This window comes from Hemitrygon akajei, chromosome 1 (genome assembly GCF_048418815.1).
Source record: "Hemitrygon akajei chromosome 1, sHemAka1.3, whole genome shotgun sequence".
Classification (NCBI taxonomy): domain Eukaryota; kingdom Metazoa; phylum Chordata; class Chondrichthyes; order Myliobatiformes; family Dasyatidae; genus Hemitrygon; species Hemitrygon akajei.
Window position 1 is genome coordinate 134,301,801 of NC_133124.1, and position 288,358 is coordinate 134,590,158.

Below are 288,358 nucleotides of genomic sequence, written 5' to 3' on the forward strand. Positions count from 1 at the left end.
CAAGTACTTCCTATGGGTGTTCACAAGGAGAAGGATATTGAGAACATGGAGGGTTATGCTGATAAGCTATGACATGTTGATATTAAGGAGAGCATGTAGGATCTGCTGAGGAACATTAATATGGAAAAGTCCCCAGGCCCTGAAGCAATCTATTCTAGATTATTGACTGAGGCAAGAGAAGAGAAGAGCAACAGAGACAAACCAGGAAACTGGCGAGCCTCACATCAGAGGTATTGAAGTTACTGGAGAAGATTCTGAAGGGAAGATCTACTTGTATGGAAAAGCATGAACTAATGAGGGATTGGTAACTTAGCTTTGTACAGAGGATACTATGTCTTCTTGGTAGATTGATCTGAAAGACTAAGGCACATTCTATGTTGTATTGCTAAAGATGATTTAACAAGAAAAAGTCAAGGAATTATTTATGATCTTTGCAGTTAAATGATCAACTAAATTTCTCATATAGGTTTCACTACTAAAGGTTTTTAATCAAACAGAAACGATAAATATGCTTTACCTATTTCTTAGCTCTTTATCAGCTAGAAATATTTATTTTTGCTGCTGATAAATCTTACAAAGACCAATATTGCAGTATGAATGCCTTTCATTAAATAAATATAAACCAGGCTCTATCATGGTTTCTTGCTACTGGACAGCTTCAAAGTCACTTTGATTTCCTGATACCAACACCTCAGAAATTAACATTGAATAAGTGGATCCAATCCAGCTTATTCCCAGCCTATTTTCAAACACTGTTTCAAAAAGAAGAAAATTATTTTAATTCTAAAATTATTTTAATTGCATGAGAACACGTTTAAGACTTAATACTGTTAGTTATTCCTTCAAACACTTGTATGATTCAATGATTAGAAGTGTGCATTGAACTACTTAAGATATCCATGGTTAAAATTAGTAGTTCCTTTTATCAGTCAAAACATTGCCATCAGCCATTTCCCATGAAAATTGTTAGCTACAGTAGATTGGAGAGGGTTCAGAAAAGATTCACGAGAATGATTCCAGGAATAAGAGGGTTACTGTATGAGGAACATCTGGCATCTCTTGGGCTGTATTCCCTGGAGCTCAGGAGAATGAGGGGGGATCTCATAGAAACATTCCAAAAGTTAAAAGGCCTGAACAGATTAGATATGGCAAAGTTATTTCCCATGGTAGGGGATTCTAGGACAAGAGGGCATGACTTCAGGATTGAAGGACATCCTTTTAGAACTGAGATGTGGAGAAATTACTTTAGTCAGAGGAATTCTGTGGAATTTGTGGAATTCTGTGGAGTAAGTCTGTGGAATTTGTTGCCATGAGTGGCTGTGGAGGCCGAGTCATTGGATGTATTTAAGGCAGAGATAGATAGGTTCTTGATTACCCAGGGCATCAAAGAGTATGGGGTGAAAGCAGGGAAGTGGGGATGACTGGATGAAGTGGATCAGCCCATGATTGGCAGAACAGACTGAATGGGCCGAATGGACTACTACTGCTCCTAAATCTTATGGTCTTTAGAGCTCTGTTTCAGGGAGAAATAATTTTATTGAAATTGTTTGAGTAAAATACACATGAATCCTTTCTGCTTTTTAAGCTTACTCTGTTACTGTGGAGCTTCTGAACATGTGAGCAAGTAAAGTGATACATGTGGCTACAAGAACTGTGTACACTTTGTGCTTCAGATATATTTTGTAAAAGGAAATACCACAACAACACTCAAAGTTATATAAATACTGTTGGAGTAAAGAAGAGCTACTGTGAATAGAACAGGCAATTTAATTTCCTTTTGGATTTCTGCAGTACTAAGGCTTTAACTAATTCAGATGTTTTTAATTTTACAGGTAGCTTGGAAACAATTAAAACTGGAGAAGGTTTTAAATTCTATTAAGAGAAAATAAAACAAGTTGACACTGGGAAATAATAATGTCAGCAGCACATTGTAAATTCTAATAATTATTCCTCAACAGAGTCCATTGAAACCACTTTTTTTCTTTAAAGGCAAATTTAATGTGAAGTGTTGCACTTTGGAAGGACAAAACAGGGTAGAACTTACACAATGAGCAGTAGGGCACTGAGGAGTGCAGTAGAACAGAGGGATCTGGGAATACATATCCATAATTCCTTAAAAGCGTCTTCTTAATCAGGTAGCTAGGCAAATTGGCCTTCATAAATCAAAGTACAGGGGTTGGAATGTTATGTTGAAATTGTATATGAAGTTGGTAAGCCTTAATTTGAAGTATTGTGTGCAGTTCTGGTCACCTGCCCATGGGAAATATATCAATAAGATTGAGGGAATACAGAGAAAATTTGCCAGGATTTGTGGATCTGAGTTATAAGGAAAGGTTGAATAGATTAGGACCTTATCCCTTGGAACATAGGAGAATGAGGGGAGATTTGATCGAGGTATTCAAAATTATGAGGGATTTAGATAGGTTAAATGCAAGCAGATTTTTTCCACTACTTGAGTGAGATTAGAATTTAGTAATTGTTATTTTGATAAATATATAACAATTTCATATTTAATATTTCTAATGTTAACTATTATTATTGAATAACTATTTGAATAGTTTTGATTGTCTATAATTACTACATACATTTAAAAACTCTTTGAATCCTTAAAGTCTTTGAGGGTAATGTTGCACTGCTAACTTTGCTATCTGTCAAAAGCTGGAAGAGTATTCTGAGAACAGAGGCCAAACATGTTTGCATTTGAGGCCTATTTACCAGGCCTCACTGAAGGTTGCTACCATGCTGCAGTATTGGGACACCTAGGATGATACTCCAGTGCTACATAGTTAGAGGAGAAGTCATTCAGATAAAGACTTAATTGTCCAGGTGATGCACCATCAATAACTCTCGGAGACGAGAGGCGAGATATAGGCTTTTATTGGCTGGAAGAAAGAACAAGCAGCAATTGACCACCACACTGCATCCTGGAGACTGAGGCCGGGGCGGTGTCTCCAATCGCCTTTATACCGGGGTCTGTGGGAGGAGCCACAGTCAGTGGGAGGAGCCACAGGAGCAGTCAGCGGGAGGGGCGTGTCCAAACAGGTATAAGTAGTTCACCACACCAGGCTACTCCAGAAACTTTTCTAAAAGTTAAAGCCTAGCTCACCATCAAGGACAAAAGGAGCGGACCATGATTTTGCTCCAAGTTCAACACTGTCCTCATTTGGAAAAACATTGCTAGCCCTTCATCTAAACTGGAATTGTGTTGAGCTCCAAACACTGAGAAACATTAGGTGAGAAAACTTAATGAAAATTTCAAAGGTAATGCAGGATAATACAGAAAATACAGGAGAAATATTAGTAGATTTTAATTTAAAGCAAAGTTGAAAAATCTTAATGCTGTGATGGGCAAATGGAGAGACTTAAGATACATGAATAGCGGACTTCAGTCTTCATTCCAACAAGAAATGAGTCAGTGTTTGAAATCCTGAACAAAAGGCAGATGCTGGAAATCAGACATAAAAACAGAAAGAGCTGGGGGAAAAAATCAGCAGGTCAGACAGCATCTGTAGATTGAATTAATATCAATGATGGCCTTTCTTCAGTATTCTTAAATGCTGACTCTGTTTCTCTGGGGTTCAAAGTTGAGTTCTGAATCAAGATCTTTGACTGTTAACCCAGTTAATCAGCTTGTGTTACTGCTCTCATTGCGCATATGTGAAGTACAGGAGTAAGTTAAGAAAAGTTGTATGGAGAAGAGAAAAATCTTAGACAATATTAAACTGAACTTTAAAATATTTTATAAATATGGGAGAGAAATTTCTTATTCATTGGTCTTTACCATATGTGAGAATATTCTCCTCAAGTGTCTCAAATCCACAGATCTCAGGCTCATTTAAGTCAATGTAGCCTCTCAGCTAACATTTTATGAAGTCCTTCGTAAGAGAGGAATTAAGCTGAAGGTCATGAAATGAAACTGGCTGTGGATACAGAGGAGAACCACTGGCCACGATGTGACCCGTGGGACACTATTGACAAGTGACATACAGACTTACTGGTAAATCAGAGTTCGAAGTTCCAAGAAAATTTATTATCAAAGTACATATATATCACCACATACTACCCTGACATTCATTTTCTAGCAGACATTCATAATAGAACAAAGAAACACTATAAAAGCAATAAAAAACTATACACAAAGACTGACAAACAGCTAATGTGCAAAAGACAAACTGTGCAAATACAAATCAAACAAATAATAATAAATTGTAAAAAAAAATACTCAGAATACGAGTTGTAAGGTCCTTGAAAATGAGTCCATAGGTTGTGTTCAGTGATTAGTTCAGTATTGAGGAAGTTATCCATGCTAGTTCAGGAGCCTAATGGTTGAAGTGTAATAACTTCCTGAACCTGGTGGTGTGGAACCAAAGGCTGACGCACTGTCGCTGTCAAGATCTGAAATACATGTTAGGATAAAAAAATCATGCAGCTGGTTCATTTTGCTGATAATTCCAAGAGGTTAAATTGTAAGCAGAACAGATGGAAATGTTACATTAAAAATTAACATTAATTCATTAAAAGAACAGGAAAATTGAAGGAAACGAATTTCAGTGCAATCATATTATACCTAAATATATCAGTGCTAGCTAAAATGTTTGTTGCAGTGTAGGTCCAAAGAGTTCTATGTACATAGATTATTAAAGTGCTGTAGTGAGGTACAGACCAAATTCAAATCTCAGAACAGGAATCTGAAACCAGGAAGTTTTGACCTGGAGATTGAGGTTGCTACATCTGAACCATCATAACACTTAAAAGGGACAAAAGGGCAGAATGGAGTATTTGCCTTTGGGAGACTTTGTTAGCTTTAAACAAGATCTTAACAAGTTCAATCTAAATTTCTCATGCTGTGTACAAGGCAGAAGCATCAGGGAGCCATTTATGTTATACCTGCGGTGCAGAAATACATTAAAGCTCAGTTTATATGTATAGTAATCAGTACAAAAAGGGGTTTATAATCTGTAATCACCTTAATTTATTGATAGGGATCCCCTTTTAGCAGCTGTTCTTCCATTTACTTTAGTTAGAGATAATTCTTTCGCATCAGTTTTTCCTTGTCTGGAACCATTTGGAATCAATTAATTATTCTGTTATTTTAGTCTCGTGGCTTCCACTGTTGACTAGAGCAGAAAGTTGTTGCATTTTTAAAAATGCCTGTGGAAATCTGTTGATACCTCTAATTATCTGCTTTAAATCTAATCCATAGATAAAAATAAGATTGAGGTTGTTGCAGGTTTTGCATTTATTCTTTATGACTGTAAGGAGGGGTAAAGGTTATAGCCACTGAGAGCTTTTTATCAGAAAACCAGAGGCACACTCACAAAAGTTTCCAATGATTAATTCATTTTAAAAAAGGAGTATGAAGTAATTTCTCAATTCTTCAATATAAAATCACAAGGTTCTAGATGTTGAATTTTCTTCATTTTTAGAGAGAAAGTCTTTTCCACTACATTGCTAATATGACATTGATGAGGGAAGATGCCTCTATGGTGATGATGCTGTAGGAAGTAGAAAATTCATCTCGAAATTCTGCTAGTCATGTTTAGAAATTTCATTGAATAAACTAAACTGTCTTTAAAATTTATCACTTTATCAGTACCCCTCTTGCCAATACCCCAAATATTCCCACGCTGTCTTCTTAAAAAGAAGCTTTTGACTTGGAAACACCAACCATCTCCATCAGAGAGATTGACACCTTGTGTGGTGGTGATTGAAGTCTGGAATAGCTGATAGAGATTTGGCTGAGGATCTGCTGGATGAGAGTCTAAATGGATGATGGAAGAGAGAAGAGTGAGATGGTGATTGGGAGTGAGTTAAAGAATATTGGATGGTACAGGATTGGTTGGTGGTCAGGAAATTGCTTGAAGTTGGGGGAGAATGAGAGAATGCATTGTATGCAGTGTGGAAAACAGAGAATACTTATTACATACAAGAGAAAAGCTGCACATGCTGGAAATCGAAGCAACACACAAAGTGCTGGAGGAAATCAGCAGGCCAGGCAGCATCTATGGGAAGGAGTACAGATGGCATTTTTAGTGCCATTAAGGAAAGCTTAAACTACTTAAACAAGGGATTACAAACTGCCAGCAATTTCAAAAAGGAAAAATTTAAATGTGAAAGTTAAGAGTTTTATATATAAAAGAAAATTGGACTTGGCCATTTCTGTCATCTCTCTCCACCATTGAAGAATCTACGAGAAGTGATATCTCAGGAAGGCAATCCCCATGATTAAGAGCCCCTATCATCTGGGCTAAGCCTTCTTCTCAATGCTGTCATCAAGAAGGGAGGTACAGATGTCTGAAGATCCAGACTTCAAAATTCAACGACAGCTTCTTCCAAAATGCACAAGGCTCTTGAACTGACCTAAAAAGCTCTAATATTGCTTTGGACCATATATTTTTTCTCTACTCACCTTGAAATAATGTCATTACATTTATTTTGTCATTTAAGTTTTGTGTATTTTATGTCAATTTAAGTTTATGTCTGTCATATTTGTAATGTACTGTGCTGCTGCTGTGAAAAGCTAATTTTCATGACATTTTTCTGTATGTCTATGACCATAAACTTGGATTTGTTATAAATACAGAAATGTAAAGCAATACATGTGTAAATCAGAGGAAGCAAAGACTAGAAAAGTGATACAAAGAAGTTTTACAATTCTTAGATCTTTGTAAAAATCAAAAGAATTAGAAATCTGAAATAAAAACTGAAAATGCTGGAAAAAGCAAATCAAGGAGCATCTATGCAGGAGGAAACAGATCAAATTTTTTGGTCAAGTCTGGGAAGTGAGAAAATAAATTGATTTTAAGTTGCAGAAAGGAAAGGGGGTATTGGAGAATAAAGTTGCATCGTTTGCTGTGTGGCCAGCCTTGTGTTTGCTATTTGCTATGTATCCAATTTATTGGCCAGAATGTAATCTCTGTATTGCCTCTGTACTATTGAATGCATCAGTGCCTTAAGAATGTAGCTAACAGTGAAAGTAAGCATGTAGAGATAACGGTGGTAGACAGGGTCTTGGAGTGGTGTGATGGTATGGGAACCAGTCAAAGCCAGGAAGGGGGACACATGTTCCAAGGAGTAGACTAGACAGGATGGTGAGATGGTATGAAAACCAGGCAAGGCACTAGAACAAGTATATGCTAATGTAACAGATAAGAAAGTACTATAAAGAATACTGTGTACTAGGCTCGGCGGGCAATTAGTGACACGCTCATTAATTGTCTCAGCTTTTGTTTGCAAATAAAGGCTTAAACTTCTCAAAGAATCTTCTGCGTCTCCTGGTTATTTCAAGAAACCACAACATGGGTAGAATATGGTTAGTGAAACTATGGCACGTGTGCCCAAGATGGTACATGCAAAATCTTTGCTTGCATGTGGCATATGGCACCTCTCGATTCTTTAAACCCCACCCAAAATAAAAAGATACATAATGATTATTATTATCAGCAAATGATTTTTTAACATCCTGGGAGCAGTGAGATGTACTAATAGTAAAATGGGGCTTGTTCTTTCTCCTTTAAAAAAAAGTCCATAATTATTGTTAGTAATTCATTAATATCTCAGCTCTATCTCTCAATGGCACATGAGAGAATATTTTAGAAGATTATCACCAATTTGGACATATGCTTTCACAAAGATTTGCCACTCCGAGGATGGAACAAAGGGAATATTTCTGATAGTGTGAGACTAGGGCTGTTGTGGTGCCAAGCAGTTAATTAAGCGATCTGGATGATAATTTAATGAGGGAAGTTAAAGAATGTGTTGTAAACTATCTATACCTGTCTGGACACGCCCCTCTGCTGACTGCTCCTGTGGCTCCTCCCACAGACCCCTGTATAAAGGTGATTGGGGCACTGCTCCTCCCTCAGTCTTCAACATGTCGTGCTCCCTTTTTGCTGTTAATAAAAGCCTATCGTTCACTTCCAGTCTCCTAGAGTTATTGATGGTGCATCAATTTTATCAACAGCGACACTAGTGGTGCAGGGCACAGAATATCGGGACTTTGTCTTACTGGTCATGCCTCAACTGTGTGCCCCTGTGCTATTGGGGCTCGACTTCCAGAGCCACCTGAAAAGTGTGACAATGGAGTATGACAGGCCCCTCCCACCAATCACTGTCATAAATCCCCAGTTCTGTGGGAATTCGTCACATACCCCGCTACTGACCACACACTCACACACCAACCCGCACATCCCACCAAACACCGTGCCATCAGACGCACTACAGACACCTCCACCCTCAAGATCTCTCCCCCACCACTGTTCGCCAACCTGACCCCTGACCTGTGGCAACTAAAAGCAGGAGCTACAGCGTGGGGGACAGGGCCTTCATCAAGTCGGAGGTGCAGCGGCTGCTCAGGGAGGGGATCATTGAGCCAAGCACAAGTCCTTGGAGGGCCCAGGTGGTCGTTGTTTGGACCGGGCAGAAAAATAGGATGGTCGTGGACTATAGCCGGACCATCAATAGGTTCACGCAGCTTGACGCGTACCCCCTACCCTGCATCGCGGATATGGTCAATCAGATAGCTCAGTACAAGGTGTACTCGACCATAGACCTAAAATCCGCTTACCATCAGCTCCCCATCCGCCCGGAGGACTGCCCCTACAGCGCCTTCAAGGCGGGCGGCAGGCTCTATCACTTCCTGCGCGTCCCCTTTGGTGTCACGAATGGTGTCTCTATCTTCCAGAGGGAAATGGACTGGATGGTGGACCAGTGCCAACTGAAGGCCACGTTCCCTTATCTGGATAACATCACCATCTGCGGTCACGACTGGCAGGATCACGACACCAACCTCCAACAATTTTTCCAAGCAGCCAAAGCTTTTAACCTTACCTATAACAGGGACAAGTGTGTGCTCGGAACCACCCGACTTGCTATCCTTGGTTGTGTCGTGGAGAACGGAGTCATTGGCCCTGACCCGGACCGTATGCGCCCCCTGTTGGAACTCCCTCTTCTCAACACCCTCAGAGCCCTCAAACGGTGTCTGGGCTTCTTTTCCTATTACATAGAACATAGAATAGTTCAGCACAGTACAGGCCCTTCGGCCCACAATGTTGTGTTGACCCTTAAACCCTGTCTCCCATATAACCCCTCACCCTAAATTCCTCCATATACCTATCTAGTAGTCTATTAAATTTCACTAGTGTATCTGCCTCCACCACTGACTCAGGCAGTGCATTCCAAGCAGCAACCACTCTCTGAGTAAAAAAACTTTCCTCTAACTTCCTCTACTCTGTTTTTGAGACCTCCTCCTCTTCCTACCTAAGTCGTTGGTACCAATATGTACCATAACCTCTGGCTGTTAACCTTCCTACTTTAGGATATTGTGGACGCAATCAGAAACATCCCAGACCCTGGTACCCAGATGGCAGATAGTACCCAACTGCCATCTGTGTGTCTTTCCCGTGTCCACAGAATTGCCTGTCTGATCCTCTAACTATAAGAGTCCTATATTACTGCTGCCTTCTTCCCTTCCCTACCCTTCTGAGCCACAGGGCCAGACTCTGTGTCAGAGGTGCAGCCACTGATGCTTCCCCCAGGAGTACTTATTGTTAAGGGGGACAGCCACAGGGTACTCTCCAGTATCTGACTCCTGCCCTTCCCTCCTGACTCCTACCTACTTATCTGTCTGCCGAGGCCCCGGTGTAACTACTAGCTTCTAGCTCCTCTCTATCACCTCCTCACTCTCCCTGACCAGACGAAGGTTATCAAGCTGCGTTCCCTAACATGGTGCCTAAGGAGCTGCAGCTCGACGCACCTGGCGCAGATGTTGCCATCCGGGAGGCAGGGAGTCTCCTGGACTTCCCACATCTGACACCCAGTACAGAACACCGGCCTCATACACACACTTCCTGTTTCTATTCCTCACAAGTAACCAACCTCGCCTCGACCCATTATCGTTGAAGCCCGAATGAGCCAAAGCCCTACACTCTGCCTCAGATCACTCCTTTGATGACCGCACCACTAGGCAGTGACTCCCTTTTATGCCTGAACTTTCCCTGCTATTTAAGTCATGAGTGGTGCTCCGGTTATGGCCACTGTTAGGCCACGTACAATGGACTAACACTCTCAAAGCTTCCTTTTTAAATAACCGCCACTGACCTGCGAGGAATTCCTGTTGGTGAGACACCCTTGATGCCGCTGATAGGCCACATACAATGGACTAAGGCTCTTGAAGCTTCCTATTTTAATAAGAGTAATGTCTACAGCGTGGCCTCTGTTACAGAGATGCAGACCTTACACTCTCTACTCACTGCAGTCGGTACGGGCAGCATCTCGGCAGCGTTCTCCTGTTTGTTCCTCCACATACCTGAACTCTTTCCAACGGTCATCAGGTAGGTACCCGTTACATTCTATAAATGAGTCCCGGCGACATAACTCAGAGGGGTGTGGAATGTCCCCGCTGTTCTCTGAACCTTCCTCAGCATGTTTAATGCAATAGGAAGAGTGACAGATAAGGTTCAAAGAATTTATTCTCAAAGTACAGTGATGTCGCCATATATACAGTAACCCTGAGATTCATTTTCTTGCTGGCATTCACAGTAAATAAGTCCAAAGAAGCACAATGGACTCAATGAAAAACTGCACAGAAGAGATTGGCAAACAGCCAAGGTACAAAAGACAACAAACTTTGCCGTGTTGTACGACGTGGGCGATCACAGTCTTTATATGACCAATTAAGTTCTTGGCAAATTCTACAGAATTAGTTTGCCATTGCCTTCTTCTGGGCAATGTCTTTACCCCTGCCATTATCAACACTCTTCAGAGACTGTCTGCCTGGTGTCAGTGGTCACATAACCAGGACTTGCGATCTGCACCAGCTGCTCATACAGACAGACATACTTTATTGATCACGAGGGAAATTGGGTTTCGTTACAATGGGTCCCCCACTATGCAGACAAGGCCTGCCCCCTGGTCAAGTCCACCACATTTCCCCTCTCAGCCGAGGCCTGTGCGGCCTTCAGCTGCATTAAAGGGGACATTGCCAAAACAGCGATGCATGCGGTGGACGAGACCATTCCCTTCCAAGTAGAGAGTGACGCCTCCGACTTTGCGCTGGCTGCTACCCTCAATCAGGCAGGCAGGCCAGTAGCATTCTTCTCTCGTACCCTTCAAGGCCCTGAAATTCGGCAATCCGCGGTGGAGAAAGAAGCCCAGGCCATAGTGGAAGCTATTAGGCACTGGAGGCACTATCTCGCCAGCAAAAGGTTCACCTTGCTGACCGACCAGCACTCAGTTGCGTTCATGTTTAGCAACCAACAGCGGGGCAAAATCAAAAATGATAAAATTAAGTGATCTGGATGATAATTTAATGAGGGAAGTTAAAGAACGTTAGAGAGATAAAAATGAGGTCTTTGCCGAGGACTCCATTATAATCGTCCAATAGAAGCCTCATTGGATGCACCTCGTCATTTGTTTTGTCATATTTGAGACGTAGGACTTAGCCAGCCAGTGGTGTAGTGGCATCAGCACTGGACTACGAGGCGAGGAATCCCAGGATCGAAACCAGCCATGCTGGATTGAGCATCGAACTAGCAACTTGGCCTCATAAAAAACAGACCAAAATGCTTAGCAATGGCAACGTCCACAGGGCATGGAGAGGAATAATAATAATATTCGACACAGGATTCAAAAGCTTCAGGTTTCCCTCACTGTTTGTAATAGAACTGGCCAATTCCAGTAGGTGTTGGTCATTCATCTGTAATATTGACTCTTTTTCAATCTTCATTAGCATCAGGAGCTAGAATGGATTCCTAGGAAACCCCACAGTCAGTCAATAGGCCCTTCCAGCCATGCTGACCAGCAATCCTCCAATTTAATCCTGGCCTAATCACAGCAAAATTTACAGCGACCAATTAACCTACAAACCAGTAGGTAGGTCTTTGGACTGTGGGAGGGAACTGGGGCACCTGGAAGAAACCCACATGGAGAATGTACAAGCTTCTTACAGGCAGCAGTGGGAATTGAACCCACGTCACCTGTATGGTAGAGCATTGGGCCAACCACTACACTACTGTGCCATTTTACCCATCCTGTTACAGCTTCTTTAATTCTGTTGTCTTTCAATCTTGATGACAAGGCTAGTGAAGTGGCACCTTATCAAATCTCCTCTGGAAGTGAATAGATTCCTCACCAAGTGCATTTCCTAGTCTATTATTTCATCAAAAATCTCTATCTCACTTTAACAATTCCCTGATTGGTTTTCCATTTCAATGCACACTTGCCCAAGGGAGTGTTTTAATTCTGTTCCCATTATTGTTTATTCAACTATCCCCACCAGCAAGGTTAAAATGGTTGGTTTGTAATTACTGGGTCTACACTGTGTTGAACAAGATGCAGCTTTCCAGTACTTAGTAGTTCCTTCCAGAATTGCTCTCCTCCTCCTCCTCCTCCTGAATTTTCTACAGCTGCCTTAAAGTCAGTTTTACTCAAATCTAGAATGTTAATGTCAGTTTGTGTTTCTCTCTGTTTATGAGCAACATTGAGCACAATCATTTTGAAACAGGAACTCAATGCTCTGTATATTTGTTCTCCTACAGGGCAAAGCCTTGTACCTGGGTAATGCACAGAAAAAAATGCCTGTTACATACTACAAAGAACCTCTCAGTCTATCCAGCCATCTGAAATATATCTTTAGTTTGCTGCAGTGATATTTCTGGTGGTGATACAACACCCAGGTCATACTCTGTTCAGAGTTCCTGAACATGTAAACTTGTTGTCAGTTGCAGTGCATCGATTGAGTGAAGGTCTTTGCAATTGACGATCATTCCTGGGGCATCTATGGTGCCTTAATCGCCATTTATTTATATTCTAGTGATGTCAGACATTCTAAGCCCGTGGAAAACCAGCCAGTGCCACAAACCTGAGACCCTTGCATAACTAGGGCTTAGCAAACAACTGATCATTATTCACAATTTGTGAGCTGCAATGTTTTGGAATTGTTGTTGGAGGATCACCATGTAACTATGACTACAAAATTGCTGGACCCTGCCACTTTGACCTGGCCAATACCTTGATTAGCCTGGTCTCACTCTACTTGCCTTCTTGGAATCTCTATCAGTTAATCATCTATCTTATTAAAAGTAGGTGGCAGTGCCAGGTACTGTTGTGTGTGCAAGGTTGGGGAGGGTGGTGAAATGGGCAGGATATTTGGGATAAGGGGCTTGTTTAGAATTGTGAATATGTGGGAATGTATGTGGGGAAGAAGTGGATGTGTTTGGTAGGGGTACTTACTATTAATGGGGGCATTACCTGGGGTTGGTAGGGAGTTACTTTGAGATGGGGGGATGTGGTTGGGGTGGGGGTGTCAGCTACATTTGGTGCGGGTGTCCAGTTTGGCTGGTAGGGGTCAAGCATTCTAGCCCAGAAAATCAATGATGATGTCCTTGGTCCTAAAATAGTGTATAATTTTAATTTAATCTAGTCTCCTTTGTGAACGTCGTGTTTCTGATGCTACAGCATGTGAGTGTGATGCTGCTGCAGGTAAGTCTCTGTGCTGCTCCTCTCCATTCCCTGTGGGGTTACAAGTCCATGAGCTCAGGTTGTTCCTTCTTCTGATCTTTATCTGATGTCCAGTGTAATTCAGTGCAAGCAGCATCCATGCCACTTGAGTAACCTGACTGGTTGCATCACTCTCTGGTATAGAGGGCCCACCGCACGGGATTGAAATAAAACTCAGCCAGCTCCATCACACCACCCCACCATCAAGGTCATCTTTAAAAGGTGATGCCTCAAAAAGTCAGCATCTATTAATAAGGACTCCTACCACCCAGGACATGACATTTTCTTATGACTACCATAAGAGAGGAGGTACAGGAACCTGAAGACTCCTGTTTTAAACCAATATTTTAGGAACAATCTCTTCCCCTCCACCATCAGATTTATGAGCCGACAATGGCTACCAAATTTCTATAGTGGAGGTGATGCCATCTAAATGGGCAAAACAAGCTGTCAGCACAGGTACTGTGTACGAATCCTGATCCCTGGCAGTATCCATGTGCTGCCATTACTGACACTTAGGGCATTTTTCCCCATCATGGTCTCAACTCCTCAATCATTGCAGGGATATGGGTGGAGCAAGAGCTATAATTAAAAAGCCATTTTAATAACTGAATCGTTAAATTGGCAGTTCTATTGAGCAATTCACCTGTGCAGTTACAAACCTGTTGCAAATTTGCAAACTCAATGAATTTGAGCTGTTGCTGTTGAACTTTCAATTTCCATGGTTTAAAAACCCCTACGTGATCTCAAGCCAACACCCCCATATTCTTTAGAATCTACCCTATTGAAGCTGGTTGTGAAGAGCTGATTTTTTTTTTATACAATATTTCCTCAGTCAGTTGTGTTGCTAGTTAATCTGGGGCATGAGATGTCACGGATAGAAAATGAAGAATTTGTCAGGATTTTGAGTCCAGGTCAAAGTACTCCATGGTCAAACCATCAGCAATCCCAGAGGTCTTGTTGGCATGTGCTGAGGATACCAGCATTTCCCAGGTCGAAGACTGGTGCCAGTTTGGAGGTCTGTATGGTGCGGCGAGTCACAGATATGGGTATAAGACACGAACACTACTGATCGCACCCGCCCCCCCAAGATCATCAAGGTCAGAGTTGAGACTCAAAGGTCAAACCCGGTGAAGTCCAGAGATCAAAGGTCAAAGTCCAGAGAATGGCGAGTTTTGCAGTAGAAACCTGAACTCCTGTTGGGGCATATTTTGGAGATGCAATATTGGAAATATTAATTCAACTTTGACAGCAAACAGCCTTCAGACCTAAATATGGATTGTGGATTGAATTCAAAATACAGCCTAGAACAGGAAATATTCAATTGACTTGAGATACCTGCATAAACATTTATGTAACTTTAAAAAAACATATTCATTCATTCTCTCTCTCTCTCTCTCTCTCTCTCTCTCTCTCTCTCTCTCTCTCTCTCTCTCTCTCTCTCTCTCTCTCTCTCTCTCTCTCTCTCTCTCTCTCTCTCTCTCTCTCTCTCTCGCTCTCTCTCTCTCTCTCTCCTTCCTCCAAAAGCTGCAAGGTTGTGTGTTTCCAAAATAAAGACTTTTCTATCTACCAGCTGCATCTCCCTGGTGACTTTGTAAACAGTTACAATAACAGAAGACCAAATGTAGTGCCCAAAGGAGTCATGAGGACCCAGCTCGTTGGCGTCAAAAACTCATGTGTATCTAAAGGTTCATCCTGTCATCAACAAACCCTGGGGTGAAGTCAGAAATTTAAGTCTTGATGTCTGTAAGTCTGAGAATCCAAGGGCAAGGAGAGCAGGCCCATAGGCCTGTTTGTGTGTGTGGGCGGGTGGGTGGGTCGGAGGAATGGGAAAGGAACTTGTTTTGCTATTGTTGTTTGGTTTGTTCTTGTTGTTCGTGTGTGTGTGTCTGCTAAACACTATGGGCATGCTCCATTGGTGCCTGAATGTGTGGGACGCCCCAGCATATTCTTGGGTGTGTTGGTTGTTAATGCGAATGATGCATTTCACTGTATGTTTCAATGTACATGTGACAAATGAATCTGAATCTGCAGTAGGAACTTCCCCTAATTACAGAAACAAGGAGAGCAGTCTTAGACTGGAGGTACTAATATTAGAACAATTCACACAGGTAGATGCAACAAAAGGCTTTAGAAAGGATACAGAGGAGATTTAGATTTAAAGTACATCTGTTATCAAAGTATGTATCTAACCCTGAGATTCATCTTCCTACAGACAGCCACGAAAACCATGGAACCTGTTCAAACCCTCAGCACGCAAAAATAGATCAAATTGTGCAAATGGCAAAAAAGAGTGAAAAACACAGAATACAAACCATCAAACCACAAAGTCATGAAACAGCCCAGGAATGTTCAGTTCAGTTCAATCTGGCATGGTGTTGCTGGTTGACTGCAAGTCACAGAGCCAGTCTGCCCCGATCAAAATCGCACAAAATAGCAACAAAAAAAAGATGAAGTGGTGAATGCAGGCTCACTTTTGACATTTAAGAAAAACTTGGACAGGTACATGGATGAGAGGTGTATGGAGGGATATGGTCCAGGTGCAGGTCAGTGGGACTAGGCAGAAAAATGGTTCTGCACAGCCAAGAAGGGCCAAAAGGCCTGTTTCTGTGCTATAATGTTCTATGGTTCTATGATTTACCAAAGAAATGTTCTATGGTTCTATGATTTCCCTACTTCGTCCAGCCTATATTCACAGGACATGATTTCTAGTCCAGGCAACACGCTGGTAAATCATAGAACCATAGAACATTATAGCACAGAAGTGGCTTGATAGAGATGTACAATATAATAAGAGGCATAGATTGAGGGGCAGCCAGAGACTACTTCCCAGGATGGAAATGGCTAACACAAGGGGGATCATTGTAAAGTGATTGGAGAAAGTATAAGGGAGATGACAGAGGTACTGTAAGTTCTTTACACAGAAGCTGTGGATACATGGAACATCCTGCCGGGGTGGTGGTAGAGGCAGATACATTAGGGGCATTTAACAAACTCTTAGATAGGCACATGGATGATAGAAAAATGGAAGGCTATGTAGCAGGGGAGGGTTAGACTGATCTTAGAGTAGGTTAAAAGGTCGGCACAACATTGTAGGCAGAAGGGTCTGTATTGTGCTATACTGTTCTATGTTCAATGTAAAACTGAACCAAGGAAGATCAATGTAAATACTGGACAAATAATTTAAGTGTGACAAAACTTCATAGAAATTCCAAACAGAGATCTCCAAAGCTGCAGTGTCTCTGCAATGCAGAATATTAATGTACAATGCTGAAAAAGGTTCTTAAGAACTCTGATAAATTTGTAAATCTAATTATTAATGATTTGTAATTTGTATTTGGCATGAATTTTATTATTGCTATTTAAAGAGCTTGTTCCCAAACAGAATAATAGTAAAGGTTATTGCCATGTCACCAATAGCAGGCCAACACTAGAGGGAGCTCCTGAACAGTCTGCCAGCTGCTCCCACACCACAAGGAACCGACGAAGATTACACCAGGAGTCCTCCCAGCCAGGCAAAATAGAGCCTCTAAATTGCTTTGGTCTCATGAAAAAAAACTACCCTGGTTTGGAAATTCCGTGATATAGTGCTATTGTTTGGTACCTAATGCAAAGAAATGTAATTGAAAGCTGATTGGAGCTTTACGATGATTTTCAGTTCAAAGTACGTTTATTATCAAAGTATATATAAAATATACAGCCTTGAGATTCATCTCCTTACGGGCAGCCACAAAACAAGAACCCAAAATAACCCATTAAAAGAAGACTAACAAACACCCAATCCACAGAAAGAGTAAAAAAACACAAATCATGCAAACAATAAAAGCAGGATTTTTGCAGGATGCCAGTTTTGTTAAAGGCTGTAGTTCGCATGATGGATTTACATGTGAGGGAGATCAGGACCTGCACAATGGGAACAAAGAGCATTCAGTTCATGTTCTGCCACATTCATTGGCCCAGATGCGAGCAGTTTAAGCTGCTCATGTACAGGTTGGCCTTCATAAGGCAAATGAGGCATGCTGCTGCCCAACTTCATAGGGGACTTTCCTAACCAGTCTGTGGCAAGGAAATCTACCCTTGCATCCTCAAAAAGGTAGGTCCTTTTTAACTATTGCATTCAGCCCTTGATGCTACTTTACCCCTGCAGTTAGTCCCCTTCTGAATCCCTTGACTAGAACTCAACTCCCCTATCAGCTATCGATCACCGTTTCATCATCCGGGATCTACGTCCTATCTCAGCCTTGGAGGCGCTGACCTCCTCTACCCCGATTGAAGTTCTAGCTTTCCCTGACCCTCCCCAGGCACAGATGATGAGTTGGCTTATTGTGTGTCACTCAAAAGTTCTGATTTTCAAGAGGTTCTAAGTACATTTATTATCAATGTACATAGATATCACCAAACACTACCCTGAGATTCATTTTCTTTTAGGCATTCACAGTAGAACAAAGAAACACAATAGAAACTAGACACAAAGACTGACAAATAACCAACGTGCCAATGCTTAGTCTCTGGCCCAGCTGTCCACAGCATGGCACAGACACTCGGCTGGATTCTCAGAACTCCTTTAGGGCCAGTGAGAACCTCTTCTTTCATGGGGCTGTTAAAACTGTCAATGCAACCTTGCAAGCATTTTTCATACTCATACCTGAAAGTGTAAAACTATGAAACTTTGATTTAAAAATCACTTTGCACTGATAAAGCTGTATATATCCATGCTAAAAGTCAAAAGTAATCATTGAGACCATTTAAAATAAATTCTAAAATCATATTTACCTTTCTCCCAGGATAATTTTGTTCCATTCAGGTGAGTAGCGGCCACTGCACTTGATCAGGATTAACCCAGAACAAGCTCAGGGGTAGAGCAACCAGCTGGAGGGCTGGAAGGTTGTGCTGCTCAGTTAGTACCCCTGAAGAAACCCACCACTGAAGCATGGGGGCAGTCACAACCTGTTTCAAGATCAGGGCTCCGATCAACACCATCAGGGCTGGAAAATAGGGCGCTTGGAACTGCAAATCAGCTGCTAGTTTATCTGTACTTCCACTGTCTCTGCCTCTGGGTTCGTCATTGGGCCCAACAGTTCAACACTTTGCGCAGGTTGCACTTTGTATCTGAATCGTCTGGTTTAGCTGAGAGACATTCAGCAGGGTGGGAGTTGCTGTCCTTGTGGAGAAAATTACAGGCTGGATGAACATTAAAGATCAGCTTTGTTTCATATTTTTCATTTTCTTGCAGGCATTCACGGTAGAAAAAAGAAATACAACAGAACTGAAGAAACACTACGAAGACTGACAAACAATCAATGTGCAAAAGACAAACTGGAAACAGAAATAAGACAAGTAATTAATTGATTAATTAATACTGAGAACATAATCTTCAAAGAATCCTTGAAAGTGAGTTCAGTGTTGATATGAGTAAAGTTATCCTCACTGTTTCAGGAGCCTGACGATTGAAGCATAATAACTGTTCCTGAACCTGAAGGTGTGGGACACTTGCTGTATCTCCTTCCCAGAGGCAGTAATGATGGAACAGCATACGCTAACCACTATGCTACCATGCCAACAATAAACTATTTAATGTTTTTAAGTATATGTTAGAATTTTTGTTAATATGCTTTTATTTCAAATATATTCACTACTTAAATCTACTTGAATTCTTTTTTATAATTCCAGGTGTTCTGGAATCTGTACGGTTCTAACTCACAAGACATCTCAGCTTTCAACGGACCAGCTCACTTGTTACTTTGCATCCTACCGATATAGTCTGGGCAGGTGGGAATCCTGTGGTGTGGATCCAGACTGCAGACCAGATCCAAAATGAGCTGTCCCGTTATTTCCTGGTATTTATGCTAGACTTTGTTCACAAGTAGGATGGAGAATTTTAAGGACCTACAATAGAACCATAGAACCTTAGAACCTCACAGCACAGAAACGGGCCTTTTGGCCCTTCTTGTCTGTGCCGAACCATTTTTCTGCCTAGTCCCACTGACCTGCACCTGGCCCGTATCCCTCCATACACCTCTCATCCATGTACCTGTCCAAGTTTTTCTTAAATGTTAAAAGTGAGCCCACATTTACCACTTCATCTGGCAGCTCATTCCACACTCCCACCACTCTGTGTGTGAAGAAGCCCCCCCCCCCCCAATGTTCCTTTTAAACTTTTCTCCCTTCACCCTTAACCCATGACCTCTGTTTTTTTTCTCCCCTGGCCTCATTCACTGCTTGCATTCACTCTATCTATACCCATCATAATTGTATATACTTCTATGCAATCTCCCCTCATTCTTCTACCATTTCATGTTGATTAGATCCAATAATAGTCATGAATGTGCTACTGTAAACAGAGCTAAACCTGATGATTATAACACCACGGCAACTCCCTGCTGCCTTTAATGTGAGTAATTCCATCCTGACCTGAAATTCATTTCACTTGGTCCATTTCTTGATCTCTCTATTTCCATCTCTGGAGACAAACTGTCAACCAACATCTTTTATAGACCTACTGATTCCCGCAGTTATCTCAACTATACCTCGTCTCACCTTGTCTCCTGTAAAAATGCTGTTCCCTTTTCTCAGTTCCTTCATCTACACCACATCTATTCCCAGGATGAGGCTTTCTTCTCCAGGGCATTAGAGATGTCTGCCTTCTTCAAAGAATGGGGTTGTCCTTCCTCCCTCCTTGCTACTGCCCTCACACACATCTTCATTTCCCAGACATAGGCGCTCACCCCGTCTTCCCACCGCCATAACGGTGACAGACTTCCTCTTGTCCTTACCTACACCCTTATGAGCCTCTACTTCCAACACATCATCCTCCAGAACTTCCGCCATCTTCAAAGGGACCTTACCACTGAACACATCCTTAGGCCACCACCCTCCCCCCCCCCCCCCCCCCATTTTTCCACTTTCTGCAGCTTTCGTTCCCTCGACAATTCCTGTGTCCATTTATTCCTCACTCTAATCTCCTTCCGGACACTTGTCCCTGCAAGGTGCGTAAGTGCTGCCCCTCTCTCATCTCCACTCAGGGCCTTAGGCAGTCCTTTGAGGTGAGACAACACGTCACCTGCAAATCTGCTGAGGTTGTCTATTGCACCCAATGCCCCCAATACGGCTTCCTCTACATTGGTGAGACCTGTTGTAAACTGGGGACCAAACATTTTAACTCTGATTCCCACTTCCATTCAAACATGTTGGTCCATGGTCTCCACTTGTGCCAAGACAAGGCACCCTCAGGGTGGAGGAGCAATGTCGTATAATTCCATTTGGGGAGACTCCAACTTGATGGCATGCATTTCAATTTATCTTTCCAGTAAACAAATTCCTCCTCCCTCCTCTATTCCCCACTCTGACCTTTTAGCTCTTCTCACCTTCCTATTCCTTCCCTTTGGGTTCCCCTCCTCCTTCCCTTTCTCCTATGATCCACTCCCTCTCTTATCAGATTCCCTCTTCTCCAGTCCCTGATGTTTCCACCCACCTGGCTTCACCAACCACCTTCCAGCTAGCCTCCTTCCCTTCCCCCTACCTTTTTATTCTGGCATCTTCCCCCTTCCTTCTCCATCCTAAAGAAGGATCTCTGCCCAATATGTCAACTATCCATTCATTTCCGTAGACACTGTCAGACCTGCTGAGTTCCTCCAGCATTTTTTGTGTATAACATCAGGTCAATGTACTCTTTACTCATGGAAAAGAACTGCATCAACTTTTCCCTGAGCAGAAAGGTAAGCACTTGAAAATGTAAATATCCCAAAGGTTCCCAAAAGTGAGTGATGGGCTGCCCTCGTAGAGTCATAGTGTCAGAACTACAGCACAGAAACATGTCCTTCAGCCTATCAGGCCTCTGTCAACCTGCTTTTCTGCCTAGTGCCATCTGCCCCCACCTGGAACATAGCTCTCCATATCTCTGTCATCTGCGTATCTATTTAAACTTCTCTTAAATGTTACAACTGAGCCCATATCCACCACTTTCACTGGCAGCTTATTCCACCTTCTCACCACTCTCAGAACAAAGAAGATCCCTCTCACATTCCTCTTAAATATTTCACCTTTCACCCTAAACCTATGACCTCCACTTCTAGTCTCACCGTCATCAGTGGAAAGAGCCAATATGTATTTACTTTGTCTACGGTATAGCCCTTGTAATTTTGTATCTGTGTCTGAGGCCTCCGTTGGTCAGAGTTGACGATGGATATTGCATCCTAGCTGTCTAGCTACGCAAACCTGGGCAGTACAATATGGAGAGCAAGCTCCCCCTCTCCACACATCTGATGAACCCAAAGGAAAGGCAGAGTCTGATACAGTTCGGAACTAGCAGCTTTGCAGGAGTTGCCATTCAACACTGAACTCAACTTAGGACTGCCTTAGGGACTCCAGCTCTGGATTTTTCCCTCGGGGTTTACTCCTGAAGCCTCCCCCATGAGTGCGTATAGCCACAAGGCAGCGAGGGCTTGAGATCAGAGTTTTCCTTCTCCTAGATGAGCTGACAAGCCCCACCTGCCCCAAGTGACTGGTTTTAAGGCGCCAGTAACCTGCCTTTGTCTGTTCTCCTGTCAGTAGAAATGGTTCCACCGAGCTTAGTAGCTAAGCCACACATGAAGGCCAGGAGCTGGACTTGGTTGTCAGAGGCTATTTGAGACACACGCCATTGGGAGCATTTAATAGGTAGTGGAAGCTTGTCCCCATTGCCACCTTAAAGTACCAATTTTGTATATCCTTTTAAGAAAGTCTCTTGTTCACTTACACTCCAGGGAATAATGTCCTAATCTATTTAACCATTCCCTATAACTCAGGTCCTCAAGTCCTGGCAACATCCTTGCAAATTTTACCAGCACTCTTTCAATCTTATTTCCTGTAGGGAGGTGACCAGGACTGCACACAATACTCCAAATTTAGCCTCACCAATGTCCTATGCAATTCAATATAACATCCCAACTCGTGTACTCGGTACTTTATTTTACAGGGGCCAATGTGCCGAAACTCTCTTTACAGCTCTTTCTTCCTATGACGCCAGTTTCAAGAAATGACATATTTGTATTCCCTTCTTCGACTGTGCACCTCAGTGCCCTACCAAGTTACTACTCGTCCGGGATTCAGAGAATGCTGTTTAAGAATTGATTAAGCAGTTTGTGTGTTTAAGTCTGTGTCTAAACTAGTGTTGGGGAAAGTAATTAAGGTGCTTTATTATGGACGCCGCAGGGATTGATTCAAAGAGATTCCACAAATAGTGCTTGAGTTCTGGGCAGGGTGGATATCTGGAGCCCTGATGAACTGTAAGTTAGAGTGCTGAGTTCTGTAAAAGTATTGGGGAAAGTTAAGCTGGTTGAACAGCGTTCTGATCAATCGGCGGGTAGTCCAGACTAGCAGTGACATATCTGAAGTTGTGCTCCAGTGGTCATTAGCACATTTAGGCTGGTCTAACTGTAATGGACCATTTTAACTGTTTCTTTCTTTTCTTTCTCTTAATAACTCTTTGATAAAACTGAAATTGGTAAATGTTCTGCCTTTGTAATTTTATGCTGGTGTATGATTTGTCATTTCTTGGCGACCAGTAATTCTGTATGGGCAGTACAGTCAGCTCTCCTTATCCACAAGGGATTGGTTCCGGGACCCCTCGCGAATACCAAAAAGCGCGGATGCTCAAGTCCCTTATTCAACCTGTCTCCAAGCGGCGGACCTTAGGACCCAGTGGAACCGCGGACCTTATTTAACCTGTATCAGTGCGGTGGTCTTTAGCACCCGGCAGAGCTCTGAATGCGCAGTGTTTCTGTTCACGAAAATAATCACGACCACAATTGAAAATAAAGTGGAAATAATAAAGCGATCAGAAAGAGGTGAAACGCCATCGGTCATTGGAAAAGCGTTAGGCTACAGTCGGTCAACGATCGGAACAATTTTAAAGGATAAAGTGAGAAAGCCCCTGCCCCGATGAAAGCTGCAATTATTACTAAGCAACGCAGTGGTTTAATTATTGAAATACATATGTTTCTTAAGTGTTTTGTATGCATAGCAAGGTAAAATAGATACTATATACTAAGACAAATGTTTGACTAACTGACACTAAATAATACTGGATGTAACTGTTCCGACTTACTTAGTAAGAGATCTTTTGATTTTTTTTGATCCTGATCCACAATAACTCATACACATCCTCCCATATACTTTAAATCATCTCTAGATTACTTATAATACCTAATACAATGTAAATGCTATGTAAAATAGTTGTTACACTGCATTGTTTAGGGAATAATGACAAGAAAAAAGTCTGCACGTGCTCGAATAACGAGTGCTGGAAGAGCACTTCTGGGTTTTTCCGATTCGTGGTTGGTTGAATTCACGCATGTGGAACTCGCGGGTAAGGAGGGCCGACTGTATTTATACAGTGTTCGCTCAAATCCAACTTTCCTGTTTGGTTGAACCACAAACCCTAGGCATGTATTACTGCAAAGATAGCCTTCTCTCCACTGAGTCATGGGACTGTTAGCAGAGTTAGCTATTGAGCCAAGTTTGCATACAAGCCTGGTGAGAGAGTTTTGCAGGATGTAGTGAAAAACCTGGAAGCCAAGGTATCTCGGTTGATGTCAGCTAGCGCTGCCAGCCAGTATGACTAGTCCAATAGGACACCAGACCCACTGGTAGGACGTACTAAGCAGAGGCTGCTCAGTGCTCTAGAAATTTAGGACCATAGTACTGATGATTACCCATATGATGGTTACTTGTCATTGAAGCTGGAGTTTGCGGAAGCAGATACTGGAGTAGCTGAGTCCCTTGATGCATTAGTGTTGGTCTGTCCAGGTCTGGTTGAAAAAGGTGAAGCTTCCAGTATTGCGAGAACAAATACTCCCATTGTGAGAAGGTTTGTGGGAGCCTGCAAGGAAAGAATTGGAGAGAACTTTTTGCAAACCTTGTCCATTCACCCAGTGCTCAGAGCTGTTTTTGAGAGGTGCAAGTTCCTCCTAAGCAGGTGGATGAGCACAAACGAGGAACTGCGTGGTACACCCAGTCCCGGCCTGGGCAAGTAGCTGGAGTGACAGGAAATCCCAATCGCTGTCCTGGTGTATGCTCCAGAGGGTCATGCTTACCTGCTGGGGTTCTAGTGAGACCTAAACTGTAGAAAACCTTTATTTATTTAGAAATATGAACTGCATCAATGGAATTGATAGCCTCTGTGTTGAATCTCTGAGCAGACAGTTTCAAACCACTATCAATATTCTACACTCAGACGGTGACTGCAAAGACGGGATCAAACTCGGGGCATATAGACGATCTCCTCATTCCTTGCCTTCTGGCTCCTGCTCACCCCTCTACCAAGTACATCAGAGTGAAGTCAGAATGGAAGCCATGGAACCAACTAAGGCCCAATGGAGTAGTCAGCTTGAGGTTCGGTGGGTGTGCTGCTCCAGCATTGCCCTGCAGGGATATCCTTTGTTGTTTCCTCTGGAAAGTTAGCAAAATGATAAGCATTGGACACGTTTGCAAAAAAAGGGCGAGTGATGTATTTTTGAAAGGAACCGGCTAAGATAGCTCCGGGAATTGATAGCTGGAAAATAAGATCAAAGAGAAAAATCATATCAGGTAGAAAGTTAGAGAGAGAGTGAGAGAGAGCAAATAAGCCGGGGCAGTAGGAAGCAAATGGGCAGTAAACAGGACATAGCAGGGGGAGCAGAGACTTGTGCTACAGCCTCTACGATGCTCCTGAGGCTCTTAGGAATAAAGAGTGATTGTCATGTTCGCCAAGTGTTTCTGTTTATAATGGATGCAACTTGCTTAATAAATCAATGGTTTCTTGTAGTCGTGAAAACTAGTCTTGAAAAACTATTCAAAGGATTCAATAGGATTCAAAGTACACTCATTATCAAGTAACATAGAACCCTGAGATGCAAACAGCCCCGAAACAAAGAAAACCATGGAACCTCGTCACATAAAAAGAACATCAAATACCCCCAACGGGCAAAAAAAAAAACAAATCGTGCAAACAGCAACAAGAGAAAATAAAGAATGAAAAACAGAATATAAAACACAAAATCAAAAGGCATATTTCAGTTCATCTCAATGCTCCTTATCTGCAGATTGCCCCGATTCAAAATATCCCAAACTAGGAACAGAAAAGAGAAGCAACCAGAAAAATTAGGAAGATCATCTGTGAATTAGAGTCCAACCCACAAACCACGGCGATTAAACCTTGCTCCAGCACCTTCCTCCGATAACATCGAGAGAGAGAGACCAGTCGAATGCAAAGACCTTCCCTCGGGAGCAGCAAACAAGAAGGAGAGAAGGACCATCACATGTAGACGCCGTCTTCTGGCAGCAGCAAGCACAAGGCTGGTAGACAGTGCTAAGCACTCACTTGTCCGCCACGCCCTTCTCAATGATTTCAGTCTTCATCGGCACTTCACTCAGCAAGATTGGTGAGAAAAGTTGATCATGGGCCTGCACCCCGTCTCCAGGCTTACAGGCCTTCACGCCTCATGCTTCGCTCGTAGCCTCGTGGAACCCTCGCAGAGACAGCAAAGCACCAGATCACTCACTCAGCCCGAAAACACAACACCAGAAGGTAGATCAGAGGTGTTGAACAGTAGATCACAGGCCCCACCAGTACCAGAAACACATCTGAAATAAAAAGAAGACACAAAATTGGTGAAAGGAGTAGGTTCATACACTGCCTTGAGAATATCTCCCTTGGTAGTATTGTCTGCTGGTGCCATCTTCAGCCCTCACAACTATTTTCCCCTCTCATTTTCTAAATTTAAAATACATTGAAGTAGGATTTTTGAGTTAATCTACAAAGCATGTCAAATCAAAAGACAAAAATCCAAAACCTATCAACAATTTACTAAAAATTAAAAACCAAAATTGTGAGGCTAAAAAAGTAATCATCTTTTTAATTAGCACGCTAATTTACCTCAAAGGCAATATGTAGTATTACCTTACCAAGTCACCCAATTTGGTGATGTGAAAAATAGGAGCATCACCTATTTTCAATGAATTCATAAGAATAAATACCCACCCTCTTTGTAAGTTCCAACAGAATGATATATTTTCAACAGACAAAATTAAGACAAAACAACATTCAAGACAAGCCAGAGAAATGATAATGGAAGAGCACAGATCTGGGCAAGGGTAAGACCATCTCAAAGGCACTGAGCATACCTCAGAGCCCAGTACAGTCCACTGTGAAACCACAGCCACACTGCCTCGGTCAGGCCATCTCTCTAAACTTAATCACCGGAGAAGAATGGAACTTGTACAAGAGGTTAGGGTGCCATCAACAGTCACTCTGAGTGATCTAAGGAAGTCAGTGGCTGCAACTGGAGATGAAGTTCATGGCTCCACAATCTCTAAGGCCTTGTACAAAAAGTGTATTTATGGAAGAGTGGCAAGAAGAAGCCCTAGCTAAAAAAAAGGTATCTCCTTGCCCATAAAGATTTTGCAAAGTGTCACTTAGAAGATGCTGTAAAGATGTGGAAGGAAGTCTTGTGGTCGGATGAGACTAAAGTGGACCATTTTGGCCGCAACACTAGGCAGTATCTGTGGTATAAATCTAATACTGCGCATCAGCCAGATAGCACCCTCCCTACTGTAAAGAGTGGTGGAAGTAGCATTATGCAATGGGGGTGCTTTTAAGCAGCAGGAACTGGAAATTTGGTCAGGATCAAAGACAAAACTGTGCAAATACAAAAAAGCAAAAGTAATAATAATAATAATACATAAATTCGATGTTTTATCTGACAGTGCATATCAGATGCTCTTGATTAACAGGTAAAAACAAAGGATTATTGAGAGTATCTGCATAAGATACCTTCAGGGAAAGTTTAAAGACAGTATGAAAAAGAATCTTGTGTATGTGCATGTATGGCAAAGTTAAAGGAGTGTCTTAATTACTCCTTCCAAGATAACAGGAAAACAGGTTAGGGTAAGATGTGCAAGCTAGACGGGGGAGTCACACTGATTCCATTGGTCGCCAAGGCAAATTTATTATCAAAGCACATACTGGATATGTCAACATATACGGTAACCCTGAGATTCAATTTCTTGCTGGCATTCACAGCAGAACAAAGAAACACAATAGAATCAATGAGAAACTATACTCCAACAAAGACTAGCAAACAGGCAATGTGCAAAAGAAGACAAAACTGTGCAAATACAAAACTGCAATAATAAAAGTAAATAAATATTAGATAAATATTACTGAGAAGATGAATTGTAGAGTCCATAGGTGTGGAATGAGTTCAGCATTGAGTTGAGTGAAGTTATCCATACTGGTTCAGGAGCTTGAGTTTGAAAGGCAATGCACCTGAACCTGCACCTGGACCTGAACCTGGTGGTGTGGGGTGTGAGGATCCCGTTCCTCCTTCTTAGTAGCAGCATTACGAAGAGAGCATGGTCTGGATGATAGAGATTCTTGATGGCGAGTGTTGTTTTCTTATGGTAGCACCCCGTGCAGACATGCTCCATATGGAGGGCTTTTCTGGTGATGGACTGGGCTGTATCCGTTACTTTTTGTAGGCTTTTCCATTCTTGGCCATTGGTGTTTCCATACCAGGTCATGATGCATCCAGTCAGGACACTCTCCACTGTACATCTATCGAAGTTTGTCAAAGTTTTAGATGACACGCTGAATCTGAGCAAACTTCGACGTAAGTAGAGGCGATGCCATGCCTTCTTTGTGCTGGCCCCAGGACGGATGCTCTGAAATGATCATGCCAAAGAATTTAAAGCTCCTGACCCTTAGATCTATGCTCAGGCTGAAAAGGTGTCAAGTGGGACGGCATCTGGTTCTGCTGCCTCGTGGTTCCAGTGACTAGGGTTCGATCTCCACCTCCGGTGCTGTCTGTGTGGAATTTGCGCGTTCTCCATGTTGTGGTATGGTTTTCCACCGGTGCTCCGGTTTCCTCCCTCATTCTAAAGGTCTGCTGCTTGGCTGGTAAATTGGCAATTAGTTGTAAATTACCCTTAAGGTGACTGGCAGATTGGAGCGTCAGTGTGGAGTTGATAGAACGGATTGCAGGGAAAGAAACTGATAGGATTGGTTTCAAAACTGGCATTAAACTTGATGGGCAACCAGTGTGAATATGAGATTATGCTAAGATAATGCAATTAGGCCCAGGCCACTGTGATATGCACCAGAGCTATTAACTCAATGGCCAATTTATTAGAGACCTTTGTACCTAATGAAGCGATCAGAGTGTATGTTTGCGCTCACCTGCTGCTATACTCATCCACGACAAAATTCGACATGTTGTGCATCCAGAATATAGTATTAATGGTAAGACGCTTGGCAGTGTGGAGGATTAGAGGGATCTTGGGGTCCGAGTCCATAGTATACTCAAAGCTGCTGCGTAGGTTGACTGTGTGGTTAAGAAGGTGTATGGTGTATTGGCCTTCATCAATTGTGGGACTGAGTTTAGGAGCCGAGAGGTAATGTTGCAGCTATATAGGATCCTGGTCAGACCCCACTTGGAGTACTGTGCTCAGTTCTGGTCACCTCACTACAGGAAGGATGTGAAACCATAAAAAGGGTGCAGAGGAGATTTACAAGGATGTTGCCTGGATTGGGGAGCATGCTTTATGAGAATAGGTTGAGTGAACTCGGCCTTTTCTCTTTGGAGCACCAGAGGATAAGAGGTGACCTGATAGAGGTGTACAAGATGATGAGAGGCATTGATCGTGTGGATAGTCAGAGGCTTTTTTCCCATGGCTGAAATGGCTAGCACGAGAAGGCACAGGTTTAAGGTGCTTGGAAGTAGGTACAGAGGAGATGTCAGGGGTAAGTTTTTTACGCAGAGAGTGGTGAGTGCGTGGAATGGGCTGCCGGTAACGGTGGTGGAGGTGGCTACGATAGGGTCTTTTAAGAGACTCCTGGATAGGTACACGGAGCTTGGAAAAATAGAGGGCTATGGGTAACCCTAGGTAATTTCTAAGGTAAGTACATGTTTGGCACAGGTTTGTGGGCCAGAAGACCTGTATTGTGCTGTAGGTTTTCTATGTTTCTATCTATAAGGCGCTGCAGAAACACCCCAGTGAAACTCGATACAGGGAAAAAATAAATCTGCTTGTAAGGTATTTTTTCTTAAAAATATACAGACTAGTTACAGACTGCCCTAGGCTAAAAGTCAAATTCAGGGAAAGCTGTAAGCCTGCTGGAAGGTCCCAGCATCTTTCCGTCTGTTCCACCCATTAGCAGGTCAGCAACATGTTATAATTATGGTAAGATGAAGCACATTAACCAAAGTTGTAGGATCTCAGATTATAAAGCCTGAAATCTTAGAAACTGTTGGAGGTTTGGTTAAGGTGAGGGTGTCTAAATAACTCCTAGCATTCCTTTGCTCAAAAGCCTTAAATTGTTAGTGTGTATGATTGCATCTTCTGATTCTGGTTAATCATTTAGAGCAATTTTCTGACTAATTAAAATGTATGAATGTTTTTTTTTAAATGATGGATTCGGGTTTCCAAGTTTTGAACTGTTTCATTTTAAATAGAGAGAGAGAGGGGGGTGGGGGAGAGAGAGAGAGAGAGAGAGAGAGAGAGAGAGAGAGTATGTGGGAGGGAAGAAGGAGGTGCAAAGATTACTAGGCATTTGTTAAGTCTTGGCTCTGTCAACACTGATTAGGTACCAGGAATAGGATGTGACTAAAGGCAAAGTTTTGTGTTACTTAACGTGAAACGAAGTTGCAGGGTCACATAAACTCTGTCAATGTGAGTTATGTGTGAGACATCACTTTCTTTCTGCTCCTTTCATCTTTGGTAGAAGTATTAAGTTTTAATTCACAGTCCTATAAACTGCTTTGCATTTTACCATTATCAAGCAAATGTAAAAAAAAACACAAAACATTTACTCGTAATCTTCAGATACCTTGTTGTGTTAATTATCTGTTCTCTCTTGTTTAGTGACCCCTCGTGTCTTTTGATTTTACAGATTATTAGTAAAATATCGTTTACTGCTAAGTCGCCTCCACTGCTCTGTTTTTGGGCCAAGCCTCCTCCACGTTTCCTGACAATGAGATGTCAAGTACTTGAAAGTGCTTCTCTAGCTTATGGAGTCAGTTCAGTATCGAGGTGAGTGAAGTTGTCGATATCAGTTTGGGAGCCTGATGGTTGGAGGGTAATAACTGTTCCTGAACCTGGTAGTGTGGGATCAAAGGCTCCTGTGCTTCCTGTTGTGAGAAGAGAGCATGGCCTGGATGGTGGTACCGTAAATGTCTGGATATATACCTGCATACTTAGCCTTTCTTCATTTTTCTCCTTCATGTTGTTGGGCTGACAGATTTTTTGGTGTTATTTACTCAATTAAGGTTTTTTTTATCCTGATACACAATCCCAGAATGATTTAGCTGCACTCAAGGTCTGACTGTTCCATTCGGCTTTAAACAGAATCAAAGATTTAGTTCTTTCTCTACATTTAACTTTTCTCAATCTTACCAATCTTTAGACCCCATTATTTTCACATTTCTAATCTTTCCTTATGTCATAAAGGAGTCCATTCAGCCCACTGCTCATATGCCAGCCCCCATTAATAACATTCCTCGATTCATGTAACCTATCCTTCTACACAAGACTATGAACACCATCCTAACTCTTCTAAGACCCAGGAGCCTAAAGATTAGGTTTAGTTGTCACATTTACATTGAAACATGCAGTGGAAAACATCATTTGGATCAATGACCAACACAGTCTGAGGATGTGTTGGGGCCAGCGTGTAATTGTCACTATGCGTTTGGTGTTGTACCTCACAGACAGTGAGGAGAATTGACCTCGAATCACTGGTGCTGTAAGTTGTTATGCTAGTTGCTACACTAGTGTGACAAACCTGCTAACGAAAGGGTGGCTTACGATAGCCAATTGAGCAATCAAACAGCATACTTTTGCGATGTGAGTGTAAGCCGGAACACTCAGGGGAAACCCGCTCAGTCACAGGAAGAGCATGCAAAGTGCACACGGACAATACAGAGGGTCAGGATTACTGTAATTTAAGATGGTGCTACTGAATGCGAATGGCTTACCATCAAAACAAGGAATACAGCTAAATACTTTATTAATAACACTTTCTCTGTAAAAAAAACTACAGTAAGTGATACCGTGAAGAATGGAGAGGCGATGGAAGGCGAGGCTGAGTTGAGGGTGTGGTGAAGTAGAGGTGAGGTGAAAGCACATTTGAGACAAAGGTGGGGCAAGTGGAGTAGAGCTAAGTCGGAGCAAATGAAAGGCAGATTTGAGGCCCGAACACCTAAACCAAGAGCGAGGATTGATCGATCTAAGCACTAAGCCGATTTGGAAAGGTCAGGTACAGGCTGAAATGTGGCAGTGGGGTCCAGGCCCAGAGCATATCAATGTAACAAGGCCCAGGTCCTAGAGTGAGGAACGACTCAGTGTTTGGAGAAGTAAAACGTTGGGCTGAGTGGATTGAAAAGGCAGGCTGTTGGGAACAGAGGCAAGGCTGGTTCGGCCCGCTGTTCTGTGATGTTTACCCCACTCTTCACTGCACTGAGGCTGTGGGCTTCGTGTCTGCGGGCTCTACAATGTTTTACTCCGCTGTGTGATGACCTGAGGCTGAGGCTGTGGGCCTGCTCCGGGCTTTGTGTCTGCGGACTCCCTTTCATTCTAAATGCCATTTCCTTACTTTTATTGTTTGAGTGATTTAGTTTTTTCTCTCTCTGCGCATTGGGTGTTTGTTGTTTTTTTTTTCCATGGGTTCTTTTGGGTTTCTTTGTTTGTGGCTGCTTGTAAGGAAACAAATCTCAAGGTTGTATAATACATACATAGTTCTATAATAAATATACTTTGAACTTTGAGGGTGGATCACTGGAGTTGTACGGCAGCTGCCTTGCAGGCTGCTCCGTGGGGCCTGCCACTGGAACAGTCTGTGGTTTAATGGAAATATGTCAAGTTATGGGAGACAAAGATAGGGTAGAGAGTCAGAGCCCCTTAGCCGGAATGAAAATATCAAATACTATGGGCATGGGGTTATGGTGACAGGAGTAAAGTTTAAAGGAGATATGCAAGGAAGGATTTTTTTTAAACAGAAAGGGGTGGGTGGCTGGAATGCACTGCAGGGGAATTGGCAGAAACAGATATTAAAACAACATTTAAGAGGGATTGAAAAACACAAACAACCAGGAAGAGAATAAAGTGAGGGACTAAAGACATCTCGGAGAGAAGCCATTTTTCTTTACTGATCGGGGAAAAGAGGCTAGACCGCGCAGGCGCGTGATGTAGCGCACCAAAGGTTTAAAAAAAGACCAGCATATACAGCGGCCATCGTCGGAGTGGACTGAGTCAGAGTGGGACGGCTTCGGCTCAACAGGCTTCGGCGTGAACAGGCAGAGGCGAGGGAAGGTTCCGGTAAGTTTTGTTTTGTTCGTTTAGAGTAGAGAGAATGTCAGGCAGGATGTTGGAATGCTCCTCTTGCAGAATGTGGGAAGTCAGGGAGACCTCCGGTGTCCCTGACAACGACACCTGCAAGAAGTGCATCCAGCTGCAGCTCCTAACAAACTGCGTTAGGGAACTGGATAGGAGCTGGATGACCTCTGGATCATTCGGGAGAATGAGAAGTTTATAGATAGTAGTTTCATTGAGGTAGTTACGCCAAAGGAGCAGTGCACAGGTAATTGGGTTACCGTCAGGCGAGGGAAGGGGAAAGGGCAGGCAGAGCAGGGCTTCCCTGTGGCCATTCCCCGCAACAACAAGTATACCGATTTGGATACTGTCGGGGGTGATGACTTACTTGGGACAAGCTGTGGCAGCCGGATCTCTGGCACTGAGTCTGGTTCTGCAGTGCAGAAGGAAGGGAGGAAGAAGAGGAGAGCGGTAATGATAGGGGACTCCATAGTCAGGGGTACAGACAGGAGATTCTGTGGTCATGACAGAGTCTCCCGGATGGTTTGTTGTCTCCCAGGTGCCAGGGTCAGGGATGTCTCTGATCATGTGCACAGCATTCTGAAATAGGAGGGTGAACAGCCAGATGTCATGGTACACATTGGCACCAATGACGTAGGAAGAAAGAGTGAGGAGGTCCTGAAGAGTGAGTGTAGAGAGCTTGGTAGGAAGTTAAAAAGTAGGACGGACCTCGAGGGTGGTAATCTCAGGATTGCTACCCATGCCACGTGCCAGTGAGGGTAAGAATAGGATGCTCTGGAGGATGAACACGTGGCTGAGGAACTGGTGTAGGAGGCAGGGTTTCAGATTTCAGGATCATTGGGACCTCTCCTGGGGTAGGTGGGACCTGTACAAGAGAGACGGGTTACACAGGAATGACAAGGGGACCCATATATATCCTTGCAGGGAGGTTTGTTAGTGCTATTGGTGGGGGGGGGGGTTTAAACTAGATTTGCAGGGAGATGGGAACCAGAGTGCCAGAGCAGATAGTGGAGCGGGGGTGAAAATAAATGATGTTAAAGGTTCATGCAAAGTCACAAATAGAAGGGTTGTGTTTGCTGGTAATAATGTTTTGAGGTGTGTCTATTTCAACGTGAGGAGTATTGTGGGGAAGGCTGATGAGCTGAGGGCGTGGATTGACATGTGGAATTATGACATTGTAGCCATTAGAAAGCTAATGGCATGCTGGCCTTTATAACAAGAGGAATTGAGTATAGGAGTAAAGAGGTCCTTCTGCAGCTGTACAGGGCCCTGGTGAGACCACACCTGGAGTATTGTGTTCAGTTTTGGTCTCCAAATTTGAGGAAGGACATTCTTGCTATTGAGGGAGTGCAGCGTAGGTTCAAAAGGTTAATTCCCGGAATGGTGGGACTGTCATATGTTGAAAGATTGGAGCGACTGGGCTTGTATACACTGGAATTTAGAAGGATAAGAGGGGATCTGATTGAAACATGTAAGATTATTAAGGATTGGACACACTGGAGGCAGGAAGCATGTTCCCGCTGATGGGTGAGTCCAGAACTAGAGGCCACAGTTTAAGAATAAGGGGTAGGCCATTTAGAACAGAGATGCGGAAAAACTTTTTCACCCAGAGAGTGGTGGATATGTGGAATGCTCTGCCCCAGAAGGCAGTGGAGGCCAAATCTCTGGATGCATTCAAGAGAGAGTTAGATAGGGCTCTTATAGATAGCGGGGTCAAGGGATATGGGAAGAGGGCAGGAACGGGGTACTGATTGTGTATGATCAGCCATGATCATAGTGAATGGCAGTGCTGGCTAGAAGGGCCGAATGGCCTACTCCTGCACCTACTGTCTATTGTCTATTGTCTATTAGTGAAACTTGGCTACAGGAGGGGCAGGACTGGCAGCTTAATGTTCCAGGGTTCCAATGTTTCAGGCATGATAGAGGCAGATGGATGAAGGCTGGGGGGGGTGGGGGGTGGTGGGAGTGGCATTGCTAGTCAGGGAAAATCTTACAGCAGTGCTCAGGCAGGACAGATTAGAGGGCTTGTCTACCGAGGCGGTATGACCACATTAATAGGGCTGTATTATAGACCACACAATAGCGAGAATTGGAGGAGCAAATCTGCAGAGAGATAGCAGACAACTGCAGGAAACATAAAGTTGTGATAGTAGGGGATTTTAATTTTCCATGTATTGAATGGGACTCCCATAGTGTTAAAGGTCTAAATGGGTTAGAGTTTTTAAAATGTGTTCAGGAAAGTTTTCTAAATCAATATATAAAGGTACTGACTAGAGAGGATGCAATATTAGATCTCCTATTAGGAAACAAGTTAGGACAGGTGACGGAAGTGTGTGTAGGGGAACACTTTGGTTCCAGCGATCATAACACCATTAGTTTCAACTTGATCATGGATAAAGATAGATCTGGTCCTCGGGTTGAGGTTCTAAACTGGATAAAGGCCAAATTTGAAGAAATGAGAAAGGATCTAAAAAGTGTGCATTGGGACAGGTTGTTCTCTGGCAAAGATGTCGTTGGTAAGTGGGAGGCCTTCAAAGGAGAAATTTTGAGATTGCAGAGTTTGTATGTCCCTGTCAGGATTAAAGGCAAAGTGAATAAGAATAAGGAACCTTGGTTCTCAAGGGATATTGGAACTCTGATAAAGAAGAAGAGAGAGATGTATGACATGTATAGGAAACAGGGAGCAAATAAGGTGCTTGAGGAGTATAAAAAGTGCAAAAAATACTTAAGAAAGAAATCAGGAGGGCTAAAAAAAGACATGAGGTAGCTTTGGCAGTCAGGTTGAAGGATAATCCTAAGAGCTTCTACAGGTATATTAAGAGCAAAAGGATAGTAAGGGATAAAATTGGTCCTCTTGAAGATCAGAGTGGTTGGCTATGTATGGAACCAAAAGAAATGGGGGAGATCTTAATTGAGTTTTTTTTGTGTCTGTATTTACTAAGGAAACTAGCATGGAGTCAATGGAAATAAGGCAAACAAGTAGCGAGGTCATGGAACCTATACAGATTGAAGAGGAGGAGGTGCTTGCTATCTTGAGGCAAATCAGAGTAGATAAATCCCCAGGACCTGACAGGGTATTCCCTAAGACCTTGAGGAGACTAGAGTTGAAACAGCAGGGGCCCTGGCAGATATATTTAAAATGTCGGTATCTATGGGTGAGATGCCAGAGGATTGCAGAATAGATCATGTTGTTCTGTTGTTTAAAAAAGGCTCTAAAAGTAATCCAGGAAATTATAGCCTGGTAAGTTTGATGTCAGTAGTAGGTAAATTATTGGAAGGAGTACTAAGAGATAGGATCTACAAGTATTTAGATAGACAGGGACTTATTAGGGAGAGAAAACATGGCTTTGTGCATGGTAGGTCATGTTTAACCAATCTATTTGAGTTTTTCGAGAAAGTTACAAGGAAAATGAATGAATGGAAGGCAGTGGATGTTGTCTACATGGACTTCAGTAAGGCCTTTCACAAGGTCCCGCATGGGAGGTTAGTTGGAAGATTCAGTCGCTAGGTATACATGGTGAGGTAGTAAATTGGATTAGACATTGGCTCAATGGGAGAAGCCAGAGAGTGGTAGTGGAGGATTGCTTCTCTGAGTGGAGGCCTGTGACCAGTGGTGTGCCACAGGGATCAGTGCTGGGTCCATTGGTATTTGCCATCTATATCAATGATCTGGATGATAATGTGGTAAATTGGATCAGCAAATTTCCTGATGATACAAAGATTGGAGGTGTAGTGGACAGTGAGGAAGGTTTTCAAAGCCTGCAGAGGGGTTTGGACCAGCTGGAAAAATGGGCTGAAAAATGGCAGATGGAGTTTAATACAGACAAGTGTGAGGTATTGCACTTTGGAAGGAAAAACCAAGGTAGAACATACAAGGTAAATGGTAGGGCACTGAGGAGTGCAGTAGAACACAGGGATCTGGGAATACAGATACAAAATTCTCTAGAAGTGGCATCACAAGTAGATAGGGTAGTAAAGAGAGCTTTTGGTACATTGGCCTTAATAAATCAAAGTATTGAGTGTAAGAGTTGGAATGTTATGGTGAGGTTGTACAAGGCATTGGTGAGGCCGAATTTGGAGTATTGTGTGCAGTTTTGGTCACTGAATTACAAGAAGGATATTAATAAGGTTGAAAGAGTGCAGAGAAGGTTTACAAGGATGTTGCTGGGACTTGAGAAACTGAGTTACAGAGAAAGGTTGAATAGGTTAGGACTTTATTCCCTGGAGCGTAGAAGAATGAGGGGAGATTTGATAGCGGTATATAAAATTATGATGGGTATAGATAGAGTGAATGCAAGCAGGCTTTTTCCACTGAGGTTAGGGGAAAAAAATCAGATGACATGTGTTAAGGGTGAAGGGGGAAAAGTTTAAAGGAAACATTAGGGGGGGCTTCTTCATACAGAGAGTGGTGGGAGTGTGGAATGAGCTTCCAGATGAAGTGGTGAATGTGGGCTCACTTTTAACATTTAAGAAAAACTTGGACAGGTACATAGATGAGAGGTGTATGGAGGGATATGGGCCGGGTGCAGGTCAGTGGGACTAGGCAGAAAAATGGTTTGGCACAGCCAAGAAGGGCCGAAGGGCCTGTTTCTGTGCTGTAATGTTCTATGGTTCAATGGTAAAGGGATTTAGAACACGTGCTGGCAGATGGGATGAGTTAGGTTGGCATCATGGTTAGTAGATACATAATGGGCTGAAGGGCCTGTTTCTGTGTTTCACTGTTCTACGTTCTGCATTCTCAGATTTGGCTACTTAAGACAATCTGGCCATAACTCCTGCTTGTACATACTGTGTTGTCATGCAGTCATTGGATCTACAACAGAACCGTTCTTAGTGAGGCCACCCTCTGGGTGGATGAGCAACACAAATTCCGACTGGGTACCTCCCCAATATCAATTTCACCTTCTGGTGAACAGTTTCCCCCTCCCACCCTTCCTCTATTCCCCACTCTGTACTCTCACTTATTCTCACCTGCCTATTACTTCCCCCGGGACCCTCCTCTTTCCCTTTCTCCCATTGTCCACTCTCCTTTCCTATCGATTCCTTCTTCTCAAGCCCTTGACCTTTCCCACCCACCTGGCTTCACCTATCACCTTCCAGTTAGCCTCATTCGCCTCCCCCCACCTTTTTGTTCTGGCATCTTCCCCCTTCCTTTCCAGTCCTGAAGAAGGGTCTTGGCCCAAAATGTCGACTGTACTCTTTTCCATCGATGCTGCCTGACCTGCTGAGTTCCTCCAGCATTCTGTGTATGCTGCATTCTTAGTGTAGACTGGGTCAAACAATGATGCCAGAACACTTTCTAACATTTCCTTGCCGCGGCATTTCATCCCTGACCTAACACACCTCCTTCGGGAGTAGCTGGTCTTCAGAGACAATGGAAACAGTATTGCACCCCAGAACAAAGGAAACCCAGCCTTAAACATCCTCTTGCAGTTCATAGACAATTGTGTTGAAGTCATGTCCAAGTCTGATGCACATGAAGGTGTGGATCCTACACTCAACACTGGCAGGACAAAGACCCTCTGACAATCTGCCCTTGCATTTATAACCAATACATAATGATAATCACAAAACAGTAAGTGCACAGTCAAACCTAGCTGAGGTCAAAACCTTGGGAGTAATCCTTGGTACCATGGACCAACAATTTTAGAACATAGAATGTCGAACACTACAGAACAGTAGAGTCCCTTCAGCCCACAATGTTGTGCCAACTGTCTAACCTACTCTAAGATCGATCTAACCCTTCCTTGTTACATAACTCTCCATTGCTCTATCATCCATGTGCTTATCTAAGAGTTTCTTAATTACCTGTTATACACCTGCCTCTACCACCACCGCTGGCAGGGTGTTCCACACACCCACCGTACTCTGCATACCGAATCTACCTCTGATATTCCCCGTACTTTTCCTCCAATTATAGTCCCTTTTACTAGCCATTTCCACCCTGGGACAGAGCCTATGGCCGTCCACTCATCTATGCCTCTTATTAACTTATGCCTGAGATTTTGACCACATTTTGAGACACTGGGTGATAGAAAAGTACAGCACAGAAACTGGCCATTGGGCCCAACTAGCCCATGCTGACCCATTTAAGCTGGTTACTCCCATCAACCTGCGCTGGAACCATAGCCCTTCACACCCCACCATCCATGTACCTATCCAAACTTCTCTCAATCATTGAAATTGAGCTTGTGTGCACCACTTACGCTGGCAGCTCAGTCCACACCCACCTGACCCTCTGAGTGAAGAAGTGTTGGCGTCATGTTCTCCTTAAACTTTTCACCTTTCACCCTTAACCCATGACCACAAGACCTCTTCTTAACAAGAATTTCTGGATTTTGGAATACTCATTCCAGCAATCATTTTTCTGTCTTTCATTTAAAGAGCTGAATCAGAGCTGTACTTTTCAGAGTACTGCCTCACTAAGTTACCTGAAATAACCAGTTTTAACAAGAATAACACTCGAGTCTATAACTTGATTCGCTCCCTTATTTTTCAGCCCTCTGGCTGAATCCTTTGCATGACTGGAGCTAATAAAAGCAAGCTTGTTCTACCTTCTTATCAACAAAATTGCTGCTGGAATACTTTTCATTGACTAACATTGCTAACAGACACATATTTAAGGGCTAGGATTAGAAATGGATTTAACCTTCTCCTTCACTGGGAATTTACAGTATTGAAATGAACTATTTTTAAGAATCATTTTGTTAGCTAGTAATCAATTAACGGACAAAAGCAAACATTCTGGCAATTTCCATTCGGCAGAATTTTATCCATATAAATGAAACTGAACGTCATTATGATATTCTTCAAATGTGTTGATATTCAATGACAAAATAGTTATGAATGAGCTTTACTGGAGATTTATGGCCCATAAAACATGATTGCAAAATTGTTAAAAAACAGTTTTTAAAAATTGCTTATCTACATCAGAAACGATCATCAGTTTCAGGGACAGTTACCACCCTTCAACCGTCACGTTTTTTAACCAAAGGGAGTAACTTCACTCAACTTCACTTGCCCCATCATTGAACTTTTCCCACAGACTCACTTTCAAGGACTCTTCGTCTCATGATGTTTATTGGTTATTTTGTTATTATTAGTTCTTCTTTTTGTTTTTGCAGTTTGTTCTCTTCTGCATTCTGGTTGAGCACCCTAGTTGGATGGTCTTTCATTAGTTCTGTTATGGCTATTATTCTATAGATTTATTGTGTATGTCCAGAAGAAAATGAATTATGTACTTTAATAATAAAATTTACTTTTAAATTTGAACTAGAAACCTTTGCAACGCACACAAAATGCTGGAGGAACTCAGCAGGCCAGGCAGCATCTAGGAAAAGAGTACAGCGGATGTTTTGGGCCGAAACCCTTTGGCAGAACTGGAGAGAAAATGCTGAGGAGTAGATTTGAAAGGTGGGGGGATGGGAGAGAGAAAAATAAGGTGATAGGTCAGACCTGGAGCGGGAAGGATGAAGTGAAGAGCTGGGAAGTTGATGGGTGAAAGAGACATAAGGCCATGGAAGAAAGAAATGGGGGGGAGTAGCACCAGTGGGAGGTAAAGGGTGGGCAAGGAGATAACATGAGAGAGGGAAAAGGGGATGGGAAATCGTGAAGTGGGGCAGCGGGGAGATGGAGGCATTACTGGAAGTTTGAGAAATCGATATCCATGCCATCAGGTTGGAGGCTACCCAGACAGAATATAAGGTGTTGTTCCTCCAACCCAAGTGTGGCTTCATCACGACAATGGAGGAGGCCATGGATGGACATATCGAGATGAGAATGGGAAGTGGAATTAAAATAGGTGGCCACTGGGTGATCCCACTTGTTCTGGCAGATGGAGCGTAGATTCTCGGTGAAGCAGCCTCCCAATATAGTTTGGGTCTCACAGGAGGTCACATTAGGAGCACCAAACAGAGTATATAGCCCCAACAGACTCACAGGTGAAGTGTCACCTCACCTGGAAGGACCATTTGGGGCCTGAATGGTAGTGGGGAGGAGGTGTAGGGTCAGGTGTAGCATTTGTTCTGCTTGCAAGGATAAATGCCAGGAGAGAGATCAGTGGGGAGGGACGAATGGACAAGGGACTCACATAGGGAGTGATTCCTGCGGAAAGCAGAAAGTGGGGGGAGGGAAAGATGTGTTTGGTGATGGGAACCTGTTGTAAGTGGCAGAAATTTATGTGCTGGACGCAGAGGCTGGTGGGGTGGTAGGGGAGAACAAGAAGAACCCTATCCCTGGGAGGGTGGCGGGAGGATGGGGTAATAGCAGATGTGTGTGAAATGGAAGAGATGTGGTTGAGGGCAGTATTGATAGTGGAGGAAGGGAAGCCCCTTTCTTTGAAAAAGGAGGACATCTCTTTCATTCTATAATGAAAAGCCTCATCCTGACAGCAGATGCGGCAGAGATGGAGGAATTGAGAGAAGGGGATCGTGTTTTTACAAGTAGCAGGATGGGACGAGGTTTCGTCCAGACAGCTGTGAGAGTCTGGGCTTCTGCCTCTTTCACCAATCAACATCCCAGCTCTTTATTTCATCCCTTCCCTCTCCAGGTTTCACCTACCACCTTGTGTTTCTCTCTCCTCTCCCCCCACCTTTTAAATCTGCTCCTCACCTTTTTTCTACAGTCCTGCCAAAGTGTTTCAGCCCGAAACATCCACAGTATTTTTTTCCATAGATGTAGTCTGGCCTGCTGAGTTCCTCCAGCATTTTGAGTGTGTTGCTTGGATTTCCAGCATCTGCAGATTTTCTCTGGTTTGTGACTTTGAAACTTTTCTTCATGTAGTTTGATGTGTTACTACTAAGTGAATGCTTTGGGGTGAGAAAGAAACTAACTTTCAAATCAATCTATTTGAGTTTATCAGAAGCAGGCGGAGGACGACCGGGTGGCACAGTAGCATAGTGGTTTGCGCAACCATTTTACAGTGTCAGTGGTCAGCTAGTGGCACAGTGACATCAGTGCCGGACTCCGGAATGGAGGTTCCCAGGTTCGAATCCAGTCAGGCCATTCCCGAGTACGCTTTCCATCCACACCGGGTTGAGTGCTGAACTAACAACTTGACCTCGTAAAATAAAGAAAAGTACTGCGAAATGTCTGTGTGAGGAGCAGTGCGCCACACAGTCTTTCTCATTCCGCGCCTTGTAAGGCATGAAAATGCCCGACACTGGCCTGAGTCAACATCATCATCTTCAATAGTCAGTGATTGGGATTCGATTCCTGCCACTTTTCGCCAGGAGTTTGTATGTTCTCAACATGACTGTGTGTTTCCCCTCCGTGAAACAGAAACCTGCATGGCCGAGCAAATTGTGTTACTGTGGTGGCAGGGGCTCACATAAAAATAAATGGACAGCACATGGAAGAGAAAACAATAAAAAAAGTCAAGCTATTTCAAAAAGAGCATGACCCCGCATGCAGTTGATGAGAAATCTTATAATGGTGAGATTGACACAGGACTGAGGAGCCTAGAGATTTACAATGTAAAAACTAACAATAGACAAGCAATATGGCTTACACCAGAAATGAATGGCAAATTAATTAAAAGGGAACTGGACACTGGTTCCGCTGTTTCAGTCCTGCCACAAAATGAGATTGAATGTCATTTCAAAGGTACTGATCTGAAGTCTGCTGATGTCCAACTAAGAACTTATATTGGAGAAACGATAACTCCTGTGGGAATGACATTTGAAATATTGAGCTTGTATATGGTAAAATCGTAGCATTGTGGGACAGTGATTGGCTGAGACAACTACAACTTGACTGGAGATTCATCTACCACTTGCATGCCACACCCGCTGCCAAGAGCATCTGCGGAAAGCGAATTTAAAAAGGTATTGGATGATGCAACAGCAATGTTCAAGGATGGCTTTGGAAAACTCAAACATATCAAGGATAAAATAGTGTCAAATGAAAATGCTACACCCAAGTTTTACAAAGTCAATCCATTTCTTTATGCCATCTGTGAAAGAGTAGCCGTTGAGCTAGACCGCATGGAGGCTGAAAGAATTCTTTCCAAGTTTGAGTGGAGCCCATGGGCAACACCAGTGATCCCAGTGGCCAGGAATAATAGGTCTGTCAGGATTTGTGGTGGTTTTAAGGTCACCATCAACCCAATACTGAAAGCAGATCAATGCACCCTGCCCAGGATAGGGGATATCTTTGCAAACCTTTCTGAAGGAAAGCATTTCAGTAAAGTGGACTTAGCTGAGGCCTACCTATGGAAGAAGAGTCCAAAATGTTTCTCACAATAAGCACTCACAAAAGGCTGTATCACTATAATAGGCTTATATTTGGAGTAATATCTGCACCTGCACTCTGGCAGAAAGCTCTGGACCAGGTGCTCCAAGACAGCCCAGGCACTCAGTGTTACCTGGATGGCATCATTGTTATCGGTAGGGATGACAAGGAACATCTTCAAACTCTCAGAACAGTGTAAAAAAGATTAGAAGAATATGGTCTCACAGCATGATGCGATAAGTGTGAATTCTTTAAACCAAGTACCATTTACTGCGGTCACGCCATTGGTGCATTAGAATTTGCACAAGTGTTCTGAGAAAATTCAAGCAGTGTTGGATTTCCCAAGGCCAAAGGACATGTCACAGTTGCGGTACTTTTTAGGATTTGTCAACTGCTGTAAAAGGTTCCTAGCAAACCTGGCTACTGTGCTTCACCTCTTGAGCTCATTACTACAGAATGGGAAGAAATAGCAATGGACATAGCAGTGTGAGCCAGCTTTCTGAACGAAAGGTGAGGCCAGACACTGTAGTCACGTCATCCAGTGTATCTAGCCTGTGATGCCTCACCTGATATCATGTCACATACTATGAGTGATGGAAGTGAACACTCCATAGCTTTTACATCATGTTCCCTTACTGCTGTTGAGAAGAATTATGCATAGATTGACATAAAGTCCTTGAGTATGGTTTGGGATGTAAAACATTTTGACAATTACTTGTGTGGGAGAGAGCTTACCCTCATTACTGATCGTTAACCACAAGTGTCCATTTTCAATTCATAGAATTCATAGAGAGACTCTCTCTCTCTCTCTCTCTCTCTCTCTCTCTCTCTATATATATATATGTGTGTGTGTGTGTGTGTGTGTGTGTGTGTGTGTGTGTGTGTGTGTGTGTATGTATGTATGTATACAGTGGCATGCAAAAGTTTGGGCATCCCTGGTCAAAATTTCTGTTACTGTGAATAGTTAAGTGAATAGAAGATGAACTGATCTCCAAAAGTCATAAAGTTAAAGATGAAACATTCTTTTCAAAATTTTAAGCAAGATTAGTGTATTATTTTTGTTTTGTATAGAGTTTGGGCACCCCAAGAGATTTGAGTTCTCAGAGTTTATCAAGGTCTCAGGCCTTATTTGGCATGTTTGGGCTATGGCCAGGTGATGCAAATTTCAAAGCTTTATAAATACTTTATAAACTCCTCAAACCTTGTCCCAACAATCAGCAGCCATGGGCTCCTCTAAGCAGCCGCCTAGCACTCTGAAAATTAAAATAAATGATGCCCGCAAAGCAGGAGAAGGCTATAAGAAGATAAAAAAGTGTTTTCCGGTAGCCGTTTCCTCATTTCGTAATGTAATTAAGAAATGGCCTCCAGTTTCCAGTGGACTCATAGATTCACAGACATTTGGCTTCTTTGAGCTTCAAACTTCAGTATTGAATCCAGCATTAGCCAATGATGGGATCCCAGCCTCCAGGCCTTCAGCTTTGGACACACAAGCTCACATATCTAGGGGATCACCAATCCTCATGCCTTCTGCTCACATGGACATCCAATCCCGGAACCTACCAACCTGGAGGATCTTGATAGGTCACCAGCCCCCTATCTTGCTGGTTGTCATCCACAGCACTTACCAACCCAACATCTATAGATGTCCTTTGTCACAAGTCCATGTCGCCGGACTTTAAATTCAAAGTGGAGGTCTATTCTTTGGATGTCATTCATCCTATATCCTCATCACTGGCTTTCAAACCTGGCGAGGAGGCCTAGTCTTTCGATGTCCTTCCTCCCATATGCACATTGCTGGCCATCAAGCATGGAGTGCAGAGCAGAGGCACAGACTCTGAACATCACCCGTCTTTGAAAGCAGAGTGCGGAGTGGAGACCTCTAACTTCTCCTGGTCTCCACCCTAATCTGACTGCTAACTCTCCTATATCCCTGTTCCTAAACCCTCACCTGACCCCTAACTCCACTCTTTGCCCCCAAAACCATCTCTACAAACTTGAAAAACAGCGAAGTCTGAGACACGGCTTCGACAGAGAGCACAGCTCGGCCCTCTTTTGTCTTCAACTGCGCGTCTGAACTGACAGCTTCCAGAGTGAAAAGCAGTCATGCCTATTTCAGGATCAAACTTCAGCACTGAATGGACATTTCCTGCATTATTTTAACATTACTGCCTGACGAGATTTCTGGGTCAGTCATGCATCAACATCCACTTGGACCATTGTTGGAGAAATTAAACCAATTGTTTCAGTAAGTTACCATCATTGCCACTGACAGGGCTAGTAGGTTATTTACATTATGGTACTGCAATGGGATCTCATCTGAAGTCATGTATACCCTAATCACAAAGGTTTCCCTTTACCTACACATCACCAACATCACAGCCACCGTCTACCGTCCCCACCTGACCCACTGACCTTGGTGTTTTCCAGCCCAACCTCACTAAACCCCTGATGCCCACATTCTCTATCTCGGACAATATTGCTGAATGCCCAAGGCCCATGAAAGAGGCCAGCCATTCAGCTCCTGCTTACTACCATTAGGTCTCCACTCCCTGCTTGTCGCAGTCATTTACCTGGTCTCCAGTGTTACTCAGCATGTCACCCTCAACCCAGGCCCAATACAGCGACGCTTCATCGCCAGCTCTGACTTGTTCACAGTGCTTGCTGCCCCATCCTTTCTCACATGAAGCTGAGGGGAGATCTAATAGAGGTTTATCAGATTAGGAGAGGCATAGATAGAGTAGGCAGGCAGTATCTTTGAAATGTCTCATAACAGAGGGTATTCATTTAAGGTGAGAGGAGGTAAGTTCAAAAAAGATCTGAGGGGGCAAGTTTTTTTTTTACAAAGAGAGTGGTGGGTGCCTGGAGTGGTGGTAGAGATAGACATGTTAGGGACTTTTAGGAGACATTTAGAAAGGCACACGAACGTGAGGGAAATGGAAGGATATAGACATTATGTAGGGAGAAGGGATTAATTCAGTTGGCTTCTTGATTACCAATTTAACTGGTTCAGTACAACATTGTGGGCCGAAGGGTCTGTTCTGTGCTGTACTGTTCTATGTTCTATGCCCGAAACCAGACCCCTGTGCTTGCCTGGATCCCTTCCTCTGATGTCTGGGATTTTCAAGACTACCTGAAGGACGTGGTCTAAACTGGTTTTTCAATCTTTGTTCTATCATTTTCTAATTTCAATCAGTTTACAGGCTGAGCAAACAAAACTGGCTAACAGATGCAAATTCAGTGTAATGAGAAAGATTTATAGTTTTACCTTTTAAATAAATCTCTGAATGGCTGAAATCAGAAACCGTGCTGTTTTACAATTAGGTCTGCAGATTTCCGTGTCCTAATTCAATGTCCTGATGAGGCTTTGGAACACTGTAGTATTCAGCAAAAGCTGGTTCCAACCAGAGCATTAGTTGTTTTGCTCTCTTTAATTAAAAGCAAATCCATGGTTATAATTGAATTATGTGATACATAATCAATAGTCCCAATTGAAGAGTTCATAGAAAATCCAGAGCAAAATGGATACAATGGCAGTTCTCCTTTCTCTGAGCAACTACAAATCACGTCAGCCACACAATTACAGTACAACAATCACCGGTGAGAAGCTGTACACCTTTGCACTGCGTTGCAGGTTATAGGTAACCGTGACCTGACTCTGGCAAAGCTTGCTGCTTGTAACATATGACCATGTAACTTCAGCACTTTGGAGTCTGTTCGGACTTTCCTATCTGACACACAGACTAAAAAGGTGAGCAGTGAATGCATCCTTGAGTCAAAACTGGGCACATTGAAGTAACAATCACAAGAGATTCTGCAGATACTAGAAATCTTGAGCAACACATGCGAAACGCTGCAGGAGCTCTGACAGTCAGGAAGCATCTATGGAGGGGAATAAGCAGTTGACAATTCGGCCAAGATCCTTCATCAGAACTGAAAAGGAAAGGTGAAGGAACCAGAATTAGATGGTGGGAAGGGGGGTGGAGTATGAGTTGGCAAAATCAGATAAGGGGAAAGATGGGTGGGTGAGATGGGGTTTGAAGTGAAAAGCTGGGAGGTGAGAGGTGGAAGAGGCTGAAGAAGAAGGAATCTGATAGGACATGACAGTGGACCATGGGAGAATAGAAAGGAGAAGGTGCACAAGAGGGAGGCAAAGAGCAGGTGAGAAGAAGTGAAGAGGTAGGAGGAGAACCAGAATGGGAAATGGAATAAGAGAGATGGGGAGAAATCAATATTCTAACTAATAGGCTGGAGGCTACCCTGATGGAGTATGAAGTGTTGCTCCTCCAGCATAAGAGTGTCCTCACTGAGGCCGTGGAATAACATGTCAGAATGGAAATGGAAAGTGAAACTGAAATGGCTGGCTATTGGGAAATCCCACTTTTTGTGGTAGATGATGCAACAGTGCTCAACGAAATGGTTCCCCATTCTACATCAGGTCTCACCATTGCAGAAGAGACCACACATTAAAATAATTTTTTTCCTCATGTGGTAATTTCTGGCAGAAACAAGATTAGAGTATAGATTTAACAACAGCCAAGAAGGCAGAGGAGGAAATGAAATTTGTTGGCACTTAAGTGTTTGTAGTGAAATAATTTGTTTATAATTAAATAGGAATACAGGTTGTGAATGGAAAGGGCCAGTGTGACAAGGCCTACGGATGATTCAAATATTCTTGGTTATAAGGTTTTTAGATAAGACAAACATTAGAGAGTGGGGAAAGGAGTAGGGTGATGGTAACAAAAGTGAAGGGGTGTAGCAGTATTGGTTAAGAGAACAGCAATGTGTAGTGATTACATATCTGGAAGGTTAAGATGAGTACTAAACAGTTTTCGTGAACAGACTGGCTAAGTGGCATATTGGAAGTGGTGACTATAATTCAATTATACTAAACAGTGTTTTGGAAGAGCCAAGACCAACATTACTGGGAAATGATTCTGCGTTAGTAGAATGGAAACAGTTGAAGGACCGTCAGAGAAATATCAAGAGCTCAATTCTGCAGAAATTCCAAAGGAATTTAAAGTCACTGGATTGAAATTAAAGAAGACAGTTGGAAGGCAAAGGGAATGAAAAAGTATTGGTAAATAAAATCAAAGGGAACAGAAACATGTGGATGGCGGTGGAAGACACGCAAAGTTCTGAATGAATACAGTATACGGTGTGTGATGAAATTAGTTTGACATAAACGTGGAAGTGTATGAATTTTTAGTAATGACAAATACAGAGAGTGAGGGTACTAAGTCAGAAGTGGATTAGTCACCAGACCAGACAAAAATATCCTAGGCTTTTAAAAGAAACAAGGTTGGAAATTGTGCGATTATCTTTGGCTGTAGACATAGTGCTAGAAGACTATAAGGCTACTGATTGCACAGTGATGGAGGACAATTTTGGAGGACCATATGGTTACTGATGGCACAGTGTTGGAGGACCATAAGGTTATTGATGAACACCATTGTTTAAAAGGAGGAAAGAATAGCCTTTTCAATTATAGGCCAGTGAGTCTGACAGGAATGTTGTTGGAAGAATTCCTGTGGGACGTCATAAATAAATATTTAAAGAGGTGCAGATTAATCAAGGATAATCAACTAGATTTGTTAAGGGTAAATCACATCAGACTAACAATTTAATTGTTTTTAAGAGGTGTCTAGGAGTATGAGTGGGAGTAAAGCATTTGATGTGGTAAAAATGGAGGCTAACAAGATGTTTGACAATCATACAGAGAAAATTGTCTAAGAATAGTAAAAAATGGAACTGTTGAATTAAAAAGTGGCTTAGAGGGATTCCACCAGCATCAGTATAAAGCTCCATTTTTTTCCTGGTATAAATAATAGACTTAAATATTTGGGCCTTTATTAAGGATTTTGCCAATGGCAGCTAAATTGGCTCTGTTCAAGGGTACAGGAAGACAGCAATGAACAAAAGAAAGGCACATTAAATTTGGTCTTCAAAAGTGTATGGTCATGGATTATTGGAAGACAAATAATTCAAGGAATAAATGGACACTATGTGTGGAGGTATAACGGGACCCAGGGGAACTTGGTCAGAAGGAGCATCAAGGTAGTAAATGGGAAAATCTGGAGTTTGATGCCTGCAGTTCAGGGTCTCATCATCGGTGAGCCCAGAGTTCATCATCTGGTGTTTGAGGACATGTCATGGGCTAGTCCTGCAGTTGATTCTGAACATTGACTCCTGAAGGTTGAGACCCTAATTGCCGAAATCCTGAGTCTGCGAGTTCAGTGGGGAAGGTGGGGGCTGTAGTCTATGAGTCTGTTGAGTGCACTGGAAGCTGGAGGCCTAGAGGCCTATCCTGGATTTGGAGGACTGTCTATGTAGGTGGGAGAGATGGAGCAATGGAGGCTTGTTTTGCTGTTGCTGCTTTGTTGCTTCGGCTGAAGATTGTGGGCATTCGATGTTGGCACTAAAATGTGTAGCAACACTTGTGGGCTGCCCCCAGTACATCCTTAGGTTGTTAACATAAACAACACATTTATTGTATGTTTTGATATACACGTCATAACTAATTGAATCTGAAATATAAATGGAGTGTAGGTCTACAAGTCCCTGGATGGCATGAGTGGTAGTTAAGGTGGTTAAATTCAACATGGATCATTGCTTTAATTGTCCAAAGGCACAGAAAACCCGAGCAGGGAGACTCTGTTGGGTGGCCTAGCAGTATAACTAGTAGAGTTCCCGTGCTACAGCTCGAGCCACTGTAGTTCAATCCTAGTGTAAGGTGCTGTCCACACAGAGTCTACAGTCTTCCGCTGACTGTGTGATTGATTCCTCCTGGGTACAGCAATTCCCTCCCACATCCCAAACACATTTGCATTAGCGTGTTAAATGGCCACCATCAACTGTCCCTTGTGTGTAATGAGTGATTGAATCTGTGATAAAACACAAAACTCTGGGAGAACTCAGCAGGCCAGACAGCATTTATTGAGAGGGAGACCCTTCATCAGGACAGGGGGAAGAAGCCAAAATAAGATGGGGAGAGGGGAAGGGGTCCAAGCTGTCAGGTGATAGGTGAAGGGTAGATGTTGGAGGGGAATGGAGTGAGAATCCGGGAGCTGATAGTTACAAAAACGTAGAAGGCTGAAGAAAAAGGGATCTGATAGGAGAGGAGATTCATCTGGCTTGACCAATCGTCAGCCAGTTTGTACTCATTCCCCAACCCCATCTCCTTATTCCGGCTTTCCCCCCTTCCTTTCTAAATCCATTGAAGGATTCTGGGCACGAACTGTCGACTGTTATTCCTCTCCTAAGAACAGGGGTTCCTAGCCTTTTTTATGCCATGGACCAATAACATTAAGCACGTGGTCCAGGTTGGGAACCCCTGCCATAAAGGAATAAACCTGCTGACTTCCTCCAGCATTTTGTGTGTGTTTGTCTGTATTTCCAGCATCTGCAGAAATGCTTGTGGTTATGGTTGAAACCTGCCCAGTATTGAAAAGCATAGACAGAGTGGGTGTGAAGTGAAAGTTTCCAATAGTGGAAGAGTCTAAGACAGAGATGGGGAGGAATTACTTTAGCCAGAGGGCAGTGAATCTGTGGAATTCATTACCATAGACACCTGTAGCAGTTAAGTCATTGGGTACATATAAAGTGAGAGTCTGATAGGTTCCTCATTAGTAAGGATGTCAAGGGTTACGGAGAGAAGGCAGGAAACTGGGGTTGGGAGAGCCATGATAAATCACAGAACAGATTAAATGGGCTGAATGGCCTAATTCTGCTCCTATGTCTTATGATCTTTGATCATTTATAATTTTTCAGTCCTATTCAATCCATTGAAAAGCAATGAAATACCCTTCAGAAAAATACCTTCACATAAAACTGTAGTTAGTGGCAGAGGTGGGTTAGAGAACCATTTCTGCTTTTACCTCTGCTAGGCTTTTCATTTAGGTTTACACACTCAGCCAATAGAAACAAAGACGATGCAAAGTTTAAACCCCTTCACCCAGTCTCGCATCACCTGTTTTTCGTTCTGTGGTAAAAGCAGGGTTAAAGCTAAATGTCTTAGGGTCATGGAGAATTAATATTGTATTTAATACTGGTTTCATGCAAAAGTATCTCATAATTTTGATAACAGCACATTTGTTCATTATATTATCTAAGAGAGAAATTTTATCATGCAGAAAGTGGCAATTGAACAAGTTTTTCAGTACAGTAAGAGGCATTCAAAAAGTGGATATGTCCACATATATACTCATTAAAAGTATTAACAAATCTGTGCTAATTTTGGAGGACCTTCCAATCCAGAGGAAAATGAATACCAAGTCTTTATGTCTGCCTGGTCTCCCACAACTAATTTGTAATGTTGATGAGAATTACTTTTGGCAGCTAAAGCAAATTGAAAGGGGGAAAAGTTTCCTCACTGTAAATACGTGTAAAGCCATGACTGTAGAAAAGACCCTGGGAGCAGGCTCTCACAACAAGGGAGCAGTGTTTCAAACTAGCATGAGGTAAAAAGGGAAAAAGCTTTGCCAAGGCAACACTCGCTGTTCATTAACTGAAACACATAGATCTATTGTTTGAGGAAAATAGTATCTTATTTGATATTCAAATTTCTAAACTTATGACTAATGTAAACATATGACCATAGGGAAAAGAGTTCTACCTTATTGTGATTCATTACTTAATTTGCAGGTATGATCATTTAGTTGTCATAATTATTTAAGTTTATTAATGTCAATATGTTTGAATTTTTAGAGAAGCAGGTCACGTTTGTCCTACTCAACTAGCAATATAAATTGCAGTCATGTCAGTCTACTCTCAAACATCAGTAAGTGTTTACAAAGTATTGTGGCTGTGCCATCAAACTGTATTCACCAACTAACAATACCCAGTTTAGCTTTTGCCAGAACTGCTCAGCTACAGACCTCGTCACAATCTTGGTCGAAATGTTGACTGGAGAGCTGAATTGCAGAAGTGAATGAGAATGACAGGACATCAGTGCAGTCTTTGACCAACTGTTGTATTAGACAGTCTGGTAAGACTGCCGTCAGTGAGTGCCAAAGAGGAAACTCTTCGGTAGATGGAGCTGTGTTCACACAAAAGAACATGGTTGTGGTGTTGGATGTCAACCATTCCATTTCTCAGTAACATCCAAGGCACAGTGTCTCCATTTGGTTCATCAGTAACCTTCCTTCCACAACAATGATAAGTTAAAATTTAATTTTAAATTTTAACAAATCTGTTAATTTAAAGTTAGCAAATTTAAAAGTATGCAGCAAGACCCAGACAACATTGAAATAAACACCTGGCAATGATTATCTCAAAGATAGCGTAGAACAGCATGGTGGCATAGTGATTAGACAACACTTTGCAGCACCTCCTCGTACTTACCCCTGCCACAGGACCCCACCAAAAAACATCAACCCACTGTCTCCCGCACCATCTCCACCCTCATCAACTCCGGACACCTTCCTCCCTCAGCCAAAAAACTCATAATTCCCACACCCCGCACAGCTCGGTTTTACCTCCTCCCCAAGATCCACAAGCCTGACTGTCCCGGCAGACCCATAGTTTCAGCCTGCTCCTGCCCCACCAAACTTGTGTCTGCCTACCTGGACATTTTATCCCCCATAGTTCAGTCTCTCCCCACCTACATCCAGGATACATCCTATGCCCTTCACCTCTTCAATAACTTCCAATTCCACGGCCCCGACCGCTTCATTTTTACCATGGATGTTCAATCCTTATACATCTCCATCCCCCATCAAGAAGGCCTCAAAGCCCTCCGCTACTTTTTGGATAACAGACCCCACCAGTTCCCCAGCACCACCACACTCCTCCGGTTGGCGGAACTTGTTCTCTCAATAACTTCTCCTTTGGTTCTTCCCACTTTCTCCAGATCAAGGACGTAGCCATGGGCACTCGCATAGGACCCAGCTATGCCTGCCTCTTTGTGGGTTATGTGGAACAGTCTATGTTCCAAATCTATACTGGCACCACTCCCCAACTTTTCCTCCGCTACGTTGACGACTACATTGGTGCTGCTTCCTGCACCCATGCTGAGCTCGTCAGTTTCATCGACTTTGCCTCTAACTTTCACCCAGCCTTTAAGTTCACTTGGTCCATCTCGGACACTTCTCTCCCCTTTCTTGATCTCTCAGTCTCCATCTCTGGAGACAGACTATCCACTGACATCTTCTACAAACCCACTGACTCCCATAACTATCTTGACTATACCTCTTCCCACCCTGCCCAATGCAAAAATGCCATTTCCTATTCCCAGTTCCTCCGTCTCCACCGCATCTGCTCCCAGGATGAGGCTTTCCGTTCTAGGACTTCTCAAATGTCCTCTTTCTTTCAGGATCGTGGTTTCCCTTCTGGCATCATCAAAGATGCCCTCACCTGCATCTCCTCCACTTCCTGCACTTCAGCCCTCAACCCATCCTCCCGTCACCACAACAGGGACAGGGTTCCCCTTGTCCTCACCTACCACCCCACCAGCCTCCGGATCCAACACATTATCCTCCGTAACTTCCACCACCTTCAACAGGACCCCACCACCAAGCACATCTTTCCCTCCCTACCCCTCTCAGCTTTTCGCAGGGATCGTTCCCTCCGCGACTACCTGGTCCACACGTCCCTCCCCACAGAACTCCCACCTGGCACTTATCCTTGCAAGCACAAATGCTACACCTGTCCCCACACCTCCCCCCCTCACCACCATTCCGGGCCCCAGACAGTCCTTCCAGGTGAGGCAACACTTCACCTGCGAGTCTGCTAGAGTCGCCTATTGCATCCAGTGCTCCCGGTGTGGCTTCCTCTACATCAGCGAAACCCAACGCAGATTGGGGGGACCGCTTCGTTGAGCAACTATGTTCCGTCCGTCACAATAGACAGGATCTCCCTGTTGCCACCCACTTCAACTCTGCCTCTCATTCCCATTCGGATATGTCCATACATGGCCTCCTCTGCTGCCATGATGAGGCCAAACTCAGGTTGGAGGAGCAACACCTCATCTACTGTCTGGGTAGCCTCCAGCCTGGTGGTATGAACATTGAATTCTCCAATTTCCGGTAATTCCCTCCCCCTCCCCCTCCCCCTATCCCAGGTCCCTCTCTGCCTCTCTCCCCTTTCAACTTCCAGCTTCCTTATCTCTACAGTTCTTTCATGCTTATCCCCTCCCCCCTCCCCCCTTTATCTTTCCTCTGATTGGTTTTTCCACCTGGCGCCTCTAGGCCCTACCCCCTCCCCTATCTCTATTACTGGGCTTCGGCCCTCTCTCCCCCCCCCCCCCCACCCCATTCCTGATGAAGGGTCTCGGCCCGAAATGTTGGCTACTCTTCTCACGGATGCTGCCTGACCTACTGAGTTCTTCCAGCATTGTGTACGTATACTTTACAGCACCAGTAGCCCAGGGTTCAATTCCCGCCACTGCCTGTAAGCAGTTTGTATGTTCTCCACGTGACCATATGGGTTTCCTCCAGGTGCTCCGGTTTCCTCCTACAGTCCAAAGACCTACTGTTTTTTTACACTAATTGGTTATTGTAAATTGTCCTGTGATTAGGCTAGGGTTAAATTGGTGGATTGCAGGGTGGTGCATCTCGAAGGGACAGAATGGCCTATTCCGTGCTGTATCTGAATAAATAAATCAAAAGGAGTCTATCCATTTACTCTTGATAGATAAGCACATTACCATTACCAAGTCACCCACCCCTGTTGAGAGACCATCAAAAGCCTAGAGGTTACTTTTGATCAGAATCACAACTGACCAGCCACATAAATACAGAGGCTTCAGTTCAACGACTGTGGCAAGTGACTCATCTCTGATTCCCAAGGCATTCTCACAATCTATAAAGCACAGTTTAGGAGTACGATGGCACCTCACCATTTTCCTGGACGAGTACAGCGCTCAAGAAGCCCATTGTTGTCCAAGATAGAGCAGCCTATTGGATGGTAGCCCTGTACCTGGCCTTTGCATCAGATATTATCTTGGCTTTTCTGCACCTTTTCCGGTGGAGGTCATTGTTGTCTGGCAGAATTTGAACTGCAGGTCAATATTTACCTTTCTGCTAATGGGTTCCAAAACATTATCAGATTATTTATCACATTTGAACAACCAGCCACTATGTTTCCTACATAATAACTCAGATAACACTTCATAGCTCTTTAATTGAGGGAGTTCTTTAGATCATGAAGCTAGATAGGTATTTGCAGGTGAACATTTTAGGGGGATTGAATACAATCCTGATCTAATGGGAAGAGATGAAGGTGAAGATAAGATCTGAAATTAAGGGAGGCCAATTTCAATAAGACAGGACCCAGCATAAGTAGACTGACAGCAGCAACTCTACATTTGACAAATTGCAGACTTTTAGACATGAAGATCTGAGCATTCACAGTGAACGTGCTCTCTTAAGGGTGAAGGGTGAAGGTGACATCCGAAGAAACCAAGGAGGTCAAGGGATATTGGGGTTTTGATGAATGGAAACATGGGATGGGTACAGAGTACTGACAATGGATGACAACGTTCAGTCGCATAGAGTGTGTAGGTGGATACTTAACAAAGAAATGAAGAATAAAGGACAGTACAGCACAGTACAAACCTTCGGCCCACGACGCTGTGTTGACCCTTTAAGCTACTCCAAGATCAATCAAACCCTCCTCTCCACATGGCACTCCATTTTGCTTTCATCCATGTATCTATCTAAGAATCACTCAAAATTCCCTAATGTATCTGCCTCTACCACTGCCTCTGGCAGGGCATAAATAGAAAATGAGAAGTACCAGAGAAGTAGCTGACACATTCTACCTCTGATCCCATCCCCCCAATGAGGACTGGCTCATGGACCTCTGGTTTGCTCCTTCTGAAGTCAATAAGCAGCTCTTTGGTCTTGCTGATATTGAGTAAGAGGTTGTTTTTATGGCACCGCTTAGCTAGATTTTTGATCTCTCTCCTATATGCTGACTCATCACCACCTTTCGTTTGGCCTGTGACAGTGGCGTCGTCAACAAACTTGAAAATGGCATTGGAGCTGTGCTTAGCCATACAGTCATAAGTGTAAAGTGAGTGGAGCAAGGGGCTAAGCACAAAGCACAGAGGAGATGTTTGTTGCCAATCAGAATTGACTGGGGTCTACAAGTAAGGATCCAGTTGCTCAAGGTATTGAGGCCAAGGTATTGGAGCTTATTGGTTAGTTTTGAGGAGATGATAGTATTGAATGCCATCCGGTAGTCAATTAAGAGCATCCTGATGTATACATCTTTGTGATCTAGATGTTCCAGGGTTGAGTGGAGAGCCAATGAGATAGTATCTGCTGTGGACCTGTTACTCTGGTAGGCAAATTGATGCAGATCTAACTCATTTCTCAGGGAGGAGTTGATATGTTTCATTACCAACTTCTTGAAACACATCATCACTGTGGATGTACCTGCTCCTGGAGCTGGTGGGGGGGGGGGGGAGTGCTCAGACTGCAGAAGGGAGAAGCTAAAGATCTCAGTGAACACTGCAGCCAGTTAATCAGCACAGGTCTTTATAACTTGGTCTGGTACCCCGTCTGGGCCGGATGCTTTTCATCAGTTCATCCTCCTGAAGGATGTTTGCACTTTGGCCCCAGAGACTGAAATCATGGGATCATTGGGAGCTGTAGCATTTTGTGATGGTTCCTCCATGTTCTCATGATCAAGGTGAGCATATAAGGCATTGCGCTTATCTCTAAACGAAGCTCTCTTGTTGCCTATGTCCCCTGATTTTACTTTATAAGATGAGAATGCATTAGAGCCCTGCCACAACTGCCAAGCATCCTTCATTGATTTAGTCCAGAATTGCTTCTTCACCTGTGAGATGGCTTTCCAGACATCCTACCTCTGATCTGGCTCTTAGTAGATTGTGGATCTCAAGGTTCATCTAGGGTTTCTGGTAGGGAAAGTCTCTGAATGGTTTTGTGGAGACATACACATCTACAACTCTTTTTATAAAGTCTGTGACAATCAATGACAATTCATTCAGATCCGGGCCTTGAACATGGCGCAGTCCACCAAATTGACACAATCCTGTAGCTGCCCCTCTGCCTCCTGCAACCACCTCTTTGTTGTCCTCATCTCTGGAGCTTTGTTCTTTAGCCTCTGCCTGTATGCATGTAGGAGAAGGACAGCCAAGTCATCAGATTTCTCAGAATGAGGTCTGGGCACAGAATGGTCTAATGTGTTGGAACTTCCAGCGCTACAGGTTAATCTGATGGAAATTGAGAAGGGATTGCATTATAGCCAAGTTTGCAGATGATATGAAGATAGGTGAAGGGGGCAGGTAGTGTTGAAGAAGTCTGCAGAAGGACTTGGACAGATTCAGAGAATGGACCTAGAAGTGGAGATGGAATACAGGTAGGGAAGTGTATGGTCATGCATTTTGGTAGAAGGAATAAAGGCTTATTCCTATTTCATAATTTTATAAAAGGGGAAAAAATCAAAAATCAAAGCTGCAAAGGGACTTGGCAGTCCTTGTACAGGATTCACTAAAGGTTAACTTGCAGGTTGAGTTGGTGGTGAGGAAGGCAAATGCAATATTAGCATTTGTTTTGAGAGGACTAGAATACAAAAGCAAGGAAGTAATCCAAAGGCTTTACAAGGCTTTGAGCAGTTTGAGTCCTCTCATTAAGTAAGGAAAGATGTTCTCGTGTTGGAGGGGGCTCAGAGGATGATCACGAGAATGACTCCGAAATGTAAGTGTTAAAACATGAGTGTTTGAGGGCTCTGGTCCTGTACTCATTGAAGTTTAGAAGAATAAGTGGGGAATCTCTTTGAAATCTATCAAATATTGAAAGGCAAAATATTAAAAGACCTAGAGAGGGTGAATGTGGGGAGGATGTTTCCTACAGTGGTAGAGTTTAGGATGAGAGACATAGCCTCAGAATAGAGGAACATCCATTTAGAACAGAGATGTTGAGGAGTTTCTTTAGCAAGAGGTTAGTGAATCAATGGAATTCATTGCCACGGATGGTTCTGGAGGCCAAGTCATTGTATATATTTAAAGCAGAGGTTGATAAATTCTTGATTAGAAAGGATGTCAAAGGTTATGGGGAGATTGGAGTTGAGAGGGATAATAAATCAGCCATGATGGAATGACGGCGCAGACGGTGGGCCGAGTGGCCTAATTCTGCTCCTATGTCTTATGGTCCAGTTTTGTGAGGTCTAATAAGGGTGGCAAATCCATTATGAAAAGTGGAGCCCTGGTATAGAAAGATCTTGGTGTATATCCATAGATCTCTACAATGTGGACACAGTAATGAAGAAGGCAAACAGAGAGCTGGACTTCATTTGCATGGGGTTTTGAATATATGACCCTAAAGCTCAGCAGTTTGTTGAGGTTACAAGTGGATTATGATGTATGTTTCCGATCACCACATTGTAGAAATATGTATATGCTCTGGAGAGGATGCAGAGGGAATTGATCAGGATGTTGTCTGGGATGAATCAATTCAGTTATGAGGAGGGACAGAATAGGATGGGTTTACTTTCCTTACAGCAGATATGGCTGAAGAGGCTGACTGAGGTGTACAACATGGTGAAAGGTCTAGATAGGATGGATGGTGAAAAAACAGAAGCCTAAAACCCAAGGTGAGCAATAAGAGAGAGCTGTAGGGAATATGAGAGAAAGTCAATGTTCCCCCATCTCCACGTAAAAGGTGGTTACAAAGCAAGAAGGTGCTACAGGTAGGTAATCTCACAACATATCAGGAAGCATTGTGATGAGCAATTGAATTATGATGGCACAGAAATGCATAAGAAACAAAGAGTTACTATACCTATAGAAGATCTCATCTTTCCCAGAGTAATGTCATTGGAATTACCAATAGTGACACTGGAATTGTCTCAATCTTTACAACAGAGGACACAGCTAACAGGCCAAAGAGAGAAGTTGTGGATACGATGGAAGGTGAGGATCTCAGTACAATGACTGCCTTTGCAAATCATTACAGAAGTGGTGATGATAAAACTAGTCCTTTTCAGATGATCAGAGAAAAGTTTAGGGGAGATATCAGAGGTAGTTTTTTATACAGAGTGGTATATGTCAGAGGTGGTGGTAGAGGCTGGTACACTAGAGGAATTAAAAAATCTCAGATAGGCAGATAGATGAAAGGAAAATGGAGGGAAGGTTTGGATTGATATTGGAGAAGGTTAAAAGTTTGACACAACATCACGGACCGAGGACCCGGCACTGTGCTGTACTGTTCCCTGTTCTATGACCTGTCTGGATGACATACAGACATCATGTTTCAGTGTGTCTCAGTACATGTGACAACAATAACCAAATTGCCAGCTATCATCATCCACTAATCCCTCTGCCACATCCCAAGATTTTGATTTCCAATTGATGGAAGTAAGCCCTTCCCATTTATTTCCAAGCCCATGTTACTTTATATACAAATAGGCGAGTATGACTTCATGTGGGTAGGTAGTTGAAAATGTTGATTGGATCATGGATTTTTTCCCAATTGCCTTTCATTGAAATAAAAGTGCATGGAAGAATTCATCCATTGTCCAAATAAAAGAAAATATTGGGTTATGTGGAAGGAGTTGGGCATGGGACTAATTGGACAGCTATTACAAAGAGTGAGCAGTGGGGGTTGTGGGCCAAATGGCACTGTAACTTTTGCTTACAAATGATTGTTTAGAGTATGACCTAGTGCTTTACACACTAGTGAGATTCAGATGAAGGTCATGGAATATACCGCTTGGAATTAGCAGCATGTGCCACAAGTGCTCAGCCACTTAACTAACCACAAGAGCTTCTGCAGATGCTAGAAATCTTGAGCAACACACACAATACTGTAGGAAGTCGGCAGATCAGGCAGCATCTGCGGACGGGATTGAACGGTTGACGTTTCAGCTTCATCAGGACTGGAAAGGAAAGGGGAAGAAGTCAGAATATGGAAGTGGGGGGAGAGGAGGAGGGGAAGGAGTACGAGCTGGCAAGAGATAGGTGAAGCCAGGTGAGGGGACGGTGGGCCAGGGGGTGGGGTTGAACTAAGAAGCGGTTTAGTATTTAGAAACTTGAACGGGCGAATGTTTGATGCAGAACGGACAGACGGCATCACAGCACCTTTACTACCTAAGCAGGGCAATGTGGGGAGGGAGGATGGAGAGAGAAGGGACGGGGTGTAATGGAGAGATGAAGAGGTGAGGACAAATGATCCCTACCAATGTTGCAGGGAGGGCTATTCCCTAAGCACATGATCGAAATAAGGGGGAAAGTTACAGACTCCTAAGCTCATCTCAGTCAGGCTGTGAAAGAGCGGAAGAATTAAGCGTACAGCCACTTGACCAGAGCGGGAAGAACCGCAGGAGTGGTGTCCATTGGCATTGAGAACGGGGATGCTGCAAAGCCAGCTATCGCTTCCACCATGCAGTTGAGGACTGCGGCAGGATACGAACAGATGCAAAAGTTCACGGTTTTTGAGGCGAACTTGTAGGAACAGTGGGGGGGGGGTACAATGGGTTAGACTGTGGGGGGGTACAATGAGTTAGACTGTGGGGGGGGTACAATGGGTTAGACTGTGGGGGGTACAATGGGTTAGACTGCGGGGGGGTACAATGGGTTCGACTGTGGGGGGTACAATGGGTTCGACTGCGGGGGGGTACAATGGGTTAGACTGCGGGGGGGTACAATGGGTTAGACTGTGGGGGGGTACAATGGGTTCGACTGCGGGGGGGTACAATGGGGTTAACTGCGGGGGGTACAATGGGTTTGTGGGGGGTACAATGGGTTAGACTGCGGGGGGGTACAATGGGTTAGACTGTGGGGGGTACAATGGGTTCGACTGCGGGGGGGTACAATGGGTTAGACTGCGGGGGGTACAATGGGTTCGACTGCGGGGGGGGTACAATGGGTTAGACTGTGGGGGGTACAATGGGTTCGACTGCGGGGGGTACAATGGGTTAGACTGTGGGGGGTACAATGGGTTAGACTGCGGGGGGGTACAATGGGTTAGACTGTGGGGGGGTACAATGGGTTAGACTGCGGGGGGTACAATGGGTTCGACTGCAGGGGGGTACAATGGGTTAGACTGTGGGGGGTACAATGGGTTAGACTGCGGGGGGGTACAATGGGTTAGACTGTGGGGGGGTACAATGGGTTAGACTGCGGGGGGGTACAATGGGTTCGACTGTGGGGGGGTACAATGGGTTAGACTGCGGGGGGGTACAAAGGGTTAGACTGCGGGGGGGTACAATGGGTTCGACTGCGGGGGGGTACAATGGGTTAGACTGTGGGGGGGTACAATGGGTTAGACTGCGGGGGGTACAATGGGTTCGACTGCGGGGGGGTACAATGGGTTAGACTGTGGGGGGTACAATGGGTTAGACTGCGGGGGGGTACAATGGGTTAGACTGCGGGGGGGGGGTACAAAGGGTTAGACTGCGTGTAACGTGGCACCAATTCGCCGCCGTGTTCCTCCGAGTGAAATCAGCCGCGCCACACCACATCCCGATTCCCCCAGACAGATTCTGCTTCAGTTTATTCCCTGCGATGTCGGCTTCTCCACGCGATCGTATTCAGCTCCGCACAGGCCCAGTTATTTCCCAGGCAACGTGTTCCCCCGCCGCTGTCTGGCAATTGTAATCAATCGAGTTCATGCCCTTTTCTCTCTTTGTCCCCTAACTAAAAAAAATAAACTTGAAATGGCGAGCAGCATTCCGCAGGGGCAGCCCGGGGTCACTTCAGTCAAAGTTCCCGCTCCACGGTTGTGGCACTCGGCCAGTGACAGCAGGAGAAATACGGAAGTACGTGGTTTAAACTTTAAACTGAGAACCTCTGTAAAAAGAAAGGCTTCGGCATAAACCTGGCTTCTTGTTAGAGATTATTTCGTGTATGAGCACATTTTACCAGAAGTATTGGCTGAGCGAAGGAGAGATCGAACTGTCAGACGTTTCTGTGTGCGTGGTTTCGCATACCAGGAGAATTAGTTCTTGCTTCATTTTGGTGCATCACAGGCGAGACCTGGGCTCGAGAGCGAGTCCAGTGGAGGCTGAACCCGCTCCCAAAGAGATGTCGGGACAATCAGCGGAGCCGGAGACTCGGCTTCGATCCTCCTATTCATTCGGTTCCCTGGACCGGAGGCAGATTAGTGACCTAAGCGATGCCAGCTTTCGGGAGTGTTGGTTGTCGGCACTTGAGACCGAAGACCATTAGGAAGTCTGCTCTGGTTTGCCTCCTCTTATGGATCGCCTGCTGGTTTCTTGTAAACATGTCAGTCTTCATCCACAAGAATATCTTCGCCGAATATTGCACCGACCAGAAAAGTAAGAGAATTCTCGGACGATTGGTAAGGAATTTTACGAAATAATACTAAGTGCAGATGTGCAAAATATTACTGCTTAGTCACTAGTGACTGATGTGATGGTTCCGGATTTCCAGTGACAGGACTTGCTCCTTAGACAAGCTTTATTTTAAGGTACTTTATATATATATATATATATATATATATATATATATATATAATTTATAAATAGCAAGCTGTTTTTCTTACGATTATTAAGTTCGAGTTTAATTTGGTAACCATTTAGAACTACTTATCGCGTTTGATCCCGAATCTGTATTTCGGGTATAAGAAAACAAAATTGCGAAGTGACCTTTGTAGCCAGATGTTGATCGGGTCTTTCTAACTGGAGAAGAGTTATATTATTTCCTGTAAAAATAAATGCTCACCATTTCTCATAGGAAGCAAAAAGAATTAAATAGCAAATTATTCGAGTTACTTGCATGAATCATTGAGAGTGAGAGTTTGGTATGTAATTAACATTTCCAAACCTTGAAGAAGTTGCATTTTATTTAGTGCTTGCCCGCCTGCGGTGTGGAGGATTTAAAAGTATTGCAAAGATGAACCACGCACCCAGCGCTGTTATAAACGGCCTTCATCCTCTGGCCACGCTTTTAACCTGCTGGAAGCTCGATCTGGGCAGGTGATTCGCACCAGTGTGGATGATTAATTACCTGTGCCGGGGGGACAGGATGAGCCGACGATAACGTCAATTCGCAGTTCACCTGGCTACTAAATACAGTAACGGGAGCGACACTGCCTGGTTTCATTGCTATGCGCCCAACAATTGTTAGCACGGGCAACGAACACTCGATAAAACTCCTGCTTCTTCAAGGTTTGAAATCGTTAAATAAATACCAATCTTCCTTCCACTTGCAATCGGATTATAAAAATTACTCGAAACATTTGCTACGTCACTCTTTTCCTTCCACTGAGAAATGGTGTACATTTACAGAACCTCTAGTTTGCAACTTTAAAAGCTCGTTGTAAGTCGAATAAAAGACATTGCGCTCACTCCCTTCATTTAACAGATACATTCTGTACTCGAGATCAGGCTGACCACTTAGTATAATCATATAGACATTTACCACTTCTTACCACAGAAGTTACTCAACTATATATTTTTTTGTTTTACGTTATTGATTAACACGCACGACGATGCGAAATATTAAAATAGAATTGCGTCATTCTTTCCCTATTGAAACCGCAGTCTGTATTAATGGACGTCACAAAAACATAAGATATTTGCAATGCACATTTATTTCGAATCCATTTGTCCCGCTGGTCATACACGCCAGGGTCATGTTCAGAAAATCGGCAAATGTTCACGTCTTGTTTGCAGTTGATGGGGTGTTACTTTGTATTTAAGCTGCAGTAAATCTCAGTGGAGCAGGTACTGGGAAGCCGTGAAAAGCAGGAATGAATTAAAGAGAGTTCTGGATACACATATGAAAACATAAGTCAACCGTCATCAGTCAGCAAACACCAATAAACCTGCCCATGAGGAAGAAAATAGAAACCAATAAAGTTGCTCCAAGTACTTCCTGAGAGTAGTACACAGCATCACCTTGTGTTCCTGGAAGAACAGAGTGGTTTCTAAAATAAGAAACAGATACTTTATTATAATATTTATCTTGGAAATAATTAAATGACCTTCTATAGGGACTGTTGTCACTGGAGTTTAGAAGAATGAGGGGGGTATCTCATTGAAGCCTATCCCACATTGAAAGGCTGAGGTAGAGTGGATGCGGAGAGGATGTTTCTTATAGTGGGGAAGTGTAGGACCAGAGCGTACAGCCTCAGGATTCATGGATGTTCCTTTAGATCAGAGTTTCTTTTCTAACTTAAACCCATCACCTCTCCTAGGGCATGGGCCACCAACAGCAGCTCAGCAGAGTCCTCTGTCCTGAGCCAGTCTTTCACGCTGTCCCTGCATGTAGCCCATCTTTGAAAATGCTTCCTCTTCCAGGGATGAGGTCTTTGGAGCTTCTGTTGCCATTTCCATACCTCTGGATTTTTACAGGATGGAGTTGCTAGCCCCATGCCCAACCTCCTCTTTTCAAGCCAGGCTTGGAACTGTCTAAGGCAAAGCTCTTTAGAACAGAGATGAAGAGGAAATTCTTTAGCCAGAGGGTGGTGAATCTGTGGAATTCACCAGCTGTGGAGGCCAAGCTATTGGGTATATTTAAAGCAAAGGTTGATATTTTCTTGATTAGTAAAAGGCATTAAAGGTAATGGGGAAAAGGCAGGAGAATGAGCGTGTGAGAGTTAATAACTGATGGAATGGTGGAGCAATATTGATGGGCCAAATGGCATAATTCTGCTCCTATATCTTACGGTCTTGTGTTCTTTTTGTGTTTGTAAGCGCTCCAGTTTTTTTTCTCTCTCTTGGGGACATACATGATTTTTAAGTGTTCGGTCCTTGCATTGATTCAGTGTTCATCAGTTACTGCTCTCTCAACTGAATTAGTGAACCTTACAAAATAAAAAGCTACACATCACAGACTGCAGTTGTGATGGATGTTCACTGTCCAGGGCCTGGGGGCCTTTTTGACAAGCTCAGCTTTCTAACACAGCAGCTGATTCTTCCAGGGACCAAGGAGTTGCTTTTGAGTAAGTCAAACTCCCAACAAATACTTGTTCAGCTTCTTGCTGCAAACAAGAGTCAGTTTTTAGTTATTAGTATAACCTGCAAGCAATAATCAGTCTGAAGTTAAAAGGACATCTTTGTAAACAAACAGAATGGTCTATAGAGCACAGGATGCCTGCCCAGCATGGGGCTAGCTGCTCAAGAGATAACGGGGTGGTGTTAACTGGACCTGGCTACGTTATTTTCTCTAGTTCAAGGAAGCTTGCTGACTAGGCTGATACAATCACTTAGCAGATGAAATAGCTGATCAGGGAGTCAACTCTTATAGCTTTCATTTCGGGTGTCTGGGATCTCTGGTCTCCAGGAGGTTTTAGACCATCCATATGAATTTCCCAGCAAAGGTTTCTGAAAAATATCACTAAGTAGCGAATAAAAGCAGTACAAATATCAGAGAGCAGTCACGCTTGTTAGGAATAGGCAAGGGTTGACAAGAAGAATGACAGAAAGTCAAGGTGACTAGAATCCATTCCTTTGTCTACAATTTCTGTGATAGATGACTCATTCTTTTTATGTCTTTTTAGTTATAAGAATTGTACCTGTGTTTTGGAAATTGTGTTTTAGAAATTGTTTGTAGTTTGGACACTTTTCATAAGATTGAAATCCTTTGTTAGTTTTAAATCTGTTTTAAGAATTTTATCTACTGTATATCCAAATGTGTATCACTAAAAATAAAAGGACTGGCTTAAATTATTTTGTTATCTGGAAGTATCACCACCTTGATAGGGCGGGGAGACTCACTGTTCAAATAGTGGGTATGGGCTGCTAAACTTGCCATGGAGGATAAACAGGAATGTGATGGAGCCTTTGAAAAGCAGGTGGCTTTTCCCTTAGTGAGGGTACCCGCTCCCCCTTAGTGAGGGTACCCACAGCTATCTATATCTGATAGGGGTTAAGATCTTCATTTGAGTTCAGAGCTTCATGGACAAACCCACTGCCATCATATGGTGATGTCACTTTCAGTAAGATTCAGTACATCAAATTTCCAGCTAAGATTGCCTTCCTTTTGAATGAAGTGAACAATGTTACTGTTTGCATTGGGAACACATTGCCTCTTTCATGATAATTCAACAAGATTCTTCTTTGTCTGAGTAGAAGTTTCCTCAGCCTTTAACTGTTGAAAGTAGAATCATAACTAACTTACATCTCAGCAGATTTATTAACCTGCACTGTATGGTTGTGATCCAAATAGCTGTTTGATTGAATGCTCCTTCCTATACACAGTTTTTTCACAAAATGAGACAAAATCATGTTGTCTAGGTTATAATATAATATGATATTATTAGAGCAAAATCAAACAACTTAATTAAGATAAAGCTTGCAATGTCTGAAGAAATATCTTAGGTGAAATGTCAACTGTTTATTCTTTTCCACAGATGCTGTTGAGTTCCTCCAGCATTTTGTGTGTGTTACAAAATCTCTTCTTGGTATCAGTGATTCCAGTGAAGGAAAGCAACAGCAAGGAGAGTTTTGCAGTTGGGGTCTTCTGATTTCACCCTGGTATACGATTGCAGGATTTCCTTACTGCAATACTTCAGTTGAACTTTCTCCAGATGCTTCATAAACAAGAGGAAATCTGCAGATGCTGGAAATCCGAGTAACACACACAAAATGCTGAAGGAACTCAGCAGGCCAGGCAGCATCTATGGAAAAAAGTACAGTCAATGTTCCGGGCCGAAACCCTTCAGCAGGACTGGAGAAAAAAAGCGGAGGAGTAGATTGGAAGGGTGTGGGAGGGAGAGAGAAACACCAGGCGATGGGTGAAACTTGGAGGAGAAGGGATGAAGCAAAGAGCTGGGAAGTTAATTGGTGGAAGAGACAGAAGGCCATGGAAGAAAGAAAGAAGTGGGGATGGGGGGGGGGGGGGAGAAGCACAAGAGGGAGGCAATGGAGGGGCAAGGAAATAACTTGAGAGAGGGACCAGAGGCCCTGAACAGGCTCTTCTGGCACAATGAGCTGCGTTGCCCAGCAGCTCAGCTATTTAACATTAGCCTAATCACAGGACAAGTTACAATGACCAATTAACCTAGCTGGAACATCCTTGGACAGTGAGAGGAAACAGGAGCTTCCACAGGAAACCCACGCGGTCCATGGGGAGAACATACAAACTCCTTGCAGATGCACTGGCATTGAACTTCAAATTCAGAAGCGCCCTGAGTGTTAAGTGTTGCACTAACGGCTACATTACCATGGTGTCCATCAACAGCCTTCTTCGGCCGGAGATCCTAACTGCGTTCATCATTCCTTCAAGGTTGCGTTCAGTACAGTTGAAGTGCATCAGATACCAGGCCACACATTTTAAGACCTGATAACACTGAGGCATGGACTGGTAAAAGAAAAGTAATGTTCACACCACATATTTCCAGCACGTGACCATCAAAAGGGGGTTTATTCGCCCTCTTTTGACATACAACTGCACTGTTGTCAGTGAATCTGTCTGAATATTGACTGTCTGGGAGGGGTTGGGGGAACAGACCCACCCACAAAAATACTGTGGGATTAGATGTTCAGCATTTGCATTGACTGGCTCCAAACCTTTTGAACATCAACAAAGCACAATTCCGGCACACTGTGGAGTACTTTCCACTTGCCGTGATAGGTCCAGCAGCATGCAAACTTCTCAATAACTCATCACAAAGCAACTTATTTCACCAGCTACACATGTAGAACGCTGGAGGAACTCAGGAGGTCAGGCGGCATCTAGAGAGATGAATGAACAGTCGATGTTATGGGCTGATACCCTTCTTCTAGACTGTAGAGGAAAGGGGGAGATGCCAGAATAAAAAGGTGGGAGGAGGGAAAGAAGGGTAGCTAAAAGGTGAAACCCGAAGGGTTGGAAAGATAAAGGGATGAAAGGAAGGAATCTGACAGGAGAGGAGAGTGAACAACAGGAGAAAGGGAAGGGGGGAGATACCGTGCGTGATATGCAGGTGAGAGAAGGTAAGAAGTCAAAGTGCGGATAGAAGAAGAAGGGAGGAGAAGGGACTTTTTTTTACTGGAAGGAGAAATAAATATTCATTTCATCAGGTTGGAGGCTACACAGTTAGAATATAAGGTGTTGCTCCTCACCTTGAGAGTGGCCTCATCTTGGCACAAGCCAAAGGCTCATGGAGTCATACGTAAGTACAAGAGGAACTCTATCTCTGTTAAGTGAGAGGCTGGGGTGAGCATGGATGTTTGGGAAAAGGAGGAGATGCGGGAGAGGGCAGCATCAATGGTGGAAGATAGGAAACCGTATTCTTTGAAGAAGGAGGACATCAAAGCCCCATCCTGGGAACGGAGGTGAAGGAACTGAGAAAAGAGAATAGCATGTTTACAGGAGATAGGCTGCAAAGGGGTATAGTCAAGACAACCATGGGTATCAGTAGGTTTATACAAGATGTCAGTCAGCAGTTTGCCTCCAGAGATGGAGACAATGTTATGCCTGCAGCCCCCTCCTTTGTGAGAATTGCAAGAGCACTATTGGGTTGGGTCAGGGGACCCAGGAAATGAGGGAGAGACGTGCAAATTGCCTCGTTCCCCGGCGATGTAAAGTCACGAGACATTGGCCATTGCCTCTTGGAGACACGTTTGTGGATTATGATGCTATGCTACATGATAGCCCTCGGGCAAAGTGGGCTGGGTGAAGGGGAGAGATTGCATCAACCCCCCAACCTGATTGACATCTACAACCCAGGATAAAAGTCAGGATAAAAGAGGGGCTGTAGGAACAGCCCCCTCAGACGCACCGGAAGAAACGCTAGCGATCCCATAATAGCGGGAAGCCATTTGAAGGAAGCCACGTGCGTTTGGTTCCCTTGCCTGGGTGCCGGTGGCTGGTACCACGGAAAACGATTTTTGAACTAACAACGGGGAACCGACTCCCCCGACTCAACAGATTGGCCTCATAAAGGACACAGGCAAGTTTAAGACTGTCTCTCTCTACAACCCAACAAAAGCTGCATCTTTAATGACAATTGACTTTTATTTGTTCAACGGACAATACAGTATCCCCTAGACAAACGATAGAGCTATTTCTTATTGAGGATTGTGATTATACCCGCGCTTTTAGATTGAGTATTGACGACGTATATTATCTGAATGTTTGTATTAATCTTATTTTCGTGCCCCTTTATAAATAAAGACTTTTAAAAATAGTACCATTAGACTTCAACGGACCTCTCTATCTTTGCTGGTAAGTGACCCAGTTATGGGGTACGTAACAACTTGGGGATCTCGTCTCGAGATTTGATACCAAATTGGAGGGCCAATGGATCGGGCTTGTAAGTCCAAACTTGGATCTGGTATGCGGGTAGCCAGACGGGAAACCAGCAAAGATGGACGTGGATGAATTTATAGGAAACCCGACTCTGGGGGCGCTAGAGACGGCCACCAAATCAGACTTGGTAAATTTGGCGAAAGGGTTAAACCTCGCAGAGGTGAGGTCGTCAATGAAAAAGCGGGAGGTGTGAAGGGCCATAACTCAGTATTACATCGAGAAGAATGTGTTTGCAGCTGAGGTATTGGAAAATATCCCTGAAAAGGTACCAGCTAGTGGGACGGCTCAGTTAGAGTTGGAGAAATTAAGGTTGGAACATGAAATTAAGTTAAAGCAGCTGGAAGCAGTCGAGAGAGAGAGAGAGAAAGAGCCGAGAAAGAGAGAGAGAGAGAAAGAGCCGAGAAAGAGAAAGAGAGAGAGAGAGAGAGAGAGAGAGAGAAAGGGCCGAGAAAGAGAGGGAGCATGCACTCCAGCTAAAGGCATTAGAGGTGAAAAGGGAGCAGGAAAGAGCTGAGAAGCAAAGAGAGCATGAACTTCAGTTAATAGAGCTGGAAGCAGCTGAGAAGGAGATGGAAAGGGCCAAGAAGGAGAGGGAGGCAGAGAGACAAAGGAAACATGACTTGGAGATGGAGAAGTTAAAGCAAGAGCAACGAGGTCAGGGGTCAGACCGAGAGGAGCGGTTTGATGTTAGTCGGGCGTTGAGGTTAGTACCCCCGTTCGAGGAGACGGATGTTGATAGTTATTTCTTGCTTTTTGAAAAGGTGGCAGTGAATCAGAAGTGGCCTAGAGCACAGTGGGTGGTGTTGTTACAAAGTGTGTTAAAAGGGAAGGCACAGCGGGCATATGCAGCGTTGTCCATGGAGGAGAAAGGGGAAGAGAATTATGACCAAGTAAAGGTGGCCATTCTCCGGGGTTACGAGCTAGTACCTGAAGCGTATAGACAAAAGTTCAGAAATTTATGGAAAGGGTGGAATCAGACGTATACCGAGTTTGCCCATGAGAAGGGTGTGCTCTTGGACCATTGGTGCACTGCAGAAATAGTGGACGAGGATTATGGGCATCTCAGGGAGTTAATTTTGATTGAGGAATTTAAGGGTTGTGTTCCGGAGGAGATCCGGATGTATTTGAATGAGAAGCCGAATAAGTCCATCTCAGAATTTGCTAGATTCGCAGATGAATATGCCCTAACCCACAAGGCAAAGTTTTTCTTGAATAAAAGTTCCACGAGGGACCGTGGGAATGATCGAGAAAGTCCGCCGGCTGAGGCAGAGGTCCCGCCGGGAGCTAGTGGTAAGGTGGAGGGGGAAAGGCCAGACGGCCAGAGATTTCCGGGCTTGACCTGTTTTAATTGTGGGAAGAGCGGGCATGTTGCGTCTCGGTGCTTTGCTCCGAGGAGGGAGATGGGAAAAGGGAAAGCAGCAGTCCCTATCGGATGTGCCGTGGTAATCAGTAAATCGACAAGAGAGCCCCGGGTAGACAGAGTACGAGAAGGGTCTGAGACTTGTCTGTCACACAGGACCATGTCTTTGAGGAAGGGGGACCCACCAATTCCCGTACGAATCTGGAGAGACACGGGGGCTGAGCTGTCGTTGATCAGCAGTAAGGTACTAGAGTTTGGTCGAAAAACGGGTATGGTAGCGGTGAAGGGAATAAATAAAAGGATAGAAATGGTGCCCTTACACAAGGTCATTATGGATTGTGAGCTGGTGTCTGGACCAGTGGAAATAGGGGTGCCATCAGAATTCCCGAGAACTGACGCGGATGTCCTTCTTGGTAACGATTTAGCCGGTGGTAAGGTTTGGGCAGCCATGACGCTGATAAAACAGCCTGTGAGTGCTGAGGCTCCGCCCCTAGCTTCCAAGAGCTATCCCGCATGCGCGGTCACTCGCAGCCTGTCGAGAAAGGCAGCTGAGAACGAGAGCAGTTTAAATCTGGCCAGTTTCGATTTGGCCGAGACGTTTTTACCGACCCTGTGCCACGAGGGTTTAGAGGGGGGTAAAACGAAGAGTAGTAAAATGAAAGAGGCAGGCGGGAGTTTACCTCGCCAAATTACCCAAGTTCCCCATGTAGGAACGCACCGGAAAAGGAGCAACGGTTAATGGGGGCGGCGCCATTTTTAAATAGCCCAGCCGGTTGTACGGGATTTCGACAAAGCATGTGAATAATAAAGACAACCCCCTGGAAGCCTGCCTGTTAAGTTTGAAAATGACCGAAAGACTAGTCTTTACATAAACTTTTGTAAATGCACGTAAGCTAAGATCAAAACTCCTTAGTTTTGTTGCTGAAAAAAAATAGCTGGTTATTAAATTGAAGTCTGATGCTACAAGACTTTAGTAAGGTACAAGATGTTAAAATATTAGAGGAAGTGACACTGTAATCATTAACTGTTTAGATGCTGAATTGAATGTATCACTGTATTACTCTGTAGAAAAGAAAAACTTTGGTATTGTGTTAGCTTCCCCAATCCTGTAAGACTCTGTACTACTTCGTTTTAACCGCTGGTAAAAACGGTTTGAAGAGGGGAGGTGTTATGCCCGCAGCCCCCTCCTTTGTGAGAATTGCAAGAGCACTATTGGGTTGGGTCAGGGGACCCAGGAAATGAGGGAGAGACGTGCAAATTGCCTCGTTCCCCGGCGATGTAAAGTCACGAGACATTGGCCATTGTCTCTTGGAGACACGTTTGTGGATTACGATGCTATGCTACGTGACAGCCTTCGGGCAAAGTGGGCTGGGTGAAGGGGAGAGATTGCATCATCCCCCCAACCTGATTGACATCTACAACCCTGCAAGTCAGGATAAAAGAGGGGCTGTAGGATCAGCCCCCTCAGATGCACCGGAAGAAATGCTAGCGATCCCGTAATAGCGGGAAGCCATTTGAAGGAAGCCACGTGCGTTCGGTTCCCTTGCCTGGATGCCGGTGGCTGGTACCACGGAAAACGATTTTTGAACTAACAACGGGGAACCAACTCCCCCGACTCAACGGATTGGCCTCATAAAGGACACGGGCAAGTTTAAGACTGTCTCTCTCTACAACCCAACAAAAGCTGCATCTTTAATGACAATTGACTTTTATTTGTTCAACGGACAATACAGTATCCCCTAGACAAACGATAGAGCTATTTCTTATTGAGGATTGTGATTATACCCACGCTTTTAGATTGAGTATTGACGACGTATATTATCTGAATGTTTGTATTAATCTTATTTTTGTGCCCCTTTATAAATAAAGACTTTTAAAAATAATACCATCAGACTTCAACGGACCTCTCTATCTTTGCTGGTAAGTGACCCAGTTATGGGGTACGTAACAACTGAAAGATTGAGAATGGGGAGGGAGATGTCAGAAATGGACCTATTGAGTTGAAAGACAGAGTGGAAGTTAAAGGCAAAGTTGATGAAATTGAGGAGCTCAGCATGTGTGCATGAAGTGGCACCAATGCAGTCATCAATGCAGAGGAGGAAGAGTTGGGCGGCATTACCGGGGAAGGCTTGGAACATGGACTGATCTACATAGCCAACACGATGGCAGGCATATCTGGTGCCCATGGCTACCCCTTGAGTCTGGAGAAAGTGGGAGGAGCTGAAAGAGAGCCCAGCTTCCCATTTGCCATTTTAATCATCTACTCATTTTAGTCACCTCTCGCTGGCTGAAATGTTCACCATCTAAAAGAAGCACTTGCTATGGTTTTTTCACTAGTGCATCCAATGACTATGACTTGTGACACTTTCACGTACAGGACAGTAGGTACGTAGGGGTTCCAGTGCCTGTAAGCTCTCTTCAATTGACATCTTGTTCTGATTTGAAAACAGTTTGTTATTCTTTATCTTTATGGAATCTTGTTATTCCAGATCTAACAGAAATGGAAGTGTTTTCATTGCATAGGCTGAAACAGTTCAAGATGGCAGTTCACTACTGCCTATCCAGTAATAGTGGTTAAGCTGGTTCAGAAAATGCTGCCCTCATTAGTAAGGTTCACATTCACAAATGACAATACAATTCTGGAAGGTCTTAAGTTCTTTAAACTAAAACAGCCAAGCAAAACCTGAACCTTTAACCTTTCCCTGAAATAATATCCTCTATCAGCATAATAAATAAAATATGCTATCATGGAATTACTTTATTATATACAGTAGTTATCAAGTGTTGTTGCCTGGATTTAATTATTTCAATATTAACCCTCGTAGGTGATGAACGCATTTGGTTAAAGTGTCTGCGTCTGGGTTCAAATTTTAGACAAGACCTGGGAACAGTTTTGAAATGCTCCAGGGAAGCAAATTCATTATTCTTACTTAGTCTGACATAAGTGACTTCAGGCATACTGATATTGTTAACTCATAATTGCCACATCAATTCAGGGGTGGACGATGAACAGGAGCATTGTCATCGATATGCTGTACACATCGTGAGAAAGAATGAAGTTTTGAAACAATTCAAGCAACTTTAATTACAGATTATTAGAAGTGTGTTTAAATATATATTGAGAAACAAACTGAGGGATGATGGAGAAGAGGGATGTGGGAGGTGGGGGGACAAATGAAAGAGCACAGGTCTAGACGCTAGAAAATTTCTCCTCATTTTGGGAGATGGTGACTGGTTGAGAAATAATATCTTGATTTTCTATTGCTGACTACTCCAAAGAATCGGAAAAATTGAAGCTTTACCAGTTAATTCAGAAGCATCCCCATTGCTTTACATAAACCATTGAGAAATTCTGTTAAAGATATTAAGCATCATTACCAAACCGGGGTTTCAATTGAAGACTCTAAGTGAACTGGTATGCTTTGTTTTATGATTCGTCTAAACTCATTTCTTTGCTGTCTCTGTAAATTACCCAGAGTAATAATGATTTTCTATAGAAATTTATTCAAGGAGCAATACACCATTTACCAAGTAAGTTTATCACTTCTTCATGAGTTGGCAGCCTTCATGTCTGCCGTATGTGGGAGTGTGTCATTCTACGTGCAAAAGTATGAGGAAATTGATACAACATAATAAAATGACATGGTATTATGCCTTTAAATTTCTGTTGTCTCCTCAGTTTCAGAGACATTGTAAGATGGATAATACATGGTAGCATTGCCTACAACAACAATGCACTTTGAATTAATAAACAAGAAAATGCCTCCTATTTTATAGCATTGTCTAACTCTCCAGCTGAAAACTTTTCCTTATGAAAATGATTGCCAATCTTTAGGAAGTCACACCAGTCCAGCAGCCTTTTAATGATATTCCTGTTAATGACTCTCCTTCACGTGTTCTACCAGTCTGTTGTTGCCAGTACAGTCTTCTATGTGGTGGTGTGTTCGGCAATAGGATCAACCCAGCTGATGCGAACAGGCTCCATAAACTGATTGGAAAGGCTGGCTCTATTATAATAGTCAAACCGGAGTGGTAGAACAAAGGACCCTACAGAAAATCCTGGCAATTCTGGACAATGCTTCTCACCCTCTGCATGCCACCTTGGCTGAACAGAGGAGCATTTTTAGTAATAGACTAAGACAACTGTTCTGCTCCAAAGAGCACTATATGAGGTCATTCTTACCCTCGGCAATTAGGCTCCATAGCCAGGGAAGCAATGACCTCCTCCTGTAGACTCTTTGTGGTAAATTATTTTTTATTCTTTCTACTTCTCTTCTAATATTTATATCTGTGCACTTGTAATGCTACTGTGACACCCTCATTTCCTTTGGGATCAATAACATATCTATCTACCTATCTATCTAGCAAATTCCTGTATCATTCCAAGATACACCCAGTGGCCACTTTATTAGGCACAGGAGTGGAACCGAGTGTGGTCATATGCTACGGTGGCCCTTCCACTTCAAAGTGAGACCTCTGACCTCTTTCAATACCAAAGTGTTTACGCCCAGAGAAATGTTGTTCACACCATTCTCTGTAAACTGTAGAGTGAATATCGAATAATAATAATAATAATAATAATAATAATAATAATAATAATAATAATAATAATGAACATTGATTTCTCCATCTGGTAAAAAACTTTTCTCCTCCCCTTTCCCTATTCCTCACTCTGACATTTTACCCCATTCTCACCTGCCTATCTCTTCCTCCTGGCTCCCTACCTCCTTCCCTTTCTCCTATGGTCCACTTTCCTCTCCTATCAGTTTATTTCTTCTCCAGCCCTTGACCTTCCCCAACCACCTATCACCTTCCACCTAGTCTCCTTCACCTTTCCTTCTCAGTCCTGAAGAAGGGTGTCGGTCTGAAACATTGACTGTTTCAGATGCTGCCTGACCTGCTGATTTCCTTCAGCATTTTGTGGGTGTAAACTCTAGAGAATGATGTGTGTGAAAATCCAAGGAGATCAGCAGTTTCTGAGATACTCAAATCACCCCATCTGGCACCAAAAGTCATTCCATGGTTAAAGTTACTTAGATCATGTTTCTTCCCCATTCTGATCTTTGATCTGGACATGATCATGTCTGCATTGAGTCGCTGCCACATGATTGACTGATTAGATAGTTGCATTAATGAGCAACTATCTTTTGAATGACCTTTAGAACATTATACTAGTAGCAATCACTTGGACATCATAGGAAACAAATATCACCACAGATTCCATTAAAGCTCGAATGTAATTGCTAAAGTTTACCTGAAGGAAGATTATGTGTGAGTTCACAGTGAACATTTAAACATCAGTGTGGTGTTAAATTTCCATGCCTCCATTGAGTCATTTAACACCAGAGCATGCAGTTGGTGCATGGATTAATTTGAGAGAAGTAAATAAAATCATGAATTTCTTTCATTTCCTTATGGAACTGAAAGAGATGGTGTTGTAAAGTTGCAGAGCATTGGCTGATTAAAACAATGAGTGTGTGTTTCGAGGCCCCTGTATGCCCTGTCTGATGGTAGTAATGAGAAGGGAGCATGTCCTGGGTGCTGGGGTTCCTTAATGATGGACGTTGCCTTTTGAAGGTGCCCTTGATGCAGGGGAGGACAATGCTCATGATGGAACTGGCTGAGTTTGTAACCCACAAATACGATACAGAACTATTGCTTGCTCTATATTTCAAACATAATGTTAAGTTTTCCTGCATATTTTTTTTGTTTATTTTAACTTTACATATACTGTACCTGACATTACTATTTTGGTGTTGATTGAATGCAATAGAACTGATTGTGGATTTCTACGTTTATTACAGTGTCGTGACTATCGGCAGGGATTGCTGACAGGGAATCTGTGCGAGGACTTGTGTGTCACACAGACGATGGTTTATAAACGATGTCTGTACTATGACAAAGGGAAGAAAGTTATACAGGCTGATTGGAATGGGCGGCCTATAATTCTGAAATCCAAACTAGAAGACTTTTTAAGCTATGACAGCTTTTACCTGCTGGATGAGCAAGAGAACGGGTCCATTCTAGATATTGACATCCTGGTCTTTACTGCCTTGGAAATCAAACACTCTTTGGGTCTGGATGTGAAGAATGTTACAGTACCACAGCTGTGGACCAAGCATTTAAAAACCAGGCGGAGCTCTTTCTCAAGGGCAGAGCTAGCCAGCATGTGGTCTCTCCTACAGCAGGAGGAATATGTATTTTTCCAGTTATTGCAGGATCTCAGTAAACATGTTCTCAAAATGGTGGGCTCCTGCGGTCATTTCTATGCCGTTGAGTACCTCACAGCTGGGCACACTTGGCATCGCAACCTTTTTGCCCTGGAAGAGCTGGGTGCCCGCTCCTGGCGAGGCAGCAGCAGCAAGGCGTTGTGGCAGGCAGCTAATGGGATCGCAATTAGCTTCCTAGATCTAGCTAGGCACTTTGAGAATGACTTTTCCCACCAGCTCCATCTCTGTGACATCAAGCCAGAGAACTTTGCCATCAGGGCTGACCTAACGGTAAATCGTGCGCGTGGGAACAGAAAATAACGGCATTGAAAAGACAGGTTCATGTTTTCCCTGTTTATAAATGCACATATCAATATCATAAAGTTGAGGTGCACAGTTGTCACTGGGAAAAAGAGAGACAAAATTACACACCATGGAACTTCAGAAAAAGATAGGTTGCATCAGCTCTGAAATTTATTTTTGCTTTATAAATGTTCAGATACCAGCCAACATGGTCTCATCAGTGAGAAAAACAGCATAAGTAGAATATAAACCTCATCAAAAATAACTCCCCACTGCCATGAGAAAGGTCTTTGATAACTAAGAATATTGATAGATATTTAACTAAAACAGGGAACTGGGAATTACAGCTCAGTGAAGGTCCAATAGAAAGACTCACTGGGTTGAATAACCCACTCTTGCCTTTGTTCCTGAATTTCAAATGCATGCACACACATGCACCAGCGAAAGAACAGGAAATTCAGAACAGGAGTAGGCCACACACACAAGATGCTGGAGGAACTCAGCAGGCCAGGCAGCATCCATTGGAAAAAATAGTACAGTCGACGTTTCGAGCCGAGACCCTTCAGTAGGACTGGAGAAAATAAGATGAGGAGTAGAGTTAAAAATTGGGGGTGGGGGAAGGAGAAACACAAGGTGATAGGTGAAAATGGGAGGGGGAGGGGTGAAATAAAGAAGTTTATTGATGAAAAAGATACAGGACTGGAGAAGGGGGAATCTAATAGCAGAGGACAGAAGGAAATGGAAGAAAGAAAAGGGGTGAGGAGCACCAGAGGGAGGTGATGGGAAGGTAAGGTGAGAGGGGGAAAAGGTGGTGGGGAATGGTGAAGGGGGGGAGCCATTACTGGAAGTTCGAGAAATCAATGTTCATGCTGTCAGGTTGGAGGCTACCTAGAAGGAATATAAAGTGTTGTTCCTCCAGGCTGAGTGTGGCCTCATTGCAACAGTGCAGGAGGCCATGGATGGACATATCGGAATGGGAATAGGAATTGGAATTAAAATGGGTGGCCACTGGGAGTTCCCACTTTTCCTGGTGGATGGAGTGTAGGTGCTCGGTGAAGTAATCTCCCAATCTATGTCGGGTCTCACCGATATACAAGAGGCTACAATGGGAGCACCAGACACAGTACATAACCCTAACAGACTCACAGGTGAAGTGTCGCCTCACCTGGAAGGACTGTTTGGGGCCCTGAATGGCAGTGAGGGTAGAGATATAAGTGTAGCACTTGTTCCACTTGCAAGGATAAGTGGCAGGAGGGAGATTATTGGGGAAGGACAAATGGACAAGGGAGTTGCATAGGGACTGTTGCACGTGGAACAGTCTCTGCTCCAAGCCTACAGTGGTGGCCGTCCCCCACTTTTCCTATGCTACATCGATGATTGCATTGGTGCTCCTTCCTGCACCCATGTAGAACTCAACAACTTCATCCACTTTGCCTCCGACTTCCACCCTGCCCTCAAATTCATCTGGTCCATTTCCAACACCTCCCTCCCCTTTTTTGATCTTTCTGGCTCTATCTCTGGAGATAGCTAATCTACTGATGTCTATTATAAACACATAAACTCTCACAGCTACCTGGACTATACCTCCTCCCACCCTGTTACTTGCAAAAATGCCATCCCCTTCTCTCAATTCCTCCATTTCTGCCGCATCTGTTCTCAGGATGAGGCTTTTCATTCCAGAATGAAGGAGGTATCCTCCTTCTTCAAAGAAAGGAGTTTCCCTTCCTCCAACATCAATGCAGCCCTCAGCCACATCTCTTCTATTTCAAGCACATCTGTTCTTACCCCATCCTCCCGCTACCCTCCCAGGGATAGAGTTCCTCTTACCCTCACTCACCAGCCCACCAGCCTCCACATCCAGCACATAATTCTCTGTAACTTCTGCCATCTCCAATGGGATCCCACTACCAAGAACATCTTTCCCTCCCCCCCCCCCCCAACTTTCTGCTTTCCACAGGCTTTGTTCTCTATGTGAATCCCTTGTTCATGCGTCCCTCCTCACTGATCTCCCTCCTGGCACTTATCCTTGCAAGCAGAACAAATGCTACACCTGCCAGTACACCTCATCCTCAATACAGCTTTGGGACCCAAACTGTTCTTGCCGATGAGACGACACTTCACCTGTGAGTCTGTTGGGGTCATATACCGTGTCCAGTGCTCCCAGTGTGGTACCCGATTCAGATTGGAAGCCACCTCGCTGAGCACCTATCTTCCGTCTGCCAGAAAATGTGGGATCCCCCAGTGGCCACCCATTTTAACTCCACTTCCCGTTCCCATTCCAATATGCCTATCCATGGCCTCCTCCACTGTTGTGATGAGGCCACACTGAGGTTGGCGGAACAATACCTTATATTCCATCTGGGTAGCCTCCAACTTGATGGCATGAACATTGATTTCTCGAACTTCTGGTAATGGCCCCCCTTCACTATTGTCCATCAGCTTTTCCCTCTTTCAGCATATCTCCTCGCCTGCCCATCACCTCTCTCTGGTGCTCCTCTCCCCTTTTCTTTCTTCCATGGTCTTCTATCCTCTTCGAATGGATTCCCCCATCTCCAGCCCTGTATCTCTTTCACTAATCAACTTCCCAGCTCTTTACTTCATCCCTCCCCCTTCCGGTTCCACCTTTCATCTTGTGTTCCTCCCCCACCCCCCTTGTTCTCCAGTCCTGCTGAAGGGTCTCAGCCTGAAACATTGACTGCACTCTTTTCCATAGATGATGCCTGGCCTGTTGAGTTCCTCCAGCATTTTCTATGTGTTGTTTGGATTTCCAGCATCTGCAGATTTTCTCTTGTTTGCGAAAGGAGTAGGTCACATGGCTCCTCAAGCCTGCCCTGCCGTTCATCTTCTCCAAGTCTCATCTCCTCTCTCTGCCAAGACCTCAACACCTTCAATTCTCTAATCTTTAAATGATCTACCTCCTCAAGAGATATCCCCAATGATCCTGCCTCCGCAACCCTGTGAGGTAGAGATTTCCAGAGATTCACCATCTTCTATCAGATATTTACTGATGTAAAAGTCACTGCCTGAGAACTCAGTAGCAACAGACTCAAAAGTAGGTTAGGTAGACCCTTGGACTTGCTGCATCCAGACAATAGCTGCTTAATTTGCAGGTGATTTAACAAATGTTACTGCAACAAAAACGATAAAACATTGACCAGGAATAAAGGAAACACGATTTTATTTCCACACTCCACTTAACGGCATTCAACGCTAATTACTTTCAGAGTGTGCTTTTTTTTTCAATAATTATTATGTTTTTTAAAGACTTATGAAGTTACTTTCTTTTCCCAAATGCTTGGATTTGCTCAACACTTTGCTGTGTTTGAACTGAAGAGAAGGAATAGGAACAGGAACAGTCCTTACACCTTCTTGAGGGTTCTCGTGGTCAAGAATAGGTATATTCACTTAACTAGATATTAATAACAGCCAAGTCACTATTATTTGAACATTTAATCTAGGATTAGCGTCTATTTGAGAAAAGCTGCATTTGCAATCATATTCAGACAGGCGATCCATCTTCCATCTGATGTCCTCGCCATCACAGATAACATTCTCCAGCTAATTCAATTCATTCCTATCAAATATTGAAAAAGCCTGTATACAGTAGACATGAAGAGGCTGTTTCCTGTTATGGGATAGTCTAGGACCAAAGGCCACAGCCTCAGAATACAAGGGCAATCCTTTAGAACAGAACTGAGGAGGGTATTCTTTAGCCAGAGAGTGATCAGTCTGTGGAATTCACTGCCATAGATAGCTATGGAGGTCAGAGTATTGGGTATATTTAAAGCAGGAGTTGATAGGTTCTTGATTTGTAAGGGCATTAATGGTTATGGGAAAGTCCAGGAAAATAGGGTTGAAAGGGATATTAAATCAGCCATGATGGAATGGTGGAGCAGAATTAATGGGCCAAATGGCCTAAATCTACTCCTATGTCTTATGACCTTATTTTATGCAATGTCAAGAAATGGCCGAGAGTACTGGACACACAAAGCACCATTGGCCAGACGGCATTGCTACTGTAGAGCTGAGCTCCAGAATTAGCTGCATCTCTAGCCCAGCTGTTGCAATAAAGTCACAGTATTGACATCTAGCTGACAATGGAGAAAATTGCCCAAATTTGTCCCATTGACAAGTAGCAGGAAAAATCCCATCTGGCTAACTCCTGCCCAATTACTCTATTGCAATAATCAGCAAAGTTATGGAAGTTCATATTGACAGTGTTATTAAACAGCACTTACAAAGATAAACCTTCAATGTCACATGCATATTGAAACATACAGTGAATGTGTCATTTGCATTACAGTGTGAGGAGTGTGCTGGGGGCAGCCCACAAGGCTCACTTGCCTCCGGTATTCTGTGACAAATAACTCACCTCTTCCCACCCAAGGTTTCTCCTCCATCTACAGTGCACAAGTCAGGAATGTGATGAAATACTCCAATGATTCTTAAAAAGCTCACTGCTGTTCAGAACAAGTAGTCTAATTCATTAGCTCCCCATCAATCTTTCTAAACCAGGGGTTCCCAGCCTGAGGTCCACAGACACTGAAGAATAGATATGTGATAGTTTTGGGAAAGGTGTAAAAACAAAATGGTAATGGTGGTGGGTGACTTCAATTTTCCTAATATAAACTGAGATTTCCTTAATGCAAGAGGTTTGGATGGGTTAGAGTTGGTTAGGTACATCGAGGAAGGTTTCTCAAATCAATATGTAGATAGTCCAGCAAAAGGAGGGCCTGTGGACCTGATGTTGGGTAATGAGTCTGGCCAGGTGAGCCAACTTTAAGTGGAAGGACAGTGAGAACTCTTTAAGTTTTGAGATAGCTATAGATAAGCATAGACCTTGTGGAAGAGAAGTAAATCAGAGCAGGGAAAATTATGAGAGCATCAGACAAGAACTTCTTTTGTTCAGCCGTGTTCGACTCTTCGTGACCTCATAGACCACAGGGTCCAGAGGGTTTTCATGGCAAGATACGGAAGTAGATTGCCAGGCCTTTCTTCCACTCAGATGCTGCTGCTGCCAGGTTGGGACCCGGCTGGGTTTGAACTCAGGACCATCTGCCTTGAAGTCCAGTGCTGATGCCACTACACCACCAGCTGGCCCAGGCAGGAACTAGGGAGAGTTAATTGCAAACAGCCATTTTTCAGCCAGTCCATATCTCACATGTGAGGGGTGTTTAAAGAACCAACTTTACAAGTAGAGGACAGGTGGATACCGGTAAGAAGGAAAACAATGTCAGGGAAATTTGGATGTCAAGGTGGGTGGTGAATTTAGGCAATGGGACTTATTCTGGCTGGAGGTCTGTACTGGAACTTGTGCTGTTTGTGATATACTGCATATAAATGAGCTGGATGAAAGCATGGCTGGGTGGGTTAGTAAATCTGCAGATGATATGAAGATTGGTGGTGTTGTGGGTGGTGTAGAAGACTGGCAGTGGGATACAGATCATTTGCAAATATGGACAGAAAAATGGCAGTTGGAGTTTCACCCGGTCAGGTATGAAGGGCTGCACATCAGAAGATCAGATTTAAAGAGGCAGTACAATGTTAGTGGCATAACCCTTAACAGTATTGATGAATGAATGAATGATCTTTATTGTCATAATACATAGATACAATGAAACTCCGTTCAGCTTCCGCTCAGGCAATTAAATAAAGCGGTAGATAAAAACAAGACAGTAATAGAAAAACACTATTTTTCTGAGCAGAGGGATCACTGGGTCCAAGTTCATATTTCCCTGAAAGGAGCAACACAGGGTGTTAAAAAGGCAAATGGCATGCTTGCCTTTATTACTCAAGGAACTGAGTTTAAGAGTCAGGTATTACAGCTTTATAGGACTCTCGTTAGGCCACATCAGGAGCATTACTTTCACTTCTGATCAGCCCATTATAGGAAGGATGTTGAGGCTTTGGAGAGGGTGCAGAGGAGGCTTACCAGGATGCTCTTGGGTTAGAAGGAATATAACACAAGAAGTGTTTGGACAAACTCGGGTTGTTCTCTCTGGAGCAGCAGGGGCTGAGGGAGAGACCTGATGGACACTCATAGATTATGAGAGGCATTGGTAGAGCAGACATTTTTTTTTCCAGGGCTGAAGTGCCCAATACCGGAAGGCATGCATTTGAAATAAGAGACGGAGATGTGCGTGACAAGTTTTTTCACACAGTGAGGGGTGGGTGCCTGGAATTCTCCGCCTGGCATAGTGGTGAAGGCAAACACAATAGAGGCATTCAAAAAGCTCTTAGGTAGGCATGTGAATGTGCAGGGAATGGGAGGATATCGACACTGTGTAAGCAGAAGGGATTAGTTTTACTCAGGCATTCGATTAGTAATTTAATAACGTCAAGGGCTGAAGGGCCTGTTCTAGTGCTCTACCATTTTTGATTCTATCTTCTTTATAAACATTCATCTCCTCTACTACTGACACAAAATGGCTGCAGTGTTTACCAACTACCTAGAACATAGAACACAGAACACTACAGCACATACAAGCCCTTTGGTCTAACTTGCTCAGCCTAATCCAATAGCACCTCGCAAAACCTGCACCATCCGTCCCAGGAAGGACAGAGGGCAAGGGAGTGTCACCACCTGCAGGTTCCCCACCAAGGGACGCTCCATCCTGACCTAGACGGAAATTGCCAGTCTTCCATCAGCACCATATCTAAATCCTGGAATCCCAGCCTCTAGCACAAATAGCAGATCTTAACCGCAGTGGTTAAAGAAGGCAACTCAACTCCGCCCTCTCAAGGGAATGAACAAAATACACAGGTCTCTTAGCAATCCCCACATCCAGGAAAGGATTATATGGAAAGATACATAACGTAACAATTGGGATATAAAAACATAGACATGCACAAACACAAAACTAATCATATACAAAAATACAAGAAAAACAGGCATACAAGAAAAAACACAAGCATAGTAAGCATCATCTAGTTACGCATGCAAACATATTCACAGGCTCAATATGAATATCCACCATAAATACACATACAGTACTGTGCAAAAGTCTTAGCACATATATAGCTAGGGTGCCTAAGACTTTTGCACAATACTATAATAATTTTATGAATTGAATGTATTGCTGCTGTAAAAACAAGTTTCATGACATATGTGAGTGATGATAAACCTGATTCTGATATGGGTCTCTATTGTGGTCTGAGAGCGGGAAGAGGCCAGGGAGAGGGGAATCATGGTTAGGGCGAGGGGAAGGAGCAGGGATCACCAGAGAGACATTATGCAATGATCAATAAACCAATTGTTTGGAAACAACTGACCTTGCCTGGTGTCTCAGGGCTGGGTGGATCTGCACTTAGGCCACCGCCCCTCCCCACCCCTGGCACTCCTTCTCTGCCAACTGTCCCACAACACTCCTGTGGAAATCCATCCTCACCATTCCCAACATCCTTTGCTCTCGCCAGATTTTCAAAGTCACTCTCCGCTCATCGTTGATGAGTACGATACTGTGCAAAAGTCTGAGGCTCTCTAGCACTTTCATATGTGTGCTGAAGGCTTTTCTGCAGTACTGTACACACAGGCAAACTGAAACAGACAAACACACTCATGGGCACATAAACACAAAACCAGACGCATCCGCGCACAGGTACACATGCACACATCAACCTGTAAGTAGCCTCTTATGTGAATTACTGTCACTAGTTAACACCGCTGGGATATTGCTGGCTTGTCACTGGCCATTGGTGAGTGAGATGTAGCCAGGATGGGAAGAGCCTGAGAAATTTAGAGACGTAGCAGGAAAAGAATCCAACAAGGCAAAAAAAGAAGGTCATGGTCACCAAACTAAGGGTTTTGGACTCAGGTACTGCCAGCTGAAAAAGTAGTGGCTCTCCGATAATGAGGGATCCTAAAGCGTATCACCTTGAATTATAAACTATTCCAGCTCTCTGATAATGAGGGATCCTAAAGTGTATAATCTTGAACTATAAATTATTCTAGCTCAATATCAGGTCCCACAACTCATGGGCCTGCACTTGCTCTAATAAGAGCAATTGACTTAACCCATTCCACCCACCCCTTTCCTAAATCTCAAGCATCTTTCATTTCATTTGCTTGTTCAGTAATCTATTCATTTGTTCGTTAATTCATCCATCTGTTTATTTATTTGATTAATAAGTTTATTGATTGATTGCCTTTTGAATATCACTACTGAATTTATATTGTCTACACTATTGGGTATGGCACACAGTATTCTAACTATTTCTATACATCATGTGACTTTTATGCCAATGTCATAAACCTTTACCTCATTCTCCTTATAAGCACTGGAGACAGATTTTCAATATGTAAAGCCTTTAAATGTTTTCTTTTCATGACTGTTGACAAATCTCTTGAGCTTCACTGTTATGTGGACTGGTTTTTCACCTCCATAGATAATTCCCATTCCTAAAACTACCTTACCAGCTTACACAAAATGCTAAAATAACTCAATGGGTCAGGCAGCAGCTATGGAGGTGAAAAATCAGTCCATATTTTGAGCAGAGACCCTCCCTCAGGACCTTACCTTTGCAAATCTTTTCTTTGGCCTCTCCATAACCATGTTTTCATTCCTGAAGTACTTTGTCAAGAGGTAGACTTTAGAATTCCTTGTTGGTGTGTGGCCTAGTAGATAAGGCATTGGTCTAGTAATCTGAAGGTCACTGGTTCGAGCCTCAGCTGAGGCAGCGTGTTGTGTCCTTGAGCAAGGCACTTAATGACACATTGCTCTGTGACAACACCGGTGCCAAGCTGCTTGGGTCCTAGTGCCCGTCCCTTGGACAACATCGGTGGCGTGGAGAGGGGAAGGCTTGCAGCTTGGGCAACTGCTGGTCTCTCATACAACACTGCCCAGGCCTGCGCCCTGCAAATCCATGGTCTCACAAGACTAACGGATGCCTAAAAAAGACAGTAGAATTCCACTGGCGATAAATTATGAGAGGGTGGTTTTTTTTTCCCAGTGTGGAAATTTCTAATACCAGACAGCATGCATCGGGGTATGTTCAAAGGGTTTTTACTCAGAGAGTGGTGGATACCTGGACTGTGCTGCCTGGTATGGTGGTAGAAGCAAATACATTAGAGGTTTTAGAGAGGTACATGAATGTAAGGAAGGGGGGATATGGACATGATGTAGGTAGGAGGGATTGGACTTTGGGTTTTTTTATCTACTTTTTAGCTGATTCAGTACAACATTGTGGGCTGAAGGGCCTGTTCCTGTGCTGTACTGTTCTACATTTTATGCTCTCACATGGATTTAAATAAAAAGCATGAACTGAATTTGAATCCAGATACTGCTCTGCTGTTCTGGCACTTTATCCAAAAGCAACAGACACACATGTGGAACAGACCTATCTCTGACATTCCCCCGATACTTTCTTCCAAAAGCATTAAAATTATGTCAATTATGCCCCCTATTATTAGTCCTTTCTGCCCTGTGAAAAACTGTCTGGTTGTCCGCTCAGTCAATACCTTTAATCAACTTGTACCCATCTATCAAGTCGTCTCTCATCCTCCATCTCTCCAAAGAGAAAAACCCTGGTTTGCTAAACCTGTCCTCGTAAGACATGCTCTCCAATCCAAGCAGCATCCTGGTAATCCTAGCTTCTTGGCTTCTGTGTCAGCAGCACACCTGCATGTTCAAATATTTTTACATGTGAATAAGTCAAGGATGAATGATGAAAGCATTTAAAAACTAAATCCATTCACTTCAATCACTGGCGTACCACTCCAAACATTGGCTTACCGGTGGTAATGACAGTCCAGTGGACTGCAGTAAGCAATAGGACAGAATAACTTCTGCTCCAACTTCCTGCCCGTGCAAAACTAAACCGGAAGCTTAGAATAAAAGGCATGGTTCTTGCAGAGAATTATCAACAGACCCCATATTTTCACGAACACTTTTGTTGTGTAACTGACAGTTACTGTAGAACGTCCTTAGAAACATGAATAACCTGATGTTACTGTCAGCTGCTGATGGCACTTTCCAAGAATATGCTCTAGTATTTCTGTCCTGATGAAATTCAAAGTAAATTTATGATTAGAGTACTTATATGTCTCCGTATACTACCTTGAGATTCATTTTCTTGCAGGAAAATGAAGAAAAACTACACATAATAAAGACCGATAGACTTCCAATCTGCAAAAGAGGATAATCATGCAAATAATAAGTAAAGAAAATATCAATTAATGATAATTCATCACTATTTAAGCAGAATAATCTCCCTAAACGTGTAAAATTAGAATTCATGCAGGAATAAGGCACAGCAAGCATTGCCTCTGCCTAACAATTCCAGTGACATGGGTTCAATTCCAACCACAGGTGCTGTTTATGTAGAGTTTGCATATTTCCCCTGCAACGGTGAGGATATTTCTTGGGTGCTCTTGCTTTCTCTGACACCCTAATCACATGGGTAGGTTGACTGGTTGGTGAATTGACTATTTAAGTCAGTAGTACTTAGGGTGAGAAGGGGAAAATTCAAAGGAGATGTGGAGTTTTTTCGAACGCAGGGAGTAGTGGGTGAGGAGTTGATGGCCTTGCAAGATATTGAAAGTAGGGTGAGGAATGAGGTTGTTTTGAGAGCCTGCATAAACTTAGTGCTCCAATTAACCTCTTTCCATGCCACAAGGAAACATTAGAAAAAAATGGTTGTACCACTCATTTGATAGGAGCCGGTGACAAAATACAGAGAGTTTGAGTTAATTTACATAATCACTTTATATATTAATTTTCTTTAATAATATTAATGTGCGTTTACGCATAGACATGCTTGGTTAAATGGCCCCCTTCTATGTTTAACACATAATATGGAAATATTGAAGTGTTTTAGCCTAATGCTTTTTTACAATTTTGATAAATTAAAGAAAGTAATTACCTTTCAGAAAAGTTCTGAACTTATAATGTCATAGAGCAGAGAAATAGTCCCTTCAGCCCATCTAGTCATGCCAAACTATTATTCTGCCTAGTCCCATTGACCTGCGCCGGAACCATGTCCCTCCATATACTTCCCATCCACGTACCTATTTAAATTTCTTTTACATGTTCAAACAGCATACACATTTAATATTTTTGATGGCAGCTCACTCTACACTCTCACGAGTAAAGAACTTGTCCTTCATGTTCCCTTTAAACATTTCACCTTTGTCCCTTAACACATGACCCCTATTTCTGGTATCACCCAACCTCAGTGGGAAAAGCCTGCTTTCACTTACCCTATCAATACCCCTCATATTTTGTATACCTCTATCAAATCTCCCTTTATTCTCCTACACTCTAGCAAATAAACTCTGAACCTATTCAACATTGCCCTATAACTGAGGTCCTCACGTCCCAGCAACAACCTTATAAATTTTCTTTGAACTCTTTTATTCTTACTGATATCTTTCCTGGAGGTAGGTGATCAGAACTGCACACAATACTTCAAACATCTTATACAACTTCAATGTAACATTCCCGTTATGTTTTGTAATTCCGAAACATAAAACTAATTGAAACCAAAACGCAGAGCCAGGAGGTGTGTCTCCCCTTCGTTCTTTACTTCTAGTGAGGTGCACGGTAATATCATGGTGCCATGATGACGTAAGCCATTCATGTACTTTTACATATAACCCATAATGAATTGTCTAAGCACCAAAGAATGCTTAATCAAACTATACATTTACAATATTACTCAAATATTACTGAGATATTAAATACACAACAGCCCCAACTCCTGTACTCAAAACTTGATTTATGAAGGCTAATATGCTGATGCTTGGGTCAGAGATGAGCATGGGAGTCTTGCCACCTACAGGAGTTCAAATTTCAAAGTAAATTTATTACCCAAGTATGCATATGTCACAAATGAAACCTTGTGTTTCAAAATGAAACCCTGAGTTTCATTTTCTTGCAAGCAGAACAGGGAAAACCAATAGAATCAATGAAAAACTACACACAAAGACTGACAAACAGAAAACAACTGTGTATATATAAATAAAATAGATAGATAGATAAATAAAATTGAAAACAGTAATTGTAGAGTCTTTGAAAGTGAGTCCATAGGTTGTGGAGTCGGTGCAGAGTTGAGGTGAGTGAGATTATCCATGCTGGTTCAGGAGCCTGATGGGTGAAGGGTAATGACTGCTCCTGGACCTGATGGTGTGGGATTTAAGACTCCTGTGCCTGCTTCTTGATGACAGCAACGAGAAGAGAGCATGGCCTGGATGGCGGGGGCCCTTGATGATGGTTGTTGCTTTCTTGTGCAACGCTCCTTGCAGGCGTGTTCAATGGTGGGAGAGGGCTTTCCCCGTGATGGACTGGGCCGTGCCCACTTCTCGTAGTCTTTTCCATTCACGGCCATTGGTGTTTCCATACCAGACCATGATGCAACCAGTCAGAATACTCTTTGCTGTGCATATGTATCATCTTGTCAAACTTCTTAATGTCATTTCTAAACTGCAAATCTGATGTGTTAATGTTCCTATTAGAGGAGTGTTACTGAAGAGTTTTGCATTAATGACTGATAATGGCATTGCCAGTCCTTTCGGGATTTGTGTAAGTAAACTTATTTCATCAAAGAGAAACATTAGTGAGGTACAGTATGTTGCATTATTAATTTTTACTTCAAATATTATTTTGGAAACACTTCCTGACCTCCATCTTTCTGTTTTAGGTTGTTGCAATAGATGTGGACATGGCTTTTTTTGAACCCAAAATGCGTGACATCCTCGAACAAAATTGTACAAAAGATGAAGACTGCAACTTTTTTGACTGTTTCTCGCAGTGTAATTTAAAGTCAAAAAGATGCAGAGCTCAGCGCTCAAATAGTAACCTGCAGGTTAGTTAAAACATTGCTTTGTGTTAAATGAATGTATTCCTATCCATTCTTCAAATGTTATGTCCATATATAATGCTGCATAGGAGGAATTACTGGTTGTGGACTATGACTAGTGTTCACTATTAATAACTCAGTTAATAACTCTTTTTACCACCCAGACACTGACTCTGACTCCTGATAGTTTTTCTTGTCTTTGCATCACCTGTCCTCTGTATCCAAGACTGAAGATTCAAAGTTGTTTAATGTCATTTCCAGTACACAAGCATTAATGTTTGGGTAGCCTCCAAACTGATGGCATGAATATCGGTTTCTCTTTCCAGTAACCTAGTTTTCAAAACTCCACACTTTCTCTATTCCCCACTCTGACCTTTTATCTTTTCTCAGCTGCCTATTACTTCGCTCTGAGTCGCCTTCTCCTTTCCTTTCTCCTATTGTCCACTCTCCTCTCCTATTGGATTCCTTCTTCTCCAGCCCTTAACCTTTCCCACCCACCTGGCTTCACCTATCACTTTCCAGCTAGGTTCCTTCCCTTCCAGCTTTTTATTCTAGCATCTTCCCCCTTCCTCCTCAGTCCTGAAGAAGGGTCTTGTCCCGAAACATCAACTATCTATTTATTTCCATAGATGCCACCCGACCTGCTGAATTCCTCCAGCATTTTGAGTGTGTTGCTTTGAACAAAATAATTGTTACTCTGGATCCAATGCAGAACAAAAAGAAACACAATAAGATAAAGAAACAAAGACAATAAATATAAATACATAAGATAGCTTGTATGCCCATAAAGTGATGCAAGGCACAGCAGTGTCTGTACGTAAGATGACTGACGGGAAATGACAAAGTAGTGTTGGTGGATGTGGAGGGGTGGATCAGCCTTACTGCTTGAGGAAAGTAGCTGAGTCTGGTCATCCTGGTGCGGATGCTACTAGCCTTCCCCCTGATGGGAATGGGACAAATAGTCCAGCTGCAGGGTGGCTGGGATCCTGCATCATGTTACTGGCATTCGTTATTGTGCTCGGCTTCCACATTTCTATATTTAATCCAACCATTCAATGCATCATATCTACACTTACATTTAAAGTCATCCCCAGTAACTTTTCTGGCCATCTTCTCATTTTCCTCACTGGTATGAATTCAACATTACACTTGCCTGTTGACAATAGCCATAGCCCTTTCACAGGATCACAGAAATTTTCAGCACAGGAGGCTACTTGGCCCATCATGTTAATGCTGCCATAAAGAGTTTAGTTTAATTCAATTCCCTAGCTGCCGGCCCATTGCCTGGCAGGTAATGGGGCTCTTCAAGTGCTCACCCATATGCTTTCGAAATGTAGCGACGATTTCTGTCTCAATTTTTTCTTGTCATCTTCCTTTTAGTTCTTCTGCCAATTGACTAAAACTGTGAGATGGATGAGAAGAGAATTGTTGAGTGATATATTTTGTCAGAATAAACAAGAAGAGACAATTTGAACTAAATGGCACAGTTCCATAGGATGTGTAAAAACAGATATTGGCACCATCTTCAAAAGTAACAGGACATATTGTGGTAACATAGGATTTATAGAGAAAGGCACAGAATATGCACAGAAGTCTTGGTCAGTCACAGATGGGTGTTATGGCCAATTTCAGGTCCCTTAAAGAAAGCTTTAGATACGTAGTTTTGAAGCAGTCATTTCAGTCTTTAACAAAATGTCTAGACTTGTAAACAAAATTAATAAGTCCAGTTTCATCATCAAATCCTCCAACTCCAATGACGTGTTTAGTTGCTATTTGGATCACCATTTACATGTTTATTTTGCTTTCAGTACAACGATGATGGGCAAAGGATTCATGAAACTAGGACAACTTCCTTTCCCAATAGTGGTGCGCCATATACCCATCATCCTCTTTGTGAAAAATTGCTCCTCAGACCTTGTTGAAGTATTTCCCTTCTTACCTTACAACTATGTCCTCTAGTTTTAGACTTTCCTACCCTTGAGAAAACACTGTGCTCCAGTGAGCACCATTGTCTCCTATCCAAACTCTCCTCGTAACTAAAGTCCTCCATTCCAGACTACATTCTGATGGGTCTCTTCTGCACTCTTTTGAGCACTACAATATACTTGTTATTGTGTGGTGACCAGAACTGTCTGTATTATTCAGAGTGTGGTGTAACTGATATTTTGCACAGGTGCAACATTATGTCCCCTAACCTCAGTGCAAAAAGCCTGCTTGCATTCACTTTATCTATACCCATCATAATTTTATATACCTCTATCAAGTCTCCCCTCATTCTTCTATGCTCCAGGGAATAAAGTCCTAGCCTATTCAACCTTTCTCTGTAACTCAGTTTCTCAAGTCCCGCCAACATCCTTGTAAACCTTCTCTGCACTCTTTCTAACTTATTAATATCCTTCCTGTAATTAGGTGACCAAAACTGCTCTCAATACTCCAAATTTGGCCTCACCAATGTCTTATACAACCTCACCATAACATTCCAACTCTTATACTCCAGACTTTGATTTAAAAAGGCCAATGTACCAAAAGCTCTCTTTATGGCCCTATCTACCTGTGACGCCACTTTTAGGGAATTATGTATCTGTATTCCCAGATCCCTCTGTTCTACTGCATTCCTCAATGTCCTACCATTTACCATGTATGTTCTACCTTGGTTTGTCCCTCCAAAGTGCAATACCTTACAATTGTCTGTATTAAACTCCATCTGCCATTTTTCAGCTGGTCCAAATCCCTCTGCAAGCTTTGAAAACCTTCCTCACTGTTCACTACACCTCCAATCTTTGTATCATCAGCAAATTTACTGATCCAATTTACCACATTATCATCCAGATCATTGATATAGATGACAAATAACAATGGACCCAGCACTGATCCCTGTGGCACACCACTGATCACAGGCCTCCACTCAGAGTAGTAATCCTCCACTACCACTCTCTGGCTTCTCCCACTGAGCCAATGTCTAATCCAATTTACTACCTGCCCATGTATACCCAACGAATGAATCTTCCTAACTAACCTCCCATGTGGGACCTTGTGAAAGGCCTTACTGAAGTCCATGTAGACAACATCCATTGCCTTCCCTTCATCCACTTTCCTGGTAACCTCCTCGAAAAACTCTAATAGATTGGTTAAACATGACCTACCGTGCACAAAGCCATGTTGACTCTCCCTAATAAGTCCCTGACTATCTAAATACTTGTAGATCCTATCTCTTAGTACTCCTTCCAATAAATTACCTACTACTGATGTCAAACTTACTGGCCTATAATATCCCGGATTACTTTAAGAGCCTTTTTTAAACAACGGAACAACATGAGCTATCCTCCAGTCCTCCGGCATCTCACCCGTAGATACCAACATTTTAAATATATCTGCCAGGGCCCCTGCAATTTCAACACTAGTCTCCTTCAAAGTCCAAGGGAATACCCTGTTAGGTCCTGGGGATTTATCTACTCTGATTTGCCTCAAAATCGCAAGCACCTCCTCCTCTTCAATCTGTATAGGTTCCATGATCTCACTGCCTGTTTGCCTTATTTCCATTGACTCCATGCCAGTTTCCTTAGTAAATACAGATGCAAAAAAACCATTTAAGATCTCCCTCATTTCTTTTGGTTCCATACATAGCCGACCACTCTGATCTTCAAGAGGACCAATTTTATCCCTTACTATCCTTTTGCTTTTAATATACCTGTAGAAGCTTTTTGGATTATCCTTCACCTTGACTGCCAATGAAACCTCATGTATTTTAGCTCTCCTGATTTCTTTCTTAAGTAATTTTTTTACATTTTTATACTCCTCAAGTACCTTATTTGCTCCTTGTTTCCTATACATGTCTTACATCTCTCTCTTCTTCTTTATCAGAGTTCCAATATCTCTAGAGAACCAAGGTTCCTTATTCTTATTCACTTTGCCTTTAATCCTGACAGGAACATACAAACTCTGCACTCTCAAAATTTCTCCTTTGAAGGCCTCCCACTTACCAACCCATCCTTGCCAGAGAACAACCTGTCCCAATCCACAGTTTTTATTCCCTCTAACACTCTCAGGTCCTAGACTCCCCCACTATAGTAAACATCCTTCTCATATCTACTCTATACATACCTTTCAATATTTGATAGATTTCAATGAGATCCCCCTTATTCTTTCAAACTCTAGTGGGTACAGGCCCAGAGCTGTCAAATACTCCTCATATGTTATCCTTTCCATTCCTGGAATTTTTCTTGTGGGCCACCTCTGGACTCTGTCCAATGCCAGCACAAATTTTCTTAGATAAAGAGCACAAAACTGCTCACAATATTTTAAGTCTGACCTATGCCTTATAAAGCCTTAGCATTACATCCTTGCTCTTATATTCTAGTCCTCTTGAAAGGACTGCTACCATTACATTTGCCTTCCTTATTGCTGACTCAATCTACAAGTTAACCTTTAAAGAATAATGCCGAAGGTCCAAATCTCTTTGCACCACTGATTTTTGAACTTTCTCCCTTTATTCCTTCTACCGAAATGCAAGACCATACAGACAGACATACTTTATTGATCCCAAGGGAAACTGGGTTTTGTTACAGCTGCACCAACCAAGAATAGTGAAAAAAAATATCACAATAAAACCATAAATAATTAAATAATAATAAGTTGATTATGCCCAGTGGAAATAAGTCCAAGACCAGTCTATTGGCTCAGGGTGTCTGACACTCCGAGGGAGGAGTTGTAAAGTTTGATGGCCACAGGTAGGAATGACTTCCCATGACGCTCAGTGTTACATCTCGGTGGAATGAGTCTCTGTCTGAATGTACTCCTGTGCCTAACCAGTACATTATGGAGTGGATGGGAGTCATTGTCCAAGATGGCATGCAACTTGGACAGCATCCTCTTTTCAGACACCACCGTCAGAGATTCATTATATTCCATCTGCCACTTCTTTGCCCTTCTCCTTGTTTAAGTCCTCCTGCTTCCTCAACACTACCCACCCCTATCTTCCTATCATTTGAAAACTGGGCCATAAAGCCATCAATTCAGTCATCCAAATCATTGACATATCAGGTGAAAAGAATGGTCCTAATTCATTTCATTTTTAACCAACAGAACCATCCCATCTCCTCTGCATATCTGTTTTTCCTTTAGATACAAGTTGTATCCTTGAATGTTAAGATCCCAACTATGATCCTCTTTCAGCATGACTCAGTGATGCCCACAACGTTGTACCTGCCAATCACAATTAGAGATCATCTATCCTTATTCCATATACAAATTATTCAAATATAACACCTTAGGTCCTGTATTCATCAACTGTTTTGATTTTGCTACGTTACACTTCAACTTATCCCATTGACTGCAATTTTGCCCAATCATGTGCCTGTCCTTCCTCACAGTCTCACTAAAACTCTGCATCTACTTTATAGCAACTGCCCCACCCTCAGCCCCATCATTCCGGTTCTGTGGGTTCAGGTGTAACTTATCCTTTTTGTACAGGTCGTACCTTCCCCAGAAGAGATCCCAATGATTCAGAAACCTAAAACACTGCTCCCTGCACCAATTCTTCAGCCATATATTAATCTGCCAGGTCATCCTATCCTAACCCTCACAGGCACATGGCACAGGTAGCAACTGAGAGATTACTACCCTGGAGATCCTGCTTTTCAGCTTTCTACCTAACTCTCCATATTCTCTCTTAGAACCTCCTATCTTTTCTTACCTATGTCATTGGTACCAATATGTATCAATACTTCTGGCAGCTCACTCTCCCCCTTTAGAACGCTGAATACCTGATCTGACACATCCCTGCCCCTGATGCCTGGGAGACAAAATACTGTCTAGGTGTCTTTTTCACACCCACAGGATCTCCTGTCTGCTGCTCTAATTATGGAACCCCCTATCAATCCTACACTCCTCTTCTCCCCCCTCTCCTTCTGAGCCACAGAGCCAGGCTCAGTCCTAGAGTCTGTGGCTTCTTCCTGTTCCCCCATACCACAGTATCGTAAGCAGAGGAACAGCCACAGGATTACTCTGCACTAGCTGCCTATTCCTTTCTCTCTCCTGAGAGTCACCCAGGTACATGTCTCCTGCATCCTAGAGGTGACTACCTCCTTATTGCTCCTATCTATCATTTTCTTGTATGAGCCGAAGGTCATCGAGTTGCAATGCCAATTCCTTCATATTGTCTCTTAAGGAGCTGCAGCTCACTGCACTTTGTGCAAATGTAGTTACCGGGGAGGCTGGAGGTCTCCCAGATTTCCTACATCTCACACAAAGATCATTCCACTAACTCTGGATCCATTCTGAGTGAACTAGCAATGTACAAATAGACAAAGAAAGAGGGAAAATATTTACTAGAAACTACGTAGAACCTCTGCCTGTTCTCACCCAAGGGAGAAGAAGCCACAATTGGGGGGGGGGGGGGGGGGGTGAAGGAGAGTACAAGCTGGGAGGTGACAGGTGAAGCCAGGTGAGGAGGAAGGTGGGTCAGTGGAGGACAGTGAATGAACTGACAAGTAGGGAAGTGAAAGGTGGAAAGTGAAAAGTTAAAGGGTTGAAGAAGAAAGATCATGATAGGAGAGGAAAGTGGACCATAGGAGAAAGGAAAGGAGGAGGGCCACATGAGGGAGGTGATCGGCAAGTGAACAGGCAAGAAAGGGTGAGAGGGGAGCCACAATGAGGAACAGAAAAAGGGAGAATGGAGAGGGGCTGAAATTACCTGAAGTGGGATAAGTTAATGTTCATGCTGTTAGATTGGAGACTTCCCAGATGGAAGAGGAGGTTTTGCTCCTTCAACATGAGGGTGACCTCATCGTGGCAATAGAGGAGTCCCTGGACTGACATTTCAAAATGGGAAAGGGAAGTAGAACTAAAATGTAGTCTCTGGGGAATCCTGCCTTTTGCAGCAAACCGAATGCAGGTGCTTGCAGGCGTCTTTGGGCAGGGACAGATCTCGGGTGGACAAGCAGACATGGTTCTCAAGCTGGAGTAGGAGAAGGTGCGACTGGCTGCTTGAAATGCCCCCCGTACCCTCTTCCAAGCATTTTGGCAATGGCAAACTGGGGCCCCAACAGATGGGACCTCCACCGTTGGCTCCTCCATAGGAACAATGGGGATTGGTAACTATGGAGCATTTCAAATGGTGATATACCTTTTACAGAGGAGTGGTGTACTTTGTGGGACAGTTCTGCCCAGAGCAGATACTTGTTCCAGGTGGAAGGGTTAGAGGCGGCAAAGCATCACAGAATCTCCTCCGCTTGCTGATTGTCTCTTTCTGCAGATGACAAACTCACTCTGGTGTGGAGGAGGGAGCTAGGGGAAATGAATTGTAGGCCATGGTCTGACACAATGTCCTGAGGGAAAGCATGGAGGTGAATTATTTGTCGGAGAACCAGGTCCGGCATCTGGCTGTTGAAGTTTGGAGAGGCAATGAAGTGGGCCACGTTTAATCAGAATGTGGCAAACCCATGATGAAATTCATGGTGTTGGGGTTCTGGTAGAGGCCACAGGTGCATAGGGGGCTAGTGGTCGGTGGATTTGGGCTGGGCACACTGAGGGCAGGCATTGACTAATGTATGTCTGTGGTCATGGTGCACCACCAGAATCAGCATCACAGAAAATCCTGAGTCCTTTGTGCACTTGGATGGCTAGAGACAGGTGGGGACCCACAGGGCCCACTCGAGTGCCTCAGAGTGCATTCAGTTGTCAGGTGTATTGGCTGGAACAGGCTTGGCAGAGGATGGAATGATGGGCTGAGTGTCAATCTCTGGTTCAGTTTGTAGTTTAGTATTCTTGGAGCCGGGTCGGTAGGAGATGGTGAAGTTGCAATGCTTGAAGAAGAGGGCCCAGCAAGCCTGACACCAGATGAGATGGTTGGCCTTTTGAATGGTTATGAGGTTCTGATGGTCAGTCCAGATCAGAGTGGGCTTGGAGATTCCAATCAGCGTATGTCTCCTTTTCTCCATGGCCTATTCAATGGCAAGTAGCTCCCTCTCTCCTATTCCTACTCCATGATGGCACATGGTAGAGTTGAACTTGCATGAAAAGAAGGCATAACACTATGTCTTGCCATCTGGTCCTCACTGTCAGAGGAAGGCAGAGGCACCCATATCAGAGATGTCCATGTCTACCACAAAAAGTCCATGGCTGAGAATGGGAATGTTGGTGAAGCATCTCTTGAGCTCCTCAACAGCATGGTCTGTTGCATCAGACCAGGTTATCCTTGAGGTAGGTGATTCAGTGAGGGAGTTGAGAGGAGTGGTGATTTGGCTGTAGTCCCTGATGAAATAGCAGTAGAAGTTGGAGAAGCCCAAGAAGCTCTGTAGTTGTTTGGGTGAGTGTGGTCAATGACAGAGTGCACTTTCTCTGGGTCCATGGTTATGCCTTGGAGTGGAAGAATGTAACCCAGGAAGGAAATGACCAAGGTGTGGAACTGATGGTTTTCTAACGTGTAGTGTGGTTGTATTTTGAGAACACTCTAAAGGACTAAATGGATGTGGTCTTCAGGATTGTTGGAGAAGGTGAGAATGTTGTTGAGGTAGACGAATGCACACCCATGTAGCATGTCTCTGAGTATTTTGTTGATAAAGACTTGGAAAACAGCAGGAACTGTTGGAAAGTCTGAAATTTAGCACCAAATACTCATAGTGACTAATGAGTGTTATGAACACTGTCTTCCACTCATTCTCCTGGTACATGTGGATCAGGTTGTTTATGCATTATAGATCCAGTTTGGTGAAGATCTTGACCCCATGGACTGGTTTGAATGTGTCGTCCATGGGGGCAAGAGGGTAGCAGTTCTTCATGATGATTTTGTTGAGTCTACGGTAGTTGATGCAGAAGTGAAAACTTCCATCTTTCTTTTTAACAAAGAAGAATCCTACACTGGCTGGGGACTGGGATGGTCAAATGAAGCCGTGCTGTAACACTTTGGCAATGTAGTCATTCATAGCTTCAGTCTCAGGAGGGGAGAGGGAGAACAGATGACCTTGAGGAAGGGTTGTGCCCAGGAGGAGGTCATCATGCAGTCATGTGGCCTGTGACGCAGCAGGGTGCTCGTTTCCCTTTTATTGGAGATGATGGCTGAGTTGTAGGAGTGTGGGAGTTTGGTGAGGTTGAGCGTTTCCTCCATTTCCATGAAATTATGGGTGAAATCATCTGAGGTTGCAGGTAGGTGGGTCCCCAATTTAGCAGTGGCCAGGCAACCAGGTGAAGTGAGGGTTGTGAGTGGAGAGCCAGGTTGGGTGGAGTGTTGAGTGAGTCATTCAGGAGGAATTGGTTGGACTCACAGTGCTGATGTACACAGGTGGAGTGAGCACTCTGACCATCCCAGACCCCAGGGAATGTCCGTCAATGGCGGTGATACAGAAGAGGTGAGAGATAAGCTTAGTAGGGTGTCCAAGCTACCCCTACAGAGTCTGGTCCAGACAATTGCCAGTTGAATGGGAACCACCAGAATCTCCTATGCACATAGAGCTGTTGGAGTGCCGAGGAGGACACAGAGAGTGAGTTGGGCTGTGGTTCTGAAATCAGACGCTGGAGGGAGCTTACCCGATAGAAGGACCTTTGTCTTTATCTGATGGTGCCACTTCCCGGACACAGTGTTCCTTTGATACAGGTGAAGTATCCAGTCTGTTGCCCTTTTCCGCTTTCTGAATGGTCAACAACCCAGCACATCTCAGCGATGAATTCTTATTTATTGCAAATGGTGGTTTTATTGTCCCTGTTAACAGTGGCCCAGGTCAGAGCTCATCCCATCAAGAGAGAGAGAGAGGCAACAAAGGCAGTCTTAGCTTGGTCCATAGAATACAGAGATAACTGGAGCTCAAAGTGTAAGACTCTCTGAGACTGGAGGATGCAGCATTGGGTTGATAATCCTTCAAAGCATTTGGGCATTGGAATCCAAGGCTTAGAGAGAAACCATTGACTGTCATGGGATTTCGGTATCAAGACGAAGATTTGGAAGAGAGTGGTGAGAAGATGGTTAATGATTTCCTGTTGCTTCTGGAGCCTGAACTAATGTTGAGGCTTGGCCCAAAGGCACAGCAGCAGAGGTGATTTAGCAGTGAGCAATAACTTTAATAAGAAACTGCAAAATAATAAGCTATGAGAGGCCACAAAACAAGGGAGAACTTATACTCAACACAGCAAGGCAACAAGGATAACAGAAACTAGGAGCTGCTGGTTGAGGCTGGCTGTTTCATATGAGTGAACAAGGTGGGAGCTGGGTTTAAATAGGCTGCAGGTGATTCCTGTTAACTGGGTGGAGACTGAGAGGTGCCTGCCTGTGCAGTCCTGACATTGAATGGTGGTGAGGGAGGAGGTATAGGGGTTGGTGTAGCATTTTCCCGCATGCGGAGATCAGTGGGGAGTGACGTATGAACAAGGGAGCCACGGGAAGAGTGTTCACTGCAGAAAGCAGAGAATGTGGAGGTGGGTGGAAGGGAAAGATGTGCTTAGTGGTAGGATTCCATTGAAGATGGTGGAAGTTATGGAGAATGATGTGCTGGATGCCAAGGCTCATGTGTTGGTAGGTAGGGACAAGGGGAACTCTATTAATGTCATGACAACCAGAAGATATGTTGAGGGCGGATGTCCAGGAAATGGAGGAGCTGTGGGTAAGCATCATGATTGTACCTCATCCCACCCTGTCACTTATAAAAATGCTGTTCTGTTTTTTTTTATTCCTCTGTTTCCATTACATCTGTTCTCAGGCTGGGACTTCCCATTCCTGAACATCTGAGATGTCCTCCTTCTTCAAAGAACAGAGTTCCCCTTTGATGCTGCCCTCACCCTCATCTCAAATATGGAAAGAAATGCTTCTTCCCAGCCTTTTTCTCACTGTTTTCCAATTAATTCCTCTGCCTTTCAGGCTCATTTACAAACTCCTGTTTCCATGTTTATTTTGCTCTTCCCTTTCAAACATGGTTAAATTTCCTTTCCCAGTGCCAAACTCACATAAAGCCTCCCCGAGACCAGCAGCAAAATCCCCTATGATGCTATTGGTCTTGGAGTGCAACCAGAAGGCCTACGTAGATTTCAAACTCCCTATCAGAGGTCCCATAGCCTCAAGAATCCAAAGCCCAGCCTTCTGCACTATCATAGATGCTACCACAGAGCAAGCATTTTCCATAACCCCCCACACTGAAGGAGGTTGAGAAGTGTCTTGACCGAGGTCCACAAGATGACAAGAAGCATAGATCAAGTGGATAGACAGAGACTTTCTTCCAGGGCTGAATGGCTAATAGAAGGGAGCATAATTTCAAGGTGAATGGGTGCAAGTATAGGGGGATGCCAGAGATAATTCAGTGGAGGGTGTGGTGATAGAGGCAGATAGATTAGGAACATCTAAGGTAGGCACATAGAAAAATGGAAGGTTATGTAAGAGGGAAGGGTTAGATTGAACTTAGACTAGGTTAAAAGGTTGGCATAACATCGTAGGCCGAAGGGGCTGTACTGTGCTGTATTGCTCTATGGTCTATGATGTGACTGCCTTGATCAGAGTAGATTTGTTACATTGGCAGCATTTTTCTCTCTGGGCATCCATAACGATTCTTTGGAAATTTTAATTCTTCGATTTTAATGCGCACAGAGCCGAGATGAATCCATCTACAGTGTGAGGTCAGACTCACAAACGCATTTGTGTGCACGTCTCCAGCTTTCACATTCAATATTTAATGAAATCTTTGACTTGGAAAGAATTCTTCCGAGAAACTTTCCATATATTACTCCATCTTTAATTTAGAAGAGAATGATCCTACCTTTAAAAATAAATGAGTTTCACGTGCGATAGAAAGTAGTATATTGGACTGGGAGACAAAGATGGGAAATAAATCGATCCTGAATGCTGCACAGTCCATTTTTGCTTTCCTATAGACCTACCACTCCAGCTCAGATCATTTATAAATTATTATAAATATAGAATAATCACAATGTCCAAAGATAAATATAAAACTTAGCTTTATTTGTCACTTGTACATCAAAGTATACAGTGAATTGTGTTGTTTGCCTTAACAACCAACACACCTAGGAATGTGGCGGGGGTAGCCCACGAGTGCTGCTACACATTCTAGCATCACATAGCATGCCCTGAATGCTCAGCAGAGCCACGCAGAACGTAAGAAGCAACAAAACAACAGGAAAACAAACCCCTTTCCTCCTGTGCACCCTCCCTTCCGTTCACCCACCCACCCACACCACAGTCCTCCAACTCCACAATAAAATGGATACCATTTGCGTGTCACTGGTGAACCAGGGAAGCAAGATGCAAAGTGGTGGGCAAAAGAGAGAGGAGAAGGGTGAAGAAAATAATTCTTACACAGAATGCTTATCAATTGAAACTCACTGCCTGTAAGGATGATGGAAAATGATTCAGCCAGGGCTTTCAGAAAGTACTGGTTGCAGATCTAAGAGGGAATAAAATGCAGGGCTACAGGAGAAGAAAAGGCGAATGGGACTGAGGATAGGGCAGCTGTGGAGGCCAAGACATTGGGTATATTTAAAGAGCAAGTTGATAGATCTTGATTAGTAAGAGCATCAAAGGTTACAGGGAGAGGCAAGACAATGAGGTTGATAGGGATGATGGCATGATGGAGCTTATTTGATGGACCGAGTGGCCTAATTTGCTCCTGTGTCTATTCTCTACAAAATAGATTATTCTACAAGAAACAACACACAAAATGCTGGAGGAACTCAGCAGGTCAGGCTGCATCTATGGAGGGGAATAAACAGTGGATGCTTTGAACCAAGTCCCTTCATCAGGTTCTGTATTTTGTGCATGTTGCTATGAATTTCCAGCATCCCTGAAATCTCATGTGTTTGTTCTACAAAGAGCTGGCAGAGGCTTGATAGGCTGAATGGACCACTGTCCATAACAATTCAATAACTGAGGTCTTCTATTGGTCGGGGAGAACCATGGATGTTGTGTCCTAGCTGTCTACATGATATGCAAGCCAGGGCAGTATGATATGGAGAGTAGGTAGTTGCTCTTGCGGCACACTCCCCCTCTCCACGCAGCTGATGAATCCAAAGGAATAGCAGACACCGATAAAGTTTGACACCAGCGGCATCGTTGGAGTTGCCAGTCAGCGTTAAATTCAAGGTAAAATGGTCACAGAGACTCCAGCTCCAAATTTTGCCTTGGGGTTTACTCCCGAAGCTTTCCCCATGAGGAGGTATAGATGCAAGGCAGCGGAGGTTTGAGGTCAGAGCTTTCCTTCTCCCGTCAGTAGAAACAGCTCTGCAGGGCTTAGTAACCAAGCCACACGTGAAGACCAGGAACTGGACTTAAGAAAAAAGGCTGTTTGAGACACATGCCATTGGCAATATTTAACAGGTGATGGGAGCTTATCCCCACTACCTCTCAAGCTATGACAATCTTAAGGAACCTACAATTGTTTTGCAATGTCCTGGCTTTGTTTTTCTGTTCCAGCAGTAGGTGAATCACAATAAAACGCTGGCTTAGATTTGACTAATTTATTTATTTGTTTCTCACAGGTCATTTGTGATAAAATATTCCGTCCTTTATTCTCACCGCAGCTGAGTGAACTCAGAGTGTACCACCCACTGCAAGCCCAGCTGTATAAGGCAGTACAGAGGTGTGCTGACCTTTCCAGACATGGCAGTGTGGACAAGAAGACAACGGAGAGCACGTTCTCTGAACTGTACAGCTTGTTTAAGGCTGGTCGGGCAGAACAATGAAATAAAGACAATTAAGTGATGACCCAAATAGCCTCACCACATTACTCATTTACAATGGTGTCCAAGTGACATCCACAATAAGCCACTGTGTTCATTTTACAGGTAAGCTCCAGATCTAACCATCATGACGATTGTACAAATTTGGTACTTACATCTACAATAACAGGGATAGTTTTAACCAACATGTAAGAGCAGAATGTTGAGGCTGAAAAAATAATTTCTTTGTATCATTGACTGAAGGACAGCTAACATTGTTCCTTTGTTCAACAAAAACTCTAATAATAAGCCAGGAAACTGAAGAACCATAAGCTTGTTGTCCAGCAGTAGGTAAGCTATTGGAGGGTTAATAAATTCTTCTCAGGCTTTCAGCCGGGTACAGGTATTGATTTTAACTGATGCTTCAATGACGAAGATGGCAGAGTTTGTCATCAAAATGTTGGTTAAATTGATACCTATACCTAGCTGGAAGCCTGAGAAGAGTTTATTCATCATGTAGGCCAGGAAAGCACTATATGCTATTAATTGGAAGGTATTCTAAGTGACAGGATATACAGTATAAGTATTTGGATAGACAGGGCCTGATTACGGATAGACAACACCGCTTTATACGTGGTAGGTCATGTCCAACCAATCTTTTGGACAAAATTACCAGGGAAGGTTGATGAAGGAAAGGCTGTGGACTTTAGGAGTTTCTTTGACAAGTCCACATGAAAGGCTGATCCAAAAGGTTCAGTTGCCTGGCTCTCAGGATGAAGTAGTAAATTGGATTCAACATTGGCTTATTGGGAGAAGCCAGATGATGGTAGTAGACAGCTGCCCCTCTGACTGGAGGCCTGTAACTAGTGGTATGCCCCAAGGATCGGTGCTACTTGTCATCTGTATTAATGATTTGAATGATAATACAATAAACTAGATCAGCAAATTTGCAGATGACACCAAGATATGGAGCATTGTGAATAGCAAGGAAGGCTAGCAAAGCTTGCAGCAGGAGCTCGACCAAATGGAAAACGGCAGATGGACTTTAATGCAGACAAGTGTGAGGTGTTGAACTTCAGGAGAAGAGTGGTTCATTCTCCCAAAGAGAGAGTGGTAGGACACTGAAGAGTGCAGAAGGACAGAGAGATCTGAGAATATAGATCAATAATTCCTTGAAAGTGGCATCCCTGGTAGGTGAGGTTGTAAAGAGAGCTTTTGGCACATAGGTCTTAATAAATCAAAGTATTAAGTACAGGAGTTGGGATGTAATGTTGAAATTATATAAGGCGTTGGTGAGGCCAATTTTCAAGTATTCTATGCAGTTGGGTGGGAGGGTGAACCCACAGAAAGTATCCAGAACAGATGGGGTACCTGGCTGAGTACTAAGGACCTGTGCTAATCAACTGGCTGGATGTTCACCAATCTGAGGTACCCACCTGACTGTAGCAGGTTTCAATTATACCAGTGCCTAAGAGCTCTGTAACCTGCCCAATGACTATCGTCCAGTAGCATTTACATCCACTGTGGTGAAGTGCTTTGAGAGGTTGCTGATGAAACATACCAACTTCTGCCTGAGAAGCAACTTGGATCCACTTCAATTTGCCTACCGGCACATCAATTTTCGTAGGCTCTTCACTCAACCCCGGAATACCTAAACAGCAAAGATGCATACATCAGGATGAAATATATTAATTGCATCTTGGCATTCAATTCTATCATCCCCTTAAAATGAATCAAAATGCTTCAAGACCTTGGCATCAAAATCTGCTCGTGCAATTGGATCCTTGATTTCCTTACTGGTAGACCCCGGTCAGTTTGGATTGGCAACAACATCTCCTTCACAATCACCATCAGGACAGATGCACTACAAGGCTGTGTTTTAGCCCCCTGCCCTACTTGCTTTATACTTATGACTGGGAGGCTCAGCACAACTCCAATGCCATGCTTAAGTTTGCTGATGACACCACTGACACTGGCTGAATCAAAGGTGGTGAGGAATCAGCATACAGGAGGGAGATTGAAAATCTGGCTGAGTGGTGCCACAACAACAACCTCTCACTCAATGTCAGCAAGACCAAAGAGCTGATTATTGACTTCAGGAGGAGAAACCTCAGTGTTATCATTTCAGAGGATCTGCCCAGTGCCCAGCGTGTAAATGCAATTACGAAGAAATCACGCAACCCTTATCCTGCCTTAGAAGTTTGCAAAGATTCAGCATGACATCTAAAACTTTGAGAAATTTCTATACATGTGCAGAGGAGAATATATTGACTGGCTGCATCACACCCTGGTATGGAAACACCAATGCTCTTGAATGTAAAAGCCCACAAGATGTAGTGCATACAGCGCAGTCCATCACGGGTAAAGCTCTCCCCACCATTGGGTACATCTACATGAAAGCAGCATCTATCATCAGGGACCCCCACCACCCGGGGCATGCTCTCTTTTCACTGTTCCCATCCAAAAGAAGTTACAGGAGCCTCAGAACTCACATCACCAGGTTGAGGAACAGTTATTGCTCCTCAACCATCAGGCTCTTGAACCAATGGGGATAAGTTCACTTGCCCCATCACTGAACTGTTCCCACAGCCTATTGGCTTACTTTCAAGGACTCTTTGCCTCATGTTCTCAATATTTATTGCTTATTTATTGACAATTATTATTATTTCTTCTTTTTATTTGCACTTTGGGTGTTTGTCCTTCCTGTTGGGTACAGTCTTACATTGATTCGATTATGTTATTTGCACTTACTGAGTATGCCTGCAAGAAAACAAATCCCAGAGTTGCAAATGGTGTCATATATCTACTTTGATAATAAATATACTTTGAACTTTGAGTTCTAGTTCTCTACATACAGGAAAGTATATATACAATTTACAAGGATGTTGTCGGGACTTGAGAAAAGGTTGGATCAGTAGGGTTTATTCCCTGGAGTTTGGAACAATGAGGGGAAATTAGATAGAGGTATACAAAATTGTGAGGTGCATTGATAGGGTAAATGTAAGCAGGCTTTTTCCACTGAGGGTGGGTGAGACTAGAACTAGAGGTCATAGGGTAAGAGTAAAAGGTGAAATATTTAAGGGGAAGCGGAGGGGGGAGTTTGTTCACTCAGAGAGTGGTGTGACTGTGGAACAAGCAGCCAGTAGAAGAGGTGGATGCAGGTTCAATTGCAACATTTATGAGAGGTTTGGATAAAGACGCAGATGGGAAGGGTATGGAGGGATATGATCTTGGTATTGGTCAACGGGAGTAGGCAGAGCAACAGTTCAGCATGGGCTAGATGGCCAAAGAGCTTGTTTCTGCTTTGTAGTGCTCCATGACTCTATAACTCATCTTTATCCATTTCTTTCCATCCATCCCAATTCTGATAATTATGAACTTGCAGGGTGCTGAAGTCTCCTAATTCTGGAAAGGCTCCTGTGTCTTCTTTTTTTGGCCTTTTTATCTGACATTGATGTGGGATGTCAGTGGAGTCAGCAAAGAAAATGGGAGTTTGGGGTCTGGAAACCCCATGCTCACCCTAACTCCAAAGCTGAAGAAACCATGGGACAATTGGAAGTGTGTTGTATCTGGGAGAAGCATTGTGGAGGAAAGTATGCCTTGACTCCCCCATATCATCTGTCAGGTCCATGCCAGTCCAGGTGCCCGTGGCTGATCTGATGCTGTTTTAGTCAGGTTGGAAGGTCCTAGTCTACAGTCTTGGGAAGATGACAGTGCCTGTTGCCATGGAGCAGTCAGGACCCGGGTCAGAGGTGAAACAATGCTCAGACGCAGGAAATCAGCATTGAATCTGTAGCATGGCTTCAAGAGACTCACTAACATGTCCGGCAGGATTCGAACTTCTAGGCAGGTGGCTCGATTTAGGACTAGTCTGTTAATGTAACATGTCTACAATACTGATGAAGGCAGACTTTCCATTGTCACTAGTTTCAGTCCCAAAGAGCTCTTTTGAAGAGCTGATACAGGCACAGAGGGTAAATGATTCTTTGTATTGCTATCCTTTTGTACTTCATCTTGTTAGAGACAGGCAGGGTGTTTCAAAGGTACATTTGAGAAATGTACACAATATACATTCGGAAATTCTTTTCCTTAGCAAACAGAGGACAGCCCCAAAAAGTGAATTGCAGTTAAATGGTAGAACACCAAAGCCCACCCCCAACACCCCCCACAAACGCGTAAGCATCAGCAAAGCAATTACCCCCTCCCCACCAGCAAAAAGAGCATCAGCACCCCCCACCCAGCACTCCAGCGTGCAGCAAAGCATCAATAAAGACACAGACTTGCAGCACCCCAAAGACTACTCGTTCACCCGGTATTCGACATTCCACAGGCTCTCTCTCTCCCTAATAAGGGAAGAAGAGGTGTCCCCGTTTCACAGCGGGAGGGGAGACATAACAAAACAACTGTCTGATTAATGGTGTTAAAAGTCTGTTGAGTCGCTTTTTCTGAGCCTGTGTCCAAGGAACTCAGGTCCCTGGGCACACACAGCCTGCAGCCAGATCACTGCTTACAATCTTGCGTGTACTCCCACGACACATCAGGCAGCAGCACCAGCCTTGAATCAGCCCGTGGAGAAGCTGCAAGTAAATAGTAAATAAATACATAAATATTCAAGATGGCATCAATAAGAGGTGACTCTTTGTGTGCAGCTCCGATGGGAATCATCCAATATTCCCATTTAGGACTACTACAGCTGAAATCCACAGTTTCAATAAGCAACATCATTTTAAGACATTTAAAAAATCTATCAGTTCTCAAAGTCAGTGGATCCCAGACTGCAGATTCAGGTCGTAAGTTCAATTCCCCTTTAAGAAAATGGAAGCATGGAAGCTGAACTGGTCTACAGGTACGAATGAAATGGAGAGGTGTTTTACTCCCACTCCCATCTATCCTGCTAGGAAATATACAGTCTCTGGAAAATAAAACTGAAGACAGAGCAAGATTGTTGCACCAGAGGGACATCAGACAATGCTGTGTAACTTGCTTCACGAAAACATGGCTATCCCGTGCCACTTCAGGCATACCCAAATTAAAAGCCAGGGATGAACCAGGAGATTCATAGTCCACTGAGGTCTAGATATAGATGTGGCAATCAAGAACAACACCAGAAATCCAGGTATGATGTACAGAAGGCTATTTTAAGAGCAAAAGAATAATCCTGACTGAAGTTAGAGACTGAATCAGATGTGCATCAGCTCTGACTATTACTTACTGCAAAACAAAACCTAATATCATGAATGGCTGTGATGCTTCACTCCCAGATGAGCTCAAAGCCTTTTATGCACTCTTTAAAAGGGAGGATAAAACTACTCCTGAGTGAATCCCGGCAGCATCTGGTGACTCTGTGATCTCTGTCTCAGAAGCCAATGTCAGAACATCTTTCAAGAAGATGAACAAGGTGTCAGGCCTGATAGTGTACCTGGTAGTGCTCTGAAAATCTGTGCCAACAACTGGTGGGACTGTTGAACGAACCTTTCAGTTTCTCACTACTGTAGTTGATGGCTTCAAAAGGGCAACAATCATACCAGTGCCCAAAAAGAGTAGAGTGAGCTGCCTTAAATATTATCACCCAGTGGCATTCACATCTACTGTGATGAAGTACTTTGAAAGGTTGGTCATGGCTAGAATCAACTCCTGCCTAAGCAAGAAACTGGAGCCATTGCAATTTGCCTATTACCACATTAAGTCTACAATGGATGCAATCTCACTGGCTCTCCCTTCGGCCTTAGATCACCTGGACATTGTAATAACTACGTTAGGCTGCTGTTTATTGATTAGAGCTCAGCATTCAACACCATGATACCCTCAATACTAATCAACAAGTTCCAATACTTGGGTTTTTGTACCTCCCTCAGCTACTGGATCCTTGACTTCCTCACTGGGAGCCAACAGTCTATGCGGATCAGAAAAACCATCTCCTCCTCACTGACAATCAACTCTGGCACACCTCAAAGATGCGTGCTTAGCCCACTGCTGTACTCTCTCAACAACCACAACTGTGTAGCTAAGCACAGCTCAAAGATGCCATCTATAAATCTGCTGATGACACAACTATTGTCGACAGTCTTTCAGATGGTGACAAGGAGGTGTACAGGAGTGAGATAGATCATCTGGTTGAGCAGTGTCACAGCAGTATCCTTGCACTCAACGTCAATAAGAGCAAGGATTCAGGAAGGGAAAGTTGAGGGAACACACACCAGTCCTCTTTGAAGGATCAGCAGTGGAACGGGTGAACAGTTTCAAGTTCCTGGGTGTCAACATCTCTGAAGATCTATCCTAATATATTGATGCAATTACAAAGAAGGCACACCAACAAATATATTTCATTAGGAGTCTGAAGAGACTTTGTATGTCACCAAAGACATTCACAACTCTTTGCAGTGTACTGTGGAAAGCATTCTAACTGGTAGCATCACTGTCTGGTATGGAGGGGCCACTGCACAGGATTGGAAAAGTTGCAGAAAGTTGCAAACTAAGCCAGCTCCATCATGGGCACTGGCCTCCCCACCATCAGTAATACTTTCAAAGGCAATGCCTCAAAAAGGCAGCATCCATCAGTAAAGACCCCCATCACCCAGGATGCCATCTTCTCATTGCTACCATCAGTCAGGAGGTACAGGTGCCTGAAGAAACACACAACATTTCAGGAACAGCTTCTTTCCCCTCCGCCATAAGATCTCAGAATTGACAACGAACCCATGGATACTACCTCATTATTTTTTTAACCTTTGCTTTTGCACTACTTAGCTAATTTCATATGCTTATATACCTATATACCATATTGTATTGTATATTTTTATTATCACGTATTGCAGTGTACTGCAGCCACAAGCAATACATTTTGAGACATTTGCCAGTGATATTAAACCTGATTCTGATTCTGAAATAATACTGATGAATCCTTGTTCTAATACTGAGAACATTAGTTGTAGAGTTCTTGAAAGTGAGTCCATAGCTTGTGGAATCAGTTGAGGTGAGTGGAGTTATTCATGCTGGTTCAGAAGGTTTATCGTGGTACGGCAGTAACAGTTCCTGGACCTGGTTGTGTGGGACCTAAGACTCCTGCTTTCCTTCCTGATGCACCAGTGAGAATAAAGCAGGTCCTGCATGGTGGAGGGCCTTGATGATGGATGCCGCTTTCTTGTGGTAGTGATCCTTGCAGATTTGCTTGTGGTAGGGAGGGTTTTGCCTGTGATAGACTGGGAGTATTTCATAGACTGCAATAGTTACATTTTGGCCCATTGAATCTTCTGGTATACCAGGAAGGTCATTTTCATTCTGCCAAAAAACCCCACCCTTAACAATTCTGATCCACAAGCTCCCCCTCATTATTGGCATACAGTCCTGCTGACTCCACCATTGAAGCTGGGGGAAGCCTAGAGAATGAAATGTAGTCTTGTGGTGAAACTGGCATCCAACATTAGAACATCAGAAAACCCAACTTCTGCTGAATCTGTTTCTGAAACCATTGGGAATGATTTAGCATCCAGCAGGATTTAGTAATAAGGTCTTTAAACACTGTGTACTGGTGAACTGTTTGGAACTGGAGAAACTTTTCACTTTGGATTTGACTATTGATGGTTTTCTGCTGCTGTAGCCTATCCACTTCAAGGTTCAACATGTTGTGCGATTAGAGATGCCCTTCTGCACACCACCTTTGTAATGTGTGAATACTTGAGTTACTGTCGTCTTCCTGTCAGCTTGAACCAGTCTGGCCATTCTCCTCTGACCTCTCTTGTTAACAAGGCATTTTTGCCCACAGAACTGCTGTTCGCTGGATGTGTTTTTTGTTGTTTTTTTGTGCCATTCTCTGTTATGTGTGAAAAGCCCAGGAGATCAGCAGTTTCTGAGATACTCAAACCACCCCATCTGGCACCTTCAATTATTCCATAGTCAAGGTCACTTAGATCACATTCCTTCCCCTTTCTGATGTTTGGTCTGAACAACTGATCCTCTTGACCATGTCTGCATGTTTTTATGCAGGAGTTGCTGCTGCATGATTGGCTGATTAGATACTTGTGTTAATGAGTAGGTGTACAGGTGTACCTAATAAAGTGTCCACCGAGTGTAGATTTGGGATGTGGGAGACAGTGGGATTCATCCTGTGCCTCTGCTTATCAAGTTTTATCAGATAGTTTCTCTGTCCAAACTACTCGTAAGTATAAACACTCTTATCAACCCTATGCCAATCACTGATGCTTTAGTGGAAATAATCTGTTTCTATTCTGATAGCTACAATCCTACATACCAACTGTTTGTTCTCTTTACCCTTCATTACCCAGCTAAACATATCTAGCTGGGATCCAACTATGCTTTTGTCCAAGTAGCTTAATTTCCTAGTTTTTGTAACTTATGAACTGTTCTATATATATTTACCAAATATTTACTTTTTTTAAAATGTCCTGTTACCTTCAAACACCACCAGTTCCTGATATTTTTATGGTGCTCTTGAAATAGACTCTCTAGAATCTGCTCTTGCTTTTATGGCAAATTTCCAAATCATTGGGTAACTGGACCACAGCTTAGCCAGGAGTAAGGTCACCTACTTTATTTGGAAGTCTCCACAACACTCCCACTTCGCCCTCGGCCCTGCCTCTTTCCCACTGGCTTTGCTACTGAGCGGCCATCAACACAGAGGTAAAGCAGTTCACCCGTTGTGGGAAAGTACCAGGCGATATGCAAGAGTGGGTTAGCTTGTCACTTCTATTCTGTACACTACGTCTGTACTCTTTTACCCTGCAGACAGCTGGAGGGCATCTAAAGCATCAAAGATCTTATAGCTAATGGTCCATCCTAGTGAGAAAAAGGAAGGGGGTTTCAGAAATGGACCAAGTGAATTTAAAGGCAGGTTGGAAGTTAGAGGCAAAGTTGATGAAATTAACGATCTCAGCATGGGCGCACGGAGCAGCATCAAGCAGTTGTTAATGCAGCAGAGGAAGCGTAAGGCAGTATTACCGGCAAAGGCTTGGATTCTCCCTATAGATGCTGCCTGGCCTGCTGTGTTCCACCAGCATTTTGTGTGTGTTGTTTGAATTTCCAGCATCTGCAGATTTCCTCGTGTTTGCCCATGTCTGTTGCTTGTTTTTGGAACAAGTGGGAGAAACCGAAGGAAAAATTGCTCAGGATGAGGACCAGTTCTGCCAGATGAAGGAGGGTGGTGGTGGAGGGAAGATGGTTGGTTCCTTTGTCAAGAAAGTAGCAAAGAGCTTTGAGGCCTTCTTAATGGGGGATAGAACAGTATAGGGACTGAACATCAATAGTGAAGATGAGGGGAATTGAAAGTTACTGAGTAGAACAAGGGCCATGAGAAATGCTGTGAATGTAGCTGGGAACCAAGGAGGGGGGGTGGGGGGGGAGAGGGAGAGGGGGAGGGAGGGAGGGAGAGAGAGAGAGAGAGAGAGAGAGAGAGAGAGAGAGAGAGAGAGAGAGAGAGAGAGAGAGAGAGAGAGAGAGAGAGAGAGAGTGAGAGAGAGAGAACTGTTCATAGGTCAGCTGTTCTCTCTCTCTTCTGGGTCCATTTTCTTGCTGGAGACTTGCTGACAGGGTGTACCATTATGGCCCTAATGGTAAGGGCGATTACACTAGTAGCAGTGTGGTCAATGGAGTTGAGCATGATGTTCTCCTAAAGAATGATTCCACTAAATAAAACATGGCTACACAAAGGCTTGTCACACAGGGGGCATATAGCTACGATGCAGCACATACAGTAACAAGTAATATTATCACAATTCCCTGAGTAGCATGGCCTGAAGATTGACACGTAGACACAAAGTGTGAAGTGCAGTGCATGTTTATGTACAATGTTACTGGCATTCTTTAACAAATAGTTTAAATACATGAAACAACAGCAATAGAAGATGGAAAGTGGCCAGTGCAGAATGAGAGGATGTCTGTGAGATGACGAGGAGATTAAGGGCAGGGTATTCAGACAGGGTGTATGTTTGTGCTAGGTGGCAGCAGGATGTAGAAAGTCCAATGGAAGAAGTTACCCAGCTTGGCAGTTCTAACTCTTATGGAAATCAATGAACATCTTCCTGCACTGTAACTCAATCCCTGGGGTGACGTTTCCACATTTCCATCCAATCCCCACCTCTCTCTGGACTACCTGTAAAATCACTGATAGTTTCTCCTTCCTGAATCTGACCTTTGGTAGCATTTCCCCTCCGAGCTGTCTGAAATATTTAACAACCTTAAAGTGACATAACAGGATGTTTAAATCCACTAAAGACAATCTTCATTCAAGAGCTGATTTCACATGTAAATGCACTGCCCAAGGTGATTATTGTCAGTCATGAAAAATGGTGATCCTTTACTGATAGGATCGATTAGCCCTGCCAATCACATGAGGATGAAGACTGGCAGATAAAGTCATCTGTTTCCTATGACAAATACAGCCACCATTATTTGAATACATTATTTTGAAGTTCGTTTTCATGTGATCAGATTCTGAGCACGAGTTGTGGGATTACACTGTAAAATGGCAGTTTCACTATTGCAAGGTAACTACTGAGTCTAGAGGAGAAAAACTCTGTGGGTAAGCTTATCTTTGGGTAATTGTACTAAAATTGAAGATATTGGATCAATTACCCATCTACGCGGGGCGATTGATAAGTTCATGGCCTAAGGTAGAAGGAGTCAATTTTAGAAAAGCTAGCACGTTTATTTTTCATCATAGTCCCCTCCTACATGTACACACTTAGTCCAGCGGTCATGGAGCATATGGATGTTGGACCTCCGGAAAGTGTCCACAGCAGGGGTGATTGATAAGTTTCTGGCCTAAGGTAGAAGGAGATGAGTTATACAGCTCTCGTTACATGCACATGCAGTTCAACTCTTTGAGTGATTACGCAGAAAGTTTGAAGTTAATAACTCATCGGGGTGATTGATAAGTTCATGGCCTAAGGTGGAAGGAGATGAGTTATTAACTTCAAATATTCTGCATAATCACTCAAACAGTTGAACTGCATGTGCATGTAACGAGAGCTGTGTAACTCATCTCCTTCTACCTTAGACCACAAACTTATCAATCACCCCTGCTGTGGACACTGTCTGGAGGTCCAAGATCCGTATGCTCCACGACTGCTGGACTAAGTGTGTAAATGTAGGAGGGGACTATGTTGAAAAATAAATGCGCTAGGTTTTCTAATTGACTCCCTCTACCTTAGGCCATGAACATATCAATCACCCCTCATACATTTCTCCAGTATTTCATTTCTATATAAATTAAAGGCAAAATTAACCATTATTTTCTCCTCACATCTTTGCCCAAGGGTTCTTGGAGACTATTCAGCTGGTGATTTTTTTCTTTCTGGGTAAATACTGTGCTTTTTCTCTTGATTGCAAAGAAAAGGAGAATTGAAACACAATTGCATTCAAGCCTGTTATCACAGTACTGTACTGATTACTTCTCCCTGCAGTATCCAACTCAGAAAGTGAAGAAATGCATAAAAACAAGCCCCAGCTTCTATTGAAGATATTCCAGGTACAGTTAGAAGCACTGAACATATTTAGTAAATGGAAAGCAATGAGTTAGGTTAAAATGATTATACAATAAAATATGATATAGTAGTAGGCCTCTGTTAGTCTCGATAGACCATGGATTTGCACCTTGGAAAGTTTCCAGGGCACAAGTCTGGGCAAGGTTTTTTTTTTATGGAAGACTGGCAGTTGCCCAAGCTGCAAGTCTCCCCTCTCAATGCCACCAATGTTGTCCAAGGGAAGGGCATTAGGACCCATACAGCTTGGCACCAGTGTTGTCGCAGAACAATGTGTGGTTAAGTGCCTTGCTCAAGGACACACACGCAGCCTCAGTCAAGGCTTGAACTTGCAACCTTCAGATAACTAGATGAACGCCTTAACCACTTGGCCACGTGCCAACAAAAATATGATATAAAGTTATTATAACCATTTATTGGAGACTACTTTGAAAGGAAAGGTTAACATTTTGAGAGAGCCATGGTTTTCAAGGGATATTGGAAATGTGGTTCAGAAAAAAAGAGAGATCTACAGTAAATATAGGCAGCATGGAGTAAATGAGGTGCTCCAGGAATATAAAGAATGTAAAAAGAATCTTAAGAAAGAAATTAGAAAAGCTAAAAGAAGATATGAGGTTGCTTTTGCAAGTAAGGTGAAAATAAATCCAAAGAGTTTCTACAGTTATATTAATAGCAAAAGGATAGTGAGGGATAAAATTGATCCCTTAGAGAATCAGAGTGGACAGCTATGTGTGGAGCCAGGAGAGATGGGGGAGATTTTGATCAATTTCATTTCTTCAGTATTCACTAAGGACAAAGATATTGAATTGTGTAAGGTAAGGGAAACAAGTAGGGTACTTATGGAAACTATGATGATTAAAGAAGAGGAAGTACTGGCGCATTTAAGGAATATAAAAGTGGATAAGTGTCCAGGTCCTGACAGGATATTCCCTAGGACCTTGAGGGAAGTTAGAGTAGAAATAGCGGGGACACTGACAGAAATATTTCAAATGTCAATTAGAAACGGGGATGATGCCGGAGAATTGGCATATTGCTCATGTGGTTCCACTGTTTAAAACAGTGGAATAAGTGTAATACTAGCAATTATTGGCCTGTAAGTTTGACGTCAGTGATGGGTAAATTAATGGAAAGTATTGTTAGAGATGGTATATATAATTATCTGGATAGACAGGGTCTGATTAGGAACAGTCAACATGAATTTGTGCGTGGAAGGTCATATTTGACAAATCTTATTGAATTTTTTGAAGAGGTTATTAGGAAAGTTGACAAGGGTAAAGCAGTGGATGTTGTCTATATGGACTTCAGTAAGGCCTTTGACAAGGTTCCACATGGAAGGTTAGTTAGGAAGGTTCAATCGTTAGGTATTAATATTGAAGTAGTAAAATGGATTCAACAGTGGCTAGATGGGAGATGCCAGAGAGTAGTGGTGGATAACTGTTTGTCAGGTTGGAGGCCGATGACTAGTGGTGTGCCTCAGGGATCTGTACTGGGTCCAATGTTGTTTGTCATATGCATTAATGATCTGGATGATGGGGTGGTAAATTGGATTAGTAAGTATGCAGATGATACTAAGATAGGTGCCGTTGTGGATAATGAAGTAGGTTTTCAAAGCTTGCAGAGAGATTTAGGCCAGTTAGAAGAGTGGGCTGAAAGATGGCAGATGAAGTTTAATGCTGATAAGTGTGAGGTGCTACACTTTGGTAGGACTAATCAAAATAGGACATACATGATAAATGGTAGGGCATTGAGGAATGCAGTAGAACAGAGTGATCTAGGAATAATGGTGCATAGTTCCCTGAAGGTGGAATCTCATGTGGATAGGTTGGTGAAGAAAGTTTTTGGTATGCTGGCCTTTATAAATCAGAGCACTGAGTATAGGAGTTGAGATGTAATGTTAAAATTGTACAAGGCATTGGTGAGGCCAAATTTGGAGTATTGTGTACAGTTCTGGTCACCAAATTATAGGAAAGGTGTCAACAAAATAGAGAGAGTACAGAGGAGATTTACTAGAATGTTACCTGGGTTTCAGCACCTAAGTTACAGAGAAAGGTTGAACAAGTTTAGGTTTTTATTCTTTGGAATGTAGAAGGTTGAGGGGGGACTTGATAGAGGTATTTAAAATTATGAGGGGGATAGATAGAGTTGATGTGGATAGGCTTTTTCCATTGAGAGTAGGGGAGATTTAAACAAGAGGAGATGAGTTGAGACATAGGGGGCAAAAGTTTAGGGGTAACACGAGGAGGAACTTCTTAACTCAGAGAGTGGTAGCTGTGTGGAACGAGCTTCCAGTAAAAGTGGTAGAGGCAGGTTCTGTATTGTCATTTAAAGTAAAATTGAATAGGTATATGGACAGGAAAGGAATGGAGGGTTATGGGCTGATTGCGGGTCAGTGGGACTAGGTGAGAGTAAACGTTCAGCATGGACTAGAAGGGCCGAGATGGCCTGTTTCCGTGCATTAATTGTTATATGGTTATTAAACAATTTCCAATAAATGATCATAATGTATAAATTATACAATAAATAGGACACAAGTGCATTTTAATTGTTGTTTTCTTTGTTACAAATGGAAATGTAACGTAAAGATTTTTACTCCTCATGTATGTGAAGGATGTAAGTAATAAAGTCAATTCAATTCAACTTGTGGTGATGAAGGTTTATTACTGACTATGCAAATTATTGTTGTGTAACATATATCAGAATTAGGAGCTGAGCCCTTGCTGATTCACTGATAGAAGTTAATATTAATAATGCATCAGCCTATCATTTCACTAATTTGCTTCGACCAAAAATAAACTACCGTAGATTCCGGATTATAAGCCGCTACTTTTTTCCCACATTTTGAACAGCTTTGAACTCTGCGGCCTTTAATCCGAAGCGGCTAATACATGGTTTTTTTTCATGCCGCCTCGTAAACATTTTGCCTCGTAACAGTAGACCAATGAAATTGTACGATAAATCAAGCGCACTTTCACAATTAAATTATTGTAAATCAGTCATTTGTACTCACCCTCATCAACATGGAAAATACTCGAAGAAAAGCAAGACCCGAGCGCGTCAGACCCGAGCGCGTCAGACCCGATTAGACCCGATCGCGTTACGCAAGCGCGTCAGACCCGATTAGACCCGATCGCGTTACGCAAGCGCGTCAGACCCGAGCGAAAACGCTGCTTTTAAGTTAAAGGCTGCAGTCTATATATTTTTACCAGTCGCTAGGAGATATTGGAATGTTGTTCGTGCTGTTCAGTAAAAAAGTATATGCAACGTAATTTGTGTTACCGATACGTATGTATATTTAAAAGTAGCGGTGCGGCCTAAAATCCGGTGCGGCCTTTACAATTAAAAAATTGATTTTATTTCTAAAATTAGAGCCAGCGGCTTTTAATCAGGTGCGCTCTGTAGTCCGGAATCTACGGTATTTATGGTGCAATATCCAGGTGCAATGAAATCATGCTGTTCAGTATTAGTACTGGATGGGTTCAATCGGCTCAGACTGAGAATACAAGTGCTTTAGATCAGAGGTGAGGAGGAATTTCTTCAGCCAGAGGGTGGTGAATCTGTGGAATTTATTGCCACAGACGGCTGTGGAGGCCAATTCATTAGGTTTATTTAAAGCGGAGGTTGATAGGTTCTTGATTAGTAAGGGTGTCAAAGGTTACAGGCAGAAGGTAGGACAACAGGGTTGAGAGGATAATAAATCAGCTGTGATGGAATTACAGAGCAGACTTGATGGGCTGAATGGCCTAATTCTGCTCCTATGTCTTGTGCTTTAATAGAATCCCAATTTTGCTCTTCCCACTCTATTAGTAGTAGTCTTATCCTGCTCATTGTAGCTTTGCCCTGTTAAATGATTGATAACTTTGGTAAGACTGCATCAGCAGTCTTATTTCCTTAAGAAGTCTGGCTTCCTTAAAATAAAAGTGCCTTGGGTTTGGCAGGGGGTGTTGTGGTAACATACTGATATGTACAAAGGATTGATTAACTAAAAACAGAGAGTCAGGATAAGTGGGTTGTTTTATGACTGGCAATCTTTAACTAGTGGGCTGCCACAATGATCAGTGTTACAGACTCAGCTACTACAATCTATGTTAATGAATTGATTGAGGGAACACACAAACATGAGCAAATCTGCAGAGGCTGTAAATCCAAAACAATGCACACAAGATGCTGGAGGAACTCAGCAGGCCAGGCAGCATCTATGGAAAAGAGTAAACAGTCGATGTTTTGGGCTGAGAGACTTCATCAGGACTCGACTTATTAGTCCTGAAGAAGGGCCTTGGCCCCAAAACATTGACTGATTACTCTTTTCCAAAAATACTGCCTTGCCTGCTGAGTTCCTCCACATTTTGTGTGTGTTGTGCATGAAGTATTGCAGCTGGGTTTGTTGTGGGCGTAAGGAGTGAGGAGGATATAACAAGACTGCAAAGGAATGTAGATAAGCGAGTGGGAAACAACTTGTCAAAATGGAATTTAGTGTGAGGAAATTATCCACTTTGGAAGGAATAATGATACCAAACAATCTAAAATTATCAAAATGAGTGAGGCTATAAAACATGGTGAGTGAGCGTCTGAGAACCCTGGTACATGAAATACAAAAAGTTGGTGTTTAAGGGCAGCTGGTAATTAGGCTAATGGATTATTGACATTATCCCAGGGGAAACGGAGTATGGCAGAGGAAAGTAGCAGTGCAGCTTTATAGCGTGCTGGGGAGGTCGTGCTTGTTACCATGCACATATGCACAAGAGATTCCGCAGATGCGGGAAAGCCAGCGCAGCACACACAAAATGCTGCAGGCTCTCAGCAAGTCAGGCAGCAACTATGGAGAGGAGTCAGTAGGCGACAGTTTTGGCTGAGTCCCTTCATCAATACTGGAAAGAAAGGCGGAATAAACAGGTGTGGGGAGGGGGAAGGAGTACTAACTGGCAGCTGATAGGTGAAGGGGAGGGTGGGTGGGGGAATGAGGTGAAAAACTGGGAGGGGAAAGGTGGAAAAGGTAAAGGGCTGAAGGGAAAGGAATCTGACAGGAGAGGAGGGTGCACCATGGGAGAAAGAGAAGGACGGGGGGGTGGACACCAGGGGGAAGTGATGGGCAGGTGGGGAGAAGAGGAGGAATTAGAGGGGAGCCAGGAAGGGGAATAGAAAAAAAAAGGGGGAAGGGGAGGAGGTAGAAATAACTGAAAGCTAGAGAAATTGATGTTCATGGCATCAGGTTTGAAGATACCCAGACAGAATATGATGCGTTGCTCCTCCAACCTGAGAGTGTGTCATTGTGGAGGTGAAGGAGGACATGGGCCGATCCAAGCTAATAGAGTTTTGGGCTTCAAGTTTACAGATACACCTACATCTGAAGCAGTGAAATTATAGTTCTGCAGGTTGTTTTCTGTTGTGAAGGATTGGCATCTGAAGGAAGGTTGATCAACATGGGCCTATACACTGCAGTTTAGAAGACGGGGGAAATCTCTTTGAAACATATAAGATTTGAAAAGGGGTATTGCAGAGTGGATACTGAGCTGTGTCCTCTATTCTATCAGAGGACACAGTTTCAGAATAAAGGGTCACTCTTTTATAATGGAGATTAAGAGATATTTCTTCTCTCAGATACTCTTGCACCTGATGGCTATGGAGGTAAAGTCACTGCGTATATATTCCAAGCTGAAGAGTGATAGACATTGGAATTATATGGAAGTCAAGGGGAATGGAGAGGGAAGGGTAAAGTGACAATGAAGCCAAGTTGGAACAACCACAATTTTACTGAAAAGTCTCCAGGGCCAGATTGGTTCGTGCTTGATTCTGTTTTTTATGCCCCGAATTTTGAAATGTTCATGTTCCACGTCTTAAATTGGGGCAGCACGATAGCGTATTAGTTAACACAATGCTTTACAGTGCAGGCAACTCGGATTCAATTCCCGGTGCTGTCTGTAATGAGCTTGTACGTTCTCTCCGTGACCGCGTGAGTTTCCTCTGGGTGCTCCGGTTTCCTCCCATAGTCCGAAGATGCACTGGTTGGTAGGTTAATCGGTTATTGTAAATTGTCCCGTAATTAGGCTAGGATTAAATTGGGGTATTGCCGGGTGGTGAGGCTCAAAGGGCCAGAAGGGTCTATTCCGTACTGTATCTCAATCAATAAATAAAGAAACAATTGCATCCATCTGTTGCTATGATTCATTTTAGAACTTCAGTTTGTTTTTATTATAACATCTGGCGTGAGTTCTGGTTTCCAATTTTTATCACCAGTCAAGGTGAAAAATGGGATGGAGAAGACAACAACCTTCATTCCTTTTTTGTTTTTTGATGGTTATTGTGACTTTGAAAGAGTGGCATGGTCAAAACTATGAGTTTGGGGGTTGTACGAACTGTATGGAGAATGCATGACAGTCAGATAATGAGGGTGACACATTCTAAGACAAAGGGCATTTTGTTCTTCGGCATTGCATTGGGTTTTCTTTGTTTGCAGCTGCTAATATGTACCAGTCACTGTGTTTAACTATATACTGTGAGGTGACTGCAATAGAAACCTTTCATACGAGCCTCCTAGCTGCACTGAATTTATGCAATAAAAAGCATATGATTTGACATTTATCACATTCCAATTTTATTGAAAAGAAGGCAGATCCCGGTTAATGCAGTAGGCGGCTTTCTCATTAATAATGTTTGATTTACTAAACATTTATCCAACCGCGCTTCCCTGAAAGACTATATTATATTCAATTAATATAACACATGCACTCAGTAATGAACAATACCGAGAAAGCTGAGATCTGAATCATGGGAATCATTTTCTTTAGAATTTAAAAGAAGAAAATTCAGATTCAAGTTTATTTATCACATGTACATTGAAACATACAGTGAAGTTTACAGATCGAACTTGTGTCTGCCTACCTGGAATCCATTTTATCCCCCATAGTTCAGTCTCTCCCCACCTACATCCAGGATATATCCCATGCCCTTCACCTCTTCAATAACTTCACCACCAAGCATATCTTTCCCTCCCTACCCCTCTCAGCTTTTCGTAGGGATCATTCACTCCGCGACTACCTGGTCCACAAGTCCCTCCCCACAGAACTCCCACCTGGCACTTATCCCTGCAAGCGAAAATGCTACACCTGTCCCCACACCTCCCCCCTCACCACCATTCCGGGCCCCAGACAGTCCTTCCAGGTGAGGCAACACTTCACCTGCGAGTCTGCTAGAGTCGTCTATTGTATCTTGTGCTCCCGGTGCGGCCTCCTCTACATCAGTGAGACCCGACGCAGATTGGGGGACCGCTTCGTCGAGCAACTACGCTCCGACCGTCACAATAGACAGGACCTCCCGGTTGCCACCCACTTCAACACTGCCTCTCATTCCCATCTAGATGTGTCCATACATGGCCTCCTCTACTGCCATAATGAGGCCAAACTCAGGTTGGAGGAGCAACACCTCATCTACCATCTGGGTAGCCTCCAGCCTGGTGGTTTGAACATTGAATTCTCCAATTTCTGGTAATTCCCTCCCCCTCCCCCTTCCCCTATCCCAGGTCCCTCTCTGCCTCTCTCCCCTTTCAACTTTCTGCTTCTTTATCTCTACAGTTCTTTCATGCTTATCCCCCTCCCCCCTTTACCTTTCCTCTGATTGGTTTTCCATTTGGCGCCTCTAGGCCCTACCCCCTCTCCATCTCTATTACTGGGCTTCGGCCCTCTCTTCCCCCCCCCCCCCCCATTCCTGATGAAGGGTCTCGGCCCGAAACGTTGGCTACTCTTCTCACGGATGCTGCCTGACCTGTTGAGTTCTTTCAGTGTTGTGTACGTATTCAGTGAAGGTTATTGTTTGTGTTAATGACCAACACACAGAGGATGTGCTGGGTGCAGTCCGTAAGTGTCACCACACATTTTAGTGCTCACAATGTTTAACACGACAACCTCTGAGAGTCTCAGTGCAGTTGCAGTCGAATCAGCACTGGAAGCTTCACTCATTAGCAAAGGCAAATAAAAATAAGGCAGGGACAAGTGGAATGACCATTGTTAGAGTGGACCAGAGTTAGAGAGGGGAAGAGTTGACTCATCGGACTTGGGTGAGGTAAGCATCTGGTAAGTTTCTTCTTCTTCATTCTGCTTTCTTGGTCTGTTAGAGCACAGTTAGAGCAGTGAGAGTGGCTCCAGGGGCTGTCTTGTGTTCTTTGTGTGAGATGTGGGAATTCTGGGAGACCTCCATCCTCCCAGATAAACACATCTCCAGCAGGGGCACCTAGCTGAAGCTCCTCAGAGAGCGTGTTAAAGAACTGGAGTTGCAGCTCGATAATCTTCAACTCATATCGGAGACCAAGGAGATGATAGATAGGAGCTAAAGGGAGGTGGTCACCCCTAAGCTGCAGGAAGCAGGAGAATGGGTGACTCACTGAAGAGAGAAGGGAGATGGGCAGCCAGTGCAGAGAACCGCTATGGTTGCTCCTGCCAATAATAAGTGTACCATTTTGGATATCATTGAGGGAGATTAGCTACCATTTCAATGTTCATGTGACAATTCAAACTAACCTAATCTAATTTATTCCCATTTCTTCAAACTCTATGATTGATTGAAGTTTTTATTCAATGATTGCTAGTTCTTCTTTGATATGAATGGAATCTCTTAATAATTTTCATATTGTTTCACAGTTGCAATTAATTTAAAATAATTTACATCTCAAAATTGCCCTCTTTAGGCTTCCTCTCATTATGGGCAATTTTAATGCCAGGAAAGAGGAATGGTTCAGATGTTACTTCTAAGAAGTATTAGAAGTCATTAGAAGCATTTAAGGAGGCCACATGCCTTTGCCTTAACAGTTTTAAATTACTGTTATTCTAGGTGTCTTTAGGAAACAGAACAGAATCGAAAATGTTGATGTTTTTGCTGAGCTGATGGCCTTTGGGCCCAGCAAACGTAGTTCTGTGAAATTCAGTGTGAACAGATAACACCATCACACCCACCTCTACCCAGCAGACATACCCAGTAAATAAATCTTTGCTTCTTTTTGCAAACTTAACTTATTGGCTGTCAACTGGGAAATCTACAGCAAATAAAAACCTGCTTAAACATGGCAGGGTGACGAGGACACTCAAATTTGTGGGTTTTCTGTCTATAACACCCCCTTCTATTGCAAACCCACCTGTGAGATTAGATTAGCTGAGGCAGCGAGGGGGCATAATTCTAACATGACAGGTGGGAATTGTGATGGGGTTGATAAAGGTAAGTTGTTAGAGAATGGTGGGTGAGTGGAACACCCTGCCAGAGGTGGTAGTAGAGACAAAGGTATTAGAGGCATTGTAGAAACTCTTAGATACATGGATGATTGAAAAATGGAGGGTTGTGTAGCAGGGAAGGGTTAGTTTGATCTTAGAGTGGGTTAACCCCCCCCCCCCCCCATCACTGTACGGTACTACACTGTAAACACTTTAAACCACTTTTTATAATGCTGTTTACATTGTAAATATATGCTGGTATTTACAGTATGTATTTATACACAATTTATTCCACATTCGTACATCAACCTCTAACTATAACTTTTATAATTCTTTATTATTAATAATTTTTGAATATAATTGTTTTTGTTGCTTGTCACACACTGACCTGCCATACACACAACAGGAAATTCCTAGACATGTAAATGTAAATGGCAAATAAAGTTGATGTCTTGATCCTTGAAAAGGTTGGCTCAGCATCATGGGTCAAAAAGCCGTACTGTGCTGGAATGTTAAATGTTCTATTCTATGAGAGAAGATGGTGGCGCGACGGCAGCACGCGCGGCCACTCCAGGAATGAATATCTGTTATCTGTCAAGTAGGGGCCGTGCACAATCCTGATTTGATGGAGATGGACGTGAAAAGCACGGAGGAACATCTGGTGAAACTTCTGACATGCCTGTTTCGCTGCCGCTGCTACAGTGCGATCGGAAAAATCTCCGGAGAGTAAGGCCCCGAATCCTCGGCTTTGCCTGTTGCTTGGCGGCTGATGCCGGGGTCGAAGTGCTTGGCAGAGATGCTGCTCGGTGCTCGGTGTTGGAGGGCTGGTCGGAGGCTCGAAGTTTTCGGACTGACTCAGAGTTGGCTGTGGTCGGATGCTTCCAGAGGCTGCATCGGGAAGAATTGCGGCGCTGGAGGTTCATGGTAGGAAGAGTTTTTCTTCCTTCTACCGTCTACATGAGATGATGGGCTATCGAGGACTTCGAGACTTTTTTTTACCGTGTCCATGGTCTGTCCGTATCAAATTATGGTATTGCTTTGCACTGTTGCAACTATATGTTATAATTATGTGGTTTTTGTCAGTCTGTCGTGTGTTTTTGTGATATCATACTGGAGGAACATTGTATCATTTCTTAATGCATGCATTACTAAATGACAATAAACGAGGACTGCGTGTCCTCACTATCTAATCTACTTCCAAAACTTACATTGAGCTTCTGCATAACCATTTCAGTGAATGGATTCAATCCGCAAATACTGTCTGTATGGAGTCTGTACATTCTCGCTGTGATTCTTTGAATATGCCAAAGAGACATGCATTTGATTAACTACCTACTGTAATTTACTCCTAGATGAACAGCAGGAGAGTCAAGGTGCCGATGGGAATATGAGACCATATAAGATGCCGGGAAAGAGATGAGGAATGGGCCCAATGAGAATGTTCTGGAAGCGAGCACAAACGAGATGTGCTGAATGATCTTACACTGTAAATAGAGTAAAAATAAATTAGAGAATTATGCTTACATGTACCTGTGAGCATAAAAAGTCAAAGGCAAGGCAATGCAAGTTTATTTGGGTGGCACTTTTCAAACACAAGACAGTTCAATGTGCTTTACATAGAACAAGATTAAAAACCAAACATCAAATTTCAGACAATATAAGTAGAATAAAATCACACATTAAAATAAAGAAGTAAAAGTTACAGTGCAGGAGATTCTAATTAAAAGCTACAGCAAAAAGAGAAGTTTTAAGCCTCGATTTAAAAGAGCGTAAAGTTGGGGCAGATTTCAGATCCTCTGGAATGTTATTCCAGATACATGGAGCATAGTAACTAAAAGCAGCTTCACCATGTTTAGTTTTGATGGTAAGCCAAAGTCAAATTTATTATCGAGGAACATACAGTATACTGTAGGTTACAATATCATGGCATTTACAAATATATAAAGAAATACAACAGAATTTGTGAAAAACTATACATAAATAAAGACTGACAATCTAATGTGCAAAAAAAGACAAATTGTGCAAATAAAAGTAAAAAAAATACATAAATAATACAGAGACCATGGGTTGTAGACCATAGAAAATAGAACTTTACTGACAGTACAAGTCCTTCGACCCATAATATTGTGCTGACCTGCAGCATGGTAACAGGCCTGATAAGTTGTTATTTTGAAATTATGGTTTATAGTAAATACTAATTTTAACAGCAGCCACTCTCCAGGCCCAAACATGGATTGTAGGTTGAATTTAAAATGCAGCTCTGAACAATAGCCTTCCATTTGACCACAGAAGCCTGCATATGCCTGAATGTAACCTGGAGTCAGTAGGAATTAATATTCATTTTGGGTGTCTGGAGTGTGGGTGCAAAGAAGGCAGTGTTTGAATAATTCAAAGGAACCATTGTAGATACATTGTAACTATGGCCTGCTGTTACCTTTGATATTTAGCATATAAAATGTCATGTAATATTGGGTTGAGCAGGCTTCCTCTTCCAAAAGTGTCTCAATATGATGCCTGGTGCTTGTTTTTGCTGAAAAAAAAACACTATATCCACTTGCTTCAATGTCTCTTTAGTGACTTTGTTCACATTACAACAATGCCCTTCTGGCTCAACCAGCCCATAATGTGCAATTATACACATATGACTAATTAACCTACTGACCTGTACACTTTGGAATGTGATAGAGCACCCAGAGAAACCCACACAGGCATAATGTTTGTGACTACATCTGAGAAACTTTATCAAAGAACTTTATCACTTGATTTACTTTATCAAAGAAACTTAATTTAAGCCAGCATACATATCTTAGGTTGATTTTCAGGAACAAAAAACAACAAGATTGCTAGATGTAAAATTAATCATCTATGCTGACGGTAAATCCTGCAGCAACAGAAGTAAGTCATGGAGTTGGCTTGACAGCTGTGAATCAACTGAGCAAGATTAAGGTATGAAGATCATAGGATTATTTTCCAGAATAGTGAAACCAAATTGTTGCAGTACTATAGTTTGATGATCTAGATAACACGAAGTTTCCATGCACTGAGTAGTGTCATTGGAAGTGTGGATACAGTGAAGGTGGATGGAAGGATGTTACAGTGCAGTGGCTTTGGGTGAAGGATGAAGGAAAATCCAAAAGTTTTCTGGAAAATAATGTACACAGGTGGGAGATCGTGTAGTTTGGTGGCCGACTGTGGAAGTTAGATGAAGGTGGAGATTATAGGAATTATGAGGGAAGAATTACGTTGGTGCTGATTGGGAGACAGGAGATTAATGAGAGATTACTAGTCAGGGTGCAGAGGTTCAGTCAGAGAGAAAGGGACATTTTGAAACTCAAAATGATCAAGGGAGAATTGGAAAATTAACCTTTAGGGAATCGTGCACTAAAGACTTGCAAATTTCTATAGATGTCCGGTAGAAAGCATTGAGACTGATTGCATCACAGCTGGCATGGAGCCTTCTTTGCACAGGATCACAAAGGCTGCAAAGGGTTGTAAACCAGCCAGGTTGATCAGGGGCACACGCCTCCCTACCATTGAAGACATCTTCATGAGGCGATGCCTCAAGAAGGTGGCATTCATCATTAAAGTCTGGATATGCCCTCTGCACATCACTACCACTGTGGAGGAGGTACAGGAGCTTGGAACCATGTCTATAGAACAGCTTCTTCCCTCTACCAACAGATTTCTGAATGGTCTATCAACCTGTGAACACTACATCCTTATTCATCTGTTGATTTATTTTTTGTAACTTATAGTAATGTTCATGTTTGCACTGCACTGATGCTGCAAAGCATACATATGCTTTTAGTTTTTGTTATTCAGTGATACAACACAGTAACAGACCCTTCGGCCCCAATGAACCCATGCTGCCCAATTACACCCATGTCACTAATTAACCCACTAACCAGTATGTCTTTGGACTGTGGGAGGAAACCGGAGCACCCAGAGGAAACCCATGAGGTCATGGAGAGAATGTGCAAACTCCTTTCAGATAACGACGGGAATCGAACTCGGATCCCTAGCCATTGCACTAACTGTTGCACTACCCAGCTGCCCAACATGTCAATATGTCAACGATAATAAATCTGATTTCAGAAGAGGGGAGGAGAGAAAATAGTTGGATGAGAAAAGGAAGGAGAGTTAAGCCCTCTCCAAAATCCACATTAGGACAAGTCTGGATTGTTGAGTAGTATGTATAGTGATATCACCCATCAAACTGGTTCAATTTATCTCCGCAGTGACATGCAAAAGTATTAATATTCTTGGTCCCAATTTTGATGAAATGTTAAAATAGTCTTTTAAGAATCCCTCACAATAGCAGCTGTGTTCAGAGAAATCAATAAATTAAAATGCTCTTTAGTTCATCAACAGCCTGCAGGCTAAGACTTGAACAGCTCTTCCACTGGCTTTGATTAAATGTATAAGCATTTTAGTGTCCATTTGGGTGATATTTGTCTGGTGAATCATTACTCCAGGTTTTAAATATCAGCTTTCAGTTCCTTAGTCCAAAATATCTAAGAGACTATATGTTATGAATTAAGAAGCAGAAAAAACTTTAGTAGGTACATAGGTAAGTAGATCCTGAAGACAAGTTGAGCAATTTAATCTAAGATTGCTACCAAAGCAACACACACAAAATGCTGGAGGAACTCAGCAGGTCAGGCAGTATCTATGGAGAGGAATAAACAGTCGATGTTTCGGGCTGTGACCCTTCATCAGGACTGTGTGCTACCCTGGATTTCCAGCATCTTCAGAATCACTTTTGTATATATTACCAAAATGTTGAAAGATTGCTTCCCCCAGAAAAATATCTGGTCTGCAGAGGAAGCTGAAGTTAGGGGATCTTGATCCTGAGTTACTGCCGGTGTTCAGGATAAAAATTTAATTATTCATCACAAAAGTAAAGCTTAGTCCAAGTAATGGTGCTAACAGTGCCCATGGCTGAAGAAAGCATGATATCTTGTACACATTTTCAAGTCCAGTTTCATGAGATCAGTTCAAAAGGATGGAGGCTTCAGAAATGGGAAAAGCATTATCTGCATTAACTCTTCCAAGTCCCATGGCACATCATAAACACCAGAGATTCTGCAGATCCAGAGCATCACACCATCACATACTGGAGGAACTCAGCAGGTCAGGCAGCATCTGTGGAAGGGAATAAACATTTCATGCTGAGACCCTTCATCAGGTCATCCTCTTTTAGATTAGATGAGCTTTATTGCATACAGTGAAATACATCATCTCGTGTCAAATCAAATTAGCGAAGATTGTGTTAGGGCAGCCCACAAGTATCATCATGATCCAGCACCAACATAGCGTTCCCACAACTTACTAATCGAACGGTACATCTTGGGAATGTGGGAGGAAACTGGAGCACTCAGAGGAAACAGATGAGGTCATGTGGGTAGATACAAACTCCTTTCAGACAGCAGTGGGAATTGAACCCTGGGTGGTGATTGCTGGCATTGTAAGAGCATTCCGCTAACCGCCACCTTGGCCGTGCTGCCTCGGTCTAGTGGAAGTGTCCTGCAGATCCTTCTCTGTTTCTGTACACAGCACTGCATCGGGAGTAAAGGGACAATTCAAGAAGATCACTCCCCAGTACTTACTTCAGCAAATAGAATGGTCAATAAGTTCTGGTCTTGCCAGAAAGGCCCAAATCCTGAAATAAGTGAAAAGAAGGCAAATTCTCCCTCCTTTTTCATCATTAATCATTATTTACTATTCAATGACAATTGCCTTGGCTTAAATCCTACTCAATTAAAATTGGAAGCCCTTTATCATAAACTTTATCTGAAATTATTTATCATAAACTGTATTTGGAATTAATAAAACTCTGTTTGGAATAATCCTATTTGGACATTCAGTTAACAAAGCTATATTATACCGAGAGAAATTAAAAAATTATCTTCTAGAGCTTGGATAAGGAGTTGCAGCTTAATTCATACATGGTTGTTCGGAAATTTCAACGTCCAACAGAAGAACTACCCAATCCACTATCTCAGCCATATTAGAACTACTTTACAACCAAAGGTGCTTATAAAATCAATATTAAATAGGTGGATACAAGTCCCAAGCTTCCCATTTACTACCGTCGTAACTGAACTCTGACAGGAAGTTTTTCACCCTGCTGCTGGCAGACGTGTTTTCTCTCTCTCTCTCACAAATTTTTAATGGTTGCATATACATCAACGTTAATTTTTAACAACAGAAACAGTGTAAAACGGGTGCTAATTATTAACCTGTATGTTGCCTCTTTTCTTTTTTCTTCTCAGTTTTCTTTTCCATTGAGTGTCAACATTAAATGGCTCCATTGGCTATTAAGATGTATGATATAGTAGAAAGATGTCACATTGAAGAAATAGTCCTTCAAATTGGCTTATGAAGAAATTCTGGGATGGAATGGTGTAGGGAGTACATATGAACACGCACAAAACACTGGAGGATGTATTACTACTCATATAAACATTGACACAAATAATTGGAAAAACCTTTCACTCCCTCCCCTTGACATCTATCAAATTTCCCAAATGAATTCAGTACAAGTAAACCAAGAATGTGATTTTACAATGTGCTTACTTGGAATTCATTCCACATTGTGCAGAGCCCCTGCTTACAATTTCCTGCCATTTCTACATAATTGGGCATACAATCAGTACATAGGCTGTAGCTCATCTATCATGCTGCCCTTCCTTAGAACATAGAATAGTACAGCACAGCAATAGGCCCTTTGACCCACATTGTTGTTGCTAAAAAGTAAATCAAAATCCTCCAAAAACAAATTCCTCTTACCTACACAATGTCCATATCCCTCTACCTTCCTCACATTCATGTGTCTATCTAAACATCTCTTAAAAGCCTCTAATGTATTTGCCTCTACCACCATACCAGACAGCACATTCCAAGCATCCACCACTCTCTGAGTAAACAACTTACCCCTCTCATCCCCCTTTGAACCTACCCCCCTCACCTTCAATGCATACCCTCTGGTATTAGACATTTCTACCCTGGGAAATGTGACTCTCCCTGTCTACTCTATCTATGCCTCTGATAATCTCATTAACCTCTATCAGATGTCCCCTTGGCCTCTGTCGCTCCAAAGTAAACAACCCAAGTTTATCCAGCCTCTTGTGACAGCACATGCCCTCTAAACCAGGCAGCGTCCTTATAAACCTCTCCTGCACCCCCTCCAAAGACTCAACATCCTTCCTAGAGTGGGACAACCAGAAATGCATACAATACTCATAGTTTCTTATATGAATCTCATGTACATTTCGTATTTCATATGGGAATAAAAGATAGAACATTACAGCACACTCCAGGCCCTTTTTTGTCCATGATGTTGTGCTGACCTCTTAACCTACTCTATGGTCAATCTAATTCTTCCCTCCTGCAGAAACCTACATTTTTATATCATCCAATATACTTGGTCTAATCTCTTGAATAGAACAAATACTTTCAGAGACCACTTTATTAGGGACACCTCGTTAATGCAAGTATCGAAACAGCCAATCTTGTGGCAGCAACTCAATACATAAAAGCATGCAGACATGGTCAAGAGGTTCAATTGTTGTTCAGATCAAACATCAGAATGGGGAAGAAATGTGATCTAAAGTGTCTTTGACTGTAGCTCAGCATTTAATACCATTACTCCCCCAATCCTGATCGAGTTGTTGCAGAATCTGGGCCTCTGTACCTCCCTCTGCAATTGGATCCTCGACTTCCTAACCACAATCTGTGTGGATTGGTGATAACATTTCCTCCTCACTGACCATCAATACTGGAGCACCAAGGGGTGTGTGCTTAGCCCACTGCTCTACTCTCTATATACACATGACTGTGTGGCTAGGCACAGCTCAAATACCATCTATAAATTTGCTGACGACACAGCCATTGTTGGTAGAATCTCAGGTGGTGACGAGAGGGCGTACAGGAGTGAGATATGTCAACTGGTGGAATGGTGCCGCAGCAACAACCTGGCACTCAACGTCAGTAAGACGAAAGCTGATTGTGGACTTCAAGAAGGGTAAGATGAAGGAGCACATACCAATCCTCATAGAGGGATTAGAGTGGAGAGTGAGCAATTTCAATTTCCTGTGCGTCAAGGTCTCTGAGGATCCAACCTGGTCTCAACATATCGATGTAGTCATAAAGAAGACAAGACAGCGCTATACTTTATTAGGAGTTTGAAGAGTTTTGGCATGTCAACAAATACACTCAAAAACTTCTATAGTTGTACCATGGAGAGCATTCTGACAGGCTGCATCACTGTCTGGTCTGGAGGGGCTACTGCACAGAACCAACAGAAGCTGTAGAATGTTGTAAATCTAGTCGGCTCCATCTTGGGCAGTAGCCTACAAAGTACCCAGGACATCTTTAGGGAGCAGTGTCTCAGAAAGGCAACATCCATTATTAAGGACTTCCAGCACCCAGGGCATGCCCTTTTCTCACTGTTACCATCGGGTAGGAGGTACAGAAGCCTGAAGGCACACACTCAGCAGTTCAGGAACAGCTTCTTCCCCTCTGCCATCCGATTCCTAAATGGACATTGAAGTTTTGAACACTATCTCACTTTTTTTAATATACAGTATTTCTGTTTTTGAACATTTAAAAATCTATGCAATATAAGCAGAATGTGAGTGCAGGGATTAAGGTAGAAGGACAAGGGCATGATGCTAAGAGTTCTGAGTTGATGAGGAAGGAGAGGCAGGGGACAGAACATAATTGTAGCCAGTTAAAGGGGTTGAAATGTGTCTATTTCAATGCTAGGAGTATTAGGAACAAGGATGATGAACTTAGAGCATGGATTAGTACGTGGAACTATGATGTTGTGGCCGTTACTGAAACTCGGTTGGAGGAAGGGCAGGATTAGATGATGCAGGTCCCGGGGTTCCGGTATTTTAAAAGGAATAGGATGGGGGGTAGAAAAGGGGGGGGGGGGAGTAGCATTGCTGGTCAGGGATAGTATCACAGCTATAGAAAGGGAGGACGCTGCAGAAGGAGTGTCCACAGAGTCAGTCTATGTGGAAGTCAGAAATAGGAAGGGATCAATCACTGTGCTGGGAGTCATCTATAGGCCCTCAAAGAGCCCTCAGGACACCGAGGAGCAGATAAGCAGGTAGATTTTAGAATGGTGCACAAAATACAGGGTAATAGTTATGGGTGATTTCAACTTCCCTCATATTGACTGGTACCTCCTGAGTGCAAGGGGGATAGATGGGGCTGAATTTGTCAGATGTGTTCAAGAAGGATTCCTGACACAGTATGTGGACCGGCCGATGAGAGGAGAGGCTACACTGGATCTAGTTCTGGGTAATGAACCTGGTCAGGTGACAGACCTCTTGGTGGGGGAGTATTTTGGTGAGAGTGACCAGAACTCCCTTAGCTTCAGCATAGCTATGGAAAGGGATAAAATCAGATGAAATGGTAAAGTGCTTAACTGGGGAAGGGCTAACTATGAAGGGATGAGGCAGGAACTAGCGAGAGTAAATTGGAAACAGATGTTCAAAGGGGAAAGCACAGAAGTAATGTGGGAGAAGTTTAGGGACCACTTGAGCTGGGTTCAGGGTAGGTTTGTCTCACTGAGGCAAGGAAAAAATGGTAGGAGAAGGGAACCGTAGCTGACGAAACATGTGAGGCAACTCATCAAGAGGAAAAAGGAAGCGTATGTTAGATATAAGAAGCAGGAAGTAGGAGGGGCTCATGAGAAATATAGGGTAGCCAGGAAGGAGCTAAAGAAAGGACTTAGGAGAGCTTGAAGGGGGCATGAGAAGGCCTTGGCATGTAGGATTAAGGAGAACCCCAAGGTGTTCTATGCGTATGTGAAGAATAGGAGGATGACGAGAACGAAGGTGGGACCGCTAAAGGATAAAGAAGGCAACATGTGCCTGGAGGCGGAAGAGGTTGGGTAGGTCCTTAATGAATACTTTGCTTCAGTATTCACAGGTGAAAAGGATCTTGATTAGGATTAGGTCAAAGTAGAGCAGGCCTGAGTGCTGGACAATGTGGAGATTACAGAAGAAGAAGTGCTGGATCTTCTTAAAAACATTAAGATTGATAAATCTCCAGGGCCAGATATGATACACCCCAGGTTGTTGTGGGAATTGAGAGAAGAGATCGCAGGAGCATTGGCCATGATCTTTGAATCCTCTTTGGCTGCAGGGGAAGTGCCGGAGGACTGGAGAATGGCAAATGTAGTTCCCTTGTTTAAAAAAGGTAACAGGGAGAAACCTGGGAACTTACCAGTGAGTCTTACGTCAGTGGTATGCAAACTACTGGAAAGGATTCTTAAGGATAGGATCTATGAGCATTTGGAGAAGTACAGTCTACTCATGGATAGTCAACATAGCTTTGTGAAGGGAAGATCGTGCCTCACGAGCCTGATTGAGTTTTTTGAAGAGGTAACAAAAGAAACTGTTGAGGGTAGGGCAGTGGATGTGGTCTACATGGACTTTAGCAAGGCATTTGACAAGGTCCCTCATGAGAGACTCATCCAGAAAGTCATGAGGCATGGGATAAGTGAAACCTTGGCTGTTTGGATAAAAAAAAAATTGGCTTAAAGGAAGAAAGCAGAGGGTAGTTGTGGAAGGAAAGTATTCTGCCTGGAGGTCGGCGACTAGTGGAGTGCCACAGGGATCTGTCCTGGGACCCCTGCTATTTGTGATTTTTATAAATGACCTGGATGTAGAGGCAGAAGGATGGGTGTGTAAGTTTGCGGATGACATGAAGATTGGAGGAGTTGTGGATGGAGCTGTAGGTGGTTGAAGGTTACAAGAGGATATAGACAGGCTGCAGAGTTGGGCAGAAAAATGGCAGATGGAGTTCAATCCGGACAAGTGTGAAGTGATGCATTTTGGAAGGACAAACCAGAAGACTGAGTACAGGATTAATGGTCAGTTACTTAAGAGACAGACAAACATACTTTATTGATCCCGAGGGAAATTGGGTTTCGTTACAGTCGCACCAACCAAGAATAGTGTAGAAATATAGCAATATAAAACCATAACTAATTAAAGAGTGTGGCTGAACAAAGGGACCTTGGGGTTCAAATCCATACATCCCTCAAGGTTGCTGCACAGGTTGATAGGGTAGTTAAGAAGCCCTATGGGATGCTAGGCTTCATTAACAGGGGGATTGAGTTCAAGAGCAGAGAGGTCATGTTGCAACTCTACAAATCTCTGGTGAGACCACACTTAGAGTATTGTGTTCAATTCTGGTCACCTCATTATAGGAAGGATGTGGAAGCTATGGAGAGGGTGAAGAGGAGATTTACCAGGATGTTGCCTGGATTGGAAAACAAGTCCAATGAGGCAACGTTAGCAGAACTGGGACTTTTCTCTTTGGAGCATAGAAGGATGAGAGGGGACTTGATAGAGGTCTACAAGATTATGAGAGGCATAGGTAGGGTGGATAGCCAGTACCTGTTTCCCAGGGCACCAGTAGCAAACACCAGAGGGCATATGTACAAAGGTCAGGGAGGGAAGTTTAGGGGAGACATCAGGGGTAAGTTTTTTACACAGAGGGTTGTGGAATGACTTGCCAGGGATGGTGGAGGCTAAAACATTAGGGGTATTTAAAAGCCTCTTGGACAGGCACATGGATGAAAGAAAAATAGAGGGTTATGGGGTAGTGTGGGTTTAGTACTTTTTTTTAAGGATTATATAGGTCAGCACAACATGGAGGGCTGAAGGGCCTGTACTGTACTGTAGTGGTCTATGGTTCTATATATAATTGATTTACTTGTTAATTTTTTATTATGTTTGATTTTATTTATTTATTTCTCTCTCTCTGCTAGATTATGCATTGCATTAAACTACTCCTGTTAAGTTAACAAATTTCTTGTCACATGCCAGTGATGATAAATCTGATCCTGAATGTTTGTAGGTACAGACGAGGTGATTGCAGTATCTCAGAATCTACTGATCTCCTGGGATTTTCATGCACAACAGTCTCCGCTGTTTCAGAGAATAGTGTGGAAACAAAAAGCATTCAGTGAGTGGCAGTCCTGTGGGTGAATACACCTTATTAAGGAGAGAGAGCAGAGTTTAATGCAGACTTTCAAGTTGACAGAAAGGTGACAGTAACTCAAAATACTATAAAATACAACAGAGGTGTGCAGGGGAGCATCTCTGAATGCACAACACATCTAACCTTGAAATGGATGGCCTACAGCAGCAGAAGACCGCACCGAGATCCACTCCTGTGCCTAATATAGTGGCCACTGAGTGTACGTGTCAATGATCTGCACGCATTCATAGTCAACTATTTTCTTTTCATTTAAAAAAAATCATATAACACAAATAGTACTCTGAAACAGTGAGTGAGAGAGGAAATCTGAGCAGAGCAGGGACAATTTAAAAACAAGTTTTATTGGGAGTGAATTTTATTTGAGCCAATAAAAAGAAGCGAGGTTTAGGTGGAGCTGCTACTGAGGGAGTGGCCACTGTTGAAGTGGGCCAGGGTCAGAGTGGTCAGGCTTTGGCTCACCAGGCTTAGGCGAGAACAGGTGGAGGCTCTGAGTAAGTTTTCAACATTATTTTTCTCTTTCTTTGTCTATTAGTACATAGTTAGTGTGGTAACATTGGTAAGGGGTATGTTCTTTGTGTGAGATGTAGGAACTCTGTCTCCTTGCTAACTACATTAAAGTGAAGCACGTTGAGCTGCAGTTCCTTAGATTCCACGCAGTCTAATGATCTTCAACTCATACAGGAGAATGAGGAGGTGATAGGAACTACAAAGAGGTATTCACCCTTAAGTTGCAGGAGGCAGGTACCTGGGAGACTGTCATGAGAGGAAAAGGGACCAGGCAGTCAGTGCAGAGTAGCCCTGTGTCCGTTCCCCTCAATAAAAAGTACACTGTTTAGAATGCTATTGAGGGGTGGTGGTGGTGGGAATGACCTACCGGGAGGAAGCCACAGTGACCAGGTCTCTAGCAATGGGGGAGAAGAGGAGTACAGTAGTGACAGATAATTCCATGGTTAGAGGAACAGACAGGAAATTCTGTGAACATGATGGAGACAGCTGGATGGTATGTTGCTTCCTAGGTGCCAGCGTTAGGAATGACTTGGATCAGGTCCACAGAATTCTAAAGAGGGAGGGTGAACAGCCAGAAGCCGTGGTACGTAGGGTTACCAACGACATACGTAGGAAAAGGGAGAAGGTCCTGAAGAGAGAATATAGGGAGTTAGGTAGAAAGCTGGAAAGATGGCAGCATGATGCAGCTTGCAGTGGTCACTCCAGAGCTGATTATCTGTTATTTGTTAAGCGGGGTGCCTTGCGCAATCATAATCAGATGAAGAACGGACATGGGAGCTCGGACGAACATCTGGAAATCTCCAGGAAGACCTTCTTCGTTGCTGCTGCTGCTGTGAGGTCCGGGTTTCTGCTGGGAAGAACAGGCCCCCAGGCCCCCAGTCCTCGAGGTCACATTGCCAGTGGCCGTTGGCACAAGTGTCTTAATACACTCGGCAGAGGATGGTGCTTGGAGAAGCTGTGCCGGAGGGGATGGTCAGGGGCTTGGAGGTTCAACGGACTCGGAGTCCACTGCGGTCAGAGCGCTTTCACTGTGTGTTGTGTCTGCGAGGCTGGGTTTGACGGAACTTTCATTGTGTGCTGCGTCTGCGAGGCTGAGTCGGGTGGCGCCGTGGAAGTCCATAGTGGGGGTATTCCCTTCTGCCGCTGGCGTGGGATGATGAGTCAATCGGGACCCTGAGGACTTGTGGAAACTGTGTGATGGTTTCTTTCAAACTTATAGTCTTTTAACATCTTTGGACTATTTTTATTGTACCCATGTCTGTTTTTTTTTTATCAATTATGCTATTGTTTGCACTGTTGTAACTATATGTTGTTACTATGTGGTTTTGTGCAGGTCTTGTAGCTTTAGTTTTTGGTCTTGTTTTGTCTGGTGGATTTGGCGCTCCTTTCCGGGGGAATGTGCTAAGATGGTAATACGCAGCAGCCTCTCCGGACTCTGGATTGGGGATTGCCAAACGTTATGTGGATTTTCTGGTGTAGTCTGTTTTGTCATATACTTTTATGATATCATTCTGGAGGAACGTTGTCTCATTTTTTAACTGCAGTGCATTTGTGGTTTCTAAATGACAATAAACTGATTCTGAATCTGAATCTGAATAATTACTGGCCACATGCCATGAGGGTGAGAATAGGATAATTTGGCAGATAGATGCATAGCTGAGGAATTGGTGCAGGGGACAGCGTTTAGATTTTTGGATCATTTGGATCTCTTCTGGGGAAGATATGATCTATACAAAAAGGATAGCTTACACTTGAACTCAAGAGGAACCAGTATCATTGCAGGCAAGTATGCTGGAGTTATTGGGGAGGATTTAAACTAATTTGGCAGGGGCATGGGAACTGAATGATAGAGCTGAAGATGTGGTCATTGTATACAAGTAAATGCCGTGTGTCGTGAGGTTGTGAGGAAAGACAAGCAGATGATAGGGAGAAATTGCTGTCAGTGAGATGGTTTGAAGTGTAACATTGGGCAAAATCAAAAAGGGTGATGAATACAGGAATGAAGTTTTATATTTGAATTTACACTGAGTAGGGAATAAGGTGGATACTCTTGTAGCAAAGTTAGAATGACATTGTGGGCATTACTGAGTGGTGGCTGAAAGAAAATCATAGTTGGGAGCTAAATATCGAAGGCTACATATTGTACTGAAAGAACAGGCAGTTAGGCAGAAGGAGTGGGGTGGCTCTGTTTGTTAAAAATGAAATCAAATCTTTATAATGAAGTGACATAGGATTGGAAGATGTAGAATTCCTGTGGGTAGGGTAAAAAGGCCATAATAGGAGTTACATACAGACTTCCGTAACAGTAGCCAGGATATGGGGTACAAACTATAATGGGAGATAGAAAAGGCATGTAAAAAGGGTAATGTTACAATAGCTATGTGAGAATTCAATATTCTGGTAGATTGGAAAAATCATGTTGTTCATAGATCCAAAGAGAGGGAATTTGTAGAATGCTTTTGAGATGGTTTTGTAGAGAAGCTTGTGGTTGACCCCACTTGGGAAAAGTCAATTCTGGATTGGGTGTTATATGATGAACCATATTTGATTAGGGAGCTTAAGGTAAAGGCACCCTGAGGATTCAGTAATCATAATATAATTAAATTTACCCTGTTGTTTGAGAGGAAGAAGCTAAAGTCATATGTATCAGCATTACAGCCAAGTAAAGGAAATTACAGAGGCATGAGAAAGAAGTTGACCAAAATTGAATCTCTTTCTACCTTAGGACACAAACTTATCAATAACCTCTGATGAGTTATTAACTTCAAACTTTCTGCATAATCACTCAAAGAGTTGAACTGTATGTACATGTAACGAGAGCTGCGTAACTCATCTCCTTCTACCTTGGGCCACGAACTCATCAATCACCCATGCTGTGGACACTTTCTGGAGGTCCAAAGTCCGTATGCTCCACAACCGCTGGACTAAGTGTGTAAATGTAGGAGGGGACTATGTCGAAAAATAAATGTGCTAGGTTTTCTAAAATTGACTCCTTCTACCTTAGGCCACAAACTTATCAATCACCCCTCGTATGTAGATGATTTGGATGATGGACTTGAAAGCTTTGTAGCCAAGTTTGCTGACCATGCAAAGATAGATGGAGGGGCAGGTCGTGTTGAGGAAGCAGGGAGTCTGCAGAAGGACTTGGACAGATTAGGAGAATGGGCAAAGATGAGGCAGATGCAATATAGTGTGGGGAAGTGTATGGTCATGCACTTTGGTAGAAGGAATAAAAGCGTAGACTATTTCCTAAATGGGGGAAAAAATCCAAAATCAAAAGGGCCGAGGGACTTGGGAAGTCCTTGTGCAGGATTTCCTAAAGGTTGACTTGCAGGTTGAGTTGGTGACAAGGAAGGCAAATGCAATGTTAGCATTCATTTCGAGAGGAATAGAATACTAGATGTAATGCTGAGGCTTTATTAGGCATTGGTCAGACTACACTTAGAGTATTGGAAGCAGCTTTGTGCCCCTTATCGAAGAAAAGATGTGCTGGCATTGCAGAAGGTCTGGAGAAGGCTCACGGAAATGATTCTGGGAATGAAAGGGTTAACATACAAGGAACATTTGATGGCTCTGGGCCTGTACTCACTGGAATTTAGAAGAATGAGGGTGGGATCTCATTGAAACCTATCGAATGTCAAATGGCCTGGATAGGGTTGATGTGGAGTGGTTGGGGGAGTCTAGGACCAGAGGGCACACTCTCAGAATAGAGAGACATGCATTCAGAACAGAGAGGAGGAGGGATTTCTTTCACCAGCCAATGGTGAATCTGTGGAATTAATTGCCACAGATGGCTGTGGAGGCCAAGTCATTGAGCATATTTAAAGCAGAACATAAAAGATCCTTTATTAGTAAGGGTGTCAAAGGTTACAGGGAGAAGACAGGATAATAGGGTTAAGAGGGATAATAAATCAGCCCTGATGGAATGGCAGAGCAGACTCAATTGTTGGAATGGTCTAATTCTGCTCCGATGTCTTACGGCCGCATAGTCTGCTAGTGTGCAATTTTCCAATTGCTGCCTCGGGCACCTGGAGAGAGAGCAGTCATGGAACTTTTACTCCAAGTGCTTGCATTCCGGTCTTAAAATAACACCATCTGCTAATCATGTTTATCTCCTTCCCATTTTGAATATCAGCTGTGATGTATTGCATGCTCGTACCTTCTAAGGAATTGTTTGTCTTTTACCTCATTTAGCACCTTTACAATCAGGAGAAAAGAAACACTGTGTTATATGCCTCCACCCAGCTCCAGATGACTGTCAGGTCTGTGATTGACAAACCAGTGGGTAATTGCTCAAGGATATAATTGTAACGATAAAGCACACTGAGTGAAAAAAAAAATTCTGATACATATTTAGGATCTTTTATTAGGGACATACGAGCCTGAACAATAGCATAGCAACCAAGAATTGAAATGAATGCAGGATATATCTAAACCACATACTGTATATTAGTAACAGATTTGTAACTTCTCCATGGGGACTAAGGAAAGACCTTAGCCTGGATTATAATAAGGAAACTCTAATTTCTGGACTTTGCATTTCCTGTCTTCGAGAACATAAAACATAGAAATCTACAGCACATTACAGGCCCTTAAGCCCACAATGTTGTGCTGGCCATGTATCCTACTGTAGAAACTGCCTAGAATTACTCTACCACATAGCTCTCTATTTTTCTAAGCTCTATGTACCTATCCAGCAGTCTCTTAAAACTGTATCCACTTCCACTACCACGGCCGGCAGTGTGTTCCATGCACTCACCACTCTCTGTGTGAAAAACTTAGCCCTGACATCCCTTCTGTTCCTACTTCCAAGCACCTTAAAACTATGCCCCCTTGTATTAGCCATTTCAGCCTTGGAAAAAAGCCTTTGGTTATCCACACGATCAGCACCTCTAATCATCTTATACACCTCTATCAGGTCATCTCTCATCCTCCACCACTCCAAGGAGAAAAGGCCAAATATACTCAACCTATTCTCATAAGGTGCACGCTCCAATCCAGGCAACATCCTTGTAAATTTCCTCTACACTCTTTCTATGGTTTCCACATCCTTCCTGTAGTGAGGTGACCAAAACTGCATACATGGGGTCTGACCAAGGTCCTATATAACTGTAACATTACCTCACAGCTCTTGAACTCAGTCCCACAGTTGATGAAGGCCAATACACTATATGCCTTTGTAACAACACTGTCAACCTGCGCAGCAGCTTTGAGTGTCCCACACCCGAAGATCTCTCTGGTCCTCCACATTGCCAAGAGTTTGACCATTAATACAATATTCTGTCTTCAAATTTGACCTACCAAAATGAACCACTTCACACTTATCTGGGTTGAACTCCATCTGCCACTTCTCAGCCTAGTGATGCACCTAACTTGATGCTTTTCAAAAGCTCCAGCACATCCTCTTTCTTAACGCCTATATGCTCAAGCATTTTGGTCTGTTATAAGTCATCCCACAATTGCCAAGCTCCTTTTCTCTGGTGAATACTGAAGCAAAATATTCATTAAGTACCTCTGCTACCTCCTCCAGTTCCATACACATTTTTCCACCGTCACGCCTGATTGGTCCTACTCTCACACAGCTCATCCTCTTGCTTTTCACATACTTGTAGAATGCCTTGGGGTTTTCCTTAATCCTACTCGCCAAGGCCTTTCTCATGACTGCTTCTAGCTCTCCTAATTTCATTCTTAACCTCCTTCCTAGCACTCTTATAATTTTCTAGAACTCTGTCTGTACCTAGTTACCTGAACCTTTCGTAAGCTTTTCTTTTCTTCTTAACTAGATTTTCAGAAAACTGGCCTTGCAGTCATGTCCACTGTTCTCAAGTTAGAGGAAAAAAGGGTTATAAAAGAAACTTACCTCCTTATGTCACTTAGGCCCATACTCACCAAGCCCTGATGAACCAAAGCCCTACTACTCTGCTTCACGCTACTCTGATGACCACTCTGTTAGGCAGTGACTCCCTTTTGTCCCAGACCTTTCTCAGCGGTCTTGCCCAATGCCGAGCTACTGCGCCCGCCCACTTCTCCCAATCATATTTCCCGCTGAAAGAAACCCCTCGCTTTCTAAATCTTCTCAGCAGCCTTGCACAATGACAAGCTACTGTGTCTGCGCACTTCTCCCAACTGAATCTTTGCAACAAATTCTCTAAGGAATATGGAATACAAGGTCTGCTGGTGTGGTGGAGGCAGTTTCCAATGTGGCCTTCGAGAGGGAATTAGATAAATCTATACCGGAGAAAAGTTTTCAAGCCAGTCAAGTTTGAGTCAAGCAGTGGGCAAGGAATGGCTTGCTCTTGTAGAGACAGTGAGGCATAAATTGCTGCCTCTTCTGTTGTCTATGTTCACAGAATAGGGTTCCTCTGCTACTGGAGAGGGAGGGGTCAGGATAGGAAGTCCTTCAATTATTGTAATAGTGTACTACCTGAGGGGACCCCATGAGTGGCAATGGTCCTACTGGCTTTACGGAATATAATAGAACTCTACTGAAAGCGTTGACTGTGAATGTAAACATCTTTTATTTTGAGTAAAGTTTATTTTGATATAAAAATTTCAATGTTTCTCTGTTGAGCTGTAGAAATCGCCAACTATGTAATTGCCAAGATAAATATAATAATTCTTGTGTCCTACCCAAGCTTTCCTTTCCATCATTTGATATAAAATTTTTAAAAATTAGGAAACAGGCAGAGGGGGAACAATCATCTTTGTTGTTGAAAAATATCATGAAATTGCTGACCATTCTGCCTTTGTAGGGTACCAGCTGATGTTTCGAAACCAAGGTTTAGTACAACTTAAACTTTATACCACTCAGTTTACCTAAACGTGCATACATTCAACAACTTTGTATTTAATTTACCATTCCAAATGATCACTTCTTATATTATATCACACGACTCACAGCTTAAATAACACTGGTGTGAGATAAAACTTGTCTCTTTCAGTCCAGCAGGTCTTCTCTGAGTTCTGAACTTAAGACCCCCCCCCCCCTTATTACAATGGTTGTTCTCGAGTTCCTACTACCAATATCTCAAACAGCCCTTCTTTTAAGTGATTTTTCTTCCAATCTTCTTAAAGTTTTGTTTGTTCATACCCCTGTCCAGAAGCTTATGATTCTGAAATCAATCATTCAAGCTGTCATGCATCCAAGGACTGGATAACAAAATACATCTGTTTCCTTTCCTCTTTTCTGGCTTTATCTTAGACCGAGACCCCATGACAATTAACAACCAGGACTGGGTAAGCAAGAGTACAATTTTCTTATCAGGCAGGCTTCTTTAATTGTAAAGGATAGTTATTTACTTGTAAGTTCTTCAATTGAGCTCCACAATTGATCAGAAGTGTTTCGCCACAGAATAACCAATACGAATACTTACATCAGGCTGCTGTTCATTGAGTACATTTCAGCATTTAACACAATCATTCTTAAAGTTCTGATCAAAAAGCTCCAAAATCTGTACTTCCTTCTGCAACTGGATCCTTGACGTCCTCGCTGGAAGGCCACAGTCAGTGCGGATTGGAAATCTCTACTCTCATTACACCCATGAATGCACAGCTAGTTACAGCTCAGATACCGTCTATAAATTTGCTGACAACACAACTATTGTCAGCAGAATTTCAGCTGGTGACGAGAAGGTGTATAAGGGCAAGATAGATCAGCTGGTTAAGTAGTGTTGCAGCAACAACCTTGCACTGAATGTCCTTAAGACCAAAGAATTGATTATGGGCTTCAGAAAGGGTAGGATAAGGGAGCACACACCAGTCCTCATAGAGGAATCAAACTAGAAAGGGTGAGCAAGTTCATGTTCCTGGGTGGCAACATCTCTAACGATCTATCCTGGGCTCAACATATCGATGCAGCTACAAAGAAGGCATGACAGTGTCTATATTTCATTAGAAGTTTGAGGAGATTTGGTGGGTCACCAAATACAATTACAAATTTCTACAGAAGTACCGTAGAGAGCATTATTTAATTTAACTTTTTTTATATTTACTTCTTAATGTAATTTATAGTTTTTATTATTATGTATTGCAATGTACTGCTGCCGCATAACAACACATTTCCCGACATACACCAGGGATAGTAAACCTGATTCTGATTCCCAGAACATCTTCATTTAATTATTCTGCTCTGCAGATGGCTCAGGGAGGAATAGTTTTGCAATGGTATTGTTTACATGGCTAACTCAGAATCAGAATCAGAATGAGGTTTAATGTCACCGCCGTCCACATGTCATGGAATTTGTTGGCTTTGTGGCAACAGCACAATGTAATGCATAATACATTGAAAAACATGTATTACTGTAAATTAATTAAAGGTAGATTAAATAAGTAGTGCAGAAATAAAAATAAAAGAAGTAGTGAGGTGGTGTTCGTGGGTTCAATATCCATTCAGAAATCGGATGGCGGTGGGGGGGGGTGGGGGAGTGGAGAAGCTGTTCCTGACTGATTACTTGCATAATTGAAGTATACCTTCTTCCCCTTTGTATTCCAGCCCTGTTAAAAATAGCAGCAGTGAGATTCAGACTCAGAGTTATTTATTTATTTATATTTCCCAGGGAAGAAATGGCTAGTACAAGGAAGCATAATTATAAGGTAATTGGAATAAAATATGGGGGAGAGGTGGGTGCATGCCAAAGGTAAGTTTTTTTACACACGGTGGTAAGTGTGTGGAACACCCTGCCAGGTGATTGGAACAAAGTTTAGGGTGGATGTCGGAGGTATGTTTTTAGCACAGTGAGTGGTGGGTGTGTGGAATGCCCTGCCAGGGATGGTGGTAGAGGCAGAGACATTAGGGGAATTTCAGATCAGAAACTCTTAGTCACATGGAAGATAGAAAACTGGAGGGCTATGTAGGAGAAAAGGGTTAGATTGATCGTAGAGTAGGTTAAAAGGTCAGCACAACATTGTAGGGCAAAGGGCCCGTACTGTGATGTAATGTTCTATGTCTAATGTTCTATTTACCACATGTACACTGAGGCATATGATGAAATGCGTCATTTCCATTAATGACCAACCCAAAGTGAGGATATGCTGGGGGCAGCCTGCAAGCATCATCACACGCTACGGCAGCAGCAGAACGAGCTCACAATGTTTGGCAGAACAACAGCAACAAAACAAGCCTCTTTCCTCCCACCCACCAATTCCCGCACACAGATTTCTCCAACCCCGGGGCAGGCCAGGCCTCCAGTCTCCAATGGACTCATTTACTCTCAGACACCGGCCTCCAACTTCCACAGTGGACTCACAGACACAGGGCCTTGGCTATCAGGCTTCAAATTCCAGACTTCTGATCAAACATCAGGCTTCATCTTCGGTGTCGATCTCAGGACTCGTCAATACTGGAACCATGAACACCAGGCCTCACTTCACTGTCCATGGTATAAGGCAGACAGTGGCTGTTGGTGTGGTCAACTCAGTTACCAAGAAATAAATTTCTGCAAAGGCCCCCCGAGGCCAACAGTATGGCATTACACAAGAAGTGAATATCGCCATTAGCCACCATTTGAGCAAACTTGAGACTGCCACCAAAATGTTTTAATTACTTTTGATTTTATCCACAAACATTTGTCCATATGTGAATGCGCACATTTCTCTATTTTTCTAATTTCTATTTTACACTACTTGGAACATCTCCCAATTTTTTTTATGTGTGCATAATCTATCAGGGCACAACAGCTGCCAGGCTGCTGGCACTGGGACCAGCTCTGAGGCTCAGAAGGTAAGGGTAACATCAGGCAGAGTGATAGTGATAGGAGGTTTAACATTTAGAGGGATGCACAGGAGATTCTGTGGCTGAGAAAGGGATACCAGGATGATTGTTGTCTCACGAGTGTTAGGATCTAGGATGTCTCAGAGGAGCTGCTGAATATTCTCAAACGGGAGGGTAAGCAGCCAGAGGTTGTGGTGCACTTTAGCAGTAATGACATAGGTAGCAGGGAGGAAGAAGTATAAAGAGTTTGGAAAGAGGCTAAAGAGCAAAACCCCGATACAACATGTAGTCAGGATTAGGATGATAGTATGGATGAATGAGTTGCTGAGGATAGGGTTTCAGGTTCTTGGAGTATTGGAACCTCTTCTGAGGCAGGGATGACCTGTAAAGAGAGATGGCTTCCACCTAAACTGCAAGGGAACCAAAATCCTGGCTGGGAGGTTTGTTAGTGCTACTCGGGAGGATTTAATCTAGTTTGGCAGGAGGATGGGAACCGAAGCATGAGGTTAGAACGTGGAGAGATGTGGAGGAAGGTAGATGCCAGGACCAGTAAAAACAGGTAGGGGCAAAGTAATGAATACAATAGGATGGATAGTTTGAAGTGTGTATTTTAATGCTGGGAGTATTATGTGTAAATGTGACAAAGTTACAGCATGGATCAGTACATGGAATTATGATGCTATTGCCATTACAGAGACTTGGTTAAGGGGGGACAGGAATTGGTGCTCAATGTTCCAGTGTTTTAATGTTTTAGAAAAGATGATAGAGGGAAGTGGGGGGGGGGGGGTTGCACCACTAGTCGGGGTAAATATCACTCAGAAGGGATATATTAGAGAGCTCATGCACTGAGTCTATATGGGTAGAAGTCAAAAACAGGAACGGTGCAATCATTCTGATGAGATTGTACTACAGACCATCCAATAGCCACCGGGACATTGAGGAACAGATATGTAAACAGATTAAGGAAAGGTATAAAAGGTTATTGTCAGGGGGGTCTTCAAATTCCTTAATATAAGCTTAATGCAAGTAATTAAGATGGGGCAGAATTTGTCAGGTGCCTCCAAGAGGGTTTCTTAAATCAATATGTAGATAGTTCAACAAGAACGGGGGCTGTACTGGATCTGGTGTTGGGTCCTGGCCAGATGACCGACCTTCCAGTGGGTGAGCAGTGAGGGAATAGTGACCACAACTCCTTAAGATTTAAGATATCTATAGATAAAGATAAGTATGGAACTTGCAGGTAAGTATTAAATTGGAGCAGGGCAAATACAGGAGCATTAGGCAGGAACTAGGGAAAGTTAATTGGGACCAGTTGTTTTTGGCCATGTTTTCATCCACATTGTAGAGAGTGTTTAAAGACCAACTGCAAAGAGTACAGGACAGGTTTGTTCCAGTCAGAAGGAAAGGCAAGGATGGCAAGGTAGGGGAAACCTTGGATATCGAGAGAGGTGATGAATTTAGTCAAGAAGATAAAGCTAAGGAAGCTAGAATCAAACAGAGTCCTGAAGGATTATAAAGAAGCCAGAAAAGAATTCAAGAAAAGAATTAGGAAAGCCAAGCCATGAAAAGTCCTCAGCTAATTACATTAAAGGGAATCCTAAGGCATTCTATCCATACATCAGGAGCAAAAGAAGAACTAGGGAGAGGGTAGGACCACTCAAGGATAAAGGTGGGAACATTTGCTTGCATACAAAGGATGTAGTGAGGTCTTTAATGAGGACTTCGCATCAATATTTACCAAGGAGAAGGATGTGGAGGATAGGAAGATCAGTGCTGAGAGTATTAATAAGCTAGGGCTTTTCAAAATAAATGAGGAGGTAATCTTTGGTCTCTCAAAAATCATTAACTGAAGGGCCTGATGGGATATACCCTAGATTACTGAGAGAGGCAAGTGAAGAAATTGCTGGAGCCTTGGTCAGCATCTTTGTGTCCTTTCTTGCCACAGGTGCAGTCTTGGAGAACTAGCAAGTAGTTCAAAGTTGTTTGATCATTCACAAAGGGAACCAGGAATAATCTTGGAAACTATAAACCGGTGAGTCTCACGTCATTGGTAGGGAAGTTACTGGGGAAGATTATTAGGGATAGGATTGATGAACATTTGGAAAACATGACCTAATTAGGGAGAGCCGGCATGGCTTTATGTGGTGTAAGTCATGTCTAATTAACTTGATTGAGTGCTGTAATGAGATGATGAGGGAGATTGATGAAGGTAAGGCTGTGGATGTTGTCTACATGGATTTTAGGAAGGTTTTTGATAAAATGCCTCTTGGGGGCCTCATCCAGAAGATGAAATTGCATGGGATCCATGGTGAATTGGCTATTTGGATTCCGAATTGGCCTGTCCATAGAAGACAGGGGGTAGTGGTCAAAAGGACTTATTCTAGCTGGATGCCTGTAACTAGTGCTGTTCCACAGAGATCTGTGCTGGGACCTCTGCTGTTTGTGATGTCTATGTGACCTGGATGAAAATGTAGATGGGTGGGTTTGCAGATGATATTAAGATTGATGATGTTGTGGATAATATATGTAACCCTCTGGCTTGGCCAGCATGTGTTTGTCTAGGCAGTGTCTGGCCCAGCCAAACTGGAAAAATCTCATTTGTGTGGATACTGTGTGATGTATTGCCTGGTTACAAATCCAAACAGCAAAATATCAGACAGTGCACCATATGCAACTTAATAATTGAACTTTATAAATCTTACTCTGACTACAGGGTTAGTAAAGAAAATTAAAAGAAGATGGGCCCTTTTTAATGAAATAGTCTAATGTGCACATTGGAGCTCACGGATATATCCTGTCGTTCCCCCATCGACCTCCTCCGAGCATCACTGACCTTCAGACCCTTGTTCCTAATCCACTCCATCCAGTGGTCTACCTATTCTCTCCATCTGCGTCTTCTCTCTTCATCTCTCGCCGACAAAAGACCAAGAAATCCCAGGAAGGAGAGGGGGTTTTATGTGCTTAGAGTCAATGGCCTGTCGCCAAACAGGCATAAGGTCACTTCAGAAAGGATTGAAGAAGTCAGTGACACACTCATAGAAGTACTGTACAGATGATTGTTTCTCAGCAGAAAGGACAGTTGGAGAGGGAGGAGGGCAGCAAATCAGAATGACGGGGAAGTGGACAGATATGGAAATAGCAGCAGTTTGGGAGGAGAGTAAATGAAGGAATTTGCATTATATTAACATTCAGTAATGCAGGTTTTTGCTCTCATGACAGATGTTCTATGTGCATTGAACTCAGCAATGTACTACCCAAGCAAAGGAGAAAGTCCTGTTGTAATTCCTCCCTCAGTCTGAGATGGCAATGGAACTGAGTCAAGGTGAGGGGGGTACTTGTGAGAATGGAGGGCTCCTGCTTCAATTTTGCATTCTGATAGAATAGCCTAGGGAATAATGGAGAGCTGAATACTGCAACATGTGAATCGGAATTCTCACATCTGATTCAGTAGAAACGGAAGTTGGATGTTGAGGCCGGATGGTCGGTGCTCCAGGGCTGCGAGTCTGCTGGGGAAGTCAAAGGCACAATGCCTGTATCCAGGTCCACTGGAGGCTGGAAGCTGAAGAATACAGACTGTCTTGGGCTTAGAGTACTGTGAGTGGGAGGGAGGAACGGGGGCTTGATCTGCCGTTCCTGTTTGGTTGCTTCCTGTGTTCAGTGCTGTTCTGCCGGGCATTATGGGCACCAGAATGTGCAGCCACACTTGCCCGCTGCCCCCAGCACACCTTTGGGTCTGTCGGTTATTAATACAAATGTCTCATTTCACTGTAAGTTTTGAATTCTGCATTTTGTGTACATGAAGCATTCACCACATTCACAATGTGAAGTTAGAGATAGAGGAAATCAACACAGGGCTCTGTGGTACATAGGACATGGCTATTTCCTATAATCTCAAAATTATCACTGGTAGATGACACTTCGCCAACTCTACTTCTTCCAAATCATTTGCTTCAACTGCATCATTCTTACAAAATAGAAAGTACTTCGAGGCGTCCTTTTTCTATCTATAAGAATGGCACAGAAACACAGGTTGCAGGTGGAATGCTGTTCAATTTGAGGCAACCGGTCTCAACAATTTTTGCTCCTCCAATCCGATTGCAGTACGGGGCTAGCCTTGAGGAAAAATGGCAAATTGGAGCAGAAATAGGCCATTTGACCAGTCAAGCCTGTTCCATTATTTAATAAGAGCATGGCCAGTCATCACATTCTTTGTAACACACACAAAGTGCTGGAGCAACTTAGCAGGTCAGGCAGCATCTATGGAAAGGAATAGAGAGTCAACATTTCAGACCAAGACCCTTCATCAGGACTGGAACAGTAATGGGAAGAAGCCAGAATAAGAAGGTGGAGGGAGAGGAAGGATTACAAGCTGCAATGTGGTAGGAGAAGCCAGCTGAGGGGGGATTGAAGTGAGAAGCTGGAGGTGATAGGTGGAAAAGTTAAAAGGCTGAAGAAGACGGAACCTGATATGTGAGGAGAGTAGACTGTGGGAGGAAGGGAAGGAGGAAGGGTGATAGGCAGGTGAAGAGAAGATGAGGGGTAAGAGGGGCGCCAGAATAGGGAATGGAAAAAGGTGGGGGATGGGAAGAAATTACGAGAAGTTAGAAAAATCAATATTAGTGCAGATTAAATATGAGGTGTTGCTCCTCCAACCTGTCAGTGGCCTTTTTGTGATAGTAAAGGACGCCATGGAACAACACATTGGATTGGGAATGGGGACAGGAATTTAAATGGTTAGCCATCGAAATCCCGCTTTTTGCAGATGGAATGAAGATGCTTGACATTCAATGCCGTGTTCCAGCTTAATCGCAATATTGCTTGATCTCTTTCCCCTAAGAACATATTATCTCCTTTCTTGAATACATTTAATAACTTGGTTTGTAGTCTTCAGCTCCTCTGTCATCTGGAACATCCTTCCTGCATCTAGTGTATCCAGTTCTGATAGAATGCTGCAGATTTTATTAAGGTCCTCTCTCATTCTTCTAAGATCTAGTGGATGTACAGCAAGCCTAAATGACCCAGTGTCTCTCCATTCATCAGTCCTGCCAGCAAAGTATTCAGCATAGTGAACCATCCCTCCGTAGCAAAAGCTGCTTTCCTTGGACGAGGTGACTGAAACATTGCATAATATTTGTGGTGCTGCCTCACCAAGATCCAGTACAATTGCAGCACCACACACCAACTTATTGTACTCACATGCTTACTTTCAGCAAATGGTTCACCTCCACCCTTTTTAATCTGTTGAATTCAAATAATAATCTAAGTTCACAATAAGTTTATTATGGAAGTATATATATGCTACCCAATGATACCATTTACTTGCAGGCATTCACAGTAGAACAAAGAAATACAATCGATATAAAAGCTGCACACAGACTAATGCAACCACAATGTATCCAGCCAGGCTGCTCTCCACCGTGCATCTATAAAAGTTTGTCAAAGGTTTAGATGATGTGCTGAATCTGTACAAACTTCTAAGAGAGTAGAAGTGGTGCTGTGCCTTCTTTGAAATGGTACTTGCTGAACATGCTGGTCCCAGGACAGATCTATCTTCTTAGTATTGCCACCAAAGTGGAAAACTTGCATTATTCATATAATGCTTCATCTGCTGTGTACCTACTCACTCCTTCAGCCTGTTGTAGTCATAGTGTTGCATCTCTGTATCTTCATGTTCATCTTCTCACCCACTAAATCATCTTCCCAGTTTTTGTCATAGCCTCAAGGCTAGCTACTGAACTTCTGCAAGAAGAGGTAAAGAGAAGATGAGCACAAATCTATTGTGGTGTTAGGAGATATTCCATACTCCTCAGTCACAAAGATGAAAAGATGCTTTTTAAAACCAACAGCCAAAAGTCAAGTGCAGCCGATAAAGAGACACAGATAACTTCTGAAGTAAATGTGAGAATGAGGTGAGGCAAGGCTGTTCCTGAGAACAAAGATAATAAAGTCTGCAGTGATGTTAGAGGGAGCTCAGATTTCAAATGATGCGTTCATTGCAAAAATGAAGACGGCTCAGCATTGGAATCAGCAACTAGCCCAGGAACAACAATTTCAGAATGAAGGATCCCAAGTTTGGAGCTCGGAGAAGACCAGCAAAACCTAGAGTAAACCTGTCCAATTGCTCTTCATTCACGTAATATCTGTGTCTATGCTGGGACTTACTGAACGACCATTTTGAATAGGCAACTGATCGAAAATAAAGGAGGGACAGCATGCTAGCGTAGCTGTTAGCATAAAGCTATTACAGTGTGGGCGACCCAGGTTCAATTCCCACCACTGTCTGTATGTTCTCCCTGTGACCACATGCATTTTCTCTGGATGCTCCAGTTACCTCCCACATTCCAAAGACAAGCATGTTCATAGGGTAATTGGTCACATGGGTTTAATTCAGCAGCATGGGTTCATTGAGCCAGAAGGGCCTGTTATCATGCAGTAGCTCTAAATAAAAATAAAAGTAAAAATTAGTGTTAATGTCTTTGCTCAGTGTGTGAGCTGACCAATGAACAGAAGGATCTTTTTTCACCACACAAGATTGAACAATTATAATTCAGCCAAGTACTCTTTAAACGTTTGCTGCTGTAAGTAACATTCCCCAGTCTTTCACTGTCCACTGGCACCTCTGTCCTCCATAGCTTCCTCTATTTAAATTGAAGACATGCCTCACAATCAACTTTTTCACTATCCATCTCAATGAAGAATGGAACAGTACAGCACAGGAACAGGTCCTTCAATCCACAATGTTGTGCCAAATCAGCCAAAAATTAAATTGAAAACCCCACCAAAACTAATCCCTCCTACTTACACAATGTCCATATCCCTCCATATTCTTCATAATCATGTGCCTATCTAAACATCTCTTAAAAGCCTCTAATGTACCTGCCTTTACCATTACACCAGGCAGCACATTCCAGGCATTCACCACTCTCTGAGTAAAAAACTTATCCCTCACATCCCTTTGAACCTACTGCCTCTCACCTTCAGTGCACACATTAGACATTTCTACCCTTGGAAAAAGATACTCCCAGTCTACTCTATCTATGCCTCTCATAATCTTATAAACCTCTTTCAGGTCTCCTCTCAGCCTTTACCGGTCCAAAGAAAACAACCTGAGTTTATTCAACCTCTCATGATAGCGTATGCCCTTTCCAAAGCCTCAACAGCCTTCCTACGGTGGGACGACCAGAATGGTATGCAATACTCCAGATAGCCTAATGAGAGTTCTATAAAATTGTAACATAACCTCTTGACTTTTGAACTCAATGCCTCAATTAATAAAAACAAGCATTTCATTAGCAGTCTTAATCACCTTATCGACCTGTGTAGCCACTTTCATGCAGCTATGAATTTGAAGCCCAAGATCTCTCTGCTCAGCAACACTGTTAAGGGTCTTGCCCTTAAGAGTGTACTATCCCCTTATATTTGCCCTAGCAAGCTGAAACACTTCACATTTATCTGGGTTAAACACCATCTGCCATTTTTCTGCCCATATCAGCAACTGATCTATATCGTGCTGCATTCTTTGCCAGTCTTCTACACTATCCACAACTCCACCAATCTTGGTGTCATCCGCAAACTTAATGACCCACCCATCTACACTTTCATCCAGGTCATTTATATACATCACAAACAGCAGAGGTCCCAGCACAGATCCCTACAGAACATCACTAATTATGGACCTCCAGCTCGTACGAATCCCTTCAACCACTATCCTTTGTCTTCTTCGCAATAGCCAGCTCCGAATCCATCTTTCCCATCAAGGGATGCTTCTTGATAAGACAGTCCATTTTCATTTACAAAATCCCTGCCTAGAAAGTCATTTCTTTATTGTTTTTAATAGATTGGTCCAAATGCAAACACAAGTGCATTCCAGAAATTCCTCCTGTTACTTTATTATTACCCAATTGGTGTGACACGTCTATATGAAGATTAAAATCATGAATAGTCACAGCTGTACTTCTATCATTATTGAGTGTGTCTCTAACTTCCTGTTTAAAACTATCCTTGATATCATCGCCAGTGTTTTGAGGTCTGTACATAACCCACATTGATGTTTGTGTCCGTCTTTCCTGACTATTGAGTAGCCCCAGATGTCTACAGAAAGATTTTTGGGATCCTTGAAATTTCCCATTGCAATCCTCTGAATCTCCCACTTCAACTTCAGGCAGTTGGAACCCTTTGAAAAACAGTATGAATGATGCACACTGATTTTTACACCATTCCACCTTTCAAGGCATTGGGTCTTCCAATGACGTTACCGTGTGAGATCAGCAAAAGTTTCATTCTCACATAATTCATGATCAAAAGAAAATCTGGAAATAATCTGTCATGGGACATATAAAACATTGCCATTTTTGATTAATCACCAAGCTTTGCCCGTTTGGTTATTTTATTGTAGCCAACAGATTTTGATTAATTTGGCAGCAGCCTTCAGGGTTTTTGCATATTGATATTCTTCAATTACTTCACATTCATAAGGCTTTCTCGCTTCTTGTCCATTTTTCATGAAGAAGAACATATAGTATTCCTGTACTGTTCCTATCTTACTATTGGACCTCAGCTGCACTATAAATTATTGATTTTCTTCACTATTCAATATGCAGGCAAAATAAATAATATAAAACACACTGCAGTCCATAATCAGTTAAAAGTATTGAGAAATTGTGATCTGATTGCAGGAATATGATTTTGAAACAGGATTACTGAACTATCATCTCAAACAATGGACTGTCATTTCTGGAGCTTCAACAATGTAATGATGCAGAACAGCTTTTAGGACTAATTTACCTGCTTTGCATTCCACCATTTTTTTTTTTGCATTGAAATCAAGACAGATTTATAACCCACAACCCATAATTATTCTACTAAATCAAAAAAGTGAAGTTTTACAACTGTTCAGTTCAGTACATTGGTCTCGTGCAATAAAATTCTTTAAGAGTCTCATTTTATTCCAACATGTGTGGAATGCATTGAGTGTTGTTGCTTGAAGTGTTAATAATGTGGTTATATTGCAGAGAAGTCCTGCTAAAGCCATTACTTATTTTGATATTAAATTAGGTGAGACCTATAAGTCAAGTTCTGCTCCCAATTACTACAAGTGTTGTACAATCCTTCTCCATTTAAATACAGGATGTTGCTTTGTCCAGCAGGAAACTTAAGGTAGAATGACAATGAACATCTGGAAAACCTACTAAACATTATAACTGAACCATTGCCTCTATAAACAGAACAGTTAGGGAAAAAGGGTAGCTCTATACTCATGAGGATAACTTCACTCACCTCAACTCTGAACAGATTCCACAGTCTAAAGACTCATTTTCAAGGACTCTATAACTCACGTCTCAGTACTATTTTTATACATGTGCACAATGTTTCTTCTTTAGGTAGAGTTTTTCAGTGGGCACCATTGTAACATAGTGCTTAGTGTGACACTATTACAGTTCGGGGTGTCCTGGAGTTCAGAGATCAATTCCAGCACTGTTCCGTAAGTAGTCTCTGTACATCTGCCCCGTGCAAAGTGTGGGTTTTCCTTGGGTCCTCTGGTTTCCTCCCACAGTTCAAAGACATACCGTGCAAGCTCATTGGACATTGCAAGTGGTTCTGTGATTAGGTTAGGGTTAATTGGGTTTGTGGGACAGTGCTGGGGCAGCACAGCTCAAAGGGCGGAAAGGGTTACTCTGCACAGCATCATTAAATAAATAACAAATAAAATAAAGTTCTTTTCCTATAAATGCCTGCAGGAAAATGAATCTCAAGGTAGAATATTGTAACATATGTGTACTTTGATAACAGATTTACCATTACTTTGAATGGTATGTTCTGGCTATTTTTTCCGTTAGTTTAACATTATTTAGTGTGTTCAATGATTTCTTTGGGAAATTATTCTCCTGTGTTAAGACAACAATCTTGATACCTCTGCTTCATTGTAGGCAGAATGGGGTCTGAACAATTGCTTTATTGCATTAATAACATGCTATGTTTCATGGTCCATTGGTATACAAGTATAGAGAGAGATTCAGATTGACACTCACAAGCTGCCATGCAGTATTCCTCCTTCTTTGTTTGTATTTGCAAATCGGCTGTTTGTCCATTTTTGTTTGAGCGTAGTTTCTGATCGTTTCTATTGTATTTCTTTGTATGTACTGTGAGTGCCCACAAGAAAATGAATTTCAGGGTAGTATATGGGGACAGATACATACCAGAATATTAAATTTATTTTGACCTTTGAACTTTGAAAAGGAGGTCAAAGAGAATGTCCATAGAGATCACTATTTTAGAGACTTCATAATAGAATGGCAGCCAAAAGATTTTGCTGATGGACATTTTCAAGCTACAAGATGAGATAAGAACTACAAAATAATTATAATTGAAATATTCTTTAGGAAAAATGCAAAGTTCAGAACTCTACCACTTTCAGGTTTGTCAAGTCTTGTAGCCAACTAATCTCCTTAAAATCTCAATTTGTTGGTACAATTGAATTATAAAAGGCTGTATTTCAGCTTAGCCTTTATTATCCTGTCATTGCCTGTCATTCTATTGAAAAGCAGTGATATTTTAGAATGGGTGTTTCAGCAAAGTATTTGACTTTCCCTTCAAACTATAAACTCCCACATCAGAATTGGATTACTTTTCAGAACTGAATCACCATCGAGCACATTTACAAGGAGTAATGCCACAAGAAAGCAGCATCCAGGCCGTGCTCTCTTCTCACTGCTGCCATTGGGAAGGAGGTACAGGAGCTATAGGTCCCCCATCACCAGGTTCAGGAACAGCCTACACCCATCAGGCTCCTGGATAATTTCACTAACCACAACACTGAACTGATTTCACAGCCAATAGGTTTACTTTCAAGGACTCTACAACTCATATTCAAAGATACAGAGTACATTGATTATATAAGTATGTATGTGGTATACAACCCTGAGACTTGCCATGAAACAAAGAAACCCATGGAAACCATTCAAAGGAAAACATAAAATCCCACAAGAAAAGAACAAATCATGCAAACAGCAAAAGGAAATCAGTGAAAAACACAGAATATAAACCATCAGACCACAAAGTCAATGAAACAGTCTAGGAATGTTCAGTTTCAATCCAAGTGCTGCATTTTTCATAGACTGCAGGCTACATACTAAAATAGCAGCAAAGAAGCAGCGACCAGAAACCAGAAACACATATCATGAACTACTGAATCCAATACACAAGTTGCATTGATTAAACCTTGCCCAGGACCTGGGATTCTTTCAGCAACAAGCCAGAAGGAGAGAGACCAATCGAACGCAGGCACCTTCCTCTGGGAGCAGCGAGTGTGATCGAGAGAAAGGGACTCAGTATTATTTACTTATTTTGCTTTTGCAGTTTGTCTTCTTGTGCATATTGTCTTTCAGTCTTTGCTTGTGTGTAGTTTTTCATTGATTCTATTGCATTTCCTTATACTACTGTGAATGTCAGCAGGAAAAGAAATCAGAGGGTAGTATATGACATATACAGTATATACTTATCTACTTTGAAATTTGACACAACATCCCTGATCGAAAAGCTGCAGAACCTAAGCCTCTGTACCTCCTCATGCAACTGGATTTTGACTTCCTAGCCAGAAGACCATATTATCAACACCGTCACACCACAGGAATGTGTGCTTAGCCCCCCGCTCTACCCTCACTACACCCATGACTGTGTGCTCAGTATAGCTCAAATTGCATCTGTAAATTTGCTGATGATACAACCATTAATACAATCTCTGATTGTGATGAAAGGGCATACAGGCATACAGGAGTGAGATATAATCAGCTAGTAGAGTGGTGTCACAGCAACAACCTTGCACTTAATGTCAGCAAAACCAATTGTGGACTTCAGGAAGGGTAAGATGAGGGAACACAAACCAATCCTCATAGAGGGATCAGAAGTGGAGAGAGTAAGAAATTTCAAGTTCCTGCATCTCTTACAACCTAACCTGGATGCAACATATCAATACATCTATAAAGAAGACGCGACAACAGCTATATTTCATTAGGAGTTTGACCAGATTTGGTTTGAAAACTTCTACAAATGTATGGAGGAGAGCATTCTGCCTGGCTGCAACACCGTCTGGAATGGGGCGGCTTCTGCACAAGATCAAAGTAAGTTGCAGAAACTTGTAAAATTAGTCAGCTCCATCATGGGTACTAGTCTCCGTTGTATCCAAGACATCTTCAAGGAGTGGTGCCTTAAGAAGTTAGTGTCCATTATTAAGGATCCTCACCACCCAGGACATGTCCTCTTCACACAATTACCATCAGGAAGGTGGTACAGAAACCTAACGGCACACACTCAGTGATTTAGAAACAGCTTCTTCCCCTCTGCCATCTGATTTCTAAATCGACATGATCACTACCTCACTACTTTTTATTTCTGATTTTCAAAATACTTATTTTAAATTAACCAGACAAATATATATATATTAATGAACACATGGGTGAAGGTAGAGCAGTGGATAGAGTGTACCGTAGATTCCGGACTACAGAGCGCACCTGATTAAAAGCCGCTGGCTCTAATTTTAGAAATAAAATCAATTTTTTACTTGTACAGGCCGCACCGGATTTTAGGCCGCACCGGATTTTCGGCCGCAGGTGTCCCCCGTTGTAATATGAGATATTTACACAGAAAGATATTACACGTGAGGATTTTTTAACTTTTAATTAAATCCATATGGTAACAAAAACAAATGCATATTGCAAATGCTTTTTTTCTAACCGTGCCCGTAACGCGGCTACTTTTAAATATACGTTGCGCATACTTCTTTACTGAACAACATTCCAATATCTCCTAACGACTGGTAAAAAATATATATACTGCAGCCTACCAGGAAAAGTTATTGATCGCCTTTAACTTAAAAGCAGCGTTTTTGCTCCGCCGCTCCCCCCCCCTCCTTCCCGTTTATCGCAAACGGCATTTAAAAGCAGCGTTTCGCTCGGGTCTAATGCCCCCTCCTTCCCGTTTATCGCAAACTGGTATCCCACAAGACGCGGCGAAACCGGGTGTGACGTCATAGCATCCCGGGATGTAGTACAGAAAACAAATATAGTTAAAACTCTTCTAACTTTAACTAGAAAATGAATTACTAAGCGAAAATATTATAAACTAAATAACTGCCATAAAGGCAGCACAATGCTTTTCTTCGAGTGTTTTCCATGTTGATGAGGGTGAGTACAAATGACTGATTTACAATAATTTAATTGTGAAAGTGCGCTTGATTTATCGTACAATTTCATTGGACCTCTGTGAACTACTCATCAATTTTATTGGTCTACTGTTACGAGGCAAAATGTTTTCGGCGGCATGAAAAAAAATCATGTATTAGCCACTCCGTATTAAAGGCCGCAAAGTTCAAAGCTGTTCAAAATGTGGGAAAAAAAGTAGCGGCTTAAAATCCGGAATCTACGGTATATGGATTGCAGTAAGGCATTTGATAAGGTTCCCCATGCAAGGCTCATTCAGAAATTAAGAAGGCATGAGATCGAGGGAAACCTTGCCCTGTGCATTCTAATGCAAAGGGTGGTTGTAAATGGTTCATCCTGCTTGGAGGCTGGTGACCAGTGGTGTTCCGCAGGAATCTGTTCTGGGATGCCTACTCTTTGTGATTTTTATAAATGACCAGCATGAAGAAGTAAAGGATGGGTTAGTAAGTTTGCTGATGACACAAATGTTGAGAGTGTTGTGGATAATCTGGAGGGTTGTCTCAGGCTGCAGTGGGACTTTGATAGGATGAAAAACTGAGCTGAGAAGTGGCAGATGGTGTTCAACCCAAGTAAGTGTGAAGTGGTTCATTTTGGTAAGTCAAATTGAAGATGGAATATAGTATTAATGGTAAGATTTTTGGCAGTGTGGAGGATTAGAGAGATCTTGGGATCCTTGTCCATAGGACATTCAAAGCTGAGCAAGTTGACAGTGTTGTTAAGAAGGCACATTGTGTGTTGATATTATTAACCATGGGATTGAGTTCAAGAGCCTTGAGGTAATGTTACAGCTATATAAGACCTTAGTTAGACCCCGCTTGGAATACTGTACTGTGTTCATTTCTGGTTCCCTCACTACAGGAAGGATGTGGATACTCTAGAGAGAGAGCAGAGGAGATTTCCAAGCAAGTTGCCTGGATTGGAGAACATGTCTTATGAGAATAGGTTGAGTGAACTTGGCCTTTTCTCCCTGGAGTGACGGAGGGTGAGAGATGACATGATAGAAGTGTATAAGATGATGAGAGGCATTAATCGTGTAGATAGCTGAAAGCTTTTTCCCATGGCTGAAGTGGCCAGCGCGAGAGGGCAGAGTTTTAATGTGTTTGGAAGTAGGTACAGAGGGGATGTCAGGAGTAAGTTTTTCACACAGAGAGTGGTGGGTGCATGGAATGTACAGCCAGTGATGATGGTGGAGGCAGATATGATAGGGTCTTTAAGACACTCTTAGGTACATGCAGCTTAGAAAAATAGAGGGCTATGCAGTAGGATAATTCTAAGCAGTCTCTAGAGTAGGTGACATGGTCGGCACAACATTGTGGGTTGAAGGGCCTGTAATGTGCTGTAGATCTCTATGTCCAATGTTCTATACTTAATGTAACTCAGTTTTTTTCTCTATATTGATTTATTATGCACTTCATTGTACTGCTGCTGTTGATTTAACAGATTACATGACATATGCAGGTGATATTAAATCTGATTCTGAATCTTGAGTGCTTGTTGAGATTAATTCCCAGTGGGGATTCATTTGCAGTGAACTTTATTAGATTTACTAGGAGAGCACAGGAATCAAATCAGTGGGGATCCTTACTCAGAATCTCAGAGGGAGTGAAAGATGTTGAATAAATGGGAAAGCATGGAGATCAATTATATTTGGATCTGAATCCAATCTGCAACTGAGATATTCATAAACTTCAATATGCTGAGAAAATATATCCCCTATATTAAAATATATCCCCTATATTAAAAACTGCAGGCATGGACCACATTTCATTTGTAACCCCCTGGGTCGCCTCAGGCTCGCTCAGCTCGTTCTCGTCTACGGGGAGCAGCCTTTGGCCCCGCCAAACTGGGTAATCAGCTGGTGTGGATGCAGTGTGATGTCCCCACCTCGCCCAAAAACAGACAGTACACCATATGCGATTAAATAAGTACAATTTATAAAGATTACTATAATTAGGCGATTAATAACCATACAGTATATATGAAGGAAAATAAAATAAAGAAAAGGCACCAAACTTATCAAAATCCAAGCCACTTGGTGCACAACCGTTGGAGCTCTATTACTGGAGTCTTCTGACCACCATTCGATCCCCTCTGACCTCCTCGACTCGCAGCTCAGGACCACCGGAAGTGGTCAACCAAGCACATCTATCTTCATCTCCACTCCTCGGGGTACCTCCTGGCCTCGGACCCCCGCTTGGGGTCCGTTCCTCGCCCAGTTTACAGCATCGCGTCCTCTCTCTCTCACCCCCTCGCGCCGATCTCCCCAAAAGCCCACCAACAATAGCTTACAGACCCAGAAGAAACAACAACATTAATCCCAATTGGTTTACAAAGGAATACAATTCTCGTTATCAGTAAATTTTAACCCAAACAAGCTTCCAGCACTCTCTCGCAACAAAGAAGCATTCCTACTTTTAACACAACAAAGAAGCCATTTTGATTAACATACGCAGTAACAAAGAAAAAGAAGAAACCTCGTTTACACATTGCTGCAAAGTTCAAAATAAATGTTATTAACAAAGTGCAGATATGTCACCATATACAACCCTGAGATTCATTTCCTTGTGGGAATACTCAGTAAGTCTACAGAATAGGAACTATAACAGGATCAATGAAAGATCAACCACGGTGCAGAAGACAACAAACTGTGCAAATACAAATATAAATAACTTGCAATAAAATAATGAGAAATGAGATAATGGGATAAAGTGTCCTTGAAAGTGAGATCACTGGTTGTGGGAACATCTCAATGGATGGGGAAGTGAGTATAGTTATCCTTTTTTGTTCAAGACCCCGATGGTTGAGGGGAAGTAACTATTCTTCAACCTAGTGGTGCCAGTGCTGAAGCACTTGTACCTTTTATGGTACAGCAGCGAGTGAGAGGAGTGCATGACGTGGGTAGCAGGGGTCTCTGATGGTGGATTTCCACTGAGTGCAAATACATTTTTTTAAATCATTCACAGCAACTAAACAAAATTTTAAACCCATTATTCATCCATTAATTAATTGCTCTCCACTTAGTTATTATTGCAGGTTTTTGCCATAATAAACAACAGTATTATACAACAGCAATAACCAAAGAGCTCTGATTAAATGTTGAGTTTGGACTTTCTTTTGCAGCAGACTTCTAGCCTTTCAAGTGTGGACTCACAGGCTTGCTGATCTATCTCTGCCAGAAAAGATTTCAAATTGGCACTCAAACTGTTTTGGAATAAATGATTATCTACTAATAATACTCTTCTTAATCTTCTACTTTGAATTTGATTCCAAAAGGTGGAAAAATAGAAGGAAAACTTTCAACGACAGCAGGAAATATAAATAAAATTGGGTGTTTCCATTACCCAGGCTGTTCCTGTCATCCAGGGAATTTGCCAAGACAGCATTAAGCAGTCTTGAAATGCTTCCATGGGTTGGAGACAGGCTAATACTTTAAAAGGGCAATGTTAAAAACAGGAAATTGCAAGAGCATTTGTTTCCTCTTTCTGAGAACCCAGGTGTTAGAAATAATCTTGACACTGTAGAAATTGTGTGCCATTGCAGGGGGGAGATTATTAAAAGCTGAGTTTGGATTCTGAGAAAGGCTGCCTATTGATCCTAAATTTGTTGCATTATTTATAACCATATAACAATTACAGCATGGAAACAGGCCATCTTGGCCCTTCTAGTCCGTGCCGAACGCTTAATCTCACCTAGTCCCACCGACCTGCACTCAGCCCATAACCCTCCATTCCTTTCCTGTCCATACACCTATCCAATTTTTTTTTAAATGACAAAATCGAACCTGCCTCTACCACTTCTATTGGAAGCTCGTTCCACACAGCTACCACTCTCTGAGTAAAGAAGTTCCCCCTCGTGTTACCCCTAAACTTTTGCCTCTTAACTCTCAACTCATGTCCTCGTGTTTGAATCTCCCCTACTCTCAATGGAAAAAGCCTATCCATGTCAACTCTATCTATCCCCTCATAATTTTAAATACCGCTATCAAGTCCCCCCTCAACCTTCTACGCTCCAAAGAACAAAAACCTAACTTGTTCAACATTTCTCCGTAACTTAGGTGCTGAAACCCAGGTAACATTCTAGTAAATCTCCTCTGTACTCTCTCTATTTTGTTGACATTTTTCCTATAATTCAGTAACCAGAACTGTACACAATACTCCAAATTTGGCCTCACCAATGGCTTGTACAATTTTAACATTACATCCCAACTCCTATACTCAATGCTCTGATTTATAAAGGCCAGCATGCCAAAAGCTTTCTTCACCACCCTATCCACATGAGATTCCACCTTCAGGGAACTATGCACCAATATTCCTAGATCACTCTGTTCTACTGCATTCTTCAATGCCCTACCATTTACCATGTATGTACTATTTTGATTAGTCCTACCAAAATGTAGCACCTCACACTTATCAGCATTAAACTCCATCTGCCATCTTTCAGCCCACTCTTCTAACTGGCCTAAATCTATTTGCAAGCTTGGAAAACCTACTTCATTATCCACAACACCACCTATCTTAGTATCATCTGCATATTTGTTGTTAAAATATAAGAAGGGGCAATGAATTCTGTGAAGAATTGTTACAAAAACATCTGGCACTTGTATGGCATCCTTTATGTGCTACGACTGCAGAAAAACATTAGGGCGGAGTGAGGAGATGGGAAGGCTTACTCTGATGGAGCGACCAGCCTGCAATTGTATTAATTGGTCTTGATGGGATGTATAAAAATGATGCTCGTGCTGATTCATTAGGCTCAAAACTTCAAGATGTACAAATAGCTGAGTTCACTAGTAAGAAAGTGCTATGTCTGTGGTACCAGGAAGCTGGGTGGCCATGAATAACACACGTGAGAGATGGAGAGGTGAGGAACAAATGAGCTGCTGTTTACTTTCCTTGTAAGTTATCTACCCAGAATGTCCTCTCGCGTTACGGTCAGTGCGTAACACACAAGGAAGCTTGATGGCAACCCCACCTTCTTATTTTAAAGGTTTCTTCCCCTTCCCATACACAGACCAGCTGTCGAACTATTAACGTTCAATGAAGTAATTCAATGAAAAAAATATTTTTCTAAACCAGGGAAAGAGGGTAGACCAGCTCTATTCCCGGACATAACCTTAGGGATTATTCTGCCCTATATGCTGAGAGTTAGCCACTAAATTAGAGATTCAATCTGTTTGGAGGACGTCTGTTCCTGTGAGGGAACCGACAACTGGGCAATGACACCAAAGTCGTTTTCTCTCCTGGTGGTGTATGTATAGATCTTGACTTGGATACTGCATTGTCAATAGGGGAGAACCTCAGAAAGCACAGATAATGGAGGAGCAGTGTCTGTGTTATTTGACCTTAACAGAAGTGTTTCAGTGGGTGTCTCAGAATCCTGTCCCATTTCTACAGCTGGATCTGGATTGGTCAGTTTGTGCTGGTTTTCAGTAGCCTCAGCAGTGGCAACAGCTGATCAACTTGTCTTCTCCAGATGTTGTGGTTACTAGTTTCCACTGTGTATGACACATTACCAGTTTGTACCACCATTATTGCAGGTATCCACTTTGTTCCAGAGATGTAGCTCCAGGCAATTACTGCCTCTCCTTTCATGAAACATCTATAGTACACTTTGAAAATCTCCCTGCTTTGCTTTTCCATTAATTTAGCACAGTGCATTTTCTGTTTGGGGTCTAAGCAAGTTAAGCCATGTGCAAAGCAGTCTTTTCCTTAGTCCAGTGGCAGGAGCCATTTTGTTTGTAGCATGAGCTGTGTTATGATATGTCAGTAAGAAAGTGCAAAGACCCTGGTTGAGGACTTGTTTCAATGTTTGTATGAATCGTTCAGCAAAGCCATGAGTGGCTGGGTGATATGGTGCTGACTTGATGTGCCGAATACCGTTTGCTCCCATAAATGCCCTGAACTCTTCAGACTGGAGTTTGGAGCCATTGTCACTTACAAGCTGTACTGGAAGTCCAAAACAGCTGAAGATGGAGTGCTCTTTATGATGGCATCATCGGACCATTTGCTGTGTGTGTCCACTATGACCAAGAACACGTGACCTTCTACTGGTCCCGCAAAATCTATGTGAATCCTCTACCATGGTTCTTCAGACCATTCCCATGGCTGCAAAGGAACAAGTTGAGGAACATTTCTCACTCACTCTCAATTTGGGCATGCTTTGGCCTTCTTTTCAATGGTTACATCCAATCCTGGCCACTAGAAGTAGTTGCATGTGATATCTTTCTTGCTAGTAACTTGTCAAGCATTTGTGTTCTTAATACTGGAAGAATGACAACGTGATAACCTCATAGCAAACATCCTGCTTCGATTGTGAGCTCCTTCCATCAAGCCTGGTAAGGTTCCAACTCTCTGGCTGGCTCTCTTTTCCATTCATGAGTTCTAATATCCACCAGCTTAGATAGAATAGGGTCAGTACACATGTATGCTTCTGGACTTGTACTGCAGATATCAGAGCTGTACTTTCTGGATCTCTTTGGGGATGGCTCTGGAGTGATGCAGTTGCTCAGGATGCTCTCAATTAGCCATTAGCATTTGAATGGTGCTTGGACCTCCTGTACTTTATGTCATACTGATGTGCAGACAGTAACAGAGCCCAACATTGCGTTCAACTAACACAAACAAAATGCTGGAAGAACTCAGCAGGCCAGGCTGCATCTATGGAAAAGAGCAAAGAGTCGATGTTTTGGGCCGAGGCCCTTCAGCAGGACTGGAGGAAAACAGACAGGGAGCAGAGATAAAAGGTGGAGGAGTGGGGGAAGGTAACTGGGAGGGGGAGAGGTGAAGTAAAAAGCTGGGAAGCTGATTGGTGAAAGAGAAACAGGGCTGGAGAAGGGCGAGTCTGATAGGAGAGAACAGAAGGCCATGGAAGGAAAAAAATAGAAAAAGGGGAGGAGCACCAGAGGGAGGTGGTGGGCAGGCAAGGAGATAAGATGAGAGAGGGAAAAGAGGATGGGGAATAGTGAAGGGTGGGTGGGGTGGCCTTTACCAGAAGTTTGAGAAATTGATGTTCATGCCATCAGGTTGGAGACTAAGATGGAATATAAGGTGTTGTTCCTCCAACCTGAGTGTGGCCTCATCACACTGTCGTGATGACAGTCACTGTCGAAGGAAGCCATGGATAGTCATATTGGAATGGGAATGGGAAGTGGAATTAAATTGGGCCACACTGGGAGATCCAACTTTTTCTGGCAGACAGAGCATAGGTACTTGGCAATGTGGGTCTTCCAAGCTACATCGGGTCTCACAATATACAGGTGGCCACACCGGGAGCACCGGACATAGTAAATGACCACAATGGATTCACAGGTGATGTGTCGCCTCACCCGGAAGGACTGTTTGGGGCCCTGAGTAGTAGTGAGGGAGGAGATGTAGGGGCAAGTGTAGCACTTGTTCTACTTGCAAGAATAAGTACCAGGAGGGAGATCAGTGGGAAGGGACAAATGGACAAGGGAGATGTGTTGGGAGCGATCCCCTGCGGAGAGCAGAAAATGGGGGGGGGGGGGGGGTGGAAGATGTGCTTGGTGGTGGGATCCCGTTAGAGATAGCTGAAGTTGCAGAGAATTATGTGCTGGACACAAGAGGCTGGTGGGGTGGCAGGCAAGAACAAGAGGAACCCTATCCCTGGTAGGGTGGTGGGAGCAGACGTGCATGAGAAGGGCAGCATTGATGGTGGAAGTCGGGAAGCTCCTTTCTTTGGAAAAGGAGGACATCGCCTTCATTCCAGAAAGAAAAGCCTCATCTTGAGAGCTGATGTGGCACAGATGGAGGAATTGCGAGAAGGGGATGATATTTGTGCAAGTAACAAGGTGGGAGGAGGTGTAGTACGGGTAGCTGTGAGAGTCCGTGGGTTTGTAATACATATCAGTAGATAAGCTGTCTCAAGAGATAGAGACAGAGAGATCGAGAAAGGGGAGGGAGGTGTCGAAAATGGACCAGGTAAATGTCCCCTTTTCCCCCCTCACCTTATCTCCTTGTCTTCCCATTGCCTCCCTTTGGTGCTCCTCCTCCCTATTCACCCAACTCCATGATGTGTGAGTTAACTGCCCCTACACCACAGGATGATGCATCGCAGGCCAACTGTATGGGCAATGATGGGTTGAAGTGTGTGAGTGCTTCAGATGGTGACAAAGCTGCTTTGGGCTTTTTAAAAGCCTCTTCACAGTGATCTGTCCACTGCCAGTATGTTGAATTATTTAAAGCTGGTAAAGTGGTTTGCATAATATGTTAGTAGTCCTAAAAAAGATCATTGTGTGGTGATGGAGCCTCCACGATTATCTTCGCCCTTCATGGTGCCCTGAGTTGTCAACCACATGGCCAAAGTATTCAATTCAAAGTCAAAAGAACTTGTCCTTCCAGGCTCTTAGCCTATATTCCTTGAATCTTAGTAATGTAGCATCGAGTTTTGCAGATGCTCACACTCACTTTTCCCAATAGTGAGTAAGACGTCCAAGTAACACCTCATGCCTGTCAACCCACCCAGGATCTGGTCCCTGGCCTGCTGACTAAGAGCAGGAGATGAGATGATACCAAATGGAAACGTTCAGTACTTGAACATTCCTTTGTGCGTCAGTATGGTCAACAGTTCCTGTGACCCTGGCTCCACCTGCATACGCAAGTACATTTGACACAAGTCAGCCTTGCTAAATATCTCTCCTCCGGTCTATCCTGCGAAAAGGACATCAATGAGGGGAAGAGGATATTGTTCGGCTGTAAGAACTGGGTTAATGATTACCCTGAAGTCTCCACAAAGCCGTAAAGATCCATCCCTTTTTAGGACAGGAACCACTGGAGTGTGCCCATTTACTTATACACACTGGTTCCAATAACTTACTCAGAATCAGTCTTTCGAATTCAGCCTCTATCTTTGGTTTGAGGGCATATGAAACAGGTCTTACCTTCTGACATTTGGGTGTTGTGTTGGGCTTAACAGCTACATTATCAGCAATTCCTTTCATACTGCCCAGTTCTCCATTGACTACTTCTACCTGTTTCTTCAATAGCTCTTGTAGGCCAGCACTGCCACTAATCAAGAGCACTTTGTGTCAGTTGAGTTTGAGGTGCTCCAACCATGAGCATCCTAGAAGTGCTGGATAATGACCTTTAACAATGTGCAATGGAAGCTTCTTTCTCTATTCATTAATCTCCACTGTAACATATACTACTCCCCTCACTGGAACAACCTCACCAGTGTAAAGATGACCCTTCTGGGGTGAGATGCTGCAGTTTCTCCCGGTAAACTGTCTCTTACACCAGTGATACAGCAGCACCAGCGTCCACCTGCATCCTCACTGAGGCCCCATCCAACCACAGGGTCACCCAATAGCCGTCTTTGTGTCCTGAAGCAGATAAAACATGCAAAGCTTCATCAACCACAGAATGAGAGTCACTCAGTCTGTCCTCAGTATGCTCCATCTTGTTCACATTTCTTTTTGTTTTTCTAAAAGTCATTTTTCTTTATTATAGTGTTTTTGGTCAATATATGTAATCTTAATTTTACAGGCATGTTCAATATGTCCCTTTTTGCCACAGCTTCAGCAATCTAAATCCTTATATCAGCAACACACACAAAATGCTGGTGGAACGCAACAGGCCAGGCAGCATTTTGTGTGTGTTGCTTGAATTTCCAGCATCTGCAGATTTCCTCATGTTTCCTTATATCCGCATTCTTTTACTGAATGCTCAGTTTTGCCACAGTAGTAATATTGATTGTCAATGGGTGTGTTAACCTTAACTCATTAGAAATTTTATGAATTTGGGAAGATATGCTTAATAACTGTGCTTCTTTAGCCGCTATTTCCATAGACGTACTAATCTCAAATACCTTCTGTAATGTTTATCTGTCTTCTGAAAACAAATGTTTCCAAATTGCCCTAATACACAGATAGCATATGAGTCTATCATGTATCATGTTATTCAGTGAATGCCTAAAATCAATGTTCAGACGATCGCTTCAGCACCCCCACATGCTGTGAAATAGACTCACCTTCCTCTTGGTTTTTCTCTCTTTTTCCTGAATGTTTCAGCAATATATGTATTCATAATTTTAGACCCCTCTGTTATATCTTCAAGGAAGCTTTTTTAAAGCAGCTCTTCCAGAAACTTGGAAGATAGAGATCGGCAGCAGATAGAGGAGATAGCCTTTGTCCTCAAAGAACTATCCTGCTACAGTATGCACCCCACCGTGCCAGCCTCTGGGTTTTAGATGCTCCAATTCTCCAGAGTACAGATAGCTGGCACAGTCCCTTTAAAGATCCGGCCTGCTCCGTTAATTGGTGGCCATGTTTTAGGCACAAGATTTGCATATTTCAAGAGCACCTGAACTCAGGTTCAATATTCAGTCATCAGCCCAACTTTGGTTCAGTCTGTGATGACGTTTAGGATTTTTGTTGCTTTTGGATTCTTGTATGGTCTCGTCAGCTTCTCATCTAGCATCTAGTCAAGAACCTTGTTCTTGTCTCAGCCTCAAAATCGTGTCTCTATTCTAGTCTTAGATACTCCAGCACTTGGGCCCTTCCTCTCCTCACAAATTCATTTGTTCACTTGCTGATTGTACTGCAGTATAATGAGAATAGTAGGCTATCTCAGGGAGAGGTGTCTATACCAGGCTATACCTTCCTTCAAGAAAGACACATGTTGATGAGAAATCCTGGCTACCAAAGGCACAGGTTAAACTGTACATGATGAAAGTGAAGTCCATCTTTTCTTGAAATAGACGGGATTAGGATATGGTGTGGAGATCTCCACACTGTATCCTAATCCTCTCTATTTCAAGAAAAGATGGACTTCATTTTCATCATGTAGAGAGACATCCATAATCTCTTATGTGCAGAACTGTGCTGGAGGCAGGAGAAGTGACAGCTGCTGGCACCCAGATCAAGCAGAGTTGGCAAGTTCAGGATAGGGACGAGTTTCACCTCTATAGGCAATCTGGACAAACACAGGAGGTTTGAGTTCTGGTGTTGAAGGTGGCAGCCATCTACCTTTTTGCCTTTGTAAACTTTAGCCTCTAGTTCAATTACTCTTCAAACAAATGAACTTAAAAACTAAATCTGCTTAGTTATTATTTTATTTAGAGATACAGCATAGAACAGGCCCTTCCGGCCCAACAAGTTGCACAGCCCAGCAACCCACCTATTTAACCCTAGCCTAATCACAGGACAATTTACAACGACCAGTTAACCTTCTAGCCTGTACATCTTTGAACTGTGGGAAAAAACTGGAACACTCGAAGAAAACATTTTCAGACACAGGGCGATCATACAAGCTCTTTATAGATGGCAGTGGAATTGAACTCAGAACTCCGACATAGTCGCATTTCACTAACATCTACACCACTGTGGTGTCCTTTGCTTCTCAAGGTGACCGGCCCACCTAGACTCTTCTCATCTACTTCATCTTTGTCCCCTTGTCTTCCACACTTGTCCCTGCTAGAAGAGCAGAAGCAGCCATCTTATTTAAGAGATTTGCACTGCCTCACTTCTAAAAAGGCTCTTAAATCCAAATTCTTTTTAATGTCATGCAGCTCGACTCCAAAGCTGTAACAATAATGCTTCCTTTATATAACGCAGGTACCTACAGCTGCTGTTCAAAACAGAATTCTTATGAGTACCCCACACTGAGTGTTAATTTCATATACATGATTCAAACTCATAGAAAGTTGTCAGCCACTTATTGTAAATTGACTGGCATGCAGTCTGCATGCTCTGCATGCTTTACATGCTTGTGTGTAATGTAGAACGGAGGATTTCAAATTTTCAGATCCAGATTTATTTATCACATGTTGCACCTATTTCCTCAATCCCCCTTAAGTATGTCCCTTGCTGTATTAATTTGTCTAGTTGATACATTCCATCCTTCTCTGTCTGCCTATTTCCTCACATTCCTAGTTGAACATCTATCAATTTCATCACCATGCAATGTTCAAAGCTCAGTTAATTTATTATCGAATTATGTATACAGTAAACAATCCTGAGATTTACCTTCCCCACAGCCAGACACAAAACAAAGAACACCATGAAACCCATTCAGAAAAAACACAAACTACCCCCTCCCACCATACAAAAAACAAATCGTGCAAATAGTAACAAAAAAATTGAGTGAAAAATACAGAATTTAAAGCACAAAGTTGAAACGTGTCCAGGCATATTCAGTATTTGTTATCTGCAGGCGGCCCTGATTCAAAATCACCCACATTAGATCACAAAAAAAGGAGTGTCCAGAAACCAGAAACACACCGTAACATGAACTACAGAGTCCGGTCCACAAACCGTGCTGATTAAACCTTGGAACAATGTCATAGTCAACCTAAACTTCTCTTCCACCCAGTTAATGTATGCCATGACCCTAATAGCATTCTCTTCAAACCTCACCTGTAAATAAGGGAGCATAGAATAGCAAGGAGATGGAAAGAAACAGAGAGAATCCTCCTCCATAAATCCCATTCTTAGGGAGATGATGTAGCCTTGGATGGCACAGGAATGAACTGGGAAGCTAGATACCTTGGACTTGGTGACTAGACCCTACCTATGCTCTGTACCAAATGGAGTTTACAAGAATGAGAGTAGATCGCTTTGTAACCTATTGAATATTGAAAGGCATAGATAGAGTGGATGTAGGGAGGATGTTTCCTGTAGTGGGAGATTCTAAGTCCAGAGAGCACAGCCTCAGAATACAAGGACACTCTTTTACAACTAAGATGAGGGTGAATTTCTTTAGCTAGACGGTGATGAATCTGTGGAATTCATTGCCACAGACAGCTATGGAGGCCAAGTCATTGGGTATATTTAAAGCGGAGACTGGTAGGTTCTTGATTAGTAATGGCATCAAAGGTTACAGGGAGAAGGCAGGAGAATGGGGTTGAGAGGGATAGTAAATCCGTCATGATGGAATGGCGGAGCAGACTTGATGGGCTGACTGGCTTGTGGTCTTATGGTCCTAATCCAGCAATATTGCCTACAATACTCATCCATATGGACTCATATTGAGCAGCGAGAGAAAAATTATCATCTGCATAATGACTAAATTAATTTTTTTTTACCTTGCAGGTTCTAATTTATGTGTTTAATCTTTCACAGCATCTTCAACTGCTCCAAAAGAAATGGTACAGAATAACAACGATTCCACCTTTGGAGGAGGCCACTCATTCCAGAGGTACAGTTCAGATGTCCACACTTGACGTGTCCAGTGAGAAAGATAGCTGGGTTTTACATGTTAACTCTGCCTTCAGTAAAGATATCACCCATTTTGAAAGGCAAAATTCTCTGCCATTACAAGTCAGTGGAAATGAACACAAAAAGCACACACCCAAAGTACTGTGTTGGGATTGCCAAACCCAGCTCAGTTAAACACAAAGAAAGGTGTAAATGGCATCTTCCTGGCTTAGTGTAGTGTAAAAGATTTTATCCATGTCAATATTCTCTTTTTTTTAAGTCATGTAGTTGCAAGTTTAAATACCATTTCAGAAACTTGGCACAAAACCTAGAGTAGGGTGCAGAACTGTCAGGTATTATATACACAAAAGATTCTGCAAATGCTGGAAATCCTGAGCAACAGATACAAATTGCTGGAGGAACTCAGCAAGTCATGCAGCATCTATGGAGGGGAATAAGCAGTTTCAGGTGAGATCCTTCATCCAGACTGGAAAGGAAGGGGGCAGGAGCCAGAAAGAGATTGCCTCACCTTCTTGTTTTTATCAGTCAGGGACTGAGCTCACGAGCTGTGAGGTAACACTGCTGCTCTATAAATTCCTGGTTAGGCCACACTTAGAATATTGAGTTCAGTTCTGGTCACCTCATTACAGAAAGGATGTGGAAGCTTCAGAGAATGTGTAGAGGAGATTTACCAAGATGCTGCCTGGGTTACTGTGTCTAATAAGAAGAGATGGAGTGAACTAGGGCTTTTCTTTTTGAAGCAAAAGAGGATGAGAGGCAACTTGATTGAGGTGTATAGGATGGTAAGACAGAGGGGACGACCAGTGCCTTTTTCTCAGGGGGTAATGGCTAATACTAGAGGACATCATTTTACGATGTTTGGAGGGAAGTGTCGGGTGCACGTCAGTGATGACATGAAATGCACTGCCAGGGATGTTGGTCGAGGCAGAAACATTTGGGGCATTTAAGAAGCTCTTAGGATAGGCACATGGATGGTAAGTAAGTAGAGGGTTATATAGGAGGGAAGGGTTAGATTGATCTTGGAGTAGGTTAAAATATCATCACAACATCTTCAGCCAACAGGTCTGTTTTTTTTTGCTGCATTGTTCGACGCTCTTGCTCAACATTTCTGCTTCAAATAACAGTAACAAAGCAAGAATTCATCAATAACTCATGTCAGCTATTATGTTTCTATATTGTAGCAATGATCACACTTGACCTCTATTTATTTGGGTAAAAACAACTTCAAAACAAATACCTCAAAATGCCCTGAAGTTATGAAAGGTTTCACACAAATACAAAAGTTTGTTCTTTTCATTCCTTTTGCAGCTGTTTCCCTTTTACTTTTTTGATAAATTTACTTCATTACAGAGCCATTCTAAATTCAGGTTCAGATTCATTATCACGTGTACAGTACATTGAAACATACAGTGAAATGTGTCATTTGCAATAACAACCAACACACGCAAGGATTTGCTAGGGGTAGCCTGCAAGTGTCACCACATATTCCAACACCAACATAACATCTCCACAATGACAGAACACAGAACACAACAGAACAGAACATACCAAGCAAAAACAGTGACACAGGTCCTATTCTTCCTTCCCACCTACCCAAGTACATACATACAAAGTCCTCAAACCCCAGCACAGGCCATCAGACTCATGAGTCTGCAGACGCGGGGCCCCGACTTCCTCAGCAGACTTGGAGATTCACAGGCTTGGGGCTCTAGCCATTAGGACTCAACTGAACATCTGATCTGTCTTCAGGGTTCAATCCGGACCTCCAACTGGGCTTCAGGCTTCAATCCGGATCTCCAGTCGGCCTTCGGTCTTCAATCTGGACCTCCAATTGGCCACTGGACTTCGATCTGGACTTCTGATTAACTTTCAGCCTTTGATCTTTGGTATCGACCCAGGACTCACAGATGATGCCAAATGAGAGCCTGAACTCCAGGGTATTAAATGCTGGACTTGCTGATGATGGAATCCCAAAAATTAGGCTTCAAGCTCCCATCTTGCCGATACCAGGACCCTGAAAACTAGGCCTCGAACTCATACAATATGGAAACAGGTCATTCAAACTTCCAAGTCCACAGCAATCATCAGGCACTAATTTTAACTAATCCTACACAAGTTTCTCTTTATTCTCTTCACTTGCCACCCCCACAAGTTCTTCTCAGAGTTTAAATTCACCTACATACAATGTACAATGTCCAATTGACCAACTGACTTGCCCTTGTCTGGGATATAAGAAGAAACCAGAGCAGCATGCAGTCACAGGGAAAACTGACAGCACCAGAAGTCAGGATTAAATCTAGGTGACCGTATCTATGATGGCATAACTGTACCAGCTGTTCCATCATGCCACTCCCACAGAAAACATTCCACTGGACCATTAGGATTCAAAACCAGAAAGGTACAATGATAATGATCTACCTGGGCACATCATCCACCTGGAGGCTAAACAGGCAACTAGAATTGGTTGTCACTGAATTAAATCAATGTCCTGCTGACTTTTTCACTGTAATTTATCTAAAGAAACATTAACACCAAGATCCAACACTGTTCTGTTACCATTGTGGCATGTATGTCCTGTATCCTGCAAGTACACCCAGTGGCCATTTTGTTAGGTACCTCCTGTAACTGATAAAGGGGCCACGGGGTGCACGTTTGTGATCTTCTGCTGCTGTAGCTCATGCACTTCATGGTTCAATGTGTTGTGCATTCACAGATGCTCTTCTGTACACCGCAGTTGTAACACATTGTTATTTGAATTACTTTCACCTTCCTTTCAGCATGAACCTGTCTGGCCATTCTCCTCTGACCTCTCTTATTAAAAAGGCATTTTCACCCACAAACCAATCGCTCACTGGATGTTTTTTTCTGTTTTTGCACCATTCTCTGTAAACTATAGAGACTGTTCTGCATGAAAATCCCAGGAGATCAGCAGTTTCTGAGATACTCAAACCACCCCTTCTGGCACCAACAATCATTCCGTGGTCAAAGTCACTTAGATCACATTTCTTCCCCATTCTGACATTTGATCTGAACAACAACTGAACCACTTAACCTTGTCTGCATGCTTGTATGCATTAAGTTGCTGCTGCATGATTGGCCAATGAGATATTTGCATTAACAAAAGGTTTATTATACCTAATAAAGTGGCCAATGAGTATAAACAGCTATAATTCCAATTGTTAGCTGGTGAATGTTCTCATAGCACAGTGCTAGGAGTGAAGAAGGCACTAGAGCTCCCTGTTCAAGATGACAGTGAAGTAAGCAAGATCACCAGGCAAGATCTGCCAGCAGAAACTACTTTCCATGATGCCGTGCAGCATTGTGCAAGTAAAAGGAACAGATTATGAAGGCCACTCTTTGCTCTACATCTCAGACCTGAAGACAGCGGTGAAGTAATGGAGACATTCTTCCCTCTCTCCTCTTTCAAGCTGAAGAGATTCAGCAGAGCTCTTTCTTTTAGTTTAATGTTGTTGCAGTGCATATCTGGATAAGATTTAAAAATTGGAATGAAAGAAAGATTGCAATGGAAATTTATGTTAAACTTAATTCCATCCAGATGTGAAATGGAAGCCTTGTGGTAGTGCAATCTGGTAACCACGAGAAGTGCATATCACATTTGATTGGCCTTTGCAGGACGTGTTCCAAAAGCAATATGCCAGGGGAGCTCCTGCAGACCACTGAACAGAAGCATTGTGCGTCTGCACAGGTTCAGAAAGAATAAGTTCAGAAACTAGTGTGTGGGGAGGGGGGAAATGTTCGCAGACCTCCCCATGGTCAATTACTGATGGATGCCTGGAAATAAGTCTCCTACCAGAGGTCATTCTCCCTTCAGGCTGTGAAACACACAATGGAAATATTCCTGGTGTGCAGAAAAGAAATTATTTGAGCAAAGAATAAAAATATAACTATTGCAAATTCAATCATGTTAATCTGCAAGATGTTTTACCCATATTCCCACCAGTACGTCGTCGTGGCCACTAGGGAAACAAACACACTGGACAATATTATTACAAACAGTCACATTACTTATAAAGTCATCCCACAACCTCATCTTGGCCCTGTTACGAACCCCGTAACTGGATGACTTACCAGCAAAGATAGAGACGTCTGTTGAAGTCTGATGATACTATTTTTAGCAGTATTTATTAGTAAAAATACACAAAAATAATATCAATGCAAATATACAGATAATATACGTCGTCACTACTAAACCTAAAAGTGCGGGTATAATAATAATCAATAAGAAATAAGCTCTATTGTTGTCTAGGGGATAATGTATTGTCCGATGGAAATATAAAGTTCACTGCAGTTCACACAAGCTGCCGTCTTTTTGGTTGTCGCTGTGTTGCAATTGCTGGAGAGAGGGAGAGAAAGAGAAAAACTTGCCGGCTTTCCTTTATGATTTTGATCCGTCAGGTGTCTCATTGTCGTGGCCGTTCAAGTGTGACCTCTCCTTTAGCAAAACCGTTCTTCCGTGATGAGCCTGTCACCCAGGCAAAGGAGGATGCACACGAGCTCCCACCGGTGTTCGCTATAAAACGCTGTCACTGGATTTCTAGCGTTTCTCCTGGTGCGTCTAAGGGGTTGTTCCCCAGACCTGTCTTTTATCCTCACTCACGGGGTCTCAGATGTCAATCAGGTTGGGATGATGCAATCCCTCAACCAGACCACTCTGGTTGTCCCCTGAGGGGTTTAAATGAATAGTACAGTACTCAATACACAATTCCTTCTCCAAGAGACAATGGCAGTAATCAGTGGTTCCGTTCTGCTTACGTCAGGACACATTCCACCTGGTTGTGTATTCTGTGTGTATCTCTCTCATTTCCTGGATCTCAGACCCGAAGTAATAGTGATCTTGCGATTCTCAAAAAGGAGGGGGGCAACTTTGTACCCTTTGGCCCCTCAGAGTTGCTCCACCTTCGTAACAGCCCCTCTGACCACATCTTCATAATGGTATCCCAGCCTACCGACCGCTGCTGACAATGGAGAAAGCATTTAAGAGGACCGACACTGTATGGCCTACTGAGCAATCTCGATGCTCCATGTCGGTCTCGAATGGACTAATTGGCAGATGTCAGAGTTAAGTTTTTCCACACAGAGAGTGGTGGGAGCGTGGAATGCATTGCCGGCGAAGGTGGTAGAGGCGGATACAATAGGCTCAGTGGTTGAATGGATAGCCCTCAGAGCAGCCAGGAGGAACATCACCTTAGGCATCAACAGGGCAAAGGCCACCTACACACACAAAAGCTTTCAGGAACGCCGTTCTGGTAATGATCTCTGATGTATGTGGCTGGGCATCAAAGGCATTACCGACTACACAAGGAAAAGCATTGCCGGCCATGACAGGGATGCTTCGCTGGCACTCTAAACAACTTTCATGCATGTTTCGAGGCACGCAACACAATGCCAGCGATGAAAGCTGCCCCCCTCCCAGGTGATCAGCCATTATCGGTAACAGCAGCAGATGTGAAAAGGACTCTGCAGAGAGCCAACCACCATAAAGCAGCTGGGCAAAATATTCCTGGCCGAGTGTGTATGCCAGCTCATTGATGTCTTCACGGACAACTTCAACACTTCACTCATCCAGACGACCATCTCCACACGCTTCAAATCAGCCACCATCATCCCTGTACAAGTGCATTCTACACCTTCAGAACTAAATGACTACATCACGAAGTGCTTTGAATGGCTGGTAATTATGGCACATATCAAAAACTCCATTCCTGCCACACTGGACACTCACCGATATGCTTACTGACAGAACCACTCTTCGACAGATGCCATTGCATCTACTATACACCTGGCCCTATTACACCCAGAAAACAAGGACACTCATGTCAGAGTGCTGCCTCTGGAATTCATTTTGGTATTCAACACTGTTGTACCACAGATCTTGGTGAACCCCTACTCCTCAGTCTAAATACACCACTGTGCAACAAGATGTTCCACTTCCTAATGAACAGACCTTGGATATTCAGGATGCACAACCTCCCCATCACCTTCAGCATGGGTGCCCCCCACGGCTGTGTCCCGAGCCCACCGCTGTTCACTCTGCTGCTGCATGACCGTATCGCCAAACACCTGAGTAATCACGCCGGCAAGTTTGACGCCATAGTGATGGGGCTCACCACCAACAATGATGAGACGGCCTGCAGAGAGCGTGAGGCCTGATATCAAGCAAAAACCTCTTCCTCAATGTCAACAAGACAAAGAGGATGGTTACTGACTTCAGGAGAACTCGTACCTTTACAGTGGCAGCAAAGGAGTGGACACTGCAAGCAGTTTCAAACTCCTGGGAGTGCACATCACACACAACCTTTCATCGTCCCAGAACCCATCCTACACAGTCAAGAAACCTCACCGTGACTTTATTTTCTGAGGAGGCTGAAGACGGCTGGACTTTAGCCACACTTACATCATTCTACATTGCTCAATAGAGAGCAGCCTGACAAGCTGCACCATTGCTCGGTACGAAAGCTGCACTGTGGCAGACAGGGAGGCTCCACAACGGGTAGTCAAAACTGCCCAACGCTTCAGTGGCACCAGCCTACCCGTCATCAAGGACAGACACACAGAAAGTTCCCAGAAAGGGGCCAGTAATATCATGAGGAATCTCGCCCACACTGCTCATAGATTGTTTGTCCCATTTCCATCAGGGAGGAGGCTATGTAGCATCCACACCAGGACCACCAGATTCAAAATCAGTTATTCCCCAAGCAATAAGGCTGATCAACACCTCCACCCACTAACCACCAGTACTTAATTATTTCCTGTCAGTCAGCTTATGTACATACAATCAATCTATGTACACTGGCTATCTTATGTATTTATATTTATTGTGTAACCAGGTGACTGTTGAATATCATTTTTTAATTGTTAAAGTGCACTGACCGTATTCACCTTGCTAATGCTGAAATAGCTGCCTGTGCCTTTAAGAGAAAACGGTGATGTCATTATGCAGGTGGAGTAGAGTGAAGAGTTGCAGTGTTCTATAGAGAACGACGTTCGAGTGCTCCTCCCAGGTTTGGTGAGGCAAGGTGAATAATATCTGTGTAAATTTGTATGTACTTGTTCATAAATCTAGGATATCGGTAATTTGACATGTGGATGCTTTAGATTTTAGCGAGTTAGGTGTCAGCATTGGAATAGCATGGTTGTGCAAATTCCCTTATCAGCCTACTAGGTTAGTCATTTCAATAATTCAACTAGAAGGCAATATATTGTAAAAGTTTATTTTTCTCTTTCTTTATTGTTTCATGACCAAATGTGAATATAATGGAGTAATGTGAATGTGTTCATCTCTATTCACGTAGTGTGATTGAGGAGAACTCGTTTCAGGGTCCACTCTATACACGTTTGGAAGTTAAGCACGTGCGTGCAAATGTCTCTTAGTTCAGATGAGATGTGTTTATTCATATTTTTGATGATATGTATAAGGTACAGGGTTGGTAGTATTCTAGCATTGTTTGTATTTTTTTCAGAATTGCCACTACCATATTGGTTTTGTATATTTTTTAGTTATTTCCATACTGCATACGTAACAAGGGTGTGGTCCGAAATTAGAACAAAATTGTAACAATGGGAACTGCTTTTTAAAATTCATTTCATCATTTTTATTTTGATACCCTCTTTCTGCATTAAAACATCTAAAACAGATAAAGAAATGAAAGACCCAAAAAGGTATTTGTTTCCTGCATGTGTATTTTTCCTCAAGCTAGAAAAATTGTGTTTTTTATTATTGTGTTATTTATCTCTTGTGTTCTTTTTTGTGATGCTTCATATTCGAAGTAACAATTATTTTGTTCCCTTTTACACTGGTGCACAGGAAATGTCATTAGATCTTGAATCTTGACATAATGGGCTTGAAAGCATAACAATGCTTTAAATCTGGCTGTTAGCTCAGTGAAATATTCTTGAATTGGTATGTCCAGATCAGTCCAAGCAACAGTAGCAGATTAATATCATACTTGCATCACAATATTGCATTCTTGAGTTCACTAATGCTCTCCACCTAAGCAAAAGTCCCTTCTCAGAAGCAGAGAGAATGAGAGATTGCACAAATGAAACATCAACCCATAGTTTGTACCCAACTGTCTACATAAATCGCAAGTGGTATTTTCTCCCTGAATGTGTAGATTCTGAGATGAAACTTCACATGACCTTTACACTTAGACCAGGCGGTTCCCAAACTGGTGTCCACAGTCTCAGTGGTCCATAGCATAAAAAACTTAGTCTTTATTGCCCTTCAAATTATAGTTATTACATGACACAGTGGTCTGGACCCTGGGTTTGCAGGAACCTTGTTTTTCTCATTCTTTGCTCTACTAACTCATTAGTAAAATATTCCATGTCTGACCATAGAGTAATGCAGAATTATGGGGAATTGATCACAGTCTAGAAATTTGGCCATATTCTCCATTAATTTCAGGAAAATTGACTTACCATGGAGTGGAGTTGCAGTAGCTAGTATTTGCAGGTTGTTTTGAATTACATGGCAAATTCAACCAGTCACTTTCTATTGTAACCCCCCGGTAAGCCTCAGGCTCACTCAACTCGCTTCCGTCTAGGAGGAGCAGCCTTCGGCCCCGCCAAACTGGGTAATCAGTTTGTGTAGATGCTGTGTGATGTCCCCACTCCACCAAATAACAGACAGTACACCATATGCGATCAAATGAGTTCACTTTATAGATCTTACTGGAACTATGTACTTAATAGAGATACAATATAAAAGGAAAAAGTAAAAGGCGCCAATCTTATCAAAGTTCAACCTCTTCGTGCACAACAGTTGGAGCTCAATTAATGAAGTCTTCTTTCCACCATTCGATCCCCTCTGACCTCCTCGACCCGCCGCCTGGGACCAACCACGGTGGTCGACCAGACACTCCACACAAATCGGTCTTTGTCTCCTCTCCTCGTCGAAGACCCTGGGCCTCAGACTCCTGCTCTGGGTCTGTTCCGTCGCCCAGCTTACAACATCGCATCCTCCCTCTCTCTCTCTCTGTCCCCATCGCGCCTTCACCCCAAAGCTCACAAAACAATAGTTTACAGCCACACAACAAAGAATAACATCTATCCCAATGGGTTAGCAAATGAATACAATTCTCATTATCAGTAATTATAATCCAAACAAGCTGCAAGAGAGAAGCACTTTCTTAGCAGTTAACATAAGAAAGAAGCCATTTTTATTTTTAACATAACAAAGAAGCCATTTTATTAACCTTAGCAGCAACATAAAAGAAGAAACCCCTTACACTATTATCAGACATTCCACCTACCCCTGCCCTTCTCAAAATGTTTGCGTCAAAGGTGACATCCATAATTAAGGACCCCCATCACCCAGATCATGCCTTGTTCTCATTGCTACCATCGGTAAGGAGATACAGAAGCCTGAAGGCACACGCTCTTGGATTCAGGAACAGCTTCTTCCCCTTTGCGATCCAATTCCTGAATGGACCCATGAATGCTATCTCACTACTTTTTATTTCAAGTTTTGCTCATTTATTTAATTAAACTATTTAATATACAGTATATATACTTACTGCAATTCATGTTTTTTTTTCTATTTGTATATTGCATTGTACTGCTGCTGAAAAAGAAATTTCACCACATTTGCCGGTGATACTAAACATGATGCTGATTTCTACTGCTGATGCCTGACTTGCTGAGTATTTCCAACATTTTCTGCTTTGACATCTCACATCCGCCAACGCTTTGGCTTGGAGATGAATGATCAGGGAAGGAGGTTCAACAAATACAGTTGTGCGTTTTGAAGATGACATTATTGGAAACTTCATGTTTCAAGCTGGAATGTAGCACTGAATGTTCAGAATGTACACACATTTGTAGTCAATCAAAGTTGCACTCAAGGGTTGAAGGTATGATTTAATGAGTGTCAACTGCTTTAGAAAACATTAGCTCCACTGTTTAAGATTGCCATAATTATAAGAGAAAACATTTTCCAAATTCTGTGCAATTTTGGGTGCTGTTTATTTTGAAATTTGGCTTGTATCCAAAGCACAAACTTATTCCCATATGCTTCCATCATTGTGGAAGGATTTTAGTTTCTGGGGAAGTAGCCTGCAGAGCAGTGAGCCTATTAGCAGGCGATAAAGGGAAACATGGCCGATTTAAACAAATAGTTTTACCCTTGGCTAACCACAATGACAACTGAGACAGTAAAAACTATCTATTCAGCTTTTGCAATTATGTGATTTTATGGGAACCAGCAAGGACCAATTTAAATGTCACTCAGGAGTTACAGTGCTGTTTAAAAGTCTCAAGCACTTACATAAGGTGCCTAAGACTTTTACACCATATTGTAGTAATAATATAAAACAGAATATAAAAAGAGGTGGGAGTTTATATTAGACCACTGGAAAATGATGCTGGTGAGGTAGTAATGGGGGACAAAGAAATGGCAGATGAACTTAATGGGTACTTTGCATCTGTCTTCACTGTGGAAGACACTAGCAGTGTACCAGTGGTCAGTGGGTATCAGGGAGCAGGAGTGAGTGCCATTGCTATTACAAAGGAAAAAGTGCCAGGCAAATTCCAAGGTCTAAAGGTGGGTAAGTCACCTGGACCAGATGGACTACATCCCAAAGTCCTAAGAGAGGCCGCTGAAGAGATAACAGATGCATTGGTCATGATCTTTCAATAATCACTTAATTCTGGCATGGTCCTGAAGAACTGGAAGATTGCAAATGTCACTCCACTCTTTAAGAAGGGAGGAAGGCAAAGGAAAGGAAACATAGAAAATAGGTGCAGGAGTAGGCCATTCGGCCCTTCGAGCCTGCACCACCATTCAGTATGATCATGGCTGATCATCCATTTCAGAACCCTGTACCTGCTTTCTCTCCATACCCCCTGATCCCTTTAGCCCCAAGGGCCATATCTAACTTCCTCTTAAATATAGCCAATGAACTGACCTCAACTGTTTCCTGTGGCAGAGAATTCCACAGATTCACCACTCTCTGTGTGAAGAAGTTTTTCCTCATCTTAGTCCTAAAAGGCTTCCCCTTTATCCTTAAACTGTGACCCCTCGTTCTGGACTTCCCCAACATCGGAAACAATCTTCCTGCATCTAGCCTGTCCAATCCCTTTAGAATTTTATACGTTTCAATAAGATCCCCCCTCAATCTTCTCAATTCCAGTGAGTATAAGCCTAGATAATCCAGTCTTTCTTCATATGAAAGTCCTGCTATCCCAGGAATCAATCTGGTGAACCTTCTCTGTACTCCCTATATGGCAAGAATGTCTTTCCTCAGATTAGGGGACCAAAACTGCACACAATATTCTAGGTGCAGTCTCACCAAGGCCTTGTACAACTGCAGTAGAACCTCCCTGCTCCTGTACTCAAATCCTTTTGCTATGAATGCCAACATACCATTTGCCTTTTTCACCATCTGCTGTACCTGCATGCCCACCTTCAATGACTGGTGTACAATGACACCCAGGTCTCGTTGCATCTCCCCTTTTCCTAATCGGCCACCGTTCAGATAATAATCTGTTTTCCTGTTCTTGCAACCAAAGTGGATAACCTCACATTTATTCACATTAAATTGCATCTGCCATGAATTTGCCCACTCACCTAACCTATCCAAGTCACCCTGCATCCTCTTAGCATCCTCCTCACAGCTAACACCGCCGCCCAGCTTCGTGTCATCCGCAAACTTGTAGATGCTGCATTTAATTCCCTCGTCTAAATCATTAATATATATTGTAAACAACTGGGGTCCCAGCACTGAGCCTTGCGGTACCCCACTAGTCATAGGCCAGTTTATAGGCCAATTATAGGCCAGTTAGCCTAACCTCAGTGGTTGGGAAAGCGTTGAAGTCTATTAATAAGGATGAGGTTTTGAAGTACTTGGAGACTGATGATAAAATAAGCCAAAGGTCAAAGTCAGCATGATTTCTGTAAAGGGAAATCTTGCCAGACAAATCTGTTAGAGATCTTCGAGGAAGTAACAAGCAGGGTGGACAATGGAAAGGCAGTGGATGTCATTTACTTGAATTTTCAGATGGCATTTGATAAGGTGCCACACATGAGTTTGCTTAACAGGATAAAATCCTATGACAGTAAAGGAGAGATACTGGCATAGATAGACAAGCAGGAGACTTGTGGAAATAAAAATAGCCTTTTCTGGTTGGCTACCAGTGACTAATGGTGTTCCTCAGGGGTCACTTTTGGGACCACTACTTTTCACATTGTCAGTGATTTGGATAATGGAATTAATGGCTTTGTGGCAAAGTTTGCAGATGATATGAAGATAGGTGGAGGGGTAGGTAGTGTTGAGGAAGCAAGACTTAGACAAATTGAAAGAATGGGCAAAAAAGTGGCAGATGGAATACAGTGTTGGGAAATGTATGATAATACATTATGGTAAAAGGAACAATAGTGTGAATTATTATCTAAATGGGGAGAAAGTTCAAACATCAGAGGTGCAGAGGGACTTGGGAGCCCTCATGCAAGACTCCCAGAAGGTTAATTTATGTGTTGAGTCTCTTTTTGTCCTATTTTAATATGAAATATAAATATTATATATTCATACATTTAATAATGTAAGTGTAGTGTTCTCGCTCAGGTGTAAGAGAACACCGAGGTAAACCGTAGTCAATGAAAACAGGATCGCAGTAAGATTAACCGTTTACTGTTCACTCTTCCATGTTAACGTATGGTGAAAACTGTTGATAAAACAATACAAGATTTGTACAGTATTTGTTTCCTTCTTGATATCACATTTACATCGTAAATACTTGCAAAAGTAAACTACAACAACTACATTATATTAAAATGCAGCATACAGTCAGAATCTACCTACGCCATTGACTGCTTTAAATACACTTCAACACAAACTATCCGCAACTCTTTAACTAACGAAAACATAAACCTTATCAACCGTCATTACTTTTAACAGAATCAGCGTTAACATTTTAATTCAACATATCGATTATCTCATGAACTTACGGCATTGCTTCACTATGTTTCTAATGCGTAGAAAGACAACTTTTCTTGCGCTGATCTTGCACATGTGTGCCCCCTCCTTCCCGTTTCTCCAAACCGGTATTTTCCCACAAGACGCGGCGAAACCGGATGTGATGTCATCGCATGCCGCGATATATCACAGACAACGAATTTACTTTAAAAAATCCTAACTTTAACTAAAAAATGCTAACAAACAAATTACTAAGTGAAAATATTATAAACTAAACAAATGCCATAAAGGCAACACAATAAGTATTTAATATTATAAATATTAAATCAAAATATTTTATTTTTACGGACCTATTTCATAGAAATCTACAGCATATTACAGGCCCTTCAGCCCACAATGTTGTGTTGACCTTGTAACCTACTCTAGAAATTGCCTAGAATTTCCCTAACACATAGCCTTCTATTTTTCTAAGCTCCATGTACCTATCTAAAAATATCTTAAAAGACCCTATTGTATCTGCCTCTATCACCTTCACTGGCAGTGCACGCCACACTCCCACCACCCTCTGTGTGGAAAAACTTAACATTGACATCTCCCTTGTACCTACTTCAAAGCACCTTAAAACCATGCCCCCTTGTGATAGCCATTTCAGCCCTGGGAAAAAGCCTCTGACTATCCACACAATCATCTTCGTTTTCTACATGGATCATCAGGTCACGTCTCATCCTCTGTGGCTTCAAGAAGAAAAAGCCAAGTTCACTCAACCTATTTTCATAGGCACACTCTCCAGTCCAGGCAACATCCTTGTGAATCTCCTCTGCACTCTCTCTATAGTATCCACATCCTTCCTGTAGTGAGGTGACCAGAACGGAACAGAGTAATCCATATGGGGACTTACCAAGGTCTTGTATAGCTGTAACATTACCTCATGGCTTTTGAATTCAATCCCACGGTTGATGAAGGCCAACACACCATATGCCTTCTTAACAACACTGTCAACCTGCGCAGCAGCTTTGAGTGAACTATGGACACGGACCCCAAGATTTCACAGATCCAGCACACTGTCAAGAGTCTTGCCATAAATATTATATTCTGTCTTCAAATTCGGCCTACCAAAATGATCCACTTCACACTTATCTGGGTTTTACTCCATCTGCCACTTCTCAGCCCACTTCTGCATTCTATTGATGTCACGCTGTAACCTCTGACTACCCACAATGCCCAGAACTTTTGTGTCATCAGCAAACTTACTAACTCGCCCTTCTACTTCCTCATCCAGGTCATTTATAAAGATCACAAAGGAGAGGGGTCCAAGAACAAATTCCTGCGGAAGACCACAAGTCATCATCCTCCATGCAGAATGCGGACCATTCACAACCACCCTTTGCTGTCTGTGGGCAAGCTAATTCTGGATCCACAAAGAAAGGTCTCCTTGGATCCCATGTCTTTCTGAATGAGCCTTAATGTATGCCTTCCTGAAATCCATATGTACTAATCCACTGCTCTACCTTCATCAGTGTGTTTTGTTACATCCTCATCAGGTTCGTAAAGCATGTCCTGCCCATGACAAAGCAATGCTGACTATCCCTAAAGAGATTGTATCTCTCCAATTGCTCATAAATCCTGCCTCTCAGGGTCTTCTCCAATGACTTGCCCACCACTGAAGTAAAACTCACTGGTCTATAATTTCCTTGGTTATCTCTGCTTCCTTTCTTGAACAAGGGAACAACATTTGCAACCTTCTAATCCTCTGGTATTTCTTCTGTCCCGATTGATGATGTGAAGATCATCACCAGAGGCTCAGCAATCTCCTCCCTCGCTTCCCTGGAGTACATCTCTTCCGGTACCGGTGATTTATCTAACTTAATACCTTTCAAAAGCTCCAGCACATCCTCTTTCTTAATGTCTACAGACTCAAGCATTTCAGTGCGCTTAAACTCATCCCCACAATTGTCAAGGTTCTGTTCACTGGTGAATACTGAAGCAAAGTATTCATTAAGTTCCTCCATTACCTCCTGCAGTTCAATGCACATATTTCCACTTCCACTCCTGATTGGTCCTATTCTCACACAGCTCATTCTCTTGCTCTTCACATTTTTTTATAATGCCTTGGGGTTTTCCTTAATCCTGCTTGCCAAAGCCTTCTCATGGCCTCCCTATCTGTTCCTCGATAAGTCTGTTGCTATTGGGGATCTATAAAAAACATCCAGTAGAGTTATTGCCCCCTTCCTGTTTCTAACTTCCACCCACACTGACTCAGTAGACAATCCCTCCATGACTTCCTCCTTTTCTGCAGCCATGACACTGTCACTGATTAGCAATGCCATGCCCCAACCTCTTTTGCCTCCCTCCCTGTCCTTTTTGAATCATCTATAGCCCGGCACACTTAGCAGTCATTCCTGCTCGAGTCATCCTAGTCTCTGTGATGGCCATATCATAAGTCCACATATTGATCCACACTCCAAGTTCATCCGCCTTGCTTATGATACACTTTGCATTAAAATAGACATATCTCACACCATCTGGCTGAGTGCTTCTTACTCTGTCATCTGGTTATGCTTCCTCAAACTCCTTTCAGCCTCCTTCCTAACTCCTTGAACTTACTGTGCAGGACCTCTACCCCTCCCCTGCCTGTCACTGGTACCAGCATGTACCAAGACCTCCAGCAGCTAACCCCCCACCCTTCAAGAATATTCTGTAACCGCTCAGAGACATCCTGGACCCTAGCACCCAGGAGGCAACATGCTCTTCTGGCATCTCTTTTGCTGCCGCAGAATCTCCTATCTGTCTCCCTAACTATCGAGTCCCCTATGACTATTGTTCCTCCTGACTTCACCCTACCCTTCTGAGACTCAGAGACAAAAACAATGCTATTGGTCTAGCTGCTTCTGCCTTGCCCAGGTAGGTCATCTCCCTCAGCAGTATCCAAAGGGGTATACCTGTTGCTGAGGGGAATGGCCACAGGGGGACCCTGCACTGACTTCCATCTCCCTTTACCCCTCTCAGTGTTCACCCATCTACTCCCCGAATTCTGCACTCTGGGTATAATCATCTGCTCAAAAGTCATATCTATCAATTGCTCTACCTCCCGGATGATACTAGTTCATCCAACTCCAGCTCTTTAATGCGGTCTTTCACGAGCTAGAGTTGGCTGCACTTCCCACAGGTTTAGTCATCAAGGAGACTATCAGGGTCCATGAATTCCTACATCCTACAGGAGGAGCATTTCACTGCCATATCTGTCATCCTGCCTGCACTGTACAATGGGCAACCAAGACCAAATCTTCTAAGCTGTTTTTGTCCTCGGCCTCTACTCCTCCAAACCTATTGAGTTAAAGCCTGACGCTCCTACTCTCATCACTGGCCCACTCCCAACAACGGCCACCTCGCTTGCCCCTTCTGTATTTCTATTTAATTCGCAGTGCTCTGCTCCCAATGTTGATTGGACCTCTGGAATGTCAGAACACCCGCGAAGCTCTCCTTTAATACTCGTTTCGCTGACCTGCGAGTAACCTCTTCAAAGTGCTCTGCTCCCGACGCTGATTGGGTGTTTGGAATTTCATTTGTACTTTTAATCTATTCCAGGTGAGTGATGAAATTGATGGGAAAAAACGGAGTAACTGAGAGTTGTATGTGCAGAAACACTGCCTGAGGAAGTGAATTAAACTGCCCGGTCCAGTCATAGTGACTTTTACTTACTTAGGCTTTAGAATATCAGTTTTAATTTTAGCCTCTGGATTTCTAATGTTACCTTGTTTCTTAATATATTCTTCAAGAAGCTTAACGGTGTATTGAGTCTAAGCCTGAATTATAGATTTTTTAACTCATTTTATAGTTCCCTTTATAGCCAATTTGATTTCAAAACCCTTGATGCATCTAAATTGTCAAACTGGATGCTTTCTGGGAAAAGCCTACAAAAAGTAGTAGATACAGCCCAGTCCGTCACAGGCATTGGGCACATCTACAGGAAAGCAGCATCCATCTTCAAAGACCCCCACCGTCCAGGCCATGCTCTCTTGTCGCTGCTGCCATTGTGAAGGAGGTACAGGAGCCTTGGGTCACACACCGTCAGGTTGAGGGATAGTTATTACCCTTCGGTTATCAGGCTCCTGAACCAACATGGATAACGTCACTCACCTCAACTCTGAACTGATTTCACAGCCTATGGACGCACTTTCAAGGACTCTACATCAACTGTTGTCCATTTTTTTAAATTTATTACATTTACACAGTTGTCTTCTGTGTGGGAGTCTTTAGTTTTTCATTGATGCTGTTGTATTTCTCAGATTTGCTCTGAGTGTCTGCAGGAAAATCAATCTCAGGGTAGTATATGGTGGCATATATGTACTTCGATAATAAGTTTACTTGGATCTTTGAACTTTATTCTATGAATGTGCTGCAGTTGGGTTGGATTATTACACTGGAAGCCTCGGCTACTACCGCAATCCAAAACTGAACACCCTGGAATCGGAACAATGTCAAAAGAAGGACTCAAACTAACCTGTTTAATTTTGCCAAAAACAATTGAAAGGGCAATAAACTTTGAATTACGCATATCATATTTTCTTTTTAAAAAGTTCATGGTTTGTGCTACAGGATCATTTCTAATCCTGCTCTTTAATTGGTTCTGCCTGTTGGTTGCCTAACACATAACTGATGCTTGCCTGCTTCCTCAGGCGAACTTGCCCATTGAAATACGATCTGAAACACTTTGAAGTCCTATATGGAAACAAATGACCATATCATTCAGCATTACATTACATCATGATGACTGTTCACTGATGTATGGACAGTAATATTTCATTGTACAGATTGGAGCTGGGAGCATACATAATTAACACCTGGTCATCCCAGTGTGCTTTCTGCTAAGATTTTCTTCTATTGCAGCCTCTCGCAATCAATCTAAGGCAAAGACTTATATGAGGAACATCCTGCATGCTGGTAGGAAGTTAACTCCTTACTGACTGATTGTAACTGTCAAAATTGCACTTGATAATTATATATATATTCAAAAAAAAAATTCTTGAGAATGATTCACCATCTGCTTTCTAGACTGTCAATTTACAGTTTATAGGTGCATTCTTAGGCATTTGCCTCATTGTTCACAGCTCACACACTTTTATGTCAATCAGTGAATACATTTGTGTGAGTACATTTAACGATGTGTTGCAGGTACACACAGTGACCACTTTATTAGGTACATGCAATACCTGCTCTTTAATGCAAATATGTAACTAACCAATCATATGACAGCAACTTAATGCGTAAAAGCATGCAGACATAGTCAAGAGGTTCAGTTGTTGTTCAGACCAAACATCAGAATGGGGGAAAAATGTGATCTCAGTGACTTAGACTGTGGAATGATTTTTGGTGCCAGACAAGATGGTTTGAGTATTTCAGAAATCACTGATCTCCTAGGATTTTCAATAAGGTCACCCCTCATTCTTCTGAATTCCTGTGAGTAGAGGCCCAGAGCCATCAAACAATCCTCATATGACAAACTTTTCAATCCCAGAATCATTTTCATGAGCCTCCTTTGAATGCTCTAAAATATCAGCACATCCTTTCTTAGATAAGGTGCCCAAAACTGCTGACAATGCTCCAAAGCCTCTCCAGTACCTTATAAAGACTCAACGTTACACCCTCGCGTCATTAATTATTCAGCAGTACGTACAGTAAGGCCTAAAGTATTGAGTACTACTGAAATTTAAAGCAAGGTAGTGTAGTGATTAGCACAATTGCTTCACAGTGCCAGTGATCATTTATTGGGGTTTGATCCCTGTTGCTGCCTGTAAGGAGCTTGTACAATTTCCCCATAACTGCATGGGTTTTCTCCAGGTGCTCTACTTTCCTCCCATATTCCAAAGAAGGTATAACTATTAACTCAAGTGTAGCTGTAACGTTCTCGCTCGGGTGTGAAGTAACGCCGAGGTAAACGTTGAGATAAACCAGAATCAATGCAAACGAGACCGCAGTAAGATTAACCATTTACTGTTCACTCTTCACATTAACGCATGGTGAAAACTGTTGAAAAACAATACAAGATTGGTACAGTGTTTGTTCCCTTCTAAATATCACATTTACATTGTGAATACTTGCAAAGGTAAAACTACAATAACTACATTACATTAAAGTGCAGCATACAGTCAGAATCTAGCTGCTCCATTGGCTGCTTTAGATACACTTCAATACAAACTATCCCGACTCTTTAACTGACGAAAAGGTAAACCTTACCGACCGTCGTTACTTTTAACAGAATCGGCGTTAACATTTTAACTCAAAATACCGATTATCTAATGACTTACAGCGTTGCTTTCACTGTGTCTTTGGTGCATAGAGAGACCCTAGTCAGCGTTATGGTGGCACATGTGAGTGACCCCCACCCTTGCGTGAATCTCAAACCGGTAATTTCCCACAAGACGCGGCGAACCCGGATGTGACGTCATCGCAGCCGCGATGTATTACAGACAAATCGATTGATTTAAACAATCCTAACTTTAACTAAAAAATGCTAACAAATTACTACGTGAAAATATTATAAACTAAATAACTGCCATAAAGGCAGCACACTCCCCGCTTGACCTTCGTAAGGTCACAATGAACATAATACAAACTTCAGTCTCTAAATCAGTCATTAGGTAGAAGTAGAATGACTTCTGTAACGGGCCTTTGGTAAATTGTCACATCGCCTTGGTCGGTAGTTTTCAATTCAACCTTCCTGACATGTCCATCCCTACTAGGGAATGTGGCAGTGATTCTGGCCATTGGCCAGCAGTTGCGGGCGATTTGCTTGTCCCGGAGCAGGACTAAATCTCCAACTTGAAGGTTCCTGCGGGGTTCTGACCACTTTTGTCTGTGTTGCAACAAAGGTAGATATTCCTGTCTCCAACGAGACCAGAATCGATTTGCCAGGGCCTGGACCTGTCTCCATTGCTTTGTGTACAGATCCTTATCGGAGAAGTCCCCCGGTGGAGGGGCAGCTCCTGCCTTCTGCGTAAGGAGCATTGATGGCGAGAGTATGAAGGGGTTTTCCGGGTCAGAAGACACGGGTAGGAGTGGTCGTGCATTCATAATGGCTGTGACCTCTGCCATTAGTGTGCACAGTACCTCGTGGGTCAGTCGGGTGCTTTGCTGCAGAAACATTGAATCAAGAATTCTTCTGGCGATACCAATCATCCGCTCCCATGCGCCTCCCATGTGAGAGGCGTGTGGTGTGTTGAACTCCCAGTTGCATCCCTGCTGACTGAGGTATTGTTGCACCGTTTTGTCCATCCCCAGCTCCTTTGATGCTCCAACAAAGTTCGTGCCGCAGTCAGACCTTAACTGTTTTGCAGGGCCTCTTAGTGCGAAGAAGCGCCTGAGAGCGTTAATGCAGCTGGATGCATCCAAAGATTCGATGACCTCAATGTGTACCGCTCTCGAACTCATGCAGCTAAACATAATGGCCCACCGCTTGCTCTCTGCCTGTCCCCCTCTGGTACGCCTTGTTATGATAGTCCAGGGACCAAACACGTCGAGCCCCACATATGTAAAAGGAGGACAGACCTCGAGGCGTTCTGGTGGGAGGTCCGCCATACGTTGAACTTCCAAACCGCCTCGCAGTTTCCTGCAGGTTACGCATTTATGAAGTACTGAATTGATCAGTGTTTTACCTCCCAAGATCCACAGTCCTGCTGCCCTTATTGCTCCTTCCGTCAGGTGACGGCCCTGATGCCTTACCTGTTCATGGTGATGGCGAGTGAGCAGTAAAGACACGTGGCTGTCTTTGGGCATGATTACCGGACACTTTTCTGCAGCTGGAAGTTGGGAGTGGATTAACCGACCTCCGATGCAGATGATATCGTTCTTCAGGATCGGGCTGAATTTCCTCAGGGGGCTGTCCTTTGGTATTGGTTTATTAACTTGGAGAGCTGAAAACTCCCCTGCAAAAGCCGCTCTTTGATTTGCTTTAAAGATGACGTCCTTTGCCTGGGCCAATTCGTCCACAGTGCGGGCTAGGTTACATTTGTGCCATCCCCTACATTTACTGTTTCGGGATGAACGTTTGTGTGATCTGGCCATGTGAATGAGGAATGCAAGTCCTCTCACTAAAGAACGCCAAGTGGAGAACCGTTGAAAGCGTTCGTTAGTACGTGTCAATTCTTCGAGGTAGGTGGCTCCTGTTTGTATTTGCGGGCGAATTTCCGAGTCCCTTTCGGGTTCGATCAGTTCAAATGTCTCACTCGTTTGAGTCTTACCCGTTGGTGACTGATACAAAAAGGGGGGTCCGGTGAACCAGGATGTCTGCGCCAGACGGGATGCAGGTAAGGATCTCGATGCATGGTCTGCAGGGTTATCCTCAGTACGTACATAATGCCATTGTTCGGGCTTTGAAGACAGGCGGATACGTTGAACTCTATTATGAACGTACGCGTAGAAGCGTTTTGATTCGTTATAAATATACCCAAGCACTACTTTGCTATCTGTGTAGAACTTGATCTCGTCGAACCCTAGGTCTAGCTCGTCCTGGATAAGATCTGCCATTTCCACGGCCAGGACAGCTGCGCACAGTTCAAGTCTTGGGATTGTCGGCTCGGGCTGGGGAGTGAGCTTCGCCTTACCGGTTACAAATCCTATTTCGACTTGACCACCCTGCTTGACCACCTTCAAGTAAGCCACAGCACCGATGGCCTTGGTAGACGCGTCCGAGAAAACACACAATTCTGTGTGCACTGCCGCGGTAGGTGAGGTCACGGTGTACCTACGTTGGATATGAAGCTGTTTTAGGTCTTGAAGTGAATCTCTCCAAGCCTCCCATTTACTGAGCTTGTCTTCTGGTAGGGGAGTATCCCAGTCAGAGAGCCCAGAGGTAAGTTCTCTGAGAAGGACTCTTCCTTGGATTGTAACTGGTGCCAGTAGACCCAAGGGATCGAAAACACTGTTAACAGTGGAGAGAACTCCACGGCGGGTAAATGGCTTGATCGCGGTCGGCACGGAGAAGGTGAAGGAGTCAGTCATAATCTCCCAGAGGAGACCCAAGCTCCTTTGCGTGGGTATGGTTTCTCCGTCTAAATCTAGGTCTTTGATTGCTGGAGCACAGTCGTCGTGTGGAAAGGCCTCCATTACTGCCTGACAGTTTGATGCAAACTTATGCAAGCGGAGGTTTGACTCGGCAAGAGAGGCTTGTGTACGTCGGAGCAGATCGATTGCTTCGTCTGCTTTCTGTAGTGATATCAAGCCGTCGTCGACATAGAAGTGTCTTTCTACAAACCGAACGGTGTCGTCGCCGTATTCCCGTGCGCCCTCTCTGATGGCTCTTCGCAGCCCGTAGATGGCCACAGCGGGCGATGGACTATTGCCGAAAACGTGGACTTTCATCCAGTACGCGATGACTTCCTTGTTAATGTCGTTGTCCTTGTACCATAAGAAACGGAGGAAATCGTGGTAGTCCTCCTTTACTAAGAAACAATGGAACATCTGCTGGATGTCCGCTAAGATTGCGACCTTCTCCTTCCGGAAGCGTAGCAGGACCCCGAAAAGGGTATTGTTTAAGTCGGGGCCTGTAAGGAGGACGTCGTTAAGGGAGATGCCAGCGCACTGAGCACTGGAGTCGAAGACCACCCTGATCTGATTGGGCTTTTGTGGGTGGTAAACCCCAAACGTTGGGAGGTACCAGCGCTCCCCGCCTTCCCTCAGTGGCGGTGCTACTTCAGCATGTCCATTAGCGAAGATCTTCTCCATAAATGCTACGTATTGTTGCTGCATCTCGGGTTTCCTTTTCAGGGTTTTTTGCAAGGATGTGAACCGCTTGACCGCCTGCTCTTTGTTGTTTGGCAAGCGCCGGCGTGGTTCTCTGAAGGGTAGTGGGGCAACCCAATTATTTGCTTCATCCTGGAAGACCTCGGTGTCCATTATTTTTAAGAAAATGGTGTCTTGAGCTGATGGAGCGAGTTTATTATCATGCTCAGTTTGAGCGAAGACTGACTGACCCAGCGTCTTGTCGGTTACTTTACATTTGTTAAAGCCTTGTCGTGCTTCCTTTATACACATGAAACTTGTGCAGGGTTGAAAAATTGAATGGCGGCCACTCTCTAGCACATTGGTCTTGAGTGTATTAACTGTTGGTTTGTGTACGTCGCCAAGGCACACCTCTCCTATCACCACCCAGCCCAGATCCAGGCGTTGCGCAAAGGGGGCGTCGTGTGGTCCATTGACCTGCTGCCTAACCTTGTGCACCTGGAGAACATCTCTTCCTAATAGCAGGAGTATTTCTGCTCTTGGATCCAGTTCTGGGATGTGCTTGGCAATGTGGTGGAGATGTGGCTGGTGTAGCACTGCACTTGGCGTCGGGATCTCGGTGCGGTTGTTCAAGATTTCATTGCACTCTAAGAGCGGAGGGAGACGGATGACGACTTTACCATCCAGGGACTCGATCTGGAAGCCTTCGGCCTTCCTTCCGTAAGTTTCCATGTTGCCTGAGCAAGTTCTAAGGTAGTATGGGAACTGCTCGCTCTCGATGTTGAACAAGTCAAAGAACTCTGGACGGGCTAGCGAGCGATTGCTCTGATCATCCAGAATTACGTAGGCTTTGGTGGCCTTGTCTTTGGCTCCCTTAGGGTACACCTTAGTGAGACAGATCTTTGAACAAGAACGGCTTGCCTGAGCTTGACCGCAAACTTCCGTACAGCTCGAGCTGACAACAGGTGTCCTGGAGTGAGCTTCTCCCTCCCCGCCGTCCTGTTGTGGGGGTGAAGGAGCTTCGTCGGTTTGCGGTAACGGGCCAGGATGCATGGCCCAGTCGTGATTAGTGCTATCACATTCCAGGCACTTCACGGCGATCGTACACTCTCTCGCACAGTGAGAGGTCGAGGAACAGCATCTAAAACATATTCCTTTCTCCCTAAACGTTCTGCAAATTTTGAGAGGGTGGGGTTTGTTATGCAATGGACAATTCTTGCTAGGGTCGTTGTTAGTTGTAAGGACTTGAGTCTTAAGCGCTGAGACTGGTTTAGTAATGTTGGAATTATTCGAAGTGGATTTATCTGGCTTGGTGTAAATTGTACTGCTTCCTGGACCTATGAGGCTAGGATCGTTTCGCTTCTTCGCCTCCTTGCACACAAACCTCGAAGGGAGGAAATCGACCTTCGTGTTCTTCCTTGTAATCTGAGGCAACGGACAACCACCTGTCCTGCAGCCCAAATGGAAGTTTGTCCACGAGTTGTCTAATCCCGGTTGGAGTGTCTAGGTATACTAGACCAGCTGAGTGGCCATCTTCTTTGGCGCCTTGAATCTCCATGAGTAAATCTCCGAATTCTCTTAGCTTGGTGTGGTCCTTGGCTGACACCTTAGGAAAATTTCCCAAACGTTGGCATAGCGCCGCCTCAATAATTTCGGGGGCTCCGTAGCCCTCCTGAAGTCTCTCCCATGCTTTCTTCAATGCTAGCTCGGGGTTGTTGATGTACACTGAACACATGCGTCTCACCTGTTCGCATGATTCTTTTCCCAGCCATTTTGCCATAAGATCCAACTCCTGGGTTGCTCTGAGCTGGACTCCGTCGATAGCGTTGGTGAAAGTGGAGTACCATGCACGGTAATTTTCAGGTTTATCGTCGAACTGGTATAGTCCTGGAGTGACGAGATCCCGTCGTGCGAAATACCGTGCTACGGATTCGTCTGCAAGTGGCGTGCGGGCTGAGGGAACATGTCTGCAGGTACACGACTGAGGGCGTACATCTGTTATGGAATTTGCTGGTCTGGACTCAGTCTTTGCCTCTCTTCTCCCCAAATCCGGTAAGTTCGGTGTCGAGAAGTACTTGTCGTGAGCCCTTGCATTCCTGGGTTCATCGCGGAGTTGCGAGGGTAAATTATCTTCCTCGGATGGACGTGATGCCGTCGGGCCTCTCCAAGACTCCTCATGAAGTGGGACGATATCGAATAAGTAAGGAGAGGAAGAAAGAGTCTTCCATTCCATTTGAGATTGGACATAGTCCCTTGTACGTTCCAATCCGATCTTTTCTGAGGTAGATTTTCTGTCCTTCGGATCATGCATTTCTTCGGCGTCTTCTATTAACTCTGCTTCCACCTCGGCAGCTGCTGCTTCTCGTTCTAGCTTCAGCGCTTCTAACCGTGCCTCTACCCTTTTCCTTTCCAATTCGTTTTCGGCTTCTCTGGCAGCCTTTTCCTTCTGGTTTTCGGCTTCTCTGGCAGCCGCTTCGGCTTCTCTGGCAGCCTTTTCCTTCTGGTTTTCGGCTTCTCTGGCGGCCTTTTCCTTCTGGTTTTCGGCTTCTCTGGCAGCCGCTTTCATCTAATTCTTCTTTGGCAAAGCGTGCTCGCACCTTGGCGGCTTCTGCTTTCGCTCTTGCTTGGGTGGCCTTACTTGATGCCCTACTGCCCCTGTCGCAGGATGACGATGACTTTGACAACGACTTGATGCTGGATCGGGTTGACATGGCTGCACTTTAAACACCTGATAATGCCGCTTTTTCACTGTAACGTTCTCGCTCGGGTGTGAAGTAACGCCGAGGTAAACGTCGAGATAAACCAGAATCAATGCAAACGAGACCGCAGTAAGATTAACCATTTACTGTTCACTCTTCACATTAACGCATGGTGAAAACTGTTGAAAAACAATACAAGATTGGTACAGTGTTTGTTCCCTTCTAAATATCACATTTACATTGTGAATACTTGCAAAGGTAAAACTACAATAACTACATTACATTAAAGTGCAGCATACAGTCAGAATCTAGCTGCTCCATTGGCTGCTTTAGATACACTTCAATACAAACTATCCCGACTCTTTAACTGACGAAAAGGTAAACCTTACCGACCGTCGTTACTTTTAACAGAATCGGCGTTAACATTTTAACTCAAAATACCGATTATCTAATGACTTACAGCGTTGCTTTCACTGTGTCTTTGGTGCATAGAGAGACCCTAGTCAGCGTTATGGTGGCACATGTGAGTGACCCCCACCCTTGCGTGAATCTCAAACCGGTAATTTCCCACAAGACGCGGCGAACCCGGATGTGATGTCATCGCAGCCGCGATGTATTACAGACAAATCGATTGATTTAAACAATCCTAACTTTAACTAAAAAATGCTAACAAATTACTACGCGAAAATATTATAAACTAAATAACTGCCATAAAGGCAGCACAGTAGCTATGCAGTTAATGCATTGTGGGCATGTTATGCCGACTCAGGAAGCGTAGTGTAGCTTGTGGGCTGCCCAACACAAATCTCACTGATTTGATTTGAAAGTTCAAAGTAAAGTTATTATCAAAGTACTTGTATGCCACTAAATACTGCCCTGAGATTTATTTTCTTGCAGGCATTCACAGTAGAACAAAGAAATACTATAAAATCAATGAAAAAACTACACACAAAGACAGTCAACCAACATGCAAAAGCCAAACTGTGCAAATACTAAACAAATAAATAAACAAACAAACAAACAAACAAATAAATAGACAGTACTGAGAACAGGTTGAAAGTGAGACCATTGGCTGTGTTCAGCGATCAGCTCATTGTTGTGTTCAATGAAGCTGCCCACAAAATTTTGTCACGTCTCACCACCACCATCTTGATTTGATGCAAATAACACATTTTACTATGTTTTGATGTACATGTGACAAAACTAATTATGTAAACTAGATAAGGACCTACCCACAACCAAATCACTCAGTGGCACAGTTCAATATTGGCCTAGCTCTGTGGCTCCAGTTAAGGGTTTTGTCAATGTTACGTTTTTCACAAAAAGCTGCTAATATTATCAACTTTCAAAGATTCAATGTACGTATGCAGTAAACTGCCGAGGTTTGTCTTCCCACACAGAGACACAAAACAAAAGAAACCATGGAACCTGTTCAAAGACAAACATCAAACTCCAACGCACAAAAATAGAACAAATCACGCAAATGGTAAAAAGAATTATGAGTAAAAAACACAGAATATAAAAACATCAAACAAGAAAGTCAACAGAACAGTCCAGGAATGTTTAGTTTCAGCTCAGTCGAGTTCAATCTAGTGCTATGTTTTTCGTTGACTCTCCCCTTTCCCCAAGTAACTGATTCTATAGTATTACAGCAGTTTGCCCATTATGCCGCTGGTGTTTAGGGCAGCGATGAAGGTCCTCTATCTCTCTCTGTCCGTACTGCCACACACAGATGTAGGAAGATTCTTCATTGCTGTTTCCATAACATTTTTTTTTTACCAGTAAAGGTTGTTAGCCCTGAGCTGTATTCCCGAACATGGAGAACCAGTGAGCCACTCTTAGTCTGTCCTCTACCCTTTGACTTGTTTGGCATGGGTGACCCTACCAAGAGCCAAAGCACGTGACCCTGGTTCTACCCAACATAATGTGGCTCTCTGTGTCACTGAGGCGCGCAAGCCTCCAAAACCTACGACAAGGTTGTGGTCCTCTTGGAGGATTCTACGGTATTAAGAACCATACTTTTCCCAACTTTGAGAACATCTACTGGGCTTAGGTGAGAGAAAAGCTCAACCTAGGGCATAATTAGGAACAATTTTTGGGGGTGGAGGTGCACATTATCGTCACCATATTGTATGCACATGTCCATTCCACATCACTGATGACCTAACAGTACTGTTTTCTGAGCTAGGCCTTCAGCTCCTGCAGGGTAGAAATCCCAGTCCCCATTCTTAAACTGGGAGACTACCTGGTACTTGAAAACAGGAGCAACAATGCCACTGATAATCCAGGGACAATATTATACCAGTCAGTCAGTGTAAGCTGAAGCTGGAAGTCCCACCGACACTGACCAGAAGACCAGAAGACATAGGATCAGAATTGAGTCTGATCCTGCATTCGATCATGGCTGTCTTATTACCCCTCTCAACTCCATTTTCTTATCCTCTCCTCATAATCTTTGAAGCCCTTACTAATCAAGAATCTATTGACCTGTGCTTTAAGTGTACTCAATTGCTTGGCATCCCCAACTGCCTGTGGCAATGAATTCCACAGATTCACCATCTTCTGGCTAAAAGGCAGAGATACCTTTGCTCTCTCTTAACCATACTTCTATTCCACCCAACCCCCTCCCCTTCTCATTCCCTCACATTCTCTATCTTATTACTTATATTCTATGTTTGCCAGACCATACTCCCCATCCACCTTTCCCATTTCCTCTTTTCCTTCTGAACTTGTTGGGGAAGGGGTTGGGTTTGGCACTGCTTCCTGTGAATACCAATCTATCCATGAACTGAGAGTGACCCCAGTGCACCGTGGGTAGTTCCCAGTGAACAGCCAGAAACGTGACAGTGATTGCCAAGTACTCATTCCGTAGGAAATCCTTCCCATTGTGCCAGTACAATGGCAAAATTGGGTGGACAGGACAATAGCGTAGAGGTCAGCGTCACACTTCACAGTGCCAGTGACTCGGGTTCAGTTCTGCCGCTGACTGTGAGGAGTTTGTATGTTCTCCCAGTGACGGTGTGGGTTTCCTCCAGGTGCTCTGATTTCCTCCCATGTTCCAAGGACATATTAAAGGGTTAGAATTAGTAAATTGCAACGTTGGCAGTGGAAGCATGGTGACATTTGTGGACTGCCCCCAGCACACGGAGTCATAGAAAAGTACAGCACAGAAACAGGCCCTTCAGCCCATCTAGTCCATGCTGAAACTTTTTCATCTGCCTACCCCCATCGACCATAGCCTTGCACACCCTTACTATCCATGTAGATATCCAAACTTTGCTGAAACATTGAAATCCAACCTACTGTTATGATCCCAGCCCCCTCCTTCTTGAGAATCGCAAGATCGCTATTAATTCGGGTCTTGGACCCAGGAAATGAGAGAGAATCCTCAGCCAGACAAAACAACGGATTTGGCCATTGTTTCTTGGAGACACCTTTGTGGATTGCGATCCTATGCTACGTGCCAGCTCTCAGGGCAACGTGAACTGGGCTACGTGCACACCCTCAGGGCAATGTGGGCTGGGGATTGCATCACCCCACCCTGATTGACAACTACAACCCTGCAAGTCAAGATAAAAGAGGGGCTGCAGGGGGCAGTCCCCCAGCGACGCACCAGAAGGAGACACCTTCGCTCATCGCTCCCGTGATAACGGGAAGCTATTCGGAAGCCACATGTGGTCCGTTTCCCCTGGCCTGGGGGAACGGGTGGCTGATAACTCCGAAAAGGACTTCGAACTAACAACAGGGAACCCACGTTCCCGATTCAACGGTTTGCGTCCTAAAGGACTGGGCAAGTTTCTTTTCTCACCAAAATCTCTCTCTCGCTCTCTCCAACACGTGAAACCCAGCGGTCCCCAAAAGGCTAAAAGCCTGCATGAACGTGAGAGACTTTTATATTTCCATCGGACAATATTTTTACCCCTAGACAAAAACGATAGAGCTACTTCTTATTGATGATTATTACTATACCTGCACTTTAGATTGAGTATTGACGACGTATATTATCTGAATGTTTGTATTAACCTTACTTTTGTGCCCCTTTATAAATAAAAACGTTTAAAAATAGTACCATCAGACTTCAACGGACCTCTCTATCTTTGCTGGTTAAGTGACCCAGTTACGGGGTTCGTAACACTACATACACCACTTGAGCTGGCAGCTCATTCCACAGCCTCACAACCCTCTGAGTGAAAAAGTTTCTCCACATGTTCCCCTTAAACTTCTCACCTTTCATCCTTAACCCATGACTTTGGATTGTGTTAGTCGTTGACTCAATTGACATATTTCACTGCATGTTTCAATGTACATGTGACAAAGTTAAAGCTTTAAAACTAAAGGATGGAGGTGGGTGTCCAGGGGGAACACTGAGTGATAATGTTTATCCAGAATCCGTGCATATACGTACAACAGCCAGAGTCTTGTTGACACGAGAATGAGAGAGCGTCCCCGATGCGAAAGCAAGCTCTGCTACCTGGATCAGCTTGTTGTGTAATCCCGATAGATGTATGGAAGATCATAAGGAGCGTAGACAAGCCAAAAGCACGTAATCTTTCCCCTAAGTGCTAAAAACAAGAGGGCATAAATTGAAGATCAGAGATGAGAGGTTGAAATGATGCATCAGGAGCAGCTTCTTCACACAAAAGTTGGTGAGTATTTGGAATAAGCTGCCAGAAATAGTGGTTGAGGCAGGCACATTAGCGGTGTTTAAAAGGTATCTCAGAATAGCAGGTGTTTCAAGGGCATACAGATGGATAAGACTAGCTCTCTGGAAGAGTTGGGCCAAAGATTTTAATGTGAGACTCTCAGACTTTATAACTCTATTGGTGTTGTGCTGTCTTAGCAGGACTGGCGATTATTCATTATGCGTGACATTACCGGTTTAAGATGGTGCTAGTGATACCCAGTGACAAAATACAAAACAAAGAAAACTGCTAAATACCTTATGAATAACTCTTCATTAATAATGATCACCACTAACAATGGAGAGGCGAGGTGAGAGGAGGTGGAGGCAAGAGCAAGGGAAGTCCCAATGTCTGATCGATTTAAGGCCAGGCCGCATTGGGAAAGGTCAGGTGCAGGCTGAATTGTAGTGGAAATGTCCAGGAACAGTGTGGACCACGAGCGAGGAACGATCTCATGTTTGGTTGACTTGAGCGCCGAGCCAGATTGAAAATGTCAGGGTGTCAGTACCGGAGGCGAGGGACAGGCCATTTCTGCTGCTCAGCTCTGCGCTGAACTGAGGCTGTGGCCTGCTCCGGCTGCAGTGATGCCTGGCTTCACGTCTGTGTCCCACAACATTTACTCAGCTCTGCTGAGCTGATGCTCTGGCCTGCTCCGGCTGCAGTGATGCCTGGCTTCACGTCTGTGTCCCACAACATTTACTCAGCTCTGCTGAACTGAGGCTGTGGCCTGCTCCGGCTGCAGTGATGCCTGGCTTCACGTCTGTGTCCCACAACATTTACTCAGCTCTGCTGAGCTGATGCTCTGGCCTGCTCTGGCTGCAGTGATGCCTGGCTTCACGTCTGTGTCCCACAACATTTACTCAGCTCTGCGCTGAACTGATGCTGTGGCCTGCTCCAGCTGCAGTGATGCCTGGCTTCACGTCTGTGTCCCACAACATTTACTCAGCTCTGCTGAGCTGATGCTGTGGCCTGCTCCGGCTGCAGTGATGCCTGGCTTCACGTCTGTGTCCCACAACATTTACTCAGCTCTGCTGAACTGATGCTGTGGCCTGCTCCGGCTGCAGTGATGCCTGGCTTCACGTCTGTGTCCCACAACATTTACTCAGCTCTGCTGAACTGATGCTGTGGCCTGCTCCGGCTGCAGTGATGCCTGGCTTCACGTCTGTGTCCCACAACATTAACTCAGCTCTGCTGAACTGATGCTGTGGCCTGCTCCAGCTGCAGTGATGCCTGGCTTCACGTCTGTGTCCCACAACATTTACTCAGCTCTGCGCTGAACTGATGCTGTGGCCTGCTCCGGCTGCAGTGATGCCTGTCTTCACGTCTGTGTCCCACAACATTTACTCAGCTCTGCTGAGCTGATGCTGTGGCCTGCTCCAGCTGCAGTGATGCCTGGCTTCACGTCTGTGTCCCACAACATTTACTCAGCTCTGCGCTGAACTGATGCTGTGGCCTGCTCCGGCTGCAGTGATGCCTGGCTTCATGTCTGTGTCCCACAACATTTACTCAGCTCTGCTGAACTGAGGCTGTGGCCTGCTCCGGCTGCAGTGATGCCTGGCTTCACGTCTGTGTCCCACAACATTTACTCAGCTCTGCTGAACTGAGGCTGTGGCCTGCTCCGGCTGCAGTGATGCCTGGCTTCACGTCTGTGTCCCACAACATTTACTCAGCTCTGCTGAGCTGATGCTCTGGCCTGCTCCGGCTGCAGTGATGCCTGGCTTCACGTCTGTGTCCCACAACATTTACTCAGCTCTGCGCTGAACTGATGCTGTGGCCTGCTCCGGCTGCAGTGATGCCTGGCTTCACGTCTGTGTCCCACAACATTTACTCAGCTCTGCTGAACTGATGCTGTGGCCTGCTCCGGCTGCAGTGATGCCTGGCTTCACGTCTGTGTCCCACAACATTTACTCAGCTCTGCTGAACTGATGCTGTGGCCTGCTCCGGCTGCAGTGATGCCTGGCTTCACGTCTGTGTCCCACAACATTTACTCAGCTCTGCTGAACTGATGTTGTGGCCTGCTCCGGCTGCAGTGATGCCTGGCTTCACGTCTGTGTCCCACAACATTTACTCAGCTCTGCTGAACTGAGGCTGTGGCCTGCTCCGGCTGCAGTGATGCCTGGCTTCACGTCTGTGTCCCACAACATTTACTCAGCTCTGCTGAACTGATGCTGTGGCCTGCTCCGGCTGCAGTGATGCCTGTCTTCACGTCTGTGTCCCACAACATTTACTCAGCTCTGCTGAACTGAGGCTGTGGCCTGCTCCGGCTGCAGTGATGCCTGGCTTCACGTCTGTGTCCCACAACATTTACTCAGCTCTGCTGAACTGAGGCTGTGGCCTGCTCCGGCTGCAGTGATGCCTGGCTTCACGTCTGTGTCCCACAACATTTACTCAGCTCTGCTGAACTGAGGCTGTGGCCTGCTCCGGCTGCAGTGATGCCTGGCTTCACGTCTGTGTCCCACAACATTTACTCAGCTCTGCTGAGCTGATGCTGTGGCCTGTTCTGGCTGCAGTGATGCCTGGCTTCACGTCTGTGTCCCACAACATTTACTCAGCTCTGCTGAACTGAGGCTGTGGCCTGCTCCGGCTGCAGTGATGCCTGGCTTCACGTCTGTGTCCCACAACATTTACTCAGCTCTGCTGAACTGAGGCTGTGGCCTGCTCCGGCTGCAGTGATGCCTGGCTTCACGTCTGTGTCCCACAACATTTACTCAGCTCTGCTGAACTGAGGCTGTGGCCTGCTCCGGCTGCAGTGATGCCTGGCTTTGAGTCTTTTGTAAAATTTCAGTTCTGAATGCTATTTGCTTACTTTTATTGTTTGCACACTTCTTTTGTCTGCGCACTGGCTGGTTGGTCATTGTTTTAATGGGTCCTTTTGGGATTCCTCTGTTTTGTGGCTGCCTGTAAGAAGATGAATTTCAAAGTTGTATAATACTTACATACTTTGATAATTAATGTACTTTGAACATTGCTGCACATCCTGACTAGTATGGAGGAAAATCTATTGCTGACAGTTGTGAAACAAGACACTGAGCAGAAAAAGGAAAGTAAGGATAGCAAAGGATATGGAATGGGGTGTTGGGGGGGGGGGGGGTGGGAACAGAAGATGGAGATGATTTGGAAGGAGGGCTCTAACAAAGAGAATGTGTTCCTTGCCCAAGTTCCACATGAACAAATAATTCATGAACAAACCAGTAACACTTGCAGATCTCAGTAATGACATCATCTGCTTTCTTTGCTGACGTTTCAGGTCCGCTACTGGTTCCTGCAGGGCACGCATACTTCAACAAGCTTTGTGAAATACATGGAAACAGATGCTTGTTTAATGGAGTAGGACAGCGTAAAGTAATTAATCAAATGTCCTTATTCGGGGTGTTTCCATTGGTATTAAATTTACTGCTAATCTTCAGGACCAAATCTATCTTGTTACAGATAATTGACTGACTTGGAATTTGTCCCAGACTAGGTGATATACCAATATTCCAATGAATCTGAATCTCCTCAGGCACTCTTCCTATCATGCTCTACTCATCAGTTCCACTCTATGAGAGCACCCATACACCTCAAGGCTTCTGCATTTGCTTTCCTTACAACAATGTTTCCATGAATGGTGTCTCGCTACATGCTTTCAGTCAAAGTTCAGGCAATACTTAGTTTCTCTGTCATTTCTGCCTTTATTCGTTCTCACTTTACACTTAATTTTGAGTTGACTAGTTTATAGTTTGGTCTTGGGAGAAAAATCTTGAGCTCAAGATACACACTTCTACCTTAGAGTAGGAAAATTCAGATTGACACTACCTGTAGATAATAAATCTGTAAGTGCTTTTCTGGCATTCCACAATTCTTTATTTAATCTACCTTTTTGCATAAATGACTACCCCAGAGCTTACTTTCTGCAGGCCAAGAATAATCTTGTTCACATTATATATAGTGCTGACAGAGTATGACAAAGGTGTTGTGCATTTAATATTAATATTAAAATAATGAGTGTGTGTGTGTGTGTATTTAATTAAGCATTCTTGTTCATTTAAATAATTAATTTTGAGCTGTTATGAACCCCAGTTTCAACACCTGTGTTATGAACCCCAGTATCATTCTTGGAACAGTACGTGATGTAGTGGAAATCTGTGACTTTGTTTCTTGTAGCGTCACGCGATGACCTATCTCAGCGGTATAAAAGCAGCAGTGAAGATTGCCCGGAGACACACTTTGGGAGAGAGTTGTTAGTGAGAGTGAAGAGTGCAAGCTTCGATCGAACCCAAAAGGTAGTCGATAACGCTGTGCTCTTCGGAGGTGACTGCCATTTTGTAATTCAAACATGGATTTTTGGCACCCACTTCGGTGACCCCTGCAAAGTCTGGGGTGTGTGGTGACCAGTCCTAGAAAAGGGACTTCTCCTGTCAGTTACGTGATGAAATTCTCACTTCTTGTGGACTCTTCATGGACTCTTCGAAACAGACCGCATCGTAAACTCGCTTCCACTGTAAAGGTACGGTGGCCGCTACGTGAGATCGGTACTTGAGAGGTACCGTGTATCTGCTGAATCGCCTGCGGAAAGGTACGGTGGCCGTTTCGGCGTATCTCTGCGAGACTCGCTTCTTCGCTGTAATTTGAATCTCCATCTTCAAGATCGTCACTTCGTTACACTTTGAAACTAAAAGTCTCTCCTATCAATTCCCCCGTGAATCCCTCGAAACTTTCTGAACTGACATTCTGAGACTGTGCTCCAGTAAGACTCTGTTAAGAATTGTTCCTAAGTTTAACCGTTTGGGAGCTATAGACGCATAGCGCTGTTAACTTCATTTTAAGTTAGTCGCTTGTTTAATTTTCTGTGTTTCTGCTTGAGTGTTAGTTGTTTTGCGATAATTCCCTGACTCCGTTTCACATCCATTACTGCTGGTTCCACGTAACAGGGCTACCTGTATAAATATGTTATTTGCATACACCATGCTGCCAAGTGATACGTCCATATGCCTCGCTTTAACTAAAGATGAAGTTACACCTGCATTTGGGACCACCATGTCTTCTTTGAATTAATTTATTGTTTTGAAGTTAAAAAACATAACAGTGGCAATGAGGATGGGTTTGGAAACTGGTTCAGCTGTTTCAGATGTTCCACAAAGTGAGTTTGGCATTTCAAAGATACTGAGTTGAAGCCTGCAGATATCCAACTCAGAACTTATACTGGAGAAAAGGAAACTCCTGTGGGAACGACATCTATAACTGGGAAATACAACAGCTAGCAAGCCACATTGAGCTTGTATGTGGCAAGAACAGAAGGACCAGCATTGTGAGGACATGATTGGCTGCAACAACTATGATTTGATTGGAGGTCCATCCACAATTGGAATGCTACATCTCCTGCAATGAAACCAATTGAAAGCAAACTTAGAAAGGTTCTGAAGGATGCCATGACTGGGCACCATGAACCATTGCCCAACCTCTGTCTTTGGTTGGAAAGTACCTTGGACCAGAAAGGATCATGTTGTTCAGAGGAAGTGTGAAACTGATGAAAGCAGGGTCTGACCACAACAGTTTTTGTAAGCAATGTACCTGAGAAAGCTTCTGATATATTAATCAGGCAATTACTTGTGAAAGGTGATTTGGTATTTAGCTGGAAGAGAGTTGAAGGACATTCAGGAAAGTTGCAAGATTTACTGCCACCATGACACCAGACTCAGGGTGGAGGAGCAACACCTTATATTTTGTGTTGGGAGCCTCCAACATTGATTACTTGAGCTTCCGGTAATGCCCCCCCTTCAGCATTCTCCATTCCCATTTCCCTCTCTCACCTAATCTCCTTACCTGCCCATCACCTCTTCCCTTTCTTCCATGGTCTTCTACCCTCTCCATCCAGATTTCCCCTTCTCCAGCCCATTATCTCTTTCATCAATTGACTTCCAAGCTCTTCTCTTCACCCCTCCCCCTCTCCCGGGTTCGCCTATCACCTACCACCTTGTACTTCCTCCTCTTCCCCCACCTTCTTACTCTGACTTCTCATCATTTTTCTCCAGTCCCGATGAAGGGTCTTCGTCCCAAATGTCGACTCTTTATTCTTTGCCATAGATACTGCCTGGTCTGCTGAGTTCCTCCAGCATTTTGTGTGTGTTGCTAGAAGCACATAAATTACTATATAACAAAATTTTAAAAATATTTTGATAACTGTATTTCAATATAATTGGTTTATTTTCTAATCCTATGTATTTTATGTTATATATTTAAATACATTATCCTGAGAAGGGGTCCATCGGGTTCACCAGACTGCCAAAGAGGTCCATGGAATAAAAATGCTTAAGAACCTCTGATATACACCGTGCTGCCTTCATAGCAAAGTTTAACAGGCTGGTAAGTGTATGCACATTGCCCTATTGTTCCTATACTGTTCAGGGAGCGACCACTCTCCGCTGAACATCGACGGCTCCTCGGTAGAGATCATTAAGAGCACCAAATTTCTTGGTGTTCACCTGCTGGAGAATCTCACCTGGTCCCTCAACACCAGCTCCATAGCAAAGAAAGCCCAGCAGCGTCTCTACTTTCTGTGAAGGCTGAAGAAAGTCTATCTCCCACCCCCATCCTCATCACTTTCTAAAGGGGTTGTATTGAGAGCATTCTGAGCAGCTGCATCACTGCCTGGTTCGGAAATTGCACCATCTCGGATCGCAAGACCCTGCAGCGGATAGTGAGGTCAGCTGAGAAGATCATCGGGGTCTCTCTTCCCGCCATCACGGACATTTACACTACATGCTGCATCCGCAAAGGAAACAGCATTATGAAGGACCCCATGCACCCCTCATACAAACTCTTCTCCCTCCTGCTGTCTGGGAAAAGGCTCCGAAGCATTCGGGCTCTCACGACCAGACTATGTAACAGTTTCTTCCCTCAAGCTATCAGATTTTCAATACCCTGGACTGACACCTTACTGCCCTATTGTCCTGTTTATTATTTATTGTAATGCCTGCACTGTTTTTGTGCACTTTACACAGTCCTGTGTAGGTCTGTAGTCTAGTGTAGCTTTTTCTGTGTTGTTTTTTCCGTAGTTCAGTCTAGTTTTTGTATTGTTTCATGTAACACCATGGTCCTGAAAAACGTTGTCTCATTTTTACTATGTACTGTACCAGCAGTTATGTTCGAAATGACAACAAAAGTGACTTGACTTGACTATACACAGTGCAACATATTGTAATCTGGCAACATGAGTCTGACATTTGCACAATGTAATGTTATATATGTTACTTTACGAGTAACTTTACTCATAGGTGAAAGAGTCTAGGACATTCAATTATAAACAGTTGATAATTTGTTAACTAACTTATCAAGTGTTATATTAGAATACATCCACTGTCAAAATATTTTACAGAACTCTGGAATTTTTTTCAACAGTTTGACAGGAGTTCATGCTTCTCACCTCCACCATACTTCATTAAAGAAATCTTCCACAAAAAGTCGTCGTTCTTAAGTGTTAATTAAAGAAAATTGAAACTCAAATCTCTGTTCATTTTCACAGTTCAGACACTTGAAAATGCTTGTTAAACCGACCACTGTGTGTGGCCATGGAATGGCAATTGACACAGTTGAATGGTGATTCACAAGTTACTTCACAAAAGAACAAATTCACCTAAGGACAAAATTCTCACAAGCAATTCATCCTAACTACCCGTCTTTTGATCCAACAAAGCTTCGAATTACTTTTACCCCTGAAGGGATTAAAAGAGCAAAGGTCCTTCAACAATTTCACAGATCACCACAGATCTGAAGGGGATCAGAGGAAAATAATGGACTTCACAACCAAAAACCAATTTTACTCTATAGGGAATCCAAACAGCATTAATTAAATACAGCACATTGAATGTCTGATTAAGGAAATTATGTCAAAAGTTATCAAACCAGAATTTTAGTTCATGAATGATATTTCCCTTTATATAAGGTACCACAGCCTTTGATCAACATGACAGGTCCTAATTCAAATATACATTTGGGTCTCATTATCTTTTCCTTGTGGTGACTGGTTGTCAAGAACAAAGAGAACTCAAACACTAGGACTATATTTGAAGAGCTGTGGCAGTCCTTTAAGTATAACATTTATTTATGAGTTCAATAAAAGCTTTGCTAAACATCAGGCAAAATTAAATTGCTGGAATAGAATAATCTCAGGAACATTGACACAGAATCTTAAATAATCAAAGGCTGGGTTAATTCAATGTGGTGTGGAGTTTCGGATAGGATATCTAAAATCCTAGGCTTCTCTATGTGGCATGAAGATGTTTTACAGAGCTGTTTTCCTCAACCACTGAAATTATTTTTTGTTGTTTTTACATGTACATCTTAGAATTGTGATACAATATCAAGCGGCAAGGTGATGTAGTGGTTAGCAGAATGCCTTACGGTACCGGTGACCCAGGTTCAGTTTGCACACGTTGAACTACCTGTAAGGAGGTTGTATGGTCTCCCTGTGACTGTATGGGTTTGCTGCGGGTGCTCAGGTTTCTTCCACAGTCCAAAGACACACTTAATTGTTCATTGTAAATTGTCCCGTAGTTAGGCTCGGGTTAAATTGGGATTGCTTTGTGGCATGACACAAAGGACCGGAAGGCCCAACTCTGTGCTGTATCTCAATAAGATTTTTTAAAAATTGCACATGATGAACTTATACTAATTTGGTCGTCTATCCCTGCGAAGCATGCACACTATCATATACCATGTATATGGCACAGAGAACACACGGAAAGAGCGGAATAGGCTCTTTTGGCCCTTTGAGCTGAGCCGACCAACAGTCCCCCGAGCCTAATCACGGGACAATTTACCAATTGCATCATCCGTCATACCACACTCATATGCATCATTTGAAGCAGAAATTAGGTCGTGTTCTGCTCTGGAAATATTGGCCTCTCGCAGAGAGCCATGTTTTCACGGCACCTCATTAGTAATCATCTTCCATAAAGACCTACCCAGCCACTTCTGCACTGTGTTGTAGTGAATTTTGGAGGCAATCCAGAGATTTAGGAGGCTATCATAAACTGCACCAGTTCCATTTTGTTGCAGGATCAAACAAAAATGCCAAATCCTTACAGATCTGCTCCCATTGCACAAAGCAGTCTCCTCAGATAATGTGAAATAAATGGAGGAAATGCTGGAAGTATTCAGCAGGTCAGATAGTAATGTTCAACATCAATCACCTTTCAGCAGAACCAGACAAAAGTAGGTTAACAATAGACGTTTTAAGAACTAGGTAATGGTGCTCCGTTTATCTAAAACATTCCTCTTCACCCAATCTTACTTACTTACTGCCTGTTATGCTACATATGGTTTAGCTACTCAGCCCAGTGGAACCATTTGTACTGACAGGAAAAGAGGCAAAGCTGGGTTACTGGCACCATTTCTTCTCCTTGCCTGCCTGATGCCCCTCCCCCTTCCCTTTCTCTCATGGTCCACTCTCCTCTCCTATCAGGTTCCTTCTTTTTCAGCTCTTTACCACCTCCCAGCTTCACTCTGTCCCCCTTCCCACACCTACCTGGCTTCACTCATCACCTTCTAGCTTGTACTCCTTCCCCTCCCCCCACCCTCTTACTCCAGCTTCTTTCTCCTTCCTTTCCAACCCCGAGGTAGGGTCTTGACCAGAAAACTCAGTTGTTTTTTTCATTTCCATAGATGCTGCCTGACCTGCTGAGTTCCTTCAGCATTTTGTGTCTGTTACTCTGGATTTCCAGCTTCTGCAAGATCTCTTGTGCTTATGTACATTCTTGTTCTATTTATTGGAAATTAATGATATTGCTGCCACAGATTTTTATCTACATGGTTAACATTTAATTTCTAACATTCCAATTTCCCTTCTGTTTTACTCTCGATTTTCAAGCTACAGTTTTGTGTTCCTGGTTAAAAATATTTACTTCAATGTTTATTTACCCAACATTTCCATCCTGCCAGAGTACCCTTGGGATTTGCTTTCTAAGGCGGGAGGAGCATTTGATCTACTTTGTTAAAACGATAATCTTCTGCTTTCCCATATGAAATGAACAATTCGGACAAGAAAAGAGGGCTTCAGGTTCTTTTTCAGGAGAGAAATGTTGCTCCAGGTCCAGAGGTGAAAAGGGTAATCAGCACATGTGAAAAACAGCTGCTTCTAGGGTGAAAGTACGAAGTCAAAGCACCCAGTCCTGTGATTTCAGCCGCTCTGGAAAATACAGGCCTATTTGTTTGAAATTAATAATTACATTTTTATCCTGGAGCATTATTCAATAAGAATTCATATCCTTTCTCATGACACTGAGTAAAAGAGTCACTAGAAAAGCAGACATTAGAGGGCTTTTTGTTTTAATGAATCCTTGAAATTAGCAGAAACGAGGGGCCACTGCATTAATAGCTCATTGCTTAAGTCCTTTTCATGTTATTTTACACTACTGTCACAGTAGCTTTTTATAATGCATTTCATAATCAAATATTCCCCTATATTTCTCAGCTTTTTTTCTGTTCTTTAAACTTATCCTTATACCTTCTTATAAAAACGTTCAAAATACAAAGTAAATCTATTATCAAAGTAAGCATATATCATCATATACTACCTTGAGATTCATTTTTTGCAGGCATTCACAGTAGACCAGTGGAATACAATAGAATCAATGAAAAACTATACACAAAGACTGACAAACAGCAACTTGCAAACAAACCCATGTGCAAAGGAACAGAAACTGCAAATAATAAATGAATAAATAGACATAAATGTGAGTAAGTCTGTAGATGCCGGAAACCCAAAGCAACACAAACAAAATGATGGAGGAACTCAACAGGTCAGGCAGCATCTGTGGAAAAGAGTGAACAATTGATGTTTCAGGTCAAGACCCTTCTTCAGGACTGAGAAGGAAGTGGGAAGATAAAAGGTGTGGGGAGGGGAAGGAGGCTAGCTGGAAGGTGATAGATGAAGCCAGGTACGTGGGAAAGGTCAAGGGCAGGACAAGAAGGACTCTGATAGGAAAGGGGAGTAAACTGTAGGAGAAAAGAAAGGAGGAGGTGGAGAAGTAATTGGCAGGTGAAAAGGTAAAAGTTCAGAGTGGGGAATAGAGGAAGGGGGAGTGGAATTTGTTTACTGGTAGGAGAAATCGATATTCATGCCACCAGGTTCGAGGCTACCCACACAGAATATAAGGTGTTGCTCCTTCACCCTGAGAGTGGCCTCATCTAGGCACAAGAGGAGACCATGGACTGACACAGCGGAATGGGAATTAAAATGTTTGGCCACTGGGAAGTCCCAGTTGTGGCGGATGGAGCGGAGGTCCCTTAATTAATGATGGGTCTTACCAATGATGAGAAGGCCTTATTGCAAGCAGCAGACACGATACATAGAACTGAGAACCTGAATTGCAGAATCCTTGAAAGTGAGTCCATAGGTTGTGGAATCAGTTTGGGAGTTGAAGTATGTGGTAGCAAAATATCTCCCTGAATATAACAATGGCCCCAGCGTTTACCCAAAGCGTGTTGAGAATCAATTGGGGTCCATTGACACACATTTTAAAAGTCTGACTTCAATGGTTAATCATTTGCATCCAGATTTTGAGTCAGTCAAACATGACATGATTTAAACTTGATTGAGAGGCCAAATGGAAGAAAGCAATTGGAGAAGCTGAGAGTTGGGAAGAAAAGGCAAAAGGTTCAGAGTGCATTTGAGACAGACAGTCGCTGTTTAGCTTTTCAGTGATATTCTTAGATGAGGGACCGGGAACCTTGAGGATCAGGAGGAAGAAAAGATTAGAGATTAAATGATCAGCTTTATTTGTCACATGTGCATTGGAATGTACAGCGAAGTGCATTGTTTGTGTCAGATCGAATCAGTGAGTGTGCTGATTCCACACTTCCAGTGGCCTCATAGCATGCAGGAAGTGAACCCAAGTTGCTGGCAGTATAATAGTGTTATGCTAACCACTAAGCAGCCCCTAAGAGCAGCAGATAGATTATTTGTTATTGGTGGAGCTTGCTGTCAGAAGGTGCAGAGGAGGCTTGACCCAAAAGCAGAGCAGCAGAGGCGACCACCGATGAACGATTACTGTAATAATCTAACAATGAGTTAGAGACGAATGGGAAATGACTCCTGTTATGTGGGTGGAGTCTGAGAAGTTCTTGCCTGAGTCTGAAAGGATTTGCCCCCTCCCACCCCCACCATCACCAATAGTGCAGGTCCTCAAAAGCCCAGGACGATCTGATGGGTCTGGTAGAACTCTTCAATGAACAATGAATCCAACATGTAACTGGACGGCACCCTAAACCTCTCGTCTGGGCCATACCCTCACTATTTAACCAGGTACGTTGTGAATCCATCAACGGTTCGTGAGCACCTTCCACCATGCTGTGTTCCTGAGGTGCAGATTCAGGTGGGCTGAGTGAGCCATGGACAACAGGCTTGGAAGGTAGGTGTGATCCTGTGGCAGCTGTAGATGGTAAGTGACTGGAATGATGTGATGGGTAATCTTGAAGAGACCAATGCCCCGGGGAAAGAGATTGCGGCAGTCATTGTGCAGCGGCAGATCTCAGAGGGCAGTCAGATATGGTCCCCAGGCTGAAATCATCTAGCTGTGCGCCATTGGCGGTAGGCTTGGAGGCAGCAGACATAGTTGGTAGTTAAGATGACCCTGCATGCCCTCTTCCAAGCATTTCAGGATCTCAAACATTGGCTCCACCATGGGAATTAATGGGGGGGGGGGGGGACATGAAGCATTTCAAAGTGGCAGAGGTGTGAGGATTGTGCCCAGAGCAGATATTTATTACATATCGAGGGTTTAGAGGAGGCGAAGCATCGCAGAAACTTCACTTGCTGATTGGCTCTTTCTGACTGGCTGTTGGTCTGCAGATGATAGCCAAAGGACAAACTCACTGAGACTAATTGTGGGCGTCAGTCTGACATAAGACATTATGTCAAGCCGTGAAGGCTGACTATATATTGGAGATACAAGTCCACCACCTCAGTGGCTGATGGAAGTTTGGGGAGGGAAATGATGAGGGCCACCATGGAGAACTGGCCCACCACTGTCATGATCACAGTGGCCCCACTGGAAGGTAACATACCCATAAGAGACCATAAGACATAGGAACAGAATTAGACCATTCAGCCCATCAAGTGCTCCGCCATTCCATCACAGTTGATCCCAGATCCCACTCAACCCCATACACCTGCCTTTGCACCATATCCTTTGAGGCCCTGACCAATCAGGAAACTATCAATTTCTGCCTTAAGTATATCCACGGACTTGGCCCCCATTGCAGTCTGTGGCAGGGCATTCCACAGATTCACTGCTCTCTGGCTAAAAAAAAACTCCTTACCTCTGTTCTAAAAAGTTGCCACTCCATTTTGAGTCTGTGCCCTCTAGTTCTGGATACCCCCACCATAGGAAACATCCTCTCCACATCCACCCCATCTAGTCCTTTCAACATTCAGTAGGTTTCAAGAAGATAACCCCGCATTCTTCTTTCTTCCAGTGAGTACAGGCCCAAAGCTGCCAAACACTGCTCATATGAACCCCTTCATTCTTGGAATCATCCTCTTAAGCCTCCTCTGGACCCTTACAAATGATAACACATCCTTTCTGAGATCAAGGGCCCAAAACTGTTGACAATATTCCAAGTGCACCCTGACTAGTGTCTTATAAAAGCTCAGCATTATTTCCTTGCTTCTATTCCCCTTGAAATAAATGCCAACATTGCATTTGCCTTCTTTACCACAGACTCAACCTGTGAATTAACCTGGGAGTTTTGCACAAGGTCTCCTAAGTCCCACTGCACCTCTGTTGTTTGAACCTTCTCATTTAGAAAATATCTGCACTATTCCTTTTACCAAAACATATTATTGTACATTTCCCAACACTATTCCACCTGCCGCTTTTTTGCCCATTCTTCCAACTTATCAAAGGCCTGCTGTAATCACATTGCTTCCTCAGCACCACCTAACCCTCCACCTATCTTTATATCATTCTCAAGCTTTGCCACAAAGCCATCAATTCCATTATTCGATTCATTGACTGACAATGTGAAAAGTAGTGGTCCCAATACTGACCTCTGAGGAACACCACTAGTCACCAGCAGCCAACCAGAAAAGGCCCCTTTTATTCCCACTTGCTGCTTCCTGCCTGTCAGCCATTCCACTATTCATGCCAGTATTTTTCCCGTAATGCCTCAGGATTTTATCTTGTTAAAGCAGGCTCATGTGTGGCACCTTTTCAAAAGCCTTCTGAAAATCCAAGTAAATGACATCCACTGCCTCTCCTTTGTCCACCCTGCTTGTTACTTCCTCTCTAACAGATTTGTCAGGCAAGGTTTCTCTTTACAGAAACCATGCTGACTTTGACCTATTTTATCGTTAGTCTCCAAGTACCCAAAAACCTCATCCTTAATAATAGATTCCAACACTTTCCCAACCACTGAGGTTAGACTAACTAGCCGATAATTTCCATTCTTTTGCCTTCCTCCCTTCTTAAAGAGTGGAGTGACATTTGCAAACTTCCAGTCCTCTTGGACCATGCCAGAATTAAGTGATTCCTGAAAGATCATGACTAGTGCATCCATCATCTCTTCAGCAATCTCTTTCATGACTTTGGGATGTAATTCATCTGGTCCAGGTGACTTACCCACCTTTAGACCTTTGAGTTTGCCTAGCAATGGCACTCACTCCTGCTCTCTGACACTCACGGAACTCTGGAACACTGCTAGTGTCTTCCACAGAGAAGACTGATGCAAAGTACCTATTATGTTCATCTGCCATTTCTTTGTCCCCATTACTACCTCATTAGCATCATTTTCCAGTGGTCCAATATTAACTCACCTCCCTTTTACTCTTTATATAACTGAAAAATAAACTGATGAAATCCAAGGTGATGTGGGACCATCGGTGTCGAGGGATTGGTAGGGGCCACTGGAGTTTAGAAGCTGGCTGGTGGTGTAGTTGTATCCACACCGGACTTCAGGGTGAGGGGTCCCAAGTTCAAATCCAGCTGGCTCCTGCATGCTTTCCACTCATGCTGGGTTGATCCTCGAGCTAGCAGCCCAGGCTCATTAAAAAAACAGGAAAATGCTAAAGAAACAGCAAGATTGCCATCTGATGTGCCACTAGGAGCAGAAAAGAGAAACAACACGAGCCCGGAGGGCTGCTGGTTGGAGGAATTGTACTAGGCTCATTGAGGGCAGGGTGAGATGAACTGATGTATCTCTGCTGGAGAGGGTGAGGAGTGAGCCCACTGGAGTGTTTCAGAGCACAGGACTGCCGGCATGTTCGTGTGGTTGTCAGGAATGATGGACTAGTACTGGAGGGCTGGGTGGATCTGGTTCTCAAGGTCCCAGATGAACAGGGTGAGGATCTAAGAAGATGGGATCTTGGACTGGGGGTCAATCTCTATTTCAGCTGTGTTGAACAGTTGTGACAGGATGTCCACCTTGTCCTTGGAACTGGGTTATGAAGAAATGGTGAAGTTAAGTTGTTGGAAGAACAGGGTCCAGTGAGCCTGACATGGGTTGAGTTGATGGGTCTGTGGAATGGACGTTGGGTTCTGATTGTTAGACCAGATTAGAAAGAGCTCAGTGTTTCCCATCACCAGTGTCTCCATTCCTCCAAGGCCCATTTAATGGCGAGTAGCTCCCTATCTCCTACTCCATAATGGTGCAGTGTAGGGTTAAACTTGCACAAGAAGAAGGCACAAGCTTGAGTCTGTCTGGTCCTTGATAGGAAAGGATGACCCCAGTGCACAGGTCAGATGTGTCTACCTCTACCACAAAAGTTCTGGAGGGGTTCAGATGGCAGAGAATGGGGCAGTGGTAAAGCATCTTTTTAGCTCCTTGAAAGTGTGTTCTGTGGCAGCAGATCAGATTGCTCATGAGGTACAAGTGTTAATTGGTAAAAGGAGCATCAGTTTGTTTGTAGTTTCTGGTGGTAGAAGTTGGAGAAGCCCAAGAAGCACTCTAACTGTTTGAGGGAGTACAGTCAACGCTATTCAACAATGACATGCACTTTCTCTGGGTCTATGGTTATGCCGTGGGTGGAAGGAAATGACTGGAATGTGGAACTGGCATTTCTCTAAACTGCAGTACAGTCGGTTCTGAGGAGAAGTTGAAGGATTGAATGGACATGATAGACATTGTCTTGGTGGTCCCTGGAGAAGATGAGGAGATGTAGTTAAACACATACCTGTGTAGAATGTCTTGCAGGATCTCATTAATGAAGGCTTGGGAAATGGCTGGTCTGTTAGAAAGTTTCAAAGGCATCACCAAGTATTTGTACTGGCCAGTGCGTTATGAACGCGGTCTTCCACTCATCCCCCTGGCGGGTGTGGATCAGGTTGTATGTGCTCTATAGATCCAGTTTGATGGAGATCTGGGCACCATGGAGAGTTCTGTAGGCATTACCCATCAAGCGGAGAGGGTAGTGTTTCTCAGTGGTGGTTTTGTTAAGTGCAGAGTAGTCAATGCAGGGTCAAAAAACCCCATCTTTCTTTTTGATAAAGAAGAATCTTGCCCCGGCTGGGGAATGGGGTGGTCAATTGAAACTGTGCCGTAGTCATTCAGCAATGTAGTCATTGATTGCTTGGGTCTCAGAAGGGGAGAGGGAGAAGAGATAAACTCGGGGAAGGGTGCTGCCCAGCAGATCATGCAGATGTGTGGTCTGTGAGGTGGCAGGGTACTGAAGGCAATGGTTAAGTTATGGTACTCAACAGTTTTTAATGAATTGCAGGCTCTTCTACTTATCGAGGGAGTTAACTGCAGTTGTGATTATTGCTGTTAACTTTGCTCCCTGTGCTAGTGCTGGAGAAACACTGCAGGAGCTCTAAGACGCAATCTGCATCCTCAACACTACTCACCCCGATGGTGTCTTCATCATTGCTGGTCACTTTAATCATGCCAACTTAAAAACAGTCCTGACAAATTCTACCTCTATGTCAACTTTGCAACCAGAGGGGAGAATATATTAGACTTGTTTATACCAATGTTCATGGAGCCCTTAAGGCTATCTCCTGCCCTCATCTCATACTCAGACCACATACTTATTTTGCTAATCCCTGCATACAAACCACTGGTTAAATGGGTCAAACTAGTTTACAGGGAGATCGGGAAATGGCCAAAAGCTGCCACCTCAGCTCTACAGGATTGCTTTGAAAGCACAGGTTGGAGTATATTCACGGAGGTGACAACCTACAGACTGGAGCAACATGTACAACATGCTGGAGGAACTCAGCAGGTCAGGCAGCATCCGTGGAAACGAGCAGTCAACGTTTCAGGCCGAGACCCTTCGTCAGGACATACAAAGTTGACAGTCCTGACGAAGGGTCTCGGCCCGAAACATTGACTGCTCGTTTCTACGGATGCTGCCCGACCTGCTGAATTCCTGCAGCGTGTTGTACTTGTTGCTTCGACCCCAGCATCTGCAGCGTACTTTGTGAACCTACAGACTGAAGTGTATTCAGGGAGCTGGCTATGTCACCATTGATAAATATGTGGGATTGGTAAATGGCTACAGAGGAAAGTGCATTGAGGATGTTACCGTGATTCTACCAGAAACCGTGACTGACTGCAGAGGTTTGTGCACTGCTTAGGATTCAGGACGTTGCATTCAGATCGGGGACAGGAAGAGTCACTCTCTCCTGTGCCGTCAGGAAGGCAAAGTGTGAACACACACAAAATCCACAGACGCCTTTGTGACACTAGGGACATATGCATATGTGGCAAGAGATACAAATCATAACTGATTATAAGTCCACCCTGCGCATCAACAACAGTGAAGCCTCCTTTCTTGATGGGCTGAATGATTTCTATGTACGATTTGACCTTCTGAAGGATGTAACATTGAGGAAAGCCCCCTCGACTTCCAGAGGAACAGACACGCTGTCTGGCCACAGCCGAGGACAGGAGGACCCCAGCCAGGGTGAACTCACACAAAGCTGCAGAGCTGGACAACATACCTGGTCAGGTGCTGAGGTCTGTGTGATGCAGATAACAGAGGGGTTAACAGGCATCTTCAATATCTCTCTGAAACAGACCACTGTCACTGCAGGTTTCAAGGCAGCCACCATCATTCCAGTGCCCAAGAGAGCAATGGTAACAGGCCTAAATAATAACTGCCCAGTGCACTGACTTCAAAAATTATGAAACGGTTCGAGCAGCTGCTAATGGATCATATAAAATCCCACCTTCCAGCTACATTGGGTCCTTTTCAGTTCAGCTACCAGTCAAACCAGTCCACTGATAATCCAATAGCCTTGGCCCTCCACTCCATCCTGTTCCACTGAGAAAATGATGCCTTGTATGCAGGAATGTTCAGGTATGATGTGTGGCCATCACTGAATTGTGACTGAAGGACAGTTGTAGTTGGGAGCTGAATGTACAAGGTTACATGTTATATAGGAGAGATAGGAAGGTAGGCAGAGGGGCTGACGTGGCTCTACTGGTAATGAAAGGCATCAAATAAGGAGAAAGATGTGACATAGGATCAGAAGATGTTGAATCCTTGTGGGTTGAGTTAAAGTGCAAGGGTAAAAGGACGTCGATGGCAGTTATATACAGGTCTTCCAAAGATGGCTAGGAGGTGGACCACAGATTACAATAGGAGATAGAAAAGGCGTGTCAAAAGGGCAATGTTGTGGTAGTCATGGGAGATTTTAACATGCAGGTCGATTGCGAAAATCAGGTTGGTAATGGATCTCAAGAGAATGAGTTTGTTGAATGCCTAAGAGATGGCTTTTTAGAGCAGTTTGTCATTGAGCCTACTAGGGGATCAGCTTTACTGGATTGGGTGTTATGTAATGAACCAGAGGCAATTAGGGAGCTTAAGGTGAAAGAACCCTTAGGAACCAGTAATCACAACATGACTGAGTTCAACTTGAAATTTGAGAGGGAGAAAGTAAAGTCTGATGTAGCAGTATTTCAGTGGAGTAAGGGAAATGACAGTGGTATGAGAGAGAACTTGGCCAAAGTAAATTGGAAGGAGCTGCTGGCAGGGATGTCAGCAAAGCAGCAATGGCATGCATTTCTGGGAAAAATGAGGAAAGTGCAGGACATGTGTATTCCAAAAGTGAAGTATTCAAATGGTAAAACATGGCTGACACGGGAAGTCAAAGCTATTGTAAAAGCAAAAGAAAGGGCATACAACAAAGCAAAAATAAGTGGGAAGATAGAGGATTGGGAAGTTTTAAAAAACCTACAGAGAGCAACTAAAAAAATCATTAGAAGGGAAAAGATGAAATATGGAAGCAAGCTAGCAAATAATATCAAAGTGGATAGTAAAAATTTTTCCAGTATGTTAAAAATAAAGGGAATGAGAGTGGACACAGGATCGCTAGAAACTGAGACAGGAGCAGTAATAACGGGGAACAAGGAGATGGCTGATGAACTTAAATGAGTATTTTGGATCAGTCTTCACTGTAGAAGACACTAGCATTATGCTTGATGTTGTAGCGTGTGAAGGAAGAGAAGTGGGTGCAGTTACTATTACAAGAGAGAAGATGCTCAAAAAGCTGAAAGACCTAAAGGTACATAATTCAAGTCACCCGGACCAGATGAACTGCACTCTAGGGTACTGAAAAAGGTAGCTTTATAGATTGTGATGGCATTAGAAATGATCTTTCAAATCTAATTGGACTCTGGCATGGTGCCAGAGGACTGGAAAATAGCAAATGTCACTCCACTCTTTAAGAAAGAAGGAAGGCAGCAGAAAGGAAGTTATAGACCAATTAGCCTGACCTGACCTCAGTGGTTAGATGTTAGAGTCATTAAATGAGGTGATGGAGTACTTAGTTACAAAGGACAAGATAGTACAAAGTCAGCATGAATTCCTTCAGGGAAAATCTTGTCTGATGAACCTGTTGGAATTCTTTGAAGAGATTACAAGTAGGATAGATAAAAGGGATGCATTGGATGTTGGATGCATTGGACTTTCAGAAGGCTTTTGAGCAGGTGCCACATATGAGTCTGCTTACCAAGTTAAGAGCCCATGGTATTACAGGAAAGTTACTGACATGGTTAGAGCATTGGGTGATTGGTAGGAGGTAGTGAGTGGGAATAAAAGGATCCTTTTCTGGTTGGCTGCCAGTGATTAATGGTGTTCTGCAGGGGTCAGTGTTGGGACTACTTCTTTTTATGCTGTATACAAATAATTTAGATGATGGAATAGATGGCTTTGTTGCCAAGTTTGCAGATGATACGAAGGTTGGTGGAGGGGGAGGTAGTGTTGAGGAAGTAGTTAGGATGCAGAAGGACTTAAGATTTGAAGGATGGGCAAGGAAGTGGCAAATGAAATACAATGTTGGAAAAAGCATGGTCATGCACTTTGGTAGTAGAAATAAATGTGCGGACTATTTTCTAAACGGAAAAAAATCCAAAAATCTGAGATGCAAAGGGACTTGGAAGTCCTTGTGCAGAACACCCTAAAGATTAACTTGCAGGTTGAGTTGGTGGTGAGGAAGGCAAATGCCATGTTAGCATTCATTTCAAGAGGTCTAGAATACAAGAGCAGGGATGTGATGGTGAGGCTTTACAAGGCACCAGTGAAGCCTCATCTTGAGTATTGTGAACAGTTTTGGGATCCTCATCTTAGAAAAGATGTGCTGGCATTGTAGAGGGTCCAGAGGAGATTCACAAGGAAGATTCCAGGAATGAAAGGGTTATCATACGAGGAATGTTTGACGGCTCTGGGTCTGTACTCGATGGGATTCTGAAGGATTGGTGGGGGGGCAGAATCTCATTGAAATCTTTTGAATGTTGAAAGGCCTACACAGAGTAGATGTGGAAAGGATGTTTCCCATGGTGGGAGAGTCTAGGACAAGAGGGCAGAGCCTCAGGATAGAGGAGTGTCCTTTCAAAACAGAGATGTGGAGATATTTCTTTAGCCAAAGGGTAGTGAATTTATGGAATTTGTTGCCACATGCAGCTGTGGAGGCCAGGTTGTTGGGTGTATTTAAGGCAGAGATTGACAGGTTCTTGATTGGACACGGCTTCAAAGGTTACGGGGAGAAATCCGGGAACTGGGATTGAGGGGGAGAAAAAAAAGGATCAGCCATGATTGACTGGCAGAGCGGACTCGATGGGCCGGATGGCCTAATTCTGCACCCATGTCTATGGTCTTATATTATTCATCAACTTCAGCTCAGCATTTAAAATGGTGATCCATCAGCAGCTGGTGAATACTGTTACGTACCCCGTAACCAGCAGAAATGGAGAACACCTTGGAGTCTGGTATTGCTATTTACTAAAGCTCGTTTATTAGTAACTGCGCAATACAGTAATATAAATTCAGATATATCAAACAGGTCAGCAAAGTTCATGCATATGTAAGTGCGGAAATATATAAAAGCCAAGCTTCTTCAAGCTTAGGAGGTAATTGGATACAGTCTTATGATGGAATGTAAGATAGTTCAGTTCAATGCTCAGATTAATTATTGAGAAATGTTTGTAATCCAAAGGCGAATGTTGTGAGAGGACAATTACATCGATATTCCACAGATTCCATGACAGCAATACAAAATAACAATAGCAGTAGGTTTTATCTCCGAAGTTGTTCCACTCCACACACGAAGTATCACCGACAGTGATCTTCAATGAATATCCTTTCAACACAAATGGTACCACACCCGAATTCAGCTACGGGACATCTCAAAGTGGTGGCCACAGGATACTCAAACAGAATCCATGTATGGATTATCACCAACAGCAGCTTATCACAAAGGGGACCATCTTCAAGGGAACCACCACCCAGGCAAGGGTCGACACACCGGTAGATTCCACAAGGTTACCCCAATCACACAACGTGATAAACACTTATCCAGTTCCACGACATAAGAAATAACTCCAACAGTGATTTGCCACAGGGGTGCCTTTCTTCAGTGAATTACCACACCCGGACAAAGGGTAAATACACATGTGGTATTCACAAAGGTTTCCCCTCACCAGAGAACCACTCCTATGGATTAACTAAGTGGCAATCACACTTTAGTAGTCGAATGGAAACAAACTCAGCCTCACGGGCTACTTAGAGAGAGTAATTTATCAATACTCTGGATCGATCTCAATTCACCCCTTTTGGGCTCCTGAAAGTTTAAACCAGCGACCGACTCACTGGTGTCTTTCATTGACCGAAACTGTCTTGACTCTAACTATGTCCTTGTATATTTAAAACAACAGACAGACAGACAGACAGACATACTTTATTGATCCTGAGGGAAACTGGGTTTTGTTACAGTCGCACCAACCAAGAATAGTGTAGAAATATAGCAATATAAAACCATAAATAATTAAATAATAATAAGTAAATTATGCCAAGTGGAAATTAGTCCAGGACCAGCCTATCGGCTCAGGGTGTCTGACCCTGCGAGGGAGGAGTTGTAAAGTTTGATGGCCACAGGCAGGAATGACTTCCTATGATGCTCAGTGTTGCATCTCGGTGGAATGAGTCTCTGGCTGAATGCACTCCTGTGCCTAACCAGTACATTATGGAGTGGATGGGAGACATTGTCTAAGATGGCATGCAACTTGGACAGTATCCTCTTTTCAAACACCACCGTCAGAGAGTCCAGTTCCACCCCCACAGCATCACTGGCCTTACAAATGAGTTTGCTGATTCTGTTGGTGTCTGCTACCCTCAGCCTACTGCCCCAGCACACAACAGCAAACATGATAGCACTGGCCACCACAGACTCATAGAACATCCTCAGCATCGTCCGGCAGATGAGCTGCAGAGAAACCATAACATTCGATTGTCCATCAAATAACTCCATCTCTCTCTCTCTCTCTCTCTCCCCTCTCCTCCCTCTCTCTCCCCCTCTCTCTCCCCCTCTCTCTCCCCCCTCTCCCTCTCCCCCCATCCTCCCTCTCTCTCCCCTCCCCCCCCCCCCCCAAACGGTGTCCAAAAGTCAGTCTTATTCTCCCGGCGTTTTAAAGTGACAGTCCACAGAAAATATGAACCCTAGGGGTACGTAACAGTACTCTGGTCCTTAACACACTCTCTATAACTGGATCTTGGTGGTCTTGATGGAAAGACCTCAGTTATTCTGAGCTGGCAGCAACATCTCAAGCTCCGTCACGCTGAGCACTGGTGGCCCCCAGGATTAGGTGTTCAGCCTGCTGCTGTTCACAGAGTTGACTCACGGCTGCACTGCCAGATTCAGTTCAAACCCCATCATCAAGTTCGCTGATGGTTCAACAGCAACAGTGATGGGTTGGCATACAGAGAGGAGGTAGGGAGTCTTGTCAAATAGTGGGAGAACAACAATCTGAGTCTCAATGTGGACAGGACAAAAGAGAGGGGTTCAGAGGTAGGCTTGGCAGGGAGACCAAGCTGAATACACACTGTCCAGTTCAGAAAGTTGCCTACAACCCTTTAATCCACCAGAGACTTTTGTGTGCATACAGCCATTAGGGTATGGAAGAGGACAGAGAGTATGACTCGGGCTATGGAGCTGGAATGAGGGGCCGGGGGAGTTTACCAGGTGGATGGCCGCTCGTCCCTACCTGGTGGTGCCCTTTTCCGGATGCAGTGAGCTTTTGATGATCGATAGTAAGTACACAAATTGTTTCACCACTGAGGCTCGTACTCTTGCAGCATTAAGGGAGCTCTCCCTAGCTACATAGATTCTGGAGGCATCGGTGATGAGGGTCCTGCAGTCCGAAGTGGTTCTGGGAACAGAACTGGGTTTCTGGCTGGGAATCTGGAGGGTTGTTCTATAGGATGCTTGTCAATTCAGAGGGACAGAGTGATGAGGCTTTTGAGGTTCTTCCAGGTAGAAAGCTTATCTTTCAAGCACTCTGTGAGGCTGTGATGGTAATGGGCCAGCAACACTTCTGCATTTCAAATGCGCTCTCCCGCTAGGGAATTCTACTGTGTAATCCAGCACCGAGCATGAGACTCAGCACTGGCAAAGTACCCAATCTACTGCCCCACTACTACTTCCCGAATGGTCAAATCCTGGTATGTCTCAGCACTGAATTCCTCTTATTTATTGTAAATGGTGGTTTTGTTGTCCCAGTTAATGTCGGTCCAGGTCAGAGCTCACCCAGTCAAGAGGGAGATGACAAAGGCAATCTTGGCTCTATCTGTAGAATACAGAGATAGCTTGAGCTCTAAGTGTGCGATGCAATGGGACAGGAAGTTGCAGCATCATTTTGGGGATCTCGTATCCAGGACTCAGGGGGAGAAGTTTGACTGGCACATTGGAGCTGTATTGAGACGAGGGTTGGAAGGAAGTGGCGAGCACATGGTCAGTGATTCCCCGCTGCTTCTGGATCGTTGTTCATGTCGACAGACAACTTCCTTTAGGCAAGAATACTTTGCTGAGTCAATCAGTAGTTCACTCATATTGTCAGAAAATGTAGAGGAGCCTCAAACCCCAAAAGCAGAGCACCGGAGACAATTCAACAATGAACAATTACTTTAATAATCAACTGCAAAATAAAAAAAGCCACCAGGGGCTGCAAAACAAGAGAGAACAGACCTTAAACTCACAGGCAAAAGTTAACAGAAGGCTGGAAGTGACTGGATGAGGCCGGCTGGATTGACGAGTGAACTAAGAACTGTAAATGAGAGCTGGGTTTAAATAGGCTGCAGGTGATGAGTTAGAAATGATTGGCAGGTGACTCCTATTAGCTGGATGGATTGTGGAAGGAGTCTGCATGTGTTGGCATGAAACCTGCTGTACTTAAATGATCTGCTGCATTTTCCATATTGCAATATGAATTATACTTAGTGTAAGTTGTTAGGAGAGGTTCGGAAGTGGGCGTCCATGTAGTCATAAAGTACTTTGTCTTTTTTATGTAGTTCAACTATTCTTGCAAGATTATCTACTTTATTACTCATTGATAGAAAACAGGTTTTCATGTGCTTGAATTACTGAGATATTAGCGATATTAGTACATAAGACTCGAGAAGTATTAGTTATGAGGTAAGTCTAAATGAAAATGAAATACCTTTTCAATAAAATGAAGGGGAAAAAAGAATTAGAGGAATCTTGCTTCTAATTGAGGTTATCTATAATACTTTGCTAGGATGGTGGACACGGTACTGTCGCTATATGGTTAATGTAATGCTTGTGTTACCTTAAGGCATTTGTTTAGCTTTATTACATTTTGGCTTTAGTAATTCATTTGTAATTATTTTCTAGTTAAAGTTAAGGTTGTTGAAAGTAAATTTGTTGTCTGTGATGTATCGTGGCATGCGATGACGTCACACCCAGTTTCGCCGCGTCTTGTGGGAAAATACCGGTTTGGAGAAACGGGAAGGAGTGGGCTTGAGTGTGCAGGATCAGCGCAAGAAAAGTTTTCATTCTACGCACTAAGAAACCTCATAGAAGCAAAGCCTTTTCACCATACATTAATGTGGAAGGGTGAACAGTAAACTGTTAATCTTACTGTGATCGTGCCCTCATTGACTATGGTTTATCTCGGTGTTTAGTTCAAAGTTCCTACACCTGTATGAGAACACTACAGTGAAAAGGCGGCATTACCAGGTGTTTCGACAAGTGGTACGATGGCCACGCGATCAAGTGTCAAGTCGTTGCCATCGAGCGCCAGGAGCAGTAGGGCATCAGCAAATAAGGCTGCCCACGCGAGAGCTAAAGCAGAAACTGCCAAGGTGCGAGTGTCGTACGCTGAACAGGAAGCAAAATTGAAAATGGAAAAGGCTGCCAGAGAAGCTGAAAACCAGTTGGGAAGGGTAAGGATAGAAGCAGAGTTAGAAGTGCTGATGCTACGCTGAGAAGCCAAAGCTGCCAGGGTGGAAGCAGAAATATTAGAAAGCGCTGAAGGAATGCACGTTCTAGATGAAGTAAAATCTACTTCAGAAAGGACCAGATTGGAACGCACTAGCAAATACGTCCGATCTCAAATGGGCCTGAAGATTCGTTCTTCCTCTCCATACTTATTTGCTAATGTCCCATTTCATGAGGAGTCAAAGGGAAGCCCAATTGCATTGCATCCATCTGAGGAAGACAATTCACGCTTGCAACTTTGCGATGAAATCGAGAATGAAAGGGCTGAAGACAAATACTTCTCGATGCCAAACTTACCAGATTTGGCGAGAGAAGAGGCAAAGGCTGAATTCAGAACAGCAAATCCCATAACGAACGTACACCCTCAGTCATATGCCCGCCGACATATTCCCCCAGCCAGCATGCCACTTACAGTTGAACCCATGGCACAGTATTTAGCACGACGAGATCTCATCACTTCAGGACTATACCAGTTTGACGATAAGCCTGAAAATTACCGTGCATGGTACTCCTCATTCGCCAACGCTACCGGCAGAGTCCGGCTCGGAGCAACCCAAGAGTTGGATCTTTTGACAAAATGGCTGGGAAAAGAATCATGCGAACAGGTGAGACGCATACGTTCAGTGTGCATCAACAACCCCAAGCTAGCCTTACGCAAAGCATGGGAGAGACTTCAGGAGTGCTTTGCAGCCCCTGAAATTATTGAAACGGCACTATTTCGACGGCTGGAAAATTTTCCTAGGGTATCAGCCAAGGACCACACTAAGCTAAGAGAGCTCGAAGATCTACTCGTGGAGATTGAAGGCGCTAAAGAAGATGGCTATTTAACTGGCCTGTCATATTTAGATACTTCATACGGAATTAGACCAATCGTGGACAAACTTTCATTTGGGCTGCAGGAGAGGTGGGTGTCTGTTGGCTCAGAGAATAAGGAAGAGAATGGTTGTCTATTTCCTCCCTTTAAGTATTTCACTAGGTTTGTGTGCAAGGAGGTGAAGAAGTGAAACGACCCTAGCTTCATGAGTCAAGGTAGCAGTACAATTCACACCAAGCCAGTCAAATCCACTTCAAATACACACCTGAACCACCCCAGTGCCAAAGAAGAGACCAAGTGAGTGCCCCCTCTGACACCCTAATCCAGTCATCAAGGAAAGAGTGGAAAAGATGGCCTGGATCATCAAGCAATGTATCTTGGCAGCAATTTGATAACAACCTGGATTGCATCTTGGAAGCTACACTGGCAGGACCTGTCTACAGATAAATCGATTCTCTCACAACCGCTGTGTTTAACTTTGCTGAAGAGCGATTCAGCGCAATGGAGAAGAAAGTGGATCTTAAACCATCACGGCAACCAAACAGAAGGGAAAGGGAGATTCACCACCTGAGAAGCGAGATAAAGACCCTGAACAAACAACTCAAAAACAGCTCACCTGATGAAACAGAAGGTCTCAAAGATCTAACCAGCAAACTATGAGAACAGTTGGATAAGCTCAGGAGTGTGGAGCAGCTGCAAAACCGAAGAAGGGAGAAAGCGAGAAGGAGAGTGCAGTTTGTTAATGTGGTAAACTCTGTATACCTGTCTGGACACGCCCCTCTGCTGACTGCTCCTGTGGCTCCTCCCACAGACCCCTGTATAAAGGTGATTGGAGGCACTGCTCCTCCCTCAGTCTCCAAGATGCCATGCTCCCTTTTTGCTGTTAATAAAAGCCTATCATTCACTTCCTGCCTCCGAGAGTTATTGATGGTGCATCAATTTTATTAGCAGCAATTTTAAAACATGGAGAGCATTTTACGACCCGACAGATTCGATCTCCACCCTCAATCCCAGAGAGCCAGCGACACTTTCGAACTCTGGCTAGCATGCTTCGAATCGTACCTGGAGGAGATTCATGTGACCGATCCTGCCGCGATGCGCAGGGTTCTCCTCTCCAGGATCAGTCCGAGGGTCTACTCCATGATCAGAGACCAAACGGACTACTGGGGTGTGATGGATGCCCTCAAAAGACAATACCGGCAGCCGGTGAACACTGTCTACGCAAGACATCGCTTAGCGACACGGTGGCAGCGGGCCAGAGTTTGTCCGGGCCCTACAGACACTTGTGCGGGCCTGCAACTGCAGGGGGCTGAAGGTGGAACAACATGCGGAGCTGCTGGTAAGAGACGCCTTCGTTACGGGGATCAGGTCAGTGTACGCGCACCAGCAGCTGCTGGAACACGCTGATTTTACCCTACATTCAGCGATTGAGCTGGCCGACATGCTGGAGGCCGCTCTGCACGATGCTGACGCTGTCCAGGCATGCGATCTCCTGCCGGCCCCATGGACGCTGCAGTCCCCGCAACCCGCCGGCGAGTCGACCACGGCTCTTGCCCGTCGCAAGTCCGCGCAGTGTTACTTCTGCAGACTCAAAAAGCACCCCCGAAAATGCTGCCCGGCACGAGAAACTATCTGCTCCAGCTGCGGAAAGAAGGGCCACTTCGCCAAGGCCTGTAAGTCCAAACCACGAGCGGGGTCGAGCAGCGCTGCATGCGAGGCATGGGGGTCGCCGTCTTGGTCGCCGCCATCTTGCCTGCCCACCGTTTGCAAGGCATGGGGGCGGCCATCTTTGTCGATGCCACCTCGACTCGCCTCCGACCCACGGGTGTTTACCGGGCACCAATACGGCAATTCAACTCTGGCCTCCGTGACCCTCGACCAAAGCGCTCCACACCAGCTTGCAAGGTCAATGATGGACATCCTGGTGGAGGGGCACAGGACTAGCTGCCTGTTTGACACGGGCAGCACTGAGAGTTTTATTCACCCGGATACAGTGCAATGCTGCGGACTCGTGACACAGCCAGTAAGCCAGAGGGTCACCATGGTTTCTGGATCGCATTCCACAGACATCCGGGGGGGTTGTGTAGCAACATTGGTGGTGCAGGGCACAGAATATCGGGACTTTGCGTTACTGGTCATGCCTCAACTGTGTGCCCCTGTGCTATTGGGGCTCGACTTCCAGAGCCACCTGAAAAGTGTGACAATGGAGTATGACGGGCCCCACCCACCAATCACTGTCAGAAATCCTCAGTTCTGTGGGACTTCATCACATACCCCGCTACTGACCACACACACACACCGACCCGCACATCCCACCCAACACCATGCCAACGGCTGCGCTACTGACACCACTTGCAGCCTCTCCACCCTCAAGATCCCTCCCCCACCGCCGTTCACCAACCTGACCCCCGACTGTAAACCTGTGGCAACTAAAAGCAGGAGGTACAGCGTGGGGGACAGGGCCTTTATTCAGTCGGAGGTGCAGCGGCTGCTCAGGGAGGGGATCATTGAGCCAAGCACAAGCCCTTGGAGGTCCCAGGTGGTTGTTGTTCGGACCGGGCAGAAAAATAGGATGGTCGTGGACTATAGCCAGACCATCAATAGGTTCACGCAGCTTGACGCGTACCCCCTACCCCACATCGCGGATATGGTCAACCAGATAGCTCAGTACAAGGTGTACTCAACCATAGACCTAAAATCCGCTTACCACCAGCTCCCCATCCGCCTGGAGGACCACCCCTACACCGCCTTCGAGGCGGGCGGCAGGCTCTATCACTTCCTGCGCGTCCCCTTCGGTGTCACAAATGGTGTCTCTGTCTTCCAGAGGGAAATGGACCGGATGGTGGACCAGTGCCAACTGAAGGCCACATTCCCATATCTGGATAACATCACCATCTGCGGTCACGACTGGCAGGATCACGACACCAACCTCCAACAATTTTTCTAAGTGGCCAAAGCTTTCAACCTTACCTATAACAGGGACAAGTGTGTGTTCGGTACCACCCGACTTGCTATCCTTGGGTATGTCATGGAGAACGGAGCCATTGGCCCTGACCCCAACCGTATGCGCCCCCTATTGGAACTTCCTCTTCCCACCACCCTCAGAACCCTCAAACGGTGCCTGGGCTTCTTTTCCTATTACGCCCAATGGGTCCCTCACTACGCAGACAAGGCCCGCCCCCTGGTCAAGTCCAACATATTTCCCCTCTCTGCCAAGGCCTGCCCCCTGGTCAGGTCTACCACATTTCCCCTCTCAGCCGAGGCCCGCGCAGCCTTCAGCCGCATTAAAGGGGACATTGCCAAAGCAACGATGCATGCGGTGGACGAGACCATTCCCTTTCAAGTAGAGAGTGACGCCTCTGACTTCGCGCTGGCTGCTACCCTCAATCAGGCAGGAAGGCCAGTAGCATTCTTTTCTCGTACCCTTCAAGGCCCTGAAATTCGGCACTCCGCGGTGGAGAAAGAAGCCCAGGCCATAGTGGAAGCTATTAGGCACTGGAGGCACTATCTCACTGGCAAAAGGTTCACCTTGCTGACCGACCAGCACTCAGTTGCGTTCATGTTTAGCAACCAACAGCGGGGCAAAATCAAAAATGATAAAATTTTGAGGTGGAGAATAGAACTCTCCACCTACAACGATGACATCCTGTACCAACCCGGAAGGCTCAATGAGCCCCCTAATGCCCTATCCCGGGGAACATGTGCCAGCACGCAGCTCGACCAGCTTTACGCCCTCCATGCAGATCTTTGCCATCCGGGGGTCACCTGGCTTTACCATTTCGTGAAAGCCCAGAACCTGCCGTACTCCCTTGAGGAAATCAGGACGATGACCAGGGACTGCCAAGTCTGCGCTGAGTGCAAACCACACTTCTACTGTCCTGAAAAGGCACAACTTATCAAGGCCACCCGCCCCTTTGAGCGACTGCGTGTCGATTTTAAGGGCTCCCTTCTCTCCACCGACCACAATGTGTACTTTCTTAACATAATCGACTAGTACTCGTGGTTCCCCTTTGCCATCTCCTGCCCTGATACCACTGCCACGTCCGTCATAAAAGCCCTGCGCCAGCTCTTCACTCTGTTCGGATATCCCTGCTATATCCACAGTGATAGAGGGTCCTCGTTTATGAGTAACGAGCTGCACCAATATCTGCTAGCTAGGGGTATTGCTACTAGTAGGACCACGAGCTATAATCCCCGGGGGAATGGACAGGTGGAGAGGGAGAAGGCCACACTCTTAGCCCTCAGGTCAAAGGGGTTGCCGGTCTCTTGCTAGCAGGAGTTCCTCCCCGAGGCACTCCACTCAATCCGCTCTCTGTTATGTACGTCCACCAATGCCACCCCTCATGAGCGACTCTTTTCTTTTCCCAGGAAGTCTGCCACTGGTACCACCCTACCCACTTGGCTGACGTCCCCAGGGCCAGTGCTGCTCTGGAAACATGTGAGGAGCAATAAATACTCCCCGCTGGTCGAGAGGGTTCACCTTCTACATGCGAACCCCCAGTATGCCTACGTGGTCTTACCTGATGGGCAGGAGGACACGGTCTCCGTCCGCGACCTGGCGCCCACAAGAGGACCAGACCCCTACCCCGAACACTCCACTGTGACTATGAACCCCGTACCCACCGATGTATATACCCACGAGACACTGCACACGCCAAGCCCTACACAGACTCCTCATGACACTCCCTTACCAGGCGCCACGCTCACGCATGAGGGATTACTGATGCCTAACGGGCTGGCACCTCAAGTCAGGCCGGAGCCAGCACAACCACCATCACCCGTGCAATCACCACCGGCACTGGTGTAATCACCACCGGTGCTACGTAGATTGCAGCGACAGACTCGTCCACCTGATAGACTTGACCTGTAAATATACTTGTCAGGAACTTCGCCCGTGGAGACTCTGTTTTAAAACAAAGTGGGGGGTGAATGTGGTAAACTCTGTATACCTGTCTGGACACGCCCCTCTGCTGACTGCTCCTGTGGCTCCTCCCACAGACCCCTGTATAAAGGCAATTGGGGCACTGCTCCTCCCTCAGTCTCCGAGATGTCGTGCTCCCTTTTTGCTACTAATAAAAGCCTATCGTTCACTTCCTGCCTCCGAGAGTTATTGATGGTGCATCAGTTAAAAACCCATTCAGGTTCACCAGGACTCTTGTCAGCCAGCAGAAATCCTAACGGGCTCAAAGTAGGAGTAGAAGAATTTCTGTGAGAATCACACAGCGATCCCCGTAGGATTCAGGGACTAGAATTCAATCCAAAGGTCCCCCAAACAAGAATCCAAACAACTGAGGTGAATGTGGTAGAGCCCAAGTGGCAGGAGGTCCAGGATATCATCAAAAGAGCAAAGTCATCTGCCACCCCAGGACCAAGTGGTATACCCTACAAAGTATATAAGAAATGCCTAAAACTCCTCCAGAGTTTGTGGAAGATAATGAGGAAGATTTGGACCAAAGGTTCTACCCCACAAAGCTGGAAAATGGCTGAAGGATGCATTGTTCCCAAGAAAGAAGATTCTTCTATAATCAAACACGAGGAAATCTGCAGATGCTAGAAATTCAGGCAACACACACAAAATGCTGGTGGAACACAGCAGGCCAGGCAGCATCTATAGGGAGAAGCACCGTCGACGTTTCAGGCTGAGACCCTTCGTCAGATTATATCTTCTATAATATAATATAAGATAATATCTTCTATAATCACCAAGTTTAGGGCAAACTCCCTCCTTAGCATGGAGTGCAAGATATTACTGACTTCTTACTAATGGAGAACTACTATATCAACACATCCATCCAGAAAGGTGGCATTGACCTGTGAGGCCAGACAGAAGAAAGGCAACCTACCAGTCATCTGCTTAGACCTATCCAACGCCTATGGATCAATTCCATGCATCCTCATCCAGGCTGGCCTGGACCTCTACCATATCCCACAAGTAACACGAGACATGATCACCAGCTAACTAGAAGGATTCAGCTATGCTTCACTTCAGCCCACTTTACAACCAGGTGGCAAGACCTCCAAAAAGGGATTCCAACTGGCTGTGCCATCTCCCTCATCTTGTTTGTCATGGGAATAGAAACATAGAAAACCTACAGCTCAATACAGGCCCTTCAGCCCACAAAGTTGTGCTGAACACATCCCTACCTTAGAAATTACTAGGCTTACCCATAGCCCTCTATTTTACTAAGCTCCATGTACCTATCCAAAAGCCTCTTGAAAGACCCTACTGTATCCACCTCCACCACCATTGCCGGCAGCCCATTCCACACACTCACCACTCTCTGAGTAAAAAACTTACCCCTGAGATCTCCTCTGTACCTACTCCCCAGCACCTTAAACCTATGTCCTCTTGTAGCAAACATTTCAGCCCTGGGAAAAAGCCTCTGACTATCCACATGATTAATACCCATCATCATCTTGTACACCTCTGTCAGGTCAGCTCTCATCCTCCTTCGCTCCAAGGAGAAAAGGCCGATTTCTCTCAATCTATTCTCATAAAGCATGCTCCCCAATCCAGGCAATATCCTTGTAAATCTCCTCTGCACCCTTTCTATGGTTTCCACATCCTTCCTGTAGTGAGATTACCAGAACTGAGCACAGTGCTCCAAGTGGGGTCTGACCAGGGTCCTATATAGCTGCAACATTACCTCCTCATATCAGCAGCAACAGATGTAACGTGAGGCCCAGTGTTGGAACCTGGGATCTGACAACTTGCAATATAGGGGCTCATGGAAGACATTACAGTGACCACTGTAACCCATGTCCAAGCAAGATGGGTATTGGAAACTCTGGGCAACGTAGCTACCTGGGCTAGAATAACCTCCAAGGCCAGGAAGTCCAGATGCATGGTGATGAAAAAGGGCAAGGTTATAGTGGACAACTCAGTAAAGTGGTTTATTGCAGCAATAATGGGCAGTGCCAACATCACCGACACTGTAAAGCAGACTGAAGAGTGGCTGAAGAAGATCAACAAAACCGGACTCCCTGGTGAATTTAAGACATGGTTGTACTAACATGGTCTTTTACCAAGGCTGCTGTGGCTTTTCATGGTGTACGAGTTACCCGTGGCCACTGTGGAAGGCATTAAGAGGAAAGCTAACAGCACCTGTGGAGGTGGCAGTGGGTCTCCCCAAGTTTTACTTCAGTGGGGCTCCACATTAGATCAGGCCAGCTACAGCTCCTGTAGTGGAGGAGTTCAGGATGGCAAAGTGCAGAGTTGTGTTAACGCTGAAGGGCTCCAATGAAAAGTTACTAAATGAAGTAGGAATCACAACAAGATTGGGCCAAAAGTGGGCTGCCAACTCAGCCATAGGCCAAGCAGTGAGCTCCCTGTAATTGAGAGACATCATTGGCTACTTGTGCCTGTGATGGCAAGGCCTCGGCTCAGCACATTTCCAATGATGGGGGAGTGCAAGTGTGATGCACCATCAATAACTCTCGGAGATGGGAGGCGAACGATAGACTTTGATTAGCAGCAAGAGACCACCACACAACATCCTGGAGACTGAGGGAGGAGCAGTGCTTCTAATCGCCTTTATACAGGGGTCTGTGGGAGGAGCCACAGGAGCAGTCAGCAGAGGGGCGTGTCCAGACAGGTATATGTAGTTCACCACAAAGTGCAAGGGATAGGCATGGTCCAGGCAGAGGTACGGAACTGCGAGGACAAAAGGCGGGCAGTGAAGTTAGGTTCACAGGGCACCTGGGCAAAATGGGATCTTCCCAAGTATAAGATCATTTGGGTAGAGCTTCGGAGACTGGAGCCCTTCCATATCTCTTCTGCAATCCCTGTATGACTCTCCCTACACCATCAAAGCTGCACACATGGGGGCTGAGAGAGGACCCGAACTGCAAGCTTTGTGGTGAGTGGCATATATACTGTCAGGACACAAAACAGCTTTAACACAAGGACGGTATAGGTGGCGCCAGGGCAAAGTCCCTTGCTGACACACTGGAGCAGGAGAGGTGTGAAAAGAGACCGGCTGGCAGAGAGGCAAACAGGGCAGCCATTTTCATCAAAGACAGGGCCATGCCAGTCATATCAAACAGACCTGAATCCAGTCTGCTGTTAACTGCCAAATCATGGAAGATGAGGGTCGATGTGGGGAGGAAACTTCAGTTCCTGGAGGTGGTGCAAACACACTTCAATCAGACATCGTACTGGCCCACAGAAGACATGAAAATCATCCTGGTGGTGTCACAGTACCATGGGAGGAAGGCCCTGAAGTACTAATCCGTCGTGCAGGAGTGCAGGGACAAAGGATGGCAGACGTGGCTATTCCCCGTGGAGCTCAGCTATAGAGGGTTGCTCGTCTGCAAGGTCAGCATGGAGGTTGCTGTCTGCACTGGGCCTTAATGGGAAGAGCAAGAACCAAGCAGCTCACAGGATTGGGGAGGAAGCAGAAAGAGTTCTCGCTGAATATGGAGCAGGTGAAAGGAGTTGAGCTGGAAGTTAGGAGCAGATGGGCAGTGACATGGCCACCACTGCTGACCTGCTAACTGGAGGGTGTAGTGGTTAAGGGTTGAAACACTCTATGAAGGTTGGGCAGCTCCTGATGACATCTGCTCCCGGCCAAAGGCTATAGTTACCTTATCAGGTAACTGAAGACAGCACCCCAGTGTATGATGCAAGTAACCTTTAATCTTTATCTTTAGTTTTCCAAATGCCCTCTGCATCTGAACATTAGTGCAAAAGAGTGGTAAGTTGCTGCAGAAACATTGAGATAGAAGTAGAAGTGGAAATATGATCCCGATGCAAATAATTTTCAGGTTACAGGCATGATAGACATTTATGTAGAAGCTTTACTTATTACAGATTCTGCACAATTTATGGCCTGTTCGACTGGCTTCCTCTAATGGAAGGAAATAAAATGCAGCGAAATTGTGTAAAACAGGCCATTAATTTGATCACATAAACCAACCAGAAAGCATATGGAGCACTTTACACTATTATAACTTTGTATTGTTGTTAGAGAATTCACATAGAATTTAATTTCCTTTTTCACATTATAAAACATAGCAGTGCTGCGCATAAATAGCACTTGTGTTTTATATCTTATTCTCAGCAGGAGAATGTGCTTTTAAATGATATGTCATTACATTCCATAGTAGCATTAAAAACACTTTTAAAATCTATCACTTTAATTGACATCAAATATGGGAAATCTGAAACAATGGAAATGATGAAAGTGATGGAGATCACTCAGCAAGTCAAAGAGAATTTGTGGAAACAGAAATGGAGTGAACAAAGAATGTTCATCTGAACAGTTCAAAGCTGAAACAGCTTTAATCTAAAACATTAAATTGTTGCTTTCTCCACAAATGCTGCCTGACTTACTTTATGCTATAGTGCACCTTCAACTGGACTGACAAATTCTTACTTTACATAGTATTTCAATTTCAAGTTGATGTCATTGAACTATACTCATGTATACAGCTAATCAAAACAATATTCCTTTGGATCCAAGGTGTAAAACATGTACGTTTATCACATATACATATAAAATAGTATTAAGACAATAATATTGGCAGGTAATTTAAAAACTCTGTAGATGTACAAATTGACTTAAAGTATATCTAGCCAAATAGAAGCAGTATAATGCTACTGGCATTATAAATAATAATGTATTAGTGTAATAAATGTAAATAAATAATGTATCGCAGGGTGGTTTGTGTTTTGGTTTGTGGAATCTGTTACTTATGATCTTCCAGGGACGGACAAGTTCAAAACAGGAGAATGCAAGCAGATTCGTGTCTTCACGACGACTATTTCTGTTAGACTCACGCAGAGCTGTTTCGCTGTATAATTCAGGCCATTATTAGTCCACATAAAACAGTTAACCAATTGATTCAGCTGCAGGAATGTTGCAAAGTAAACAGTAATACAGTAATTTAGCATTGGATGAATGCCATATTTAGCATTTGAAGGGAGCTCTGGTCTACATGGATATAAAAAATATCTGTAAGGCACTAACGTCATCCTCATTGAAAATAATGCCTAGTGTGCAATTTGGATTAAGAGAAAAGACAGAAACCTCAACAAGGCAACTGGCATGTCACGATTTCTGGCAAGGAACTTTCTCAGCCTTGAGATAAAACAGCTAATATTAATACCATACACTGTAGCATATTTCCAGCTCATGCAACAGCGATGATGATCTGGCCCATTATATAGGATGCATGCAATCTAAAGGCAAACTGTGTTGCACTTTATCAAGGTAAGTAGAGATAATTAGCTATTTTAATGAACATGTTAATAAACGGCAGACAAATACCTGCCTTCTTCCCAGATAGTAGAAATATGTGATATGTAATATTCTTGGTAGTCAAGGTTCTTGATTAGTAAGGATGTCAAAGGTTATGGGGAGAAGGCTGGAGAAAGGCTGAGAAGGATTAATAAACCAGAGATGATCAAATAGCGAAGAGACTTAATAGTCTGAAGGGCCTAATTCTGCTCCTGTGTCTTATGGTCTTGCTCAGAAATATGGGCAAAAATGCCGATGCTATGTCTTTCAAGTGCCTCCCAAGAAGATTAAAGGGCAGTCATCACAGGAACATCACCAATTCCGAGTTTTACACCACGCAAGTTGTTTATTTATTGAGAGACAGCATGGAATAGGCTCTTCAAGTCACGCCGTCTAGCAATCCCTCTGATTTAATCCTAGACTAATCACGGGACAAATTACAAAGATCAATTAACCCAGCAACTGGTGGTACTTTGGACTGTGGGAAGAAACCGGAGCACCCCGAGGAAACCCACAGAGTCACAGGGGGACCTACAAACTCCTGTAAGGCAGCGGTGGGAATTGAACCAGTACTGTAAACCACTGTGCTACTGTGCCTTCACCTGCGTCTCCAGCCTGGAGCCCTGTGGTGGAGCCCTGTGGTGGAGCCCTGTGGTGGATATCGTTCATTCCAAGTACACTGTTCATTAACACGTATTGCACCTTTCACCTTTAACCTATGACTTCTAGTTGTAGTCTCACCGGAACACAGTGGAAATGGGGACTGCTTGCATTTACCCTCCCTATACCACTCAATTTTGTATACCTCTATCAAATCTCCCCTCTTTCTCCAGTGTCCAGTGTCAGAAAACATAGAGGAGGCTTGACCCTAAAATAGAGCAGTGGAGACAATTTAGCAGCAAATGATATTTTACTAATAAATGGCAAAATGACAAGCCACAAGGGGCCACAATACAAGAGTGAACAGATACTTAACACAACAAGGTAATTGAGGGATAGTAGCAACAGGCTGAGGTTCGCTGATTCAATGAGTGAACAAGGATTGCGGATGAGATTATAAATTGGCTGCAGATAATGACGATGAGTTGGAAACGAGTGTCAGATGTGTGGAGATTGGAAGGTGCTTGCCTGGGCAGGCCTGAAAGGATCCCTCCTACAGCTGGCACCTGATGGCTAGGACAATCCGGATGAGTCTGGGGAAATTCCGTGATGAGCAGTGAATCCAGGATGAAACTGGACATCACCCAAGACCTCTCCTCTGGGCTGTGACCTTCCCAGATGACCAGGTACTGCACACCTTGTCCACGATGACATGAATACATCAACCAGTGAACAGTGATCACCTCCCTCCATCCTAGGTCAGGAGGTACAGTCTCTGGTGGGTTGAGTGGTCCATGGACAATGGGCTGGAGGCAAGACGTGGTGAAAGTAGGTGTGATCCTGAGGGCTGGTGGCAGCTGGAGATGGTAAGTGAATGGGTTGATTGATGGGTAATCTTGAAGGAATCAATGAACCGTGACAAGAACTCGTGGGTGTTGTTGCGCTGGGGCAGAGTTCGTGTCCCCAGGCCAGTGGGCACCAATGGCAGTTAGCCTGGCAGCAGTAGGTAAGCTTGGCTGCTCGAACAGCCCTCCATACCCTCTCCCAAGCATTTTGGCAATGGCAAACTGAGGCCCTGGCAGACGGGACCTCCACCGTTGGCTCCTCCATGGGAACAATGGGGGTTGGTAGCTATGGAGCATTTCAAATGGTGATATACCTTTTGCAGAGGAATGGTGTACATTGTGGGACAATTCTGCCCAGAGCAGATACTTCTTCCATGTGGAAGGGTTAGAGGCAGCAAAGCATCACAGAAACTCCTCTGACTGCTGACAGGTCTTTTCTGATTGACCGTCGGTCTGCCGATTATAGCCAGAGGACAAACTCACTGAGGTGTGGAGGAAGGAGCAGAAGGCTGTACAGAAGTGAAAGATGAATTGTGGGCTCTGGTCTGACGCAATATCATGGGGGATGTCTTGGAGGCAAACAATATCTTGAAGTACCAGGTCTACCATCTCTGTGGCTGATGGAAGTTTGGGGATGGCAATGAATTGTGCCACATTGGAGAACCAGTCCAGCCCAATCATGATCACCATGGCCCCATAGAATGTGGCAAATCCGTGATGAAATCCATGGTGATGTGAAACCAGGGGCACTGGGGGACCAGTAGAGGCTGCAGGAGCATAGAGGGCCACTGGTTGGAGGAGTTGGACTGGGCACATTGAGGGCAGGCAGCAACGAACCAACGTTTATCTATGATTATGGTGGACCAATAGAAATAACATTTCTGAAAATTCAGAGTTACTCATGTACCTAGATGGCTGAAGAAGGGTAGGAGTGAGCCCACTGGAGTGCCTCAGAGTGCACTGCAACGTACAGTTGTCAGGTGTGTCAGCCAAAGCAGACTTATGCTGATGGGCCGGGTGGATCTGGTTCTCAAGATTCCTGACAACCTGCGAGTATAGAATGATGGGCTGAGGGTTGATCTTCATTTCAGCTGGATTGAACTTTAGTGACAGGGCATCTGCCTTAGTATTATTGAAGCTGGATCAACAGGAGATGGTGAAATTGAATTGCAAGAAGAAGAAGAGCCTGTGACCCTGCCTTGGATTGAGTTGTGTTGGCGGGTCTGTTGTATCGATATGAAGTTCTGGTGATCAGTCCAGACCAGGAAGGGCTCGATGTCTCCATTCCTCCAAAAACTATTTATTAGCAAGTAGCTCCTGGTCTCAGTAGAGTGCTATGCAGTGTTGAACTTGGGCAAGAACCATAAGGTTTTTTCTTCCCATCCAGTGGGAGAGGATGGCCCCAGTGCCCACGTCACATGTGCCAAACTTTACCACAAGAAGTCTGTAGGGGTTCAGACGGTGGAGAGTGGGAATGGTGGGGGAGCGTCTTGTGCTCCTTGAAAATGTAGTCTGCTGTAGAAGACTGGATAATTTGTGAGGTAGGTGATTTAGAGAAGGAGGTGATTTGGCTGTAGTTCCTGATGAAATGGTGGTAGAAGATTGAAAAGCCCGAACAGTGCTGTAGCTGTCTGAGGGAGCATGGTCGGGGCTATTCAATTACTGCACACTGTTTCACTGGGTCCATGGTTGTGCTTTGGGGTAGAAGAATATAACCCAGAAAGGAAATGACTGGGGGGCGGAACGGGCATTTTTCTAACTTGCAGTCTAGCGTTTTTTTTCTTGAGAAGATGCTGAAGAACTGAACAGATGCAACAGGTGTGGTCTTGGGAGTCCTTGAAAAAGAGGAGGATGTCATCAAGATAGACGAACACATACCTGCGTAGTGTGTCTTGGAGGGCCTCGTTAGTAAAGGCTTGGAAAATGGTTGGTCCATTGGAAAATCCAAAAGGCATCACCAGTGTTCGTTGTGGCCAGTGGGTGTTACGAATGCTATGCCTTCCACACTTCCCCTGGTGGATGCAGATCAGATTATATGTGCTCTGTAGATCCAGTTTGGTGAAGATCTGAGCCCTGTGGAGTGTTACAAATGAGCTAACCATCAAGTGAGGTGGTTAGCAGTTCTTAATGGTGATCTTGTTGAGTCCATGGTAGTTGATGCAGAGATGAAGACCCCCATCTTTCTTTGTGACAAAGTCATTCATGGCTTGGGTCTCAGGAGAGAAGAGGTAGAACAGATAACTTGGGGGGGGGGGGGGATTCTGCCCGGGGATAGTTGATCCTACAGTTGTGTGGTCTGTGAGGCTGCGGGGTGCTGGCTTCCATTTTACTGAAGGAGATGGCCAAGTCGTGGTATTCCTGTGGATGCTTGGAGAGATCAAGGGTTCACACTTTCTCTATGGTTTTACGGGGTGAAGTCAACTAAGGCTACAGACAGGTGGTCTGGCAGGCAGGTGCCCGGCTCAACAGTGACCAGATGACCAGGTGAAGTGAGGGTCATGAGTGGAGAGCCAGATTAACCCATGATGGGTGGAGCGTTGGGTGAGTCGATCAGGAGGAATTGGATGGATTCACAGTGTTCTCCAATGCGGATGTACACAGGCGATGTGAGTGCTCTGACCACCCCAGACCCCAAGGAATGTCCGTCAATGGCTGTGATGCAGAAGGGGTGAGAGGAGGCTCAGGAGGGAGTCGATGCTCCACACACAGTGTCCGGTCCAGAAAGTTGCCAGTTGCACTGAAATCCACCAGAGCCCACTTTGCGATCGAAATGTCAGAGTGTGTAGGAGGACAGGGAGAGTGAGTTGGGCTATGGTGCTGGAATGAGAGGCTTACCACTTAGAAGTCCCTCGTCTCTACTTGGTGGTGCCATTTTCCTGGATGCAGTGCACAACTAATGCATGAGTGATTGGTGACTCTGAGTAAGTGTACAAGCTGTTTCTCCACCAATGCTCTTGCTCTTGGTGGGGGGGGGTAGTGTAGTTAAGGGAACTGTCCCTACCTGCATGGGGTCTGGAGTGTTGATGATGAGGGTCCTGCAGCCTGAAATGGTTCTGGCAATGCAACTGTGGTTCTGGCTCATTATATGGAGGGAGGTTCCATAATACGCTTCTGAATTCAGAGGGCCAGAGTGATGAGGCTTTCAAGTTCAGTGGGCATCTACCAAGTGGACAGCTCCGTTTTCAACACACTGAGAAGCCATGATGGTAATGGGCCAGCACCGCTTCTGGATTGCAGCCAGACCCAACCAGAAGGGTCCTGAATTTCACAGTAAAATCGAGCACTGAGCATCGGATGTGCCCCTTCCAGTTCCCGGGTGGTCAAAAATTCACCACATCTTTGCACTGAATTACTCATGTTTACTGCAATTGGTGGTTTTATTTTCCCAGTTTACAGTGGCTCAGGTTAGAACTCGCCCAGTCAGGAGAGAAATGACAAAGGCAATTTTGGCTTGTTTGTAGAATACGGAGATGGCTCGAGCTCAATGTGTAAGACACACTGGGACAAGAAGTTGCAGCGTCAGGCTGGGGACCCGATGAACTGTTTGGGCACCATAATCCAAGACTCGAATGAGGAAGTTGACTGACATAGGGTTGCAGAGATGACGTAACAGTAAACGATATTTTACTATTGCACTGCAAAATAACAAGGCACCACAGTACAAGAGAGACCAGATGCTTAACGTGATAGAGCAACAAGGTAAATAAAGGCTTGGAGCAACTTGTTGGGGCTTGCTGGTTCGACGCGGGAACAAGGATGGCGGATGAGAGCTGGGTTGAAATAGGCTGCAGATGCTGAGTTGGACATGAGTGAAAGGTGACTCCTGTTAGCTGGGTGGAGACTGTGAGGTGTCAGCTTGCACATGCCTAACCTAGTCAAGGAGATTGTCCGTTCTCTAAATTAGACTTTCCAAGCCTGCCTGTGTCTACCATCTACACCTACTCACTTTGGCTGTGTGAGAAATGTAAAGTCACGTAGAATGGAAATTATCTTCTTTTGTGGCCTCGTTAAAGTGCAAGTTTCATGGGTAACACACAGTTATAATGAGCCCTGTGGTGTTATAGGGTTTGTGGTCTCCCCAGAGGAGAAGTCATCATTATATTGCTGTAGCTCCTAATGGCCAGCTGAAGAGACTGGACATTGAACTGTCAGAGTAACAATGCTTATGTGTTAAATGTAGTAATTTTACATACATTGATGCCTGAACAAATGAGCTTAAAGATCAAACGTAGAATCTAGAACACTACAGGAATATACAGGCCCACATGTTGTTCTAGCCCTTTAACCTACTCCAAGATTAATAAAACCTTTCCTTCCCACATAGCTCTTCATTTGCATCCTTGTGAATCTTAAGTGTCCTTAATGTGTCTGCCTCCTGTTTGCATGCAACGTGGCAGGATGAGATGGAGCTGTTTGGCTCCCTCACCCCACTTCTGAAGGCTAGGTTTTCCATCATGCTAGTTCCTCCAGGGCCTCCTCGTCTGCAGGTGTTGGCTACTTAGAGGCAATCATTAGTTCACTGATAATATCATTAAATTATTTATGGCACTGAATAGAATCACACTCCACCTGGTCACACCTGCAGCAACCTTCAACCATTTATTCTTGGTGTCCCTGACAGGCTTTCTTCCTTCATCTACAGGGAATGTTAAGTCTCCATGGGTCTTAAAACAACAACATGAGAAGTGACTGAACCTTAGGCACTGAGGAATAGCTGAATCTTGGGTAAACCTTGGAACATCTGGACTCTATTTTCTGCCTTTGTTGTGTTGTGCATCCATTCAGAATCCACTAAATATTATGTCTGTTATACAGCTTTAAATACCTATTAAATGCTCCCAATGGTGAGCACCTCAACAAGACTCTGACAACCAAGTCCAGCACCTGGCTTTCACATGTGGCTTAGCTACTAACCCTGGCAGAACCATTTCTGCTGACAGGAGAAGGGGCAAAATTGGGTTAGTGGTGCTTTAAAACCAGTCACTTCTGGCAAATGAGGCTTGGCAGTTCATCTCGGAGAAAGAAAACTCTGATATCAAACCTCCGTTGCCCTGCGACTATACCCACTCACGGGGAAGGAGTAAAGCCTGAGGGGTAGGTAGTGCTGAGGATGCAATGCAATTGCAGCAGGCTTTAGACAAATTGGAAGAATGGCCAAGAAAGTAGCAGCTTTCTGTACAGTGCATTTTTGTAAAAGAAACAATAACGTGGACTATTACCTAAATAGGGAGAATGTTCAAATATCAGAAGTGCAGAGGGACTTGGCAGTCCTTGTGCAAGACTCCTAGAAGGTTATTTTACAGGTTGAATCAATGGTAAAGAAGGCAAATACAATTTTGGCATTTATTTCAAGGAGAATAAAATATAAAAGCAAGGAAATAATGCTGAGCCTTTATAAGTCACTTATCAAGTCACACTTGGAGTATCGTCAACAGTTTTGGGCCTTGTATCTCAGAAAGGATGTGTTGTCATTGGACAGAGTCCAGAGGAGGTTCACTAGGATAATTCCAGGAATTAAGATGTTAACATGTGAGGAGCGTTTGGCAGCATTGGGTGTTTCCCTTCTGGAATTTAGAAAGATCTCATTGAAACCCACCGAATGTTGAAAGGACTAGATAGAGTGGATGTGTAGAGGATGTTTCTTATGGTGGGGGTATCCAGAACTAGAGGGCGCAGCCTCAGAATTGAGGGGTGATCCTTTAGAACAGAGGTAAGGGGGAATTTTTTTAGCCAGAATGTAGAAAATCTGTGGAATGCTCTGCCACCGACTACGGTGGAGATCAAGTCCATAGGTATATTAAAGGCAGAAGTTGATAGTTTCCTGATTGTTAGGGACATCAAAGGATATGGTGAGACTGTAGGTATATGAGGTTGAATGGGGTCCGTGATCAGCCTTGATAGAATGGTGGAACAGACTCGATGGGCTGAATGGCCTAATTCTGCTCCTGTGTCTTGCGGTCTTATGCTGAGTTCCTATATCATTTTGTGTGTGTTACGCTGGATTTCCAGCATCTGCAGAATCTTCTGTGTTTAGAATATTTCTTTATTTTTAAGAATATCCATTCAAATATTGAAATCTAGAATTTACCTGATTACTGCATTTGCATTGAAATGGTCATGTTCATCTGACTGTCCATTGTTTCTCAATGTTAAGAAAGAACTACCGTAGATGTCGGATTATAAGCCACTACTTTTTTCCCACATTTTGATCAGCTTTGAACACTGCGGCCTTTACTACGGTGCGGCTAATGCATGTTTTTTTTTCATGCCGCCAAAAACATTTTGCCTCGTAACAGTAGACCAATAAAATTGATGAGTAGTTCACAGAGGTCCAATGAAATTGTACGATAAATCAAGCGCACTTTCACAATTAAATTATTGTAAATCAGTCATTTGTACTCACCCTCATCAACATGGAAAACACTCGAAGAAAAGCATTGTGCTGCCTTTATGGCAGTTATTTAGTTTATAATAGTTTCGCTTAGTAATTCATTTGTTAGTAATTTCTAGTTAAAGTTAGAAGTGTTTTAAGTATATTTGTTTTCTGTACTACATCGCGGGATGCTATGACGTCACACCCGGTTTCGCCGCGTCTTGTGGGAAATACCGGTTTGCGATAAACGGGAAGGTGGGGGCGAGCGAACGCTGCTTTTAAGTTAAAGGCGATCAATAACTTTTCCTGGTAGGCTGCAGTATATATATTTTTTACCAGTCGTTAGGAGATATTGGAATGTTGTTCAGTAAAAAAGTATACGCAACGTAATTTGTGTTACCGATACGTATGTATATTTAAAAGTAGCCGCGTTACAGGCACGGTTCGAAAAAAAGCATTTGCAATATGTATTTGTTTATGTTACCATATGGATTTAATTAAAAGTTAAAAAATCCTCACGTGTAATATCTTTCTGTGTAAATATCTCATATTACAACGTGGGATACCTGCGGCCGAAAATCCGGTGCGGCCGAAAATCCGGTGCGGCTTGTACAAGTACAAAATTTATTTTCTTTCTAAAATTAGAGCCAGCGGCTTTTAATCAGGTGCGCTCTGTAGTGCGAAATCTACGGTAAATCACTAAATTTTAAATGATTTAAAACATCCATTATTGTAAAACAAAAGGAATTTTGTAAATACTTGTCATGAGTCCATGAACACATGACTGAATGCAATTAACTGTAAATCTAAGACATTTAATGCCTTTATTGATGCTTAACCTTTATCATTTCCAATTAATTCCTTTGATATAATAATCATTTTAGTGAGATTACAGATTTTTGCTCAAAGATGTCTGTCAACCCAGCCACAGTATTTCATTGGTTTTTCTCCTTTTCCATAATGGGTCATTCGGGGTGGATCAGGTTAGACCGTAAAACCAGGACACAGGAGCAGAACTAAGCCATTCAAGACACTGAGTCTGTTCCTCCATTCCATCAGAGCTGATTTATTATCCCCCTCACCCCCTTTCTCCTGCCTCCTCCCCATTACCTTTGATACTGTGGCACTCTATTGCTGCTGCTAAACAAGAAATTGTCACGAAATCTGTCAGCCATGTTAAACCTGATTCTGATTCTCTGCACACCACCAATAGGGGACCATCATTCACAATTCCAGGGTGTGCTCAGAATCGGGCTTCTTTTCACTATCTCATCTGACGTGTAAAGTGTTGTTTTGTAGCAGCAGTGAAAAGAATAAGTTACATAAATTAATAAATAGATAGAGCCAAAAGAAAGGAAATAATGGGATTGTTTTCATGAGTTCATGGACCGTTCTGAAATCTGACAGTGGAGAGGAAGAAGCTGTTTCTGAATCATTGAGTATGTGTCTTCAGGCACCTGTACTTCCTCCCTGATGGCAGTAACAAGAAGATGGCATGTCCAGGATGGTAAAGGCCCTTAGTGATGGATGCTGCTGCCTTGAGTCATCGATTCTTGAAGATGTTCTCGATGATGGGGTAGATCATTCCCATGGACCCTCTGCAGACACTTACAATCAGTTAGATTGCTCTCCACTGTACAAACGCAAAATTTATACGAGCTTTTGGCGACATACCAATTCTCGCCAAAGCCCTAATGAAAAAGATTCATTGGCATGCCGCCTTCAAGATGCCTCTCCACCATGACAAAGTAATCATCCTTGAAGAAGACTCAACCAGGACTCCTATGCATGCAGTACATTGACAAGCAATAAACAATAACATTTCATTTCATCTGACTGACTACTTAAATCATTCTGATCTTCTTCAAACTCTGATACGGAAAGCAATTAAATTTTTTTTTAAATGTTATCGGTTTTCAGATTTCAAGGAATTCTGATCATCTGTGATTGAAGTTTCATTTGAGTTAGCTGCATAAAACGTGTTTTTTTTTTCTAGGATTTTGTTAGTGGCTGAGTACTAATGAGAATAAAAGTGTTAATTTTTATATAGGGACATTTTATATAAACCAATACTCAGCCAGGTTACTGGTCCACCCAGTACATTAGGGGATAACCATGCACTTCCCTCAGCCCAATCCCATAATGCTCACAGAGAGGATGGTAACATGGTGGTAAGGAAGCCCAGATTATTGATCTGGAGCAATATTTGGAATACAAACATTGGGCAATGAAAATACAAGTTACTAAAATTATTTGGTTCTTCTTTAGATTTTCATAGAAGTTCACGTTGCTCAGAGAAGGAACTCAGCCATCATTTCCCGCTCTAGCCAATGGTTAACATTTAATCCAGCAACCTGTTTGATTTTAACTGAGAAAAATGTTCAAAGCAAAGTAGAATACAGTAGGTCACTATAGATTATCCTGAGATTCATTTTCTTTGAGACATTCACAGTAGAACGAAGAAATACAATAAAATCAATAGAAAACTACACGCAAAGACTGACAAACAAATAATATGTAAATTAAGATACACTATGCAAATACAAAAACAATGATAATAAATAAAATCATGTTGAGAACATGAGTTGTAGAGTCCTTGAAAGTGAATCCATAGGTTGTGGAATCTGTTCATAGGTTGGACTCAATTTAGGAGCGGAAGAATTAAATTTTTATGTCAATTAAGGATTGATGCTTATTTTCCCTTTTTTTTGTTTACAGGTTATAGCAAGGGTGGCCTGTTCCTAATTGCCATCAGAACTAATGGGACTTTTAAGACTCAAACATATGACTGGAACAGGAATAGGATTTTCAGAATAACAGAGGTTGCTATTGAACTAATTAACCAATACTATTGAAACCAGGGTCAACAAGCCATAGCACATTTGCTTCCTCTGCAGCTGCGTGTGGATCAGGTTACTACAGGCTCACTTGCGCCTTGACAGAACTATCAGCACAAACCAAAGGGGCGAAAAACAAATCACCTTTAATGTTTATTCAGTAACTGAAAGACAAGTGTACCACATTGAAGCATAAATTGACAAGAAATAAGCAGCATTTCATTTCGCCTGACTGATCACTTTTATCATTTTGATAATCTTCCAACTCTGTCACTGGAAACAACTGCAATGTTGTTGCAAATCTTTACAAAATGTTATCAGTTTTCAGTTCTCAATGAATTCTCATGATCTGCAATTGACAATTTCAGTTGAGTTACCTGCATACCACATGCTATAAATTTGTAAGGTTTAGTTAGTGGTAGAGTAATCCTTAGACTAAAATATTAATGTCACATAGGAATATTTTCATAATAACGATGCTGATTATTTTTATCAGATTGTGTTACAAACCAAAGGGCTTCTGAAACATGAATCGTAAAACCTTCCGTATTTGGAAGAAACTACTAGCAAAAGTAATCCGCTCTGGTGTTATCAGGAAAAGGACTATGACAATCTTTGATCAACAGTTCTCCTAGGAAGGTAACTATTGGTATGGCTGCTGAGTGGCACTGGCTCTAAATCGAGTATGTTACCTCTGGACTATGGCCAGAACACTTGAATGGGGTCAGAATTGAATGGAAGCTGGTACTTGAGTTCCACAGCAGAGAATCAGGTCCTTCGGCCCATTCATCCATGCCAATGAAAGTGTCTGTCTAAGCAAATCCCACTGGCCTGAAATTGACCCATGTACTTGTCTAAAAGTCGTTTAAATGTTGTGATTGTATTTGCTTATGTCACCTTTCCTGGCAAGTAATTTCACATACCCACCATCCACTGCATAAAAGTTCACCCTCCAGATTCCTTCTCAATTTTTCCCCTCCAACCTTAAATCAACGCCCTCTAGTTTTAGACATCCCTACCCTAGGAAAAAGACGATCTACCCCTCATAATTTTATATATCTCTATAAGGTCACCCCTATCTAAAAGCTCTTTATAACTCAATCCCTCCAGTCCAATCAAATGCTTGAGTGCCAGCCATTCTACCTACCAAGAGAGTCCTCCTAGATCCTGCCATCACCAAAAGCAGACGTTAAGCAAGTAATCAATGTATTGAGTGCCGCGGTAAGAACACTAGAATACTACAGCACAGTACAGGCCCTTCAGCCCTCAATGTTGTGCCAACCCATATATTCCTTAAAAAAGTACTAAACCCACACTACCCCATGGCCCTCTATTTTTCTTTCATCTATGTGCCTGTCCAAGAGGTTCTTAATTATCCCTAATGTTTTAGCCTCCACCACCATCCCTGGCAAGTCATTCCAGGCACTCACAACCCTCTGAGTAAAAAAAAACTTACCCCTGATGTCTCCCCTAAACTTCCCTCCCTTAACTTTGTACATATGCCCTCTGCTGTTTGCTGTTCATGCCCTGGGAAACAGGTACTGGCTATCCACCCTATCTATGCCTCTTATAATCTTGTACACCTCTATCAAGTCCCCTCTCATTCTTCTACACTCCAAAGAGAAAAGTCCCAACTCTGTTAACCTTGCCTCATAAGACTTGTTTTCCAATCCAGGCAACATCCTGGTAAATCTCCTCTGCACCCTCTCCATAGCTTCCACATCCTTCCTATAATGAGGTGACCAGAACTGAACACAATAAGTGTGGTCTCACCAGAGATTTGTAGAGTTGCAACATGACCTCAATCCCCCTATTAATGAAGCCTAGCATCCCATAGGCCTTCTTAACTACCCTATCAACCTGTGCAGTGACCTTGAGGGATGTGTGGATTTGAACCCCAAGGTCCCTCTGTTCATCCACACTCTTAAGTAACGGACCATTAATCCTGTACTCAGCCTTCTGGTTTGTCCTCACAAAATGCATCACCTCACACTTATCTGGATTGAACTCCATCTGCCACTTTTCTGCCCAACTCTGCATCCTGTCTATATCCTCTTGTAACCTTTGACAACCTACAGCTCCATCCATAACTCCTCCAATCTTTGTGTCATCCACAAACTTCCTCACCCATCCTTCTGCCTCTTCATCCAGGTCATTTATAAAAAAAATCACAAAGAGCAGGGGTCCCAGGACAGATCCTTACGGCACTCCACTAGTCACCGACCTCCAGGCAGAATACTTTCCTTCTACTACTACCCTCTGCTTTCTTCCTGTAAGCCAATTTTTTATCCAAACAGCCAATGTTCCGCTGATCCCATGCCTCATGACTTTCTGGAAGAGTCTCTCGTGGGGGCCCTTGTCAAATGCCTTGCTAAAATCCATTCAGACCACATCTACCGCCCTACCCTCATCAATTTCTTTTGTTACCTCTTCAAAAAAACTTGATTAGGCTTGCGAGGCATGACCTTCCCTTCACAAAGCCATGTTGACTATCCTTGAGTAGACTGTACTTCTCCAAATGCTCGTAGATCCTATCCTTAAGAATCCTTTCCAATAGCTTGCAGACCGCCAACATAATACTCACTGAATTATAGTTCCTAGGATTCTCCCTATTATCTTTTTTAAACAAGGGAACTACATTTGCCATTCTCCAGTCCTCCGGCACCTCCCCTGCAGCCAAAGAGGATTCAAAGATCATTGCTACTGCTCCAGCGATCTCTTCTCTCACTTCCCACAGCAACCTGGGGTATATCACATCCGGCCCTGGGGGCTTATCAATCTTGATGTTTTTAAGAAGATTCAACACTTCTTCCTTAATCTCCACATTGTCCAGCACACAGGCCTGTTCTATTTTGACCTCACCCTGATCAAGGTCCTTTTCACTTGTGAATACTGAAGCAAAGTATTCATTTAGGACCTCCCCAACCTCCTCCGCCTCCAGGCACATGTTGCCTTCTTTATCTTTTAGCAGTCCCACCTTCATTCTTGTCATCCTTCTGCTCTTCATATATGCATAGAACGCCTTGGGGTTCTCCTTAATCCTACATGCCAAAGCCTTCTCATGCCTCCTTCAAGCTCTACTAGGTCCTTTCTTTAGCTCCTTCCTGGCTACCCTATATTTCTCATGAGCCCTTCCTGCTTCTTATGTCTAACATATGCTTCCTTCTTCCCCTTGACAGTTTGTCTCATGTGTTTGTCAGCCACGGTTCCCTTTTCCTACCATTTTTTCCTTGTCTCATTGGGACAAACCTGTCCTGAACCCAGCTCAATTGGTCCCTAAAATTGCTCCACATTACTTCTGTGCTTTCACCCTTGAACATCTGTTTCCAATTTACTCTCGCTAGTTCCTGCTTCATCCCTTCATAGTTAGCCCTTCCCCAGTTAAGCACTTTCCCATTTTGTCTGTTTTTATTCTTTTCCATAGCTATGCTGAAGCTAAGGGAGTTATGGTCACTCTCACCAAAATACTCCCCCACCAAGAGGTCTGCCACCTGACCAGGTTCATTACCCAGAACTAGATCCAGTGTAGCCTCTCCTCTCATCGGCCGGTCCACATACTGTGTCAGGAATCCTTCTTGAACACACCTGACAAATTCAGCCCCATCTACCCCCTTGCACTCAGGAGGTGCCAGTCAATATGAAGGAAGTTGAAATCACCCATAACTACAACCCTGTATTTCCTACACCATTCTAAAATCTGCCTGCTTATCTGCTCCTCAGTATCCTGAGGGCTATTTGGGGGCCTATAGACTACTCCCAGCACAGTGATTGATCCTTTCCTATTTCTGACTTCCACCCACACTGACTCAGTGGACATTCCCTCTGCAGCGTCCTCCCTTTCTATAGCCATGATACTATCCCTGACCAGCAATGCCACTCCCCCCCCCCTTTTCTACCTCCCATCCTATTCCTTTTAAAACACCTAAACCCCAGTACCCGCATCAGCCAATCCTGCCCTTCCTCCAGCCAAGTTTCAATAACGGCCACAACATCGTAGTTCCACGTACTGATCCATGCTCTAAGTTCATCCTCTTTATTCCTAATACTCCTAGCATTGAAATAGACACATTTCAACCCCTTTAACTGGCTACAATTATGTTCTGTCCCCTGCCTGTCCTTCCTCATCATGCCCTTGTCCTTGTACCCTATTCTCTGCACTCACATTCTGATTTCCACCCTCCTGCCAAACTAGTTTAAACCCTCCCCAACAGCTCTAGCAAACCTGCCCACCAGGATATTGGTCCCTTTCCAGTTTAGGTGTAGCCCGTCCTTTTTGTACAGGTCAGACCTTCCCCAGAAGAGATCCCAATGATCCAGAAATCAGAAATGATCCAGCAAACAAGAAACAGCTTTCCATATCATTGCTGATTGCTTCAATCTGACTTGTTTGAAGAATTGTTGCCAATTATCATCAACATATTGCCTACAGCACCGAGGGTCCCAACACACACAAAAATACCTACCTTTCCATCTCTCGGCTTCATTCCCGGAAATCTGATCATCTGTCTGTCCTCCTATCTGCATAAAGGCAGTGGCTAAAGACCATGGCGTTAGAGGTAAGGACAAGAAAGAGGAGGCTGAAAAGTGGCTTCGGGATTGCTCAAGTCGCTGGACAGGGCCAGAGGATCTCAATACATATGCCACAGTTGTCATGGACTGTATAAAGACACGAGTGTGCACCCACAAAATCAATTAGAGTCTTCCCCGTTTGGAAGCCCTGGGTGAATCAAGAGGTCCACATTCTGCTGAGGGCTAGAACAATGGCATTCAAGTTTGGTGACCTAGGAAAGTACAAGAGGTCCAGGTATGGCCTCCAGAAAGTCTTCTCACATCCGAGGTGGCAATTCCAGATTAAACATGAAACACAGAAGGATGCTCGACAGCTGTGGGAGGGCATCACCTCCTACAAGAAAAACTGCGGGATATAAATAAACATAAGGTTTTGCTCCCAGATGAGATCATTGCCTTTTATGCTCACTTTGACCAACAAAACATAGAAGCACCTTCACAAGCTCCGGCAGCTCCTGACAACTCTGTGATTTCAGTCTGTGAGGCTGACGTGAGAGCATCTTCATTAGGGATGACGTAGGGACAACAACGTCACACTCTGTAAAACCAAGGAATTGATTTTGTATTTCAGGAAGGGGAAGTCGAAAGAATATACACTAGTCCTCATCAGGTGATTGGCAGTGAAAAGGGTGAGCAATTTCAAGTTCTTGGGTGTCAGCATCTCTGAAAATCTATCCACCATACTGATAAAAGTGCAAACAAGACACAACTTCATTGGAGTTTGAGGAGATTTGGTATGACACCAACGACCCCAGCAAATGTCTACAGACGTAACGTGGAAAGCATCCTAACTGGTTGTATCACAGTTTGGTGTAGAAGGGACACTACACAGGATTGGAAAAAACTGGAGAAAGTTGCTAACTCAGCCAGCTTCATCATGGACACAGGCCTCCCCAGTGTCAACAACATCTTCAAAAGGTGATGCCTCAAAAAGGTGGCATCCACCATTAAGGTCTACATCACCCAGGACATGCCCTCTTCTCATTACTATGATCAGGGAGGAGGTACAGAGCCTGAAAACACACATTAGTAACAGCTCCTTCCCTTCCGCCATCAGATTCAGAATGGACAATGAACCCATGGACACTACCTCACTATTATTTTTTCTCTTTTTGCACTACTTGTTTAATATATATTATTACAGTCTATTTTATTCTGTACTGTACTGCTGCCACAAAACAACACATTTCATGACGTATGCCAGTGATATTAGACCTGATTCTGATTCTGAGGGTGACCCATGAAAGTGTCTGGCCCAGACAGTGTACCTGGCTGAGTACTAAAGACTTTTGCTAAGCAACTGGCTGGAGTGTTTACTGATATCTTTAAGCTCTGATTTCAGCAATCTGAGATACCCACCTCCTTCCAGCAGGCTTCAGTCATACCAGTGCCCAAGAAGAACGTGGTAACCTGCCTCACTGACTATCATCAGCAGCACTTGCATCCACAGTGATGAAGTACTTTGAGAGTTAGGCTGTGAAGCACATCAACTCAGGCCTGCAGAGCAACTTGGATCCACTCCAATTTGCCCATTGTCACAAAAGTTCGACAGCAGTCGCCATTTCATTGGCTCTCTACTCAGCTCTGGAACATCTGGAGAGTGAAGACACATACACAAAGATTCTTTTTCATTGACCACAGCTCAACATTTAACACTATCGTGTCCTCTTCCTCAAAACTTATCAGAAAGCTCCAAGACCTAGGCCTTGGTACCTCCTTGTGTAAATGGAGCTTCGATTTCCTCAGCAGGCCACAGTTAGTTCAAATTGGAAACAACATCTCCTCCACAATTGCCATCAGCACAGTTGCACCACAAGGCTATGTGCTCAGCCCCCATTCTACTTGCTTTACACTTTTGGTCACCAAATTACAGGAAGGATATTAATAAGGTTGAAAGAGTGCAGAGAAGGTTTACAAGGATGTTGCTGGGACTTGAGAAACTGAGTTACAGAGAAAGGTTGAATAGATTAGGACTTTATTCCCTGGAGCATAGAAGAATGACAGGAGATTTGATACAGGTATATAAAATGATGATGGGTATAGATAGAGTGAATGCAAGCAGGCTTTTTCCACTGAGGCTAGGGGAGAAAAAAACCAGAGGACATGGGTTAAGGGTGAAGGGGGGAAAAGTTTAAGGGGAACATTGGGGGGGCTTTTTCACACAGAGAGTGGTGGGAGTGTTGAATGAGCTGCCAGATGAAGTGGTAAATGTGGGCTCACTTTTAACATTTAAGAAAAACATGGACAGGTACATGGATGAGAGGTGTATGGAGGGATATGGGCCAGGTGCAGGTCAGTGGGACTAGGCAGAAAAATGGTTCGGCACAGACAAGAAGGGCCAAAAGGCCCGTTTCTGTGCTGTAATGTTCTATGGTTTTACGACTGTGAGGCTAAGTACAGTTCCAATGCCATATTCAGGTTTGCTGATGACACCACTGTCATTGGCCAAATCAAAGGTGGTGCTGCATCAGCATATAGGAGGGAGGGAGATTGAAAATTTGGTAGAAAGTGTCACAACAATGACTCTCACTCAACTTTAGCAAAACCAGAGAGCTGATTATTGATGGCAGGAGGAAGAAATTTGGGATCCATGAGCCCGTGCTCTTTAGGGCATTGGAGATGGAAAGGGTCTGTAACTTTAAATTCCTGGGCATTATCATATCAGTGGATCTGTCCTGGGACTAACACGTAAGTGCCATTACAAAGAAAGCACGGCAGTGCCTCTGCTTCCTTGGAAGTCTGCGCAGATTCAGCATGTCATCTAAGACTCTGACACACCTCAGTAGATGCACTGTGGGGAGTATCCTGACTGGCTGCATCACAGTCTGGTATGGAAACAACAATGCCCAAGAATGGAAAAGCCTACAAAATGATAGGTGAAGCCAGGTGGGGAAGGGGTGGGGGGGGGGGGGGGTGGGGTGAGAAGCTGGGAGGTGATACATAAACAAGGTAAAGGGCTGGAGAAGAAGGAATCTGATCAAGGAAGAGAGTGGATCTTGGGAGAAATGGAAGGAGGAGGGGCACTGGGAGGAGGGGTATTGATAGGCAGGTGAGAGAAAAAGAAGATGCAAGAGGGAAGCCATAGTGAAGAACTGAAGAAGAAGGAAGGAGGAGGGGGACAATTACCAGAAGTTGGAGAAAACAATGCCATAAGGTTGGAGGCTACCCATTCAGAATATGAAGTGTTTCTCCTCAAACTTAAAAATGGCCTCATCTTGGAAGTAGAGGAGGTCAAGAGCTGACATGTCCTAGTAGGTATGCAGGTTGGCCACCAGGAAATCCTACTTTTTGTGGATGAAGTGAGAGTCTCAACAAAGTGGGCCACCAGTCTGCATCATGTCTCACCAATGCAGAGGAGGCTGCATCGGGAGCTCAGATAAAGTAGAGAACCCCAACAGATCCACAGGTGAAGTGTTCTCTCTCCTGGAAGGATTGTTTGGGGCCCTGAATGGAGGTGAGGGAGGAAGCAAATGGACAGGTATAGCACTTCTTCTGCTTGCAGGGATAAGTTCAGGAAGGAGATTAGTGCGGAGGGATGAACGGAGGAGGGAATGCTGGAGGGAGCAATCCCTTTGGAAAGTGGAGAGTGAGGGGGAGGTAAAAAAATGAGTTTGGAGGTAGGATCCCGTTGAAGCTAGCAGAAGTTGTGAAGAATGTTGTGCTGGAGTGCAGAGGCTCACAGGGTAGCAGGTGAAGACATGAAGAACTCTGTCCCTGTTAAGGTGACAGGAAGAGGAGCAGATGTCCTGAAAATGGGGGAGATGCAGGTGAGGGCAGCATCAATGGTGGTGACTTGTCCTGACTTGTGTGTGTTCAGGTCTTCTAATGAGTTTAAGCAGATAGTAAGTTACCAACGACACCCTTACCCTGCCTCTAAGCTGCTCTGAGACTGTGGTATTTATGTGGTTTGTCCAGTGAATTTTCAGGTCTACTGTGAATCCCCAGGATTTTGATGGTGCAGGACTCAGCCACAGTAATGTCACTGAATTTCAAAGATACTTAGTGGGACTAATAACTGTGTGAACACAAAATAGGATGCAGGCCATCCTTTTATGAAATGAATTTTCACAGCTGCTCGTTTGAAAACATACTAGAAGGCTCAGTGAAGAGTCTTCGTCTGCCTTTCTTACTGCTTTCTGAGAACTACCTGTTTTTATTCGACTCTGCTAAAATGATCTACTTACAGGGGGATGGAAGTGAGTTCTATACTTTTCCCCAAGGCTGCACCTCGACTGTAAGAGAGCAGGATTAACTCTCTATGCAAATTGCATTCCATTTTGAAGTGGAATCATGTTCACATTATTGATGGGTGAGTGTTCCTGCACTTTGGGAAAGTTCACCTCAGCTCAAGAACCTTGCCCAAGGACCTATTGTTTGTTCTTAATTAAATGTAAAATAATTCTTTCTGCCTCCTTCCCCCCAAGCTCTTCCAGACTCTGAAGCCAACAGTGAGAGATGGAAAATGGTCATTTGTGCATGGCTCTTGGCATGCAATTTTTTGGGCTCTCTTTCTGCAGTATTTATTTAATTTTATTGTGCATATATATATTTAATGGATTCCCACTAATTGGAACACATCAAAGACAATACATTTTGACCCAATTAAGCAGCTATTCCAGTAAGCTGAAGTTTCATGGGAATTGTTAAAATGGTTTAAAATTACTAACTACTGTTTAACTGAGTAACGAATTATGTACTTAAATGAACTACTGAACAAATTAGACCACTACCAATACAATTACACTACAATCAAATCAGTTCTGAACAGCTTTCGATGGAGGAATTCATCCATTTTGCACTGCCGTGTTCTTTTGATTGACTGTAAATGAACAAAGTCAGCACAGATACCTAGTACAGATAATGGACTATCTTCATACAAAGCCATCAACAATTACAACCTCTCAGTCAAGGTGACTTTCGATGACTTTTCAAATTCCTCATAGTTCCTAATTTGTTGAAGAAGTGAAATTTTCTTTTCACTCCCAGCTTTTAGTGGCATCTCCAAGCCTTAATGCTTGAAATTCCAGTGAGCAAAACAATTCTGAATTGTCTTTCTGCTTATTTCTTGACAACTATCAGTGGAGAGCATTCTGACAGGCTGCATCACTGTCTGGTATGGTGGGGGGTTGGGGAGGGGCTACTGCACAGGACCGAACGATATTGCAGAGGATTGTAAATTTAGTCAGTTCCATCTTGGGTACTATCCTACAAAGGACATCTTCAAGAAGCAGTATCTCAGAAAGGCGGTGTTCATTATTAAGGACCTCCAGCACCCAGGACATGCCCTTTTCTGACTGTTACCATCAGGTAGGAGGTGCAGAAGCCTGAAGGCACACACTCAGCGATTCAGGAACAGCTTCTTCCCCTCTGCCACCTGATTCCTAAATGGACATTGAACACTACCTCACTTCTAATATATATTATTTCTGTTTTTGCAGAATTTTTTATCTATTCAATATACATATACTGTACTTTTATCTTCTATATTATATATTGTATTAAACTGTTGCTGCTAAGTTAACGAATTTCACTTCACATGCCAGTGATAATAAACCTGATTCTGACTCTGAATTTGACAAAAATCACCACCTTTTAGAATACAAACACACACAGTGATGTTAGTTAACAACTGTTAGCTCTAAGCATGGTGGACAACACCATCCCCTCTGCCTTCCTGCCTGTCCTTTCGATATAATGCATATCCTTGGACATTAAGCTTCCAGCTATTATCTTCTTGCAGCCATGATTCAGTGATGCCTACATCATACATTCCAATCTGTAACTGTGCTACAAGTACATCTACCTTATTCCGTATACTGCGCACATTCAAATATAATACCTTCAGTCCTACTTTCACCCTTTTCGATGCTGGCCATCTTTTACATTGCAACTCATCCTGTTGACTGTAATTTTGCCCTATTATCAGCCTCTCTTTGCTGGGAGCCTCACTACACATTGCCTCTGTTTGTAAACCAGCTGCCTCTTCCTCAGCACCCTCACTGCGGTCCCCATCCCCCTGCCAAATTACTTCAAACCCACCTGAACAACCCGTAGCCCAATTAACCAGAGTATCGAGACACACACAATATTCTTATTGTAATTTTAGTTATTTTATGAATCATCACATAACTACAGATTTCATGACATATGCCAGTGATTTTAAACCTGATTTTGAATCATTATAGTCTTGTGTTGTTCAATCTTTCTATCATTCTAAGTTGGTGCCTTACATATTTAACCCTCAGATAGACTCAATTCATATCAATGGAGATGTGAAAATTGCTGCTGTGGATGTTTCACATTATATTAGTGTAAATGACTTAAGCTTATCTTGCATCTTCACAGGTACTGTCACCATTTAAGCATTTGTTTGACTTTGTGTTAAATCAAAAGTAAATTGCCAAGGTGAGAACTATTTTGACATTTAGAATCATATATGTAATAGTAAGTTATGCAACATTCTCAGCTCCATCCTTAAGGAGCCTTGCCATCCAGCAGATGAGATCTTCTCATTGCTGCCAACAAGGAAGAGGTACAAGAGCCTGAAGACACTCACTCCATGTTTTGGGAGCAGCTTCTTCCCCTCTGCCATCAGATTTCTGAACAGACCAGGAACCCATGAAGAATACCTCAATATTTTTGCACTGATTTTTAAAAAAAAATATCTCCTTGTTACAATCTTTCATTCATTGCACCGTACTGCTACGGCAAAACAACAACTTTCATGCCATGGGTGAATGATAATAACGCTGGTTCTGTTTTCTGTGAAAGGATAATAGAATGGTAACAAATCTAACCTTGACCTCAGAGGAAAGGAAGCAGTTTAAATAATAACTTGCTTCAGGCATGCTTTGGAAACACAGACGCTATATTCTTTCTTCAACGCAACTATTAATATATTTCTTTACTAAAGGAAATGCCAATGAGTTCTGCATTAGGGCCCCTCTGTTTATTTTTCTACTTTTCAGCAATGTGTATGTGCAATGAATTCAAAGATCCTGAGGCACTGTTTCTTATCTTTGACTATGTTTACACAACAATAGACAGTTGGCCTTCACGTTGAAGTTCTCTTTCAGTTAAGTTGTTCATGGACAGCTGAAACGATCAAAAATGATTTAAAAAATAGACAACCAAAATGTACAGCATTGTTTACGTAGGTGCTGGATAGATAAGCTTAGAAAAAAATATAAGAGAACAAGCTCGTATTTTAAAGTCAATGGAATTAGAGTTTCACACATGAAGTAAAATAGGCTTGCGCCCCAATACTTCAAGTTCAGCAGAAGTAAATAATGACGAGTTTCTACATCCTCATCAGTATGAAAGTGAGATGTGTTATTGGCTGTATTTTACTGATTGTGGGTGACATGGTCTTAAAAACTTGAATTAATGGAAAAAAAGAACAGGCTGGAAATTCTGCAGGGCACCTACTCAGTGGCAACCTCCGAAAAGGAGTTTAGAACCTTATGCTCTCGTTGTCCCTGAGATTCACCTCAGTGGAGTTGGACTGAGTGGTGAACGACACAGAGAACGTTACCACACATGGAGAGAGGCTGAAAACCAAGAGTTAACCCAGACCCAGCTGGAAAATTCCAGGAATTGCACGAGGTAATTCCCAGCCAAACCAAAAACACATGCAGCAAAAAAGAAGAATGAATTCACCATGCCAGTCACTTCTCAGGTCAATACCAGGGTATTGACCATGGGTGTTAAAAATTGAAATTAGGCATGATTCAAAACCATTGCAGCTGAAAGCAATTTAACTCTCCACAGGGCCATCAACAGGTCTTGAAATGATAATATTGTATTAATATATATGTATTCTGTAAGACTTGCAGATGTTTCACCAATGAAAATGTAAATGTATATCATTTGAAAATATTTTGTTAATTGTGCTCTTCCAAAGCAATCCTGGTTGAGGGGTTCAGAATGAAAAATGAATCAACAGCAAACAGCACTGAGTCATCACCATTGATAATATCAGCTGTCCTTTTGGTCACAGTGGGACTTGATCACATGACAGCATCTTTTTCTTTAAGAACAGGAATGGCTTTGCTCAGACCTGTGACAACAGGACATGCCAGTAAAAAATATCAATGCTCACTGTGAGCATCCCACCTTGAATCGGAAGACTGCTAATGGAATTCTCTTTAAAAGGCAGCTGGGAAATTAAAAGTATGCCAGTTCAACATAAACAGTCACGTATGAAAGTCAAATGTTATAACTCTTTGTAAATGGAACATAGAACATAACTCAGTACACACCCTTCTGCCACAATGTTATGTCAACCTTTTAATCTACTTTAATATCAAACTACCCCTTCCCTCCTACCCTTTGTCCTTCCCTGTTTTTCTATCATCCACAGGCATATCTAACAGTTTCTTAAATGTCCCTAAAGTACAGTGCCTGTAAAAAGTATTCACCCCCCCCCCCCCACCACCAGAAGTTTTCATGTTTTATCGTTTTACAACACTGAATCACAGTGGATTTAATTTGGTTTTTTTTTTACACTGATCAACAGAAAAAGACTCTTTCGTGTCAAAGTGAAAACAGATCTCTACAAAGTGATCTAAATGAATCACAAATATAGAACACAAAATAATTGATTGTGTAGGTATTCACCCTTAATATGACACACCAAATCATCACTAGTGCAGCCAATTGGTTACAGAAGTCACATAATTAGTTAAACGGATATCACCTGTGTGCAGTCATGGTGTTTCAATTAATTATAGTAAAATTACACCTGTATTTGAAAGGTCCAATTGTTGGTGAGTCAGTATCCTGGCAAAAGCTACACCATGAAGACAAAAGAACACTGCAAGCAACTCTGCGAAAAGGTTATTGAAATGCACAAGTCAGGAGATGGATACAAGGAAAATTTCCAAGTCACTGAATATCCCTTAGAGTGTAGTTGTCAACCATCGAGAAATGGAAAGAGTTTGGTACAGCTGTAAATCTGCCTAGAGGGGGCCATCCTCAAAAACTGAGTGACTATGCAAGAAGGGGACTAGTGAGGGAGGCCAGCAAGAGACCTATGACAACTCTGGAGGAGTTACAAACTTCAGTGTCTGAGATGGGAGAGACTACGCATACAACTGTTGCCCGGGTACTTCACCAGCCGCAGCTTAATGGGAGAGTGGCCAAGAGAAAGCCACTGTAAAAAAAAGCTTGCACGCCATATGTTAATTCAGATTAATTCAGTTTATGATAGTACATAGGGCCCATATGTCCAAAAATAAATTGGCGCATATTTTTCCGAAGATAAGCCCTATTTGTGACATGTAACGCAGAAATGGCTACTCTAACTCATATGTTTTGGTCATGTGTAAGTTTAAATAATTTTTGAAGGGATGTGTTTGGAATATTATCTAAAGTTATAGATATGGATGTTCAACCTAATCCACTTACAGCAATTTTTGGGATTATTCCAGAGGAAGCAAGCAAAATGTCTGCTTCCACCCAACATGTGATATAGCTTTTTCAACTTTACTGGCTAAGAGAGCTATTTTGCTACACTGGAAAGAATCTAACCCACCTACTGTTTTCTATTGGCTCTCTTCCATTATGTCATGTCTAAGCTTGGAGAAAATTAGAAGCCGAACATTTGATACATCCTTTAATTTTGAACAAGTCTGGCGACCTTTTATTCAATATTTTCACATGATTTAATTTATTTTTATTTATTTAATTTTCTTTATTCTCTTTGGGGAAAATCCTTATCCATGAAGGTTTGGAGATTACTGGAAGGATGTGTTTTTTTTCTCTCTTTTCTAATTTTATCCTCAATTGGACTGTTTCTTTCCTTTCCTTTATTTCTCAATAAAGGACCCAATCTTTCCTTTTCTTTCCTTTATTTCTCTTTCTTTTTTTTGTTTTTTGTTTCAGTTTAGTTAGTGGGGTTTTGTTTTTCCTTATCAATAAAATTTCCAATTTTTTTATGATTGTTATGAGGAGTTGTAGTTTTTTTTTGACCATTGTATATATAACAGCATAATATTTTACTTATTTGATTTTGATATATACTTTTTGTTTTTACTATTGCTGTTTATATGTCTTTTATATTATCTGCTTGTTAAACTCCTCTTCAGATTTGTATATTCTTTATTTGGAAATCAATAAAAAAAAGATTGGAAAAAAAAGCTCACATGAAATCTCAGCTAGAGTTTGCCAGAAGGCATGTGTGATACTTTGAAGTCAGCTGGAAGAAGGTTCTATGGTCTGATGAAACACTGCACATTATCAAAAATGCAGGGATTTTCACAGATTCACCACTTCCTGGGAAAAGTAGTTTCTATTCATCTCCACCCTAAATCCTGAGACTATGTCCCCTAGTTCTAGTCTCATTTACCAACAGGAACAATTTTCCTGGCTCTAAACTATCACTTCCATAATTTTATATGTTTCTGTAAGATCAATTCCTTTGAATTCCAGCAAGTATAGTCCCAGATGAGTCAATCTCTCCTCATATTCTAACCACCTCATCTTTGGAGTTGATCTGGTGAATGTCCTCTGCTGTGCCTCAAGTAAGAAGAATGGAAATGCATATAATACTCCAGATGAGACCTCACCATTGCCATGTACAGTTGCAGAATAACTTCCCTGATCTTAAATTCAATCACTCTAGCACTGAAGGTCAACATTCTATTTGTCTTCTTGATAACCTGTTGCACCTGCAAACCAACCTTCTACATTTCAAGCACAATCACCCCCAAGTCCCTCTACACAGCTTCCATTCTTCATTCCAAAGTGGATTCTATCTGCCAGACCATTAACCTATCTAAATCTCTCTGCCTAATTTACTTTTCAATTTCCTTTAGTGTCCCCAGCAAACTTAAATATACTACACTCAATCCCCTCTTCCAAATCATGAATGTATATTGTAAACAGTTGTGGGCCAAACACCAACCCCTGCTGCACACTGTTCACAACTGACCAGCAACCAGAGAAACACCCATTTATCCCAACTCTCTGCCTTCCATTGGTTAACCAGTCCTAACACATTATCCCCAACTCCAAGCATCTTTACTTTCTGGAAATCCAAGTATACAGTATCTACCTGTTCCTCTCCATCTGTTTTGGTTATTAAATCCTCAAAGAACTCCACTAAGTTTGTCAAACAGATCTTGCTCTTCATGAATCCATGCTGCTTCTGCCTGACGGAACCACTTCTATCCAGAAGACTGGCTATTTCTTTCTTAATGATTGCTTCAAGCGTTTTCCTGACTACAGATGGTATTCTAACTGGCCAATAGTTACGTGCCTTTTGCCTACATTCTTGTCTAAACAGTAGCATGACATTTGTCATCTTCCAATCCACTGCAACCTGTCCAGAGAACTTTGGTAAATTATCAAAAATGTATCTACTATAACTACCCTGGAATGCACCCATCAGGACCAGGAAACTTGTCTACTTTTAGGTCCACTAGTTTGCTCATCAGTGACAACAATTGTACCAAGGTCCTCACTTCGTATCACATCCATAACATCTCTCTTTTGCATATCAGACTTGTCCTCCACTGTGAAGACTGATACAAAATAGTCGTTCAAGACCTCACCCACTTCTCATCTTACAAGGGATCTATCTTCATTTTACCCACGCTTTTCTGCTTTATAAAATTATAAAACCTTTCACTATTTATTTTTATATTTTGTGCTAGTTTACTTTCATAATTTATATTCCCTTTCCTCATTACTTGCTTGTGGTTCTTTGTTCCCTTTTAAAGTTTTCCAATTTTCCAGTTTCCCACTACTTAGGTGACTTTGTATGCATGAACTTTTTGCTTGATGCCTTATTTTATTTCCTTAGTTATCCATGGCTGGCTGTCCCCACCCTTACTGTCCTTGCTTTGAACTGGAATATACTTTTATTGAACACTGTGATAACTTTCTTTGAAAGTCTACCAGTGTTACTCAACTGAAATGCCATCAGCATCCGTAGAGGCAAAAGGATGATCGATGTTTTACATCATGAGGAGGGACATGATAGACAGGTGGAGCCAAGTGGGATAGGAGGGATGAAATAGGGAGACAGCGACCCCTGGCTGATAGGTAGAAAGATAAAGATAGAGATAAAAAGGGTTGATGGAGCCAGGCTGGGGAGAGTGGAAGATGGAGGTAGAGACAGAGGCAAAAAGGTGATAAGTGTAAACAAAAGGCTATAAGTCCTGGAAAATGATATGGAAGGGATGAAGAACTGGTGGTGGGAAGGGGATAATTCTTTGTGATGGACTGATGGAGGGAAGGGGATCATTTTGTGACAGACTGGTGGTGGGAAAATCAGAAGGTCAGATTGTGAAGAAAGGACCACAGGGAGAGTGGGTTACCTGGATTTGGAAGATTCGATGTTCATATCTTTGGATTGTAAACTACCCAGGTGGAATATGAATGCTGTTCTTTTGTTTGTGATAGCCATCAGCCTGGCAATGGAGAAGGCCAAGGACTGACAGGTTGGTGTTGATGTGGGAATGGGAATGGAAATTGAAAGGGGAGGTCAAGATGGCCATTGTAAGCATAGTGTAAATGTGGGTTACACAAAAGGGTCACCTAGTCTGCGTATGGGGTCTTGTCGATGTGGAGAGCCATAATGAAAGCACCAAGTTCAGCAGAGAAGGTTGGAGAAGGTGCATGTGAATCTTAGTTTGACCTGGAAGGGTTATTTTGGTCCCTAGATGGTGGTGTGGGAGGAGGGACAAGTGCTATACCTCCTATAGGTGTAACATTGGGTAAAGATAAATTAGCTGAGTCTGCTCCTTTACATCCAGACAGATCTCAGTAACTACCAGGAGATATATCTATTAGAATTACAACCATGGTTTCTCTTCCTTGGGTAGCCATTTGCTGGCTATTGATGCCTGACGTGCTGGTCACACCCAGCATTTGCTGTTTCAGATTTCACAGATCTGTGAGTTTTTGTTCCGATTGGTATGAAGCTGAGTGACTGCATGCGAGGTGCATCGGGCCCCTTTCTTTATACAACAGGAGTCCCACCATAATGGTGAGATCATCTACAGAGTAATAGGTCAGGGGCATCGGCATCCAGCCTCTAACTTGCCCCAGGCTCCCACATTTAACATGCATATGTGGACATCTGTCCGCTAAAAGCCAGTGATTCACTAAATAATAACAAGCTGCCAGTAAGCATAATTTGGCTGTTAAATCTACAGATTCCAATGTGTATGGAAAATCTCAGAGTAGATGCCTGCCTTCTGATGTGTGTATGCTTGGTGTATTACAGACCATTGACTCTGAATCAGGTTTAATATCACTGACATCTGTTGTTTTGTAGCAGCAATATATATAAAACTAATCTAAATTACGATAAGAAATGTATATAAAAGTAATTTAATTAAGTAAAGCAAAAAGAGGGCAAAATCAATGAGATAGTGTTCATGGGTTGGATCATTGTCTTATCGTCCATTCAGAAATATGATGATACAGGGGAAGAAGCTGTTCCTAAAACATTGAGTGCGTGTCTTCAGGCTCCTGTTCCTCCCCTCTGACGGTGGTAATAAGAAAAGAGTATGCCCTGAGTGATGGGCGTCCTTAATGATGGGTGACACCGTTTTGAGGCGACATTTACTGAAGATGTCCTCAATGCTTGGGACACATTGAATTCTGCTTCTGGAATTTGCATTGAAGCCATTCAAAGAGTACAAGTGCATATATTTTCTAACCCAGCAATGATCAAGGCACAAATGACAGTCATTCAGACTACAATGTACAAATGATGTGTGTACTTCCAGGGTTACATTTTCCCTGAACTCCTCCAGGAACTCCAGAAGCAGTGCAGTGCGGAAAGAGGTGTGAAAATACAGCAGTAATGATTATAGCATGGCTATGTCTCAAATCTTAACTTGGCAGAATTTATCAATTAGACTTTTCAAAAACTAAACGTGGAGCAAGACTGCAAATAATGTTTGGTAACATTATTGGTGGAGCAACATGAATAGTCGAAGTCAAATTTGAGTTTAGAATCTTCTGTAAGAGTCCGTGTATGCACAGGTACAATGGAAAAACTTCCCTGCAGCAGCATCACGGGCAGAGTGCGTCAAGAATAAACTTCAGTTTTACGAGAAAGAAACGTGATTAGAACAAATAGACCAAGTCCATTTGGGTGGATAATAAACTAAGTGGTGTTAGTGTTGCTAAGCTGTAGTGATTACAGTTGGTTGATAGGACTCAGATTTCCTTGCCTGAGGAGGAACATGGCAGTGGTTCACCAGATTAATTCCTGAAAGGAGAAGCCTGGTGTAATATGGAGAGAGAAGTATGACACAAACCTATAATCTATGGTGAGTGGGTGTGATTTCAATGCATTTTCTACAATTCTCACAGGACATTACAGGAAAGGTACTGAGAGGCTGTTTCTCTTGATTGGGGAATGCAAATCTGGGCATCCGTTTCACTTTTGCTAAACAAACATTATTTATGTATTGTTTATTTATTTAGATATAGAGTGTGGAACAGGCCCCCCCTTCCAGGCCACTGAGCCACACCACTCAGCAACCTACCAATTTAACCCTAGCCTAATCACAGAACAATTAATAATGACCAATTAACCTACTGACCAGTATGTATTTGGAATGTGGGAGGAAACCAGAGCACCCAGAGAAAACCAGTGCATTCATGGGAGGACGTACGAACTCCTTGGAGACGCCGCTACTAACCGCTACACTACCGTGGTTCCACTACATTTATAACATGCTTCTGAAAACCATTTTCATTTACTTGAGCTTGCATAGTTTTCCATTTATTCAAGGATACCATCAAAGTCTCCTTGGAAAAAGTACCACATCTAGAAAGTGCTACGTGTTGGATTGACCTTAGAGTAGGTGACAAGGTCAACACAATGTAGTGGGATGAAGGGCCTGTACTGTGCTATAATGTTCTATCCCTATTGATTTGTGAAAAGTCCAGCCTTGGCCTGGAAATTCCTTCTCTGCAATCATTGGATTTAGGGCATTTTGTTTCCAGAATGTTTTCAACATTAGTTGCTGGAGGAAATCTCTGTCTGCAGGTTCAATCCCGAACTTTCTAAAATTTGGACAGATTTCCCTTTAATTGTAGGTGGGCATTAAAAAAAAGGAAATACATGAGACTGCAGATGCTGGGAGGGGCAAACAAATTGTTAATGTTCTCCTCTGAAGAACTTCTCATTTAACTCCTCTCATTTCCTACAAATCAAAGGCATGATCATGGGCACCCATGGCTATGCAGGTCTTACAATTTATCCTCAGCTGGACCTGAACCTATGCAGGTAGGTTTAAAATAGTCAAGGCTTATCAAGCAGCAAGCTTTCAAACTCTTAAAAGTTTATTATGACTTAAGTAAATTATGACAAAAGAAAAATATAAAATTAAAAAATACTCTTTTAAAAAGTTCTAGAAAGGACTTTTTTAAAAAGAATTGTAAGTTGACAATTTATTTTCCTCCCACAACGTGTCAAGTTCTCTGAGGATATTGTTCATGGCTTAATAGAGGATATTTGAGCTGAGCATAGAGGAAAAGGAGGATGGAATGAATGAAAGTACAGTGTCACAACTAGCAAAACTTCCCCCGCCTCAAAGGTGATGGAAGTAATCCTCCAACAAACATAATGCCATAATCGGAACAGCTAAGTACAGTGTAATTTCTCCCTCTGCTGGTCATCAGGATGAATGCAGTTTGATTCTTTCTCATGTAGTTGCCATTCTCTCATGTGTGGGAGATGGTGGATGTTGCAGACTTCACATGAAAAAATAATCCAGTTTGGGATCTGCAGTGTTTTCTTACACCTATCCTCAGCTGGACCTGAATCTATGCAGATGGGTTTAAAATAGTCAAGGCTTATCAAGCAGCACGCTTTCAAACTCTTAAAAGTTTATTATGATTTAAGTAAATTATGACAAAAGAAAAATATAGGAAGATGACAAATAAAATAACATGTTATATGAAAGTTGGAAGTTACTAAACAGCATTATAATAAGGTTTATTATCACTGACATAAAGCACATGACAAAATTGTTGTTCTGTGGTAGCAGTGCAAGACAGAATATACTAATATAAGTTACAATAATAAATAATAGTAGAAAAAGGAATAGCAAGGTAGTGTTCATCGGATCAAGGACCATTCCAAAATCTAATGCCAGAGGGAAAGAAGGTGTTCCTAGAACATTGTGTGTGGGTCTTCAGGCTCTTGTATCTTCTCCCAGATGATAGTCATAGGAAAAGAACGTGTCCTGGGTGGTGAGGGTCCTTAATGATAGATACTGCCTTCTTGAGGACGTGCTTGATGGTAGGGAGGCTTGTGTCCATAATGGAGCTGGCTGAGTATGATGTAAAATACTCTAAAATATTATACACTAATACAGATTCTGTACTATGCTTTACCCTTAATGTGTATTTCTGTCTCTGACTCTAACCACAGCTCACTCCAGTAAATCCTAATTATTGCAGGTGGATCACATTCCTCGCAAGATAGCCTTTAAAATTTTAACTGTTGTTGACCTTTAACTTAAAATGATTCATAATATAACTCACTTCATCAATCATTTATTGTGTAGAGGGCTCAGTCCCATTTGTAGCTGTTGGAAAATTGTTTAAATTGTCCCTATCCTTACTGGAGATCCCACTCATGGCCAGTTGTGTTCAGAATCAGAATCAGGATCACTATGTTAAACAATGTAAGCTTTGTGTTGTGTGGCGGCAGTAGCAGTGCGATCACTAAAGTCGAGTGATGTTCTCCTAAGGAGTTGTCTATTGGTGGAGCTTCACGTGGCTGCAGATGCTGATCAGGGACAATACTGCCCCCTTTGCCGCTTTCTGAGCACTATGGGAGTTCATCTGGGATGTTTGGTTCAAAGACCAAAGATAAAAGCTCAAAATAAATTTATTATCAAAGTACACATATGTCACCATATACAACCCTAAGATTTATTTTCTTGCGGGCATACTCAATAAGTCCAGTAACCGTAATAGAATCAGTGAAATACTACACCAACAGGGTGGACAACCAGTCTGCAAAAGAGAACAAACTGTGCAAAAACATAAGAAAGAAAGAAAGAAAGAAAGAAAGAAAGAAAGAAAGAAAGAAAGAAAGAAAGAAAGAAAGAAAGAAAGAAAGAAAGAAAGAAAGAAAGAAAGAAAGAAATAATAATAAATAAATAAGCAATAAATGTTGAGAACATGAGATGAAGTGTCCTTGAAAGTGAGTCCATAGATCATGGGAACAGTTCAGTGTTGGGGCAAGTGAAGTTATCCCCTCTAGTGCAAGAGCCTGATGGTTGATGGGTAATAGCCAAGTGTAATAACCTGCTGGTTGTGAGTCCTGCTGCTCCTGTATCTTCTTCCTAATGGCAGCAGCAAGAGAACATGTCCTAGGCGATAGGGGTCCCCAACAATGGATGCTGCTTTCCTGCGACAATGCTCCAGGCAGATGTGCTCATTAGTGGGTTGGGCTTCACCAGTGATGTACTGGATCATATTCACTACTTTTTGTAGGATTTTCCATTGAAGGACATTGGTGCTTCCATACCAGGCTGTGATGCAGCCAGTCAATATACTCTCCACCACAGAGAAAGATAGCCAAGTTATTATATTTCCCGAAATGCGGTCTGGGCATGGAATGATGGGCCTTCCTGTAGCAGTAGTCTAGCGTGTTGGGACCTCTGGTGCTACAGGTTTTATGGTAGCTGGCTAGGATTTCTTCAAACAAGCCTGATTGAAGTCGCTAACTATGATATGAAACAAACCTGGGTGGGCTGTTTCTTGTGTTTTGGCAGCATCATGCAGTATTTCAAGCGCTCGTTTATAGTCGGCCACTGGCGATATGTAAACTGTGGTCAAGATCACGGAGAAGAACTCTCTTGGTAATTAGAACAGTCGACATTTGATCATTAAGTGATCAAGGTCAGGGGAGCATGAGTATGACAAAGCCAGCACATGGGTACACTGCAGAGTTTATCATGCTTTTCCTGATTCAGCAGCTCAATCCATCCTGTGTATCAAAAAGCCTTTGGGTCTGATCACCCTATCTGGTGTACTCGGTGAAAGCCACGTTTCAGTAAAACACAGAACACAGCAATTCCCCATTTCCCTATGAACCCTTACGTTTACCCTTAGGAAAAAGCAGTTAGCATTTCCAGTTGAGACTCTTCATGAGAATATCTTAGCTCAAAATGTCAACTGTTTATTCCTCTCAATAGATGCTGCCTGACCTGCTGAGTTCCTCCAGTATTTTGTGTTAGTGTTGCTCTGGATTTCCAGCATCTGCAGAATCTCTTGTGTTCAGAACATATTCCTATAGAATTGAAATGATTAGACTTTAACATTGAAGGAGGTACTTGTACCAAGATATAACAGATGTCCCGAGACAAAGTAAGACATCTAGATCAAATTACAATGGGAAAAATGCAAAACTTAATTCCTCTAAGTGTAGATTGGAGTATTGTTACCAGCCTAATAACTTTTCTGTTGCAACAGAAACTGAGAAGACACTGACTTGCACTAATGAAGTTCAGGCAACAAGAGCAGGTATACAGCAGAGTTGAATGTGGGGGATCTTGCACCAGTAAAGGACCTAATTGTCACACCTCACACTGTTATTCATCCACTGATGCTGTTCTCTTACGTCACTACCTGTTACTGCTCCTAACTCTCACTCAAAGTCCAGTTCTAACCCAGGTACAATTTTTTTTCTTTTAAGATCATAGATAAAAAGAACCTGGATGAAGCATTTACAGTAGGAAATTTAAATGACTGATAGCAATCCAGTACCAAGACTGCAGACCCTAAATGTTATATTTTCAATTAAATTTACAGCCTGTGAGATATGTTTAAGTCTCAACAGCAGGAATAGCTGGTACTGAATCTCTTTGAGCTTCAGGTATATATTTATCATGCAGTATTGTACAAATTAATAACTTTGTCGAGCACCTTCCATCCATCACAATAGGCAAGCTTTCCCAGTGGCTACCCATCTTAATCCTACGCTCCTTTCCCATTCTGACATATCAGTCCACGGCCTCCTTTACAGCCACAAAGAGGCTACTCTCAGGTTGGAGGAGCATCACCTGATATTCCATCTGGGTAGCCTTCTCTAACCTGACGGCATGAACATTGAGTTCTCTAACTTCCTGTAATTACTCTCCCCTCCCTCTTCTCTCTTTTTCGATTCCCTATTCTGTCTTCCCTCTTACCCCTTCTCCTCCCTCCTCACCTGCTCATGGCCTGCTTCTGATGCCCCTCCTTCTCCCTTTGCTTCTGGATTCTTTTATTAAATTCATTCTTCTTCAGCCCTTTACACCTTCCACCTATCACCTCCCAGCTTCTCACTTTATCCCCCTTTCCTCACCCTCACACCTTCTTCCTCACCTATCACTTTCCAACTTGTTCTCCTTCCCGTCCCCCATTTCTTATTCTGGCTTACACCCACTTCCCGTCCAGTCCTCAGCCCAAATAGTTGACTATTTGTGCCTGACCTGCTGAGTGTGTTGTAGACAAAGAACATTTTGTACATTTTTATGGGAAAAGAAATGCTCATTTTGCTATTCAGAACAAAGCTGATCTCTACCTTCATTTCATGAGCATCTTTTGGAACCGTGTCATTCCTAACTGAATATTCAGATTATACACTCAGTTGCTATTCTATTAGGTGCACCTGTACACCTGCTTGTTAATGTAAATATCTAATCAGCCAATCCTATGGTAACAACTGTTTGCATGGTCAAGAGGTTTAGTTGTTGGTTAGACCAAATATCAGAATGGGGGAAGAAATATGATCTAAATGACTTTCACTGTGGAATAATTGTTTGTGCTAGATGGGATGGTTTGTGTCTCTCAGAAAATGCTGATCTCCTGGGATTTTCATGCTCAACAGTCTCTAGAGTTTACAGAGAAGGGTACAAAAAGCAAGAAACATCCAATGAGTGGTAGTTCTGTGGGCAAAAATGCCTTGAATGAGGTCGGGGAGAATGGCCAGACTGGTTCAAGCTGACAGGAAGGTAATAGTAATTCAAATAAACTTGCGTTACAATAGTGGTGTGCAGAAGAACATCTCTGAAATTATAACACGTCGAACCTTGAAGTATATGGGCCTCAGCAGCAGACTATTACGTGTGCTCAGTGGCCACTTTATAGGGTTCAGGAGATAACTCTAGTTAGCATCTACTGGAGGCTGTGGGAAAGAGTTCTACACCCTTTTCACATTTTGTACAAAAAAACTGTTACAATTATTGCAGCGTGAGCTGGAAAGACCAGACAATGGAAATATGGTTGCTTGGTGCAGTTTTCCGTCCACCCAGACACAAGTGAAGTTTTCCAGAGTAAAGTGTGGGAAAAGAAACTTAAAAAGGCCACTCTTAGGTCACTCTAAAAATCCCACCTGGTGAAAGTCAGGGCACCGCAGTAGTGTAGCAGTTAGCGTAAAACTATTACAGCACAAGCAAACCTGTAAGGAGTTTGTACATTCTCCCAGTGATCACATCGGTCCTCTCCCATATTCCAAAGATGTACAGGTTAGTGGATTAATTGGTCACATGGGTGTAACTGGCCAGGGTGGGCCCATTAGGCCAGGTGGGTCTGTTTCCACACTGTATCTCTAAGTGTGGTCTGTATGGAAAACATGTTTCACTATCAGAGGAGATACTGGGCCAGATCCTGCTCACCTCTGGGTGTAACACTGCAGAGAGTTGTTGGCGAGAACCTCCTTGCAAATCGGCTAATGTGCCATCCACCCCAGCACATTAAAATGGGGATGTCAGACACAAGACGTGGACTTGAGAAGCAATAGGTGGTTGAGAAGCAGTGCAACATTTGCAGAAGATCATCACTGGTTTAAATGGGGAACCTGGAGAAAGCTGTTCCTACCAGGAGATACCAATTTAAGATGTTGTGTAAAAGTTCAAGATAGAAAGAGAAAGCTTCTTCACAGAGCAGTTGAGGACCAGGTTATATTGCTGGAAACAGACTCAATCAGGCTTTCAGAGGATTTGGGTAAGCGTTTCAGTAGAGAGAAATCTGCAAACCTAGGAGTTGGGAGCAATGAGATTATTCTACTAGCAGCTGACATCGTCTTCATGGGCTGTCTAGTCACCACCTATGCCATAGCTGCTCCACAACCCTTTGATTCTAAAGCTTAAGTTTTGCTTCTGAAATTCTTCAACTAGAAATATAGTACGTCCTCTCAGTATGTTTCCATTGTACATACAGTAAATTAACTTATTTTACTTAGTTAAGTCAGTTCTTGCATTTTAAAATATAATATAGAATCTATCTGTTCATTATTGATTGAGTCTACCAGTAATCTAAATGACCAGATGTCCATTAACAATATCCTTGGTGGCACCTGTCAATCGTCTATCTCCCAGTGCAGTAGAGGCTTCCTCAATGGAGTTTGCTTGCTTGCTAGAAGTCAGAATTTTTACTGCAGTACACATACTGGCTAGTCATTGAGACAGTGTGTGTGTAACCGAGATATTCTGTGCACCACAATTCCCGAGGAGACATTGGATTGCATAGCAGGAGAGAGAGTTTAAAAGAAGCAAGCGGGGCAGTTGACACATTCCACCTGCCACATCACTAAAAATAAGTTAGGTTTAAGTGGAACAGCTGTTGTGTGAGTAGGCCAGTGTTAGTACCCTATGAGTTCAGGCTTTGGTTCGAGGTGTGGCAAAGGCAGTTAAATTTTCCTTTCTTATTACACAGTTAGAGCAGTGGGAATGCCCAGCAGGATAGTGGAATGCTCCTCTCACGGGATGTGGGAAGGTAGGGAAACCTCCAGTGTCCCTGACGACTACTCCTGCAAGAAATGCATCCAGCTGAAGCTTCTTTCAGACCTTGTTAAGGAAATGGAGCTGGAACTGGATGAACTCCGGATCCTTCAGAAGGCTGAGGGATTAATCAACAGGGAGGGAGGTAAACCCAAAATGCTGGAATTCTTTGGGGAAATAACGACTAGGATAGACAAAGGAGAGTCTGTGGATGTTGTTTACTTGGATTTTCAGAAGACTTTTGACAAGATGCCACTCATGAGGCTATTTACCAAGGTAAAAGCAGATGGTATTACAGGAAAGATACTAGCATTGATAGAAGATTGGCTGACTGGCAGGGGGTATAGAGAGGGAATAAAGGGGAGCTTTTCTGGTTGGCTGCCTGTGACTAGTGGTGCTCCACAGGGGTCAGTGTTAGGACCACTTCTTTTCATGTTATATGTCAATGATTTCACGATAAAATTGATTGCTTTGTAGCCAAGTTTGTGGATCATGTGAGGATAGGTGGAGGGGTAGGTCATGTTGAGGAAGCAGAGAGCCTACAGAAGGACTCGGACAGATTGGGAGAATGGGCAAAGAAGTGGCAGATGGAATACAGTGATGGGAAGTGTATGGTCATGTACTTTGGTAGAAGGAATAAAGGCGTAGGCTATTTTCTAAATGGGGAGAAAATGCAAAAATGAGAGTTGCAAAAGGACTTGGATTTCCTGAAGGTTCACTTCAAGTCAAGTCAAGTCAAATCACTTTTATTGTCATTTCGACCATAAGCTGCTGGTACAGTACACAGTAAAAATGAGACAACGTTCCTCCAGAACCATCGTGCTGCATGAAACAACACAAAACTACGTGAAACAACACAAAACTATGTTAGATGTCAGACCTACACGGGACTACATAAAGTGCACAAAACAGTGCAAGGCAGTACAATAATTAATAAAATAGGCACAGGAAAGGGCAAATTACAAAATAATAATAAATGATGTAAATGTAAACAATGTTTTAGCAGGAATTGGGAAAAAAATGAGCAAAAATTGCAAAGGGAGTGGAGTGGAGTGGAGTGGTGTGTGTGTGTGTGTGTGTGTGTGTGTGTGTGTGTGTGTGTGTGTGTGTGTGTGTGTGTGTGTGTGTGTGTGTGTGTGTGTGTGTGTGTGTGTGTGTGTGTGTGTGTGTGTGTGTGTGTGTGTGAGAGAGAGAGAGAGAGAGAGAGAGACTAGACTCTGGGTATTGAGGAGTCTGACGGCTTGGGGGAAGAAACTGCTATACAGTCTGGTCATGAGAGCCCGAATGCTTTGGTGCCTTTTCTCAGACAGCAGGAGGGAAAAGAGTTTGTATGAGGGGTGCATGGGGTCATTCACAATGCTGTCAGCTTTGGGAAGAGAGACCCCGATGATCCCTTCAGCTGACCTCACTACCCGCTGCTGGATCCGAGACGGTGCAATTCCCGAACCAGGCAGTAATACAGCTGCTCAGGATGCTCTCGTTACATCCTCTGTAGAATGTGGTGAGGATGGGGGGGGTGGAAGATGGACTTTTCTCAACTTGCAGGTTGAGTTGGTGGTAAGGAAGGCAAACGTAATGTTAGCATTTATTTTAATGAGGACTAGAATACAAAAGTAAGGATGTAATGCTGAGGCTTTATAACATATTAGTCAGACAGTATTGTGAGCAGTTTTGGGCCCCTTATCTAAGAAAACATGTGCTGGCATTGGAGGGGGTCCAGAGGAGGTTCATGAGAATTATTCCAGAAATGAAAGGGTTAATGTATGAGGAGCTTTTGACGGCTCTGGACCTGTACCCACTGCAGTTTAGAAGAATGTGGATGGGATCACATTGAAACCTATTGAATGTTGAAAGGCCTGATAGAGTAGATGTGGGAAGAATGTTTCCTATTGTGAGGGAGTCCAGGACCAGAGGGTACAACCTCAGGGTAGAGAGATGTCCACTTAGAACAGAGATGATGAGTAATTTCTTTAGCCAGAGGTTGGTAAACTTGCAGAACTCATTTCCACAAACTGCTGTGGAGGCCAAGTCATTGGGTATATTTAAAGCTGAGATGGACAGATTCTTGATTATTCAGGGTATCAAAGGCTATGTTGGAGAAGGCAGGAAAATAAATCAGCCATGATGGAATGGCAGAGCAAATTTGATGGGCTGAATGGCCTAATTCTGATCCTCTGTTTGAATACAGACACGTTAGCCTGACCTGTTCATCCAATCAAGATGTCTATCTATGCTAGAACCATTTGCTTGCCTTTCCATGTATGCATCCAACTCTGTTTCAAATGTTGTTGTTATACTTACCTGTAACACACAGCTTCATCACACTTGGCTTAACCAAGTTACTACCCAGATCCCTTGTAATTTCTCACTTCCCACCTTAAACACATACCCTCAAGTTTTTGATTCCTTTCCCTGTGGAAAAAGCCTGGAATAGTCTTTATCTATACCCTTCATGGTTCTATGCACCTCTACATCTCAGTGTCCCATGCTCCAAGGAATAAAGTCCTAGCTTGTTCAACCTCTCCCTATAATTCAGGACATGAGTCTCAGAAATATTCTTATAAATCTTTCTACTCATTCCAGCTTGATGTCTTTCTACAATAGGGTAACCAAAATTATACACAATACTCCAATTACAGACTCACAGATGTTTTGTACAGTACAACTGCAACATTATGTCCCAACCCCTAGACTCATTGGCCTGACTGCTAGTGTGCCAGATGCCTTCTTCATCGTCTCCGTTACCTGTGATGCTACATCTAGGAAACTATTGTGCTCCTAGTTGGTATCCTATTTAATATCTGAGTAATATTGTAGCCATATTGTTTGATTAAGCATTCTTTGTTGTTCACATAATTCATTATCGGTTATATGTAAAAGCACGTGAATGGCATACGTTATAAGTGTGCATCTCACTAAAGTAAAAATGAAGCCTACACACGTTATCCCCAGCTCTGTTTTTCTTTTGATTAGTTTAATGCTTTGGAGTTACAAAAGGTAGCGCTACTGTAAGTCCCTCTTTTGTACAACACCTCGAGGACACTACAGTTCACTGTGAAAATCTTACTATCTGTTGAATTCCCGAGATAGAACACCTCACACTTATCTCGATTGGACACCTTTTGCCATTCCTCAGCCCACTAACTCAGCTGTTCAAGATCCTGCTGTGACATCTGATAACTGTCTCAGACACCAACTATTTAGTCTTATTATGCTTTGTACATTTTTATCCAGATCATTTATATAAATGGTGAACAACAATGGGCCCATCACTGATCCCTATGGCACACCTTGGGTCATAGACCAATAAAAAAATGTATATTAAATAAAATCTGCAAACCTGCATTAAGAATATAAGATACAGGAGCAAGAGTCAATCTACTGGCTCCAGAATCCAGCATTACCATTCACTAGAATCCAGTCTTGGTCTTGATGCTGCCTTTTCTTTTCTCCTACCTCTCTGCTGCCTTGTGGGTTGAATGTCTGTAATGTATTCCTGGACAGATTCGTTCCATTTTCAAGTACAATTGGCTGAAAGACAATGGAAATAATGTGGAGTGGAACCAGCAGCAATTGTTGTATAGAGATGGACAATGTATCAATTGCACTGGAATAGTTAGTGCAGTTCAACCACGGTTGAAGCTCAATTTAATTTATTCCAAAAAGCCTTCTGCTTTATAGGAAGAAGGTGCTACAAACTTTATAATTCACGTGTGTATTTATTTGTTTTTGGTATTCCTGTGTCTAACCTCTTGTTTCCATTTCTTCATGGGGAGTCCACTGTTCCTCCGCTCTAGGTTGAATCATCGCCAGAGCTCACAGTGATAGAGTCTGCCGTCCTCTGCTCCTAGGCTGAATCATTGCCAGAGGTTGAGCCAGTGCCAGTGATCGCCATGAGAGAAAGTCTCTGACATTCCTCCACACTTGGGTCCGTTCCTGTGAGTGGACATTGTGAAAGAAAAGCCTTTTCTAGATCTGATCAGTTTAACACAGGTTTGTAGCTTTTGTTTCATGTGTAGGTGTTTACCACACACATATGTTTGGACTATGGAAGGTACCTAAGGTGGATCAGGCAGCATAATCAGAATAAGAATCAGATTTATTATTGCTAACATACCATATATTGCGAAATATATTGTGAAATCATCACCTGTCTGTCTTGCATTCTCACCATTCCATTGACTGTTTTCTTAAAAAAAACACGTTCTATTTTTGTAAGATTTCCAAAAGCCTGTACGTCGGACAGATGGGAACTAGCAGATTCAACCTAGGAGCAGAGGAACTAGATTGTAGGTTTACATAAGATTGAACTAGCGAGCTTGTAAGCAGATTTAAATAGTTTTATCTTATAGATCAGATGAGTATAATTTCATTAATCTGGTGGTAAATATAAAAGCTGAGAGCCCAGAACAAAGCTGCCCTGTCTTAAGTTTCTACCATAATCACAGAATGACTACATTGCAGAGAGGCCATTGAGTATGTCTGACTCAATAATACTGCAGTATGAGAACAATGACTCTTAGACTGGGTAATAGCTTCCTCCCCCAGGCTGTGAGACTTCAGAACACACTGCAACCACCCAGTACTCATGATTTATGACAGCGCCAATAGCATTACACTGCAGTATATTTAACTATATGATGTATATGCTCATTGTCTCCAACCCGACGTCATAAACATTGATTTTTCGAACTTCTGGTAATGCACCCCACCCTTCACCATTCCTCATTTCCATTTCCCCCTCTCACCTTATCTCCTTACCTGCCCATCACTACCTTCCGGTGCTCTTCCCCCTTCCCTTTCTTCCTCCCTTCTGTCCTCTCCTATCAGATTCCCCCTTCTTCAGCCCTTTATCTCTTCACCAATAGACTTCCTAGCACTTTACTTCACCTCTTCCCCCATCTCCTGGCCACCTTGTACTTCTTCCTTCCCTCCCCATACCTTTTATCTCTGACTGCTTATCTCTTTTTTCCTAATCTTGATGAAGGGTCTCGGCCTGAAACGTCGACTGGTTACTCTTTTCAATGGATCCTGTCTGGCCTGCTGAGTTCCTCCAGCATTTTGTGTGTGTTGCTTGGATTTCCAGCATCTGCAGATTTTCTCTTGTTTGAGGTCTAACCTGTGCTCGGTGTGTCCTGAGGTGAAGTCTGAAGTTGAAAGACCGAGAGCCTGGAGGCCAAGAAGGAGGCTGTCTGTGTGTGTGGTGGGAGGGTGTGTGTGGGAGGATCTGATTTTTGGTGTTGGCTTGTTTTATATAGCTACTGTTGCTTATGTTGTTCTTCTGAACATTGTGGGCATGCTGTGGAAGTGCCAGAATGCGTGGTGAAACTTACTGGCTGCCCCCAGCACATCCTTGGGTATGTTGGTTGTTAACCCAAACAGTGCATTGAACTGTGTGTTTTGATGTACATGTGATAAATAATTCTGAATCTGAATCTAAACTATTTCCCAGGTTATTAATCTTTCGAGCAATGGGAACAGTTTCTAGATTCATTGTCCACAAAGCTCTAAACTCAAAAGAGGATTTTAAGCCCTATCCAATACAAATCAATGGGAAATGACACTGAATCTACCTGCTCACCATACAGTAGCTTACTTCCCTCTCTAGTCTCCGCAATAAGGTTTAGCTGCCAATACCCACTGCTTGAGAGGTGCGTTCCCCTTCCATACCAAGGAGGAGATGCATCTAACTAACAAAATAGTTTAAGCACAGTTTATTTCAGTTTTAACTATACATGTTGAAATTTTCTGAATTACAAAAGATTTACAAACTACAATGGATTTTCAAACATAGGTCTGGTTCGTATGAACTAAAAGTACAAACGAGTTGCAGAAGAACAAGTCATCCATTGCAGAAACCGAAGGCTGAGGAATGAATTCTGGTTCTTCATTCTGTCACCCTATCTTTCTCTTATTCTCCTTGTCATTTCTAGCAATCTCCAATGCTTCACAATATTTATACTGTTTGGTACTCAATGACATCAACTGCTTGTGAAGTTTTCCAGATACCTTTGCTGGGACAAAGTCATTTACACAGATGGTCCAAAAATGTCTGAAGACTAAATTACTTAACTGTAGTTGCCTGGGTTAATATAGGCCAATTAAAATAGCCCCATTGTCTTGTGTTGGGCTAATGTTGACAGAAAGTCTCATGGTTGCTTCCTTTTGCAAATCACATCTCTTAATAGACAGTCCAGATGTCTTTCAACTTCAAAGAGATTTCTGCTTGTATTTTATATTAAGAACTGAAGACTGGTTTGTGTTTACAACAAGAAGCTGAACAAGGAATATTCATTAGAAGTTAACTTTGTCACAAACAACTCTGACCCTTTGGAAAGATCGAGATGCTGCAGTAGAAAGCTAAGGTTAGCAATAAGCTTCTTGGGCTGTGGAAAGTGACTATCCATTACACTCTCAGTCTCCTTGCATGCTTACTAAGTCTTGAGAATATGTATGGAAGAACTCATCCATTGTCAACTAGCTCCTAGACCTCCTGCATTCTTTCCATCCACTATTGGTCCTTTAGGTCTTGCCTTTTTTGTTGGACCTGCTTTCTTTCATGTCAGTTATTACAGTGACTCTAATCCAGGGACATATTTTTGTTAATAATTCATTCATTCTTGGACCCTCTGTTTATTCTCATTAAACACTCTCTGGTAATGAAATAGAAATCTCCTCATACATAGTAACTCTGGTTCCATGATCCCAGGAATGAAAGGGTTAACATTTGGGGTGCATGTGATGGCTCTGGAGTTTAGAAGAAAGAGGGGATCTCATTGAAACCCACTGAATATTGAAGGGCCTAGATGCAGAGAGGAGGTTTTCCATAAAGATTAGCTTTACTTGTCACGTGTACATCATAACATCCATAGGACATGGAAGCTGAGTTAGACCATCTTAACCATCAAGTCTGCTCTGCCATTCCACATTAGCTGATTTCTTTCTCTCTCAATCCCATTCTCCTGCTTCTCCCGGTATCCTTTGATGTCTTTACTAATCAAGAATCTATCAACCTCTGATTCAAATGTGAAACACGCCATTTGCACCAAATCAAGTCAACAAGGATTGTGCTGGGCAGCCTACAAGTGTCGCCATGATTCTGGCACCAAGACAGCATGCCCTCAATAGTGGGAGAGTCTAAGACCAGTGGACACAGCCTCAGAATAGAAAGATGCCTCTTTAGAACGGATAAGAGAAAGAATTTCTTTAATCATAGGCTAGTAAAACAGTGGAATTCATTGCTCTAAACGGCTATGGAGGCCAAATCATTCTCTATACCCAGGCTTACAATGCATTGTTTGCTATGCACTCAAATGTAAGCTCTCCAACAGCCCTACAAGAGCAGCCAAATGTTTCCTATGCATGGTCATTTAACAAACAAACGCATGAACATCGATTTCTCAAACTTCCAGTAATGCCTCCCCCCTTCATCATGTCCCATTCCCTTGTCCATCTCTCATGTCATCTCCTTGCCCACCCATCGCCTCCCTCTGGTGCTCCTCCCCCTTTTCTTTCTTCCATGGCCTTCTGTCTCCTTCACCAATCAACTTCCCAGCTCTTTGCTTTATCCGTCCCCCTCCAAGTTTCACCTATCACCTGGTGTTTCTCTCTCCCTTCCCCCACCTTTCAAATCTACTCCTCAGTTTTTTATTCCAGTCCTGCTGAAGGGTTTCCGCCTGAAACATCGACTGTGACTTTTTCCACAGATGCTGCCTGGCCCGCTGAGTTCCTCCAGCATTTTGCGTGTGTTGCTCGGATTTCCAGCATCTGCAGATTTTCTCTTGTTTGTGACAAGAATTTCTAGATCAATGCCTTTTTGAACTTGTAAACTTGCATTAGTACCACTGGATAAAAACGTATTGGGATATCTGGAACAAAGTATATCTTGAAGCAATTCCAATGAATTAAATAAAAAAGCAAACAAAAGGTAAGGGAGCAACATGTTTATCAAATGCCCAGTTTAGAACTCAACATCTCATAAGTAGTTTCATTGGGGATTATTAAATAAATGGGAAAATGTGTTAGATAAGGATTAGTTCATCTTCCTCAATAATTCTGTATGTTTGGTAGTTCTTCAGATGCTCTATAGTGAACCACAGCCTCAAGAACAATACACGGTCTGTGGTAAATTGGATGTTCCAAGATGGTGCTGGCAACATATGGTGATGTTTTGTGGGAAGCTCACTAAACTACCAGATACTCTGCAAGGGACTTTCTTAGTACATGGAACTATGATGTTGTGGCCATTACTAAAACCTGGTTGAGAGAGGGGCAGGAATGGGCGATGCGTGCCCCAGGTTTACAAAGTTTTAGAAAAGATAGAAAAGGAGGTAAAAGGGTGGGGGGGGGGGGGAAGTTGCACTACCAATCAGTGACAATATTACAGCTGCACCCAGGGGAGACATAATGGAGGGATCAGACAGAGTCCATTTGGGTAGAACTCAGGAATAGGAAGGGTACAATCACTCTGTACTACAGAGCCCCCGGTAGACACCAGGACATTGAGGAACAGATAGGTAAACAGATTAAGAAATGTGTAGACATCATAAGGTTGTTGTCATGGGGGATTTCAACTTCCCTAATACAAACCAGTATCACAGTACAAGTGGTTTAGATGGGGCAAAATGTTTTAAGTTTACTCAGGAAGGTTTTTTGAGTCAATATGTAGTTGGTTCAATGAGAGGAAGGGCTGTACTGGACCTGGTGTTGGATAATAAGCCTGGCCAGGTGACAGATCATTCAGTGGGTGAACAGTTAGGGAAGAGTGGCCACAGGACAGTTATAGTTAAGGATAGGTATGATCTTTGTGGGAGTCTTAAATTGGTGTGGGGCAGATTATGAGAACAATGGGCAGGAACTAAGAAGAGTTCATTGCGAGCACCTTTTTTCTCTGGCAAGTGCACATCAGATAAGTGGAGGGTGTTTAAAGATCGATTGCACAGACTACAGGAAAGGTATGTTCCTGTTAGAAGGAACAGGGATGGAAAGAAATGGAAAGATAAGAGAACCTTGGATGTCCAGAGAGGTGATGAATTTAGTCAAGAAGAAAAAGGAAAACTATGTAAAGCTTCAGAAGTTAGAAACAAACAGAGCACAGGAGGATTATAAAGAAGCCAGAAAAGAATTTAAGAAGGGAGTTAGGAAAACTAGGAGGGGCCATGAAAAGTCCTTGGCAGGTACATCAAGAGCAATAGGATAACTTGGGTAGGACCACTCAAGGATAAAGAGGGGAACGTTTGCTTGGAAGTGGAGAATGTTAGTGAGCTATGTAACGAGAACTTTGTTTAAGTAATTACCAAGGAAAAGGACATGGAGGACCAGGAGATCAGTGCTGAATGTATAATTATGTTACATAGAACATAGAACATAGAATAGTACAGCACATTACAAGCCCTTCAGCCCACAATACTGTGCCGACCCTCAAAACCTGCCTCCCATATAACCCCCCACCTTAAATTCCTCCATATACCTGTCTAGTAGTCTCTTAAACTTCACTAGTGTGTCTGCCTCCATCACTGACTCAGGCAGTGCATTCCACGCACCAATGACTCTCTGAGTGAAAAACCTTCCTCTAATATCCCCCTTGAACTTCCCTCCCCTTACCTTAAAGCCATGTCCTCTAGTACTGAGCAGTGGTGCCCTGGGGAAGAGACGCTGGCTGTCCACTCTATCTATTCCTCTTAATATCTTGTACACCTCTATCATGTCTCCCCTCACCCTCCTTCTCTCCAAAGAATAAAGCCCTAGCTCCCTTAATCTCTGATCATAATCCATACTGATCATAATGTTTGGCTGTTTAGAGGACAAGGAGGAGGAGCTGTTGGGGCTCCTAATGAGTATTAAGGTGGATAAGACCCCAGGGCCTGAGGGGATTTACCCCAGGTTATTGAGAAAGGCAAGAGACAAAGTTTCTGGGGCCTTGACCAGTATCTTCATGTCCTCTCTAGGCACAGGCAAAGTCCTGGAGGGCTGGCGAGTTGGTAATATTGTATCTCTGTTTAAGAAGGGAACAAGGGAAAGTCCTGGGAACTATAGAGCTGTGATACTCACGTCAGCTGTAGGTAAATTGCTGGAGAAAATGCTTAGGGATAGGATATATGAGCATTTGGAAACCCATGGCCTAATTATGGAGAGCCAGCATGGTTTGTGTGGGCCAAGTGGTGTCTAACCAACTTGACTTGAGTTTTTTGGCAAGGTGACAAGTGAGATTGATGAAAGTAGATAAGTGGATGTTGCCTACATAGATTTTAGTAAGGCGTTTGACAAAGTCCCTTGTGGAAGGCTAATCCACAAGAATAAGATGCAAGGGGTCTGCAGTGAATTGGCTGTTTGGATTCAGAACTGGCTTGGGCGTAGAAGTCAGAGGGTAATGGTTGAAGGGACTTGTTCAAGCTGGAGGTCTGTAATTAGTGCTGTTCCACAGGAATCTGTGCTGGGATCTCTGCTGTTTGTGATGTATATAAATGGCGTGGATAAAAATGTGGATGAGGAGGGGACTTAGTAAATTTGTGGATGATACCAAAATTAATGGAGTTGTGGATAGTGTTTAGAAGACTAGTAAAGAATACAGCATGAATAAAATGGATGATCTTGAAATTCAGCTACAGATTGGCAAATATGAGTTGTGGCCATCTCTGAAATTTGGCTAAAGGATGGCTGCCATTGTGAGCTGAACATCCAAGGATATTCAAAAGGGATGACATAGGATTGGAAATGTAGAGTCTCTATGGGTTGAATTAAGAAATGGCAAGGGTAAAAGAACCCTAATGGCTGTTGTATACAGGCCTCCAAACAGCAGCCGGGATGTGGATTACAAATTACAGCAGGAGATAGAAAAGGCGTGTCAGAAAGGCAATGTCTTGATAATCGTTGGGGATTTTAACATGAGAGTGGATTGGGAGAACCAGGTCAGTACTGGACCTCAAGAGAGAGAATTTGTAGAATGTCTAAGGGATGGCTTTTTAGAGCAGCTTGTTGTTGTAGGAAGGAAAAGATGAATTATGAAAGGAAGCTGGTGACTTTTATCCAAGAAGATACTAAAGGCTTTTTTAAGTATTTAGAAGTTAAAAGAGAGTCGAGGGTAGATATAGGACCGATGCAAAATAACGCTGGAAATATTTTAATGAGAAATGCAGAGATTGCATAGGAACTGAATGTGTATTTTGCATCAGTCTTCACAGTGGAAGATGCCTGCAGAATACCGAATATTGAAGAGTGTCAGGGACATGAAGTTTATGCAGTGTAAATTAGGACTGAGAAGGTGCTCAGGAAGCTGAATGGTCTGAGGGTGGATAAATCTTTCATACTGTTTCAGGCTCAGCTGCCTCTTACCACACCTCCTGTCTGGTCAGTCCTCAGGTCCTGGAATGGATCCACCTGGACTAGAAGATAGATGACTACTTAAGGACAGACTTGGAAAACCAGGAGTGGATTCAGCTGACCGTAAGGCAAGTTGTCCCCATGCAGGCCTGAGGGTCCTGAAGAGGAGTGGGCTGCTTAGTAATTGGGACCCAGCCCAAGTACTCCACAGGATTAGGTTTCCAATCAGAGGAGCGTGAGCATGGGACTCAGTCCCTTTTCCTTCTGTGCGTTGGGCCTTGCATCAAGTCAAGCCTTGGAACTCAACCCCTGCTGCTTCCGAGGGTCAGACTTCAGGCCAGGTCACATGCTCCTGCTTTTAGGCTTTTCACACTGGTAGGTCTCCAGCGCTGAGTCTCTACATCGGGTA

The 288,358-nt window shown here is 43.3% G+C and overlaps 1 protein-coding gene and 1 long non-coding RNA gene across 3 annotated transcripts; one reads left to right on the forward strand and one right to left on the reverse strand.

The window, feature by feature from the left end:
* Nucleotides 1-61,556: 61,556 nt before the first annotated feature.
* On the forward strand, nt 61,557-103,601 carry dipk1c (divergent protein kinase domain 1C). 2 transcript variants are annotated; one of them, XM_073051854.1, is made up of 5 exons: nt 61,557-62,336; nt 76,400-77,095; nt 89,744-89,908; nt 102,526-102,634; nt 103,370-103,497. In XM_073051854.1, exons 1-4 carry the CDS (start codon nt 62,151-62,153, stop codon nt 102,598-102,600), a joined length of 1,122 nt encoding a protein of 373 aa, XP_072907955.1. In that variant the 5' UTR covers nt 61,557-62,150; the 3' UTR covers nt 102,601-102,634; nt 103,370-103,497. The 2 variants fall into 2 exon arrangements, with proteins under 2 accessions (XP_072907955.1, XP_072907947.1); XM_073051846.1 differs by lacking the exon at nt 102,526-102,634 and having other exon boundaries at nt 61,569-62,336; nt 103,370-103,601.
* Nucleotides 103,567-192,252, reverse strand: LOC140730878 (uncharacterized). Its single transcript, XR_012099691.1, has 3 exons — nt 192,104-192,252; nt 108,061-108,126; nt 103,567-105,200 (listed from the first exon to the last, which is right to left on the reverse strand). It is a non-coding gene; the product is annotated as an uncharacterized lncRNA (long non-coding RNA).
* Between the last annotated feature and the right edge of the window lie 96,106 nt (nt 192,253-288,358).

Excerpts from the sequence above, each read along its gene's own strand:
- dipk1c (XM_073051846.1), top strand. The coding sequence starts at position 62,151 with ATGCCAGCTTTCGGGAGTGTTGGTTGTCGGCACTTGAGACCGAAGACC. Across the intron at positions 62,337-76,399 it reads AGAGAATTCTCGGACGATTG|TGTCGTGACTATCGGCAGGG; the intron begins GTAAGGAATTTT and ends CGTTTATTACAG. Across the intron at positions 77,096-89,743 it reads CCATCAGGGCTGACCTAACG|GTTGTTGCAATAGATGTGGA; the intron begins GTAAATCGTGCG and ends TTTCTGTTTTAG.